The sequence below is a fragment of the Callospermophilus lateralis genome, chromosome 8 (genome assembly GCF_048772815.1).
Source record: "Callospermophilus lateralis isolate mCalLat2 chromosome 8, mCalLat2.hap1, whole genome shotgun sequence".
Classification (NCBI taxonomy): domain Eukaryota; kingdom Metazoa; phylum Chordata; class Mammalia; order Rodentia; family Sciuridae; genus Callospermophilus; species Callospermophilus lateralis.
In genome coordinates this window covers 103,262,540-103,527,585 of record NC_135312.1, presented here as the reverse complement: position 1 = coordinate 103,527,585, position 265,046 = coordinate 103,262,540, and the positions used below count along the sequence as shown (strand labels likewise).

Below are 265,046 nucleotides of genomic sequence, written 5' to 3'. Positions count from 1 at the left end.
CAACGAATGAGGCAACCTCCCCATACGAGGCCCATAAAACAAGAAGCACCCCAAGACTGGACAGAGCAACATACTGCCCCCATCACCTGGTCATTCTTCACCAGCCTTGCCCAAGAAAACTATCACAGCACCAAACCTCCAAAACACTCCTAGGGCTTCTGCATAGCATGATTTCGACTGCTGGTATTGATCAGGGACAGCCTGTTTGTTCCAAGCTGATACTCTGATACTGCTGTCTGGATTCTGGCCTAGAAAAAGTTTCTGTGTTTTGATACCTCTAGACCCTGAACAAGTTCTTTGACCAGTTGGCTTGTTCCTAATCTCATCTGACCATCTACAGTGACTGCATTCACCTGCTCTCTGCCTTTGCTCTCAGTTCATCCTTCAAATTCCTGTGGAAACATGAACTCACCCTTTCTTCATCTTTCTGACCGTGTGTGTGTGTGTGTGTGTGTGTGTGTGTGTGTATGTACATATACATATATATATACATATATATATATATAATATATATCTGTTTGTGTAAAGTATGATATGTGACTTGAATGTAACAAATATTAGTAGTTAAGATTGAAGAATCTGTGATTGCCCTGCTTATTACTATAAGTTTACTCACAAGTATTTGAGTATTTGGTGAACTGCAATCACTGAACATTGTGTAGCATGTGAATTTATAGTTATTCAATAAATTTGGACATTGTAGAAAGACACAAATATGTTTGGTCTGTGTTAATGGCATAGGTCATTCACCACAGAGGCTGAGGCAGGAGGATTGCCAAGTTTGAGGCCAGACTCTGACGAGATCCTATCTCAATATAAAACAAAAAGAACTAGGGATGTAGCATACTGGTAGAGCTCCCCTGGGTCAAATCCCCAGTACCAAAGAAAGAAAAAGAAAACAGTGAAATAAGAGAAGTTTATTTTGATTCACAGCTAAATCAATAAAGTTTGACTTCAAACTAAATCAATAAAGAAAAAGAGAACAGCTCCACATTCTCTCCCTGTAAGTTGAAGATTAGCCATCAAGGCCACATCAATTCTGCTTTTAGAACCAACCAACCTAAATGCAGAAAAACTTTTCTTTATATACCAAACCCCTATCTCTATCTCAACTTTCTATCCCAAGACTTTGTTTGCTTTTTTTTTTTTTTTTTTCGTACTAGGGATTGAACCCAGCTCTACCACTGAGCTACATCCTAGTCCTATTTATTCATTTATTTAATTTTTAAAAAAATTTTTTGAGACAGGGTCTCCCTAAGTTACTGAGGCAGCCTCAAACTTATCATCCACCTGTATAAGTCTCCCAAGTTGCTAGGATTACAGTCTGGCGCCATAATGCCTGGCTGTCCTGCCTCTCCTATCTGTAGTCAATATAAGTTCAATGCAATTTGTTTTCTTTTTTTTTTTTTTTTTTTAAACATTATATTTACTAAGATTCTGGCAACAGCTTTATGTAACAAGATACAGCATACCAGGCCTGCCATTCAACTTGTTTATGTAAGTCTCAGCTTCAATATGAAGCTGTTAAAAAAAAAAAAAAAAAAAATCAAAACCTTGCTTTTTACATGCTAAATATCTTGGCAAGTATGCCACTAAACATAGTAATGAACTTAAGACAGCAAGAGTAAGGAGTTAACAAAAGCTAAACATTGCAGCCTAAACAAAATTCATACAAAAAATAAAGTAACTATTGCTGGTTACATAAAATTTTCCTGACCAGTTAAAACTTAACTGTATAAAACATGCATTTTAGAATCTTCAGCTATCAAGTCCAAAAAGTACCAGTGTCTATTTGAAACGTTTTATCTCCAAAGCCAAACTATAGTCAAACTTAATTCAAATGACGTAACACATTCTAAAACTAAAAAACATTCAGTTATTATTATCATGGAGATAAATACCAGAGCTTCAGGGACTTTCTCATGCTGTAAAGGGTTGTTTTTCTGGTTCACTCAAGGCAGCATATGATAAAGTCCAAGGATGTCATTAAGCTCAGTAAAGGGTAAAGACTGTTGGTACCCAGCTCTGACCTCCCCAGGAAGCATGGCTACTGTGTCCATAAAAGTAGGATGTGTGAAGATCAAAGGCACGCTATTCTGCTAGCTAAAGAGATAGCAAATCACCCCCTTCCACTTTAAAATCTCCTTCCCCAGGTAAATAAAAGCATACAAGGGGGAAAAAATTAAAATACACTTATCTACACAGTAAGGATTTTGAAATATTAATGTGATCCCTACTTTAAAAATTTTAACTAGAGTCATCTGGTCAATTCTGATTATACCTTAATGATGCATTCAGATTCAATTTGTGTTGATTTATCACTAGGTACTTCTAATTTAAAATATTAGCTTTATTCCCAAATATCTTAACCACTAGTATGACTGCAGTGTATTATCTTCCAGTTATCAAGCACTGGAAGAAAAAAAAAAACAGATGTTCAAGCAGCAGGCAATAATCATGGCCCTTCCACACAGTGGCCTCTGAGTGGCTCTAATAGTCCAGGAATAATTCTAAAACAAGAAAATTCATGCATTTTAGTAAATATGTCATAATTTTCACAGTTGAAATTTCCTTTGACATTGCACTTTCTTTATAAGGGAATCCTGGTTTTTCTTATTGTTACGGTGAGTCAGGACTTGAACTAGCAGCCTTCTTTTTCTTCTTCTTACTGTGTTTCTTATGCTTCTTTTTCTTTTTGGTTTTTTCTGTTGCTTTATCTCGTTCTTCGCTGCTTTTCTTCTTCTTTGCTCGTACCTCCTCAATATAATCTGATTCTGACAAGGACTCAGATGATAAAGGTTTATCTTCAGGATACATCTTTCTTTTTTTACTGAATCCTTTAATGTCCTTTTCTTTTTCAGTTGCATCCTTTGATTTCTTTTTCTTTTTCAAACTATCCTTACTGTCTGATTCAGTTTCTGAAGTGGAGCTTTCAGAAGATTTATGAGAACGGTTCTTCTTTTTCTTTCTCCGTTTTGCTTGTTTCTTATCCTCATCTTCAGAATCTGAAGAACTGCCTACCAGATTTCTTCTTTTCTTTTTTCTTTCTCTGTCTTTTTTTTGATGAGCTCTCGTTTCCACTTAATAATTTCTCCCTGTGTTTTTCTAGTTCTTTCTTCCAATTCTCATTCATTTTCTCCTCAAATTCAGCTAAAGCCTTGGAGCCTTTCTTTTTCTTTTCTAGTTGCTCTTTCACTTCTTCCCACTCGATTGTCCCGCTTCCCCATGGTACCGGCCGGAGCGCACAATGAAGACCAGGCCAGCGGAGCAGCCGAAGCGGGCCCGCCGCGGGTCCTACGGACCGCCTGCAATTTGTTTTCTTCTGCTCATATTTTCATTATACCATACCCTGGCTCCTTAGATCTGGTGGGCATTTCTTCAACTATTATCTGGCCATGCTGCTGTGAGCTTAGAAAATTTGTTCCAGGGCAAAATTGTGAATGTAACAATTTTTAAAAATAAATATTTTATACTAAATATTTATTTTCCACAATAAAATAGCCATATAAAAATATAGGGGTAGAATGTCTTCATTTCAATATTTTTTGGTGGTACATACCTGTAATCCTAGAAATTCCCAGGAGGCTGAGGTAGGGGGATTCTAAGTTCAAAGCTAGTCTCAGCAATTTAGCAAGACCCTGCCTGAAAATAAAAACAAATTTTAAAAAGGGCTAGAGATGCAGCTTAGTGGTAAAGTACCTCTGGGTTCAACCCCCAATACCAAAATTAAAAATAAAATTAATTTGTCCCAGGTTGGGGTTTTGGCTCAGCAATAGAACACTCTGCCTAGCACTTGCGAGGCCTGGTTTCGATCCTCAGCACCACATAAAAATAAATAAAATAAAAGTATTGTGTCCAATACAACTAAAAAAATAAATATTTTATATAAAAATAAATTGTCCCAGGACAAATTTCTTAAGCTACCAGCAGCTTTTATTTTGGGGAAACAGCTTAATAAACCCTTTAATTCAGAGACCTTTTGATGCCAAAAAAAAAAAGTTTAATCACCATATTAAATAAGCATTTCATATTCTTAAAACATGAGAAATAGCAAGTGAAAAAATATGATATTTGCTAAGAACTTCTGAATACACTCGTCACTGATGAAGTTAAGGTTTGAATCCAAACCTTCCCAACCATGAAAGAGGGGAAAAATAAGCCGTGCATTACAGTTGTCAGGATGACTTCATGCAATTCAGGAGACGCCTCTTACTGAATTTGCCATGCTGTAAGTCACCATCCTGATCATTCTGTTGTACAGTACCTGGGACAAAGTTGGCCTTCAATGAATATTTATTGGAATAAAAATAAAGTAAAAAAATAAGTAAATTCCAAGACACACCCACGAGACATATTTGCATTCACAGTGGGCAATACTGGGTGTCACCTCCTAAGCTCTGTCCTGGGTGGCATTCTAAATGCATTCTACCACTTGCTGCCTCTTGGCCTTTGATCCACTGTGGTGCAGTGTGTGCTTGAATTTTTCTCCCAGTGTCTTCCCACCAGACTTTCAGGATCAAGCGATTCCTGGGCAAAAAACAAAAGCAAAATTGCCCACCCCTGGATCAATCCAGATGAAAACTGATAGTAAACTCAGGTAGTACGCCAAAGGAGATATTTAAAGAGAACCAAGCTGCATCTGTAAGGAATTGCACCTGAGGTGGCCCACATTTGTGCTGTATCAAGGTCATGATCATCTTACCACGTCAAGCTAGGCAGTTGGACGCGTTTCCTTCTCTGCTTTGCACTTGTAGATTGGTTCTTTAATAAGTACATGAAACCTCTTACGAAAGAAAAGAAATTCCACTTATCTATTTTTATACATTTCTTATATTGTGGTTAAAATATATATAGCATAGAATTTTCCATTTTAACCATTTTAAGTGTTTGATTCAGTGGCATTAATTATGTTCACCATGTTGTGCCACCATCATCCTCATGCTCTTCTCCTGTTAGTCTGTCTTATGTCATTTTAATTCCTAGGCCCAGCCAGAAAAGCTAAGATGATCAAGAAATTTTTTCCTTACCAACAAATGTAACATATAATTCTATGATATTAAATGTATGATTAAGACAATTGTAATTCAATATGGAAAGAAGGGAAGAAAGAAGGGAGGGAGACCAGAACCTACAAGTTTACCGGTAAGGGTAGGTTAAACCAAATGCAGCAAATGCTTACAAAAGAACATTGTGCATCTGGGACTGGGATGTAGCTCAGCGGCAGACCGCTTGCCTAGCATGCACAGGCGCTGGGCTTGATCATCAGCATTACAATAGAAAGAAAGGAAGGCACTGTATTGTCAAAGCACCAAGCACACAGACACACATAAAAACACCTTCATGAAACAAAACTATGTATTCTTTATGTACTCATTTATGTATGTAATTACATAGAAAAACCTCAGTAAAGACAGTCTCCAAAATGGCAATAATCTCTATGAAGCATCTAATTGGAACGTGAAAATGCAAATATACTTTTTTTCTCTTTCCACAGCTTTTATGGTACATTAAAATTGTACATATGATGGGGTTTATGCTTACATATTCATTCATGCACAAAATATAAAAAAAGGATTTTCCCAACATTACTCCCCAGCATGTCCCCTAAACCTCCTGCCTCTCTTTCCACCTCTCCTTGGTTGATCTCCGTTAGATTTGTATGAGATTTCCACCCCCAACTCATCTTTCTTTTTCTTCTCTAGCTTCCACATATGAGAGAAAACATACGACCCTTGACTTTCTAAGTTTGGCTTATTGGTCTTAACCTAATGATCTCCAGTTCAATCCATTTTCCTGCAAACAATATAACTTTGTTTTTCTTTATGGATGAATAAAGAAAATGTAGTACATATGTGCATATATGTACATGTACCACATTTTGGTATATATGTGTATACATGTATATGTACCGAATGTGTTTATGCACCACGTTTTCTTTATCTATTTATCCACTGATGAAAATCTAGGCTATTGTGAATTGTGCTGCTATAAACATGGGTACACATGTAGCAATATAGTATGATAACCTTAATTCTTTAGGATAAATATCAAGGAGTGGTATAGTTGGATCATATGCTTGTTCCAACCCCAGTCTTTTGAGAAACATATGTCCTGATTTCCATAGTGGTTGTACTAACTTACAATCTCACCAACAGTGCAAAAGTTTTCTTTTTTTCCACATCCACTTATTATTATTTGTTTTTATTTTTGTTTGTTTGTTTTAGTTGTTGTTTGGTTCTGCAGATTGAGCTTAAAGGCACTTAACCTCAGAGCTATACCCCCAGACACTTCCATTTTTTATTTCAAGACAGGGTCTCAGTAAGTTACTTGGGGCCTCACTAAGTTGCTAAAGCTGGTCTCAAAATAAAATTGTGATCCTCCTGCCTCAGCCTCATAGTTGCTGGGATTATAGGCATGTGCCACTGTGCCCTGCTATTATTTGTATTCTTGATGACTGCTATTCTGACTGGTGTGATATTAAAATCTCAGTTTAGTTTGATTTGCATTTTCCTAATTGCTAAATATTTTGAATATTTTTTCATATATTTTCTGGTCATTTGTATTCCTTCTTTTGAGAAATATCTGTTTCATTCTAGATACTAATATATATATTCTAGATACTAATATATATATATATATATATTCTAGACACACTAATCCAATCCTCTGTCAGAAGAATAACACTAGCAAAGATTTTCTTCTATTCTGTAAGTTCTTTCTTCATGGTTTTGTTTGTTTGTTTGTTTGTTTGTTGTTTTTCTTGTTTTTTGCTGTGCAGAAGCTTTTTAATTTGATGCCATCCATTTATTAACTCTCAGCATTATTTCCTGAAAAATAATGGGTTTAGGGTTCCTATTAAGAAAGTAGTTTCCTGTGCCTATATGCTGGAATGTTAACCATACATTTTATTCTAGGAATTATAGTTTCTGGTCTAATTCCTAGGAGTTTGATCCATTTTGAGTTGGTTTTGTGCAGGGTGAGAGAGTCTAGGTTTATTCTTCTACTTATGGAAAACCAGTTTTTCTAGCACCATTTGTTAAAAAGGACTCTCTTTTCTCCAATCTGTTTCTGGCACCTTTGCCAAGGATCAGAGATGACTGTAGATATCTGGGTTTGTCTATGTGTTCATGTGTCTGTTTTTATGCCAGTACCATTCTGGTTTTGTTACTATAGCTCTATAGTATAATTTGAAGTCAGATAATGTGATGCCTCCCACATTACTTTTTTGGCTTAAAATTTCTTTGACTATTATAGGTCTTCTATTTTTCCAAATGAATTTTAGGACTTTTTTTTTTTTTTTTAGTTCTATGAAGAATGTTATAAGTATTTTGATAAGGATTGCATTGAGTCTGTAATTTTTTTTTTTGGTAGTATGATAGTATGACCATTTTAACAGTATTAATTCTGCCTATCCATGAACATGGAAGGTCTTTTCATCTTCTAAGGTCTTCTTCAATACTTTCTTCAATGTTCTATAGTTTTAATTGTAGAGGCCTTTTATCTCCTTGGCCAGATTTATTACTAGGTTTCTTTTGGTTGTTATTGTTCATTTGTTTCTTTGTTTGTTGAGGCTATTTTGAATGGAATTGTTTTCCTGATTTCTTTCTCAGCAGATTCAATATTTTTATAGGAAAGCTATTGATTTTGTATGTTGATTTTGTAACCTGCTAGTTTGTCTAATTTGTCAGCTGTAGCAGCCTTTTGGTGAAGTTTTGTTTAGTCTTGTGTTTTCTAGACATAGTATCATATCATCTGCAAACAGTAATAATTTGACTTCTTCCTTTCCTATTTTTATCGCTTATATTTCCTTCTCTTGCTTAATTGATCTGGCTAGAATTTCTACCACTATACTAAATAAAAATGGTGAGAGTGGACATCCTTGTCTTGTCCCAGATTTTAAAGGAAATACTTTCACTTTTTACTCATTTACTATGGGGTTGACTTTGGTTTTTTCATATATAGCCTTTACGATGTTGAGGTAAGTTCCTTCTATCCTTAGTTTCTTCAGTGTTTTTATCATTAATGACTATTGAATTTTGTTAAAGGCCTTCTCTAAATCTATTGAGAAGACAGAGTGATTTTTATCCTTAAATCTATTTATATGATGAATTACATTTAAGATTTGCATAGGTTAAGCCATCCTTGCCTTTCTAGAATAAAGTGTACGATCTTCTTACTATGTTGTTGAACCTGATTTGCCAACATTTTATTAAGTATTTTTGCATCTAAGTTCATCAGGGATATTGGTCTAGTTTTCTTTCCTTGATATGTTCTTATCTTGTTTTGGGATGAGTGTGATACTGGCTTCATAGAGTGAACTTGGAAGTGTTCTTTCCCTTTGTTTTTTCATGGAATTTGAGAAACATTGGTATTAGTTCTTCTTTAAGGGTCTAGTAGAATTCAGCTGAGAATTCATCTGGTTCTGGACTTTTTCTTGTTGGAAGGCTTTTTTATTACTGCTTATATCTTATTACAAGTTGTTGGTCTGTTTAGGATTTCAATGTCTTATTTTCTTGATTATCTTTTCAAAGAACCAACTCTTTGTTTCATTGATCCTTTGTATTTTTTCATTCTCAAGTTCATTGATTGGCTCTGTTCTTAATTGTTTCCTTCCTTCTACTGGTTTCAGAATTGGTTTGTTCTTTCTCAAGGGCCTTGAGATGCATAGTTAGGTTGTTTATTTGGGACCTTTCAGATTTTCTCATGTAGGCCCTCAAAATTATAAACTTTCCTCTTAGAACTCCTTCATTGTGTTCTGAGTCTAAGAATTTTTAAATTTCTCCTTTGATTTTTTTCTGTTACCCACTCATCATTCAAAGCTGTATTGTTACTAGGAATGGTGACACATGCTGTAATTTCAGCAACTCAGAAGGCTGAGGCAGGAAGATAACATGTTCAAAGCCAGTCTCAAAAGCCAGCAATTTAGTGAGGCCCTAAGCAACTTAGTGAGGACCTGTCTCAAGATAAAAAAAAATAAATAAAAAGGGATGGGAATGTGGCTCAGTGGCAAAGGATCTCTGGGTTCAATCCCTATCACAAAAAAAAAAAAAAAGGGTATTGTCCACTCTTCATGTGTTTATATAGTTTCTGTAGAGGATTTTTGTGTTTTGTTTGTTTGCTTATTTGTTTTTTAATGTGTGTCAATTTCTAATATTATTCCATTATGACCTGATAGGAAAGAATTATATCAATTTTTTTTGTATTTACTGAGTTGCTTTGTGGTATAAAATATGATCTATTTTGGAGAACATTCCTTGAGTCACTGAAGAAAAAAGTGTATTCAGTTGTTATTCAATGAAATATTCTATAGATGTTGTCTGTTTGATTTATAATATTTTTCAGGTCCAAAGAGTCTTTACTGAGTTTATGTCTGAATGACCTATCTAATGGTGAGAGAGGTGTGCTAAAATCACCCAGTACTATTGTACTGGTGACTATATGAGGCTTCAATTTGAGTAGTGTCTCTTGTGTAATTAGTTGTACCCGTGTTTGGGGCATAATATTTTTTATTGTATATCTTCTTATTGGACTGTTCCTTTTTTAATTGTATATCTTTTTACTGGACTGTTCCTTTTTTTTATTGATATCGTCTTATTGGACTGTCCCCTTTACCAGTATGAAGTCACCTTCTTGTCTCTTCTGATTAATTTTGAAATCTGCTATTTCAGACATGAGAATAACTACTCCTACTTATTTTGGGGATCCATTTACATGGTATATCAACTTCCATCTTTTCACTTTTAGCCTCTGGCTTTCTTTGCCTATAAGGTGCATCTCTTACAATCAACATATAGTTGGGACTTGTTTTTAACCCTTTCTGCCAGCCTGTCTTTTAATTGGAGAGTTGTGACCATTCAAAGTTATCATAGATATTTATTAATTTATGACATTTTGATTTGTCAATAGACATTTCTATTGTTTAAAGACTTCTCCACATGTATTCACATATTTCCCTAATTCTCTTAAAAGCAAAAGGCCTTCAGTATCTTTATGCTCCACCATATTTCTCTGGTCTCATTTTCCCCTTTTCCTACATTCCTCTCATTTTCCTCCATTGCCCATTGGATAACATAGCCAAACCTTTCTCTTTACTAAACTTCAAATACACATGCATTGACTCATGTAGGGCCTTTGCACTAGCTGTTCCCTTTGAGTCAAATTTCTTTTTCCTGTTATCTATATCTCTCATTCCTCCTCTTCTGCATTAGTCAGTGTTCTCTAAAGGAACAGAATTAACTATGCATATATTATAATATATATAAATTATATATGATTTATATATGATTATAAAAGTGGGATTTATTAGATTGGTTTATACAACCAGAAGCTGGATAGCCCCACAATGGCTATCCTCAGGCTGGAGAGCTGGAGGAACCAGTAGCTGCTTAGTCCAAGAAGCTAGGGTCTCAGAACAAGAGGGATCAATCATGCAGCCCCAGTTTTGGACTAGAGGTCTGGAAACTTCCTTGAGAGTCTGCTTTGGAAGGGTGAGAGAGCTAGAATCTGATGTCCTCAGGCAATTGCAGTAGCAATCAAAGAACCCACACAAGAAGAATCAAGCTTGCATCTGGTGTTGCTTCCTCATTTTTCCAACTTTTTGTTCCATCTAAGCCCCTAACCTGTTGGACTGTGCTGCCCACACCTAGGGTGACTCTCCACCTCAGTTTGCTGTCCCATGTGCCAAGCATTCCTAGACACACACTCATTGACATACCCAGAAGCCTCTTAATCTTTGGTATCTCTTAATTCAGTCAAATAGACTCAGATTAACCATCATAAGTCCACTCCTTTTCAACTTGATACCCAAACACAACTCTTAATCTCCAGATCATTCTTAATCTCCAGATAAAACAAAAACAAGGTCATAATTCTGCCTATCATTATATAGCCATCCTTTGTACAAAAATACACGAGTTTCTTCCCCAGAATAGAAGGGGGAAATTTTTGAGTGATGCTTGCTCTTCTGGCATCCCACAATTTAGATACTCTAATGTAGATCTAATACGCCTTTAAAGGCTGATGTTAAGGTAATCAATATTATATTACATGATAAATGAATAACAGAGAAGAGTAACAACATGTTCACTTAATGCATGTGGAAATATGCACAAATACCTAACAAAATAGGAAAGAAATATTAATGGCAATTACAATCCTCATTTCCATAACTGGTCACATAGCTGTAGTTGATATTTATAACTACCTTCTTCTACTACCCATTCTGTATTTTCCTCTGCCTTTAGAAAGCAACTTAGCAGGTCTTGGCTCTTTACATTGGTGGATAAAACATTCTGCAACTTCTTGGATAGTGGGTTTGGTTAAAGCATTAAATTCAGGAAAGGTAAATCTATACCCAGAATAAATGTCTATTCCAATAAGAACAAACCATCACCCCTTTCAAGGTGGAAGTGGCCCAATATAATCAACCTGCCACCAGGTCACTGACTAATCTCCCCTAGGGAACGATGCCATATTGGGGGCTTCTGGTTAGTCTCTGCTGCTGGCAAATTGGGCACTCAACAGTGGCTATAGCCAGGTTAGCCTTGGTGAGTGAGAGAACATATCCTTGAGCCCATGCTTAGTAACCATCCCTGATATCATAACTATTTTATTCAAGAGCCCATTGGGCAATGACAGGGGTGGCTGGGGAAAGAGACTGACTGCTATCCACAGACTGGGCCATCTTATCCACTTGATTATTAAAGTCCTCCTCCACCAAAGTCACCTGTTGGTGAGTGTTTACATGAGCCACAAATATCTTCACATCGTTTGCTCTCAGAAAGGTCTAGCCACATACTTTTTCCCCACATGTATTTGTTACCAATTTCCCAATTATGTTCTTTCCATGTCCCTGACCAGCCAGCCAAACCTTGGCTACAGCCTTTGAATCGATATACAGTTACACATCTGGTCATTTTTCCTTCCAGGCAAAATGTACAACCAGGTATACTGACCAAGGTTCTGCCCATTGTGAAGATTTCCCTTCACTGCTGTCCTTCAGGGTTGTTCCAAAAAGGGGAGAGTATTTCTGCAGCTGTCCATTTCCAGGTGGTACCCGTGTATTGGGCAGAACCATCTGTAAAATAGGCCTTACTCTTTTCTTCTTTTGTCAATTGATTTGAAGGTACAATCCATAAAGCCACGGGTTCATGCTGAGGGACAGAAGGCATTATAGCAGGAGAGGAACCATGGACATTTGGGCCACTTCTTCATGCAACCAACTTGTGCCTTCAGGGCCCACCCGGGCCCCTGCTTATATATACCACTTCCACTTGATGACAGAGTGAGGCAGTGCCCATCCAACTTCATGGCTTCATGGGTCAGATAACACCTGGTTCATGATGGGCAGCTCAAGTCTCATAGCAACTTGGTGGCCCATAGTCAGGCATTCAGTTTCCACAAAGGCCAAGTAGCAGGCCAAGAATTGTTTCTCAAAGGGAGAGTAGTTGTCTGCAGATGATGGCTGGACCTTGCTTCAAAATCCCAATGGCCTTCTCTGTGATTCATCTATGGTACTTGCCAAAGACTTCAGACAGTATCCTTATCTGCCATGGACACGTAAGTACCACTGGGTCTGCTGGGTCATATGGCCCAAGGGGCACAACAGCCTGCTCCTGTTCTGGGCCCCACTCAAAACAAGAAGCTTTTCAAGTCACTTGGTAGATGGGCTGGAGTAACACACCCAGGTGAGGAATGTGCTGCCTCCCAAACGCCAAATAGACCCACCAGTTATTGTGCTTCTTTGTTGTTTGTAGCAGGAACCAGGTGCAACAACTTCTCCTTTACCTTAGAAGGGATATCTTGGCAGACCCCATACCTCTGGGCTCCTAGAAATTTTGCTGAAGTTGAAGGCCCTTGAGTTTTAGTGGGATTTATTTCCCATCTCTGATATGCAAATACTCCACTAGCAAGTCCAGAGTAATTGCTACCTCTTGCTCAGTTGATCCAACCAACATAAGGTCATTGATATGATGGACCAGTGTAATACCTTGTGAAAGAGAAAGGCAAAAAAGATCTCTGAAAACTCAGTTATGACACAGGGATGAAATGTTGACATAACCCTGAGGTAAAACAGCAAAGGTATATTGCTATCCTTGCCAGCTCAAAGCAAACTGCTTCTGGCAGACTTTTTTTGGACAGGGATGGAGAAAAAAGCATTTGCCAGATCATTAGCTGCATGCCAGGTACCAGGAGACGTGTTAATCTGCTCAAGCAAAGAAACCACATCTGTTACAGTGACTGCAATTGACGTCACCACCTGATTAAGCTTATGATAATCAACTAACATTTTCCAAGACCCATTTGTCTTCTGCACAAGCCAAACAGGAGAGAAAAAATGGGAATCATCTCATAGGAAATGTTATAGGAATCACCACCCCTGCATCCTTCACATCCTGGATGGTGGCACTAATCTCTGCAATCCCTCCAGGAATGCAGTATAGCTTTTGATTTACTCCCTCCCCAAATATAGGCAACCCTAGTGACTCCCATGTGGCATTTCCTACCATAATATCCCTCACTCCACAGGTTAGGGAACCAATATTGGGGTTTAGCCAAGTGCTAAGTATATATATTGCCATTATATATTCTGGGGTTGGGAAAATAACCAAGGATAAGTTTGAGGGCCCATTGGAAACACTGTGAGTCAGACCTTAGCCAAAACGTCATTGATCATCTGACCTCCATAAACAGCTACTTTTACTGGAGGGCTTCAATGATATTTTGGATCTCTTGGAATGAATATCATTTCAAGCCTGTGTCTAGTAGTCCCCAAAAGATCTGATCATTGCCTCTTCCCAAAAGCACAGTTACCCTGGTAAAAAAAAAAACATTAGTTCCCTTTGGGAAAGGATAGGAGAAATATTAACAGTAAAACTTATCAGTGCTACATCAGGGTCTTTCCTCAAGGGGACCTGGACTCCCCTTTATTCACGGAGTTCTGGGCCTGTAAACTGGCTCAAATCTAGGAATTGGTTGGGGGGCCGTTATTCTTTGCTGTTATGATCTAAGGCATACTTTTGTACATTTGCACTGGAATTATTCTACTTGTATAAGTCAAGTAAGGGTTTTGTGGGTTTCCCATCTATTTGGCTTATAGAAACACCATGATTGATTAGCCAACTCCAAAGAGATGTCAATGAGTCAGAACATTTTGTTCATTTCTTTTCCTTCACTATTATGGTAACTACAATTACCCTGTCTTTGAAAATTGAGCACTGCCACTTGGCCCCTTCCTCCCCAGGATTCAATTGTTCCCATTGCGTTTAAATCTTTCAAGTGATTGACCACAGCTCCCACAGGTCTGGCATACAGAGAAGAGCAGAGACAGAGCGATTCAAGGATGCTGGTCCTTCCCCCACAAATTTGTTTCTTATAATTTTGGTGAAAGGCACCTTTTCTGGACCCTCCCAGTATGGACATGACAGATTCACTCCCAGGATTCTAATCTCTCTGAGCCTCTAAATCCCTTCATCAACAATAAACCAAGGGATATTAGGCATTTCCAGCTCACTCACAGTAGACCATCCTTTGACCCATACTCCATCCAACCATCTAAACTATTAGTACATTTTTTAAAATAATGTGAGCTGTTACATTCAACATAAAATCTCTGCTTAACAGGCCCATATCAATACAATCAGCATGGTCTAATTATACTTTTCTTCCGCCATTATCTTATACCCTTAAAATCCATTCCCACCCATGTTCTTAGAAAACTCAGAGAGTTCCTATAAAATACAGTGCCCCTCCTTATGGGTTACACTGTGTACTTCACCCATAGGGACCTGCTTAGACTTGGAGCTAGTTGTAGGCCTAAAGGCAAAAGTGGATAGTGAGAGCAGGTCCTGAGGAGTGTCCACATTTTCATGTTGAGCAACGGAATCATGAAAGGTTATTACCATTTCCATAGTCAAAGCAGAATTGGTTCCCTCTAGGGGAGGTGGAGAAGTTTATACCACAGAGATTGGGGATAGGGATGCCACTGTCACAGCTAAGGGTGGGGATTCAACACCTTCTGGCAAAATAAATCATCAGAATATAGAAATTCAATGTCCCCAGCCCCTTTAGGGTCCTCCCATACATCTCCATCCCAATTTACAGGATCCCATTCTTTACCAAGCAGCACTCTCACTTCAACTGCCAACGCCTTTCAAGGTTGAGAGTTAAACTTATGTCTTAATACAACCAATTACAGGATGAAGGTTTATGATTGATTTTTGGCAACCTCAGTCCTATGACTACAAGAAACAAGATTCTCCTTCAGAGCACACTGAGAAGTTTTTAAATTGGTTATGATCATCTGGAGCTGTTCCTTCTCCTTTCTTACTTTGGTGAAACCAGAAGCAACCAACCAACATCACCATATTGTTTAGTTTTCCAGAAGTATTCAAAAGTATGATGGATGGAATCACTGAACTCCTTGCTACTTATAAGTGGTGAATTAGAACATCAAATGCATTTACTTAACATACCTTTTAAACATTTTGCACCAGGATTATCAGTGTTCCCCATATACTAACAGGAGAAACTAACAACTTTAGTTCTAACCAATTTAGTCAGCCAACTCTAGAAACCGCAAAAGCAGGTCAGGAAATTCATCCTTACAATTCTGTTTCTCTAGAACTACTCTTGGTACCAAAAGATATATTAGGGTACTCTAGAGGAACAGAACCAAATACACACACATACACACACACATGGTTATAAAAAGGGGATTTATTAGATTGACTTATATAATCAGAATCTGAATAGGAACCAGCAGCTGCTCAGTCTAAAAGTTAGAGCCTCAGAACAAGAGGGACATATCATGGGACCCCAGTTTGGGACTAAAGGCCTGGAAACTTCCTGGAGAGTCACAGGTCAGAGTCTGCTTTGGAAAGGTCAGGAGCTGGAGTCTGATGTTCTTAGGCAATTGCAGCAGCAATCAAAAACCTGATCAAGAAGAATCAGGCCGGCTGGGGATGTGGCTCAAGTGGGTAGTGTGCTTGCCTGGCATGCAAGGGGTGCTGGGTTCAATACTCAGCACCACATAAAAATAAAATAAAGTTAACGTGTCCACCGAAAACTAAAAAATAAATATTAAAAAATTCTCTCTCTCTCTTAAAAAAAAAAGAAGAAGAAGAATCAAGCTTGGGCCTGCTGCTACTTCCTCATTTTTCCAACTTTTTGTTCCATTTAAGCTCCTAACCTGTAGGACTGTGCCGTCCACACCAAGAGGGACTCTCCACCCCAGTTTGCTGTCCCACATGCCAATTTTTCCTAGGCACACCCTCAATGAGACACCCAGAAGCCTCTTAATCTTATGTATCTCTTAATCCAAACAAGTTGACAATCACACTAATCATCACAAGCTTTTTCTCAAATGGTATTTTTTGGTGAGGTCTACTCTGGTCTTCCAACTTAGAGCTGGAATTCTCCCTACTCTCATTTCTTACTGCCTCATCTTATTTTTGTTGATAGTATTTATAACTTTCTAAAAATACCATGCCCTCTTACATTTTGTTTTTTTCACCTTCCACTAGAATGTAATCTGTATGAGGGCATGGCTTTTTCTTTTGCTTTGTTTATTGATATGTTCTTAGTTCCTAGAGTTGTACCTAGCATGCCCGTCTGTATTTGGTGGACATTTTAATCAATTCACAAGTCTTCACAAGAACATATTCATGTATTATAGATGTTTTTAAATGTCAAAGACTAAAAAGGAAAACACACACACACACACACAATAAATAAATAAATAAATATCAAAGACTAGCTGAGCATGGTAGCACATGCTTGCCACACAACAATTCAGGAGTCAGAAGCAGAAGCATAGTCAATTCAAGGCCAACCTGGGAAATTTAAGGAGACTGTGGGGGGGGGTTGACGAATGACTTGTGTACGTTGATACAGCAGGAATAGGAGCCGTTTATTGTAGGATCTGAGCGATATTTATACATTTTACACAGCTTATCTAATTAGCATAAAATAGATACAGCAGTCAACCAATAAGGAATCTCCACACTTAATGGCTCACTTTTGTTACTTCACAAACCACTCCCTCTGGCATTTGGCCAGGCGCCATCCAGACTTGTTTACAGACTTTAACATTTCTCTGGCAAAATAACAGGTGCCAATCTGACTTGTTTACAGACCTTAACAGGAGACCTTGTCTCAAAATAAAATAAGTAAATAAACAAAAAGATCTGGGGTGTTATGGACCAGGTTATAGGGCAATGACCAAACAGAATCCATTTTACCCTGAGACTCCAAGTCACGTAAGAAATGCTTCTCCCAAGAGAAAACTCTACCTCCGCCATTCTGATCCTGCTTAGCACACCCCATTTAGGAATACAAATGTTTCTGTTCTTCGTACACAATGTAAAATTGTTCTCTGTTTGGTTCCCATTTTTCTTGGACAATGTACCCTGTCAAAGAATGATTGTCTAGATGTTAGTAATCATTCTTCAACTTGTACTCAACTAGGGTCATTTTGACCCACTTCCCTCACTGTTTATGATTTTAGATCTCATAATGTTTGTTCATGGTTTCAAATCATAGCAACAGCCACTTATGATTAATGATTAATGTGGTTTGGGACTGTAAAGGTGTGCTCTAACCCTTGGAGGGGGTCAAAGGGTGTAGACTTGCAGCTCTGCCCCTTGGCCCGCCACTGGTGAATAGAGTTTCCATTGCCTGCTTTAAGATTGACTCGGTGACTTATTACAGTCTCTCCATAACAGGGGGATGTAGCTCAGTGGTGAATTCCCTGGGTTCAATCCCCAGCACCACCCACCCACCCACACACACACACAAATAAAATAAAAAATAAAAATCAAAGACTTTATAAGTCAAATATATAATCATCAATTACACGAACAAAAAGTTAGAATGAAATGTTTGAGGATTTCCCAGCTTCAGTGGAACAAGGTTTGAAAACCTCTGGTTAGAAGTTAAAGCAGATAGAACTTTACAGTTTACACAGACAGGTACACTCCTCAACAATGGGAGTGGTCTGACCTGAAACAGTATCTATTTTTCCACCAACTTAGACTTTGCACACTCTTTTATCCCAGCAGCTGAGGAGGCTGAGGCAGTGAGAGCGCAAGTCTCAGCAACTTAGCAAGGCCCTAAGCAACAGCGAGAACCTGTCTCAAAATAGAATACAAAAAGGGCTGGGGACGTGGCTCAGTAGTTGAGTACCCCTGGGTTCAACCCCTAGTACCTCAAAAAAAAAAAAAAAAAAAAAAAGAAAGAAAGAAAGAGAAAAAGAATAAACAAGTCATTCTTAGGAAGCTTTGAGAAATCCCCAATTATTTCTTCATAGAGATAAAGGAGCAATGAAAGTCCCTTATTTTTTGAAAGGGAAGCACAGTGGCAGAGAAACACACATTTATTAATTCCTGGAGCCTTCTTTATTTCTTTTAAAAGAAAATGCATGACCCTAAGAATATAGATGCAAATGAATCCTGAATCTGATTCAAGCAAACATTAATTCTTTGAGACAGGGGACTAAGACAGGTTTAAAAATACCAGCTTCATCCCCTCTTCAAGGAGCAGCAAAGGCTGGGCGTGGTGGTGCACACCTGTAATCCCAGTGGCTCCAGAGACTGAGACAGGAAGACCCAGAGTTCAAAGCCAGCCTTGGCAACAGGGAGGCACTAAGTAACTCAGTGAGATCCTGTCTCTAAATAAAATACAAATTAGGGCTGGGGATTTGACTGCTCTGAGTTCAACCCCCGGTACCCCCCATCATCACCACCAAAAAAGAGCAGCAAAGACCTTTGGCTAGAGGCTGAGGTTCCATTTATCAAAATCAGTGGTGTGGAAGGGGGAAGAAACCATGGTAAACTAATAAGGACAGGAGGTTGGAGCCAGGGCCCAGGTAAATATTTTAATAATCCTTTTCTCAGGGTTTAACTGAGGGGCAGCAACAGGTACTTCATAGCATCAGTTTATAAGGAAGTCTTCACAATTTTCGAGAATGAATGAATGGGAATTTATGATTATCTACTCCTATAAATCCAAGATATACAAAAAGTACGCCAAATTTTCTTTAAGGCTTTTATATTGTTTATTAAAACTAAATAAATTCTATATTCTGTGTCTTTATTATCAAGTCTCATAATTATCATTCCAAGTTTTGCCACTTGCAGTTTGGGTTTCTTTTTTTATTATTATTTTATTCTAATTTGTTATATATGCCAACAGAATGGATTACAATTCATATTGTACACATAGAGCACAATTTTTCATATCTCTGGTTGTATACAAATTAGAGTCACACCATTCGTGTCTTCAAACATGTACTTAGGATATGATGTCCATCTCTTCCACTGTCTTTCCTACCTCCATACCCCCTCCTTTCCCCTCCCTCCTCTTTGGTCTATCTAGAGTTCGTCTTCCTCCCATGCTCCCCCTGCCAACCCTATTATGATTCAGCATCCTTATATCAGAGAAAACATTCAGCATTTGGCTTTTAGGGATGGCTAACTTCATTTAGCAGTATATTCTCCAACTTCATCCTTTTACCTGCAAATGCCATGATTTTATTTTCTTTTAATGCTGAACAGTTTTCCATTGTGTATATATGCCACATTTTCTTTATCCATTCATCTATTGAAGGGCATAGAGTTTGGTTTCACAGTTTAACTACTGTGAAACATTGATGTGGCTGTGTCCCTGTAGTATGATGTTATTAAGTCCTTTTGGGTATAGACTGAGGGGAGGGATAGCTGGGTCAAATGGTGGTTCCATTCCCAGTTTTCCAGGGAATCTCCATACTGCTTTCCATATTGGCTGTACCAGTTTGCAGTCCCACCAGCAATGAGTGTGCCTTTTTCCCTACATCCTTGCCAACACATGTTGTTGTTTGTATTCTTAATAGCTGCCATTCTGTCCGGAGTGAGTTGAAACCTTAGACTAGTTTCGATTGCATTTCTCTAATTACTAGATATGTTGAACATTTTTTCATATATTTGTTGATTGATTGCATATCCTCTTCTGAGAAGAATCTGTTCAGGTCCTTGGCCCATTTATTGATTGGGTTATTTGTTTTTTGGTGTTAAGGTTTTGAGTGCTTTATAATCCTAGAGATTAGTGCTCTATCTGATGTGTGTGTGGCAAAAATTTGCTCCCAAAATGTAGACCCTGAGACAAACTCACATAACTACAGTTATATTAGACAAAGTCGCCAAAAATATACATTGGAGAAAATATAGCCTCTTTAACAAATGGTGCTGGGAAAACTGGAAATCCATATGCAACAAAATGAAATTAAACCCCCATCTCTCACCATGCACAAAACTCAACTCAAAGTGGATCAAGGACCTAGGAATTAAACCAGAGACACTGCACCTATTAAAAAAAAAAGTAGGCCCAAATCTCCATCTTGTCGGGTTAAGCCCCAACTTCCTTAATAAGACTCCTATAGTGCAAGAATTAAAATCAAGAATCAATAAATGGGATGGATCAAACTAAAAAACTTCTTCTTAGTTTGGGTTTCTTATTTTGCCAATTATATTATAAACTTCTCAGAGTTAAGGACCAGATCTTATGCATTCCATAGCCCAAAAATAGTATGGTGCTATTCACATAGTAATTGTTTAATCAATTTTTTATATATACCAAATTACATAAACATTGCTTAGTACCACACTTGTAACAGAACTTTGAAATGATGGATCTGAAACTTGTTTCAGTAACTTCCTATAAATTTTAAATGCCAAATACCAGGACAGAACATTAATAATTGTGGCAGTGTCCTTGTTAACCCTTCAGAATTTTAATTTATTAAACTGGTATACCAAGCAGCTCTAGGACAGAGAAGATCAAATCAAAGCAAGTATTTTTATTGAATAGACCAACCCCATCTTTATTGCTTGGAAAACGTGTAGGTACTATTTGTGATCTGTAACAACTAGGTCCTAAAGTTTATGATTTGGTGCCTACATCAGCTTGATAGAAAATAGATTTTTGGGAGGGCAGCACCACCTGGTGTTTTTTGTTTGTTTTTCACAAAGCTGAAGATCTAGAGAAGTGTAGCAAATTTTATATATTCACATAATGATGCATTTGTAGGTTGTGTATCTTTTGTGGCAGAGAAAGCAAAGGCAAGAGACAAAGTCAAGAGAGATTTAAAAACAGCAAAAATTGGGCAGGATATGTAGCTAACGGTAGAGCACTTGTCCAACATGTGCAAGGCCCTGGATATGATCCCTAACTCTGCAAAGAAAAAAAAAAAATCAGTTAAAATTATGGCTGGGATGGTAGCTCAGTGGTGGAGTGAGGCTCTGGGTTCCATCCTCAGTACTGCCAAGAAAAGGAAAAATTAGTAACAATCAATGTGCCCTAACAAGGGGAATGTGACAAATACTGGTATACAGTATCAGAGTTACAAAAGTGTAGGTTATAGGCTCTAAAAAAAAAAAAAAAAAAAAAAAAGTATGTGGTCTACATTGGTATATGCCTCCCCTATAAAGTTATAATCGATGAAGCAAATCAGAACTTAAATAACCTGAATGTGTTTACGAATTTTGGAATATAAAAAATAGCATGCATGAACAGAGATCAGAGATGAATTTGAAAAAAAGAAAATAGGGGCTGGGGTTGTAGGTCAGTGGTAGAGCGCTCACCTAGCACAGGTGAGGCCCTGGGTTTAATCCTCAGCACCACATAAAAATAAATAAATTAATTGAAGATATTGTATCCAATTACAACTAAAAAATAAATATTAAAAAAAATAGTGTTAATAATTATTTTTAATTTTATTGCTGCATAAATTTACTGAAGTTTATAGCTGTCAATATTTTGAGTGTGAGACATGAGAACAATAAGAATTTCAGACAATCAAGAAAAAAGACAGTAAAAAAGGGGAAAAGTAGAAAGATAGTAAGAGCAAAAGAAAAGCACAAGGTAGGGAAACAAGAGCCATACAATGCTATGCCCCCCTCATCTCTCTCAGTGCCTTGGACCTTAATCAGGGGGATACCAGATGCACAGGGCAATGGGGGATTAAGAAAAACACAGCCGCAAGCACGCAGGGAGAAAGTGGGGCCAGGTGGTTCAGAAAGCCCTGGTGAGGCTTGAGTGACCCCAAGCTAACTCAGCAAATTTATAATATAGGTTTTATCAAAAGGTTAATTGTGGGAAAGTTTCAGCAAAGCAGGCAGTCTGAAGCACACAGGACTGAGGAGACATTAGGGTCATCTTGTTTTGCTCAGAATTCCCTATCCCTGGGATAAGGTGCTGAACTCAAGGCCGTGACTGACAACAGCCTCAAGGCTTTCCCACATAGCTCTCCTGGCCAGTGTTACCATAGTAGCTGGGGCATCAAGACCTGCATTTTTGCATAGTTAGCTCCCAATGCAAACCTATCTCTCCACAGTAGAAACTTCTGCCTCAAGGCAAAACTGACGTGGAGAGAGACAGAAACTAACAGCAGACACAAGGACATAAGATGTGCAGGTTCTAGAGTAACTTATTTATGCCCCACAACAACGCTGTGGGGTCATTATTACCCTACTTTAGAACATGAAACCAAGTAACCCCCGAATTAAACAGCTGCTTGATTATAGGGCTGAGCAGCCCCAGACTTCACATCCTAAACATTTTATACCAATGCCTCTTAGGCAGACACAGGAACGTTTCAGAAAGTAAGTCTCCAATGTCCTTTAAAATACTAACAAATGATTCAGTAACTCAACACAGATCTTTCTGAAGTCCAAAACATTGTTCTGCCTTGTTTGAATAGAAATCATTTTTTAAGTGTTTTTTTTTTCTTTTTTTTTTTAACCACTCCACCCCCAACCCCCACCCCCACACCGGAAATTCTAAAGGTTTGCATCTTTGAATACCCATGAAAAAGCACATTCATTCATTCCCTCATTCATTCAACAAATTGGGCACCTACTGTGTGTAGGACTGTAATAGGTCTTGTGTGCATGTGACGTGTATCCCTCAAAAAACGTAGGTAGTGATGTATCAGATATAGCTGTTTGCTGGTTTGGCATCTAACAAAGTGTATATCTGGAAAACAAAGCCTTGATTAGAAAACCCAATTCCAGCAGGGTGCAGTGGTGCTGCCCCTGCCCCGTAATCCTATCCTTCCTCCCCTGAGCCTCGGGAGGCTGGGGCAATAGAATTGCAAGTTCAAGGCCAGAATCAGCAACTTAGTGAGACCAATCTCAAGGAATAAAAAGAACTGGGGATGTAGTTCAATGGCAGAGAACTCCTGGGTCAATCCCCAGTACCAAAAGAAAAGAAAAATAAAACCAAAAAACTACTATTCTCTAACATTCTAGTAGGAAGTTTGGGCATGGATTCTTTTTAATGAGCTTGGGTTTAGGCTTTAGTGAGACTTACTGCTTATATTTCTTTGATCCTTAAGAGCAGGCTTGGCATCAGGAAAATATAAATGTGAAGACCTTCTTGGCAGCTGCTGGGAGCCACAGCCAATTAATATGATGCTATGATGCATGGCATTTTTGATTGAAAGGTGATGCCAGCTAGCCATTGAGATGATATGATTATGTTAAAAATTACATTCATATGGATACCGGACTCCTGCTGCGGGACTCCTGGAGAGTTCCCATTGGTTGGGAAAGTGCAGTAGGAGGGAATTCCGGGGAGGCGCTTGCGCTGGAATGCTGGGAAGGGACCGGCAGAACGCCGCGTGGGTGGATCGGGAAGCTTCCCGGGCGGACGTGTTATTGGCGGTTCTTTCAAATAAAGTTTGTTCCTGTTTGAGTGGCTCGTGATCTTGTGCCCAGCCAGAGACTGCGGCAGGCAGCACCTAAAGAAGACTCTTAGATTTGTATCTTCTGAAAACATTATCCTTATTTGTTACTTCAAGGCAAAGACCATTGTGCCCTCATCACTTCTCAGCTGTGCCAGCATTAACTAACTAGAACTGACTGAACTGACTGAACAAGATCTGGGGAGAGATGAGAAAAAAAATATGTACAGACCAGAATCAAGTTTAAGAGGGTTGGATATGGAAGAAATTACACTGGAGCAGTTGAGCGGCAGGGGATACACTATGAAGGAAAGATATTTTATATAATGCTAGAGTTTTCATATTACCTAGGAGATGCAATTGAAAAAATGTAAACATAAGCTCACTTTGATCAGTGTGCAGAGAATGAACAAGGAGTTTGCACAGTGCCACATACCTGTAATCCCAAAGACTCAGGACACTGGGACAGAAGGATTGCAAATGGGCAATTTAGTGAGACCCTGACTCAAAATAAAAAGGGCTGAAAATGTAGATTAGTGGTAAAGCACCCTGGGTTCAATCCTTGGAACTACAAAAGGGGAAGGAAGGAAGGAAGGAAGGAAGGAAGGAAGGAAGGAAGGGGGAGAGGGAGGGAAGAAAGAGCAAACAAGGGGAAAGGGGATATCACTTGGGGAGCTACAGTGTCATAGTGAGGATGGGGCAGTGGAGACAAATTACAGACATGCAGGAGGAAAGGCTGGTTCCCTAAGTTTTGCCTGGAGAGTCTTCGTGGGAGGCATTGCCATTCATCAAGATAGGGAAAGGAAAAGGAATAAGTTTGAGGGTATGCGTTGACACTGAGGCATCTTCAGAATCTCAGAGTGATCATTCCCAGCGCGTGTCAGAATAGTTGGATTTGGAGCTCAAGAAAGAAGTCAGTTGAGCACATAGTTGTGAGTCATCTGCACCCAGGTAATAGGTATAGTCATGAGGCTGATTACTTCCCACAAGGAGGTTACACAATGAGAAGGGTGTTGATGGTAGATCCAGACAACATCAAAACTCAAAGGGGAGGAGACTGAGAAGCAGCTGCTGAATACATGGAAGGAAAACCGGAAAAGTGGTTTCAGAAAAGCTAAGAAACTATTTTTCAAGTGGGGAGTGGCCAAGAGTATGAATCAATGAAGAGGGGTTCAAAAAGTTAAAAATTTAAAAATTAAAACCACTGTGATTAGCCAGGAGGAGGTCACTGTGGACCCTTGAAACGGATGTTTCCTTGGTTGGTGGGGTGACAAGGTAGAATTGAGGAGTGAATGAGAGACAGGAAATGGGAGCCATGAATGCAGTCAGGCATTCTAAAGCCTAAAAGTTTGGTTAACTTTTGTCTTGAACTTCGGTTGCTTGTACTGTTTTTTTCTCCTTCTTGCTCTGATAGGTTTTCCTTTTATTCTGTTCTTCCTGGTTTCTAGCAAACATTCTCAGGTTTCTTGTGGAATTTTTTCATTTAATTATTAATGTGTAAGTTTTCATTAACCTCATCTCATTTCTTCAGTGGAAAATAACTGACTTTGGGGTGTCATAGGACTGGGATTGAATTCCCTGCCAGAGCCTTTAGGTAGTTGCTGTTTTGTTTGTTTGTTCCCTGCGGGAGTTTCTGTCTACTCAGAAATCCTCTCAAATGAGCCACAGGCTGGGACCTGAGACTGTTGAGGGTGGGGAAGCTCCTTCCTTCATTTCTGTCTCTCTGGCAAGTGTCTGATCCCATCTCTGCTTTCTCTGCACACTAGAAATAGCCAGAATCCGTCTGACAAGTTCCTGCGATTCCAGCTTCTCCTGTTACACATTACAGAGCCAATTCATCTCTTGGTACACATTTTTAAAGAGAATCTAACTGGTTGTTGACCAGCCAAGGATAAACTCTATTCAGGATCACATAGTCCAAACAGCAAGATGTGTCAATTGGTACAGACATGGCCTCCCATTTAAGAAAGAGCTATGAGTTCCTGGGAATGAGGTTCGAGCTGGACAGAAACCAATATGGGACCTTGGACACATATTTTTTGTCTTATCTGCAGGGTGGAGTTAAAACTCCGTGGATGCTGTGTGGTCTTTCCTAGAATGAGCCCTCAGGGCTGAAGGAATCCTTCCTCTTCCTGCTGGGGGCACTACCAGGAGACAGCTCTCATCTGCCACCCTCTCCAAGTGATAAGGGACAGATTTGAGTGGTGGGACTGTGAGGTTAAAGGAATGATTCTATAAAATGGATCCATTTGCAGATCACCACCTGCTCTCACCTTCCAAAAGCAATTTACCTGCAACCTTCCCTGGTTTAAATTGACAGGATATGTTACATTCTTCAGCAAACTACCTATTATCTACAGGAGAATTGCATGCCCACATGATTCCGATAAAAGGAACACAAGTTACCCTGAAGGGGAGACTTTTGTGACCCTTTCACAGACCAGATCCTGAAATTCAGGGAGATAAGGAAAATTCCCCCAACCATGTAATCTGCAAGAACGGGGTTTCAATTGGAACTGGTTAGCATGGGTCAAAGTGACCTAGAGTTGTCACGGCAGTGGAGACTAGAAAGCCTGATGTCATCCTGCTAACAGTCAAGAAGTAGACTGGGAGGGACAATCTGGAAACTTCCCTTGGACACCCAATAAAACTGTAGGACAGGAGAAGCATGCTTTCCCTCTCCTTTCTCAGACAACCCACTCTCTCCCTTGAGAGTGTCCCCTTTTCCTCTTTCTTACCCCCTCTAATAAACTCATGCCTGTCATTCTGAGTGACATGCCTGAAATTTTTCTGACTTGATCTTAAGAATAGGAATTTGAAGAGGGGGGAACTTCAAACTACTCGATTTCCTGGAAGGCCCCAGACCTGTAACACAAGTATTTTCCCTGGCAGAAGAGAACCTCCTTGCTCACAGCATGTTCTCTTTCCAAGGACAGTCTGTATCCAATGGCTGGTCAGTGTGGGAGGAACAAAGGCCTGTTCTCCCACCCCCACCAGATGGGCACAACTCTAAGAGACACCCCAATTCCAGGGTTCACTGTAGAAGGATGTGGGTCTCTGCTGTGCCTGCACATAGCCCAGCTTCTCCCTGCTTGTCTCCCTTCAGTCACATATTCCCAAGAACATTCTCTAATAAGCTTGCCTTTGAATCTCTAAGTCAGCTTTCCAAGGAACCCAACCTGTCATAAAATCTTTCCCCCACCTTATAGTTTAGGAAGCAATAAATGAAATAATGTAAGTAAAGTTACCTACGACAATTCCAGCAACACCCTCACAGTGATTGTGAGGAATGAGATAATATGTGCAGAAGAATGTGGTATATTCATTTCTTCTTTCCAGTCTTTCAAAGAAGCAGAGTTAGACTCATTCAAGCAGCCCTGATCTTTTAGATTTTATTTTCCTCTAAATGAGTTTCAGAAAAAGATTCTGAACCAATTTTTACTAATTTGTACATTACATAGGCATAACTAATCATCATCTAAGTAAACATCAAGAGAGGTGACATGTTATCTCTTTACATTACACACTACACTTGGCTTAATTATTTAAAATATCTCAGTTGGGTGAAGTGGTGCACACTTGTAATCTTAGTTACTCAGGCAGGAGGATCACAAGTTTGAGGCCAGCTTAGGTAATTTAGAGAACCTTACCTCAAAATCTTTAAAAAGATTAAAAACAAAGAGCTAGGGATGTAACTCAGTGGTAGAGTACCCCTGGGTTCAATCCCCTGTAAGGTATGCAGGGAACAGGACATAGTAGTATACTCCTATAATCCCCAGCAACTCGGGAGGCTGAGGCAGGAGTATGGAAAGTTTGAGGCCAACCTCAGCAACTAAGTGAGACCCTATCTCCAAGTAAAAAAATGAAAAGGAATGGGGATATTGCTCAGTGGTAAAGCAATATCAGACTGAACCACTGGGTTCAACCCCCAGTACCAAAAAAAAAAAAAAAAAAAAGATCAAATGCCTGTTTCCCATTAACAGATGAAAGTAGAAGTCAATGCATTAGTTTACTCATTTAACAAACATTAATGATTACTTGCTAAACACAGAAAGAGCCAGGCATATATTTATCAAGCTGCCTTTAGAGGACTTTTGTGTAAGAGGTCCTTGTGTCTATGGAGTACAAATAATTATGTTTTACTTTATCAATGACAGATCAAAAACTGCTTGTGTTGCAAGTATAATCCTGAATTCTATAGCATCATTGCCAAACATATGTTTCTAACTTTTATTATGGACATGCTACAGTAAAATATATCACAAAACTTTTGAAACTATAGGCAAATCACTATTAGAAATCATCATGACATGTTCCCTTTGATGTACTATGAAACATTTTGGAAGATGGAAATAAGAGATGAATTTTGCTTTCGACAAAGCAAAAAGACTTGAACAGGTAAGAGCATCTTTTTCCCCCAAAGCTTCTTCACCTTAATTTGTAAACATTCAGAATTTGGCTACTAAAAGCAGTTTCCAACACACTCATTGACTCTGATGGTTTTTTTAATGTTCACAGAATCATACACATAATAAACACTGGACAGTCTGGATGTCAAAAAAAAAAAACACAGTTGGACATTTTAAAAGTCTTTGATGCATGGTTTTATTAGAATATTTCAACAACAAAATATGTGATTTCCACTTGTTCACAGTCATTCTAACTTATAGTTAAAACAATCTAAGCAGCATCTACATCAGCTCACTTCAGGAGGCACTATACACCAAGTAGTACTTCGGCAAATTATAAAACACAAGAGCACTTGTATAGAGAATTAATTTGGGACATCAGGCTGCAAGATTCTGCACTGGAATCCAATGGAGATGAGTCATTCTGACAGGTGGAATACCTCCACACTCACCCAGCCCAGAACACAGAGCACCACCACCAATGCACCATTTCAACCGTCTAATAATCAATGGGAGCTGCCAGAGAGTCAATTGGTCTCATCCCAGATGCCAAAAGCAAAAGTCAAGCCATCACCATTTGGTACAGTCACATTGTAAAGACATGAGTTTTAATTTCTGCTTAAGTTTTCCATATAAGGGTCTCTGAGAAATACAATCAAATGTAACCCAACCCAAACTCATGTGGCTTTGTACTGCCACAGGTATGTGAGACCCCTTGAGAAGCTAAAGGAAAATACAACACCTGTCTCTGCTTAACAGTTTAATGCTACACTTCAACTCCCTCAACCCCCACATTTAATGTCCTGTTACCATGACATTAAATCTATGCCCATTCATAGAAACTAAATGTTTTGTCCAGTTTTTTTGAGAGTTAGCATAGACCTACTCAATTTTCTAGTAACACTCTAAAAAAAAATTACATTCCATTTTATAAAATAATTTCTCTATTTTAAAGTGTATGCTACTAATTCTTCAAAGTGATTTTTTTAATGTTGGAACTCAGGGAAAATTCACTTCATAAAGTACAAGGAATGAAAACTGATCCCTCCCAAATGGCTGTTTTTTCCAGAAAAGTAGAAAAGACTTTGAAGCACTTAAGAAACACTAAGATCTCTATCAAATGAACAGTTGATAGAGAGCAGGAGGTTTGGGGTTTTTGTATTTTGGTGGTATTAAGGATTGAACCCAGGGCCTCATGCATGCTATGCAATTACTCTACCACTGAGCAACCTCACCAGTCCTTCTTATTTTGAGACAGGGTCTTAATAAGTTGCCCAGGCTGGCCTTCAACTTGTGATCCTCCTGCTTCAGCCTCTCAAGTCACTGGGATTACAGTCCTGCATCAATACAGGCCTGATTGTATTTATTACTGAATATATAAAACACTGGAGAACTTACACTTGTAAAAAGTCACAATGATTTTAAGAATATTTCACCTTATTTGGCAAGTAATTGGGCAACGTAGAAAGATGATTTATATCCTACTCATAAATGAAAGGCAAACATAAAAATAATTGATGTTATATAATTTACACCATGTCTATACCTATATGGCAAATTCAGTTATAACTAAAAAACTATATTAGAAGTGTCTGTTTTTTCCTTCTCTTTGCATAATTTCCATTAGCAGACTTAGAAGCCTAATACATTTATGCTTATCTTTTATGGATTATGATAATCAATATATTACATCATACTCTTAAGCATATGTTTTATGCTTATTCAAGGTTTACTTAGGGTTTTGAAACTTTTCCAGGTGAAACAGAGTCAAGTGTACCCAATACCACCTTGCTACAAATTCTTCTTGGTTAAACCTAGCAACTCACCTCACTCCATTAATGACACTTAGAACTTTGAACTTGAAAATACCACTGAGTAAAAGAGAGAAATAGTCATGTGAATAATTAAAAACAAAAGTGAAATGTGCATCTTTAGAATGTCATTGTTGTGCTTTAGAGTTCCACTTTGCCTGTGAGTTTGGAAATTCTCCATGCTCCTAAATATAGCTTCCAAATTTCTGTTCCACGGTCTGAATCAGAAAGAGAAAGAAATTTCCCAACTTTTCAAGTCTTTCTTTGGTGCTCCACCTTTCAAACTACAAGCAGCAGACTACATTCTTTCCTGTAATATTTTTCCTCTTTTCACCTTATTACCTTAAAAAAAATACCTGAAATATTTATTTAGCATTTTTTCCCCAAAGGACAATTCCTAATTATATCAAGCAGGAAAACAAGATTTATTTTCTTCCATTTCCCCAAAGTTGAGAAGATGTAAGTATTTATATTGAATCCTCTTCCTTCTAAATAATCCCTTAAACAAAGCTGAAAGAAAGAAAAAAATCAACCTTGAAAACTAAAAGTTGAAGATACACACTACATTGAATTTTTTTCATATATATATTTTTTTAATTTCTACCACAAAATTCCATGTCATTCCTAATTCTCAGTATTTTTCTCACATCCTTTATTTTTATATTCATATTACCACATAACAATGTAGCTTCAACATGCTGGCTCTGCTCCTGGTTCTCCAGATAAATTACCCAAAATAAAGTGCCTCCTATAATCATTCTTAATCTGTGTGCTCACCACTGATTCTCCACTATAGAAGAGCTATGCTCAGTTTTCCCATCATCCTTAGGGATAAATATATGGATAATTTAAAACTAACTGTTGAAGGAGCTATGAAAGATTGTTCCCTTTCATTTCATATTACTTCAAAATATACATATATACACACAACACACATATAACCAATTCACAAAGTCTGTAAAAACAAACTACAGATGTTATTCCAAGTACACAGGGAGATTCACAGCTTAACAGCAAACTCACATGCAGATATAAAGCATAGCGTTACATTCTAAATCACATAGCAAGATGAAATACAGAATGCTTTAATATATGTCTGTTTTAGATTTATTCTTTCTCTTAAGTCTTAGAAATCAGGAAAACAGAGACATAAACCTCAAGCTATGTCTGTAATAGTAATATCAGTCAACGTGGTATTATTTTTACTAACAAAATATCCAACTTGTTGACTCTATAAAAAAAAGATACATACTATATTCAAAACAAAAACCATAAAATTAGAGATTACCAATGGAAACTTCATAAAAAATATTCGATACTGTCAGTTTGTCAGTATTTACCTTTGTGTTGTTTTGACCAAAATATCCTAAGCCTGTGCATTCTTTTCTGATATTAAATAATAGTCACATCTGAGTGCTCTTTTTTTTTTTTTTCCTTTTTTCTTTTAAGGAGGGTACCAGGGATTGAATCCAGGGTCTCTCAAAAGCACATGCAATATTACTGAGCTACCCACCAAAACCCAGGAATACTCACATCTATATAACATTAATAACTACATAAAAATAGGAATGAATGGGGAGAGAGCTGTTGATAGTTGAAAGATAGAAGTATATGTTTATAAATATGTATACAATTTAGTAATTATAATGCACCAATAAAAAATATGATAAAAATGTATTAGAATTTAGTGAGGTCACCTAAATGAATTTCTTTTGCGTGGTTAAATCTACATACCAGTGGTCCAGAATAAAAAATGTGGTAACAAAGAACCAAGTTTTCACCTGTGCTCTTTGATATTATTATTAAAAATAAACACTGGTAAGTGAGCCATAGTGGTGTGCCCTTATAGTAGTGTGCCCCTAAAGTCCCAGGTACACAGGAAATTGAGGCAGGATGAATACTTGAGCCCAGAAGTTCAGGGCTAGCTTGGGCAACACAGTAAGAGCCCGTCTCTATTGAAGGAAGGAAGGAAGGAAGGAAGGAAGGAAGGAAGGAAGGAAGGAAGGAAGGAAGGAAGGAAAGAAAAAAGTTGCAGATAACACCTTGAATAGCTGTCAAAATATAGAAAAACTTTTAAGAACCTGTTCAAATGAATAAAGAACAAAAAAAGATGAAAAGAAACCATAGCTGCCTAAGAGATAAAAATTAGAAATTTATGTGCAAAGCCCTGGGTTTGATCCCCAGCACCACAAACACACAAACACAGAGAAATGTTCCACTCATCAAGCCTGGCACGGTGGCCCATACCTGTCATTCCAACATCGTGGGAGGCTCTCAGCAATTTAGTGAGACTCCTAGCAACTTAGCAAGACCCAGTCTTAAAAGAAAAAATTATAAGGGCTGGGGATGTAGCTCAGTGGTAAAGCACCCCGGGGTTCAATCCCCAGAAACAAAACCAAAACAAAAAAACCTATAACACTTATCAAGTACACCAAAACCACTTCTCATTTGCCCACTCAACTTAGAGACTCACACTAGCTTAATTATAGATATTTTTATACTGAGCATGAACAGGTGAACATAAATGTGATGGGTATTTATGAAAATACCTCTATATAAATGGTTATTAAGGTTACTCAGACTTGTGTATTGATCTAGCGACTTACTGCTGTAGGTAACATTTTTTATCTTATCAGTTTCTTGACACGCTCAGCAAAACAATATTGCACAGAAACTCAAAGTCCAAGGAAGCGATCAGGCCCAACGTCCACTGGAGGCGAAGCTTCTGCTGAATGAGAAGTTGATTTCAGAGTTCTTGTATTTTCCCCAGGCACCGAAAGGCACTACTACTGCTGTACTGTTATCTTCAGTACCATACTGTATGGCCTACAAAGTTTGCCAAGAAAGAAGAGAAAACATGGGAATTCAGAGTTTGTGCAAAGAAAAAAAAAAAAAAAAAAAGTCCTTCCCTTAGAAAGCCAAACTGCTTTTAGGTACAGTTACTAAGTGCAAATATTTCACAATGGTTTATGATACTTTTACCCTGTGTCAATGCCCCACAAGGTTATTAAATTGCACATGGAATAACAGATGACCCCAAACATCCTCATTTACTATATTACATGTCTTAATTACAAATATTATCACTTAAAAGTTTAGGACAAATTTGGCCCCTCCATTCAAAATATAAATATTGGAAATGCAAAAAATAGCTGTTGAAAATATCACCACTGTCCATTAGAACAGAATATTAAACAGCACAATGCAGTGTTTCACGTTCTTTACTGGGTATTACTTAGTGATTGCGTGTTAGCTCTGATTGACACAATCCCGTCCATTCACCTTTTAGTAATTTGGTCTTTTTCACACATGTTCTGACACGTGGACTCTGTACCTCAGTTTTTCTCATCTGTAAAAAGTTTCAACCTCAAAGGCATCATGATGATTACATGAGTTAACATATGTGAACAGAATAGTGTCTGAGAGTGATATATTGGTTGGCTATTATTGCTGCTACTAACATTTCAAGGTATACACAAGGTCAAAACACAAAGCAAACACTTTTCCTTGGCATATTAATTTTTCTTAACTACTTGGGCAAATGGTAAAAACTTGCTCATTGGAAATAATATGGAATCACGTGTAAAACTCACTGTAACACCTAAGCTAAAATTCAAGATTTCAAAGAAATCTCAAGTTTAAATCTCATGTGGTTATCAGAGTGAAAACCACTATGGGCTGCACAGATACCACTTGTCTGGGATTGTCTGTTACCCTCCTCCCCCCATGTAAGATCCTTAGAAGAAACTCTGCCAATGTCACCTGTTCAGTCACTGCATGGGCAGCTTCATTAGGATCGTGACACTGATTGACAAAGTCACAAATCTCTTGACTGTTCACCATGAAGTTAATTCCATCTGTGGTGAGGACCAGGAAGCTATCATCAGCATGCTGGAGCTACAATCAGAATCCAATGCAGATCAATATAAATTAGACTCTACCGCAGAATGATCTTGGTATTTTGAAGATTTTATCTGTTTTGCTTAATGCCATCTGTGTAAGGGTTTGTTGGCAGTGAAAATGCAAGAAGTCTCAACCACCACCAAGGATAAACCAAACATTGGCTTAGTAATACCTCCCCCCCCCAAAAAAAAGACAGCCAATTGCTAAGATAAACCTGAGTTTGATCCTGCCTCTATTATGCAACTGGGTCAGGACTTTTTAGCATTTAAAATTGTGGGTCTCTGTATGTGCTTTAGACTTCTATATGCCTTCAATTTGTTTCCTTGTGAAATGAGGATAGTATTACCTTTTTTGAACAGACCTTAGCACATAGTAAAACCTACAAAAGTACTTGTTACATAAAATGAGTACAAATGGCATGTAAGACGTGAAAGAAACCCTTCATACAAATAATAAACATTTGCTGCCTCTATTGGAAGCTTGTAGCATACTATGCTAGGCACTGTAGTTGGCTCAAGGGTTTCAGAGACAGATGTTTCAAATCCCAGACTCGGTGTATACTGGGGCAGTTTAGGGCAACAGATGCACTAATGCCACAAAAATAGAGGTGAGTGATAACTGAGCATGGTGGAGAAGAGAAGCTAAGGACAGCTTCCAAGCTGAGATGACCCAAAGGATCCGGTGCCAGGGTGAGCAAAAGAGCCATTCTACGAGAATTCCACAGCTGGGTGAAACACAGACCAGAAACTTTGTCATATATCAGGCCAGGAAAGTAGTATCTCATTTTACCTGAAAAGTTCATCTTTCCATAAAATACCCCCCTTTAAAAACCATTCTGGCCTCAGTTAAATCTTCTAAGAAAGCCTATAGCTGGAAACAATCCTGCATTCGTGCACTGTGTATCTATCAAGTGCTTGCAACTCCTCTCTTACCTTAATTCTCTTTGTTTCAGGTTCTGCTATCACACCACTGGCTTTAAGATCCAAATCACCAATACTCCTTGTCATTGCAAGTCTGCCATTTACATGAGGCTGTCCCACACTATTCCAAGCAACAAAACCACCACATTTCTTGATCCTGGTCAAGAAAACATTAAAAAACTGAAGACATATATACAGAAAAATTTTATATAATACAAAGGGCAAAAAAGCTATTCTACCAGAATCCCATAGCTGGAATTAATATACAAATATATTAATATATTAATATTAATAAACTAATATTGACTCCATATATATGTATATATGGAGTCAATATTAAATGTAAGCATGACATCAGTCAAAAATGCAAAATCTAAGCTAGGGGCAGTGTAACTCAGTGGTAGAGTGCTTACCTAGCATGAGCAAAGCCCTGGGTTTAATCCCAGCCCAGTAAAAATAAAAAAGAAAGCAAGATTTCATTTCTATTGAACTATAAGCATTATCCACATTAGAATGACTGATCCATGATGTCGGTACCTTTCTTTTTCATCTTTTCTTTCTGGAGTATGGTCAGTGGTCAGCTTCATGGGTTTCCCTTTTCTACACAAGATAGCCCGGCTGTCCCCAACACTGGCTACAACCAGTTCAATACCATCTCGCAACAGGGCTACTGTGGCAGTAGTCCCAGAGGTCAGAAGGGTTGCTATAATATTATAAAAAAGAGGAGGAGTTAGCGGTAGTCAGATGATTGGATACAGAATTTTTAATTACAAAATAAAACACAAGCATGATATACTAAGTGCTAGGGTGGATCATTCTAATTTAACTACAGCTATGCAAATAAAATGCAAATAAACTATGTAAGTAAGAGCATGCAGAGAAACAAGGACTTAATTCAGTAACAAGGCTCCATGCAAACAGAAAAGGTAGGTAATCTAATTAGGTAAACAATGCATCACTGTCTCCAAATAGCTCCTGTTCATATAAAGTAGAACTGATGTGAATTTATAATTATGACACCCTTGTGTGTATTAAATGTGTCGAGACCAAAAGTATTAAAATGTAATTAAAACTAGATACTACGATAGGATGATTTTTTCTACAATCATCTCTTTTAGGTTTTTCTCCTCCACTTCTTCTATTCTGTCAAAGTTCTATCAGCTAACGGAGTAAATGAGACATGTCAAGGACATATCGTTTGCTCTTCAAGTACCAAATTTTATATTCTTTCTAAAAAAATCATTGAAGACTCACATTCTTTTCTGTTTTTCTTTGCTCTCCTTGGATGAGAAACAAAGTTATAGCCATCATTATACTAAACAAAGATTCAAGAACAAGAAATGAATTTCATTGTAGTTTCTCCCATAAACTTGTAATCAGCACAGTTTGCTCCACAAGGATCTAATTCACAGACTGTGGGCAAACACAAGGGAGTACAGTCAACTGCTACTCCTGGGGTCCTTCCTGGGCCAGAGCATTCCAAGAATATTAATTTTCTTTTACTGAGATCAAAGAAAATCCAATCTCACTGGGCTAAGTTGCCATTATTTCCTATTGCAGTTCAAGTCCAACTGCATTTTATAATTTCCCTTTGATTTATTCTAACAGTGTCTGTCCTAAGTTTTACCATTTCTTAAAAGAATTTAAGGTGCATTGAGCCTTGCCAAAAGTGAGAATACAGAGAAACTATGAACTAAAAAATAAAGCAAAGTGGAAGAAATTGAAAGAGATAACTTATTTAAAGCAGGTATTATCTCTGGTAACATTGTTAATTCTTTTTTGGGGGGGGCAAAGGAGTAGGTACCAGGGATTGAACTCAGGGACACTAGACCACTGAGTCACATCCCCAGCCCTATCTTGTATTTTATTTAGAGACAGGGATTCACTGAGTTGCTTAGTGCCTCACTTTTGCTGAGGATGGCTTTGAACTAGCGATCCTCCTGCCTCAGCCTCCTGAGCCACTGGGATTATAGACATGTGCCATCGTACCAGGCCAACATTGTTAATTCTTTAAAGCATCTAAAAAATATATTCAAATGATCATCCCAAACTGATTTTGACTTATTTAGTTATTTCATTTTATTTATTTATCTAGGTATTGGAAATTGAACCCAGTGGTACTTAGCCACTGAGTCACATCCCCAGCCCTTTATTTTTTATTATTATGAGACAGGGTCTCGATAAGTTGCGTAGGGCCCTGCTAAATTGCTGAGGCTGACCTCAATACTTGCAATACTCCTACCTCAGCCTCCCGAGTGGCTGGGATTATAGGTGTGCACCACCATGCCCAGTTAGTTTTGATTTTAAAGGCAATTTTAGGGAAAATAAAGTATGTATTGATTTGACTGACTGAAAGCCAATCTTTGTAAAAATTTCTTTTCAAAAAGGAAATTTTAAAAACTTTATCAGTATTGCATTTTGAAAGGAAATGTATACATAAGCAGATTTCCCAACCAGTATATTAAAATGCCTGCTTTAATCAGAAAAGCAAAATGGAAAAACATAATAAACTCTACTTAATTTTTCATAGTCATGCTGAATTTACTGTATTGAGAAATAGCATTTACAGTTGCACTATCTTCCCAATCATCTGTTGATTTTGGAACTATTGTGTCAAAGTAATATTATTATGCAATGCTACAATATATATTTGTCATTGCACGGCATAAGTGTTTTAATATAAGCATCGGTGATGTTTACCTTACAAATAAAGATTAGCCTTGAGATAACTTTTAAGTTGAGATTAGCCAAACCACTATAAGACAATGAAATCTTTTATACAAAAATGAAATCTTTATAATTTAGCCATCTGTATTATTTTTAAATTATTTAAAAGAGCCAGGCAAGAAAATACAGGCATGTACTCAAATGCCACCTGTCCAGGGAATTTTGTATTCCTCCCCTTTGTCTAAACCTTCAGCAACAGCTTTTTAAAAAGTGGTCCTTAATTGGTCATGACGACAGTTGAAATTTCATAAATGAAAGTTCAGTTGCTTAGGCTTGTCATTCATGACTCTGTCACCTAAAACTTTAATAAAAGAGCTTGAGTTTTTAATCAACTCACATTCACAGTTCCAAAATCCCAGGATTTATGGGTAAAGTTTTCAAAACTAACTGTTGATTCTGGTATGCTAAGCGTTCTAAGAATATAAATAATAGTAAATCAGCATTTATTTTCATTTAACATTTAACAGGGAAGCAAAAGTTCTCACTTTTTGCCCTAACAACAAGACTATAAAACTAAGACATCTTTCAATAAGTTCTTAACACTCACTGGACAATTTCTACTGCAAGTCATCTCAACTAATGGGACAAAAGGATGTGGGAGCCTTCCAGTAGTCCAGGCTAGGAACCGCTGGACTCCTTCACCTGAGACAAAATTAAGCAGATCTCTCTTTCCACTGAAGCCCAGCATATAGTGTCCACGGGCTCCAGGTCTAGAGCTGCTGACCGGGCACAGTTCTCTGCCACAAATAACACGCACAGAGGCAAGTAGGAAATTCACCCAGGAATTGTGCTCAAACATTACAAACCTGCGACACAGGGGAGGGCAGAGAAAGAGCTGCAAAATAAGGGGAAGGGTTTTTATTTTGGTGAAAATTTCACTAGCAAATTACATAATATTCCAGGAGATGCCAAGTCAATGATTCCAAAACTCAGTTTGCTCAGTTTGGTGGTATTTTGTAGTTGAGACTATTTTTGTTCACCACAGATTAACGCTTCTTAGTTTTGCAATTTCCAAGATAGGAAAAGACCTATATATGAATGCATCTGTACCAGAACACACCAGTGATGACACAAACATATATCTCCATGCTCAAACTCATACACACAAACGCATACACACGACACACTTAAATACTTGGTCTTCAACAAAGTAAATCAGTACTTTCACTGAGTTAGAAAAAAAATGCACTGTAAATTTATCATTTTAACACTGAATAATTTGTATATGACAAGCAGTCATGGTTAAAGAATGTGAACTACAGTATACCACCAAATTACTGGAACTTAAATATATACCAAGAAGGAATCAAAGCACCTCCTATGCCAGATATAGGATTTCACACATTTGTTAAGGGTGCAGGGATTTGGTATCTAAAAGCAATGTTTTTAGCAGAATAATTAATTTTAATTCCTTATTTAAATAAAAGCTAGTAAGGCCCTTGAGCTATTAACACATTTATAATTTCATATAAATCGGATATTTCTGCAGCTCTCTCTTTTCCCCAGTGTTGCAGGTCAACACAACAGAAGAAAAATGATCACAATTTTGAATAGCAACATAAAAAGTAAAAGCTGTATTTTTCAAAGTACATTAATCCCCAGTAATTATTCAACTATGAAAATAATAACATATAAATTAATACTTATTAAAAATGGGTGTTCTAGACACATATGACTCATGAACACCAAAATCAAAGTAATGAGCAGAAGCAGTAACAGCAAAATAAGAACATCTCTTCAATGCTGTCCCTATTTTTTTTTTCTATTCAGTGACTCCCACCATAAGAAGGGTATTCAAAAATGTTGGGGGTGCAGGTCAGTGGTAAAGTGATAACACGACCAAGGCTCTGGATTCACTCCCCAGCATCTCAAAAAAAAAAAAAAAAAAAAAAATGAGTTGCATTTTATTGCCTTGGTTATTTTTGCTTAATTCTTCCATAAAGTCATGATATGAAGAGCAAAGATGTTTCCCATGAAACTCAAAGTGCTGTCATCAATGTCTCCCACTCTTGAGTGTCAGAGCAAGTCTTCTGTTTTTGATCCATTTGTCCCTTGGGGAGCTTTACTGCTTTCAAAGTTTAAGCAATCTAGAAACACTCTGAAGAGTTCATAGGACATAGAGGATTATAATTTAAGTTTTCTCCCACCTGGTTTAAGTGACTATTTCTAAACAATAGAGTAACAGGATATCATTTGAATTTACAGGCTGGTTTCACTATGTGTAAAAACACACATTACTGGTATGAATTGAGTACAAAAAGAATTCCAAGTTGGTGATAAAAAGGGTTTAGGATATAGCTCAGTGGTACAACATTTGTCTAGCTTATATGAAGCCCTGGGTTCCATCTCCAGAACCACAAAAAGAAAGAAAGAAAAAAAAAAAAAAAACTGAATCAACTCCAGTCCCTGACCTTACAGGAAAGGTTAAAAGGAGTGAAAATGGTGCTGATGCAAAAAAAAAGAGAAACCATAGAACGACAGAATTTTCCTTAGTTGGTGCAAGTTCTGCTTACGCAGGTCTAAAAGAATATTATCTACTCTTATAATACTGATACTGCTTCAGTTCTTATTAGAAATTTTAATTTTTTTGAACCTAAATGACCATGAAATCTGAAATGACATAGGCTTGTTTTTTTTTCAACCCACAAATTGTAAAGTTAATAGACAGCATTCTAACTTTAGTGGCTTTAATATATTTGATAAAATAGGCCCCCGATACCAAAAGGCAATTTTTGTCATCTCTGAGGATTTGGCAACTTATTAAGAATGAATTTTTAAAATGTTCTCAAAATACTGTTTTTTCAAAACCACAGGTTAATAAACCTCTAAGAATAAAAACACAATAATATTTAATGACAATGTTATCATAGCCTTTTTAAAAAATAATGCACTAAGCATCCTTCTATCTTGCTCCATTAAATTTTCAAACAAAATGACCATTAAATGAAATGTAAATTTTAAGACATCTATATTAAAGTTCTGGGATCATATACTTTAAAGTACATAACTAAATTAAACAATATATTCCAATTTCATTGTTAGGAATAAATTATATTTTATTATTAATTTCTTTATACAACTATTTGAAAGTTTCTAAGATATTCAAGTTTTAAATAAATGCTCCAAATTCAAAATGACTTGATTATAATTTATTGTTAATGAATTAAAGGAGTCCTCACAAACTTTATATCAAATCTAATATTGATGGTTTTCTGCATCTACATTGATCAGATCCTTTTCAAAACAGCTGACTGCACCCATGAAGGGTTAACAACACATTTGGTGGTTGGCCTTGTGACCCATTCTCTTCTGCAAACCTTGCCCAGTAGTCTGCAGCTGTTTGCAGAACAGCTGGGGCACATCACAGGCACTACTTCTCGGTGTGTGACAACCAAACTCACAGCCAACCTGGTAATGGATGAAATAAAAGCATACCAAAATTCAGAGTTATACATATAAAACTTTAAGAATTTTTTTCTTCTCTTCTTCATGTGTTTCACCCATCAGGAACAAGAGCTAAGTCTAATGCATAAAATTCCCCCTCTCTTAAAATCCATCTTCTTAAAGGTAAGGTGGAATGAAAGAGAGGAGAAAATGGACCTGAATAATCTACACACTAAAAAAATTAATCTCTGAACAAAAGGAGATGGGGTTGTGATGGGAAGTTTCTCAAAAAAGAGCAGGGAAGGGCTGGGGGTGTAGCTGCATGGTAGAGCACTTGCTTAATGCTCAGGCCCTGGGCTTGACAGTGTGGGTTGCAAGTGGAGAGCAGGATGATCTCAAGCCATCCCAGAGTCACCTTCTCCTCTCCTCATCAATAAATATGCACATGAGAGAGGCCTGGCTGGGTGCCAGGAAAGTCCCAGCTAATCTGAAATGGCATCTGTCTTTCAGTTTCAGTTCCATATCTATGAAATGGGGAAATTTTTCCATTCCTTGCACTCCAACTGAGAATGACATTTCTCTGGTGCAATTTTTAAAGAAAAAAGATGAAACCAAAAAAGATTAATAATATCACTGCACAATTCATTTTCACTCTGGGGACATGGCTCAGTGTTTGAGCACTTGCCTAGCATGCACATGGTACTGGGTTCAATCTCCAGCACCACAAAAAGAAAAAAATAATAATAACAATTCATTTTCAAATCAGTTATGAGGCATATATTCCATTACTGCAGCAGAAGTATTCAAGGTTAAGTTCAGGGACAAAGGATTCTGGCTAGCTGACTAGAAAACATTGGCTACATTTTCCTGAAATGGTTTTGATAAATTTAGTCAAAAACAGAAACATTTTACTTTCAAAATTTAAGGACACAGCGTACACAAACTTTTAAATTCAGTTGGCATGCGCTTATGTTTAACAAAAACAAAAATACTACTAGCTATCATAGGATAGCTGCAAGATGGAGCTTTTTTAAGAAGTGGAGAAAAATATCTTCCTTCTGATTATACAAATTAATGCATATAAGTCATTTCCTTTCTTATTTAGCATCTATTAGCTATTTTCTTCTTGTCTAAACAATTATCATCCAAGCCAGATATGATTACCCTATAGGCTTGCTCATTAGAACCATTCGAAAAAGAAAAACATTCTCTCACAGTATGGATATCTTTTCCACAAAACAAGAAATCAAACAAATTAACTATTTTTAAATCTTAAAAATTAAAATCCAATAACTAAACCATTTTGGAACTTCCCTTTCAAGTAAAAGGGAGGTACTGACATTAGTTCAGATTCTAAAGAGCATTAAAAGTGAATCTTTATCTACAATCATTTCTAAATAAGCTTTCTTACAAATAAGTATTCCTTAAAATTCCTACTCCCAAAGAGCTAAATTGTTGCCTTTTTACCAGCCTCTCCCAAGACATTGAGGAATGTGATTGTTTTACATACCATCAGCAGACAGATGGGCATGGCTTGCAAAGGCTTTATCTATTTCTAGAAAAGCCAAGGTCAACACAGTTTCCAAGTTCTTCTCCTTAGGGAGAAAATCCCTTTGAAGAAGGGAAAGAGAACACAGAACAATCATTTCACAATAGGTTTTCCTTCTTACAGTCACCTTACCAAGCAGACATTCCTTACAACAGATCTCATGACTTTCAGATGCTTACAACCCACCAGAGCGGCAATGTTCAGTGACCATCACTGACCAGTACTTAAGGTACTGTGATAAGCTGTTTTGTTGTTTTGTTCTGAGAATAGTACTCAGGCCTTCCAAGCATGTGACAAGCTTTGAAGGACGTGGTAAAGTGCTTGCCTAGAATGCATGAGGCTCTCGATTTGATGCCTAGCACCAAATAAATAAATGAGGCCCAAGTCCTTGTTCTTATAGAATTAATACTCACTCCCACAATCCTTAGAGGTCAAGAGTGCCATCATAGGCCAGGCATGGTGCCAGCACTCAGGAAATTGAGAAGGGAGAATCCCTTGAGTCCAGGAGTTGGAGACCAGCATGGGCAATGGAGACCCCATCTCAAAAAAGAATTTCTTCATATAAACTTAAACCACTGAATTCTTTTGTGGAATGAGGTGAATTTTGCATAAGCCCACTAATGAACAGTATAACTAACCATATACAGGAAGACAAGAAACAGCACATGGTCATAACTCTGCCACATATATCCCCCTTTTAATTCTAGCAATAGCATGATCCTCAAAAATATAATAATTGGGGTAAATGAAATATTTAAAGGAATTCAACATACCCACATTAAATGCATTTTCCACACACTAAGACCAATCATCCAAGGTCGAGTATTCAAAGCTATTACTATCACTTAAAATTGTCAATTAATTGTCAATTAAAGTTATTAATCACTTACTATGTGCCATGCACTGATGGGAGTACATGCTTCTCACAGGTTATCTCATGTACTATCTACTAATTCACTTGAAATGATCATAAATCAAGTGCTGTCGAGTTTTCTGATCAACGTTTTCCCCAAGGAGTTACTAAAATCATCAGTAATAGTGGCATGCTTAAATTACTGCTCATTCAAGAAGTGGCAGTGTGAAACCATGCAAGTAACTTGGTTTAACTGGACTCATCAGATAAGGGGTGAACGTTTAAGCTTGGTGAAGCTTGGGGGAACTGCAAAGTCAAGAGTGAAAGCCATTGTACATACACAACACATTTCTCCATGTGGGTGTGACAGAAATCAGCTGCTGCAGGTCCCCCATGTCCATCATACACTGCAAAGTACAGGATCTCCTCTGTTAGCTGAGCAAAGTCAAACCGATCTTCATTCTCTTTCCGTTTGCCAATATGGGAAGAGCTGCCCACGTTTTCCAAGCTGATTTTGGGAATTGGCTTGCCATACTTAATGCTGGGGGGCAGTAGAATTGGCTCATCAATGCGGTTATCCCAGATTCCAAAATTGTCCCAGGTGGCTGGCCGTCCACTACCATCAGGGTCAAACCGAGAACACCTGGGCTCTGAAGTGGAGCTGTGGCAGGAGGGTGACACACGCCTGTCCTCCTGCAACAGGCGGGAGCTCAGCAGCACTCTTCTTCTCACCTGGTTCCCACCACTTCTAACCAAAGTAATTAAGGCCGATGTTGACATAACTCAACTCCACAGGCCTCAGTGGCAGCAAAAGTCAATGGAACAATGGAATCTCTTCAAGAACAGGCAACTGGAAAATGAAAGACTTTGTCAGCAATTTTGAATATAAATGATCTATATTATAGGACATTACCAAACATGAAGGCCATAAAAGATCTGCCCGAAGTAGATATCATATTTATGTTATATATTGGGTAAACACCCAATAGCCTACTTCCAAGAATAATCAATAGGTTTGAGCTCTGGTGACTCATACTTGTAATCCCAGCTACTCTGTAAACTGAGGCATGATTTCAAGGCCAGCCTCAGCAACTTAGGAAGATCCCGTCTCAAAGTAAAAAAATTAAAACAGCTGGGGATGTAGCTCACTGGTAAAGCACCCTTGTACCAACCCCAGTACCCTCCCCCCAAAAAAAAGAATCAATTTATCTACTCCATTTAGTATTCAAAGTCTATAAAAATTTGAGTGTACATATATATAGAATGTGTGCCTCTCAACACTTTCACCTACAGTCACTCCAGGATCTCATCAAAACACAGATTTTGTTTCAGTTGGTATGGGTGGGCTCTGAGATTCTGCATTTCTAACCAGCTCCCTGTTGATACTGAAGGCAACAGGCTACACCTGGAGTAGCAAGAATATAGAACTCAGCTATAAATGAACGTTCTTCCCTTCAAATTAACTCCATTGCTCTGAAGAAAAGGTAAGGACAAATGTTAACAATAGCAATAAAATCTTTTTTTTTTTTTTTTTTTTTTTTTATTTTGGCACTGCAGGGTATCAAACCCTGGGCCTCACCCATGCCAGGTAATGTGCTGCCACTGAGCTACATCTCAAACCAATAGTCTGGCCTCAAAAGAGAAATAGGAGGGAAATAAATAAATGGCTAATAAACTATTTCCAATAGTTCTGTTCTTAAAGAATGGAAATTTTAGCAAAGATACCATGTAGGATATAAATGTTGTTTTTCTCAACTACAAACTATGAATGCTACATCATCAGGGTTAATGTAAATTGGTTTCTATACACACCCCTCCCCAGCTCACAGGTGAGCCAGTGCTGATGCTGTCCTTTGTGGAAGACATTCATGACAAGTGTGTGAGTTTGTGATCTCAGCAATCAGGAGGCACTACAATAATGACAAGCAGCCCTAATTTATAATCTATGCATTTACACCAACAGCTGCACCTCTCCTTTACCCCACCCAGCAGCCCAGCCACACCTGAGACTACATTTCCTTAAAATACTCCTGCTTAAATTCAATCCCAAAGGCTTTCTTGGCATTCCAGGATGTTATCAGGGGACTTCCAATATCCTTGCAGGAAGAGTTATGTTTCTGGTTGTTTTCCATACAAATAAGGATCCAAGCAGAAACTCACCTCCTGAGTACTTAGTAGTGTTTCTTTCTTTTATTTATTTTTTTATCTTTGCAGTGGTGGGAAAGAACCCAGGGCCACACACATGCTAGGCAAGCACTCTTCAAGACATTCCTAGCCTGTTGTTACTTTATGAATTAAAAATAAACTTCAGGTCATTTGTTTGTAGTGCATGCCTGGAACCCCAGCTACTTGAGAGACTGAGGCAGGGCCATGGCAAGTTCAAGACCAAACTCACCAATTTATCAAGGCCCTATCTCCAGCCCGGCACCGTGGCACATCCCTGTAATCCCAGCGGCTTGGGAGGCTGAGGCAAGAGGATCACAAATTCAAAACCAGCCCCAGCATTTAGCAAGGCCCTGTCTCCCAGTAAAAATAAAAAGGCATGGGGATGTGTCTCAGTGGTTAAGCACCCCTAGTTTCAATCCCCCATACCAAAACAAAAACCAAACAAACAAACCAAAAGAAAAGTAAAAAAAGGAGGAAGCTCATACACGCATGCAAGCTCCATTCTTAAGTGGGTGCGTTTTTGCTGCTGCGGTCCCTGCCAACATCAGACCCCAGACTCTTCAGCCTTTGAACTCAAGCTCACTCCAGCAACCATCTGAGGAGCTTAAAGGGCTCAGACTCAGACTAGGCTGCAATACTGTTGCCTCTTGTTCTGAGGTGACAAGTTGCTTGAACCAAACAGCTAATGGTTTCCCTGTTTCTCCAGCCTGCAGATGACCATTGTGGGACTATCCAGTTTCTGATCATGAAAGTCAATCTAATGATTCCATCTTATAATGATTCATCCATTCTATTGGTTCTGTTCCTCTAAAGCAGAGCCTACCTTCATAGAATTTAGAATAAACATGGCAACCAATTCAATTAATGTATCATGAAAGACTTCAGGAACCATCCCTTCTTGGCTTTTCAGCTAAGATCATGCGTAAGACTGCAATTTCGCTTCTTTTTATGACAATATTGGGGCAGGGGTAAGAGACATAGATGGCATCTACAGTTAGCAAAGATAACTGATTGAAGATTGCAATGGTTTTGATAGGGTTTGTCCCCAAAGATTCATGAGTTGGAAGCTTGGTAGTGTTGAGGTGCTGGAACCCTTAAGAAGTGGAGCTTACTGAGAGGCCCTTAGGTCATTGAGGATGCTCTCAGAAGGGATTAAGGTAATTTTCATTGGCACTCAGTTCTCACCAGACCAAGATGAGCATGACCCCTAAATTGCTCTCTGGCTTCAATCTGGCCATGTGATCTTTTCCTCTTTCAAGTGCTCCTGCATTATAATGTTATCCACCATGGTATCCTCACCAGAGCTGATGCCAGTGACATGTCCTTGAACCTCCAGAACTCTGAGCTAAATAAACCTCTTTTCTTTATAAATTCAGCCAGCTTCGCCTATTTCATTATAGTAACAGAAAACAGACAAACACAAAAATCAAATTTTATTCAGCAACAATAACAATACAGGTGATGAGCTAATGAAGAAATTTCAAACTACAATACAACCTAGCAAGTAATAGAAGTACTAATTAATAATGAAGATAATCCCAACACAGCTTTAAAACAGAGAGGAAAAAATAAAACTTAAATACATTTATTAGAACACACCACACACACACACACACACACACACACACACACACACACTTGAAAAGTACACCCGAGATGAGCAAAGTGCTACACTTTTGGCTTCAATCTAAAAGCATGCAAACCATATTTAGCCTTGGGCTACTTGGCAGTAATGCACCACCTCCTTTAAGGAAGGGTTATATCTAGAATTACAACCAGATAAATACTAATGTTTCTCTGCAATGCTTCTAGGATACTCTTGCCCTTTATCTTTCTCTCTTACCCTCAAAAAAATTAAAGGATATAACTGCATTCTCAGCAGAACAAATATCCACTGGAAACATATATTTAAGAATAAAATAAAGGGCAAATTAGCCACAGTTCCTTTAAGTTGCATAGACTAGAATGAGTCATCAACTCGATCTCTTTATGTATTATCTGCACAATTGCCTCAGAAAGTTGGCAGTTATAGAAAAGCACCTACTTGAAAGAATATTGTTGACAAAAACTACATGTGACCCTGACATATAGCTGGTTTATCAACTCGGCAAAACTAGGTCAGCATGACCTAGGCCAACAGAACACGGAAAGAAGTGGTTTCATTTCCTGTTCCACATGCAATGACACTGAATCACATTAATCCCTTCCAGATTCCCAAGGAAAAACCATCCACAGGTAACCTGTGTTCCCAAGCAAAACAACTTTAAATTAAACCTGCACATGTGCTGGGGCTGTAGCTCAGGGGTAGAGTGTGTGCACAAGGTCCTGTGTTCAATCCCCTGCACTCAAATACAAAGACAAAAACCAAGCAACCAAAAACCTGCACATCAAGAAGGTTTGTTCCACAGCTTCAAACTTGGAAACCGCCATCACAGTTCCCCCAAGCCATCCAGATGCTCATAGACATGACTATGCACAGAACAAGGGGAATAGCATCTGAGATGTGAAAAATAATAAAAGTCTTTAAAACAAGAAATCAATATTCTCTATGACGGAAAGAGCAGAGAACAGATTGATAAACACATAAGAATTCTCTTCATTGGCTAGTTCAGCTAGGAACTAATTGCTAACTAAGAAACATAGTTACTCAGCAATCTTTCTGATTAGGCAGGGCAGAATTATGCCAATTTTTTTTTTTTTTTTTTTTTTTTGGTGGTGGGGGTGTACTGAGGATTGAACTCAACCACTGAGCCACATCCCCAGCCCCATTTTGTATTTTATTTAGAGACAGGGTCTCACAGAGTTGCTTAGCACCTTGCTTTTGCTGAAGCTGGCTTTGAACTAATGAGCCTCCTGCCTCAGCCTCCCAAGCAACAGGATTATAGACATGCACCACTGCACCTGGCTATACCAATCCTTTGATCAGAAATCAAGGCTAGCTTATTTTCATAAGCCATTTTAACAATTATATTCAAACTGTGGCATCATTTCACCCAAAGGATTCAAAGGACAGGAAGTAATTCTGTTTGGAAGCCCTTCAAACTCACAAAAATATGACAAGAGCAAAAGTTAAATGAACAGAAAACCTACTAGCACGTCATGCACATATCATATTCTACTAGTAAAAATAAACTTTAAAGACTATGGTAAGCAATAAAATAAACAACTTGACTGGAATCCTAGCAATGCAACATTTATAAAATCAATCTAAAATATATTGCAGTCATATACAAAAATGAACAGTCTCCTACCTAAACTATATTCCAAATTCCTATTTCCCAATAAAAACAAAAATGTATGGCTCACAACTTACTATAACCACATGAATTTTTAAAAACATATGTGCGCTTATACACACATGCATGCGTGCACACACACACCAATACCCTATGTATTCTAGTTCTTGTCAATAAGTAATTCCTGAAAATATTTTCTTTTTTTCATCATCTCCATATTGATTTGTGTGACCAAAGTTTTCCCGTCTTCCTCTTCAATCTGATATGTTAACATTCTAGCACACATTAGTGACTAGAGAACAAAGTTGGTCTCTAAGTTAAAAATTCTGTCTCAATTAAAAAAATAATAATAATCTAAATGACAAGAGGATCTCAGCAGAGTTAAATAAGTCGTGAGACCATAAGGGTTTGCATAGATTATACATGAGAGCACCAATGAAAAACCACACCCTGAGAACAGGAAACCTCAGGTGAAAAGCATCAGGAAAAGGAAAAAGTATAATTGGTTTTGGGTAAACTTCTTTTCCTTTTGCAGTGCTAAGGCTCAAATCTGGAACCTCCTATTAGGGAAGTGCTTTACCACTGAGCCACTTCCTCAGTCCAGCTATAGTAAATTAAAAAAAAAATGGTTTTAAATAAAAGGGGAGCTAGACACTGTAGCAGGAACCCGTAATGCCAACTACCAGAGAGGCTGAGGCAAGAGTATCATAAGTTCAAGGCCAGTCTGGGCAATTTACCAAAAGTCTGTCTTAAAAAAATAAAATGGGCTGGGGATATAGCTCAGGGCTATAGTAAACCCTGGGTTTGATCCTTAGTACCAAAAAAAAAAAAAAAAATTAATCTAAAGTAAATTAAAAATAAAAGGAGAGAAGTAAATAAAAGTCACATAGATAGCTACAAGTTTGGTCTCCCAATTTTATTTTTTATCTTCCTCCCATTTTATAACCTGTCATTGACTTAACACCTCAGAGCTGTCCACACTTACTTCTGAGAAAGAATAGTGGCAAATCCTGTCATTGGCAGGCTTTGGCTTGGGGATTTGAGTTAAACTGTTTTTGAATGTTGAAATCAGGTCACAAGGGCAGTTCATTATTGTCATTTCAAGCACAAGTCAAAATTATTCAGGAGTACTAAAGATCAGTGTTACCAATACCTGCTTAGATTTTATGTCCCTGGAAAAAAAAATTAAGAAACTATTTCTGAGTGATATTGACCAAATTATATTGTTATAATGTATGTGTGTACAATCGATAATGTACGCAGGTACAAATTTATAACAACAAATCCCATCAGTATGTACAACTATAATGCACCAATAAAAAATGTAGGAAAAAAAAAAAAAGAAAGTATTCCTGGCCATTATAAAGTGGCACTCAGGTATCTTTTTACAATGGAAACTAGGTCATTTTTAATGGTCCTGAATAAAGTATTTCTTTATTAACCTTTTTTTTTATAAAACAATCAGTGCACCCCCAATAAACTATAATAGTATGGAAACCTCCAGAATGTGTTTCAGCAGATTGGGATCTTAACACCTTATCAGTACACTGCTGGAAGGAAATAAAAGGTACTAGTGTACCTGAAGAAAATAACAAACAAAAACTCCAATGATTTCCCTTAAGTTTAATGAGAATATGCATTTAGGTGTGTGAATAGTGAAAAAAAATATAGAAGCAGTGAAAAGTACTCATTATTCTCATTTGGTAGACCTTTTTAAACACTTTATGTGGACACAAGTCACAGACCACATTCCAAATCTCTAACTTTATACTTCCTTTAAGAAGAATTTTCCTATACATTCTGTAAGATGCTGGCAGCAGAGGTGCCTGTGTGATCAGTAGAAAGTGACTAAAGCTGCAAGAAAAAAAAATCATTAGCAAAAACTCACTATTTAAGATATTTCATGCTGCAAAGATGCAATCTGTTTCCACTTTCTATACACTTCAACAGACACAGTTCGTTTCTTGCTGTTTTCAAGATCATATGTCACTTGAGTAGTTCGTTCTGAAACCGCTCCACAGCCTTATTCTTTCCTCCTCTCTGCGTTTAGAAGGACCAACCAGGCCTTACTGCAAATTTCCAGTCTGAAGCCCAGAAAGACCAGTGGAGCCTCAGACTTCAATTCCCCTATTTCCAATTCGAGACTTGTCTCTGTCACCTCCTGTAAATAATCTACCGAAAGCAGTTATGAAAAAAAAAAAAAAGGCATCATCAGCCACAAGGCCTTAGAGAGGCAATGTTCTCTTGGCAAAGCAATCCAAACCAATCAGGGTTCTGCATCCTTCTCCGTACCGATGTGAAGAGGTCATCGTTGGACCGTTCGGGATCTTGGCTCGTGGTCTCAGATAAGGAGCCAAAGTGACACGGGGCATGCAGCCCTGCAGACAGCTGGGTTCCCCCCAACACCTTTCGCTGCAGGGTCTCGGCCTCCCAACCTCGGTCAGGACTGATAGATCCCAGTATCACCAATCTATCTATCACCATCCATCTAATGGATGGCTACACGGCACTGACCCCTGCAGCATCCTTGCTTCAGAGGATTCGCCCTACGGGCCTTACTGTTGGGGAAACCAGGGCGGCCACCCTCCGCTTTCCTTCCTCAGTCCCTCCCTCCGACCTCGACCCACCCCAGCAGCCCTGCACGGGCGACTTCAGCCTGCAGTCAAGTTCAAGACCCAGCAAGGTCTGGTAGGAAACCCCAGCTGTTCGGGCGCAGCCAGGGTGGACCCCGCCCCGACAAGCTGCTCCAGACCGCGAAAGGGAAGAAAGACGCCGAGATCCCAGAGAGATGGGCCGTGGGGCTCGGGCTCGGAATTGAGGCTGCGGGAAATAAACCTATTTTTTTTTTCCTCCACCTTCTCGGGGAGTCATCCTCCCCTTACTCTCCATTCCGGGGACCGCCAATAAATAACACCAACAGAAATAAATGAATTGCACTTTCTTGACTCTTACCTCGTAATGGCTAGTTCCCGGAAATTTCTTAATTAGCCAACGAAGAGCAAAAGAGGGGCTTTCTTGATCGGTAAACAAGATCGCCTTCTCCGTTGTACTCTATCTCTGGAGCAAGCAATCAAAGGAGCCACTGCCTCATCTCCCGGTCAGTCTCGAAATTTTTTTTGCCCGCAGTTGGCCAGATGGAGAAGGGAAGTCTGTTCCCTCTGACTGACGGCAGCTCTGGCCAATCAACGCTTGGCGAGGAGGTGCGCCCATCGATAACCGCAGCTACTCACAGATCCCGAAAGGAACGAGCCTCCCGCAACTGCAATTTGACTTCGCAGACTTGCTGCAGCGCGCTGCAGAGCGACGTAGACTTGGACCAATAGCAGCTCGCGGAGGCGCCCCGCCCTCCCGAGGTCGGTGCTGCGCGCTCCTAGCGGAGACAGTGGGTGGGGCAGGGAGATTTGGTACCTTGCCAGCGGTTGAAGGAGGGAGGTGTGTGGGGCAAGGGGGCGGTGGTTGTGACAACTAGGAAACCGATAAGGGCACTTTGCCTGGGCATTGAGCTTGAAAGGCATCTGGTTTCGTTCCTCGTTCTTTTGCAAGTCCCCAGTGCAGCGTTGTTCATGGCTGAACAAACAGGCATTTTATGATCTCTTGGGATGGTTGATTCATTCATTCGACAAGCATTTCTATGTTTGTGAAGGACCTCCTGAACGCCGGGCAGTACTAGGCACTGGAAATACAAACCTGACTCTGAAAGACATGATCGCGGCCCTTAGAGAATTCACAGTCTAAGGGAAGAAGAGGGAGAAAACTAACAAGTAAACTAGCATGTAAAAGATCAATCCTAGGGTTGGGTGGGGCTCAGTGGCAAAGCGCTTGCCTCCCACGGGGTTCCATCCTCAGCACCACATAAAATAAATAAATATATATATAGTCTGTTTTTGTCTATTTCTTTTATTATTATTATTCTCTCTCTCTATTTTATATATATATGGGATGAATGTCATTTTTTCACACTGGGCCATCTTATCATTTTTCTGCTTTTCCTCTTTTTTCTGGTAATCAATCTCTGCTTGCTTTCCTTCTTTCCTCCTTCATTTCCTTTCTTGCTTTTTTCCTCCCTTCCTTCTTTTTTTTTCTTTCCATTATTGCCAAGGAGATGCTTATTGTTTCAAATCAGAAAACCTCTTTTTAATTTTCCTGAATAATTCACAGATTCTTTCCTCATAGCAGCTTCGACAACTCATAGTCACAATACTTGTGTTTAAATAAATAAATAAACAAACAAACAAAATAAAGTGTCCATCTATAACTAAAAAAATTAAAAAAAAAAGATAAATCCTATCCAGGGAGGAAACAGAAGAGATATGAAGAATAATGAGGGGTAGACTTAAGAAAGGGTGATTATAAGAACAGTTTATAGAATGTCTCAGACTGAGAAGGGAATTGGTTGTTGAAACTAGTGAAGGGATGACTGTTCTGGACAGAGGGGACAGAAGAGAAAAGGTCCTCAGGAACAACTTGGCATTTTGGAAGAACAGGGAGAAGACCAGTGTGGCTCTAGTATACAATGCCCTGAGGGAGGAAAAGATAAGAAATAAATTAAGAAATAAATAGGTGAAGGAGACGGAGGCCTTACAGTTTGCATTACATTTTATATTTAATGAACCTCTACTTGGGCATTTGAAACAGAGGATTTCAAGGATGTGGTTTAGGCTTTAAATCACCTTGGTTAATGTACAGAGAATAGGTAGAATGGGCCATTGGTTGATGAGATTTAGGTAGAGGATGACAGAGTAAACTCCTGTGATAGTACTGAAGATGAGAAAAGCAGAGCAAGTAGAGAGCTTAAAGGCAAATGATTAACTCATTTTGACATTTTAGTTATCCAGATCCAGGGACAACTGTTCAGAATCCAGTGCATTTAATAACCTCTTTAGAGACTGATGCTTGTATTGATGACTCTCAAATTATAGTAACAACCTTGAGGATTGTGTTGGGTTGAGAGTCATGTTTCATAAACTTTCTGGAATTTTCTTTCTTTTTCAACTTATAATTGCAATATGATAAGTATATAGATAAGCGCATATATCCTAAGAACATTACTGCTCAAGGAATGTTCACAACCAGAACATATCTTTGTATCCAGAATCCAAGTCAAGAAATAGAACATTAGTAATCCTAGGAACCCCATCATACTGCCTTCCAGTCACGGCTTCCTCGAAAGGGCAGCCTCTATGCTGTCTTTGAACAACATAGTTCTAACTATCCTTACTCTTGATAAACATAAAATCATTGCATAAATATGCATTATTTTATGTTTGGCTTCTTTGATCCAATATTATACTTGTGGGGTTCTTCCATATTATTGCACATAGTTATGGATAATTCATTTTATTCCATTCTGTAATTATACCTAATTTATGAATTTATTCTTCTGATGGATGTTGGGGTAGTTTCCACTTTGAAGCTATTATAAGCAGTGCTACTGTGAACATTCTAGTACATATCCTTGGTGATGACCTTGTCTTTTGATGGAATATTTTGGTAACTGCATTACAATTAAGTTATCAGGGTGGGGGTGCTGAGGTATAGTGCTTGCCTTGCATGCACAAGGCCCTGGGTTTGATCCCCAGCACACACACACACACACGAAAAAAAGTTATTTTTTTTAATCTGCTCATCATTGATGAGCATCATGTTTGCAATATTTCAGACATTTGGATCTTAGTGCAGATAATGAAGGACTTTGCTTTCACGAAGGTAAAATTGGGGGCAATAAGGAACTGTTGATGTGGGAAATTTTACTCTTGGAAGTATAAAATATTCTGAACTGTTCATGAAGGGTTTTTTTCTTAATTTTTTTATTTGTTATTTTTAGTTATGCATTATAGTAGAATTTATTTTGACATATTATACATATGTGGAATATAACTTCCCATTTTTATGGTTGTACATGATGTGGAGTTACACTGATCATGTATTCATATATGAACATAGGAAAGTTATGTCTGATTCATTCTACTGTCTTTTCTATTCCCATTCCCCCTCCCTTTCCTTCATTCCCCTTTGTCTAATCCAAAGTACTTCTATTCTTCCCTAACCACTCCCCTGCCCTTTATTGTGTGTTATCATCCACATATCAGAGAGAATTGGCCTTTGGTTTTGGGGGATTGGTTTATTTCACTTAATATGATAGTCTCCAGTTCCATCCATTTACCTGCAAATGCCATAATTTCATTCCTCATTATGGCTGAGTAATATTCCAGTATGTATATATATATACCATATTTTCTTTATCCATTCATGTGTTGAAGGGCTGTTGAAGGTTAGTTCCATAGTTTAGCTATTGTGAATTGAGCTGCTATAAGAATTGATGTGGCTGTGTCACTGTAGTATGCTGATTTTAAGTCATTTAGGTATATACCATGGAGTGGGATAACTGGATCAAATGGTGTTCCATTCCAAGTTTTCTGAGGAATCTCCATACTGATTTCCAGAGTGTTTGCATCAAGTTGCAGTCCCACCAGCAATGTATGAGTATACCTTTTCCCCCAACATCCTTGCCAATGTTTATCATTATTTGTGTTCTTGAAAATTGCAGGGGGGTAGGGAGCATGCGGGCAGGAAAGATGGTGAAATGAGATGGACATAATTACCCTAAATACATGTATGATTGTACGAATGGTGTCACTCTACTTCATATACAACCAGAGAAGTAAAAAAATTCTGCTCCTTTTGTGTACAACAAATTGAAGAACTTTCTGCTGTCATGTATAACTGATTAGAACTAATAAAATAAATAAAATAAATTATAAAAAATAAAAATATTTTTTTTAAAAAAAGAAAATTGCCGTCTGTCTGGAATAAGATGAAATCTCAATGTGGTTTTAATTTGCATTTCTCTAATTGCTAGAAATGTTGAATGTGTTTCCACGTATTTGTTGACTGATTATACTTCTGTGAAGTGTCTATTCAGTTCTTTAGCCCATTTATTTATTGGGTTATTTGTTTTGCTTTTGGTGTTAAAGTTTTTTTGAGTTATTTGTATATACTGGAGATTAATGTTCTATCTGTTGTGCAGGTAGCAAAGATTTTTCTCCCATTCTGTAGGCTCTCTCTTCACGTTCTTGATTGTTTCCTTTGCTATAAAGAAGCTTTTTAATTTGATACCATCCCATTTATTAATTCTTTATTTTACTTCTTGTGCTTTTAAGAGTCATGTTGAGGAAATTCAATTCCTAAGCCAACATGTTAGAGATTTGGGTCGGGGCCTACTGTTTCTTCTAATAGGTGCAGTGTCTCTGGTCTAATGTCTAGGTCCTTGATCCACTTTGAGTTGAGTTTTGTGCAGGGTGGGAGATAGTCCCTGGTTTTTTGACCTTCTTTTTAAGTTCTTGCAAACTGCATGACCAGCATCTGAGAACATTGTGGCTTTTCTACATCATTTTACTATAATGGACCGTAATCCACAGTCATACAATAAACAAAGTAAGTGAGACTGTCTTTAGAATATCTTTGATACTGGTATAGTCCTCAGAATTACATTGGAAAACATACCATTCCATATCCTACCACAGTTGATTAAAACCAGGGGGACCTGCTCAGTGGTAGAGCACTTGCTTAGGACTTGGGATGTAAACCCCTGGGTTTCATCCCCAGCAACAGGGAGGTGGGGGTGAGGAAAAATAAAGCCAGCGGTTTACTTCTTTTACATACTTCGTGATTTTTTTTTTTTTTTTGGTAGTGGGGATTGAACCCAGAGGCACTTAACTACTGAGCTACCCCCCAGCCTTTTTTATTTTTTATTTTGAGACAGGGTCTCAGTAACATGCTAGATTCTCCCTAAATTGCTGAGGCTGGCCTCAAACTTACAATCTTTCGATCCTCCTACCACAACCTGCTGAGTTGGGATTCCTGGCAAACACCACCCCACCCTAGACTTCTAGTTTTTCAATCTCTAAATCATAGTTAAATATATTACAAAGAGAATTCACCAGAGGTTGCCTTGACAGGACAAATCACTGCACAACATCTAAAAGAATCAAGTGGGAGCTCACTTTGGCAGGACATATACTAAAATTAGAACAATACAGAGAAGATTAACATGGCCCCTGAGCAAAGATGACATGCAAATTTGTGAAGCCTTTCATGTTTTCTATCATTTAATAAAAAATATATGCATAAAAAAATGTTAAGTAGATATAGCACTCTACTCCTTCGTTAAGCTGAGCTCCTGTTGCCCTAGCCTAGGACAATAGCATGTATTTTTCTGTGATTTAGGCTGCTCTATCCTGAATTGCTAGCCCAGATGTCTCTTCTGTCTCACCAGAATGATTGCCAAAACATTGACACAGAATGTTTAAATCATGTTCTTGGACCCAATTAAACTTGAAATGATTCTATTTTTTAAATGAATATTGCATTCCCTACATGTAATTTACCTCTACAAATATGAAACAAGAAAGATTCATCCAGTATCAATGGCACCGAGACCGGATTATCTTTCCATTTCCACCTTTGATAATCTCATTTGACCTTATTCAAATATTTAATTCCACCAAGCACCAGTTTCTCATCACAATTACCTATTGTGAAGGTAATTATGTTTTGTAAATTAATTTTTCAAAAAAGATGATAAACAAAAATTCCTTTTTGTTATCTAAATTACAAAAGCTCAAAATTAGGGAAATAAAATATGATATATAAAAAATAAAATAAAATATGATATATAAAAAATCATTCTTAGCACTGTTAGCCAAATCTTTCTTGCTCTTTACCGCTGAGGAAGTTTCCAGACCCCTTATATGTGGTGCCAGGGGAGAACAGGGGGCCTGTGGCTAGTTCTGGTCAAACAATTTTGAGTGGAGGTAAAAGGTCATTGCTAACTAATAGAACTTAATATCCCTGTTCAAAACCTTCAGAAGCTTCCTTTCTTCTGTCATTGTAACTAACAATGTTTCAAATGGTGGCTGCCTCTTCAATCTGGGTCCCTAAGTATCGATGAAGAAGAGACTCTCAAGGCCAGCTCATGATGGCCATGTAGTGTGAGCAAGAAAAAAACTTTGTTGTTTCAAGACTCCAATATTTTTATGTTATTTGTTTCTGCATCTTTACCTTTAACTTTACCTAACACGTCTCAACTGATACAGACATTAGCTCCAACTTAAAATCATCTGCTTGAATTTTTCTTGAGACAATTACAATCTAAGAAGAAAAACAAATTGTTTTTCCATGCTGAGGGTAGAATCCAGGACCTTGTACATGCTACTAAAAGGAATTTTCACACATTTACTCAATAAATATTTGTGAAGTTCCTACTACATCAGGCAGTATATTAGGCCCTGGATTTATAGCAATGAATGAACAATGTAAAGATCCTCTACTCTCCTGAAAATTGAAAGGGGCAAAGAGAAATAATTAGCTTGTATCTAAGTATGGTGAATGCTACAATTGGAAAAGTATGGTGTTATTATTCACTCGTTGAATATTATACAAGACTGCCAAGAAAGAACAGGGAAGGAAGGAACAAGTCTCCAGCTCTTGAGAAGTATTTTGGAAACACAGAAAGTGTTCCTTATATATGAGCCCCTGAAGGGCTCCAGCATTACTCTTGACCAATGTAGGGTTACAGGAAAGTAATTAACTTCCCTGAGTCTTTGTTTTATCATGTATAGAGCAGCACATTAAATATAACCTGTTCTGGCTGACTTACAAATTGCTCCAAGAACTCAATTAGGCAGAGAATATAAGTGTCCCCTAAAAATAAACAGTGTTATGACTCTTTGAAGATTTTATAGTGCAACAAAGGAGCCTATAAACATACAGTTTAAAAAATATTGGAAGCCCTATAAAACAACATACAAAGAAATTGGACATTAATATTGTATCCTTTATGATAGCAGAAGCAAATGTGACTCCATTTTGTTTTATGACTTCATCCTATAAAACAACCATGCCAAGTAGAAGGGTCATGACTGGGGCAAGATGTTCTTTTCCTTTTGCTATAGAAACATTTAAGAACATGGAACTACCTAATGGGGCTCTTTTTCTGTAACTGGGGTGACTGGGCTAACTGTGATTGGTTAGGCTTCCCTCCGCTTGACTGCACTCTCCAGCTTCTGTAACCTGGCTTGCTTGCATTGGCTGGACCCCTAACATCCCTTTTGTGTTTTTCAGGCTTATAAGGAGCGCCCTTGAAATTGTTTGGGGCTGATCAGGGGAACAGCTTTATGTTCTGGTCAGCCGCCAGCGGTGTGCCACCCCGGTGTGCTTCAATAAAGGTTTGATTCGATTATATGTGAGTGGTCTGGAAGTCAGTTTATGAAACCCTGGGATGAAGCTTTAACTATAACACTGTGGGAAATGGCACTGAGTTATGCAAGGAAAATTATACCGTTAAGTATCTAAAACACATTATTAATTCCCAAATAATGTCGCTAAAGCTATTAGGATTTGGCCAAAAAAAGCCAAAAATACCCTTGTAATCCTCATAAAGAATATTCAGTACTTTTTTGTCAGTGGAATGAAGTGAGTATGTAACAAGTTCATAACAACAAAGAAATGCACACAGTAGTAAGAAAAACTCATTGTCTTCGAAATCTGTAATATTAGAAGCATGAACACTTATATCCTGTTGGAAATGATATGTAGTTTTCTAAATTCATTGTCTATTCTGAGTCCCATTCAGATTAGAGTTTGGAATCTCAAGGTAACATTGTAAGAGATGATGAAAGGCACATTTGTTGCTAGTTGTCAGGCAAACACAGGCATGAGTTATTGGCATGCACAAGCATACCTCTATTTTGTACATAAAGTGGGTGTAGGTGCTGAACTGCTTTTCTATTGGTCACTTTCTCTCCCAATAGCAGAAAAGAAAGTATTATTTTTCCACCTAATTAGCATACTCTGGGAAAGTAACCAACTGTGTTTCTTTCCCTAGCAGTGTTAAATATAGACTTTAAAGCCAGTTCCTTTTATACTTGATTTTGGCATTGGTAATCTAGATTTTTATTTACAAAAAAACACTGCAGAAAAAAAAACTTCAGAAGTTCAAATAAGCAAATAACACCTAATAGTTATGCCATGAGAAATATGAAAGAGAGATCTGTTTTCTTGAATAAGTTTTAATAAAAAGTAAGTAATCTATGGTCATCCTACCAAGGTGAAACCAGGAAATACTTTACCCAGGAAACAAAGAACAGCAAAACTCCATTTTCTAATCCATCCCACCTGAGACCCATAGGATGAGACAAGAAGCCAGGACCTAGGAGGAAAGCAGGGTCATAGCAAAGAAGTAAGGAAAGAGCCCAAGAGAGGGGCACCATCCTGCACCCATGAGGGAGCTCAGTATGACCTGAAATGTAACCAGTGTAACCTGCAAAGAAACACACTGCTCTTTTAGTAATGAGCTATAAAGAACTGCATAATGCAAGAACATGTCATATTTTTCTACCTGTTCTCTCTTGTCCTGGTTTCTCTCTCTTGTAAATATAATGAATCTTGTACCCATTGATACAACATTATTTCACAAAGCATTTCAGGCTCTCTACTTCCAGTTGGAGGGAAAAAAAAAGCCTTTTTTCTTTCTTTCTTTCTTTTTTTTTTTTTTGGTATCAGGGATTGAACTCAGGAGTGCTTGAACCACATCCCCAGTCGTCTTTCTTCCTTCCTTTCTTTCTTTCTTTCTTTCTTTCTTTCTTTCTTTCTTTCTTATTTTGAGATGGGGGTCTCAATAAGTTTCTGAGGCTAACCTCAAACTTCTGAGCCTCCTGCCTCAGTCTCCTGAGTTGCTGGGATTCCAGGTGTGTACCACCATGCCCAGCTTGCTTGTACTCTTAACTAAGAACCAGGATATGGTATCACTCTATGCTGCAAACAAATAGTCAGGGTTCTCCAGAAAAACAGAAAACACACACACAGTTATTTTAAAGAATTAGTGGGGCTGGCAAGTCCAAACTCTATAGGGGAAGGCCAACAGTAGCAGATCAGGAACCCAGGGAAGAGTTGATACTGCAGACAATATCAACAATATAAGGCAAAATTCCTTATTCCTGGGATGGAGATGTGACTTGGTGGTAGAGTGCTATGCCTAGTGTGCATGAGGTTCTGGGTTTAATCCAAAGTACTGCAAAAAGTAAAGAGTTTTGGGTTGGGCGTGGTGGCGCACACCTGTGATCCCAAAAGCTTGGGAGGCTGAGGCAGGAGGATCACAAATTCAAGGCCAGCCTCAGCAACTTAGTGAGACCCTGTTTCAAAATTAAAAATAAAACCAGGATGGGTATGTAGCTCAGTAGTAAAGTGTTCCTGGGTTAGATCCCCAGTATTAAAAAAATAATAATAATAATGCATTTTGGAACATCTGGAATTTCCTATTATATTCCAAAAAAGTATAGAAAATTTGTTCTTTAAAATTCTTTTTTTCCTCAGGGCACTTCTGTCTTTTTGTCTTAAGGCCTTCAACTGATTGGATTCACAGATTGGTGTGCTTTTATTTGTTTATTTTTAAGATCTAAGTTGACTTTATTTGCAATCCTAGAACTGGACAACACTTTGTTTTATAAAATAGAATAAGTGTTCCCTAGACTGAAGTTTTACCAACTATTAGGTTATCTGGCCTAGCCAAAACCCTTTCAAATGCTCATTCTGTCCCACACTGAAATAATTGTTCTACATGTACCAACTTGTCTAATCCTAATAACCCTATGGGACATATTATTACTGTCATCCCCATTTTACTAAATGAAGCCCAGGAGGCTTAAGTAACTACAAATGCAGAAGCTGGGACTCCAGTGTTTGCAGCCAGACTCCAGAGTTTATGTTCTCGGGCACTGCACTACTTCCCTGTCACCAGCCAGTAATATCTGTTAGATATCAATTTTTTACAGAGACCTTAGACATATCTATGCAACAGCACTTTGATGTAGGGGAAATTCTGTGTTTACAAATAAGGAGATTTTTGAAGCACAGAGAAGTGGACAGCAGAGATTTGAACCCCTTTCCACTCAGTGTCCAAAGCACATCTTCTTGCCACGCTGCCTCTCTGTACATAGTTCACCTGTGGTAAACATTTTAGAAGTGCTTTTACTATTTTCTGTTCTAAGGACCTTAAATAAGTTGAACAAAAGTTGCTTTTCTCTTTCAATGTGTCTTACACTGTACAAATAAGTACTGAGTTTCTGACTTTTCATGAGCCAGGTACTAAACTACTGTGTGTATAGAAAGTAAGGGACAACTCATCATTCTCCCTGAGGCAGTTAAGTAAGAGAAAATGAGCAGTGAGGTTCAGAGCAGAACAGAAATTGAGCCTGAGGAGGGAATTTGATTAAGACTTGCCCTCTGGCAAGAGCTTGTAGTGGGAAGGGAATTGCAAAACAGAAATCACCTGTTTTGCCCTGTTGGCTTGTTAAACTGGAGTTAGGTGAATTTACTTGCATTCTGTTTTAAAAGTGACTAATGTAGTGCTTGCTTCAGCAGCATAAATACTAACTTTGGAACAATACAGAGAAGATGAGCATGGCCCCTGTTCCTGAATCATACACAAATTCGTAAAGTGTTCCATATTTTAAAATATGGAACACTTTACCATGTAAAAAGTTTTATTCCAGAGGAGGTTTAGTTTCCTAATGGGGCCCAGGAGAAGGCAGAGCATAATGTAGGTTTACTGTAGATAAGGATCATAATGTTTGCCACCCAGGACCTTTCACCTCCTTATAAACTCTGACAAAATGTATGGCTTATGACACAAAAGTTTCTTTCTTCCTTCCTTTTTTTGTTTTTGTTTTGTGTTTGTTTGTTTGTTTTCCTTTTCTTTCTTTATTGTTGGGTACTGGGGATTGAATCCAGGAGTGCTTTACCAATGAGCTACATCCCCAGTCCTTTTTATTTTATTTTGAGTCAGGATCTTGCTAAATTGCTCATGCTGGCCTCGAACTTGTGATCCTCCTGCCTCAGCCTCCAGGTCTGTACCCAGCTCATACCTTGCTTCTTCTGAGAAGCTGTATTATACAGTAGTTGAGAATGTGACCCAGAAGACACCCAACTCATTTAAATCCCAGCTCTAGCTGGGTACAGTGGTGCACCCCTGTAATCCCAGCACGGGGAGACTAAGGCAGAAGGATTGCAAATTCCAGGCCAGATTCAGCAATTTAGCAAGACCTGGTCTCAAATAAATAATTAAAAGTGTTGGAGATAGATCAGTGGTCGAAGGTCCCTGGGTTCAATCTCTAGTACAACAAAACTAAAATAATAATAATAATAATCCCAGCTCTAACACTTATAAACTTGTTGGCCTTGGACCAGTTTCTCAACCTTCCTATGCCCAGTTTCCGTAGATATAATGGAGGTGGTAGTAATTTTTGAATCATACTTTTGGGGAGGATTAATAATCTAACCTATATAAAATACCTAAAATCATCCTTGGCTCCAGATAACCTGGCCAATGTTAGGAAGTTTTGTTATTCCCTGTCATGGCCTGGAAAACCCTACCTTGCTCTAGGCTAGCTTGTCTCTGACATTGTCTCTTGCTCACAAAATCACTCTCCTCCTCTGTTGGGTTAGGCTCACTCTCCTCATTTGTTCAGTAAATGACTGTTCATTTATTCAAATAATATTTATTAGGAAAAAAATAAAGAAGAAATTTGAAAAACAAGACAAAGAGAACAAATGATATTTATAGCCGGACACAGCGGTATGCCCCTGTAGTCACAGCTTCTAAAGAGGCTGAAGCAGGAGGATCACTTGAGCCCAGGAGATGAAGGCTAGCCTGGGCAACATAGCAAAACCCCATTGCAAATAAATAAATAGAACTTATCTACTGTATCTGCCTATTTGCCAGAGACCTTTCTAGGAGATGATGACACAACATGAATGAAACAGACAAAATCTCTGTCTTAGATGAAAGACACAGAAGACAGAATATATAGATAGATAGATAGATAGATAGATAGATAGATAGATAGATATCTTTAATAACAAATGATCTGTAGGAGAACAGCAATGAATAACAAGAAAGAACTGGGATGTGTGCTATTTTAAGTGAGAAAGGCTCTCCAGGTTAGGGGATTTGGGGGAAAGAGACCATAATGAAGACAGAAAACAGACCACACATATATTTGGAGGAAAATTATTCCAGTCACAGGAAACGGCAAGCAAAGGCCCTGGCAGGGCTTACACAAGAAAGTCAGTGTGAATGTGAAATTGAGAGGAAAGGAGGTCATAGGGAGCCAGACACTGGGCCGTATCATAGATCAAGATGAAGAATAGGGTTTTATTCTCAGTGTTGAAAAGATAGGGTTTTTCTTATTTATTTGTTTTACTTATTGATTTTTCATTATTTATTGGCAGTACCGGGGACTGAACCCAAGAGTACCCTACTACTGAGGTACATCCCAGTCCTTCTCATTTTTTAGTTTGAGACCATCCCACTGAGTTACCCACGTTGGCTCTGAATTTTTGAATGTGCTGCCTCAGCCTCCCCTGTAGCTGAGATTACAGGTGTGCATCATCACACCTGGTTTAAGAACTGATTTGTGATTAATAAGCCTCACTCAATTTGCACAGGAAGCTAGGGTAGCACAAATGGTCTAGGTGGGTTAAATCCCTTAGGTGGACTTGGAGGAGAATCAAGTGTTTGCCTTTGGTGAAGTTAAGTTGGTGAATACAAATAAACCTACAATGAAGAATCTGTGAAGGTACTTGGATATGTTTATCTGTCATTCCAGGGAGTGAAAAACCAGCCTCTACTTCAGAGTAAAGCCTGCCCAAGGAAGGCATGACCCTTGTCCTTGGAAAGACCCACAGAGCATTCCTCGGCACATACCCCCACTGCTGAGTTGTTTATCTACAAATAACAGGAGAGATCTGCTGTGCCAGGTGTCCCTGACTCAGGCTAGGTGAGGACCCATAGCAACCCCTCAGCAACCACCAATCAGAGAAAATACCTGGTGTGCCAGATGACCCCCCAGTAGTTTATGGTGGTTGATAACATGTTGGGAAACCATATAGTTCAGCATGTACTCCCCTCGTGGCTTAAACTAATCAGTTCAAAGGAATCCCCCTCTTGTACTAACCAATCACCCCTACCCAACTTGTTCCCGCCAGTGAATGTGCTAATCATGTTTTAGAGTTGTTTTATGATTTTCCCACGGTGTGTGATGATTTGCTAAGAGATACTATGATGTATGTGAAGTCCCTGCCTTCCCCAGAGAGTGTATAAAACTGCTGCAAACCTTGGGCTTGGGGCCTTTCAGGGTCACCAGTTGCTGTGTGCACGCAGAGGACCAAGCTAGCTTGCAATAAACACCTCTTTGCTGCTTACATCGATCTTGGTCTCTGGTGGTCTTTTGGGGGTCCTGAATTCCAGCATAACAGAAGAAGTTACCTGTGTATAGAAAGTATTTAAGCCATATGGGTGAGGTCTCCCTAAGAATAAGTATGGAGGGAGAAGAGAGGAGATCAGAGCTTGGAAATCTTGCATAATTTAGAATGTTTTTTTAAAAAAAGGAAGGGGATTATCAAAGGAGAATAAAAAGAAGGAACATTGAGGTAGGAGAATGATGGATTAAAAGTGAGATAAAGGCAAAAAAGAGAGTTCAAGGAGAGTGTGTGTCCCGTGTCAAATGCAGTTAGAGGTGAGGTTAGATGAAGCCTCCAAATTGATGATTAGACTTCAGCTAGAGGTCACTGAAGATGGACAAGAGCAGTTTCAGTGCAATGAGGCATATGAACTTGACTATGAGAAGTCAAGAAACTAGAAGCCCCCTGAGGAGTTTCACTTGAAGGTAGGACATAGGAATAACACAGCAATGGAAAGGGTTTGGAGTATGTTGTTTTTGTTTTTGTTGTTGTTCTTTGGGGGGTATTGTTCATTTGGATTAAAATAAGAGAAATTTATTCTTTCAAGTTTTGGAGGTTGAAAGTTCAAATCAAAGTACCAGTGGAGCCAAGTTCTCTTAAAGTCTCTGGAGCAATTCTTTGTCTCTTCCTAGCTTCTGGTGATTACTGGAAATCTTTGGCATTTTCCTAGGCATGTAGATGTAGCACCCCCAACTCTGCCTCCATCTTCATGTGGCTCCTCCCCTGTGTGTCTCTGTGTTTCTGTCTCTACATGGTGATCACCTGTTAGAGTCTGTAAACAAGTCAGGATGGTGCCTGGCAAAATGCCAGAGGGAGTGGTTTGTGAAGTAATGCCAGTGAGCCATTAAGTGTGGAGATTCCTGATTGGTTGACTGCTGTATCTAGTTTATGTTAATTAGATAAGCTGTGTGGAATATATAAATATCCCTCGGGTCTTACAATAAACGGCTCCCACTCCTGCTGTATCAATCTACGCAAGTTTCTCGTCACCCCCCCCCCCCACTACGGCAATCACCACTGTCAGAAGGATTTTTTTTTTTAATTTTTTTTTTAAGAGAGAGGGTCTCACTAAATTGCATAGGGCCTCACAAAGACACTGGCCTAAAATTTGTGATCCTCCTGCCTCAGTTTCCTGAGTCACTTCCACACCACCATACCCAGCTAGAAGAGCATTTATTTATTTATTTTGGTATAGGGAATTAAACCCAGGGACACTATACCACTGACCCACATCTCCGTTTTTTTTTTTATTTTTTATTTTGAGACAGCATCTCACTAAGTTGCTTAGGGCCTCACTAATTTCCTGAAACTGGTCTCAAACTTGGGTTTTTTTGCCTCAGCCTCCCAACTCACTGGAATTACAGGCATGTGCCCTCATGCCCCACCAGAAGGATATTTTTTAATGAAAAATATTGTTGAATGTATGCATGACAATGAAAAGGATTTTGAAGGGAATGAAAGGCTGATTTACAAAAGACAGAGGGATGATTGAAGGAGCTAAGAGCCTACATAAGTGGGAGGGGATGGAATTAGGAGAACAATTGGAGGAGCTATGGCGACGACTGATAGGACTGGTAGTTCTTGTATTATAATGAGATGTAAGGCAGACAATGGACACAGATAAAGGATGGATGGTGGTATATAGATAAAGATAATTTCTTCAGATTGCTTTTTTTCTTTGGCAGCTCTTGGGATCAACCCAGGGCCTCACACATGCTAGTGAGTTCTCTACCACTGAGCTATATTCCTCAGCCATGATTGCTTCTATTTTCTCAGAAAAGTAGGACCCAGTGTTATCAGCAGATTCTAGATGGAGACACAGGTATGGAGGCTGAAGGAGAGAAGAAAAAGGCAAATTGGTCATCTAGGATGAGGAGAAAGAGGAGTTGGGAGACACCACAGGGTAACTAGATAGCTCCAAGATCCCACTAGAGGTTAGACACTTGAATTTGGAGTGGGGCCAGTTAGCATGCACTGATTTTTTTTTCCCTCAAGCCAAATCCACCTGCCTGAATGCAGATGCACAGTAGGTGAAGAGTTAGATTTGACTTAGTCAAGGATTACCACCTGGGTATTATAAAACAGAAGAGGGGCAAAGAACTGGGTAACTACAACAAAGGAGTCCACGCTAGGCAAATGCCGAACAAAAGGCATAAGTTGTGGCATGCAAATTTAAATGTGGCAGGATGAATAGATCTGGGAAGTGTCCCCTTATGCAAACATAGGACTTCCTTTTTTCTCAAAATACTTTAAAATGTAAATGACTGGGAAATACATGCAAAGATAACTTCTCCAAGCATTTAATAATGTTATGCTAGAATTCAGAATCCCCAAAAAACCACCAGAGACCAAGATCTATGTAAGCAGCAAAGAGGTGTTTATTGTGAGCTAGCTCAGTCCTCCATGCACACATAGCAAGTGGTGACGTTGAACAACTCTTGGAATGTTAACGAAGTCCAGGAAAAGCAGGACAACTCATGGAATGTTAATGTCCCCAAGGCCCAGAGCCCATCCCAAAGAAGTGTTAATGAAACAGCTCCCAGCAAACCTGGAGATGCTGACCCAAAAGTCCTTCCTGCCCAGATTACTCCTTTGGCCCACCTGTGCCCCACCCTTGACAGAACAAAGGACAGGAATATGACAGGAATGCGGGAGAAAACCTTAGCTATAAAAAGGGGAGACAACCATGTTTCCACGGATTCCATCTCTGGGGTCCACTGTTTCCTCCAGGAGAAGTCTTTTCTGCTGTCCTTTAATAAACTTCTACTTTCCACTCTGACCTTGCCTCGGCATGCTTCTCTGGTGTTATACTTCAACATTGGGGAAGCAAGGACTCATCACCGGTCAACAGCAGTAACAATAGCATCTCTTAGCAAATCATCACACACCGCAGGAAAATCATAAAATAACTCTAAAACATGATTAGCACATTCACTGGCGGAAACAAGTTGAGTAGAGGTGGTTGGTTAGTATAGAGGGTGATTCCTTTGAACTGATTGGTTTAAGCCATGAAGGGAGTACATGCTGAACTACATGGTTTCCCAACATGTTATCAACCACCATAAACTACTGGGAGGGTCATCTGGCATCCCAGGTATTTTCCCTGTCTCATGCAGATTGGTGGTTTCTAGGGGACTGCTATGGGTCCCCACCTAGCCTGACTGAGTCCGGGACACCTAGCCCAGCAGATCTCTCCTGTTATTTGTAGATAAACAACTCAGCAGGGTGGGTATGTGCCTAGGAGTGCTCTGTGGGTCTTTCCAAGGACAAGGGTCATGTCCCCTTCCTAGGACAGGCTTTACTCTGAGGTAGAGGCTGGTTTCTCATTCCCCCATTTGTCTGAAAACTTGGGAACCAATGATGGTTCCCTCAGTTGGGGGTCTATGTAAGCAGGCCCTACATCTTGGTAAACAGTAACCCTCAGGGAACAGTCTTCAATTTCCCAGACTCACTCAGATGGGCCTCCTAGTTCCAACCTGACTTGATTTACCTATCTACACTGTCTATCTCTTTCTGGCTTCATTTCCCCCTCTAATTTTGGGAACTCCTTATTGCTATAAGAAGAAGGGATGATGGCTCATTCTGAGCTGCTTCAAAGCTGAGAGGGGGCGTCAAACATGAGGGGGCTCGACAACATGGGGGATGATGTGGGGGACATGAGTTCCCTTTTAGAAGTCAGTTCAGTTTGAAGTCTGGTTGGGGAAGAACAGGTTGTAAAGTCATCTGGGGATGGGTGCTTCTATGACAGAAACAAAAATCATGAGTACTGAATAAATGTTGCAGCAGCTGGAACATGTCACTATATAATAGAAGTTTCCTCACCAGGCTTTAACATCACCAGTTATCAGGAATGTAAACATAACATTTAACTTTTAGTGTTACAGATGTCCTTCCCCATAAGATACAGTTTAATAATTTGATTAAACTGTATATGATCTTGTAAAGTCCTTTTACTAGTATAACCTCTGTGTCTAATAGCGAAACCTTAAATTCTGTTACTTAGGGCTGCATAATCATACTTGCAAACACCAAGCCTTCTTGTGTAGGTTAGGAATATCTGTAAACCTTAAACTAAAAACTACTCTGGCAGTTCCTTTTGATTGTTATCAGGAATTCCTGCCTAAGAATCTCTTTTGTAGCCTCCAGTTTACTTATTCTTGGGGGCTAACATAAGGTGTGTACCTTAAGTTACATTTAACTATTATTATTATTATTATTTAAAATGCCCAGGAATAACTGTGTTTTGGTTTTAACTGTCTTTGCTAAGTGTTTAAGATGAAGCAGTCAAACTGACTTTTGTTTCTATCTATTGTTAAAGTCAGCTGAGTTTCCCTGGGAGTCCTGGGGAAACTTTACAGCAGCTTCTCAGTTCTGCTAGTGCTATTTGCGCTAGGATGGGTCCAGGTCTTGCTTGACCATGTGGCTTCCCTTGGAAGCAACAGGGATGTCTCCCTTCTCCGATGACCCTCTTCTTCATAACAAATGCACTGATTGGCTTTCTGTCCTCCACTGGTCTCATTAATCTCCTTGATCGGGAGGTTATGTGGCCCAGAGTTGCAAAGCTCTTTAGAGAAGTCCCCTGTTCCCTGGATTCAGACTGACTCAGAGGGCAAGAGGCAAATATTGGTTTTCTTGGCCCTTTTAATTTACTTTAATTTTAAATCTTAATCTTAAACATTCAGCAAATCAATTTCAACAGCCTTATATTAAGAGTACTGGGCTTTAATGTCTATCTCTCTATCCTGTAGGTGATAACTTATCATCTTAAATTATCCCAGGTTGTGTGTTTTTAAAGCAGTACCTCTGCAAAACATTAACAGGCAATCTTTAGACCATTTATTAAAAAACTACAAAACAAAATTAACAAGAGTAAAAATGTATTTAGTTTGTCTAATAGCTACCTTGAAATTTGGCAGAGTTATACATTATATCCCCTGTTTGAGATCCTAGTAATCTTGACAAAAACCAACTTTTGGACACAATTTTAAATGTACTGAAATCTGGCCTACTTCTTTCATAGTCATTCTCACATGTAGTAAGATGGGACACAGAGCCTTATCTCAAGTAAGGCGGGGCTCTTCATAAATCTTAAGTAAAGTGCTCTAATTCTGAAGCTGATCTTTGCTTTTTAAACATAATTTTACAAAGCGTGCATAAATTATTGCTCAAGTTCATATGAATATTAGCTAACACAATATGATCACATCTAAAACATGAAAAAATAAAGAAAGGCTGAAAGCTTTTAACCTTTTGTAGAAAAGTAGCAAAGTACTTTTGTGTTTTACAATATTAACCTTTACACAGATTAGGCTCTCATTAACTTAAAAATACATTTAAATTGTATCTCAGTGTAAAAAGTAACATAAAACTTTACATATCTTATTGATAACAGGTCCAGTTATAGAACATCAAATGATATAAATAAATCTCCAATATGTTTTTCTTTTAAGCCTAAAATTACCATACAACTTTAAAACACCAGCTTGATATAATGCTCTTTTAAAGCTTCTACTTCATAGATTTGTATACCTGGAAGATATGAACACATTAATAGCACAATAATTACATTGATGTTTTTATATTAACCAAGTTTAGCTCTTAAATAACATATTGCAATATTGCAAAATAACAGTTGTTGTTTAACCCTAGTTGTATAATTTTTAATTTCTTTAAGATTACTTGCTCAAAAAACTTACATATATAACCAACTTACACAGACCTGCTTTATCACTTACTTAAACCCTCTTATTTACTTAATCATGTAGACTGTCTTATTCAGAAACACTTTTTCCTTCTATTAAACCCATACCTAGAACCTTCTAATTTCTCTTTTCCATCTGTTAGCCTCCTTTTCTGTTCACATTTTGAAACAATCCTTGTAAATTTCTGAATGTAGGCAGATTATTTCATAGACATCAACGTTTTATTAGTTTTTTTTTTTTTTTTTGAATACCTAGAAAAACTTGTAAGCTTAATTTTAAAGACATCTTGATTTTCATCTGTTTACCCAATTTAAATTGAACCATTTAAATCACTTGAATCAAAGATATTTGGATCCATTTTTTTTAAATTTTCATGAACGCTCTATATATCTGCCAATTTTCATAAAGACATCATTATTTTCATCTGTTTACAACACATAACAAAAGTGTGCACACATAACACAATAGTAAAGATCTTGTAGCTTTTTGCAGGTGAAATCTCCATTGCAATGTTTAAAAACTCCACAGTTGATATCAACACATTATTGCCCACGTCTTAAAGGGCCAGAAACAGATACAAACAGACACAACAACAGATAGACAGAAAGGAGCTCCAGACTATGGCTGACAGACAGGAACTTTTAAAACAGACCAGATAAGAGAAAAATCTCCCCAAGTTTCTAACTCCCATTTAATTATGACTCCTGCCTACACCAGTGGCACCATAGATGTCCCCACGAGTGGACCAGATGTTCTCACAGAGGGGCAACCAGAACTGTAAAATCAAGGGTCTCGGTGTGGTGATTTTACTGCATTCAGTGTCCCTCCCCCCCCCCACTTTTTTTTTAAGTAGACAAAGATAGAGCAATCCTTACAGTGCAGGGAAGGAAGGAGGGAATTCCCTGAAGCAAAAGGGGCTTCAGCAGCTGTTGGGAGTCCTTCTGATAGGATTAGCTCCTCTGGTTAGGTCTGATCCCAGGCACGCTGGCAAATCTCCTAACTTTCCAGTAGTCAGCTTTCAAAAAGTTAATCCTCTGCATGCGGTTGTTTGGAGTGCTAGGCTTCCCCAAGAAAGCAGAGCAGGGGTTCCTTTAGAGTCCCATCTAGGGTGCCAAAATTTGTAACTGAAAGTTCAGTTCCTGTCCTCGAAGCCAATTAATGCCAATTTAATAATGAGGACAGGGTTTTGAGAAAAAGAAAAGGGGGGATATCAAACTTCTTAGATCCCCAGCAGGCATTTCCCTCTGCAGTGGGTGCACTCAAGCCAGCCAAGTAGGGAAGAAAAGAAAACATTGCTTCCCTAATCCCATTTAACAAAGGGGAGTAAAGTTTATCAAAGTTCTTTAAAACACAGCTAAGAGGGGTGTAAAAGGTGAGAACAGAAAGCTGGTGGTTCTATTGACATTTTGTCCCTTATAGGGAAGCAGGAGAAGCATAATAGGGACATTTTTAGGCTAAAATTTAGCTAAAGTTACCTCCACACATCTAAGGCAGATCAGAACTTGGGACACTGCATCTGTCCAAAGTAAAACAATGCCATCACACTTAACAGGGACACAGACAAAAAGACACAGATTCCCTTTTCAGACTGTCAAAAAAATGGAAGTGGGGTGCTGGCCCTAAACCAACAGGGGCCTTCCCTTCAGACAGATTGGGGGAGTATCCCCCTCAGATTGGTCCTGACGACCCCAGATTGGGGGATTAGTTCCCTTGCCAGGGTGTTGGGGTGGAGGCGGACAGGACAACAGAAACAAACACACATAACACAAAATTCGCAGCATGGCCACAGAATTAGCAGCGCAGCGTGGTTGCTACGCAGAAACTAAAAGCGGAGGCGGACGGAGGATCCGTCAGCTACAAAATACTTTACTAAATACTTTACAAAATACTTTATTAAAGGTAATCCACTCAGAACCCAAAAGGGGCTGGGGATGTCTCCCACAAACCCTGTCGGCTGCCCTTTGGTGCATCCACCTGGACCTTTTGCCGCCACACAATACAGAGCCATAACCTGCAGGCAATCAGAGTACAGAAAATTACAGATTGGCAATGCCTTTACTTACCGGCTGGGTTTTCATCACGTCTCAATTGGGGTGTCTGGGTAGACTTATAAGGGGGATCCTGGATGAGCCCCCATATGTTATGCTCAAATTCGGGACCCCTAGAAGACCACCAGAGACCAAGATCGATGTAAGCAGCAAAGAGGTGTTTATTGCGAGCTAGCTCGGTCCTCCACACACACAGCAACTGGTGATGCTGAGAGGCCCCAAGCCCAGGGTTTGCAGCAGTTTTATACACTCTTTGGGGAAGGCAGGGACTTCACATACATCATAGCATCTCTTAGCAAATCATCACACACCGCGGGAAAATCAAACAACAACTCTTAACATTGATTAGCATATTCACTGGCGGGAACAGTTGGATAAGGGTGAATGGTTAGTACAAGAGAGGAATTTCTTTGAACTGATTAGTTTAAGCCATGAAGGGAGTACATGCTGAACTACATGGTTTCCCAACATGTTATCAACCACCATAAACTACTGGGAGGGTCACCTGGCATCCCAGGTATTTTCCCTGTCTCATGCTGATTGGTGTTGCTAGGGGGTTGCTATGGATCCCCACCTAGCCTCTTTCACACTTCCTAAGATCTAATAACTCTATATACTTACCTCATGCTCCTTAACATATCATCCTACAACAGCCCCCCCCATTCTCTCTTTGTCCACCATTAGAAACTGTAGACCCTTTTGCAAACCTACTATTTATATTGTAGATAATAATTAAATTCACCATTCTGTTATGACAAAACTGTAAACATCTTAAAAGCAGCTATTTGGTTTAAGGTTGTATATGGTTTGTATTGGTATCTATTAATATTGATCTCCCCCTTAAAGGAGAGGAATTGAAACCCCATAGGGACACTATAAGTCTACAGGGTAAAAACTGTAACACATCGGATCCACACTGCTAAAAGGGAAGCCACATGAACAACATGAAAAAACAAGAGAAGAAAATGTCCAAACAAACCAAGATACTACATTATTAGAATCCATGGCTAACATAGCAGAAGAAATGTCAGAAAAGGACTTCAAGATGTACATAATTAAAATGTTCTGTGAATTAAAGGATGAAATAAGAGAACAAATACAGACAGCAAAAGATCATTTAGATAAAAAACTACATAAGCAAATACAGGAAGCAAAAGACTACTTCAATGAGAAGATAGAGATTCTGAAAAAAAAAAAAACCTGAAATATTTGAAATGAAGAAAACAATAAACCAAATTTAAAACTCAATAGAAAGCATCACCAACAGATCTAATCTGTTGGTGATGACAGAACCTCAGACAATGAAGACAAAATATACAAATTTAAAGTTGATCACACAGTAAAGATGGTAATAAACCATGAGTAGAACATCCAAGAATTATGGGATAACATGAAAAGACCAAATTTAAGAATTATTGGGAGAGAGGAAGGTATAGAGTTACAAACCAAAGGAATGAATAAACTATTCAATGAAATAATATCAGAAAAATTTCCAAACCTGAAGAGTGAATTGGAAAATCAAATACAAGAGGCTTACAAGACACCAAATGTACAAAATCAAAACAGATCTACATCAAGACACATTATAATGAAAATGCCTAGCCTACAAAGTAAGGAGACAATTATAAAAGACATAAGAGAAAGGAATCAAGGGAAACAATTAGGGGAAAAACAATTAGGATCTCTGCAGATTTCTTAACCTAGACCCTCAAAGCTAGAAGATCAAGGAACAACATATACCAAGCTCTGAAAGAAAATGGATGCCAACCAAGAATCTTATATCCAGCAAAATTAAGCTTCAGATTGATGATGAAATAAAAACCTTCCATGATAAACAAAAGTTAGAAGAATTTACAACTAGAAAGCCTGCACTACAGAATATCCTCAGCAAAATATTCAATGAGGAGGAAATGAAAAACAACAATGAAAATCAACAAAGGGAGGTATTACACTAAAGGAAAAACCAATCAAAAGAGAAACCAAGTCAAGTTAAATACCAAAAATAAACAAAAATGTCTGAGAATACAAATCATGTCTCAATAATTACCTTGAATGTTAACAGCCTAAACTCATCAATCAAAAGACATAGACTGGCAGATTGGATTTTTTTTTTTTTTTTAAAGACTCAACAATATACTGCCTACAAGAGACTCATCTCATAGGAAAAGACATCCACATACTTAAAATGAAAGGTTGGGGAAAAACATACCACTCATATAGACTGCAGAAACAAGCAGGGGTTTTCATCCTCATAGCGAATAAAGTAGACTTTAAGTCAAAGTTAGTCAAAAGGGATAAAGAAGGTCATTTCATACTGCTTAAGGGAACCATACATCAACAAGACATAACAATTATAAATATATATTCCCCAAACAATGGAGCACCTATATTTATCAAACTCTTCTCAATTACAAGAGACCACAACACAATAATACTGGGTGACTTAAACACACCTCTTTCATCACTGGATGGATCTTTCAAACAAACGTTAAACAATGAAATCATAGAACTCAATAATACAATCAATAATTTAGACTTAACAGATATATAGAGAGAGAATATTTCATCCATCAACAAGTGAATACATTTTCTTCTCAGCAGCACATGGATCCTTCTCTACAATAGACCACACATTATGCCACAAAGCAACTCTTAGCAAATATGATCTGCATTCTATCATATCATAATGGAATGAAATTAGAAACCAATGATAAAATTAAAAAATAGAAACTACTCCAACACCTGGAGACTAAACAATATGTTATTGAATCAACAATGGATAGCAGAAGACATCAGAGAGGAGATTAAAAAATTCTTAGAAGTAAATGAGAACTCTGATACAACATATCAAAATCTCTGGGACACTATGAGGCAGTTCTAAGAGGAAAGTTCATTGCATGGAGTTCATTCCTAAAAAAGAGTCAACAAATAAATGACTTAACATTACATCTCAAAGCCCTAGAAAAAGAAGAACAAATCAACACCAAAAGGAGCAGAAGGCAGGAAATAACTAAAATCAGAGCTGAAATAAATGGAATTGAAACAAAATTGACAAAACAAAAAGTTGGTTCTTTGAAAAAATAAATAAAATTGATAAACCCTTAGCCACACTAACGAAGAGAAGGGGAGAGAAATCTCAAATTACTAAAATCCATGATAAAAAGGAAATATCATGACAGACACTACAGAAATACAGAAGATAATTAGAAACTATCTTGAAAATTTGTACTCTTGGGGCTGGGGACGTGGCTCAAATGGTAGCCCGCTTGCCTGGCATGCAAGCGGCCTGGGTTCAATCCTCAGCACCACATACAAATAAAAGATGTGTCTGCTGAAAACTAAAAAAAAATTTAAAAATTTAAAAAAAGAAAATTTGTAATCCAATAAAATATAAAATATCAAAGGCATCAACAAACTTCTAGAGTCACATCATTTACCAAACTGAATCAAGACGGTATATACAAGTGAAATAGATAAATTTCAAGCAATGAAATAGAAGATGCCATCAAAAGCCTATCAACCAAGAAAAGCCCAGGACAAGATGGATACAGAGCTGAGTTCTACAAGACCTTCAAAGACAAACTAATACCAATTCTCCTCAAATTATTCCATGAAATAAAAAAAGAGGGAACACTTTCACACTCATTCTATGAGACGAATATCACCCTGATTCTAAAACCAAAGACACATCAAGGAAAGAAAACTTCAGGCCAATATCTGTAATGAACATAGATTCTCAATAAAAAATTCTCAATAATGGGCTGGGGTTGTGGCTCAGTGGTAGAGCACTCGCCTTGCACGTGCGAGACCCTGGGTTTGATCCTCAGCACCACATAAAAATAAATAAGTGAAATAAAGGTATTGTGTCCAACTACAACTAAAAAATAAATATTTTTTTTAAAAAAATCTTCAATAAAATTCTGGCAAATTGAATACAAAATATATCAAAAAAATCATGCACCACCATCAAGTGGGGTTCATACCAGGGATGCAAGGTTTGTTCTACATACAAAAATCAATAAACATAATTTATCACATCATTAGACTTAAATGTAAGAATCATGATCATTTCAATAGAAATGATCTTCTCCTGCGAGAAGAATTTGATAAAATACCCAGCACCCTTTCATGTTCAAAACATTAGAAAAACTAGGGATAATCAAAACAACATTGTAAAAGCTATCTATGCTAAGCCTCAGGCCAACATCATTCTAAATGGAGAAAAATTAAAAGCATTCCCTATAAAACTGGAACAAGACAGGGATGCCCTCTTTCACCACTTCTTTTTAACATAGTCCTTAAAACTCTAGCCAGAGCAATTAGACAGATGAAAAAAATTAAAGGAATATGAATAGGAAAAGAAAAACTCAAACTATCACTATTTGCCAACAAGTTCCTTAACAAGACTCCTAAAGCATGCATTCGTTATCTCATGATTCTATACTTACAGGATCCAAAAAATTCCACCAGAAAACTTCAGAACTAGTAAATGAATTCAGCAAAGTAGCAGGATTTAAAATCAACACCCATAAATCAAAGGCATTTCTGTACATCAGTGACGAAACCTCTGAAAGAGAAATTAGGAAAACTACCCCATTCACAATAACATTAAAAAAAATAATAAGATACTTGGGAATCAATGAAAGAGGTGAAAGAACTCTACAATGAAAACTGCAGAATGCTAAAGAAAGAAATTAAAGAAGACTTTAGAAGATGGAAAGATCTACCCTGTTCTTGAAGAGACAGAATTAATGACCATACGACCAAAAGCACTATACAGATTTAATGCAATTCCAATGAAAATCCCAATGACATTCCTCATATAAAAAAGCAACCATGAAATTCATCTGGAAAATAAATAGACCCAGAATAGCCAAAGTACTCCTTAGCAAGAGGAGTGAAGCAGGTGCCATCACAATACCAGACTTTAAACTATACTATAGAGCAATAGAAACAAAAACAGTATGTTACTGGCACCAAAATAGACTTGTAGACCAATGGAACAGAATAGAGGACGCAGAGACAAACCCACATAAATATAGTTATCTCATATTAGACAAAGGTACCAAAAACATGCATTGGAGAAAAGATAGCCTCTTCAACAAATGGTGCTGGGAAAACTGGAAATCCATACACAACAAAATAAAATTAAGCCCCTATCTCTCACCATGCACAAATCTCAATTCAAAGTGAATCAAGGACCTAGGAATTAAATCAGAGAACTTGCACCTAATAGAAGAAGAAATAGGCCTAAATCATCATGTCACATTAGGTCCCTAGTTCCTTAACAAGACTCCTAAAGCATGCATTGGTTATCTCAAGGGTGCCTGGGAAAGACTGCAAAATATTCCAACCGTGGGAAACAGGGCACTTTTACCCCACCCCCACCTCCGTCCCTGTCCCCTGGAGTTTGCTCACCAGAGGAATGCTGCCTTGTACATTTCCAGAATCAATCTCTACACCAGCTAGTGGAAACAGATTGGTTCCATGTTTTGGCTATTAAGAATAATGCTTCCATGCACATGCATGTACAATTGTGTAGCAATGTTTCTTTGTTGTTGTTGTTGTTGTTGTTTCTTTGTTTTGGATATTTACATATAAGAGGAATTGCCAAGTGATATGGTAGCTAGTACATATCTTTGACTCTCCTTTCCTGAAAGGACAACTTTAAAAAAAAAAAAAATCTAAATTTGTGACACAAAATTTAGAGGGCTATATATCCTTGGATGATACCAATCATATTTTCATAATACAGCATGTTGGAAGAATTGCAAACATAGTATTACATGATTTAAAAGCTCAAGCCTATCATATAAAGTATAAAATAAAACAAAGGAAGCCAGGAAGAGATGTGTCATACTAACATAAATGATGTCATACATTTATTCCTGGCTTTCCCTCTTTTCAGGAGAACTCTGTTCTGGATGCCTTGTCTTGTACAAAAGACAACTTGAGGACTGGGGATGTAGCTCAGTGGCAGAGCACTTGCCTAGCATGTGTCAATCCCTGGGTTCAATCCTCAGTACTGCAAACAACCATAACAACAACAACAAAACAGCCAGAGACCCGCCTCACACTTCAGTTCTGTCTCTAAACACCCATCAGTGTACTGGTGTGGCCTTCCCTGATTGCCTGCCTGGAATAACTCTCACCACCTCTCCCCTTGCCCATCCCAGCCTCAGGACACTTGGCACCTCAGATGTTCATCATTCATTTACTTATTTGTGATGGTCTTTCCCTGGACTTTTAGGAAGTAGATCTCTCTTTTATAAATTATAATGTCCCCATGCCTAGAGCAGGGCCCAAGTACTCAATAAACATTTGTTAAGTGAATGATTGAATGAATGAACGAACGAATGAATGAATGGAGAATCCTCGGTTTCCATGAGAAACCTTTGCTGTATTGAGGACTGTGCTGGGGGAAATTACATGAAGCTAACGCTGTGCAAAGCTGGCCACTGTGAGAAAATTCCAAGGGACATTACCAGGCCCACCTGTGTGTCATGAAAGCATAGAAGAAAATAGAACTTAAAATTAAGACACTTCTATTCTCAGTTCATGGCATGGTTTCTGTTACATTCCTTTTTAGCAGTTTAGGGGGAAATTGGACCTTTGATTGCCGCAGTCTGGCTGGGCACAATTCAGGAGCCACTTGTCAAAAGAAACTAACTTTATTTTTAGAACCACACAAGCCAAAGAAAACAGCTCCTCAGGAAAAACCCTCAGAGCCCAACTGCCACCACCAGTTTCCCACAAGCCACACTCCCCAACCCAGCCTCTTCCTCCCACAATCCTCCTGCTCTTGAGGCCGATTGGCTGGGTCGCATGGGCGGAGCCAAAAAAGTCCCCCAATGAGCAGCTCCGTGGTCTGAAAGGGCAGGGAAACAGCCCAATGAGCATCACCGCAGAGGAGCCAATCAGCTAGATGTTGCTGGGGCCGCTGTGAGCCAATCATCAGCTGGCAGTCTGAAAGTTTGCTGGGGCCCCTTCAGCTCATCAGCTGGCAGTCTGAAAGTTTGCTGGGGCCCCTTCGGCTGTGGCTCTCAACATTTGATTCCTTCCAGTGTTTATTGTTCTTTACTTCCAACATGGTGTGGCTGCTAAGAAACCTCACATCCACTGAAGCCTTACATATAGTGCAGAAAGAACTCACTGGAGTTGGGCACAGTGGCACACCTGCAGTCCCAAGCACTCAGGAGGCTGAGGCAGGAGAATCACTTGAGCTCAGGAGTCTGGGTAACAAAGTGAGAGCCTGTCTCAAACAAACAAACAAAAGAGAAAAATTGAAAGAGCTCACTGATTCTCCCACAGTAGTGCTTTAAAAAAAAAAAAAAAAAAAATCTCTCCCTGGAGGCATCTCCCCTCCAGGTTTTCTTCACTGCTCTCCTTGGTTTGTTTTTAGAGTCTTTCCTTTCACTTCCCTATTTCTTTCTCATTTACCCCCTACTTCTTCTATCTTCTGTCCCTATTATGGTTTGGATCTGAAATGTCCCCCAAAGGTTCGTGAGTTAAAGGCTTGGTCCCCCGTGCAGCAATGCTCAGAGGTGGGGCTTTCTGGGAGTGATTGGATCAAGATTTATCATCAGCAGATTAATGATAGATTAATAATTTGACATTAGTGGAAGGTCATGGAAGCTTTGGGAAGTGGAACCTAGTTAGAGGAGGTCGGTCACTGGGGTGTGCTCTAGAAAGCACAAATCTTGTCCCTCTAGAAAGCACAAATCTTGTGCTCTAGAAAGAACATATCTTGCCCTGGGCTCCTCTTCCCCCTCCCCCCCCCCCCCCGCCCTTCCACATATAAATAAATGAATAAAATAAAGGTCCATCAACAACTAAAAAAATTTTTTAAAAAAGATCAAATTGGTCATTTCAATGTTAGTTTTTTTTTTTTTTTTTTTTTTTTTTTTAATGCTAGAACAGGCAGACAGAAAAATAACTGATTGGTACATATCAGGTTATTTATTTCAGATTACTTTTTTATATAACAATTAAGACAGAGGAAAGCTCATTATCATGCCAATTAAAACTGGCCTCTTTGAGAACTTTGGCTATCTCTCTCCTGATTTCTCAGAAGTTCTGATGACAACTTACTTTCAAGTTGGTGACATGGACCATTAGGATTGGTGACTGTTTTGATTTTAAGCAGGTCTGTTAGGACCCACTACAGGTGCCTAGTTCCAAACAATGGCTTAATAACAAAGCTAGGGTAAGAGGCAGTTAGCACCAGAAAATACAGATGGCCCTTTGTATTTGTAGGTTCTCTATCTTGTGGATTCAACTAATTGTGGATTGAAAATATTCAGAAAAAAATATTGCATCTGTACCAAACATGTACAGACTTTTTTTCTTGTCATTATTCCCTAATAATAGAATAATAGAATATAACATAGCATTTATAAAATATGCCTTGTCTTTGTTCCTGGCTCCTATCACAGAGCAAGAAAAACCGTTGGAAATTCTTGAGGGATAATAGTGTCTTTTGCTAGTTAGTGATCACACCTTCATTTATGCTAATGAGATGAATTAGGGTAAGGTCCCTAGATAGCTTCAGGATGGGGCTGGTCAGCAGAAAGACCAAATGATTAGAGGGTTGGATCTTTCAGCCCCACCAACCAACTTCAGAGTAAAGTGGGGTGGGAGGAGGGTTGGAGTTCAATTCTATTAAAAATCTTATATAATGATAATTGATGAGTTCCAGGTTACTAAACAGATAGAGGTGCTGGGAGAGTGGCACTCCAGAGAGGACACAGAAGCATGATGCCATCCCCTATACATTGCCCTATTCATCTCTCCATATGACTGTTCATCTGTATCCATTATAATATACTTTTTAATCAACTGATAGCATAGCCAGTTGTAGTGGTACATGCCTATAATCTCATCAATTTAAGAGTCTGAAGCAAGAGGATCGTAAGTTCGAGAGACCAGCCTCAGCAATTTAGCAAAACCCATCTAGAAAAACATTTAAGCCAGGTGTGGTAGCCTCCAGCAATTTGGGAGGCTAAAACAGGAGAATTGCAAATTCACATCCTCAGTAAATTAGCGAGTCCCTAAGTAACTAAGTGAGACCCTATCTCTAAATAAAATATAAAATAAAAAAAGGGCTGGAATGTAGCTCAGTGGCTAAGCACCCCTGGGTTCAATCAATTCCTGGAACAAAAAATAAAAAAATTTAAAGGGCGGAGTCGGGCTAGGGCTATAGTTCAGAGGTAAAGAGTCCCTAATTCTAACCCCAGTTCTATAATAAATAAGTAAATAAATAAATAAATACTGATGGCATAACTTTGTTCCTAAGTTCTTGAGTCATTCTTGCAAATTAATTGAGTCCAAGGAGGGAACAGTTGAAATTCCAATTTTATACCCTGTAAGTCAGAAGTATATGTGACAACTTCCTACTTGGATAGTGGTGGGCATGGGAAGTGGTAGGCAGTCTTATGGGATTGAGCCCTTCACCTATATGGGACCTGACACTACCTGTAGGTAAATAGTGTCAGAATCAAATTATAGGACACCCTGCTGGTGTCTGCTGGAGAATGCTTTGATGTGTGGTGACATCACAGTGGTCTACTATGTTCAGAGCTTGAACAGAAAGAAGTTGTTTTTTTTCCCCTTCACACAGTGTAGAAAGATGTAAAGAAATTAGAAACTTTATGCACTGCTGGTGAGAATACATACAGAATGGCACAGCCACTGTGGAAAAGAGTTGGGTAGTTGTGTAAAATGTTAAATATAGTTAACAGCAGCTGTTTCTAGATATATGCCCAGAAATTAAAACCTATGGGGCTGGGGTTGTGGCTCAGTGGTAGAGCTCTTGCCTAGCATGTGTGAGGCACTGGGTTTGATTCTCAGCACCACATATAAATAAATAAATAAATAAATAAATAAATATCCATCAACAACTAATAAAAATCTTTTTAAAAAACCATATTTACACAAAAACATGTACAGGAATATTCAGAGCAGCATTATCCATTATAGTGAAAAAGAAAAATAACCAAATGCCCATCAGTAGATGAATGAATATAAAAAAAATTGGATATATTCATAGAATGGAACATTATATAACAATAAAGAGAAATTATGCAGTACTGATACAGGCTATGACATGGAGGATCCTTGAAAACATTTTGCTAAGTAAAAGAAGCCATGCTCACACATTGCTGTACTCCAGTTATAGAAAATAGTCCAAATCGGAAATCCGTAGAAATAGAAAGTAAATTCCCGATTGCCTAGGGCTGACAGTGTGAGAGTTTGGCGGGGGAGCAGGAAGTGAATGCTAATGCATACAGAATTATTTTTTTGTAGGGGAGGAGGGTGATAAAAATGCCCTGAAACTGATTGTGGTGATGGTTGTAGGACTCTGTGAATAAATTAAAAACCATCAAATTTTCTACTTTAATTGGGTGGATCCTATGGTACATGAATAATACATTAATAAGATGTTAAAAATTTATATAGAGACATATATGTAATATATGGGTATAACCCAGGGAGCAGAGCAAAGAGAACAAGAACCTGCAACAACAGGATCAGTCAGGTTGACTGTTCTAGGTGCATCTGCTTTACTAAGGCAGAGTCATTTACTAAAAATATGAGTCATTAATAATAAGATAAAAGAAACAAGACACATCCAGCATCCCGGAGCAGAGCACTTTGCTCCTCTCTCAGAATGAATGGAGACCAGAAATCAGATGGTTATGCTCAGGAAAAGCAAGATTTCATCCAGCACTTCTCCCAGATAGTCAAGGTGCTGACTGAAGATGAGATGGGGCACCCAGAGACAGGAGATGCTATTGCTTGACTCAAGGAGGTCCTGGAATATAATGCCATTAGAGGCAAGTACAACCGGGGTTTGACAGTGGTGGTAGCATTCCGGGAGCTGGTGGATCCAAGAAACAGGATGCTGATAGTCTCCAGAGGGCCCTGACAGTGGGCTGGTGTGTGGAACTGCTGCAAGCTTTCTTCCTGGTGTCAGATGACATCATGGATGCATCCCTTACCCGCCGGGGACAGCTCTGCTGGTATCAGAAGTCAGGCATAGGTTTGGATGCCATCAATGACGCTCTGCTTCTGGAAGCACGTATCTACCACCTGCTGAAATTCTACTGCCGGGATCAGTCCTAGTATTTGAACTTGATTGAGCTATTCCTGCAGAGTTCCTATCAGACAGAGATTGGGCAGACCCTGGACCTCATCACAGCCAGTGTATCTTGGCAGATACACTGAAAAGAGGTACAAATCCATTGTCAAGTACAAGACAGCTTTCTACTCCTTCTACCCATCACTGCTGCCATGTACGTGGCAGGCATTGATGGGGAGAAGGAACATGCTAATGCCAAGAAGATCCTGATGCAGATGGGAGAGTTCTTCCAGATTCCGGATGATGACCTTGACCTCTTTGGCGACCCCAGTGTGACGGGAAAAGTTGGCATTGACATCCAGGACAACAAGTGCAGCTGGCTGGTGGTTCAGTGTCTGCAACGGGCCACTCCAGAACAGTGCCAGATCTTGCAGGACAATTATGGGCAAAAGGACACCAAGAAGGTGGCCCAGGTGAGGGCACTGTACGAGGAGATGAATCTACCAGCTGTGTTCTCCAAGTATGAAGAAGACAGTTACAGCCACCTTATGAGTCTCATCGAGCAGTATGCTGTGCCCCTGCCTCCCACCATCTTCCTGGGGCTGGCCAACAAGATCTACAAGCGGAAAAAGTGACCTAGAAACTGCCAGGGCAGGGAGGGAGGGCTCTCAATAAATTATTGTGCAATCTTAAAAAATAATAATAATAAGATAAATGAAAATGAAAACATTCATAAAGATACCATGTTACACTTTTCAGGCTAACAAAAAGTCAGAAATCTGAATGATGCCAAAAGTTGGAAGGGATGTGGGAAAAGAGGAACACACTGTCCTCTACATCTGATGGGCATCTAAACTGATATAGCTGGACAGTAATCTGACAGGATTTATTCTAATGGAGAAAACATATGTTCTATAATCCTGTAATTCTGCTCCTGGTATATATTGGAAAAAAAAAAAAAACAACAACCTTTTCCTATGGCTCTATCTGGGAATGTGTGCAAAGTTATTGCCTGCTCAAGGAAGCAAGGAGCTAGAGGCTACTTGAGTGCTCCATAATGGCGAGTGGACAGCTAAATGTGGTGGGTGCACACATCACAGTCTAATGCCTTAGTGAGTAACATCAGATTAGATGTAGGCAAAGCAGCATGAATGACTCTTAAATGCATCGCCTGTAGTGGCAACTCCTTTCTCATCAGAAAAGTCTTAACTGCGCTTCTCCAGAAATCTTCACCATGGCTGATTTTGGGACTGTCCATTAAAGAGTCTCTGCAAAAGAGTTCAATGTAGATAAACTTCCTATTTTCCTGTCACCCTGTTTTATTTGGCCACTGGCCAGGAAGATATCAGGACACCTCCTTACTAGTTTTTCACAAATGTATCCAGTATAATAGTTTGTAGAAATATGCAAACAAGGCCTCTGGCCTTGAGATGGGTTTCACAGAGATGTCTCTATTCCTAAGAGAAGAGAAGATACCAATTGAGCTCCATGGTAACAGCTGGCAGGGGGAGGAAAGAGAGGGGAGAAGAAGCTCTCCCCTTCTCAGGTGTTGTCTTTGAAGGCTTAACTTGCCCAAAACAGTGAGAGAAAAAGCTGCTTTTCTGTAAACTTCTGCAGACTGTGAACTTCTGAGCCCCTCCCCTTACATGCTGGGTATAAATCTCTGAAACCACCTGAACTCGGGGTTCAGGGGGATTGATTGATTACAGCAAAAGCTGTGCCCTCTGAACCTGGCTGCAGCCAAATAAAACTGTTTCCTGCTATCTTCAATGCCTTGCCTGTCTGTCCCTATAACAAGCCCTGAGTGGGAAAACTTAAAAACTAGAAGAATATATGTAACACCGTCTCCACAAATTAAAAATGCATGCACATAAATCCATACAGTTTGTAATAATGCATTTAAATAAAAAGATAACCCACTCATATAAAAGTAGCATTTAGTCCTAAGCCTAGGGTTTCCCCTTCCTAGAAATTATAAAAGATCAGAATGTATATAGGAAGACAAGATGGAAAAGCTTCCAGCAGTAGGACTAAAGAGAAATTGGTGCCTTGGATAAACAAGTATATCACATGATCTATAGTCAGACAGGTCAAAACAACTCTGTCAATAAGATAACAGATATGGAAAGATATGACCACATCCTGATACGGCCTGAAGCTTCCTCACTCTTTTAAGAGTCAAAAGCTAGGGTGGTTTCTCCAAAACAGGATTTGAAACTTGATTCTCTGAAATTGAAAATGGTTGGTTTTGTGCTAACCTGAGGTTGAGTGTGAGCCACGGAGCCCACAGTGGTCCTTGGTATGCCCATCTGTGCCCCACAGCCTGGCCTCCTTAAAGCAAGTGCACCCTTTGTTCACCACACTCTTTGCATCATTCTGCCAATAGCTTCTGGTACTCTTCTCTCACCTTCCTGCCTCGTATTATTTGTTTGTTTGTTTCAGTACTAGAGATTGAACCCAGGGGGACTCTCCCACTAACCTACATCATCAGCTCTTTTTTTTTTTTTTTTTTTTGAGACAGAGTCTTGCTAAGTAGTTAAAGCAAACTTGTGATCCTCCTGCCTCAGCCTCCTAAATTGCTAGAATCACAGGCCTATGCCACCAGGCCCAGACAAATACTTTGAATGACTACATAGTGTACCATGGTATAAATTTACTACGAGTAGTTAAAAGCTCATTTGAAAATAAAGTTCATTTTTAAAATTTGTTCTATTGTAGGCACTATAGATGAGGGAGACAATTTGTGTTGAAATCCTTATTTTGGCAGGGGCAGGGGTATTTTGTTTTTTGTTTGGTTGTGATGAGGTTTCACTATGTTTCCCAGGCTGGTCTTGAACTCATGGGCTCAAGTGATCTTCCTGCCTCAACTTCCAGAATAGCCGGGACTACAGGTGTGCTCCACATGCCAACTTTTAGAAATCCTTACTTTTTTTTTTTTTTTTTTTTTTTGCGGGGGGGTAGTAGGGAATGAACCCAGGTATGCTTTACCACAGAGACATTTTTATATTTTTATTTTAAGACAGGGTCTCACTAGGTTGCCTCGCTAATTTGCTGAGGCTGGCTTTGAACTTGCAATCCTCCTGCCTCAACCTCCTGAGTTGCTGGGATTCTAGGTGTGAGCCACCATGCCCAGCTAGAGCCTTACTTTTTAAACTTATAAATTCATATAAAAATAAGGCTGATACACAAAACAGTCCACAGAGAATATTAATCAGCAATTTATAAAAGAAATATTAAAAGCCAATATAAAACGAGAAGTTGCTCAACCTCATTAATAGTCAATCAAATAAGCACTGGAACAACAGGACACTTTTGAGACACAGAATGGCACATATGGAAAGGTTTGATGATTTTTTATTTGTTCTTTTTAGATATCCATGACAACAGAGTCATGGATACATATACGGAGTATAACTTCCCATCCTTGTGGTTGTACGTGACGTGGAGTTTCACTGGTCATGTGAACACAGGAAAGTTATATCCAATTCCTTCTACTGTCCTTTGTATTCTCATCCCACTTCCCTTCATTCCCTTTTGCCTGACCCTCTAAACTATTTTTCCTGAAAAGGATTCATAATATCAGAGCTGGCATCACTGCAAATGGGCTGGGAGGATAAATCATCGCACCCTTCTAAGAGGGCAGCTTAGTAATATGTAACAAGGGTTAAATTTAGATTATGTTGAATTTCTTTGAAGCCTGTGGTAATAGAGTTGTTATGTTAAATAATTCTTATCTTTTAGCAATAAATTTTAAAATGATGAATGAAATTGAATGAACTTGTATTTGCTCCCTGTACCCATCAACAGGAAATTTGTCAAGTAGACTGAATTTTGACATATTATACATATACAGAGTATACCTTCCCATTCTTGGTTTTTTGTTTTGTTTTGTTTTGTTTGTTTGTTTTTGTTTTGTTTTGTTTGTTTGTTTTTGAGATAGTGTCTCATTATGCTGTTCAGAGGTTGGTCTCAAACACCTGAGCTCAAGAGATTCCCCCCAGGCTCAGCCTCCCAAGTGCGGAACCACAGGCATGTGCAGCCATGCCCAGCTAGCAATCTCTTTGTGCTTTGGACCTATTGCATCCTGATTTGCCTTTGTAGAGCTTTTCCTTCCCCATTCCCCTCGCTTTTGTTTTCTTTTTCATTATTATCATGGTAATTCAACAGATGTTTATCAAAGGCCTATTCAATATGAAACACTGCAGTAGATGTCAGAAAATACTCAAAACCAAGTCTCTGTTTCGCATGGAGTTCACAGTAATTTTCTCTCTGTGAACATCAACAACAACAAAAAAAACCAGTATGTGTAGCAGGCTTACTATATGCCGGACGCTCTGTTGTTGTTGTACTGGAAATTGAAGCCACGTGCACTCTACCAGTGAGCTACATCCTAAGACCTCTTTTTTTTATTTTGAGACAGGGTCTAAGTTGCTCAGGCTGACCTTGGATTTAAAATTCTCCTGCCTCAGTTTCCTAAATAGCTGGGATTGCTGGAATTATAGGTAGACACTATGATGTCCAGATGCCAAACACATTTCCAAACCCTTCATAGTTGTCAGATGAATTATGGGTCTTGAATTGCCCAGAGACAGAAGCTAAACCTCTCTTGGGAATTTCTCGGTGCAAAAGTGCCACTTGAAAATTGCCAGGTTGCTATGGTGACGCATGGTTCAAAGGGGAGTTCTGTGCCAACAGAGAATTTATCAGTTCATGACATAAGGTTTAAACACTGGCTGCTTAGGGGTAGAGAATTATGGGTGCAAGCTGATAACAATAAGTGGGCTGGTCATACCTTTGACCTGGGTTCTGTTTGCTTTAAAGTAACTTTCTCACAATAAATCCGTTTGATGTTAAAATCTGTATAATAAACTTGCTGAGCTCATAGTCAGTATTCCTCCATCAGAGGTTGACTGAACCACCGGGCCCTGGCTTTTTCTCCCTTTTGTGTCCATTTGTCTTTTCTCAATCTCCTCGTAGCCCAGTCAAGGAATTCAAATAAACAGCCATTCAGGGCATAGCAATAGTTACTAATTAATTTCAATTCTCACATACACAGATGGGTATTATTGTTGCTCATTTGACATGGTTCAGAATTTCTTCACTGTCACCTGGCTGTTGTGAAGAAACCTGTCTATATTTGCCTCTCTTTCACTCTATTACTCACCTACCAACGTCATGTCACCAGAGGCATTATACTGTTCCATTCATTTTCTCATTAACTGGGCACATAGTTACTAAATATCTTCGATGTGTCAGACACATGGGCTTGGCTCTGAGCAAAGCAATCAGAGCAGTCCCCGTCGTTGGATAGATCAGAGCCTTTTGAGAAAAATAGGCCCATAAATACATAATTCCAGCACAACCTGAAATGTGCAAAGACAGGGTGATGTACAAGAAAGGGAAACAGCTGGGCACAGTGGCGCACACCTGTAATCCCAGCAATTCTGGAGGATCACAAGTTCAAGACCAGCCTCAGCAACTTAGTGAGACTCTTGTCTCAAAATAAAATAAAAAGGACTGGGATTGTAACTCAGTGGTAGAGTGCCCAGGATCAAATCAATCCCCAGGATCAATATATATATATATATATATTTTTTTTTTTTTTTTTTAAGGAAAGAAAAGAAATGGAAACAGAAAGGAGGAAATGACTTTGAGATTGTTGAGAAAGACTTCACAGAAGAGAAACATTTTTATTAGTGTCCTAAAGGCTAAATAGCAACTCATTAAGGAATTATAGGGAGATCAGTCCCAAGAAAGGAGAGGACACATGGAAAGGCTACAGTCAAGCCAGTGCCAGCACGTATTGGCAGTGATGATGCAGGTGGAAGGGAGATAGCAGGACTTGAGTATGAGAGGTTGAGTTGGACACAAGTAGTAAATATTGACCCGGTGGAGGTAAACTTGGGAGGAATCAGAGCAACTCTGAAGGACATCAAGTTTAAAAGATTCTGAGGGAAGCAAGAACAAGTTTGTAGTTATTGTAGAGATCTAAGCAGGATTTAATGGAGAATTAACTAAGGCATTGGAGAAAAGAGAGATTTAGGGGGTGAAGCAACAGAACTTGATGACTTCTTAAATTTGGGATGAAAGGAGTGATTGGATAGACAATGGTGACAACCAATAGAGCATAAAAGTTTACACTTGCCTTCTCTCTCTCCCTCTTTCTTTCTTTGTATACTGAGATCAAACCCGTGGCCTCACGCATGCTAGACAAAAGCTCTGCTTCTGAGCTACATCCTCAATCCTTTTTATTTTATTTTCATGCAGGATCTCACTAAATTGCCCAGGCTGGCCTTGAACTTGTGATCCTTATGCTTCAGCCTTTTGAGTAGCTGGTATTACAAGGAGACTTTTGAGCCAGCATTGGCTCTCATTCAAAGCAGCATCGGTTGGATTCTGAAGGTCCAGGAAAATAATAGCTAACTCATGCATAGCTGCATAGCTCTTCCAAAAACAATCAAGCACTGTTTCAATTAGAGAAGTGGATTAACTCAAGATTAATTCAGGGAAGCCTCACCATGACCCTATAAGGTAAGCAAGATTATATCCCGTTTTACAGATGAGAAGATCAGTTCTGAAATGACAAAATCATAGAATTTGCAGGGAAATGGATGGCATTAGAGCAGATTATGCTAAGTGAAGCTAGCCCATCCCTTAAAAACAAATGCCAAATGTCTTCTTTGATATAAAGAGAGCAACTAAGAACAGAACAGGAAGGTGAGCATGAGGAAAAGACTAACATTAAACAAAGACGAGTGGGGGGAGAGAAAGGGAGAGAGAAGGGAAAGCATATGGAAATGGTAGGAGACCTTCAATGTTACACAAAATTATAAGAGGTTGTGAGGGGCAAGGGGGAGGGGAAAAAGGGAGAGAATTGAACAACAGCAGAGGAGGTAGAGACGGAAGATGGGAGGGGAGGGGAGGGGAGGGGGGATAGTAGGGGATAGGAATGGTAGCAGAATACAACAGTCACTAATATGCCATTATGTAAAAATGTGAATGTGTAACCGATGTGATTCTGCAATTTGTATTTGGGGTAAAATGGGAGTTCATAACCCAATTGAGTCAAATGTATGATAGATGATATATCATGAGCTCTGTAATGTTTTGAACAATCAATAAAAAAAAAAAGATCAGTTATGTAAACTGAGAGCTAAATTTGCTTGCCCAAGACCATTCAGTCTTTAAGTAGTGCAGTTGGGTTTTTATTAGTCTGTGTTAATACAGTTGTACCCTTTTATCTGTGGGGGATATCTGCCAAAACCTCCAGTGGATGCCTCCAGTGGATAGTACCAACTCTATAGATGCTACTTTTTTCCTACATATATATGCCTAACATAAAATTTATTTTATAAATTAACCACAGTAAGATGAGCAACTAAAAATAAAACAAAATAATTAAATTTGCCAGCATCACTACTCTTGTGCATTGAGACTAGTATTAAGTAGAATCACTATGATTCTGGCAGAGTATCTGATAACGTAGGTGGCTACTGAGTGACTTAAGGGATAGGAAGAGTATTCAAAGTGGAAACACTAGACAAAGATAATTCATGTGCTGGGTGGGATGAAGCAGGATGGTGCAGCTTTCATCACACTATTAAGAATGGCACATGATTTTAAATATTAATTGTTTATTTCTGGAATTTTCCATTTAATATTTTTGAACCACCGAAAAAGAATAGTTAACTCGTGTGCAGCTTTGAATAACTGAAACTGTGGAAAGCAATACTCCAGGTAAGGGGGACTACTGTACTGTTTTGTTACTAGGGCTTGGGACTGGGGTGAAATGCTGTTCTAGGGTAGGGCTGAGGATTGTAGCGCATCACATGTCACATGAGAAACTTTCATACAAATCCCCTTGTCACTTAGACCCAGGTCCTTCTGCTTACTCTCAAAAGCCAATGCTTGGGACACAAGAGTTGGTAGCAAGGAAAGCAGGTTTATTTAATGGACTGTCATCTTTAGAAAATGGAGCAAGGGCTATTGTCTTCAAAACAAAGACCATCTTGAGAACTCAAATACGTGAAAGTGCTTTTGTATCAGGGGAAATAGGAGGAAGGGGACACTGGCGAAGAAGACCACTTGCTGAGTCATACATCCAGGCTTAATAAACATCTCTTGTCACTCAAGGAACATATATATTTTTTTCTTTTTTGCCAGAATATCCTTGCAATAATTATTGACCTTCATCTCCTAGGCCAGTCCCTGTCATTTTTTAATAAACATTATTTCTCTGTAAATCAAACATTACCTATACTTCTGCTTTTACTTATAAAGTTTTAGTACTGGGGATTGAGCCCACAGGTGCTTTACCACTGAGGTACACCCCTAGTCCTTTTTATTTTTTATTTTGAGGCAGGGTCTCACTAAGTTGATGAGGGTTTGCTACATTGCTGAGGCTGGCCTTGAACTTGTGATCCTCCTGCTTCGGCCTCCTGAATCACTGGAATTATAGGTTTGTGCTCAGCTTCTATGGCTTTAAGTTAAAGAATAGGATCGCAAATTGAAAACTCTGTGTTAGGTGATGCACATTTTAGTGATATCTGAAAGCCATCAGATAACATTCTAGAAATCTAGAGAGAAGTTACTGGTTAGTAAGTTTTATGACTGATGGTTTCTTAGTTTCATTCCCGGGGAATGGTTAAGCTTGCAGTTTAAGATACAGAACAATGGAGAAGAACAAAAGGCAACTTTTGTTGGAGAACCTTTTTAACCCATTAGCTGGCTTCGATCATCATCAGCAAAGTTGGTGGGAGACATATAATAAATTTCTCAGCTGTGTGACTTCCAAAATTAATGACTTTTAAAGTCAACTGAAAGCGAATGAAGCTAGCTGGTTTATTCAGGGTTTTCCTTGGTCACACTCACCCTGGCTGCTAACAGAAGCTCCTCAGGGTTGCTGCTACTGTGCTACTCTCATTGAGAGCTGCCTCCCTCCTTCTGTCAGTCTCTGTTCCACTTGTAGCTAAAAGAATATGATCCTCCTGGCTTACTGATCCTCTTCTAGATCAGATTGCTTTTTTCTGGAGAGAATCAAGCCCTGCTTTGATTTCAGGGGAAGGTGAGAGAAAGAACAGAGGTCTGGGAGTATGAAGGACTGAGTTGTTTGTTTGATTTGGCTCTTACAAGTCAAGAAGAGAAACCACAGGGAGAGGAAGAAAGAGGAGGTTTGAAATTCTTCTTTTGCCAATTGTTTTGTTTCAGAAACGTCACAGGAATTTTCAGACAGCATCTCCATGGTTATTAACTCTAGTATTTTTGGAAAGCAGCCTTGTAAACAGCTAAGTATTTTTTTCTAAATAACTGAAAAAAATTAATCATGAATCATTGGCCAAAGTCTTCAGTCTTTTTATTTTTTGATAGAATTTGTTCTGAAAACAGCCTTTGATGATATTCTGAAACGTCACTTTCTCAAGTTTAAAGAGCCATTTAGGAAAACATATATACAAAAAACTTATGACCACATGTATGTAAATATAAGTACATTTTTTTTTCATTATGGGAAGAATGCAAGGAACATAAAACACAGAAGCTTAAATTTTCATCTATCATATATAAGTACTATGAACATTTTTTGATGTATTCCCTGACTTTCCTCCTTTTTTATTATTGTATTTTCTTTATTTTATAATCGTAATTATTGCTGTTCCATTTCAAACACAGCTATTTCTCCCACATGATGCATAACCTGCTGCTTTAAAAAAAAAAAAAAAAAAATCTTTGTTTCCTAGGCATGGTGGTACACGCCGGTAATCAAGTCCAGCCTAAGCAAGTTGTGAGGCCCTAAGTAACTTAGTGAGACCCTGTCTCAAAACAAAAAGGGCTGGGGATGTAACTCAGTTGTAAAACACCCCTAGGTTCAATCCCATTACCCCTCAAAATTATTTTAAAAATAGAAAATTTTTGTTTAAGTAACTATAAAAATAACATAGTCTCATTGTTTTAAAAATAAAAAAGTGTGGCAATAAAAATATACATAAAGTCAAAAATATACATTTTCTTCAGGATAGAATTTTCTCAAAGAATTCTAAAAAGCCAAGCATGGTATCATGCACTTAATTCCAGCTACCTGGGAGGCTGAGGCAGGAAGATATCCTGGGTGCAGGAGTGAGACCATACTACACAACATAGAGAGATCCCCATCTCAAAAAGAAATATTTTAAAATTTTTTTAAAAATTAAATAAAAATAGAGACAGAATACATACTGATCCATTTGAAGAGAGGTTACAATCAATGGAGTTTGGAATTCTTGGTGAAGGTTATTTTACCTACCCACCCTGTGTCTTTCAGGCAAAGGTGTTTAAGGGGTGGCTCCATCAAATGTCACCTATGGGTAGAAGTCCTCGTGCTATGATTTCAGAGATGAGTGATATTGGACAGGACTCCATTCTTCTACTCATCACCCATTCTGCTTGAAATTACATGGATTTGTTTGCCACTCAGACAAAAGATGCTTCAGCTGGACATGGCAGCACACGTGTATAATACCAGCTACTCAGGAGGCTGAGACAGGAGGATCACAACTTGGAGGTCAACCATGGCACTTTAGTGAGACCCTGTCCCAAATTTTTAAAATAAAATAAAAAGGGTGGGGATGTAGCTCCATGGTAGAGTGCTCCTGGGTCCAGTTCCCAGTACCGCCAAAAAGAAAAAAAAAATTAATTTAATTAAAATAAAATTAAAAGGTGCTTCCATCTTACTTCCTTAAGTTCAAATCCCCATCTTAATTTATCAGGTCCATTTCTTCAGTACGTTGTTGGACAAGGATGTGTTGGTGTAAGAGATCCTATAGGAATGGTTTGGAAATATAGGAAAGAACCTGAAACACATCCAGCTGGAGATGTTGAAAGAAATCAGGGTATTCTCCTGGGAACTGGGTGCCTGGAGGTGGGTGTATGGGAGTGGCTGGCAGATAGGAAGGTTATAGAGGAGGGAGCAGTGCAACTTTGCGTAGGAGGTACATTTCTGTAAGATAAACTGGGAAAAGGCAGATTTTGTTTTCTTTCTGGTTCTTCCTCCAGTTAAGTCAGTGCTATATGGAGCACAGTGCACAAATCACCCAGGAGGAGCGGGGAGAGCAGCTCAGTGGTGGAGGGCTGCCAAACATGCACAGGGTTCAATCCCAGTGCCACACACACACACACAATCCATGAATGTGGTTGGCATTCAGCAAGTTCACCTTGATAGAGTCACAGTTCTGACGATATTAAAACTATTCTACTAGCAACACAGCTTCTCCCAGGGGCTTTCGCCCTCTCTTTTCCTGCCCTGGCTGCCCTGCTGGAGACCCCTGAACCTCCTGTGATTTTTTCAAGAAAGAAGGTTAACAACTGGCAGAGCAAGGAAGCCCCCACATCCTTTCTGACGACTGACCAAAGTCGTGATAATGATGCGCATGTCATTCCTGCTGATGAAGACCTGGACCACTTGCCATGTCTTAAATGGCAACTGTCAAAGTTGAGAAGATCCCAGCTATACCAGAGCTTCCAGAAACACAAAACTTCCAGACACAAAGCAGGTTTTTACAATATAGATAGAATCCATCCACATATTGGTCATCACTTTCTTTTTAAAAAATATTGCGGTAAAATATATATTAATTTTTTGCCATTGAAACCTTTCTTTCTTTTCCTTTTTTTTCTTATTTTATTTGTGTGTGTGTGTGTATGTGTGTGTGTGTGTGTGTGTAAGGGAATTGAACCCAGGACCTTATACATGCTAAGCATGCACTCTACCACTGAGCTGCACTTCTAACCTCTAGCCCCTACCATTATAATGTTTTGGGTTTTTTTCTATTGGGAATTGAAGGCAGGGGCACTCTACCACTGAACTGTATCTCCAACCCTTTTATTTTATTTTATTTTGAGAGAGTCTCATTAAATTGTCCAGGCTGGACTCAAACTTGAGATCCTCCTGCCTCAGCTCATGAGTAGCTGGGATTATAGGTGTGCACCACCATGCCTGGCTATGTTTTCTTTTAATCTCTGAGTATTGAATAACTGTTTTCATTTGATTTTATGTTTTAGCAGAATCAGCATTTATTTCTACTCAGTTGCTTTTACTTTTTATTTAATTTTTACATCTATTTTTTTCTACTCATTTTTAAAATTATTACTTCCTTGGGGGAACTACTTCCTCCTGGTATACTACTAAGTGATTCATATGGAGAGAAATCTACTCCCTGGCTCAAGAAGCAAAAATGCTATTCAGGACATCCCTAGAAGAACAACAGGTTCTCCTGGCCACAGTGATTGGCTTGGAGGTATACATACAATCCAAGTCGAAACAGAGGGCACTGGAGTAAGCTCTTTCTGTTGGTGTTGCTATACTGGAGTCATATAGTTTGAAGCCACCACATAGATGCCTGAGAGAGAAATCAGCACAGAAGATAGTAGAGCCGGGACAGATGTGAGAAAAACAGTGTCCTACTGACATTATTTAAGTGCCTGGATCAAGCTTTACCAGAAGTTTATTTCTTGAACATTCATATATTGAGGCAATCTATCCTCTTTCTAATTTAAACCAAATTGAATTGACTTTCTTTCATTTCCAACAGGAATCCTGACATTTAGGTTTAGTTTTGTTTTCAACAATTCTGGGAATGGGATCCAGGGGCACTTTACCACTGAGCAACATTCTCAGCCTTTTTTATTTTTTATTATGGGACAGGTTCTTGCTATTGCCAGTGCTGGCCTGCAGCTTGCCATCTTCCTGATTCAGCCTCACGAATAGCAGGGATGACAGGTGTGCACCACCGTGCCTGGCCTGACACACATCTTTCCTGTTGTCCTTTACCACCTGGCACTGTGAGTGAACAACTTAGAGTCTCCAGTTTTCCCTAGCTCTATGCCAATGCTAAATGTGGTTTCCTAATTATGGCTCTGGCCTGTTTGGATTTCTCTATTTCACCACAAACTTGTGCAGCGGTATAATTTAAATCTGTTGGAATAGCCTATATATTGGGGCTGGGGATGTGGCTCAAGCAGTAGCGCGCTCGCCTGGCATGCGTGCGGCCCGGGTTCGATCCTCAGCACCACATACAAACAAATGTGGTGTCCTCCGAAAAACTAAAAAATAAGTATTAAAATTCTCTCTCTCTCTCTCCTCTCTCTCTCCAAAAAAATAGGAATAGCCTATATACAGATGTATGGGTGATAGACTAACTGGATAAGGACGGTCTAGTTGACATCTTTCCTGGGAGAATTCCTGGCTTCCATATTTCCCTCAATTCCAAGTTAAGTGGTTCTTGCATAGTCTCCTCTACCCACCCTGACTCTAGCCACTTGATTGTTTTTGCTCATCAGCTGTCTGTCCCACATGGGGTTCCCTTTATCTATTCTTCTTTGTTAATCTCCCACACCTTGACTAGTGATCTACACTTGACATACAATTACTGAAAAATGTGAATGACAAATAATGATGATGATTACATACATTTCCCCTGCCTTCTCTTGAAAGGCTGCAGGAAATCAGTCATGATAGTCTCACATTCTACTGGTTGACCTAGAGGCCTTCTCCACAAGCCACACTTAGAGATGGATATTGACAACAACATATTCAAAAGCTAATAATCAGTTGTGATGTGAAAACATGATAAAGGAAGATTAATTGAAGGGACCAGAATTTTTAGCTCGAAAAAAAGAACTATTTGGGGTAGAGAACAGTATTTCCTCAAATGGTAGACAGGAGCCAGGGCCAATAAATTCAGGCTGAAGTGTTTTCTTTTGTTTTGTTTTTCAATACTGGTAATCAAACCCAGAGGGTTCTACACTGCAACCCAAGTCCTTTTTTTAAATTGTCCTGAGGTGACAGGTCTCATTAAATTGTCCAGGTTTATTTCAAACTTGTTATTCCTCTTGCCTCAGCCTCCTGAGTCAATGGGTGCACCACCTTAGGCTGAAGTTCTCTTGGTAATAGAAAACTCTAATAATAAGGGCTGGAAAAGATAAAATAAGATGCCTCTGTACTCCCTGAGGTTTCTACCCCTATTTGTCTTCAGCCACCTTGAGAATGTTAAGTTTTAGAAGCTTTAAAAGCATTCTAAGAATCATAGAATTTTTTAAAGAATTTAAAAATATTCCATTGAGCCAGTGTCTCTTGTTTCATAAGGCAGATGAAGAGTTCCATCTACATCTTGCTCCAGTGCTATGCTAATAGACAAGGCCACTGTGTAGCCTGAGGCATGGCTTGACTATAGTTAAAATGGGCTCAGAAATATGAAATCTCATATCCAATACATGCCCTGCATTCTGTACGAACCCAACCTTAGGGCTTTATCAGTGTAACCTTTGCTCAAGTATGTGTGGGTGTTTGTGGTATATGTGTGTTTGTAAAATTTTCGTTTGTTGTTTTTAGGTGGCTGATTAGTTAATGATGCAGCCTTTTATGTTCTACAAAGGGCTTTTATATTCTACAAAAGGTTTTTATATTCTACAAAAGGTAGTTCAAGGGCCACTGCCTCAGTCTTGATGACTAGCTAGAATATTTAACAATGCATATTCCTTTGTCCCACTTAGACTTATTAAATCTGACTCTGGGAACTGGGTTTAGAAATCTACTTGTTAAGAAGCAGACTTGTATACCCAGCATGGTGGTGCACACCTATAATTCCACCAATATAGGCAGGAGGATTACAAATTTAAAACCAGCTTCAACAACTAACTTAGTGAGGCCATAAGCAACTTAGCAAGATCCTGTCTCAAAATAAAACATAATAAGGACTGGGATGTGGCTCAGTGGTTAAGTGCACCTGGGCTCAATCCCTGGTACCAAAAAAATAAAATAAAAAAAGAAAAGAAAGAATATACATGGACATAAAATTTTATTTTAGTTGTTAAATTATTAAAAATATATTTAAATTGTAATTATATAGAAACACATATTATGTAATTGATTTTTTAAAAAATTGGGGAAAATTGGGTGCATGACATATTTAGTCTTCAAACTATTATTAATCTTATCAAAAATCTTATGTGATAATCATGAACAATGACAAACATGGGAAAGCATGTGATTTGCCTTTCAAACTGATAGTGATAAAATCTTACACCCACACTGGATACCAAGCCTTTGATACAGTGGGAAAATTATATGATACTTCTCATTTGACACCTATACATTACATCTCCAAATGGGTCATAGAGAGCTAAGCTGTATATGAAAGCGATTCCAGAGATTCACCTTTTGTTTAATTAAGACATACTTATTCATCAGGAAGTATCTCCAGTTGAGTGGCCTTTGGAAAAGATTGCTACCCAGAATCTGAGGTATCATACATACTTTCACCAATAATGACTAGCTAGAATAGTGACTAAAACCTTAAAATGGACCTCAAAAGCCTGGGATTTTAAACAAAAAAGCTTCCATTGAGAAGATTCTTGAGACCTAGCTTCCTTCCTTCCCTCTCTGCCACCTTCTTTTCTTTTATTTTTGTAATGCTGGGGATTGAACCCAAGCCCTCACACATAGATAGCTAAGCAAGCACTCTACCATTCTACCTAGTCCCAAGACCTAGCATTTTAAAGACGCACAGAACAACTGGCACATCTGAATCTCAGGATTGTATTTCAGAAACAATTACTGAGGCTGGCCTTTACTTGTGATTCTCCTCCCCCAGCCTCCTGAGTTGCCAGGTTACAGGCATACACCACCACACCTGGCTTAAAAATCAGGAATATTATACTGTGTTGTATTGATAAAATGCAGGATGTAAGTACAGAAAGAATTATAAGCAACTTCATTTATTCAGTATACTTTGTTTTTATTTACCTATTTAGAGGTGAGGGTCTCACTAAATTGCTCAGGTTGGCCTCCAACTCAAAATCCTCCTACTTCAACCTCATAAATAACTAAAATTATAGGAGTGAGCCATTGCACCTGGCTCTCAATATACTTTAGATGATTTTTTTTTGGATTACAATTTTAAAAACTCTTTTATTATTGTAACATATATAAACATTCATGATTATATTAAGCATACACATGTACTTTGATGAATTTTTATTATGTGTACATTCAGGCAACTTCCATCCATATCAAGGTTTAGAAAAAGTTCAGTCCTCCAAAAGGTACATTTTTATTGTATTTAAAAACTAAATCTAAACCCAGCACAGTGGCACACACCTGTAATCCCAGCAGCTCTGGAGGCTGAGGCAGGAGGATTGCAAGTTCAAAGCCAGCCTGAGCAACTTAGTGAGGCCCTAAGTAATTTAGTGAAACCCTGTGTCTCAAAATTTTAAAAAATAAAAAAGGCTGCAGATGTGGCTCAGTGGTTAAGCACCTCTGGGCTCAACACCTAGTACCTAAAATAAAAATTAAATATAGGGGTGGGAATATAGCTCAGTGAGCCCAAGCACTGCAAAAAAAGAAAAATACATAAATGCAGATTAATTAAACAAACAAACACATTTAAATACTTAATATATTAAAATAATTAAATAAAATATGATCTTATATTATAGAATACTTGGAAAATTAAGCAATAATCTGCCAATACACACCTATAATCCCAGCTATTCAGGAGGTTGAATCCGAAATTGGATGTAGGCTGGGGCAACCTAGAGAGACCCTGTCTCAAAATTAAAAATATAAGTTAATTAATTTAAAAAATATATATTTTTAGTTGTAGATAGACACAATACTTTTATTTGTTTATTTATTTATTTTTTTAAATGTGGTGCTGGGAAATGAAACCCAGTGCCTCACGCATGCTAGGCAAGCACTCTACCACTGAGAGACAACCCCAGCCCTAAACTCATTTTTAAAAAGGGCTGAGGTTGCGGCTTTAGTGGTAGGATGCTTGCCATGAGTATGCAAAACCCTAGATTCAATCTTCAGTATTTGAAAAAAAAAAAAAACAGAAGAAGAAAGAAAGAAAATTATATTCTGTTATGATTTAGATCTAGAAATGCCTCCTGAAAACCTCATATTTTGAAAGCATGATCCCCAGTGCAGCAAGATTCAGAGGTGGGGCTTTTAGGTAATGATGAGATCTGTAACCTCATCAGTGGATTACTCCATTTCATGGATTAATAATTTGAATGGACTACTGGGTGGTAACTATGGGAAGATTGGGGGTGGCTGGAGGAAGTAGATCACTGGCTACATGACCTTGGGGATTAGATCTTGTCTCCTTATCGCCTCCTCCTCCTCCTCTCCTCTTCCTCCTCCTCTTCCTCCTCCTCCTCCTCTCCTCCTCCTCCTTCTTCTTCTCCTCCTCCCCCTTCTCTCTCTCTCTCTCTCTCTCTCTCTCTCTCTCTCTCTCTCTCTCTCTCTCTCTCTCGGCAATCATGGGGTGAACATCTTTTTTCTGCCACCATGTTCTGCCATGAAGTTCCACCATTGCCTATGCCTAGAACAATGGAGTAAATCCCTGACCATGGACGGAATCTCTGAAAGTGTGAACCCAAAATAAACTTTTCCTCCTTTAAGCTATTCTTGTCAGGTATTTTGTCCACAGAGATAAAAAGCTAACACATTTTTCATCGTTTTATCACTTAATAAAACTCTTTTAATTTCTTTTTTTTTTTGGGGGGGGAGAGGGATACCGGGGATTGAACTCAGGGACACTCAACCACTGAGACACATCACTAGCCCTATTTTGTATTTTATTTAGAGACAGGGTCTCACTGAGTTGCTGAGTCTGGCTTTGAACTCCTGTCTCAGCCTCCTGAGCCGCTGGGATTGCAGGGGTGTGCCACCACACCTGGCCTATTTTAATTTCTGATCATTTCATTTGCCTTTTTCATACACCTTTTTAAAAATTAGGAATGAAGTAAAAGTACATATGAAATTTTGAATCCTGATTTTCCACCTTATGTTGTATGCATTTTGTGCTGTTTCATAATTTCTTGGGTCGTTTGCTTGTTTGTCTCTTTTCGTGGTGCTGGGAATTGAACCCCAAGCCCTTTGCATGCTAGACAAGTGTTATATAACCAAGAAACACTCCTAACCCCTAATTCCTTGAATTCATAAATTTTATGATCCTACAAAGATTGCCCTAAAGAAATATACTGCCATCTTCCTTACTATTTCCCTACTGTTAAGAAAGGGTTTCTTCCAACATTTGTCCTTTATTATGATAAATATTTTTGTGTATTGGGATTTTTGCAGCTTAACCATGAGTTTTCCAATGTTCATTTTACTAAAAAACAAAGAAAACAAAACATGGGGGTGGAAAAAAAATAGGTCTCTAGTACCTCTGCCAAGACATTAACTTATTTGATTTTCTATTCCATAAATATTGGATCAAGCTGAGATGGTGGAGGATGCCTGTAATCCCGCCAATTTGGGAGGCTGAGACAGGTGGATGGCAAGTTCAAGGTGATGTGACTCAGTGGTAAAGCATCACTGGGTTAAATCCCCAATACCAAAACTAAATAAATAAATAAGCATAGAATCATTTTTATTATCCCAGTCTAAAAGAAACCTTAAAATAACCAGATTCTTAGAACCTTAGTATGATCATTCCCATTTGTTTTAGAATTGCATTTGCTGTATTCATTGTGAACACAAAACTATTGTATAACTTCTTGAGTCAGCATCTCAGGCTTCCTATGAAACCAGCGTCATCACCCCATCCCCACTATAGCAGCTTCTATCCACAGATTTTAGTCATTGACTTGCCCACCTTCCTCTGGGTGCTTGTTGTCCTCAATTTTCTCTCTCTAGTTCCTCCCCTCCCTTCTCCTTCTCTCTAACTCAGGAGGCTGACCCCTATGGTCAGCAATTGGCTGGTGCCCCCCAGCAAGGAGGAAGCTGTAAGAAGCAGGGATATTTATTCTGTTAAGCACCTCCCTGCTGGGTCACTAAAGATGGCCATGTTGTTATTGGGACCGGCTATAAGGACAATAACCAAACAGACTGCATTTTACCTTGAGACTCCATGTCATGTGAGAAATGCTTCTCCCATGGGAACACCCTGCCTCTGCACCCACCAACAGTTGCTACGCACAGCATGTTTGGCAACACAAAATGGAATTCTTATACAATGTGAAAGTGTTTTTCTTTGGGTCCCATTTTTCTTGGACAATGTACCTTGCCAGAGGAATGATTGTCTAGATGTTAGAAACCATTCTTTAACTTATACTCAACTAGGGTCATTTTGACCCACTTCCCCTTCTGGTGATGATTTTAGATCTCATGATGTTTATTTATGGTTTTGACTCATAGCAACAGCCACTTATGATTAAAGTGGTTTTGGTCTATGAAGGTGTACTCCAACCCTTGGAGGGGGGTCGAAGCCTGCCCCTTGGCCCTCCACCTGGTGAATCCAGAACTCCAGCTGGTGAATAAAGATGGCTGCATCTTCTGCTTTAAGATCAACTTGGTGATTTATTGTAATCTCGCCATAACAATATCCCTCCATCAGTAGTCATTGCTCCTATCAAGCAAGCCCTCTCCACAGAACTCTCTTGAGTTTCTCTTTCTGGGTCTTTTTAACCATCTCTCACCTTATCCCTTCATGCTTCCAGATAACAGCAGCCCAGGATCCGGCACCACTCCTGTGGCTTCCCATATCCTTTCCACATTTGTAAATAGTCCTTTTCATTGACCTGTTTGATTATCCTAATTTGAGTGTGCCATCTTTTCCCCATGTCCTGCTGAGATGTGTCTCACTCACTCCAGATACACTTTTAATAAGTATAACTCAGATTGTCACAAAATTGGAGCAGTTACCATTTGCTTTGTTGATAATTATGGTCCAGAAAATATTGGCCATGACTCACACTGCTTACCTTTTTAGCTTTCATCTCTGTGTTGCTCAGTCATTTCACAACTCCCTTTCAGAACTGGAAAGAAATTTTACCAGAAATAAACTTTAAATGTTCAGGCTGGGTGCAGTGGCGCATGCTTTATAATCCCAGTGGCTCAGGAGGCTGAGGTAGGAGAATGGCGAGTCTAAAGCCAGTTGGCAAGTTAGCAAGGCCTTGAGCAATTTAGCAAAACCCTAACTCTAAATAAAATACAAAAGGGAGCTGGTGATATGGTAAAGTGCCTGTGGGTTCAATTCCTGGTACAAAAAAAAAAAAGGAAATCCCCAGTGATCTATGAACTAAGAGTTTTATTTTGCTTAAGTGTAACAGTGGTTCACTTGATGCTTTGACTATTTCAAAATCCTTGTGGTTTTGAAATTTACACATTATTTTTCTTTTTCCCAATCTTCTTTTCCCTAACCTTCTCCTTCCTGATTTCCTCCCTGATCTTCTCCTTCCTGATTTCTCCTCTAATCTCATTTTCTCTCAATCGCCTCTATAAAAGCCTCCTGTTCCTATGGATGAGCAGAATCATAGCCTTTGGGACAGGAGTCCCTTGTGTTTCTCCTTTGCAAACAAAGCAATAATTATTGCAAACAAAGCAATAATTTTTCTTTTTCTTTTTCTTTTTTCTCAAAACTGTGTCCTTGTTAATGGGTTGCCATTAGGGACAAGGATCAAGCTTTTGGCAACACAAGAAAAACAAATAAAGTTTAGATTTTTGTCTCATAAAAATTCTCATGTTAGGGCTGGGGTTATAGCTTAGTGGCGGAGAGCTTGCCTAGCATGCATGAGGCACTGGGTTCGATCCTCAGCACCACATAAAAATAAATAAAATAAAGGTATTGTGTCGAATTACAATTAAAAAAAAAACAAATATATTTTTAAAAATTCTCATCTTAAACAAATATCTATGCCAGAACTTCTTTAGTAATAGTATGAATAGATGTTAGATATGTATTTTTCCTTAGTTAATGTGCAATGTCTAGCAGGCTGTGAAATCATAACTCTGGGAATCACAGCTTCAAAAACAATAATCCACCTCTCTGAGTGTTTGAGTTATTTCATATCTGTGAGATGATCTCATTTAGAAGCTAAAGTAAGTCTTCCAAGTATTTTTTTTTTCTTTTTTGGTAGTAGGAATTGAACCTAAGTGTGTTTTACCACTCCAACCCTTTTTATATTTTATTTTGAGAAAAGGTCTCACTGAATTTTCTAGGTTGTGTAAGGGCCCACTCAAGAAGGGCGAGCAGCCAAGAGCCCAGGGCCCACTCAAGAAGGGCGAGCAGCCAAGAGCCCAGAGCAGAGGTCAAGCAGTGCTTAAGTACACTTTTTGAGGAGGGCGGGGGCTATGCATACATCAGAACAAATCATCATGAGGTGTGGGAAAATTGAACAACAACTCTGAGACATGATTAGTACATTCATTGGCGGGAACAGATGGGGCAGGGGTGATTGGTTACTCCTAAGCGGGGTACACATTCAAACTGATTGGTTCAGGCCCTGTATGCCCTAGGCTATGAATCAGCAAAATAGCCAGTAGGGCGTTGTCTTAACTGCCTCAGGGTGTAGCAGAGGAATTTAAAGAAACTTTACCCTTTCATTCCCCACTCCTTTTTCTGACTACTTTTAATCTTAAAAGTAATGAATCATAATTATTGAAGGGTTTTACATTTTATGAGTTGTTTTGTGTTCCCTGGAATTATTCTCAGCATGGCCTTCATTTTAGATTTCACTCTGTATTAGACCCCGATTTATCTAACTACACTGACTACCTAACTTTAAATCTGGCTTCATTCCCCCATCTAATTTGGGAACTCCTTACTACTGTAAGGAAGGGGGGTGAAGAGGATCTTTCTGGCTTCTTCAGGCTGAAAAGGGACGGTGTGGGGCAAGCAGTTTGGAGTCCCCCTTTAAAAATCGGGTCTATCGAGCGGTCCATGATAAAAGTCCAATTGAGAAGTAACAGACTGGAAGGCCATTTGAGTGATGGGTGGTCTATAAGAGAAACAAGAATTCATTAGTACTGGAACCAGATTGATGCAGCAATAAATGCCACAGCACAGAAATATGCCAATGAGTATGATGACAAAGACAAAGACTAACAATGTTTCCCACCAGGAAGTATTTGTCACATTGTCAGAATTGTCAGGGATGTAAACACAACATTTAACTTTTAGGGTTACAGATGTCCTTTTCCTTAAGATACAGTTTAATAATTTAAGGTCATCTGATCTTGCAAAATCCTTTTACTAGTATGACCTCTGTGTCTAATAGAGAAATCTTTAATTCTGTTACTTAGGGCTGGATAATCATACTAGCAAACACCAAGCCTACCTGTGTAGGTTAGGAATATCTGTGGGCCTTAAACTAAAAGCTACTCTGGCAGTTCCTTTTAATAGTTATCAGGCATTCCTGTCTGAGAATCTCTTTTGTAGCCTCCAGTTTACTTATTTATGGAAGTTACATTTAACTATTATTATCATTTAAAATGTCCAGGAACAGCTGTGCTTTGGCTTTCACTGTCTTTGCTAAGTGTTTAAGATGAAGCAAGTCAAACTGACTTTTGTTCCCATCTATTGTTAACAGTCAGCTGAGTTTCCCTGGGAGTCCTCGGGGAACTTACAGCAGCTTCTCAGTTCCGCTAGTGCCATTTGCGCTGCTAGTGCTGTTTGTGCTAGGATGGGTCCAGGCCTTGCTTGACCATGTGGCTTCCCTCGGAAGCATCAGGGATGTCTCCCTTTTCTGATGACCCTCCTCTTTACAGCAAATGCACTAATTGGCTTTCTGTCCTCCACTGGTCTCATTAATCTCCCTGATCGGGAAGTTATGTGGCCCAGAGTTGCAAAGCTCTTTGGAGAAGTCCCCTATTCCCTGACTCAGACTGACTCAGAGGGCAAGAGCCAAATATTGGTTCTCTTGGCCCTTTAATTTAACTTTAATTTTAAAACTTAATCTTAAACATCCAGCAAATAAGCTAACAGCCTTATATTAAAAGTACTGGGCTTTAATGTCTATCTCTCTATCCTGTTGGTGGTAACTCCTTATCTTATGTTAACCGAGGTTGTGAGTTCTTAAAGCAGTACCTCTTTAAAACATTAACAGGCAATCTTTAGACTATCTATAAGCAAACTACAAAACAAAACTAACTAGGGTAAAAACATATTTAGTTTATATAATAGCTACCTTGAATTTTTGGCAGGGTTACACATTATATCCCTTGTTTGAGATCCTGGCAATCGTGACAAAAACCAACTTTTGGACACAACTTTACATGTACTGAAATCTGGCCTACTTCTTTCATAGTCTCTTTCACATGAGGTGGGACATAGAGCCTTATCTTAAGTAAGGCGGGGCTCTTTATAAATCTTAAATACTATAGTTCTGAATCTGATCTTTGCTTTTTAGACATTATTTTACAAAGTTTACATAAATTGTTGCTCAAGTTTACATGAATATTAGCTATCACAACATAATATCACATCTAAAGCATGAATTAAAAGAAGACTGAAATCTTTTAACCTTTTATGGAAAAGTAGCAAAGTACTTTTGTGTGTTGCAAGAAAACCTTACACAAATGATATAATTAAATCTTTAACATGTTTTTTCCTTTAAGCCTAAAATTACCATACAACTTTAGAACACCAGCTTGATATAATGTTCTTTTGAAGTTTTTACCTTACAGACTTGTATACCTGGAAGATATGAACACATTAGTATTACCATAATTGCACTGATGATTTTATATTAACCAAGTTTAGCTTTTATACAAATAACATAGCACAATTTTCTAAAACAACAGCACTTGTTTAACCAGCTGTTTAATTTTTTTAAGACTGCTTGCTCAAAAACTTACACTTATAACCGACTTACACAGACCTTCTTTTATCAGTTACTTAAACCCTCTTAATTACTTAATCATATAGACTCTCTTATCTAGACACACATTTTCCCTCTATTAAATCCATACCTAGAACCTCTTAGTTTCTCCTTTTCATCTATTAACCTCCTTCTGTTCACATTTTGAAACAATACTTGTAAATTTTTGAGTTTAGGCAGATTATTTTATAGACATTTTTACTTTTATCTGTTTACCCAATTTAAATTGAGCCATTTGAATCACGTGAATTTAAGATATTTGGATCCATTTTTAATTTTTTTTTGAGTGCTCCTCATCTGTCATTTGTCATATCACTGCAGGATATATGGACATACACACATACAGACATACTGACATACAACACATAACACAAGTTGTCTAAAAACTCCACAGTTGACCAAAAATAGAACTGATCAAAAAACATTAACTTGCCTGTAGGATTAAAATCATGAGCTCAAAAAAATACAGAATCTAAGAAAAGGCAAAAGTCCTAAAAAAGATGACTGGCCAGTAATTAGTAAATACCATACAATTTACTTTTTGGTTTGGTCTAGTTTAAGTTCAGGTAAAAAGACACTTTTACCCCCCCCCCTTTTTTTTTCTTGGGCCTCAGATCTGTCTCCTATTGACCTCCAGGCTTCTTCTATTTGCATATCAATTTAAGTCCTGGCTGAGGTCTGGAAGGAACTGGGAAAACTGGAATTCTGAGCAGAAACCTTATGTCTAAGGCATTTTAACTATAAGTTACAATTTCTAGGTTTGGATGTTAAAAATTATGATACAAGTTTAAGATGCAACTTTTTTATACTAGAAAATCTTGTTCACACAAAACTGAAAATAGAATCTCTACCATCAGAAGAAAGCCACTTTTTTTTTTTCGTTCTGAAGTTTCTAAAGTATTATTAAGTTACATTAAATCGCCTGAAAAAGAACTACACACTACCATGTATATCTAAAAGTAAGCTTTTAAAAATTTTCCAAGACTGTTGCTATTTAATGTCATTTTAATAAACCAGACCAACGTCTCAATCCAACACTTTCTTTTCCTGAATCTTACATGTTGAGGGGAACAGATACCATATCATAATTTATTATTTTTGCCCAAGTTAATGCACTGGAATACCTAGTGAAATTTTCTCAGGCTACCCAGTTTAAAATTGAAACAAGTTTTCTAGCATGAACTATCTGAAATCAAACTAAACAATTGCTTAAACCCAACTTTCAACTGCAAGATAGTGCAATGCTTTAGAAACCCATTCAGATACCAGACTGTTACAATAAAAAAAAAAAAAAATCTTTTAGATACTTATTTAGCCAAGATCATCTCCAAGAAACAATCATCAACACATTACTGCATTCATTGTCCCTCTTATTAAGTAAACAGGGGTGGAGTAATCCTTAAAGTGCAGGTAAGGAATAGGGAGTTCCCCAAAGCAAAATGGCTTTGGCAGCTGCTGGGAATTCCTTAGTTCCGCCTTTTACTTATAAGATTAGTTCCTCTGTACCTCTGGTTCTGTCTGACGCAGGGCGGACTGGGGGGGAAGGGCAGTCCCCTGCCGATTCCACCTCCGACCCTGCCAGCCCCGCTGTGGTGGAAATGCACCCGGTGGCAGCCGGTGGCCGGCTTGGAGGAGGGGGAGGGGCGGTCCCCCACCGACCTTATCCCCACCCCGCCCGCCCGTCCCTCACGCCGCTGGAGCACTCCCCCCCCTCCGGGGAGGGAAGACGGCAAAGAGGCAGAGAGGAGAAATGGGTGGAGGGGCCGGGAGGAACGGGGGAGTGGGAAAGGTCCGCCATACCACCGAGTTGAATCCTCCAGGCGGACTGCACAGACCCCGCCCATGCAGGAAGAGATTTGCAGGGGTCCTGCCAGGTTAAAATACATGGCTGTTGATCTAGTTGGCCATGCGGCCCAGCTGAAAGATAATCTCTCTGACTTTTCGGATTAGAGGGAGGTGGAGAGACCCTCCTGGGGGCCATTTAACTCTGAGGGGCCATTCTGAAGCGCAGAGTGTCTGCCAGGCCCAGCGTTTCACTGAAAAAGAAAGATTCTGGGCCCTTGATCAAGGGTCAGGGACAGAGGCGTGGTATGGCTTTGTCCCATACTGGATGTTACTCAAACAGAGACAATACAAAAACGTAACACGGACACACAGTAAACGTTTAAAATAAGTTCAGAAACAGAGATTAAAGACAGACAGTCAACCTGAGAAAAAGAATTGCCGACAAAACCAGAGGGGTTGGCAGCAAAGTACACCTGATGAGGGCTCATCCATCCCTCTGCCTGATGAGGGCACCTCCGTCCCTCCCTGAGTCCTCCAAGGCGTTCCTTGGGGACGTGGCCTGTGGCTTCAGGACACGTCTGTCCACCACTGCCAGGGAGAACTTACGCTCTCCGCTGGCAGCCACCCTGCCAACCCAAACTGAAAAACCAAAAAGCTCTGAGAGGCCCACGCTCTCCACTGAGCCAAAACTGAGCGATCGCAAAGGAAAAACAAGAAGGAGAAGAAGGAGGAGAAGAAAAGGAAGGAGAAGAAGAGGCGCCTTACTTACCCCCTAAAGGAGTCCATTGGGGTCTCCCTGTCCTGCGATGCGCAGATTTCCCGGCCAATGCACCAAATGTAAGGGTCTGGCGAAACGTCGGAGGAAGAGACCACCAAGAGACTGACTCATGCAATTGCAGAAGGGGGTTTATTGGGGATCCATTCCAACACGCTGGGGCTCCCGGCCCACTCAAGAAGGGTAAGCAGCCAAGAGCCCAGAGCAGAGGTCAAGCAGTGCTTAAGTACACTTTTTGAGGAGGGCGGGGGCTATGCATATATCAGAACAAATCATCATGAGGTGTGGGAAAATTGAACAACAACTCTGAGACATGATTAGTACATTCATTGGCGGGAACAGATGGGGCAGGGGTGATTGGTTACTCCTAAGCGGGGTACACATTCAAACTGATTGGTTCAGGCCCTGTATGCCCTAGGCTATGAATCAGCAAATAGCCAGTAGGGCGTTGTCTTAACTGCCTCAGGGTGTAGCAGAGGAATTTAAAGAAACTTTACCCTTTCAGTTGGCTAGCCACTTGTGATCCTCCTGCCTCAGCCTCCCCAATCACTGGAATGATAGGTGTGTGCTCTTCCAAACCTTTAAAAGCATTATCTGGTAAGTCATTTTCTGAGTGTGCTTAGTTTAAGTTATGATTTCATAGGGAAAAATGTTTTTTTAGTATTAAGGAGACATTAACTTAATTAAAGGCAAAAGAATTGCTGGATAAATTGTATATAGTACCTGATGAAAGAAGACAAGGTGTCCAAGGGTGAACTCAATCCATTATATTATTTCCTTTATATGCTTTTTCTTCTGATTTCACTTGAACTTGTTTTGCTCTTACAGAGGAGAGGGTGTGGATCAGTACCCTTGAAAAACAATGAAAAAGGAAAGGGCTGAATCAAGGTCAGGGGAATCTTGGGCTTCCTTCCAGCTAATGGGCAATCTTCTCTCCTGGCTCCACACTTTTCCTTAAGCAAAGCTCTTCTATCCCTGGGTCTCTACTTACCACAGATGACTCTCCGATTTCTCTCTTTACCTATCTGAGCTGCAGACTCAAAAATGCAACTGTCTTCTTGACATTCACCCGTGGCAAATGACCTTCCTTCTCACACCCAGGTTTGTTCCTTTTTCTAGGTTTTATGTACAAAGGAATGACACCACGATTCATGCAGTGACACAAACCAGAAGCCTAAGGATCATCCTGGACACAGCCTGCCTCTCATTCCCTCACCCACTTTATCTCCAAAATTTCTCTAACAGCCATTCTGTCCAACACCAGCACCAACCCTCCATTCCCACTGCTCTCACCTCTTTCCCAGACAACAGCAGTCAACTCTGTATTAGTCAGCTTTGAAATAATTAATTTACAAAGAGAAAAGGTTTATTTTGGCTCATGGTTCTGAAGGGCCAGTCTAAGACTGGGTTACCCCACTGAAGGCACCAATTGGCAATAGCAGGGAGTGTGTGGTAAGCAAAGGTCTTGCATCAGGAGCCAGGGAATTAAAGGAAAGGAACAAAAGCCCTTTCAGAGGCACAACGCAGAGGCCTGAGGACCTCCCACAACACCCCTTCCTTCAGAGGTCCCATCATCTTCCCATTGTACCACCCGGGGACCACAACTTTAAGTCATGGGCCTTTGATGGACCCTCATCCAAACCATAGCACCTCTTAACTGGTGTCTTAGGATCCACCCTTCCCAACCTTTCTACCAGTTCTGCTGTACTCAGTTGGAGCCACTGTTTTGAAATGCAAATCCATATACACTCCTCTTGCATTTTCCCCTCAATGACTTCCTATTTACTTCTCTTATCCTAAAAGTCTTTGAACCCGGCCTAAAAATCTAAACTAAACCAGGCACGGTGGCACACGCCTGTAATCACAGCAGCTCAGGAGGCTGAGACAGGAGGATCACAAGTTCAGCAACAGCGAAGTACTAAGCAACTCTGTGAGACCCTGTCTCTAAATAAAATACAAAATAGGGCAGGGGAGGTGGCTCAGTGGTTGAGTGCCCCTGTGTTCAATCCCTAGTACCCTGCCCCCCAAAATCTAAACTAAGCTCCAACTAATCTTCATTTCATCTCTACTGCTTACTGGTTGTATAATTTTGGATAAGTTACTTATGTATGCCTCATTTCCTCCATCTGTAAAAGGAGGATAATAATAGTATCTTCCAGTCATGAGGATCAATGTAAAGTGCTTAGAACTTAGTTGGTAGGTGCTTAACAATATTAAGCTCTTGTTCCAGTGTCTTTGCTTCCTGCATGATTCTGCCATTTCTTAAGGGGTTATGCTTCATTCTCTTTCCAGCGCTGTCCTTTAGCTTAGCACTGATTCCTTCCATCATCAACTAGCCACTCTTCCTCCATGGTCTCTTCAACTGTACAAGTACTTCTGTTACACTCTTTCACAGCATCACATACCTTTTCTTAATAACACTTATCATGGAAAGAACAACCGGACAAAGCTCGTTGTCAAAATACCTGTTTATTGAGGAACAGCTTTGCACATTTATAAAGCCAGGGGTGGTTCAAGGAGCAGGCCACGGGGCGCTTTCCGATTGGTGGGTAAGGATCATGCGGGTCAGCGGGGATCACCATTGGGCGGCTCTTCCCGCCACTGTCTCCGGGCATGGGGAAGTTAGTACCAGAGGAAAAGCGCCATAGGCACCATCTTTGGAGCCGGGGTGACTCCCAACAATCACAGTTGTATTTTTACATTTATTTAGGTGGTCATATGATTAATTCTCTTTCTCACAGAACATTGACCTATCCCTGATGGCAGGGCAGGACAGATGGGATCTTTTTTTTTCCCCCTTTAGCCCCTGTCTTCACCTTGTAGCTTCTTTCTTGGCACAGAATAGGTACTCAACATTAACTGAAAGAAAACGAATCATTGTATACTGAGAGGAGTTCAAAGGGAAAGGGCCTGGGCACATAGCACATGCCAGAAATCCTAGCAACTAGGGAAAGTGAGGAAAGAGGATTTCAAGTTCAAGGCCAGCCTGGGAAACATAGTGAGACCGTGTCTCAAGATAAAAAAATCCAAAGCCGTGGCTCTGTAGCAGAGTCCTTGCCAATCATGTACAAGGCCCTGGGTTTAATTCCCAGTAACACAAAGGCAATGGGAACTCTCTAGCCTATGGCAGGCTGCTGCCTCTCCCCTCGGCCAGACAGCAGCACTTGCCAGTTAATAAGGAAGGGTGAGAAGCCTGCCTGACAATCACCCCCTACTAAGCTATTCCAGGATATTGATGGTTATCCCCTTCTCTAGGTGTTGGCCATCCCAGTAGAATTATGGTTCCACACCATGTTCCTTGGGAAGGCCTAACCTAATCATGCAAAACCATAATGTCCCCTTGAAAACTCCTCCTAGGAAAGCTGAGTCGCTGAAGTCCTGCCTTGACCGGGGGATGTCAGACAGATTGTACTTCTGGTACCTTTGATTTCTTCTTCTCAGGACTGGGTCTAGTTTGCTCCCTTTTAACTGGCTTTTTTATGATATTACACAGATAAAAGAAGAAGAAGAACAATCATAATAACAGCTAACATTTATTGGCTGTTGGTGTTTGTTATTGCCAAGCCCCCATGCAAGGTATGTCTTAGGTATTATTTCACTTAATTAGAGAAAATTAAGGCAAATGTTATCATAACCTCCATTTTATTGTTAAAGACACTGAGATAATATTTAGAGAGAAAGATAAAGAAATTAATATTATGAGGCCAGTTAGCAGCAGTGCCAGATTTTGAACCCAAGGAGTATTATACTGAAGCCAAATTTAAAGTTTGGTAGTCAGTGTAGTTAGGTAAATTGGGTCTAATATCGAGTAAGATCCAAAGTGGAGGCCATGTTGAGAATGAAGTCCGGGAAAAGCAGAACAACTCTTGGAATGTTAATGTCCCCAAGGCCCAGAGCCCATCCCAAAGAAATGTTAATGAAGATTACTTCTTTGCCCCACCTGTGCCCCACCCTTCGGGCCTTCCCACCTACATTCCATCACTGAAAGAAGTATAAAAAGGGGAAACAACTGCACTTCCATGGATTCCACCTCTGGGGTCCCCTTCTTCCTCCAGCACAAGTCTTTTCTGCTGTCCTTTAATAAAATTCTATTTTCTACTCTGACCTTGCCTCGGCGTGCTTCTCTGGTGTTATACGTCAACATTGGGGAAGCAAGGACTCCTCACTGGTCAACAGCGGTAACGCTACCACAGCCCACCCAGCCTAGTTATAGATAATGATGTCTTAGTGATCCTAACTCATAAGCCCCATCCAGTGAGGCAAACTCCAAAGACATTCATATTATCTTAAGTTGCCAAATACATCATGAACACAATGACATAAATTTTAGGATCAAAAGGCAAAGTTATCTAGATTCTTAATTTGCGATTGAGCATATCATGAGTGCCAGCACAATGTAAGTGCTCAAAAAAATGCATTTATTTAGTGAATAAATGGATTGCACCGGTCACAACATGTGCCCTTTAATTGAATTGTATTTCCTCATACAATTTCTCCACAACAGAAGATCCTCTCCAAAAATATAGAATGAGGGATTTCCTTCTTTTTCTATTTTTTTTTTTTTTTTAACTTTCTTTTTTCAGCACCGTGGATCCAACCAAGGACCTCTCACAGGCTGGCTCCACAAGAGCTCTACCACTGCACTACACCCCAGCCCGGGATTTCCTTCTTAATTCATTCTCCATGGCCTAGACAATCAGATTACAAATGCACCATTTTAGCAACTGTCCACTCATTCCACTACCATTTATTCACAAGCTACAGTGTGCCCTTCCTTTGCCTTACTGGAGAAGAAACATTTTCCCTGAACCCTGTGTAGCTTGGCACCTCTTCTGTCTGCTCTCTTTTTGTAGGCAGGCCTGTCCACTTGCCCTATAAGGCACATGAGCTTCATCTGCCACTCTGTCCCTAGCGAGATTCCCTCTCCCACGCCTAGCCTACATTGGACTGCCTCAGGTATCTCAGCAGAGATACTATAGAAACTATGATTTTTAGATATCATTTCTCTCTGAAATGATCTTTAATTATAATAAAAAGTTCTATGATCTACATTATAAAAAAGTATTCAGTGCATAAAATTTTTAAATGCCATATGAGTTTCTAAAATAACAATTACAATAGATAATATTTAAAGAAACTGTACTGCAAATCAAGCAAAAAGCTAACAAATTTTCATTAATATTTCAATTTTACATAAAAGGAAAATTCACAAGGGTTAGAAAGTACTTTCTTAAACTCCTTAGCTAGTAAGTGGCTGTCTGTAAGTATATTTGTCTGTTTTTGCAGTACTATAGGTTAAACCCAGGGACTCTCACATGGTAGGCAAGCACTACCACTGAAAAACATCTGCAACTTTTTTTTTATTTTATTTTAATACAGGGTCTTACTATGTTGTCCAGGCTGACCTTGAACTTGTGACCCTCCTGCCTCAGCCTCCCTAGTAGCTGGGATTAGAGGCATGTCACCATGCTCAACTCTCAGTTGGTAAATTGAAATCTGTTTACACTTGAATCTATCTATGACTGAAGACAGTAACCATGTCTTTATCAGTGACCATGTCTTTTTTAATATTTTTTACTTGTAAATAGCTCTTTTATTTATTTATTTATATGTGGTGCTGAAGAGCCAGGCAAGTGCTCCACCACTGAGCCACATTTTTTTTTTTAAGTTGTGAGAAACTGATGTGACTCCATTTTTTAAGAAACTAGCCTCTTCCTCAGAGCAGGGCCTGTCCAAAGTGTGTGTGTGTGTGTGTGTGTGGAAAAACCCAAGTAGCTTTCCTAGGCATGAAGCCACCCTTCTGAGTTGTTTGTCAAGAGAGACCTGGGGCCCCAGGTGTCCCTGACTCAGTTATGCTAGTTCCTGAAAAGATCAAAGAATGTTTGTGGCTTAATGCCGGACCCTGAGGATCCATAGCAACCCCCTAGCAACCACCAATCAGCGTGAGACAGGAAAATACCTGGAATGCCAGGTGACCCTCCCAGCAGTTTCAATGATTGATAGCATTATTAGGAAACCCTGCAGTTTACCATACACACTCTTGCAACCCCTCACGGTCTAAACTAATCAGTTCAAATGTATCCACCAATTGAACTAACCAATCACCCTTACCCAACTTTTTCCCGCCAATGAATGTACTAATCAATGCTAAGAGTTGTTGTTTGATTTTCCCACTGTATGGAATGATTTGCTGTGTGATGCTGTGATGCTTAGAGTATTCCCCAAAAAACCTATAAAATCTCACTGAACAAAGGACCAGGATTCACTCCTTGGGACCACTGCATTGGAAACGGTTGTGAGTCCAGGCTCGAGCTTTCAATGTGATTGCATGGGATTCGGCTCCTGGAGGTCTATTGGGGTCCCATGAATCTGATATAACAGTTGTATATGGACACATTATCTTTGTTTTATTTATTTATATGGTGCTGAGGATTGAACCCAGTGTCTCACACATGTGAGGCAAGCACTCAACCACTGAGCTACAACCCCAGTCCTGAGCCACCTCCATATTCCGTTATGTAGATGGAGCAAAATACTCAGCAATGTATTATCTTTTATTGGATATTTAGTTGTTTCCCAATTATAATTTTTTTTTTTTACTTTATAATTTTTAGCCCTGGGATTAAACTCAGGGCCTTGTACATTCTAGGCAAGTACTCTGTCATAGAGCTACATCCTCAGCCCCGCCATTTGCTTCCTGGCTGTCGTGAGGTCAGCAGTTCCCTCCACTGTACCCTTCAGTCATAATGTTCTACCTTGGTCCCAGAGCAATGAGCTGGCTATCTGTGGATGGAGATCTCCCAAACCATGAGCCCCAAATAAGCTTTTCCTCCTCTAGTTGTTCTGGTCAGGTATTTTGATCATAGGGATAAAGCTAACTAAAACAGAAATTGGCACAGGAATGGGATACTGCTGTGACTAACCTAACTCAGACGTCTTCAGAATTGGTTTGCAGTAGCAATTTGGAAAAGTTTAGAGATGTAGGCTGTAAAAAGTTTAGAAAGCTCTGCTTAGAGCTTTCTAAACTCTAAGCTTTCTGGTGGGAGCTCAGAAGACCAGAATACCACTAGGAATGCAAACTATTCTCATGAGGTTTCAGAGGGAAATGCCAACTCTATGGGAAATTGGACAAGATGTTACTCATGTTATATTCAGGCAAAGAAATTGCCTGCATTTTGGCCATTTACTAAGACTTTGTGTGAGGTTGAATTTAAAAGTGATGAACTAATTAATCTGCTGGAGGAAATTTCACAACAGTACAGCATTCAGAGAGCAGCATGAATATTGCTGGCAGTTTACTGTAAGAACCAGGAGCGAAAAGTAGAGCTGAAGGATTTTTTAAAATTTGCAACTTAACCAGAAAAATGTAGGTAAAACTGGAGCCAAGAAAATTGTGCTTGTTGAAGAGATTATATCCCCTAAAGAGATGCTGAGTAATTTTCAAAGAGATAGTAAGACAAAAACCTCAAGAGTATCTCAGGAATTTGCAAGACTACTCCATTGCAGGCTTAAGGATGTAAAGGGGAAAATTCCTTTGAAGAGTTCCCTACTTACTCAGGGGAACTGGGAAGTTGTTTCACCTTACTGAGTTGTGCAGACACTCAGAGACCACTGCAGCTATGACCCCAGGAAGTTCACCCATTGCACAAGCAGTCAGTAGACCTTGACATCATCCATCTGGTGCTGATTCTACAGGAATGGAGGAGGTTCAAGTTAAGGGGTCATAGAGGCTTCCACCAAGATTTCGAGAGAAGGCCTGGGAGGTCTAACAAAGTATAGCAGGATTGGAGTTGCTGTGTGCTGCTCCTGAGACAGTGATGCACGAGGCTGTAGAGGTAAAGCCAAAGCTGGAATGGATAACCCAGAAATTAAGAGGTTCCTGTTACATGGACTATCTGCCAAGAAAAGCTGCTGACTGTGGAGAAAGCCAGGCTAAAAGAGAGCCCACACGTGCCGAAACCAGCAAGGCCAAAGGCACAGAGCTACACAAGCCCTTTGGAAACAACATCTCACAGCCATGTGTTTTAGTTAGATGTTGTACTTGGAGTTACAGGACCCATTTGCCCAGCAGGCTTTTGATCTCCTTTGGGCCCTATCCCTTCTTTCTATGTCCCTATGTGTCCCTTTTGGAATGGGAATGTGTACTCTGTGCCACTATATATTGGATATATGTAATTTGCTTTTAATTTTTGTAGGGGCTCACAGACAAGAACTTGCCTTAGGTCTCAGAGGAGACTTCGAACTTGGATTTTTGGGCAATGCTAGATCTGTTAAGATGATGGGACTCTTGGAAATGACCAAATGCAGTTTGCATTGTGAGATGGACATGAGCCATTGGGGGCCAGAGTGAAATGTTATGGTTTGGATATGAGCTGTCTTCCAAAAGCTCCTATGTTAAGGCAGGAATGTTGTTTGGTGGTAAAGCGATTGGGTTTTGAGAGCTGTGACTAATCAGTATATTCTAATTTGAACTGACTGGGTGGTTACTGAAGGTAGTGGAGCCTGGCTAGAGGTCACTGCGGGTAGGCCCTGTACTTTAATCATCATACTTGACAAGAACAACTTAGTGAGGGCTGGGGTTGTGGCTCAGTGTAGAGCGCTTGCCTAGCATGTGTGAGGCACTGGATTCAATTCTCAGCACCACATATAAATAAATAAAATAAAGGTCCATTGACAATTAAAAATATTTTAATATAAATAATTTATATAAATATATTATGTAGTACATATGTGTGTGTGTGTGTGTGTGTGTGTGTGTGTGTGTATATATATATATATATATATATATATATTTATTTATTTTTTTTTTATTTTTTTTTTTTAAGAATAACTTAGTAGAGGAAAAGCTTATTTTGGCTCATGGTTTCAGCAGTTCAGTCCATAGTTAGCCAACTCCATAGCTCTGAACCCAAGATGAGACAGAACCTCATAGTGGAAAGAGACGGCAAAGGAAAGTGGTTCAGAACATGACAGCCATGTAGCAGAGAAAGAGAACTCCACTCACCAGGGACAAAATATAAACCTCAAAATCATGTCCTCAGGGCTGGGGTTGTGGCTCGGTAGTACAGCGCTCACCTAGCACACATGAAGGCACTGGGTTCAATCCTCAACACCACATAAAAATAAAGGTTATTTTGTCCATCTACAACTAAAAAATAAATATTACAAAAAAAAAATCATGTCCTTAGTGTATCAGCCTACAGTTACCACTCAGTTAAACTATATTTGTGGATTAATCCACTGATTAGGTTATAGCTCTCAAAACCTAATAATTTAGCCTCTGAACATTCTTTTGGGGGACACCTCAAATGGAAACCATAACACCCTGAAAAGATGCATCTTTCCTATGGCCCCTCCCTCCCCTGCTTCCTATCTGACAGGAAGCGAGCAGCTTCCTCTGCTGTGCCGTTCAGCCATGATGCTCTACCTCACCTTGGACCCAAAACAAGAATTGACCATCTATGAGCTGAGAACTCTGAAACCATGAACACCGCATACGCTTTTCTTCCTCGAAGTTGTTCTGGTTGGGTATTTTTGTAACAGTAGCAAAAAGCTGAGTAAAACAGTCGTGATGCTGACAATTCAGATATGCCACGGAGAAGCTATAAAATGTTCCCATTAAGTGAAAAGACAAAAACCTCAGTAAGGAAACAAACAAACAAAAAAATGTATGCCGAGGTTGCTAAGATCTTAGTAATTATAGAACTTCTACCTGAAAAGTTAGGAAGGAAAAAGAAATTCATACAGTTTTCCTGTCACATTTCAAGCTGCAAAAGTTATGGCCACAGTATATCAACCTTAATTAAGATATAAGATGCAACCACTAGGCATGGTGATGCATACCTATAATCCCAGCAACTTGGGAGGCTGAGGCAGGTGGATGGCAAGTTTGTGGCCAGCCTCATCAACTTAGCAAGACCCTGTCTCAAAATAAAAAGGGCTGGAGATGTGGTTCAGTGGTTAAATGCCCCTGGGTTCAATTCCCTATACAAAAACAAAAAAAGACATAAAATGCATTAAATTGCAGATTTAAGTACCATTTGTTATTTCAGGTATCCACAGTAGGGTCTTAGAATGTATTCCCTGCATATGTATTTACTGACTACTCCATTTAGGCTGCTATAACAAAATATCACAGACATGTATTGCTTACAGTTCCGGAGACCAGGAAGTCTACTACCAAGGCATCAGTAGATTCAGTGTCTGGTGAGGGCCCATTCCTCATGTTACTGATTAAGGTTCAGTTTTGCTCACAGCACCATAGGCAATATTCAGAGACAAGAATTGTTGAAATAAAATCAGATTTTATTATGATAAGCTAGTCAATTGAGAAAATGGCCAGATTCTCACCCTAGAGACCAGTTTTAAAGAATTCTCCATGGAAGCGTTTCTTTTTTCTTTAATATTTTTTTAGTTATAAATGAATACATTTATTTTATTTACTTATTTTTTAATGTGGTACTTAGTATCAAACCTAGAGCCTCATACCTGCGAGGCAAGCACTCTGCCATTGAGCCACAACCCCAGCCCCTATGGGAGGGTTTCCATGAGGAAGAAAGAAGGACAGTAGATTAGTGGATAGGTAGGATTTGTGCTGAGTCAAACTTCTAGCCACTGGATAGTCATCTTGGTCATTCCCTTCAGTCCCAACACTCCTGTCATTACAGATAATTCCTGGGCTCCTCCTGTAGTCCTTAGCACAAGCACATTCTTTTTCTGAAAGTTAAACATTATTATTCTTTCAGAGAACAGAATTAGAAAGTCCTTGGCCCATACTTTAATTAAGTTATTTGAAAACCACCAGGTGCTCCCAGTTCTGAAAAACTAAATAAAGATTACTTATTAGGAGATCTGGGGACAAATGGCTTTTCTCTTTGTCCCCCTTTTCCTGGAATAGTTGACACGAGTAGTTACTATCTCAGCCATTTAAAGGGGATTTTTTCTTTAGAAGTCACAATGCTGACCAAAGGAAGTGGGGAAAAAAACTTTTCAAAGTCCAAAGTTGCAATGTAAGGCTAATCTTGAGTAGGGCAGCATAAAACAAAATGGTGTAGCCATTACCACTGTTACATTGATCTGTGTGTCCTTGTGCAGCAGAAGTGACGAACAAGCTCCCTTGAGTTTCTTATAAGGGCACCAGTCCCATTTATGCAGCTGGAGTGCTCATGATAATCACACCCCAGAGGTCCCACATTAATACCTTCATATTGGGTACTGGATTCCAACATATAAATTTGGGGAGAAAAATACCAACATTCAGACTGTAATACTTAACCATATTTTAAAAATCAAGGAATACATGAAATGTAAGGGAGAAAATAATTATCATCTGAAATTCTACCAGTCTGTTATAATCCTCCTCAGCATCTTGCTGATCACAATTTTATGCCTCATTTATCCAATACCATGTATACTTTTTCCATTAACAAAATCTTATCTTTCTCCTTTTCTACATTCCCTAATTCCTACCCAACAAATGTTATAAATGAAAGTAGAAGAGAGGTTTATTATTTTATTTTATAAAAAGTGGGGATTGTTTTGTACATACTTCTCTCTAATTTTCTCTTTGCACTTAAAAAAATACATTATGAAAATCCCTCCAAGACTAGGAGTATCAATCGTACCTGCTCTTTCTAATGGCTCCACAATAGTCTATTGAACATGCCACAGTTTATTCACTATTTTAAAAAAATTCACTTTTTAAAATTTCTTTTTTCCCCCTTCCAAACCAAGAAAGCTTTAATCAACATCCCTATGCAAATATCCTTTCCTCCACTGTGGAATAGAAGATTTCCTGAGGTGATAGTTGTGTGACTTTGAAACCTAAGCCAGAGGTGGGCAAACTATGCCCCATAGGCCAAATCTGACCTTCTTCCCCCACCCACTTCTGTCTCCCATTTTTGTATGGCCTATAAACTAAGAATGGATTTTTATTTATTTATTTATTTTTTCTTTGTAACACTGGGGATTGAACCCAGGAGCAAAGTAATGCTAGACAAGGACTCTACCAGGGAGCAACACCCCCAGCCCTTTTGAATCTTCTTTTGAGATAGGCTCTTGTCATATTACCAGACAGGCCTTCAACAAGTGATCCTCCTACCTCAATCTCCCAAATAGGTATGATTACAGGTACACACCACCAAGCCTGGCTAGCTTTTATGTTTTTGTAATGGTTGAAAACAATCAAAAAGAATTTTAACCCATGAAAACTATATGAAATTCAAATTTTAGTGTACATCTGCTGGGGGAAAAAACAAAGAGTTTTTTTTTTTTTTTTCACCACCACACACTTCTGTGACCAAACGTGTCACAGTGGAGTTTTTCCCATATCCGCAAGCAATTCTCCAGTGAACACCAACTGAACATTCTAGAATTCAATTCAACTCTGACATTATCTACTGGAGATAGATAGCATCAGATCCTGCAAGTTAAGGGCCTCAGGTTGACTTATGTGTCTGACTGACCAGATCCCCTCCTCTGATGGGACAAATTTGCTACAGTGGCTCACGTTACCAAGGGAAGCACTTATTTACATTTACTAGTTTATTACATTGATAAACATACATGCTTTTAAATACTAGCTTTCTACTTATGATGATGATATAAAATTTCTCATTTGCCAATTTATTATGAAGGATATGATGAAGGATATGACAAAAGATACAGATGAACAGCCAGATAAAGGGGTGCAGTTTCCACCTCTCCTCAGTGTGCTACCATCCAGGCACCTCCATGTGTTTGGCAAATGAAAGTTTCTCCAAACCCAGTCCTTTGGCTTCCCCCCCTCCCACTCCACTCCAGTACTGAGGATTGAACCCAGAGATGGTCTAATATCAAGCTAAACCCCAGCTCTTTTTGAACCCAGAGATGGTCTAACACTGGGTTATATCCCCAACTCTTCTTACTTTGTTTTGAGAAAGGTTCTCACAAAGTTACCCCGACTGGCCTTGAACTTGAAATCCTCCAGCCTCAGCCTCCAGAGTCACTGGGATAAGAAGTATACACAACAATGTCCTGCCATTTGGGGTTACTACGAAGGAATTCACTCCATAGGTGTGATTGGTTACATCATTGGCCACTGGTGATCAACTTCCACCCTGGGAGACTGGAGTGGAAGAGCTAAAAATCCTAACCCACTAATCATGCCTTTATCTTTCTGGAGACCAGTTTCTATCCAGAAGCTACCTAAAAGCCACCAGCCATCTCATAACATATCAAAAACACTCTTTTCGTTTCTGAAATTTCAAGCATTTGAAGACATGCATGCCAGTAACCAAGGGCAGAACCAAAAGTATTTTTCTTATTATATCACAATACCACAGCATAATAAAGGCTTTTGCAACACAGACAGGCTTATTCCTTTATGTATTGTCTGTGGCTACTTTCACGCTATTATGACAGAGTTGAATAACTGTGCCAAGAATGGATAGCCCACAAAGCAAATTAGAATACTTACTATCTGGTCCTATTCAGAATTAGACCTCTGATCTAGGCAGTGATGTACTTCCACAGCTATTAAATGGTCAGAATAACTATTTCAAAATACATATATTTTAGGGTAGGAGAAGAAAAAAACCAATCTAGGAATTTAGCAGATTATTTAAAGCTATATTGGGAAGAAGATACATATACTGGTTACTCCCTCTGTATAAAAATAATTTTTATATTCAGATTTTAATAATTATCTTCATGGGCAGGTTACAATTAGAATAGAAGAACTTGGTTCCTCTAACACCCACCAAAGACAGAAACCTTAGCCTCCAACCTGGTTTCTATTCCTTCCCTTCTGACGTCTACCTGCCCACACTGGTTAGCTGCTGAAGATAGCTAGGCAACCAGCTGCTACTTTAAAGAGCAGACTGAAATAAGTAGGGACTACTAGGGGGATTCGGTGAGAAGGAGCTGTTAAAGTGTTAATGAGCAAACTGAATGACTTGTGACTCATTCTTGGCAGAATCCACCAATGTAGTACGGTACCACGCACACAGGAGCTCAGCCCTGAACAGAAAGGCAAGGGTGGTAAGAAAGCAAAGGAAAATGCCAATGAGAGACAGGCACCATATTTTTTATAATTAGACACCCCGATATAACTGATTTTCCTTTTCTATAGGCGCACCTGGAAAGCTAGGCATTTCGACAGAAAGCGCCCTTGAAAAACAAAAGCCATTAATTAGGGGTTTATTTGAAATTAAGAATTCCTAGAGAGGAGGAAAATAGGTGCACAAGAAGGCAATAGGTCAGAAGTTCTCTGTGTTCCTGGCGAGGGGGCGCGTGCCTGTAATCCCAGCGCCCTGCAGGCTGGGGGCAGGAGGATCACAAAGCCAACCTCAGCAATTTAGTGAGAAATACAAGGAGACCAGTAGAGAAAAGGGCTGGAGATGTGTCTCAGTGGTGAGGCACTCTGGGCTCAATCCCCTGTACCAAAGCAAAAGGAAGGAGAAGGAGGAGGAGAGGGAAGGAGGAAAGGGGAGGAGGAAGGAGAGGAGAAGGTGGAGAAGAGGGAGGGGGATAAGGGGGAGGGAGAGGGCAGCTGTGATATTTTAACATTTTGTAGCCTTTATTTTTTGTTTGAGGGAGCAGTTTATATGTCCACTATTAATAGAAGTAATAACCTGAACCCTTAAAATAGAACAAATCCCTCCTATTTCCTTTGCCACCAGAGGCCCACCGGTTTCTATCCGTGCCAGCCATCGCGTACTGCTGGCGTTCTGGTGGTCAGTAGTCTACCAAGCACAGAGCATTGCACATGCAGTCCAGTGGAGGAAGAGAAACCATAAACACAACAAATCAGTGCTCCATGGTATTCCGAGGCTGATATAAGCTATTGGAAAAATAAAACAGCGTGAAAGGAGACAGTGAAGGAGTGGATCTAATCTCTAAAAAAACGAGGTCCGCGAAGCCTAGCTGACAAGGTACAGCAGGAGGACTTCTCAGGCATGCGCAGGACGGCCCTGCAGATCAGAGGTTCCAGGTGCAGGGATCTGCCACTCTGCAGAGATGAAAGGCATCCTGGGCGATGGGAGAGAAGCAGAAAAGGAGGGGAGTATTTAGGGATGGCGTTGGAGAGTTAAGGGCTGGTGGCTGGATTGTACAGCCGTGTAAGCTTTGATTTCCACTGTGGATGAAATGAAATAAATTCTCTCCTTTAAGGTAGAGATCTGACCCACTTGAATCAAAGTGTGAAATATGATATAGCAAGAACTATGTAATGTTTTGAACAATCAACAATAAAAATTTAAAAAAAAAAAAAAAAGGTAGAGATCTGAGATTGAAGTTCTGCTCCATGCCTGCTACCACCCTATTTTGTCCCTAATCAGACTTCCCAACACACACACACACCACTAGGGACAGCTCACCAGGGACTGGATTACAGGGAAATGAGTAAAGCTTTTGCCGCCTTGGCAAAATTGAAGTGGGCACCAAAATCTAAGTATTATCAAGTTTTCTTTGCCTGCGGTTCTGGTAAGGTACAGTATAACACTGTGTTTATATTTTTATATTTTATACATCATGGATTTTTTTTAAGTTTTTTCTTTTTTCTTTCTTTTTTTTTTTTTAGATGTTGATGGACCTTTATTTTATTTGTTTATTTATATGTGGTGCTGAGAATTGAACCCAGTGCCTCACACATGCTAGGCAAGCGCTCCCACTGAGCCACAACCCCAGCCCTATCATAGATTTTTTTGCATTTTTTTATTTTCAAAATATTAAAATATTCTTTGTTTACTGCTGATTTTTTTTTTTTTTCTGGCACATCTTCCCCTTACATTTTGTGCCCAAGATGTGTAACTAGTCTTAGTTACTCTGTTCTCCCAGTTCCCCTTGTCAGTCCAAACCAGGGTTCTCTAAACAGTTTCTATTAAGGCCAGATAGTAATTATTTTATGCTTTTTGGGACCATGGTTTCTGTCTCAACTATGCCATTGTAATAGGAAAGCTGCCATAGATAACAGGGAAACAAATGAGTGTGCCTGTGTTCTAAGAACCCTTTATTTATGGATACTGAAATTTTAGTTGCCTATCGTGTTCACAGGTCATGCAATATTCTTCTCCTTTAGATTTTCTCCCCCAATTATTTAACAATGTAAAAAATCTTAGTTCATGGACCATTCAAAAATAGGGACAGGAGAGTCTGGAAATTCCTGATCTAACATGTTGATGCCTGAGAAAACTCTTTCAAAAGTACTGTATTCTCAATTCCCAGCGCTGGTCAGACTCCTCTGGTGAATTACTTAAAGGGCAAACTTTCAAGGTCTTTGTGTTTTGGCCCCATGCTTTCTATTGAAACTTGTTTTCTCTCCTTCCCTAAATACACACTCCACGTGGAACCAGAAAGTTCACCTTACTGTCCTCTAAAAAACTGGGTTTATTGTTTACTCCAGGCTTTTGATCCTGTTGCTCTTCTCTCTAGAAATCTCCTCCCCTTCTCTCCACATATCCAAATGCCAGTGTCCTCCAAGGTCATTCTCCTTTTCTGCCTCCACTGACTTATGGTAGCACGTCTTTTCCTTTGAATGCCTACTGCACCTGTCAGTAACAATCCACTGAGCTCTAACTTACAGTGTGTCCTTGTTTTACTGTTTTGTTTTTTTTTTTAAATGTGTACGCATTGTTCCTGATGAAATGTGAATCCTGAGAGTACCTAGGCCAGAGCTGAGCACAGGTGGAAGCTTGATACTCATGACTAACTCAACCCAGGTTTACTGTATCTTCTCTTAAAATCAACTTCAAATAGTCAAGTGGACCTAATGACATTCTTCTGATTTCTCTTCTGAATCTGGGAAAGTGGGTTATCATTTTGATTCATGCACAGATTACCTGTGCCCTCTTGCTTTCCTTGCTCTGTGATTGGTGACATTTTTGTGCCAAGTGATTGATTTTCTTTCTTTCTTTCTTTCTTTCTTTCTTTCTTTCTTTCCTTCCTTCCTTCCTTCCTTCTTTTCTTCCTTAGGATTGAACCCAGAGTTCAATAGGCAAGTGCTATACTCCTGAGCCACACCCCAGCCAAGCTGGGGGATTTCTAAAACTAAGTGAGGCATTTCCTATTGATGTGCTTTTGTCATACCCACCTACTTTTTCCTACTTTACACCAATTTAATACATGAAACTGTGAAGAAAAAAGAAAGGGAGGGGGGTTCTCACACTAAACAGAGACCCATTTGATCACTTTCAGTGAATAAAAGAGGAAAAAGGAATAGTCATTTATTAAACACCTAAGTGTCAAGCAGTCTGTTCAGTAATTGACATAAAGCCAGAATAGTTGCTCTGTTCTTCAGAGGAAGAGAGTGAAATTCAGAAAAGCTTAGTAACTCATCTGGACAGGAGTGATACAAATAAAATTAAACACTCTGGATGTACTGTTGTTGGAGTCCTAGACCAGAAGCCTGACTTCAGGGGTCCTAACAAACTAGATCTGCCACTTGACGTAAAAATCCAACAGAAAATGCTGAAAAAAAACAAGAAAAGAACTTTAATTAATATGGCCTTATTGGGAAGGCCAAGTGAGATCAGACATCTCAGCCTTGTCTGCACTGTGCTGAGAGGAGCTCTAGGTTTAAATAGGGGAAGAATGTGGGGTTGGGGGAATAGTGGTCTGGTCGATCATTATCTCAGTTCTGGTTCTGCAGGTGGCTCCAGAGAAGTTCTTATCACCTTAGGGGGCAATTTCTACATCTCGCTTAGGATGTTTATCTATTGGACCTGTGATCCTAGAAAGGGACAGTGCAGTTCCCATGAGACAATTTCTTCTGCTTAGTGGGCTGTCTCATTATGGGAAGATGTGCCTGCCTCCCACTGTTCCTGGAAGGTATAGGACAATGACTGAAGGCTTCTAGGTTCAACTCCAGGGGGCAGAAAAAAGGATGCTGTAAAAGCTGAATGTCTCAGTCTTGGAGGGAGTTGAGATAGGTTCAGCAAACTTAAGAGCCAGTATGCCTTGTATTACCAGTTCTTAGATGCACACTTCTTAAGAGTTTAACATGTCTACATGCTCAAATGAGCTGGGACCTGACCCAAAGTTTAAGGTGATAAAGGAGACAAATGGAAAAAATGAAGGCAGAAATACCAAACTTGATTCTGCCTCTAGTTGCCCATTGGCCATATTTGCAGGCCTAAATAATGAGTCACTGATTTCAGCAAAGGCAGCTTCTCAAAGTCCCTGTTACAGTTCCTGCAAAAGGTTTGTTGTTGATTTGTATTTTTTGTTTTTCAGGTTTTACTTGATTTTTCTGCAAAAGAAATTTAAAGAGAGGATTAGTTCACTGTCGGTTTAGGTAAGTAGACTCTCTTCCCATCTCTGTATTACACTACCTCCCTCTCCTCCCCTTACTTCTACCAAACTTCCTGATATTCATGCTGTGTTATAGCTAAGAGGGTTAAGTGAGATAAGGTGTGAGGTTCACAGCACAGCGATACCTACTCCAAAAATACTGTTTTCTTCCTCATAGTCTCTTTCACTTCTAACTTCCAATCCCTACAGATCTCCTTAAATTGAATGGCTATTTTAAATCCATGACTAAATTATAATTTATATGCAATTTTTCATGCTATGTTGGAAGTTGAAAATCACAAGGGCAGGTATTTAAATGTGTAGCTCCAGTGCATCCAGCCTAGGACCTGTTATATATGGCAGGTGATCAGCAATTTTTTTTTCAATATTTTTATTAGTTGTTGATGGATATTTATTTATTTACATGCAGTGCTGAGAATCGAATCCAGTGCCTCACACATACTAGGTAAGTTCTATGCCACTGAACCACAACCCCAACCCCTCAGCAAATTCTTGATGAGCTTACTGGGCATTGGAGGAATTTCTCCAGATTTAAATATAAAATAATCAGATTTCACATTTGGTGGAATTATGGTGCTCCTGAGTTCAACTCCTGCCAGTCAATCTCTATTGCTTGCTAAAATCCATGTGAAGGTCCTGGCCACCCAACCCTGCCATGCTGACTATATAATGTCCCATTGTATGATGTTCTTGTCTTTCCAAATGATCGCCTACATTTTTATTTCCATTTCAGGCTCTAGGCAAATTGGACTAGTCAGTATCTTCAGATAACAGGATTGAAAGACCTTTGCCTCTTTGGTTTAAAATTTTGAGTATTATTTAGGAACCCACTCTGTTATAATAATAACTCTATTATTTAGGAAACCAATCTGTGTTTCTTTGTTCATGCCATTTCTCTATTCTGGATTGCTTCACATTCATTTCTACCATTTGAAATCCTCCATATCTTTAATTTTCCATGAAAACTTACCCTGGTCTCTGAAGGGAAACAGGACATGCCATCCCAAAACATGCCACTTTGGCATAAGGATAATTTTGAGCTAACAGCAACTGAAAATCCACATAGACAGGAAGAGTTTTCTGTCCTTCTCTTATCTCAGAGCAGGGTATAAATTTCTCTTTGAGGAAGGTATAAGTGTCCTCCTCCAACCATGGAGAAGAGAACGACTCTTATCAGCAGAGAGAGGAGCCGATGCCAAGATGAATTTACATAAATAGGTTTTACTAAAGTTGCCCTTATCTTTCATTTTTTTCCCACATTTATTTTCTAGTTGTTTCTCCAAAATTGCCCTGTGAAACCCAAACCCTCTTTCCTTCCTTAAGGAGAATATATAAGTACCCAAGTCTAATCACTTCTTTGAATTTTTCTTATTTGCTGTGAACTCCCCAACACGTGAGTATTAATTTAAAAAGTGTGTGCCTGCTCAATTCACAATAGCTAAGCTATTGAACCAACCTAGTGCCTTTCAACAGATGAATGGATAAAGAAAATGTGGTACATGTACACCATGGAATATTACTCAGCAATAAAAAATGAGTTTATGACTTTTGCTGGTAAATGGATGGAACTGTAAGACTAACATGCTAAGTGAAATAAGCCAATCCCAAAAAAATCAAAGGCCGAATGTTGTCTCTCATGGGTGGGTGCTAACACACAATAAGAGAAGGGATAGAAGTTCACTAAATTAGACAAAGGGGAATGAAGGGAAGGGAGGAGGGATAGAAATGGGAAAGACAGTAGAATGAATTGGACATAACTTTCCTATAATGTTCATATATGAATGCATGACCAGTGAAACTTTACATCATGCGCAACCACAAGAATGGGATCCTAATTAGGACAAGTTATGTTCGATGTATGTATAATATGTCAAAATACACTACTGTCATGTATATCTAAAAAGAACAAATACATTTTTTTAAGTGTGTTCCTTTTCTCCTGAGAATCTGTCTTTTGGTAGTTTAATTTTTGGACTCCCAGAAACACCTCTTTAGCCAAACATTATACTTTTATCTCTGAGTCCCTATAACCCTTTGCTCCCCAACCCTGGCACTCTTCATAAAGCCTTACTATATCTATTAGCGTGTACATCTCATCTCAAGGCAGAAATTCCATAAAGTTCCTCAGGTGATGCCTTGTATTAGTGGAGCACTCATCAAATGGAAATTAAGGAATGAAAAATGAACACGCCCTCCAAAATAGTGTAGGTAGAACCCTCCCCGATTTAGGAATAAGACTTTAAGTTACCCTAAAAAGCTACTGTCAAGGAGGAAATTCAGCTTTTCCTCAATTCCGATTGCTGTGAACAAGTGCACATTTGGGACAGATCGATCCCCTTAGCAAAAAACAGATTAATGGGCTGGGGATATAACTCAGTTGGTAGAGTGGTTGCCTTGCATGCACAAGGCCCTGGGTTCAATCTACAGCACCACAAAAAGAAAAAGGAAAAAAAAAAAAAACAGATTAACAAGAGAAAACCCAAGTCCATTTCTTAACACTTGCAGGAGAAACTTCAATGAAAGGTAGCTCAAGACAGTGGCTTCGAACTCTGGCTTATACAGCATCTCCACAAAGAACAATAAACTTTTAGAGAAATGGCAGAAGAAAGGCAAACAGTTTAAGCCTTCCAATCATGGGAAACTAAGAAGGCAAATAAATATATGGGAAGACACTGGAGGGGTAGGATTCATTTATAGATGCCTCAGGTGCCCCTCTCAGCTGATAAGAGTTGTCTCCAGTAAAGGAGAATTGAAATCTTGTGTATTTAAATCTTGTTTAGAATTTATATCTTTGGGTGGAAAAGGAGGATAGAGAGAGCTCATCCGCTAGTTGCTGCTTCTTCATTGCTGTCAGCTCAAAAATATTTGTCAAGGAGGCATTTGTGGGGGTGATGCATTCTGGTTTCCTTCACTACTTACAGTGAATACCTTCTTAATGGGAAAGTGGTATTTTTACTATCTAGGAAAATTTCTTTTTAAGAAGTCTGGAATTTGGAAGGAAACATATTAAAGCTCTACTTGCGGGCTCAGAAAACTAGCACCAGTAATAACCTCTTCATTTACAGAAAGTGTTGCAATAAGAAAGCAATGTTACACCACTGTGCACCACAGATCACCTAACCACCACAGTGGTTCAGTTCTTAGCATTACTCTCAAGCAGAAGAAACTGATGCATAAATAATAACGAGGCTCCCACTTCAAACGGGCGGGTTTTAGAAAAATCTCCAGCTTCTGATGTTACTCATAGGAGGATAAAAACCTGCCTCTGATGGCAAAGGAAAATATGTTAAGTAGATGAAGGTTTTGAGGTAAGACAGAAAAATTAAGAAATAGGTAGAAAGGAGACACAAAGGAAGGACAAGGGAAAAGGACTTTTAATTCACAAGTTCCGCATTGTTTTTCAGGCCTGTCATCCCCTATGCCTGTTTCCTTCAAGGCTTTTTATTTATTCCCAGGAAAACAACCCACAAATACAGGAAACTGAAAGTGGAAGGGAGGAGGCCCAATAAGGTAGAGATTTGAGCAAAATCCTGTAGAGGAGGGTAATCTTGGTTCAATCCCATAAGGAGTTCTGGAGACAGCGGAGGTCAATGCTGTCTACTCAAAATACAATAAAATCATCAAATATCATTTAAATGTTAATGTATTCACTTTTTATTTTAATTTATTTTGAAGTAATGTGGATTGAACCCAGGGGCACTTAACCACTGAGCTACATCGCCTGTCCCTTTTTATTTTTTATTTTAATACAAGGTCTTGCTAAATTGCCCAGGCTGGACTCAAACTTTCAATCTTCCTACCTCAGCTTCCCGAGCATTGAGATTATAGGTGTCCATGACTACACCCAGCAAGATATCTACATTTAAAAAAGAAATTGGGAGGCTGTGGATATTGCTCAGAAGTAGAGTGTTTCCCTAGCACATGTGAGGCCATGGGTTCAGCGTCCTCATGCTGCCAAACAAACAAAAAAAAAAAAAAAAGGAAGTAAAGTTAATTTTAATAATTTTTTATTTAACCCAATATATACAAGCACTATGTCAGCATGTAATTAATATAAAATTATCAGTAAGGTACTTTACACTCTTCTATTTCCACTAATTCTTTGAAATTGGTGTATGGTTTTACATTTACAACTCTCAAAAAGAAAAAATTACAACTTAGTTTTTAAAAAGTCTTAATTAACTTTATTTTAAAGAATTTCTAGAATTGAGCAATATTTTATTTCATAAAATGGAATAAGTATTCAGGTAGTTTGAGCAAAAGTTGGTTTTATATACCAAGAAGAGCTAGAAAAAAAGAACAAAAAGTGAATCGGTTATTTTGCAGTCACCTCCTTGTGAAGTAGAGTTGAGGGCAGAACAATAGAAAAATAACTGATGAACTAACATCAGTCAGATTCAGATTGCTCTCTGTGTAAGGATCAAGGCAGAGGCAACTTGACTGTTGTGCCTATGGGGGTGTTTAGGAAATTTGGCTCTCTCACTTTGATTTCTCAGAAGGCTAGATAACAACTCATTTTGGTATGGTGACATTTTGACTTTTAGTCCAGTCCTTTGGGGCCCAGTGCAGGAGCCTAATTCAAAACAATGGCCCCTGTAATTTTCATTTGACCCAACACATCTCAATATAGATGAGCCACATTTTAAGTGCTCAGGAGCTACATATAACTAGTGGCTACTACATTGTACAGAAAAGGTCTACTTGATTCCTCAAGTCATATTAATTAAGGGAGATGAAGTGTTTTTATCTCTGCATCCCTTTTTATCAAGTGCTGCCCCTAGAGATGTAGTCACTGGTACTTTGGCTTTCTAAGCAGTCAGGCTAAGCCTGAGGTGAATCCTCCAACCTAAAACAGGAGAAATGAACACATCTCTCCCAAGAAATTTTAAATTTAAAAAATCCCAGGGTGAGGTGATCTGATCAGTCTAATTTTGGTTGAGTCCAATCTTTGAACCATCTGCAGAACTAGGAGTCAGCATTGTAATTGTCCAGTTGGGCCACATGCTCACCTATAACCAGGAATAAAGAGGAGAAATGAAGGTCAATATGGATACAGTCAATGGGGGCCATTGAGGTCATTTATTATCTGCATATCTATCCTAGTTTTTATCCACCATCCGCATTCAATTTTTAAAAATAGCATGTATTTGATTAGAAATATTTTATACAGAATTATAAAATTATAGATTTATACCTACAATTCATGGTTGTATGTAGTTGTAGTTCCCTCATAGATCCTCTAATAATAATAATAATAATAATAATAATAATAATAATAATAATGTAATTTTTACAAAACTAGAAAAACACTAGGATTTCTAGGCAGATCTAGTACTTGTTTCTATCATTTCAGGGTTACTATAACTTAGGATCTACAGTCCCTTTCAGAATTTCCTGAAGTTCAAACTCTCCAGACATTTGATGATACAATTGTATCCTATGGTTTGTGCTCTTGTGGAAGTCCCCGTAAATTTAAACTGTGATCCCTTTATCCAAGTACATGACTTTACTGATATGATTTTACATCCATCAAATTTCTCTGCAAATATTCATGATTTCATTACCTTCAAAACAATTCACTAATAGAGATAAGTTCTATATATTTTTAAATGATAATAAATTCCTCTGCTTTCTTGAGAAATTCGTATATTTTGTCTACCAAGAATGGATGTGGGCTGGGGTTGTGACTCAGTGGTAGAGCATTTGTTTAGCACATGTAAGACACTGAGTTTGATACTCAGCACCACATAAAAATAAACAAAATAAAGGTATTTTTTTTAAAATAATGGATGTAACCAGCAGACCTCATACCACTTTTGCTATCACTGAACTCTCACTCATCATGACCCCACAGGAATGAAGCCAGATTTAAAGTTAGGTAGTCAGTGTAGTTAGGTAAATTGGGTCTAATATCGAGTGAAATCTAAAATGGAGGCCATGCTGGGAATGACTCAGGGAAAACGCAGGACAACTCATGGAATGTTAATGAAGTCCTGAAAAGGCCCTAGGCCAAAGTCCACCTCAAAGAAATGTTAATGGAGCCCAGGAAACAGCCCCCAGCAAACTTGAAGGTGCTGACTCAGAAGTCCTTCCTGACCAGATTACTTCTTTGGCCCACCTGTGTCCCACCCCTCTTCCCACCTACATTCCATCACCAAAACTATAAAAAGGGGAAACAACCGCACTTCCACGGATTCCACCTCTTGGGTCCCCTTCTTCCTCCGGGAGAAGTCTTTTCTGCTGTCCTTTAATAAACTTCTAATTTCTATTCTGACCTTGCCTGGCGTGCTTCTTTGGTGTTATTCTTCAACATTGGGGAAGCAAGAACTCGTCGACAGCGGTTTCAGGAATTCTGCCCACAGGGCATTTCTGCTTGTGGGGCACATCCAACATTACATGCAAATAGTAAGGCAAAAATTGCCGACATTGTGTGTAACTCCTCTGCTCACTAGCATGCTCCAGTGTTCTGTTAGCCTTCACTTGGAAAACACAAGTTCAAAGACAAAATTAAGACTTTCAAGATAAATGATAGGAGAACATTAAACCAAGCATAGAGCTTCTTAGAGCCCTGTGCTGTGACTGCCCAGGTCACATACCCATGAGACAACTCTGCCTACCACAGTTGTTTGGACCAAACATCTCAAATTCTTTGCTACTAGATTGTGGAGTGACTGTTTGTTGTCACCTGATAGCTCTTCTCTCCTGTGATAACAGAAACCCAATTTTTAAAGAAATAATAAATTTGTTTTGTAGTTGTAAATAGACAGAATGCCTTTAATTTATTTATTAATTTTTTACATGGTGCTGAGGGATCAAACCCAGTGCCCCATGCATGCTAGGCAAGCGCTTTGCCACTGAACTACAGCCCCAGCCCAGAAACCCAATTTTATTTGGGGTTGTTGTTAGGTGCAGGACAGGCTGAACTATGTTGTCTCAGGGCAGGCTGAACAAATGTTAGCTGCAGGATAACCCACACACCCAAACCCCCCCTCTGTCTGGTCCTTTATCACCTGTTTGCATCAAGTCTGAACACTCAACCCCACTCAAGGCCGAACACTTAACCCCCTTGTGCCAACAAGACAGCTTGCAGACCCAGAGACCCCATTAGATTTGGGCTATAAAAACTCCCTCCTGCCCGGCCTCTCTCTCTTGCTCTAGCTCTGTCTCTCTCCCTCTCTTGCTCTTGGTCTTGCTCTCTTGCTCTCTCTCCCTCTCTCTCTCTCTCTCTCTATCTCTATCTCTATCTCTATCTCTATCTCTATCTCTATCTCTATCTCCCCTTCTGTTTCTCTCTTTTCTCCTCTGTTGCACTGCTGCAATAAAGATCTCTTGGTCACTCCTAGTTTTGTGGTCACTTTCCTTTCAGTTGTGATGTGCTCAGCTAAGGAAACCTTGCATTACCCAGCATCTTCTATAGCTACTATAAAGATGTATATAAATTTTGGATGCATAAAGAAGTGTCATTTGAGATTTATGGGCTAGTGGCCTCACTCCTCCTTCCAGCTGTTTGTAATACTGCCGGTTACCAGTGCCAAGTCCTGCTTCCTCACCTGTTGAAGTTTGAAGATTAGAGAAGCACGCCAAGGCAAGCATATAAAGCAGGGTTTATTTAAAAAGGAGTAACATAGACTTCTCCCAGTAGGGAGAAGGGGGCCATAGCTGGTATCCTTTTTTATGTCCTAGGCTTCCCTTGTTCTCCTGCCCTCTTCCCCAGATCTTTCTCCTTCCTGCTTATGTGACTAGGCCCAGGAATGTTAGGTGGGATGGCCAAAAGGTGGGGACCAGGTGGGCTGAAGGGGGAAGGGCAGGACGCTGCAGCCCAGGACACATTAATTAACAACTTTCTAGCTACCTGTTGGGAGGGGCAATTCCTGTGACAGGTTACCTTAGCAACAGGTTGGGGCAGGGGCAGGTTCTCAGAGGGTGGAGGAAGGGCTCTGAAGGAATTAACGTTTCAATCCTTCAAGGGACTGTCTCCAACTTCCTGGGACTCACTCAAAATTGGACTGACTCCATCTGATCTAACTCGATCTGACCTGACTTTACCTATCAATACTGATTCCCTGTCTAATTCTGGCTTCACTTGGAATACAGTTGCAATAGTTAGAACCCCAGCTAGAATTTTAGAATGTAAAGTGACCTGGAGGGTAGAAATTAGGTTCTCAAATGACACCAAAAGATAGGAGGTGCCAAAGTCCCTGAAAAACCATGGTGTTACCGAATAAGCCTTGGACTGATGGTCTCTAGACTTTTTATAAGTGAAAGAAATAAACTTGTATTTGCTAAACGATTGTTAGTTACAGTTTTATTCTGTGCAGGTAATACTAATCTTAACTTGCATGAAAGTTTCCACTAGTAATAGATTAACAAATTCAATTAAACAATAGATCGAATGCAAAGCTCAAATATTCCTCAGCTGGCTTATTGGTAAGACATTGAGAAGTCCTTGGTTTGACTAACAATCATTTCTAGGATCTAGTGGTCCTTTTCATCCTCCTTTCCAACTCAGAACTATTTTCTGGAGACTTGAAATTGCTGGTATACTCTAGAAAAAAAATGCTGTTACTATAACAACAATATGTGAATATAGCATTTAATATTTTTTCCTAAATTATTTAAATGCCAAAATCTTGCAACATACATGGGAAAGAAAAATCATTTAAAAATCTCTATATATTATCTATAGAAAATAGATGTCAACCATTCCTATTCTAAGGGTGGAAAAGTGTCCTAAAAGAGATCAAATTGACTAATACTGCCACCTAGAGTTAAAACTCAAAACTACCTTTTTTTGCTTATAAGGAGAATGTGAAAGTTCTACCTTTAAAGTCTTTTCCCTTCACTTACTTATGCCTGGTCATCCTAATTGTCTTGCCAATTTCTTTTCTTTCTGGGTTTTTGTTGTTTGTTTGTTGCAGTGCTAAGAACTGAACCCAGGGCCAGTCCATGTTAGGCAAGCACTTTCCCACTGAGCTATGTAACTATCTTATCTATTTGCAAAGAAACATTAGACAAATTTTCCAGGGAGATACCTGTAAGTAGTTGGGATAGTCATTAGAATGTAATCAAAAACTAAGCAAGTATATGGAGTGTGTTCTATTTCATTTTTCCCTATTGGCTGGGAGCACAGTGAAGGTTTGGACTCAGAACAATGGAGATTAAAGCTGAAGAGAGGAAAGAAGAGGGTAAAGGAAAGTACAGAAGCAATGGGAAATTTCCATTTTACCCTCTGAAGGTTTACTGGAATAAACTAACAAAGGTTAAATAGTAGAAAAGACATATAAATTAATTAACATGAGAAAGGAAATAATCGCAACATGCAGAAAAATCACAGGAGTGTGATCATCCACATGCCCAAGGGGATTCATTTTATACACTCTATTTCTACAGGGGAAGGGGAAGATGGGGGATGCAGGCAATTTTGAGGGAATAATAATTGATGTTTTGGGAAACTCAATGGGTTTGGAGAACATACGATGACCTAGGACAGAATCTGTTTAGATTGCAGAGTGGACAATTGTTTGTAAATAACTCTACAGAACAGAAATACAGGATAATGACATGTGACAAGTCTCTCCAGGTATGTTGAGAGACCTAAGTCTTTCTCCCCCCAATACAAGTTTAGGTAATAAACACTCATAGAAGTATTTGGGTTTTCTCCTTAGGTTTCCAGACTCTAAGCAGACAAGGGGAAACATGAAAACCTCTTTCAGCACTTGTTCTTCACATTTCTTTTATTCAAACTAATCAGCATATGCCATGTTTTGGGGATGACAGTCCCTAGACTCTTTCAAAAACCACAGAAAACTTGCAGTACCTCCACCTCTTCTCCATGTTCTTGCAGCTGAGTCTTGAATTTGCCTCAGACCCTTTTCCTTCCTTCCTGTTTTTTCTTTCCTCAATCTTACTTCACGATAGCTTTTTTTTTTTTTTTTTTTTTTTTTTTTTGGTGCTAGCGATTGAATCCAAGGCCTTATGCATGCAAGGCAGGCACTCCACCAACAAGCTGTATCCCCAGCCCCATGATGGCCTTTTATAAACCCATCCTCTCTCTCCCTTTCTGTTTTCCACCTGACATTGAATCACTGCTGTTGGGTGGCAGGAGGGTTTGAATCAGGGCTCCCCACTTACCTTATTATTTACTCCGAGCAAAATACGCAGGTTTTCTGAGGTTCAAACTGTTCATACCTGCATGAAGGTGCACAGTAGGTACTTCACAGTGCAGTTGCTTAAATAATACAGTGTATTGTGAAAGTCACTGGCATGTGGTAGGCAGTCAGGAAGTTTTATTTTCTTTCCCATCTCTGTTCTGTCTTCTAAAAATCACTGGCAGGGAAAATTAGTTTAAGAAAGAATGACAGGAAGGAAGGGAGAGAAGGAGGAAAGGGGGAGAGAAGAAGGAAGGAAAGAAAAAATAGGCTATTGGTATGAAAAATTAAGTACAAATAATCAAAGTTTGATTTTAAAGATATCATGACGATAAATTTTGACTGACTTTCTGGTTTTTTACATGAGTTTTCTCTGAAAAAAGGGTCACTCTTAGACGTGATGGCATAGTAGAAGACAAACCACTTATTCATCTGCAAACTTGAGACAAATTACTGTTATTTCTGTTGTGAGCCTAAGTTCTTCATCTGTGAACAGGGACAGTATCCTCTCTCCTGCCTACTATTTTGTGGTTTTGAGGACAAGGGATAAAATAGCTGCAATGATTTGATAAAATCTTAAATAAATCTTAATGTGAGTAATAATTATCTTTTATTTGCTCAATGTTATGTCCATAGTAAACATAGTAAGTGTTTCTATTGTAAGGGTCCAGCGAAACGTGGGAGGGAGAGACCGGCTCCATGCAATTGGCAGAAGGGGTTTTATTGATTCAGCATGCTGAGGCTCCAGGCTCACTCAGGAAGATAGAGCAGCCCAGAGCCCCGGGCAGAGGTCAGGCAGAGCTTAAGTACACTTTTTGGAGAGGGTGGGGGGGGGGCTTTGCATACATCAGAACAAATCATCATGAGGCGCGGGAAAATTGAACAACAACTCTGAGACCTGTTTAGTACATTTACTGGCGGGAACAGATTGGACAGGGGTGATTGGTTACTTCTAAGTGGGGTGAACATTTAAACTGATTGGTTCTGGGGCCCGAGGTGCCTACGTGCCAGCTTCACAGAACCCCAAGTTATTAGACAACCAGAAGAGTCAGTGAGAATATTTACTGGGCAGCTCGGGTATTGTCCTAACAGCTACCGTTCTGGGGTAGCAGAGGAATTGTAACAATACTTAATCTTTTACTCTTTAACCCAAGCCCTGCAGTTAGAAACTTCACAATGTCCGGTCCTTTACACTTTAACTCTGACTCTGCGGCTTAGAATCAGCTTAGAAATTTTACCTTTACACTATATATTAACTAGGTCTGGGGCATATGGTGTTGCTCAGTGGTAGAGTGTTTGCTTAGCATTTGAGAGGCTCTGAGTTTGACCCCCAGCACCACAAAAAATAAGTAAAAATATTAATCAGGGCTGGGGTTGTGGCTCAGTGGTAAAGCACTTGCCTGGCATGTATGAGGTACCAGTTTCAATTCTCAGCACCACATATTAATAAATGAATAAAATAAAGGTCCATCAACATCTAAAAATATATCAAAAAATATTAATTGGAGATATAATATAGTAATACAAAGTGAAATTAGTATTAAATTGGGAGAATGATATGTAGAAAGAATATCATTTGTTATAGAAGCCTAGAAAGAGGAGTAATTGATATTGGCGGGGGGGGGGGGGGTGTCCAAGAAAGATTTCATGAAAAGAAGTCATTTGAAACATTCATTTTTTAACAAATAGAAAGGAAATTCTACACAGAAGGCACATAAGCATGGATCTAGAAAAAGCAAGTAGGAAAACATTAGTTCACTGTGACAACAGTGTGTGAGTGTGTTTGTGTGTGTGTGTGTGTGTGTGTGAGAGAGAGAGAGAGAGAGAGAGAGAGAACTATAATTGTTGGTGAGATAAAAATGGAAAATATGGTTACAAGCATACTGTTTTAGTCAACTTTTGCATGCCTGGAAACAAAAGACATGACAAGAAAATTAGAGAAGGAAAAGTTTATTTGGCTCACAATTTCAGGGGTCTCAGTTCATAGACAGCCGACTCCATAGCTCTAGGCCAGAGGTGACGCAGGATATTATGGCAAAAGGGTGTGGAGGAGGAAAGAAGATCAGGACACTGCAATAAGGAAGTTCCGCTCATCAGGGACAAAATAGAAACCCCAAAGTCACACCTCTAGTGACCTACACTTTTCAACCTCTCCTACCTGCCTGTAGTTACTGCTCTAATCTTCTGCCTTACTTCAAATCCAGAGTTATGGAGTCAGCTATTAATGATAGCAACCGAAAAGCTGACTAAAACAAGAGACCCTAGGCCTTAAGTTATATGCAAGGGATTTGTATTTTTTCCTATAAGCAACAGGCCTATAACAATTTAAAACGGCAATGCAATCTGACCTGTGTTTTCTGTAGATAACTCTTAAAAGAACATAAAGGATCAATTAGAGAAGCCAGATGTTAGAGATAAAGACATTAGGAAGGGTTATTGCAAAAGGCCTGAACCAGGAGAGAAGTGAGAGAGTTGTAAGGAATTGATAGAAAACAAGATACCTGCCTGCAGTCTCCTACAACTGACTGGGGCAGGGTTTCAATGGGGAGGGAATATAAGACAAACCAGAGTTTTGTGGCTGGAATGGTAGTAAGGATGTGCCATTGAAGGGGAGCATGAGAGGAGGACAGATCAGAGAATAAAGAACATGTTATAATGGAAATTAAATAGGCTTCTGATCAAATTGATGAGTGTAAAAATCCTTACATACCGTGTAACTTCAAACAAGTTACCAAACTCTCTGAGCCTTGATTCTTTCCATACCCACAAAATCAGAAGTAATAATAATATAATCTCGAACAGCATGGCACCCATACTAGTCAGATTTTTATCACTACGAAGAAATATCTGAGGTAGACTATTCATGAAGTAGAGAGGTTTACTTAGCTCACAGCTTGGGTGGTTCCAGGACATGGCATTGACATTGACTCAGTTCTGGTGAAAACCCTTTCATTTATGTCACATCATGGGGATGACAAAGCATAAATATGTGCCTGAAAAAAGCTATCATATCTTGAAAATGAAGCCAGAGAACTCTGAGCTGGGCCAGACTTAAGCTTTTATAACATTCCTCTGGAAAGTCCTCCCAACAGGTCACAGGAGAATGGCCTTAATTTCTTGTGAGGGCAGCATTGATCTAAGAACCTCCCTCTAGGCCCCAACTCTTGAAGTTTCTACTTCTCAACATTGCCACTGAAGACCAAGCTCCACACATATGAATCCTTGGGGGATGGCCACGTTCAAACCATAGCAACAACCTTGCAGCTGAAGTCGTATGGTCGTGGTGGTGCACACCTGTAATCCCAGCCATTCTAGAGACTGAGACAGGAGGATCTTGAGTTCAAAGCCAGCCTCAGCAATGGCGAGGTACTAACAACTCAGTGAGACCCTGTCTCTAATAAAATACAAAAATTGGGCTGGGGATGTGGCTCAGTGGTCAAGTGACCCAGAGTTCAATCTCATGTACCAAAAAAAAAAAAAAAAAAACCACTGCAGCTGACAATGAATCACGTGCACAGCAGTGGTCCCATAAGTTTATATTTCCTAGTGACTCCATAGGATCTTAGTTTGTGTAAGCACACTCTATGATGTTCACACAGTGAACTCACCCAACAGTACATCTCTCAGAAGATATCTCTTGTTCATCAATGCGTGACTATGCCTATTTTGCATGACTGATGTAGAAGATATTTGATTTTGATTCCTTAGCATCCATCCTCCTCCTCTTCTTGCAGCATGTCTAATGTTCACTTTAGAATCTTCCTAATCTTCACTCTCAAAACATGTGGTTGGGTGAGATTCCATCCTCATTTTCAAGGTAGATTGACCTAGTGTTATTGGCTTCCACAGCCATTGGCTCAGGGTTAGACATGAGACCCCCCAGATGAGCCAATCAGTGTGGGAGATCAACCTTGCACGTGATTGAGTTAACTCCCCTGCTGGGCGATGTGGCCTCAGGGCTCCCATGCTGCTACACTGGCCCACTCTTCTAGGGTTCAAGTGACTGTCTTCGTGCCCTGGAGTGTCTTCCTACAGCCCCATGGGTGGAGCTATGCTCACCTGTTCCTTTATAATATAACCTCTTGCCCTGATTAGGATAGAATGTTCCATGGAAGTGCCTTGTGTGTGTGTCCCCTTCTCTTACTGTGCCCTTGGGTGTGGCCTACCCAGGTGTCAGTCAACCTGTTGTCAGTGGACATCATGAAGATGGACTCAGCCCCCTGAAACCTGACCCCTTGCCTCATTTGAATAGCTTCTCCTCAATAAAAGGGGTCAGTGGGTGCTCTCTCGCTCTCTCTTCCTGTGGACCCTTAAGGTCAGAGGAGCTGTCACAGCGATCCCAAAGAAAAAGGTATTTGTGTCTCTTGTGTGGTTATTTCATACAGCCCAGTCAACCCAGTTCAACTGGAGTGACCCCTGAGCCTTTCAGTCACAAACAGAAACCCAACAAATCAGATCATCACAACTAAATGCTAGGACTTTGGTTTGGAGAAGATTTTTTTCTGTTCACAGGCTGGGAAGTTGAGAGCTGAATATGTCATTTAAAAAAATTTTATATTCTATTTTTAATTTACATGTAAAAATATTCATATTTATGGAATACAATGTGATTTTTCAATACATCTATTATGTTGTATAATTTAAAAATGTGGGTAATTAGCATTTCCACCTCCTAATCATTTCTTTATGTTTGGAGATTTTGAGCTTCTGGCTTCTACTTCTGCATCAAATATAGGATAAACTGTTGTGAACTATAGTCACCCCACTGTGCAACAGATCACTAGAACTTATTCCTTTTACCCAACTGTATGTTGATATATTTTATTCAACCTCCCTCTACCCCTTCTAGCCTCTATTATCCTTATTCTTTCTTCTACTTCGAGACCAAACTTTTTTAGCTTCTACATTTGAAAGAGAACATGATATTTTTCATTCTGTGCCTGGCTTATTTCACATAACATAATGTCCTAATTTCATCCATTTTGCCACAAATAATAGAATTTCATTCTTAATTGTGGCTGAATAATATTTAACTATGTATATTTGCCTTATTATTATAATTATTATTATTACTATTATTATTATTATTTTGGACATAAAGTGTAGAGCTTCAGTAACGCTCTTGCAATGTCAGAGGAGGTTCTGGAACTGGAATACATTGCATGAAAACTGAAGTTGAAGCCCTCATAACAAGAGGCAGAGATGAGACAGACATGGAGTCATTGCCATGGATGCAGACATTATTGAAGATCTTGTTTTTAGCAAAGCCTTGATATCAGCCATACTGGGGGACTTCTCAGTTATGTGACTGTCAGGAAAGGAGGCTAAGTGATGCTGTTATCACAAACATCTCCTAAAAACTCAGGGGCTTACCACAACAGCTGTGTATTTCTCCCTTATGCTACCTGGGTTCCCTGCAGCTCTACTTGTTTGTTGTTTTTGATTTGGGACCCAGGGTGATAGAGCAATCTCTATTGAGAAAATCACATATTATTTGAACAAAGGAAAAAGAGAGTAATAAAAGTAAGTACTGGCTGTAAGTACTTACGTGCCTGGAAGTTGTTTCACATTTGTATACCATTGACCAGAACAAATTACAAGCTCCAGCTCAATTCCATAGGATGGAGAGGGGCAGCAAATATTTTTAATATGAATAATGCAATGTACCAATAAATTTCCCTTTTGCTCAAGTGAGCAAAGTTCATATTTTCTGTCTTTTGTAACCAAAAGAATCTTAACTAGAGAAAAGCTGGCAAAAGAATTTAGATACATTATAGAAAATAATCAACACATAGTAGACATTCAGCAAATGGGAGCTGCTCTTTCCAAGCACATGAACACAGATCAAGTGAGAACTACATATTTCTCCAACAATCAAATCATACTTAATTTCTTTGTAAGATATTTTATTCACTTATGCACTAACATTTATTGATTTTTTTTTAGTTTGGCAGATGATGTGCTAAGTACTAGGGAAGAAAAATGAGTATAATATATTTATATTTTAGTTCTCCAATAGACTTTTAAAGAAATAAACTAGAATGAAGACTTGGTATCTTTTACTGAAGAAAGTAATAAACATTTAGCAAAGTACCATTCAGAAAGAGGTTATACATGATATACAGTAATGGAACTAGAAATATGGATTTTATTCATTTACTCACTACTTACCTGTCTAATATACACTTAATAATATCTAGCAAGTGCCAAATACTCTTGAGATGGAAAAAGCAAATCATATTTGTTCTTACCTTTAGAAAGTTTAAAATACAATCATAAAGAGAGGTAAACTGAGATTATATAAATAGATTTTATGATAATAAAATATAAAATAATAATGCCCATGATATCTAACAAGGTCAAAGTTACCAATGACATCCATTTTGCCAGACCTAAGGGTCAATACTCAATCCTTACCTTGCTTGATGAACAATTGACTAAGCTGATCATTTACTTATTCCATATTTGTGTGGGGCACACCATTCCCTCCTGTTTTTCCTCCTGTGATAAGTCCTCCAACCTCTAGCCACACAATACCTAGTGACCTCATTCAGACTTCTGGCTTTAAGTATCATCTCTATATTGCTGGCCCCCCAACTTTTTGACTAACCAAACTTCTCCCACAACTCCAAACTGGTCTATCCTATTGTCTCCTTGTACAACAATTATGTCACAGTTATTATTACCAAACTGTACTCCTGATCCATAGTCCTAAGTCTTTTGGGGGAGATGGGGGGTTCCAGGGATTGATCTCAGAGGCTCTCAACCACTGAGCCATATTTCCAGCTCTATTTTGTATTTTATTTAGAGACAGGGTCTCACTGAATTGCTTTGCTCCTGGATAAGTTGCTGAAGCTGGCTTTGAACTCACAATCCTCCTCTCCTGCCTCAGCCTCCCAAGCCATTGGGATCACAGGTGTGCACCACCTCGCCTGGCTCCAAATCTCTTTTTATTATTATTATTATTTATTTTATTTTATTTTATTTAGTTGTAGATGGACACAATACCTGCATTTTATTTATTTATTATTTTTATGCAGTCCTAAGGATCAAACCCAGGGCTTCACACATGCTAGGCAAGCACTGTACCACTGGGCTACAACCCCAGGCCCACATAGTCCCAAATCTTTACTTCCCACTAGACTTCCTATCCCAGTAGATTGCTCAGGCCAACCTTGGAGTAACACCTCATCCTTTTCATTCTTCCCTCCCATTTATAATCCACCAGCAAATCTTGGGAGTCTACCTTTCAAAATACATCTTGAATCTGCTAATTTCTCTCCTCTACTCTAGGATATCACATTTGACCTGCACTTGCACAGTGGCCTCTGCTATCTGGCTTTCTGTCTTGTGGTTCTCTACAGAACAGACAGAATAGCTCTTATAAAACTAAAGCTGATCCCGGTGCCTCTCTGTTCAAAATCTTTCAACGGCTTCTCCCTATCTTCTTCATTTGGATATGTCCCTTCAGCTCTTGCTCAAATGTCCCTTCACCAGAGAGGGCGCCTCTGGTATCTTCTCAAAAATGCTAATTCCTGCAAGGCAGGCGGCACACACCGTAATGCCAACCACTGGGAAGCTGAGGCAGAAGGATGGCAAGTTCCAGGTCAGCCTCAGCAACTTAGGGAGTCCCTGTCTCAAAAAAGAAAATAAAGGCCGGCTATGCTGGCACACGCCTCTAATCCCAATGACTTGGGAGGCTGAGACAGATGGATCACGAGATCAAAGCCACCCTCAGCAATGGTGAGGCACTAAGCAGCTCAGTGAGACCCTCTCTCTAAAAAAATACAAAATAGGGCTGGGGATGTGGCTCAGTGGTCAAGTGGTCTTGAGGTCAATCCCTGGTACCAAGAAAAAAGAAAAGAAAAAGGGCTGAGCTCAGGGGTAAAGCACCCCAAGGTTCAATCCTCGGTACTAACAAAGAAACAAACAAAAACAAAACAACACAAAAACATCTAATTCCTTCTTTCTCCATCCTCTCTTTCCTTCCTTATATTTCTTTATCTTGCCACTTGATTTTATACTATAAACTTATCTGTTTATGCTCTTTTTCCCTCAGAACATATTATGGAGGTCTTTTCTTTCATTATTGCAGTTCTGATGTAAAACCAATATCTGGAAGAGAGTAGGCACTCAGATGCTATTATTATTCCACTAATCATTATTCCAACACTATATATATCATCTCTTGATTTATCCTAAAACATGGTAAATTTGCTGTATTAGTGTCACAAGTCACAGACAATAAGGGAGCTGAGGCACAGAATCATTAGATAATTTGCCCACAATGGCACAGCTCATAAATGGTTTAATTAGGGATGTAAATGTTTTTCCTGGAGAGTCCTCCGGGTTCTTCAGCACCTAGACCTCGGGCAGGGAGGTGGCAGGATGACGTAGGAGACAGGGTAGCGCTACTGGGGCGAAGGGAGTTGGAAGGCGGTGTGAGCCCAGAGCGGGAGCTGGACTGTCATCCATACTTTCGATTTCTGAGAAATCAGCTCACACCCATCACCAGCATTTGAGAGTGGAGCCGGCGGTCAGGGATCGCAGGATGTACTTCAGCTGGGGCGCTAGCTCCCAGGGGCGAAAGCGCGGGCTGGCACGGGGTCCCAGGGGCGCCAGAGGCGACCAGCTCCTGCAGGCGGCTAGCGGAGAGCGCCACTCGCTACTACTGCTGAACGACCATAAGGTCCACTCATTCGGGGACAACAGCCAGGGGCAGCTGGGCCAGAGGGGCGTGCCTCGCCGGGAGCGGCCAGGTAAGCCCCCGGGCGCAGGGAGGGGCCCTGCGCGCGGGGCAGGAGGGTATGCTGCACCTCGGGTCCGCAGGGCCACCTAGATGCCCAAACTGCGCTTCCCGCCTCCGGAGCGCAATAGGTCAGTTTCATTTCCCCGAGCGCTTCTGATTTGTTTCGGTTTCCAGTTCCTGTTTCCTGCCAAACAGCAGAACTGACCTGGACCCCGCATCTCTGGACAGAGATGGGTCCCTCCCTTGACTTTCCAGACCTGGATGGAGCTGGAGGAATCAGTTTATTAATCAGCTCGGAAATACCACGGGAGAGCTTTTATTTTGAAAATTTAAACCATAGAATAGCTTTTTTCGTTCTTGTTTTTTTTTTTTTTTTTTTTTGTACCAGGGATTGAACCCAGGGTCACTTAACCACTGAGCCACATCTCCAACTTGTTTGTTTGTTTTTGAGACAAGTTCTGGCTATTAGAACAGCATTTTCACCATTACTGATTGTATGGAATTATGGGGGCCGGGAAATCACCTGTAACCCCAACACCCAAAGATAACTCCTAACATTTGTTGCCTTTTCCTCCTTGCCCATTTTTGTGTGTATGTATTTAACTTTTACAAAAGTCAAGTCATTATACAGTTTTGTATACGTAGTATTTACAATTCTGTAAATTGTGTCTTTCACAAATGTCATGAATATATTACCCTTTAAAATGTATTTTTGAAAATATTTTATTCTTGGGACTGGGGATTAAACCCAGGGTCACTTTACCACTGAGCAACATCCTCAGCCCTTTTTATATTTTTATTTTGAGACAGGGCCTTGCCAAATTGCTGAGGCTGGCTTTGAATTTGAGATCATGCCTAGTCTCCTGAGCCACTGGGATTACAGGTGTGTCCCATCACACAGGATTTATTTTATTTTGAGACAGGGACTCCCTAAGTAGCTCAGGGTCTGGCTAAATTATTGAGGATGGCATGGGACTTTAATCTCCTGTCTCAGCTTCCTGAGTTGCTGGGATTACAAATGTGCACCACCATGCCCAAGTGAAAATATATGTTAAATTGCTGCATAATAGTTCAGGCTCATGCCTAAGTGAAATAAGTCAATTCCAAAAAAAAAAACAAAAAAAACCAAGAACCAAATGTTTTCTCTGATGAGCAGATGCTGATTCATAGTAGGGGGAAGGGGGAATGAAACATTCGATTAAAGATCATAGTTCCTATGGGCCTTGCCCACCATAGTGCTCACCCTTTTATCTGCTGTTAAAAGATAAACTTAAGAACATTAAAATTTTAAAGAGTTTATTTGAATATTTAGTAATTCATGAATTGGGCAGCATCAGACCTTAGGCTATTAGATTTCACTGAGGGGGATTTGAAGGGATTCAAGATGGAAACATAATTATAAGGTATTTGAGGAAGCAAGACAGAAAACTTGATTAAAGTCCTTAGAGGTCATCTGGCAGTTTCTGATTGGTTAAGCTTAAGTTTCATTTTTCTAGGCTGTGACCATCACTGAGTTGGGTTTCAGTTTGCTTACATAGGAACCCAAGGCATTGCAGTATCTCAGCCAGATGGTGTCCCAGTCTATTATTTTCCCATGAAGTGATGTAATACACATTGAATTTATTTCCTTGTAGCATGGGCTGTAGGTTTTTATTTAAAAGACTGTTGGAGCCAGGCATGGTAGCACATGACTGTAATCCTAGTGACTTGGAAGGCTGAGGCAGGAGGATCACAAGTTTAAGGCCAACCTTAACAACTTAGCAAAGCCCCATTTAAAACAAACAAAAACCCATGAGACTATTGAATGAGACAAAGAATCTAAGTAATACTACTTTTTGAAGGAAAGTTTTATTTCATACTTGTTAATTAATAATCTTGTGGGGGGTTATTTTGTATTAAAGAACTAATTCAGGCATTGGCAACTCTACGTGTTGCTCTGGTGAGCTGCGGGAAGGAGCACTCTCTCGCTGTCTGCCACAGAGGAAGAGTCTTTGCATGGGGAGCTGGTTCTGAAGGGCAGTTGGGGATTGGAGAAATTAAGGAAATAAACTTTATACCTACGTAAGTATTTCAATTCATTCTTTTATTTGTTCAGTAATTTTGAGTACCGTGTATCAGGGACCATACAAGATGCCAGGACACAAAGAGAACTGTGAGGAACACAGACCTAACCTCAAGGATTATAGTATGGTGAGGGAAGAAGACAGGAAAAAAAAATGTATGACACTAAATTTAAAGTCCCATGAAGGAAAAGGGCAGAGTGAATTGGAATGTGACCCACTGATCTTTAACCTTATCTGTTGGAATGTAACTGTGGGGACCCATGTGGACACCCAGAGTATAAGGATTATTTAATTTTTTCCCTCTTTGGCAGTGCTATAGATTGAAAACCCAGTGCCTCACTCATGCTAGGCAAATGCTCTACCACTGAGCTACATTCCCAGCCCCAAGATTATTTCAAAGTAAAACCATTTGGACTTCAGAAGATGCAGAAAGAATCTTATCTGAACATCCTTTATCTGGCTAAAGTGGAGGCTCTCCCAAATAAAATTGCCATGAACTGCCTTCTGTAGTTGTTTCCTGCAGATTCAGTCATTACCATTACCATCAAAAAGCCCCAGAGAAACTCTAATACTCTCCCATTGAACACACACACACACACACACACCCTCAGGCTACTCTACAATAATAAGCACACATAAATACATTTTGTCTTTTCTCCTGTTAATCTATCTGTTATGTTAATTTGAAAGCACTTGAAAATAAGTTGGAAGAGGAGTAGTTTCCTCCCAGTGCCATCTTTCCTCTTGTCATAAACCAATTGGTTCTATTACTTTACTTAGTAAATGGTGAGAAATATCACATTTCCTCACAAACAGCTTCCCAGAGCAAGTATTATGACAAAAAGTTAGCTCTGAATTTTGTATTCATGAATTACACACTTGGGGAAATTTTTTAAATGCCAGTTTTAATTTCAGGAAGTTACCTTTTGTTACCTCCTCTAGTCATATATGAGAGATCATGTGATTTGAGAAAATGAAAACCGACCTGCTAAAAGAAAATGACAGCAAATCTGGTTTTGCAGATCTAAACTGGCTTTATTTATGATTTTAGAATTGGGCAGCAGTCTGGACCCAAAGTGGTTATTTTACCCAACCATACGGGCATGTTATAGTTGTAGCCAGAGAAAAGAAAGGACATACGGAAACTGAAAGAGAGGTGGAGACAGCCTGCATCTGTGTTCTTAAAACAGTTTCTCTGACTGAGATTAGGCTACTTGTTACAGAAGTAGGTTATGGTGTGATGTAGCTTCTCTTCTCATCTCAAATATTATTACCTATTTGCAGATCACTTACAATATGGCAGAAATGAATACAATATGATAACAGTATTATTAGAAGTGAGTCTTAAAGCTTAGCTTTCTAAGTCAATAGTTTCAGGCATTCCATAAGAATAAATAGGGAGTTAGGGTATAGTTCACTATGTATGAAAAAGCTTCGAAGCCAAATCCAAAATGTGTACAGATGCTGCTTTAGATCAAACTTAAAATGAAAAGGCTAGGATATGAGTCTGCTTCTATAACCTGATAACTGTTGACCTCTCTGAGTTCCTTTAGGTTCAACCATGAAATTGCTGATGGTTATTTCTTTCTGATCTACAAATGTGACAGTTTTGCATGATTCAACCCAGAGATCTCTCAGAACTTATAAGATGAAGACATGATCTAGAAATTCTAAAGCCTGTGCTCTATGTTTTGAAGAAGCTTGTTTTTCTTTTAGGCCAATAAGTAAATAATTTTAAAAAATTATATTGTGTATTGCCTTAAAGTCCAATACAAGTAGTGTTTGCATTATATACTGTTTTGGATTCTGTCCTGTATTTTTGTAAATGTTGATGTCATGTGAAAAACAGTTTGATATGATGTGATTTCTGCATAGTGCTCTGAAAGTCACAGTGAAGAAATTCAGTGAAGTGCAGGTAAACAGCAGGAGTAACTGTGACTCTTTTAAGGTAATCAAATGCCTATGATCTAATTAGTGGTGTATATGAATGGGCTAGGGGTGTGGCTCAGTGGTTAAGCCCCTCTGGGTTTAATCATTGATACCAAAAAGAGAGAGAGAGAGAGAGAGAAAATAATTTTTTTTCCTACAACAATGTCCTATATACCTGTAGATCTGTAATTTACCTGGCAATTCACCATACCTAAATAAGGATTTATAGTAGATTTTGTATTATTTTTATTATAGGAAAATAAATGCTCTAGCTGACATAAAAATAATACAAGTTTCCTGTGGACACTACCACTCCCTGGCATTATCAAAAGGTAAAAATCACATTTTGGAACTCTTGAATGTCATTTGGAAGTAGTTTTCAGAATGATAACTGTTGATGTTGAATGGATTGGGGTTCATTTTAGCACATTTAAAAGTTTTTAACTTTCTAGATTTCATTAGATATGTTGTTCTTCATGTTGTTTTGTTGTTGTTATTGTTGTTGTTTCAAGTTTCTTTGTTCTAACTGTGCTTTAAATAGTGCCTTGTTCTTATCTTCTCATAAGAGGTCATCCCAGCTCATATCTGACTGGCCAACTCCCTTAGAACTTAGTAGTAGTTTTATTTCCAGCCCTTGGCTCTTTATGCTGAATGGCTTGTCTGCACTGGTAAACCAAGACAAGGGGCTATTTGTTTTTTTGTGTTTTGGGTTTTTTTTAGCCTAGATCAAAGAAAGAAAAGTCAAAATGTCAAAATTATGACCTCCACATTTTCCTACTAACCTCTCCCACACTGTTCATCCTCAATCCAAGTTTCTTAAAGAATATTGGGGAGGAAAATCTTCTCCCCTACCCTCCTATGTTTAGTGTTTGGGAGGCTTTGAATTAAATGAACAGAAGACAGATTAACAAAGGAAGGGCATCCAATTTTTATTAATCTTTTTGTACACAGGAGTTCACAGAAACAGAAATGAAACTAAAAAGAAGTGGGACCCATATACAACTTTAACAAAAGAAAAGGAGTTTGGGCTTCAAGGGAAAATAAGTTGGGAGAAAGTGACTAAAAAACATATGGGGAGACTAATGGAAGATAAGGGCTATTTTAGTAATTTTTTTTTTTTTGGTACAGATTCATCTCCATGTCAACTCTCCATCTTCTGTCCTCTCCCCACGGTGGGAAAAGCAGACAGCTTCACAAGAGAAATTTATACCCTGCTCTTTTGCAGATCAGGGGAGGGCGGAGAACTCTTCCTGCCTCTGTTGATTCTCAGGTGCAGCTCAAATAATCCTTACGCCAGGGCTAGGAATAAAGCTCAGGGGCAGAGTGCTTGCCTAGCATGCACAAGGTCCCAGGTTCAATCTCTACTATTGAGCTCCAGCCCTAGCATGGAGAACACATGTTCTCATCAAACAGAAAAAGTAACTATGTAAAGTAATTAATGTATTAGATGATCATGGCATTCTTTTCCCAATATGTATGTAAATTAAAATATAATGTTGAACACCTTAAATGCATGGAGTTTTGTCAGTTACACCTCAATGAAGTGGGAGGGGGGTGAGGGATTTGCAGGATTAAGTAGGTTCTACTTGAATTTGGTATTCCAGTGTGTGCAACTCTGAATTTGTTTTCTTTATTTTTTCAGATGGCCAAGTGTTTTCATGGGGAAAGAACAGCCATGGGCAGCTGGGCTTGGGAAACGAGTTCCCCTCCCAAGCCAGTCCGCAGAGGGTGAAGTCCCTGGAGGGCATCCCGCTGGCTCAGGTGGCTGCAGGAGGAGCTCACAGCTTTGCCCTGTCCCTCTGTGGGACTTCATTTGGCTGGGGAAACAACAATGCAGGGCAGCTGGCCCTTAGTGGGAAAAGTGTCCCAGGTGAGGAAAGTCTTGGTGCAAGCTGGGCAAAGGGCAGGGGCAGTTTCCAAGGCTGAAACAGGGGTTCCCAAACTGTGACACATGCGATCACCTGGAGAGCTATTTTATTTCCTATTTCCACAAACTTAGTGCTTAAAACAACACAAAGTTATTATTTTTGTTGTTGTTGTTGTTTTGTTTTTGTTTTTTGTTTTTTTTTTTTCTTTTGCAGTGATAGGGATAGAACTCAGAGCCTTCTGTGTACTAGGCAAGTGCTCTATTGCTGAGCTGCAACCCCAGCCCTTGTAATTATCGTCTTACAGTTCCAGAGATCAGAAGTCTGACATTTGGACTCACTGGGCTAAAGTCAAGGCATCCGCAGGGCTGCCTTCCCTCGTGGAGGCAGGAGGTGGATCCCCATTCCTCACCTTTTCCTGCTTCTGGGTCCCCCTTGTGTTAATTGCTCTGACATTAACAGCCCTCTTTCCCCTTCAGAGCTAGTGGTGGCTGATGAAGTTTTTCTTAAATCACATTATTTTGATATTGACTCTTCTTTCTCCCTCTTCTTCAAAGGACCCTGGTGATACCACTGGGTCTACCTGGATCATTCAAGCTAATCTCCCCGCCTGCTTCTTTTATTTTTTTTGGTACTTGGGATTGAACCCAGAGGCTCTTAACCACTGAGCCACGTCCCCAACTCTTTTGAGACAGGGTCTTACTGAGTTGCTTAGGGCCTCGCTAAGTTGCTAAGGCTGGCTTTAAACTTATACTCCTCCTGCCTCAGCCTCCTGAGTCTCTGGGATCGGCTGGTTCTGATCTCCCTATTTTAAGGTCAACTAATGAGCATTTTAATTCTCTCTACTTCCTTAACTCCCCTGACAGATCCAAGGCTCTGGGATTAGAAAGCAAGAGACCATTTTTCTTTGCAAGGCCATTATTCTGTCACCACAGGATCCCTTTAATAATCTTGATGCCCTGGTTAAACTCCATACCTATGAAATCAGAATGTCTTGGGGTGAGAGCCAAGCTTCAATCATTGTTAAAGATCTCCCAGGGGATTACAATGTGCAGCACAATTTGGAAACCACTGGCTTAGTAGACTACTAACGTTAGGGGAAATAACCAGTCCTTCTAGACAAAACTCTTCTAAATGGTAAAAACAAAACTCACCAAGAAGTCTGCTCCAGGAACCCTGTCCTCCCTGTTCAATTCTTTGCATTTGGCATATATATACTTAACACCTATTATGTGTTAGTACTGTGCTGAGCATTTACATCTCATTTTATTTAACACCCTTAATGATGTAGTTTCTCTTCTCGTCTCAATTATTATTACCTATTTGCAGACCATTTACAATATGGCAGAAATGAATACAATATGTTAACAGTATTATTAGAAATGAGTCTTAAAGCTTAGCTTTCTAAGTCAATAGTTTCAGGCATTTCATAAGAATAAATAGTTTCTGAATAAATGCTAAAGGACAGCTCCATTTTTTTTCCATAATAGTTTTCACTAGGCATGGTGGCGCACACCTTTAATCCCAGTGACTCAGGAGGCTGAGGCAGGAGGATTGAAAGTTCAAAGCCAGCCTTAGCAACTTAGCGAGGTCCTCAATAATTTAGCAAGACCCTGTCTCAAAATAAAAAAATAAAAAGGGTTGGAGATGTGATTCAGTGGTTAAGCACTCCTGGGCTCAGTTCCCAGTACTAATAAAATCAAAACAAAATAGTTTTCTTTCTGTTTTATGCCCTTGGTTATGCACTTTAAAAATTATGTTAATGAATTGTAAGATAACATGAAAGATATTACTAGGAATACAAATATAAAAACTCATGAAATTCTGAATCTGTTTCTCAAACTCTAAAAATTCTGCTTTCTTTCAACAGAGCAAAGCTACAAGCCCCGTTCAATTGGTGCACTGAAGAATCTAGGTGTAATTTATATCAGTTGTGGTGATGAGCACACTGCAGTGCTTACTCAGGTAATCCAAAATGTGTTGCAAATTTTATAAATCCCAGAGAAAGATTAACATCTGCTGAGTAATCTTGCAAGCAAGATGTCTAGGCCACTATAACAGTATACCATAGACTGGGTGGCTTAAAAACTATAGAAATCTATTTCCCATGGTTCTGGAAGTTGGGAAGTCCAAGATCAAGGTGCTAGTAGATTCATGTCTATAGAAGACAAACTTTCTGGCTCATAAATGAGAAAACTTTTGCAATGTCCTTACATAGTGGAAGGGGTGAAAGATCTCTCTTGGGTCCTCTTTTATAAGAGCACTAATCTTTTTAATGTTTTATTTTTCTAGTTTTTGGACACAACATCTTTATTTGTATGTGGTGCTGAGGATCGAACCCGGGCCGCACGCATGCCAGGCGAGCGAGCTACCGCTTGAGCCACATCCCCAGCCCCAAGCACTAATCTTATTCATGCTAGTTCTGTCCTCATGACTTAATCATCTACCAAAGACCCTGCCTCCTAATACCACCATGTTGGGGGTAGGATTTTAGCATATAAATTTTGAGACATAAATGTTCAAACTATAGCATGATGTGTATATCAATATCTAGACATATCTACTCAATATATAGATATCTCAAAAGGAGAAGTGAAGCAAATATAAATCATATTTTCAAGATCCTATAATAAAAGCTAATTTCAGTATTAGAAAATATGTTCAGGACTGGGGATGTGGCTCAAGTGGTAGCACGCTCACCTGGCATGCGCGAGGAGCTGGGTTCGATCTTCAGCACCACATAAAAATAAAATAAAGATGTTGTGTCCACTAAAAACTAAAAAATAAATATTAAAAAATTTTAAAAAAGGAAGAAAATATGTTCAGATACCTACTAAGTTAGAGTAATGTAGGAACTAATCTTTTCAGCAATTATTCATTGACAGTATATTTCCTTTTTTTATTTTTTAATATTTATTTTTTAGTTGTAGTTAGACACAATACCTTTATTTATTTATTTATTTTTATGTGGTGCTGAGACTCAAACCCAGGGCCTTACATGTGCAAGGTGAACGCTCTTATACTGAGCCACAATCCCAGTGCGCCCCCTCTTTCTCTCTCTCTTTTTTTTTTTTTTTGGCTTACCAGTGATTAAACCCAGAGAGGGGCTTAACCACATAACCAATTTTTTAATTTTTTTTTATTAAGTATAGTACCTAGAAATTTTTTTTTTTTTTTTTTTTTAATTTTAGCTGGGCATGGTGGTGCACACCTGTAATCCCAGCAGGTTGGGAGGCTGAGGCAGGAGGATCGCAAATTCAAAGCCAGCCTTAGCAAATCAGCAAGGCTCTAAGCAACTCAGTGAGACCCTTCTCTCTAAATACAATACAAAAAAAGGAATGGGGGTGTGGCTCAGTAGTTAAGCATCCCTGAGTTCAAGCCCTGGTACCAAAAAAAAAAAAAAAAATTTTTAATTTTTTTAAAAATATTTTTTAGTTATTGATGGACCTTTATTTTATTTATTTTATGTGGTGCTGAGACTGGAACCCAGTGCCTCACGTATGCTAGGCAAGCACGTTACCACTGAGACACAACCTCAGTCCTTTTTTTTTTTTTAAATTTTGAGATGGGGTGTTGCTAAGTTACTGAGTGTAGCTTTGAACTTGAGGTCCCCCTGACACAGCCTCCAAAGCTGCTAGGATAATAGTAGTGCTGCACTGCACCCAGCAACAGTATAGTACTACAGATAACAATTGTTATGGAAGCTACCAAGTAATTTTTATAATTCTCAATAGTTCACTTTATAGACTTTGTTCAGTTTCTTGCTTGGCACAATTATGACCCATTATCATGAATTTTTTTTCTCTACTTCTTGTTCTGGCCATGGAATGTATTCCAGTGAGTGTATTCTTCCTGGAGCCGCAAGGAATAAACTTGAAAACCATTTGTATACTTGAAATGCTTATTTAAAAACTGTATACTGCACCTAGCGGCTTGGGAGGCTGAGGTAGGAGGATCACAAGTTCAAAGCCAACCTTAAAAAGTAAAAAGGAATAGGGATGTGACTCAGCGGTAAAGCACCCTGTGTTCAAGCCTTAGTACTGTATCAAACCAAACCAAACCAAATAAAACAAAACTGTATACTCCAAATGATTTTTTACTTTATGTCTTACAAGTCCTGAGACTCAAACCAAGAACTTCTTACATACTACTAGGCACGAACTATACCTCTAAGCTACATTTCTAGCCTGCCAAGAAATTTGAATTTTCTGTTTTTGTGGGGTTTTTTAATATTTATTTTTTAGTTGTAGTTAAACACAATACCTTTATTTTATTTATTTACTTTTTATGTAGTGCTGAGGATCGAACCAGAGCCTTGCACATGCTAGGCAAGCACTCTACCACTGAGCCACAACCCCAGCCCAGTATTTCCTGTTTTAAAAGCATGTCTTAAATTAGGAAACTGTTAATTGTTTGAATTGTGTTATTCTTTTTTCCTCATTCATTCTTTTTAATTATATGTGACAGTAGAATTTATTTTGATATACTTATACAAGCATGGAATATATCTTATTCTAATTAGGCTCCCAATGAATTATATTATTCTTAGTTGACAGAGAAAGCTGGAGTTGTTTTTAATCATAAAATCATCTTTTGAAAATAATATTTTAAAAATGGTGAGATAAAGCAATACTGTGCTTAAATGTTGGTGTTACTCTTGAGCCAATTAATTTGTCCATCCATTCATTCAACAGATATTTATTAATTGCTTTCCATTGTCGTGACAAACTGCCTAAGAAAATCAACTTAAGAAAGAATGATTTAAGGCTGAGGATAAAGCTTACTGGTAGAGTAGTTACCTAGCATGCTCAAGGACCTGTATTTGATCCTAGTATTGGAAAAAAAGGAAGAAAAGTTTATTTTGGCTCACAGTTTCAGAGGTTTTTAGACCATGCTTTCTTGGCTCTGTTGTTTCTGGGCCTGTGGTAAGGCAAGACATCACAGCACAGAGCATTTGTGTTGCAAGGGGACAAAATTGCGACTTATGGATTCGAGGGGAGAAATAAAGAATGTCTGAGTGCTTCTGCACCTTTCAATGCTTTATTCACTCAAATTACTCAATACAGTTCACTCTATAGGTTCTTAATAAAGAAAACGATGATCCTTAATGCTAGGCACTGCAATAGACATGATCAATTCACAGTAAACAATTCTAGATTAATTAATTCACAGCAAACAATTCTAGATCAATTCTAAGCACTGCAAAACACACTTAATCATGACAGGCTAATGACAGACATTTCCTCTGTGTGCTAAGTTCAAAAGTCTGAAGCCTTAGGCTTTATCTCCAGCAGATGCACACTCACTCAGACCTTATCAGGTCCAGAACCAAGGCAGGCTTTTCCTGCTGTGGAGTGGATGACCGGTTGAGGAGAGGGTCCTAGGGAGAAGTTGCAGCTCTCACCAAGGTCCAGACAAGTCGGTAGAGTTTGAGAGCAGTAAAGATCACACAGAGGCTCAGGAAATGATGACAAGTGATGGAATGTCAGGTCCTCATCAGGCTCCAGTGCATCCTTGTTTTGGCTGGCTGAATCCCTGTTCATTTGCTCTATTATTTATACTAAATTTGGGTTGTTTTTTTTTTTTTTGACCACCCCCTTTCAATCCTTATCAGCTACCACCGATTCCTTAGTGACATCATTTACCCTGGGGTCAGAAACATCTGGTCTGGTGGTCTCCACCCTGATCTTCTCACCTTTCCCTTTTATCAGGTGAGGACAGCCTGCCAGGGGCTTCACTCTGTTTATCAGGGTGAGGGGATGTAACTTGTTTGAGGTGAAACTGCAGGTTTCAAACTGGAGTTTTTAAAATGGAGTTGCTTAGGCTCAGGCCTAAGACCATCCTAACAATGTGGTAGAACAAAGCTGTTCAAGGAAGTAAAGAGAGAAGAAGAGCCAGGGACAAGATATAGCCTTCAAGGGCATACCCCCAAGGACCTTCTTCCTTCAACTATACCCTATCTCCTAATTTTCCATCACCTCCCAGTAGCCCATTAAATTATGAATACATCAATGGATTCACCCACTGATGATATTAGAACCCCCAAGACCAACTTACCTTCCAAAGGCCTCACCTCTGAACAGTATCTCATTGGGGACCAAGGCTTCAACATGTGAGATTTGGGGCAACATTTCAGATCCAAACCATAATAAAAGACTTTTTTCTTTTCCCCAGCTTTATTGGGATAGAATTGACAAAAGTTATGTAAATGTATGGTGTGCAAAGTGATGTTTTTATGTGAAATGATAATCATAATCAAGCTCATTAATATATATATATGTATATCACCTTAGATAATTATCTTTTTATGTAATGAGAATCATTAAGATCTCTATCTCAACAATTTTCAAGTGTCTAACAATTAGTATTAACTGTAGTCACCATGCTGTATAATACATCTCCACAGTGCCTTGATTTTAAGGGCATGTCAAAGATTTTGTGTGTCTAATGTTGTAAACTCTATCTATGCTCACTGTAAGAAATAACAAAGGGGTCTGGGGTTGTGGTTCAGTGGTAGAGCACTTGCTTCGCATGCATGAGGCACTGGGATAGATCCTCAGCACCACATAAAAATAAGTAAGTAAAATAAAGATATTGTGTCCATCTACTACTAAAAAATATTAAAAAAAGAAATAACAAAGGACCCCTTCCATATATGTAGAGATTATATTTTACATATAGTTCTCGTACAAATTCTTTTTTTTTCTTCATTTTTTTATTAGAGCATTATGATTATATTTAGTATTGGGGTTCATTTTGACATTAGCAGTACATGCAAAGAATTTGATCTCAATCCCCATCATCCCCCTTTTTCCTTTTCCCCTATGATAATCAATCTAGAGGCTTTTAATTACTTTTTTTTTTTTAACATGAAATTTATCTGGTTCCTCCTTTTAAAACAGGATGGGCGGGTGTTTACATTTGGAGACAACAGCCGTGGACAGCTAGGACACAGTACCACTGCCAAGTCAAGAGGCCCACAACTTGTGAAAAGAATTAATGGCTTAGTTTCACAGATAGATTGTGGAAGGTAATAGGCTGGTTTTATTTTAAGCATGGGTGGAAAATGTAATGTTTTATTCCTTAAAAACAACTCATAGAATCTTTTTATTTGGGGGTGGGGGGGAGTGCACTATGGATAGAAACCAAGGGTGCTTAACCACTGAGTCACATCCCCAACGCTTTTTTCTAATTTTTAATTTTGAGACAGGATCTTGCTTAACTGTTTAGGGCCTTACTAACTTGTTGAGGCTGGCCTTGAGCTTGTCATCCTCCTGTCTCAGCCTTCCAAGTTGCTGGGATTATAGAATAGTATCAAACTGTGAAACTCTAAAATATGGGACTGCTTTCCCCAAACTTTCCCCCTTCCTGGTACTAGGGATTGATCTCAGGAGTGATCTACCACTGAGCTGTATCCCTAGCTCTTTTTATCTCAAGTGTTTTGCTAAATTTCCCAAGGTGGGCTAGAATTTATGATCCTTCTCTCTCAGCCTTCCTAGTTGCCAGGGTTATAGGTGTGTGCCACTGGGTCTGGCTTGACTGCTTTTTTTATAGAGCATTTTATCCTGAAAATTGACCTTTTTTCAAATAGTTTAACTTACTAACTTTTTTCTTAGACATTTAATTTATTTAATAAGAAATTATTAGAAGTCTGCTTCTAATAGAACACCTTACTAGAAACTGGGGGTGGTGGGCTGCTTGATAACAAAATTGTGGTGCTTGTATTCTTGAGTTGTTAAGACAAAATTAGTCTCATGCTTGTAGAATATGATGAATATTTGCATATGTATTCATATTTTTGCATAACATAATTATGAGGGCATTTTTGAGTATTTAAATATCTAACCCAGTGCATTAAGAAAACAAAAATAAAAATATTTGATTTAAAGCACAAATGATAGAAACCATAGTAAAGAGTTATCAATAACATTTTATCTTTAATGTTAGAATAAATTAATACTCACCATCTGTTTAGCTACTTCATCTGGTGCCCTCTAACACTGATGTTGTGATAAGGAATCTAGGTACTTAGTAAAGGTAGTTCTAGAGTTTTGTATTAGAAAACACTATCCTTCTCAAAAACCATGAGAACCTTGGTCTTTGTTGTCTTGTATTCTCTCTTGCAGTTATCACACCCTTGCATATATCTATACCACTGGTCAAGTGGTATCTTTTGGTCATGGACCAGGTTGCACAAGCAACCCAACCCATTCAGAAGCCACAACAGAGAACTTTGACATGAGCTGCCTGATTTCTGCCAATGGTATGAATTGTTCCACTGATTCATCATTCTGTTAATGCCACTAAAGAGGAAACAGTATTCAGCTTCCTTCAAAGGAGCCCATAGAGCTAAGCTTCCTCTAGTACTTTTATTGCAAATTTGTGCATTTCTTCTTTTGCAGTAATTCCTGGAGTAGTTGACAATCCTTCCTAAAAATGAAGATTTAATACAAAGGAATTATCTTATAGATTATTTATCAGATAGATTACTTATCAGAACAATATACTTTTATATATTTAATCAAACCTTTTCTAAAGCGCATGAATCTGGATTTATTATGCAAATACTTGGAAAGCTAAGTTTGTAATTAAAGTATATATGATATTTAACCTTATCAAAATTAATTTTTTATGCTATTTATACTTGCAATTCAGGGAAGTATATATTGCCCATAAATGAATTAATTTGGCTTGGTTATATATCAGATTTATCTTTTACTGCTAACAACTCGAAGCATGGGTTTCTGACTTTCTTTTAGACCTTGTGGATAGTCACATCAAACACATTTTTGCTGGAACTCATGCCAACTTTGTGACAGTTCATCAGGTACCTAGTATACTTTCTGTTTCTTTTAAACTTTGCTTTTCCCTTTAGATTTCAGAGCAATATTTGAGGCATTGTATTATTCACATGTATTCAGATTTCTTACTAAAATAATAAGGTCTTTGGTTAGGATGCTTTTGAAAAAGTATTATGTCATTCTCATTTCCTCATTTGTCAAACTTTCTAGCAGATTTGACCTGCAAATTCAAATTTATTGCCTTTGTACTTTTTTTTTTTTTTGGTTTTGGGAATCAAACACAGGGGTGCTTTACCATTGAGCTACATCCCCAGCTCTTTATATTTTTTATTTATTTCCTTGAGAAAGGGTCTCACTATGTTGCCCAGGCTATCCTCCTGTCTCAGCCTTCCAAGTCATTGGGATTTCAGCGTGCACACCATGCCCAGCCCTTTGTACTTTTTTTTCTTTCTTTTTTTTTTTTTTAAAGAGAGAGTGAGAGAGAGAGAGAGAGAGAGGGAGAGAGAGAGAATTTTTTTAATATTTATTTTTTAGTTTTCGGTGGACACAACATCTTTGTATGTGGTGCTGAGGATGGAACCCGGGCCACATGCATGCCAGGCGAGCGCACTACTGCTTAAGCCACATCCCCAGCCCCCTTTTTACTTTTTATTAGTAAAAATATTAATGATGGTAATGGCAATAATGAATAATATTAATTGTAGTTATGTATCAGGCACCAACAAAGTCCTCTAAATGAATCAACATGTTTAATGCTCAGATAAAGTCAACTTTCAGGTCTAGTTGATATTATTTGCTCCATTTTATAGAAGAAAAAACTGAGTCAAAGAAAGAGCATTGAAGGCAGAGGGAACCACACATAGAAAGGTCCTGGGCAATACTAAGTTTGGTATGTGTGACAAAGAAGGCCCGTGAGGCTGAAGATAATAAGAAAAAATGAAGAGTTGTATAAGATGAAGCCAGTTATATGAGAAGGTTTCATTTTGAAATGTCCTTGTAGAGGTGATCCAAAGACTTAGATGTCAGAGCCGGAGCTGAGGGGGGATGTCGAGAGTGGAACACAATCATGGAAGCTATCAAACTGTTGATGGTATTTAAAGCCAGGGGCCCAGATGAAAAGTCACAGGGACTATATCATCAATAACGACTACCAGAAAACATGCCTATTCTCTGTCCAGAAGAGAAGAGGAAACTGCAAGAAGCACTTGTGCAGAGCCCTAGTTCCTATTCCATGGATGTGAAATGCCCAGGATGTTATAAAAACCACATTAGTCTTCAGCCATGTGCAAATGGCAGTTTGGGGTGTTAGCTGTTCCACTGTCCACTGCCAACACGTGGAAGGAAAAGCAAGGCTAACAGATGCTCCTTCAGGAAAAGGCATCATCTTGAATCAAGATGTGTTAGAAACTATCCCAATAAACACATTTGGAATTCAAAAGAAAAGGCCAGGCATGGTGGTAGGTGTCTGTTGCCACAACCACTCAGGAGGCCGACAGGCAAGGATCACTAGAACCCAGGAGATCAAGACCAGGAACACAGCAAGACCCTGTCTCAAAAGAAAAAAAAAGAAGAAGAAGAAAGGGAAAAAGAAAGATCACCCAGCTAGAGAAGGCACAAAATCAAAGTGACTAATACTATAAACATGACTGAGAAGTCAAGTAGGAGTGGCGCAGAGTTTATTTTTGCTCTGGTCCAACTGGGTTCCAGAGACAGGAGGAAATCTGACTGGGGTGGAATGGATACAGCATAGGAGGGGAGGGAATGAAAACAAAGACTCTGACAATTCTTCCTTTTTTTAAAAATTGATTCTTTTCGGTTATACATGACAATAGAATCCACTTTGACATAATTATACAAGCATGGAATATATCTTGTTCCAATCCAGTCCCCAGCACCTCTCCTTCCCCTTCCTGCCCCCCACAAGATTGTGACAATTCTGAGAAGCTTTGATATGAAGGAGAGTACAGAACTACGTCCCAGAAGCAGAATTCAGTGCAGAATTGAAGAATTTGAGCAGAAATAGTTATCTCATTGTAATAAGGAACAGTGCAGATGAGGGTAGGGCCATGGAGAGCAAGGGATAGTTCTTGCCTGGTCCTCTCACTTTTCTCACTGATGAACAAGGTAAGGTCCCAAGTAAGTGCAAGAGAAACAAAGGCGTGTGCAGGCTTAGGAGGAAAAGGAAAGAGTGCAATATTTGTCTCAGAGACTGAGAAAATACACATTCTCAGAAATCACTAGACAGTATCAAATGCCCAAATGAAATCTGTGGTCCTAGACTTCAAATGCAGTCATTCAGCACAGTTGTGTAGTTGTCTCCAGTGGTGGTATCAGGCTGCCTGGATTTGATTTTGGAGTAATTCAGACTTGAGGTTAACTATAGGTGGAATTTTCCTAGCTAAGTATGTTAGGAAAGAAACAAAAGAGAGAAGTGACTGGAGTGCTGAAAAACAGAACCTCAGCTGGGTAAGGAAGACAGGAGGGTGGACAGTGAACCAAGGATAGAGTCAAAGAATGGGAGATCCCAGAGCATCAAGGAACCTGGGACCAGGTTTCACTCGAAAAGAAATTCATCAGAAAGATGGTATGGGGGCCAGGGGGCCAGGAGGCCATGGGCGCATGCCTGTAATCCCAGCAGCTCGAGAGAGAGGCTGAGGCAGGAAGATCACAAGTTCAATGCCAGCCTCAGCAAAAGCAAGGCGCTAAGCAACTCAGTGAGACCCTGTATCTAAATAAAATACAAAATAGGGCTTGGAATGTGTCCCTGAGTTCAATCCCTGGTACCCCCCACCAAAAGAAGAAGAAGGAGAAGGAGAAGGAGAAGAAAAAAAGATGAAATGTGATGGTCAAAAGAGAATATTTTCAACAGAAATTTCAAACATGGAGAGTAATTAATGATTACGAAGTCCAGCTTATCATTCATATATAGGGCCATGACTTTCACTAGAGTGAGTTTGTATCCCAGGAATTGTTTGGCAATGTCAGAAGACATTTTAGGTTGTCGAGACTGGAGCGGGGAGGTGTGTTTTGATGTGAAGAGCAGCTGCTACTGGCATCTAGTGGATAGGGGCTGGGAATGCTACTAAATATCCTACAATGAATAGGACTGCCCTTCAGAATAAAGAATTATCTAAACCATAATGTCAGTTGGGTCAATTTAGAAACCCTGACCCAGGACATGGGTGGCTGAGGTGAAGCAGAGGAAAAGCATGGAGCTGAGATTAAGAATCAAGATGCCTATAAATTCCAGCCGCTCAGGAGGCTAAGGCAAGGAGGATCACAAGTTCAAAGCCAGCCTCAACAATTTAGTGAGGCCGTGAGCAACTTAGCAAGCTCCTGTCTCTAAATAAAATATAAAAAAGGGCTCGGGATGTGGCTCGGTGGTTAAGCAGCCATGGGCTCAATCTCCAACACAAAAAAAGAAAAGGAGAAGAAACTAAGGTGGAAGATAGATTGTGCTCATCAGTTTTGATACTGCCAAGCATGAGGACAGGGAGAGTGGCCACAGGAATGGTGATGGTGAGGAAACAGCAAAGTGCTCAAGTTTTCATGAAAGAAGCTAGTCTGATGCCACATACTTCAGAGAAACTGAAGATTTAAAAAAAAAAAAAAAAAGTAGCATTAAGTGCCCATAGGGAGAAACTCATTATCCTAAGATTCCTGGGATGTGGGAAAAAATTATTTTCATCTTGATCAAATTACAGGAGTGACCCAAGACTCAGATCAAGAAATTGAAGGGAGGGGCTGGGGATGTAGCTCAATGGTAGGACAGGTGCTTGGCACACAGGAGGTCTGGAGTTCTATCATAAGGAAAGCCCAGAGAAGTAGGTATGGTTATTCCATTTCTTTATTATGGCAAAATATATGTAACATTAAAGCTGTCATTTGAAACTTTTTTTTTCCCTTGGTACTGGGGTTTGATCCTAGGGGCACTTTACCACTGAGTTACATCCCCACACCCACAACCCGCTTTTTTTTTTTTTTTTTTCTTTTGAGACAGGGTCTCATTATGTTGCTGAGAGCCTTGCCAAGTTGCTGAGGCTGGCCTTGAACTTGCAATCCTCCTGCCTAGCCTCCAGAGTTGCTGGGATTACAGACATGCGCCACTATGCCTGGCAACCATTTTTAAATTTGCATTTCATTGGCATTAATTATATTTGCAATGTACAGCTATCACCACTATCCATCTTTTTCATAACCCCTAATAAAAACTCTGTGTTAAATAATAATTTCTCATTCCCCGTCTCCTCAACCCTAGGCAACTTCCACTTTCTATCTTTATAAATTTGCCTAGACATTTCACATAAGCAGAATCATGCAGTATGTACAATATTTATTGTTTTTAACATCTCTTATTTTACTCACATGTTTTCAGAGTTTTTCTAGAATGCCATATTAAGACTGAATAATATTTCATTGCATATATATTCCTCATTTTTTTAATCCATTCATCTGTTGATAGACCCTGGGTTATTCCCGTCTTTTGGCTATTGTGAACAGTGCTGCAGTGCGTGTTGGTATACAAGTATCTGTTTTGGTTTGTTTTTAGTTCTTTTGTTTTATCCCCCTAATCTTTTTTTTTTTTTTCAAATGATGAAACTAAGGTTTTAGAATAAGCAAAGTGGCCCAGAAAAGGAAGTAGAACAGCTGAGCCAGTTTTACCATTGCTCCACTCACCGCACCTGAGAGGGTGGGGCCTGTGGATCAAGTGCACAGATGCCTTACTATATTGTTTATTCCTTGGCAAGTGTGTGTGCTTTCCTGATCATCCTTGTTTTTTCCTTCCTGGGAGGATGCTAGTTCTACAAGCATTTCCAAGAAAATCCTGCCAGAAATAAGCCGAATGAACCAGTCCCTGGCAGAAAAATGGCTAGCAGTGAAGATCAGAAGTAGTGAATATGAAGTGGCTAAAAGGTGACTGTGTCTGATTAAGTATAAACCAATTTCATCTATTTCTGAAGTGCCGGTCATTTTGTTCTAGATACAAGAAAAAGCATTTGACTTTATCATGAGCCAATTTGCATTTGACCATGCTTCTCTTCCACCACCTCTTTGTTTATGAATAGTCATTGATGTACTCTGTCACTCATCTTTTCTTCAGTATAAATAAGAGATGTATGGAGAACGTACACTATCCCAGCCACCTCTCTAAGTAAATAAGATACAGGAATGAATCAATAAAGCTCACCAAGCCTCCAGGAAGTTGAACTGTTTTAGGATCTTCTTCATTTATTCTCTGGAGAGCTGGAGTTTGGGTCTTCAGAATGAGGGATTTTATTCAAATGTAGATGACTGGAAGAAATTAACTATAAAGGGTTTTGGCAGTATTCAGCAATAATAGGTACAAAGTACTGTATCTAGAATTTGGGAGACTTAAGAGAATAGTTTCATTAATGATTCCATGACATCTGTTATTTATTCAGACATAGGAAGACAGGAGACTTGCTTCACAATGTGTTTTGACTTAACCCCTGTTATTGATTTTCCAGTGAAATTGGAATGATATTTTCATCTCCTGCTTGTCTGACTGCGAGCTTTTTAAAGCAAAGGTAATACTTCTATGAGACTTACCTTCACTTAAAATACTGTGAAATATTTTAAATGAAATGTGTAGAGTCAGATTAATGTGTGAATATTACTATCAATGCAGAGTTCAACATAGAGAACTCCAGAGGTTGTTATAGAATTCTTCCATTTTAGCAAGGAATCCTCTACTAGATCACTGTAAGTCATAATTAACGTTCACTTCCTCCACACTGCTTTCCTTTTTTATCCATTCGGAGGGAATGGTGTTTTTTCAGGATCTTTGTGTCCACCACTGATCAGCTAAAATCTAACATTGCCTTGGTACTTAGAAACTGAGAATTCACTTCACGCTTAGCACTGTGTGGGACTAATAAAATAGATCTTATTTTGTTTTTAACTCATTGCTATGGAGAAAAATCTGATTTCTCTCTTATTTGGTTTAATACTTGGTCTGATTCCAGTAGTTTCAGCAATTCCTTTAATGCTTACTATTTTAACTTTCTAGGTCTGCCCCTTCCTTGGAGGGCTCCTGGGTGGCACCTGGGTGTGTGAGGGAGGAGCTGGAGGGATAGCAGGTGTAAAGGGGTCTTAGGCTGCCCTCTGCTGCCTTGGAAGGCTGTTTCCCTGCTGATCTGCAGCTGGTGTAACTCATTCTGGTTTTCTTTCACCTGGTCAGGTCCTGTCCCTTCCTTAACGTGGTTTCAAGTTGGCTCACTGATTCAGAAGACATGTTTGATCCTTTTCTGGAAACTAGGCAGTCCTGACTTAACCCCTGTGCTTTTCCCTTACACAACCCGAGGCAATTCCATTGGGGTTTTGTTGTTGTTATTGTCATTTGGGTTTTGTTTGTTTGTTTAATATTTTTTATTTGTAGATGGACACAATACCTTATTTTGTTTATCTAGGGATTTTGTGTGTGTGTGTGTGTGTGTTATTTATTTATTCATTTATTTCATGTGATGCTGGGCACCAAACCCAGTGCCTCATGCATGCTGGGCAAGCACTCTACCAGTGAGCTACATCACAGGCCAGTTCCATCCCAGCTGCATTCTAAGTAATTTGAGGGACTAGAAAGTATTGGCTCCCAACAATGTCATCAGGGAACTAGAGAAGCCCAGTATCTTTCTAGAATCCAAAAAGCATTCCTATTCATCTGTACTTATCCTAGCCAAAGGCAGAAGAGAAATCTAGACACCGTATCTCTTCTCCCCCTGACTGTCCTAGACAAGGTGTCCTTTTTCTTCTAGCCTCAGGCTCATGCTTACTGGATGTAGGAGAATCTTTTCCTACTCTAAGAATATTGAAAAAGTTAGGCACAGTGGCAAACTTTTTTTTGGTACTAGGGATTGAACTCAGGGGCACCTTACATTCCCACATCCTCACATCCCCAGCCCTCTTTATTTTTTGAGATAGGGTCTCACTACATTGCTTAGGTCTTGCTAAATTGCTGATCCTTCTTCCTCAGCCTTCCTGGTTGCTGGGATTACAAGCCTGCACCCAAGCAGGATGCTTTTGTTTTGTTAATCAGCTTTTTGTTGATTTAGTTCCTAGATCAGCCAAAGAGCCCACGTAAGAACTGGGGTGGGGTGAGATAGATGGGCTCTTTTCCTCCCCTGTATTATCTTTCTAAAGCAGAAAAATATCTGGGCCCACACAGAGAGTGACATAAGTGACACACTTTTAAAATACCAAAGGCTGCAAAGAAGAAAGTATTTTTAAGCAGGAAACATTTACAATTAGAACTTGCATGTATATTCTAGCCCATGTGTGTATGAAATATATATATTCCGCCCCCTCCCTCACCACAACAACTAGAGGTTGAACCCAGAGTTGCTGTACTACTGAGCTATAGCCCCAGTCCTTTTTTATATTTATTTTGAGACAGGATCTCACTAAGTTACCCAGGCAGGCCTCAAACTTGTGATCCTACTTCAGCTTCCCAAGTAGCTGGGTTATAGGCATTTGCTACCATGCCTAGCTCCTAATATTACTGTTGACCTGTTAATCTAGAAAGCATGTTTCTTGATGATGCATCATTTTAAAAATAATATTAGACTTTTTGAATTTGGGCTCTTCAAACATCACCAAAACAACCTGTTGATAAGACACCACACCTGGACAGTCTTTCGTGTGGGAGCAGAGGACTGTGGGCTTGATGAGAATTGGGAAAATATACAAAGATCCTGGATAGGTTTGAAATAGCAAGGCAAGGATTTTGAGATAAAGGAGTCAAAGAATCCTACAGCCACACTATTTGTTGATGTTTTCCTTTGAATCGTTAATGGTCTTTCCAGATTTTTCTATGAATTGTTAATGAATCTTCCAGGAAATTTTCTGCGATAAACAATCAAGCCATTTCCCTGTAAAGTCACTATTACTTCATCAGTGCACTGCTAAGGAAAACAGTGGAATTGCAAAGTTGTATAAATAGAAATGGCAATAATGCGGATACTGGGTAGTTCTAGTTTTCAGTATACAAACTAAGTGAAGGGGTAGCCAGTTTCAGATCTCACACTCAACCTAAAATCTTGCTAGAGTTGGAGATGCAGTTTAGTGGTTGAGTGTTTGCCTCACTTAAGTACCTGTGTTCAATCCCCAGCACTGGGGGTGCGGGGGAACATCTTACTAATAGTGTAGCTCAAACTTGATGATGTAACTAATAAAGAGGTAGAAATGTGTTACTGTCTTTTAACAGAAAAATATAAAGTTTGTAAAATTAATTGTGTCAAGTAAGTTGATTATTTTGAAAGGAGGCAAGATAAAAGTTTATATTTTATATGTCATAGGTTTGTCATAGATATATTTCTCATCAATACAACAAATAATAACATATGAAGTTTAGAAATATCCTTTTCCATCTTTTTATTTTAACATTCTATTTAAAGAGGAACTGAAGAAAGGATTTCCATTGATGTGGACTTACAAATGGCAAGAGATATCTTCAAGAAGATAACAAAAAAGGAATGGATTTCTTCCATGGTAATAACCAATACTTATTTAAGAAATAGAACAATAGGATTTCTTTACAAGAATAAATGTGATTGCAGTTTAGTTTTGTGGGGAGCTAAATCAGAGACTTATTTTCATTATGAAGTTACTATTTCTAGATACTGCATAAGGTGCTACCATTTATTTTCTTATTCAATCATAAAATATATAATGGACACAGTATTTTTATTTTCTGTATGAGAAAAGCAAATGATTGAGAGTCTCCAACATGATGCATGAGAAGAGCATTAGTTTGGGAAGCAGGGTAGCCTTGTCCTGGACCAGTGTGTTCTCTACTTTGAGATGAACCTTAAATATATTTGACATGAATCTATGCTACTGATTCATCCCTGCTTCTCTTTTATTCACATTTTCTTTACCTATAAATTTATTTCATCTTTAAGGTAAACTACTTTATGATTCTAGGTTGAATAGGGAGACAACTTTTCCTCTGTCTATTTGGGTTCTGGTGTGTGTGGGACAAGGGGCTGCAAATTATCAATAGGCAGGTAATCAGGATGTCTTAGTACTTTGGGACAGCTGCAAGAGAATACCACAGTACCACAGTCTGGGGCTGGGGGTGTGTAGCTCAGGTGTAGAGTGCTTCCCTAGCATGATGAGGGAGGTGAATATATAGAATTTTCCTGGCAATGGTAGATTTTAGGTCATACAGATCTGGGTATGGAACCTTGATTGTTACTAATTGAATGATTTTCTTCCTCTACTTTTAATTAACTGAGTCTCTCCCCCATCTGTAAAAATAAGGTTAAAAAAAATAATAAAAGAGAAAGCTACCCTACACAGTCTAATAAGATTTACATGAGATCACCTGACACATAGTGAGAACTTAATGTTTAACAAATATAAAAATCATACATGAACTGGGGATGTGACTCAGTTGTAGAGTGCTTGCTTGCCTGTATGCATGAGGCCCTGAATTTGATCTCCAGCACCACACACAAACACATACACACACACACACAAATACAATTTATTCCCACTAATATACGTTATTATGTATGTTCTATCTTTACTGTTGTTGGTACTGGGAATGGATCCCATGGGTGTTCTACCACTAGCCATATTCTCGGCCTTTTCTATTTGTTGAGACAAGGTTTCACTTAGTTGCCCCTGTGGGCCTCAAACTTGGGATCCTTCTGCCTCAGCCTCCTGAGTAACTAGGATTAGATGCATGTGCCACCACATCTGGCTATCTACCTTAAAAGTTAACCTCTGGGTACAATACATAATATAAAAAATCAAAGCTATTTTTGCTCTGAAATTTTTGTACTGATATATGAAGGGGGCAAAGGAAGGAAGAAATGGATTTTGAGTGTGTGTGCATGTGTTGTGTAACAGCTTCACATTCCATATCAGTGTGATCTATATATACAATATTGCTTTTTTTTAAGACAGGGTCTCACTATGTTACCTAGGTTGGTCTTGAAATAGTGGGCTCAAGTGATCCTCCCAAATCAGCCTTCCAGTAGCTGCAACTACAAGCACTCCTCTATATCCAGCTTATAATATTGCTTTTGGAGGGCTCTGTATTAGTTTTGAAGTCCCAATTCACTCAGTATGACCATGTGTAGGCAGTTTCACGTTATTTCCTTCATGTTCCCTGATATAAAATAGGAGGATGACTCTTCCAGGGACTGCCTCAGGGGCATTTGAAATGTAAGGAATAATGGAGTCTCATCAGTAGATTTCAGAAAGAGTAAATGGTTGTTCCAATGGAACTTGGTAGAATGAAACCCCTGGTCCCAGAGCTTATTTGTCACAACACTGTATCTAATACCAGGGCCTTTTCTCTGATCCTATTTCAACCATAGATGACTACAAGTCTCCGGGATAATCTACTACAAGCTCTCCCATGCCATTCTCCACACCAGGAAGCTTTATCAGTTTTTCTCCTACTCCCAGAATGCCCTGTGATGCAAGATTCTCAGAATCAGAGCCTGGTGGTTTCATTTGCAGAGGCTGTTTGTAAAATGAGTAACCAGTCTTTACAAGTCCTGAGTAAGTTTTATGTCACTTTTTGTATACACTCAATGGAGAGTCATTGTCTGAAATAGAAGTTGTAACAAATTTAGAAGATAGAAGATTTCAAAATATACACATATTCGAGTATATGGTATGTGAATTATTGCAAAGATTAACCTAAAGCGATTATAACCATTACTCTTATCATTAAAAGCAAATGTAGTCCTTAGACTTGGACATGGCTTTGACATCAGAGTTTGATATCTATAGTGTCTAATCAAGATAAATCCATGCATTAAAACTTTCCATTCATATTGTTTTGAAACATTAGATATTTTGACCAGAGGTGATTAAAAACTTTGATATTATTGTTTATGTTATTCAATATCATGGAATGTCTTTTTATAATTTTAAGCTGATGTTGAAGGCCTCAAGCATAAAATGTACAAAGGTTATGTATACTGAAATATAAGCCACCTAGTTCCCCTCCTAGAAGGTGATTAGTTTCTTATGTACACTTCAAAAGATATTCTATGCATATAAACATATAAAAATTCTTTATTGTTACTATTTTTTAAATAAGGACTTAGCCCCCATTATACTTTAGTTATCACTGTACTATCTCCCCAGACCTTTTACTTCTTGTTTTGAGACAGGGTCTCGCTAAACTGCTCAGGCTGGTCTCCAACTTGAAGTACTCTGCCTCAGCCTTCTGAATGACCAAAATTACAGGCATGTGCCTCCACACCCTGCTCTCTTCTTTTAAGAGAAGGAAACCATGCTTCTTTGGCAACTTGTTTTTTCCTACTTATCAGTACATCATAGAGATTATTCCATTTTGGGGCCTATAGAATTGCTTCATTCTATTGGCTGGCTGTATTAGTCAGCTTTTCATCATAACACAATACCTGAGGCAGGCTACTTATGAAGAAAAGAGGTGTATTTATATTATAGTTTTGAAGGTTCAAGAATGGGATTCTGGTATCAGCTGAGCTCTAATGAGAACACTCTTGGCTGTTCACGTTATGGCAGATGGCAATTTCAGGAGCACATATTAGAGCAAATGATCACATCTTGATACACAAAGTTTGGAAGGGACCATGCCTAGGCTTTCATACCAACCCTCTTGCAAGAATTACCTGGGGTTACATGAGAACTACCTTAACACCTTCCAAAGGTAACCCTCCCACCCCTTGACCTCTCACTAGGCCCTATCTTTTAAAAATCCAACCCCCTCAACATTGCCACCATGGAACCCAAGCTTCCATCACATGGACTCCTGGGGGACAAATCACATCCAAACAGTAAGACTGACGGAAGAGTATTCTTCTGGCACATGTATTATGTATGGTTTTTTCTACTCTATTGCAATTATAAGAGTGCTAACATGCATTTCTTCTTAAATATGTAAACTTACACATTCAGCAAAATTTTATGGAAGTTAAATACAGGATTAAATTGTATATACATGTTTATTTTGAGAAATTTTTCAAATTTTTCAAATCAAATTTTTCAGATCCATATGAAGAGGTCAGGGCCACGATGTCACTCACCTTTTAGTGGCCACTGTTGATACTGTTGTTTATGTAAATTGCAGCCTTGGGATTGGTTAACAAGGCAGGCTTGACAAGATGATGTACCAATGCAAACTTCATCAACAAATAACAACCACATATTTTTCAGAGGGGTCATCAAACTTGATCTTTGCCATTCTGAAAGAAAAATCTCTTAATTTAAATCTGAATTTTTATTAAGAATGAGACTGTGCTGGTTTTCTTTTAGCTCAGATCCATTTGTGTGTCTTGTACTGTGAACTAATGGTTATTCCCTCTTAGTCCCTTTTTTCTTAATTGCTTATTAATATTTTTCTTTTACCATAGAAGCCTTTCAGGTATTAAGGCAATTCATTCTTTATTAACAATTTTTATTAACAAAATTAATTGAAAGTATTTTTTCCCTTTAAGGTATTTTTTTTTCTTTTACTTTGTGGTATTTTTGCTATGTAAGTTATTTTTTAATTTTCATGTAGCCTGCTATAGTAACATTTTCTTTTTATAATTTCTGGGCTTGAGGATTTTCTAGCTTTGCAAAAATCCTACCTCAGTCTGAAATTTTAAAAAATTTTCATGCTCCTACTATAATTTTTATTTTTTTGGTAGTAGAGATTGAACCCAGGGGCACTTAACCACTGAGCCACTTTAAAATTTTTTATTTTGAGACAGGGTCACCTTCCTTAACTGAGGGCCTCATTCATTTGCTAAGGCTGAATTTGAATTTGTGATGCTCCTGCCTCAGCCTCCTGAGCTGCGAGGATTACAGGCATCACTACCATGCCTGGCTTATTTCTTTAAATATATTTTTATCTTAAGTATCACAAAATAATTGTACAAATTTATAAGGTACAGTATGATGTTTCTTTTTTTATTTTTATTTCTGGTAGTGGGGATTGAACCAAGGGGTACTTTACCACTGAGCTACATCCACAGTCCTTTTTATTTTTTCATTTTGAGGCAGGGTCTCACTAAGTTGCTGAGGCTATCCTCAAACTTGTGATGTTCCTGCCTCAGCCTCCTGAGTTGCTCAGATTGTAGGCCTGTGTATCTGTGCCCAACACAGTTGCCATATCAGTGTAGTTAAACAATGTGTAATAAATGATCAGATCAGAGTAACTGATCACCGCAGTTATCCCTTCTTTGTGTTAGGATCATTCCGTTTCTCTCTACTAGCTACTTTGAAACATTTTAAATAAATCTTTGTCAACAAGTTATCCTCTTGTGCTTTACAACATTAGAAGTTATTCCTCCTATCCAGCTGTACCTCTGTACCAGTTAACCATCCTTTCTCCATCACCCCTCCCCCACACACCTCCTGGGCTCTGGTAACCACTGTTCTATTCTTTATTTCTATGAGATCAACTTTTCAGTTTCCACATGTAAGTGGCAATGGTGTGTTTGTCTTTCTGTGCCTGATTTATTGTTTCACTTCACTAATATCCTCCAGCTCTATCCATGTTGCTGCAAATGGCAGAATTTCATTCTTTCCTAACAATAATTTTTATTATTTAATTTTTAATGTTTAAATTTTTGATTGTTATGGAGTTTATCTTGGTTCATTTTTTCATAGATCAGTTTTCAATTGTCCCTATGCATTTATTAAATGATCTGTTTCATTCTCACTAATATGCAGTGCCACTTTTATCATAAACTAAAATCTTCTATGTATTTGAGTCCTTTTTTGGAATTTTTACTCTGATGTGTTGATCTGCTATACATGCATCTGTATAATATTGTTTTAATTACATAAGCTTGGTAATTTATTTTACTATTTGAGAATTTTCTGAGAATTATCCTTGAAAGGTACCAAAATCCAGGTTTCACTCTCAGTAATATTAAGACATAGTTATTGGCTATCTTAAAAATCTCCATATGTGGTTCATAAAATCTAAAAACATAGATAATACTATTTGATTTTTTTATAGATTAAAATGACCTTGAGGGCTGGGGATATGGCTCAGTGGTAGAGTGTGTGCTTAATATATGCAAGGTCCTGGGTTCAATCCCTAGCACCACCCCACAAAAAATTGATATAAAAATGAACTTTGATAAACACTTGTGTTTATTCACTTATGTACTTTTTTAGATTTCAAGAATGTGTCACTTTGAAAATCAAGTAGTATCTTTTTCCCTCACATTTGTAGATAATATCCTTAGAAAAGATATTTTATGGGTTATGCCCTTGGTAATAGAAAATATTATCTATTAAAGAACGCTAGTAGAAACTGAGGGATTTGGGAATTGAGAGGAGGACCATATTTATCATGGTCGATTTTTACACCCCTCAGGAAAGTGTTGGGCATTGTCAGAAGCATCTTCTCTGAACACACTGGTCCAGATGCTTAAAACACCTATCGCCTCTCAACTGCGTTTTCCCATGATATTGATGATAGTGGAGCAGAGTCATTTAAATTTTAAAGCTCTTCTGGGAACGATGAAAGAAGTACATAAGGTAAGGGTCATCTAAAGGAATGTATATACCAATAACAACCCCTTGGGTATATAAGAAGCTTTTGGAACTGGTTTTCCAGAAGAGTGAGGGAAAGTTTGGAGATGTAGACTAGCAGAGCCCTAGAATGTTATAAATGGAGCTTAACAGACAATTCTGCTATTAGCCCAAAAGACCAGAACACTGATAGGAATGTAGATATTAAAGACTGTGCTCATGAATCTCATAATACAGTCTATTTCCAAGAGTCTCCATAGTCTTTAACAGTTCCAGTATTGCTCAAAAGTCTAAATCCAAAAGATTCTTCTGAGACTCAAGGAAAATTCTTAGCTGTGAAATCTTACAAAAATGAAAAAACAAGTCACACAATCTGTGTCATTCTCTATTAGTACTTATTTCCTGTGTTAGATAGCTTTTGGTAACTGTGACAAAAATACCTGAGGGGAGAAAAAAACATAAAGGAGGAAAGATTTATTTTGGTTCACAGTTTCAGAGGATTCAAGCCATGATTGGCTGGCTCCATGGTTCTGGGCCTGTGGTGAGGTAGAACACCATGATGGGGGGGCATGGTAGAACAAAACTGCTCGCCTCATGGCTGCCAGAAAGTAGAAAGGTTGGGGAAGAAAGGGCCAGGGACAAGATATACCCTTCCATGGCATGCCTACAATGACCTACTTCCTCCAACTAGACCCTATGTCTTACAGTTTCCACCACCTCCCAATATTCTATTCAATTATGAACCTATTGGTAGGACTAATCCATTGATGAGATCAAAGTCATTATGACCTAATCACTTCCCAAAAGCCTCACCTCTAGACATTGCTGCATTGGGAACCAAGCCTTCAACACATGAGTCTTTCAGGGACATTTCGTATCAAAACTATAATGGTGTACCAAATTAATATTCATTACTTAGTCAAGAAAATGCTAAATTTGCCAAATTCATGGTACTTTTGTTCTAAAAACAACTTCTAGTAAGCCTAAACCCAAAACCTAAATTAAACCTAAATAAGTTTTATCAATCCCACTAACAACATGTTATGTAGACTTTCTCATTTTTTATTTATGTATACTTTCTATTTTTTATGGGTGCATTTTATACTTACATAATGATGGGGTTCATTGTTACATATTTGTACATGTACACAATATGACAATATAATTTAACCAATATCATTCCCCAGTATTTCCCCTTTTTCTCTCTCTTTCCCCACCTCTGGCCCCGGTCCCTTTCTGCTGGGTTCCCCTCAATTTTTATAAGATTCCCCCTCACCTTTCTTTTCCTTTTTCCTCTCTAGCTTCTACATATGAGAAAAAACATACAACTCTTGGCTTTCCAAGTTTGGCTTATTTTGCTTAATATAATGCTCTCAAGTTCCATCCATTTTCCTGCAAATGACATAATTTCATTCTTCTTTGTAGCTAAATACAACTCCAGTGTGTACATACACCATATTTTCTTTGTCTACTCATCCATTGACAGGCACCTACCTAGGCTGGTTCCATAGTTTGGCTATTGTGAATTGTGCTGCTATCAACATGGTACGCATTTTTTACTGTAGTAAGATGACTTTAATTCTCCATGAAGGGTAAATACTGAGGAGATGTACAGCTAAGTCATATAGTGGTTACACTCCTAGTCTTTTGAGGAACTTCCATATCGATTTCCATAGCGGTTGTACTAATTTACAATCCCATCAATAGTGTAGAAGTATTCCTTTTGCTTCATGTCTCCTCCAGCATTTATTATTGTTGTATTCTTGATGACTGGAGTGAGATGAAATCTCAGTGTAGTTTTGATTTTTGTTTCCCTAATTACTAATACAATGTGTTATATTTTTGACAATACTTCTTCATGAAAATTGGAGAATTTATAGGTCAGAAACTGGAATTTTAAAGAACTTTACTTCACTGTTGACAAATGTATTAAGAATATACATACATATATGTATATCATAGAGTAAGTAATCTATTAATAGAAAACGAAATTGCAGGTCACATGCAGTGAGAAAAACAAATCTAACTGTAAACTACCAGAAGATACTTTCCACATAAACGAGCTCTCTGATCTGTTGGACTTTCGCGAAGAGAGACGAAAACTGTTTGCTCAATGTAATAGTCTGGTAAGCATAACATGTTCACTTATGAATATGTTCATACTTTTAAGGAGGACATCTTAGTAAGCTATGTCACATTGTTTTGATGAGTCAAGCTTTTAAAATTCCCTCAATACAAAGCTGAATTTACTAAATTAGATAATCATTAAAAAACTTATACATCTTTCATTCACAAATGTAATTTCTTAGAAATATTTTTTGGAGCTGAGTATGGTGGTGCATGCCTCTGATCCCAGTGGCTTGGGAAGCTGAGTCAGGAGGATCACTAGTTCAAAGCCAGCCTCAGCAAGGGCGAGGCACTAGGCAACTCACTGAGACCCTGTCTCTAAATAAAATATAAAATAGGTCTGGGGAAATGGCTCAGTGGTTGAGTGCCCCTGAGTTTAAAAAAAAAAAAAAAAAAAGTGTTTTGGGGTAATTTGGGTTCTTAAGAACAGATTCTAAAAGCATAGTGGGAAATAAGGTAATAAAGTGAAACAGTGGATTGTTTTAATTATTAAAACTCTTATGCCTTTGTTTTTAGGTTCCTGCAGACACCCCCAGTCCTATTCCTTTCAGTGATTTTCCATTTATCTTTAATTTGCCATGCAAAATTAAATTATTGAAAGCTGATTCAGAAATTAAAAGGATGGTATGTATGTTATATTAGGCTGTTTTTTTGTTGTTGTTGTTGTTGCTCTAACAAAATACCAGCGTCTATTTTATAAAGAAAATAAGCTTATTTACTCATAGTTCTGAAGATCTAAGAGCATAAAACTGGCTTCCTGGTAAGGTTGAGCCTCTCCGTGGGTGCACGCGCACACAGACACACAGACACACACAAACACACACACTCACACACACACACACACACACACACACACACACACACTCACATACACATACCTGCTGCATTACAACATGATATAGCAGCAGAAAAGAAACTGGCCATGTACTGAAAAGGCAGTTATGTCTGGTGGCCTATCTTTATAACAATCTGCTCTCATAAGAACTAACTCCTTCTGTGAGACCAGCATTAATTCTTTCTGAAGGGGTTGCCCCTGTGACAAAAATTATCTTCTACTAGGGCCGCTCTCTTAAAGATTCTACCAATCCCCCAAATCAACACACTTGAAGACCATGTGAATCTTTCGGGCACAAACAAATCATATCCAAAGCATAGCATATGGCCTACTTTTTTGTTTTGTAAAATTTCACACACATTAAACAGAGATAATGACATAAGGAACCCCCTCACCAAGATGTAGCAATTATCTACATTTTGCCAGTTTTTCTTCTTTCAGTCACTTTTGTTGTTTTTGTATTTGTTACTATTTTTTGTTTGTTTGTTTGTTTTTGGTTTTTTAATGAAATATTTTGAAGCAAATTCCAATTTCTTCTCACCTTACCATTCTTTGCTCCACTATTTCTGGCTGACTCTCTCGTTTATACTGAGGTTCATCAGTGGGTCACTTGGTTACCACATGATTCTTTCATTTTAATGTTCCCCATCACTCTTTTGAACTTTTATACAGATAGGAAATTATTTTATTTAACAATTTCATCCATTATTTTTTAATATGGCATATTTCTAATCTTATTAATTCTACCAAAGTCATTAACTGGAATTCTATAAGGAATTTTTCCTCATCAATAAGGGCTATTTGGTTACCCTTAAATTGTTAAAAAAAAAATTCACCTGGTAAGGTGCTGTTTAGTCCTTTTCCTTTAACTATTAAGTGTTGTCAGATTCTGTAGTTATACCAATTGATTATAGTTATACCATTTCCTGCAGCAGCATATGAAATGCCACTTTCGTGTGTTGCCATCAGTGCTTTGAGATCTTTCTCAGTTTGATGAGTTAAATCACATTTAAATCACATTTCAGTTTAATTTTAGTGTGCATTTCTCATTATTTAATTCCCTAGTCCTCACTCTTTTAGATAAGATCTGTTGTTTTTCTATTGTGAGAAATACTGAAACTGTCTAGTAAGCTCTTCTTTTCCTCTCCAGGATCTCTCTTCCTTTGTCCAGTTTAGTTACTAATGTGTTCTTAGTGTCAGTTTTTGAATTGTTATACCCTTTTAGCTTCTTGGAGCTGGATTTATAAGCCCCATCTGATATTCCTTTATTCTCACATAGTAAGTTCTTCTGTTTTCCCCTCACTCTTGCCCTCTGCTCCTTTCTTGTAGTTGAATCATTTCTGTGTAACATTTACCTAGTATTTTGTTTCTTTATGGCCACTAGGCTTAGCTCTGTTACGAATACGTAACACTCACCCCCAGACATTATGCTAAAGATTTTCCTAACAGTTTTTGATTGCTGAAGTTCATTTTCTAAGTCATCCCTTAGGAGAGGTTCATATCCATTTATCTATGATGTTTAAACTTTAAAGACTCACAGGAATCCAAAGCCCTGCCTATTACTGACTTCTATTAATAATTCAAAGGAGGGACTGGAGTTGTGGTTCAGTGGTAGAGTACTTACCTAGTATGTGTGAGGCCCTGGGTTTGATCCTCAGCACCACATATGAATAAACAAATAAATTGAAAAATCCATTGGCAACTAAAAAATAATTCAAAGGAGCTGGGTGCAATTGCATGTCTATAATCCCAATGCCTTGGGAAGCTAAGGCAGGAGAATCACAAGATCAAAGCCAGTGTCAGCAACTTAGCAAGGCTCTAAGCAACTTAGGGAGACTCTAACTCAAAATAAAATATACAAAGGGTTGGGGATGTACTCAGCAGTTAAGCACCTCTGGGTTCAACTCCTAGGACCAAATAATAATAACAATTGAAAGGATATGAACCATCAGGGTGAAACAGAGAAATGTGGGATACCATGTCACAAAAGGAGTCATTTTAGTTATAAAGCATTTCCTTTTTATAATATATCAATTACACACTAGCTTACATGACTTTCCAATATGCCATGGTATGCCCCATTAGTTGCTAAATTCCAGATCTATTTACAGTAAGCAACCTAGACAGATAAATCCTGCTAATATCTTTCTGTAAATAAGGACACTCTCTCTAGTTACTGTTATTAGTATCTGTCATCATTTTTATATGTAAGTTTGACTACGTCATTTCTGGTTGTTTTTTTTTTAATATTTTTTTAGTTGTAGATGGACACAATACTTTTATATATATATTTGTTGATGAACCTTTATTTTATTCATTTATTTATATGCAGTGCTGAGAATCAAACCCTGTGCTTCATACATGCTAGGCATGCGCTCTACCACTGAGCCACAACAACCCCAGCCCCCCTTTTTTTTTCCCTTTATTTTTATGTGGTGCTGAGGATTGAAACCGGTGCCTCATATGTGCTAGGCAAGCACTCTACCACTGAGCCACAACTCCAGCCCTGTTTTTATTTTCCTAACATCCATGGTAAAGGGAAAGAAAAGATTAGGTCTTTCCTTCTCAAACCCCAACTTCTGTGCAAGTCCTTCCATCTGTAGTATTTTCTCTCACAGCTGTGATCCTCTCTAATTTGTCTACTCTGTTAGTGAATAGTTGAAGGGACACTGCATATGATGAAGGATTAGGAAAGAAAACTGCATGTCATAGTTCTCATAGGTGAAATAGGAAAGTACTCTTCACAATCCAGTTCTCCAAAGAAGAAATAATGTATAGAGTCAAACCTGCAAGCTCCAATTTGGATTACCAATTCAAATGTGTAAACATAGAAAGGGAAAATCAATATATAAAGAACAGAATAGAGAAGCTGGAAAATTAGATGCAAGTTTCCAATCTAGCTCTTCAATAGGTAAGAGAAGGTACAGGTCCCTGCTATAGTAAGTGGAGGATGTCACTGGCCACTGTCACTCAGAGCCATAGAACATGCTGCTCAGCACTGAGTATTGCTGCAGATGCATGGACATAGGAGGTGACTGACCACTAGAAAGGACCAGAGCTCGGACTATTTCCCATCAAACCTGGAGCTTCTTTTCATAAAACATCTCAAGGAAAAAAACAGAAGAACTTAGTGGAATCATATATAGATTTCTCAGTTTAAAGTGGTGGCAGAGATCAGGGACAGGGCTTTCTGAAGTCCAGAGCCACATGTACCCTTCTCTGAGGTGTTCATAGAGAGTTGAGTGAGCAAACACAGCTTCCTAGAGACCTGGAGTAGGAATGCTGTTATCCAGTGGACTTACTGTCATCATTGTAGGACAGGTACCCCCATGTTGGTTTGAGTACTAAATATTCCTTTAGAACATTTAGAAGCCCTAGAATGTTGTCGGAGGTCAAAACAAGGATAACAAATCCATCACTAAATTTCTTTTTGGCTGGGAATAGGGTAGTACCAGGGATTTAACCAACAGGCACTTAACCACTTAGCTTCATCCCAGCCAGTTTCATATTTTATCCTGAGATAGGGCCTCACTAAGTTGCTTAGGGCTTCTCTAAGTTGCTGAGGCTGACTTTGAACTCGCAATCCTCCTGCCTCAGCCTACTGAGCTGCTAGGATTACAAGCATGTACCACCACATCCAGATAGACAACTGTTATTTGAAGAAGAGTGGATATACTCTTAGCAAGTCTTTCCACTCATCCTTTTCCCCATAGCTAACATTATCCCTGAGCTCCTAAATTATCCTTATGTTCCTGAGATTTATAGTGCTAACACTGTGTTTCTTAAGACTGATGACAGATGAATGTCTTAGAATGTTAAATATCAGTATTGCCTTTAAGGGTCCTGTTTACTGCAATAAGTGATCTGAGATGCTCTTAATTACTTAGAGATTCATCTGTGGGGACACTTTCTTGTACATGATTCTTAGATGCCATCATTTTTTCTGATCCCATGCTCACTTTATCTTCCATAATGTAGATACAGTATCCTTTTCCTTAAGTGATTACTGTGTGAGTTCATACAGCAATGGCAGGCAAGACTAAGTGCCTGCTGCAAAAAATATGTTTTGTGAGAAGGTATCAGACCTCCCTGGGACTCCTGGATGTCAAAAGAAAAAGCCAACTAAAATGTTTTTCCCCCACTAGGAGTATTGTATGCAAACAATCCCACCTGGAAAGAATAGCTTGTTTACACTTAGAGTAAGACGGACTCACCTGGTTGAAGATGCCCTGCATCAGTTATGTCAAGCTGAAGTCCCTGACCTTCGGAAATTATTAGTGGTATAGTAAAAAATCTCATTGAATGTTTTTACTGCTGTGGAAGGGAACATTCATATGCTGTAACAAGAGCCCTTTTACAAGTCTGCATTGACAACTATGGTTATCAGTATTATGGTTTCAGAATTCCTCTCTTACTCTTTGAAGAATGGCAATGGGACATTTAATTGTACACTGGGTGTGAGTTAACTCTTGTGTTACTAAGGTGGCTATATAATGGTGCATCCCAATGCTTAATGGCTTCAGATAACAATAATTTATTTCTGCCAATGGCTGATTTAGGCTGAACTCATCTGGGTGGCTTTGCAGATTTTAGTTGTTAGTGGCTTATCTGTTTGTGTGTGTGTGTTTTCTATAATGCTAAGGATTGAACCTAGGGCCTCATGTGTGCTAGGCAAGTGCTCTATGCTGAGCTGATCCACAGCCCTGCCGATTTTGTCTATTTGTTTACATGCGAGGCCTGTGTGTGGCAGTTTGGCTCTGCTTAGAATGTCCTTTCCTTACATAAGAGCTCCCAGGCAAAGAGAGAAGAACCGAATAAAAATCCAAAGAATGAAGCTTAACAATGTTTACATTAAGAAGATATAGACCGGGCATGGTGCCTCATGGGAGGCTGAGACAGGAAGATTACTAGTTCAAAGCCAGCTTCAGCAATGGCCAGGTGCTAAGCAACTCAGTGAGACCCTCCCTGTCTCTAAATAAAATACAAAATAGGACTGGGGATGTGAGTCAGTGGTTGAGTGCCCCTGAGTTCAATTCCTGGTACCAAAAAAAAAAAAAAAAGATACGGGCTGGACGTTGAAGCACACACCTATAATCTCAATGATTCAGACAACTGAGACAGGAAGATCACAAGTTAGAGGCCAGCCTCAGCAATTTAATGAGGTCCTAAACAACTGAGCAAGACCCTGTCTCAAAATAAAAAATTAAAGGGGTTGGGATGTGGCTCAGTGGTAAAGCGCTTTTGGGTTCAGTCCCCAATACCAAAAAAGAAAGAAAGAAAGAAAACTAGTTAACAATAATTGCTGGTGAAGATGTCAGGAGAAAAGTATACTTAATATGTTGTTGGTGGGACTAAAAATTAGTGTAAGTACTTTGGAAAGCAGTATGGAAATTCCTCAAAAGACTAGGAATGGAATCACCATATGACCCAAGTGTCCCACTCTGGTATTTATTCAAAAAATTTAAAATCAGCATATCATAGTGATACGTGCATACCAATATTTATAGTAGCATAATCCACAATAGCCAAATTAGGTACAAGCCTAGGTGTCCGTCAACACAAAAATGGATAAAGAAAATGTGGTATATATACTCAATGAAGTTTTACTCAGCCATAAAGAAGAATGAAATTATGTTATTTGGAGGTACATGGAATGAAGGAATTGGAGAACATCATGCTAGGAAAGTTAGTGGACAAATGTCTTCTCTCCTATGTGGGGGGAAAAAAAGGAATAAAAGAATGGGGAGATCTCACAAAGGAAGACCAATAGAGTAGAGAAAGGGGATCAAGAGAGGGAAGAGGGAAGCTTTTGAGGAAGTATTGGGGAATAAAAACTACCAAATTATACTATGTCCGTGTACAAATATACCACAATGAATCCCAGATAGATAGATAGATATAATTATAACAGTAATTAAAATAACAATAATAATATAAGGGAGATTGGTAGAATAGAGCAAGCAGATCGAGGGTGGGAGGGACAAGGAAGGTAATGGGAATGATCAAATTATGTGCGTGTATGAATAGGGCATAATGAATCCCAGTATTATGCATAATTATAATGCACCAACAACAACAACAAAAAATATTTGAGCTGAGGGTTTCGCTCAGTGGTATAAAGCTTGCCTAGCATGTAAAGTCCTGTGTTCACTCCCCAGCCACACAACGAGAGAGAGAGAAAAGGAAATTAGCCAGAAAAGAAGTAGAAAAGGAATAGTTAGATAGGGGAGAAACCACATGAGGACTCAGCCACAAAACCCAAATCCAAGAGTAGAGACAGTTTTTTAAAAAGGGGACTATAAATATTGATTCCTCACATGAAGTTCTGTGGTCAACAGGGTCTCACCGTCCCTGTAAAGGTGCCCAGACTGACTGGAAGGGCTGTTTAGTGGAAGCTCTGATGAAGATAGAGGAGAAATAAAATAGCTGTCAACCTCAGCCAAGGTTGTGAAAGCTAAGGGATTAGATGAAGACAGATAAGAAGAATAATTAGGGAAGTTAATGGCCCAGAGGTTTGAAGCAAATCAAAATTTTGGTTCAAGGTACCAGATAATTTGGTTCAAGGCACTAGATAATAATTGGGAAACATTACGCCTTGCTGGAGTCCCCTTCACTTGGTGCGCGAGGCAGTCTAAAGGATCCATGCACTCACTACAGCCACCTGGAAATAGATGGCTGGCCTCCCTCAGCAGCCAACTGAGGGAAATTAGACTGCGAGGAAGGAGGTAAGGACTGTGTGACTGTGGTAACTCCAGTGACCGTAGCAATAGTCATCAGCAGTTGAACACTTTTCCGTAAAGATCAAAGCATTGTATCTTAAACCAGTGCCTGGGAATTTGTTCTTTTTCCTTAGGTTGAGTTTATTAAAGAAATTCGTCCTGAGAGTGGAGGAGTCAGTTCAGAGTTCTTCCACTGTATGTTTGAAGAGATGACCAAGCCAAACTATGGCATGTTCATGTATCCTGAAAAGGATTCCTACATGTGGTTTCCTGTCAAAGTAAGTGATTTCTTTTCTCACAGTTTTCAGAACAGAAAAAGTATGCCATACACTGCAATATGAAACTATAGAAAATAATGTAAAATGAGCTCATGAAGAGTTGCAATTCCTGCATTAAGTAGTACTCATATGGTGCACAGAGCAGCAGCTATAGCTCACCTGAGAGTGCGTAGAAAAGCAGAATCTAAAAATAAAAAAAAAGAAAGAAAGAAAAGAAAAGCAGAATCTCTGGCCTCACCCCAGACCTACAGAATTGGACATATATTAATTAAGATCCCCCAGTGATTCAAACATGCATACATGCTCACCCCCCCAACCTCCCCCCCTCGGGTTTAAGGGAGTGAACCCCAGTTAGTAGGAGTAAACTTGACCGCTGAACCACATCCCTGGCCTTTTTTTTTTTTTTTTTTTTTAAAAAAGGGTCTTGCTAAATTGCTTAGGGCCTCATTAAATTGCTGAGTCTGGCTTTGAACTTGGATTCTCCTGCCCCAGCCTCCCAAGCCTCTGGGATTATAGGCATGCATGACTGCACCTGGCTAAATATCTAAACAGCATTAATAAAGTATAATTAAGATATAATAGCTGTACATATTTAAGATGTCCAATTTGATAAGCTTTGACATATTTATATACCCATGGCATTCTCGCCATAATCCAAAGTTTCTTCTTATCCTTGTCTCACCTTCTCTCCTACTCCTCTCCCCCAGTGCCTAGGCAACCACTGATCTGCTTTCTGTCACTACAGAATGGTTAAATTTCCTAGAATTATAAATGAGTTCATAGTGTAGTCTTTACTGCCTCTTTTTCATTATTAGTATTTATTTATTATTTATTTTTGGTATAGGGGATTGAACCCAGGGGCACTTACCCACTGAACCACATCCCCAGCTCTTTTTATCTTGAGACAGGGTATTGCTAAATTACTTAGGGCCTCACTAAATTGCTAAGGCTGGCTCTGAACTCACGATCTTCCTGCTTTAGCCTTCCAAGCCTCTGGGCTTACAGGTGTGTCCCACTGCACCTGGCTTCATTATTATTATTGCTGAGATTCATCCATGTTTTGGCATGCATCCTTTGTTCACTCTTTTTCATTCTAGAGTATTAGTCCATTATATGGATATACTATGGTCTATATACCTAGTCTCTGATGGACAGATGTTTAAGATATATCCTGAATTTTGAGTAGTAGTAATTTTGAGTGTTTTAAATTAGGAGAGAAGTTGCTGTTAGAGTCCTAGAAATAACTCTTAATCCTGAAAAACATATATATATATATTTGGAACTGGGGATTGAACCTAACCACTGAGTCACATCCTCATTCATTTTTATTTTGAGATAGGGTCTTGCTAAGTTGCTTAGGGCCTCGATGAATTGCTGAAGCTAGCTTTGAAGTCAAAATCCTCATGCCCCAGCCTTCCAAGTTGCTGGGATTACAGGTGTGTACTACGATGCCTGGCTAAAAGTGATTGATTTCTGTAATGGTTCTAAAAGATCTCTGAAGTGTAAAAATTTTATTTTTTTTAAGTAATAAAAAAAAGTCTTGAGCTAGGATGTAGCTCAGTGGTAGAGTGCTTGCCTAGTATAAAGCCCTGGGTTCAATTCCCAGCACCCCACATAAACAAACAAAAAATCATTTCTCTGTTAGTAACATAGACCAAATAGTTCTAATCACATATTGACTCTATTTATTGGTCTCCTTTCTCATATACTTTCAAACTGTTCCCCCAAATGACATGATGGAGGAAAGGCTAGGGAAGGGGCTGAGGTTGTGGCTCAGTGGTAGAGCACTTGTCTAGCATGTGTGAGATGCTAGGTTTGATTCTCAGCAGTGCATATAAATAAACAAAATCATCAACAACTTAAAAAAAAAAGAAAGGACAGGGAAGATGAAGAGAAGGAGGAAGGCATGTGAAAAAATACTGAAAGGGGTTTCATACTTTTTTTGAGTATTAATGAATCTCTAAAAGATAGGAACAGTTAAGGTGTGGCCATGGTGGGACTTTTTATCAGTTTATCAGCAAGCATTTATTGAATGTCTCTTGATGTTTCCACATAAGAATTAGTACATAGGATAATCCTTTTGCTCCTGAAACATTTTATATACACGATGCAGTGATAAGACACCACACACATTACCAACTGGTTCTAAATTACACATTGCTGAATTGAAGGGTTTTAGTTATTCAGCTGCAGTGCCAAAGAGGACTTTAGTCATGGGATGTGCATCTAACAACCTGATGCTGACTGGAAATGGAGATGAAGTACATCCTTCTTCCTCAGTGTCGATTTTTCTACAGGGATAGGAAAGAGGGAACTAAGAAATTTTCTTTACTAAAGTCATTATCCCTTTGTATAATTGATCATTTAAAATAACTGGGGTTTTGTTTTTTGTTTATTGTCCTTCCTTTTCCAGCCCACAATTGAGAAGAAGAAATATTTCCTCTTTGGGATGCTATGTGGACTCTCCCTGTACAATTTAAATGTTGCCAATCTTTCTTTCCCACTGGCTCTGTATAAGAAACTTCTCTACAAAAAGCCATCATTGGAAGATTTAAAAGAACTCAGTCCTCTTTTGGGGAAGTAAGTAAAGATATTAAGACTATATCTAGTAAGTCTCAATGGTTTAAGCATAAATAATATTATACAGAGAAATACATAGACAAGGTCTTTCATTTCAATATTGTATATCCTTCAGATGAATTTGAATTTTAGCATTACTTAAAATTGAGTAAACCTAGCTGTTCAGGGTGATGCACATCTATAATCCCAGCAACTCGGGAGTCAGAGGCAGGAGGAGTGCAAATTCAAAGTCAGCTTTTGCAACTTAGGAAGGCCTTAAGCAACTTACTGAGTGCCTGTCTTAAAATAAAAAATAAAAAGGGCTGGGGATGTGGCTTAGCGGTTAAGCACTCCTGGGTTCAATCATCAATGCCAATGAGTAAATAAATACATAAGTACATAAGAATAAATATAAAAAGGACTGAGGATGTGGCTTAGTGGTTACAGGCTGGGATTACAGGCATGCACCACCATGCCCAGCTCATGCGCTGATAGTGGGAGAATAATTTGGCTAGATTTATGCTAATAAGGTTTGTCAACCTTGGCAGGATTGACATTTTGGACTATTTAAATTTTTTTCTTTTTTTCTTCAGTGCTGCAGATCAAACAGCAGGGCCTCCTGCATGCTAGAGAAGCAGTCTACCACTGGGCTATACTAGTGGCCCCCTGGATGTTTAATTGTTTGTTGTGTGAGGCCGTCCTAGGCACTGTGGGATGCTTAGAAGCATCTGGGATTGCTACCTACTTTGCCAGCATCAGCCCTCCCATTCATTGAGACAACCAAAGATGTCTTCAGACTTTGCCAGATGCCCCCTGAGAGGCAGATCGTCCCTGGTTGAGAATCACTGGTCTAGAGGAAGGGTTCCTTTTTGTACTTTTCGTAATACACTGCAAATGTCTATAGGATAGCCATGGTCCGAAAATCAGATAGAAAGACATTCCTCTAGAAAGAGGAGTGGGAAGGCAGAGGAGAAGAAATTTACACTGCATTTGGTACATCCTATATTGTTCACAGTTTTTCCCACCAAATATTTATTACTTTTGAAATTTCATAAAATGAACAAATATAATTTTTTAAATCGCATTTTTCACTAGGAATTTGCAATGTCTTCTAAATGCTGAAGCTGATGATATGGAAGAACTTTTCATATATTTTTCTGTGAGTACTAATGATAGCTAGATCACTGTTTAGCTTTAATCTATTAGGGTTTATTGTTGTTGTTTTGATTTCATTTTTTTGATGATGGTGCTGGGGATTAAACCTAGGACCTTGTGTATGCTAAGAAAGTTCGCTACTCTGAGTTATACTACCAGCCCTAATCTGTGATTCTTTTTTTTTTTACATATTGTTTTTAAATATTTATTTTTTAGTTGTAGTTGGACACAATACTTTCACTTTATTTATTTTTATGTGGTGCTGAGGATCGAACCCAGGGCCACACACGTGCTAGGTGAGTGCTCTACCACTGAGCCACAATCCTAGCTCCTAATCTGTGATTTTTAAAAATAATTTTTATAGTGTCTTAAATACATTATCCTTTGTTTGTTTGTTTTTGAGATGGGGGTCTTACTGTGTTGCCCAGCCTAGTATCCAAGCAGGTGGGCCCAAGTGAATCTCTCACCTCAGCCTCCTGAATTGCCAGCATTATAGGAGCACACCCTTGGGCTGGGCTTGGGATCCAAACTACTTTTTTTTAAATACACACCAAGCATTGAACTCAAGGGTGCTTAACTACTGAACCACATTCCCACCCCTTTTTTATTTTTTATTTTGAAACAGGGTCTCACTAAGTTGCTTAGGGCCTCACTAAATTACTGAAGCTGGTCTTGAACTTGGTGATTCTCCTCCATCAGCCTCCCAAGTCACTGGGATTACCGGTGTGCACCACCATGCCTGGCAGATCCATCCTTTTTTTTTTTCAAGTTATAGATGGACATAATAACTTTATTTTATTTTTTTATTTATTTAATTTTTTTTTTTTTTTTTTTTTTTTTTGTGGTGCAGAGGATTGAAGCCAGTGCCTCACACATGCTAGGTAAGCATTGTACCACTGAGCCACAACCCCAACCTGGATCCATACTTTTTGAAAGATATTTCACTTGTGTACTACAAAGCTTTTGCCCACTTGCTTCTTGTTTGATACCTTATATCTATAGTTCACCAAAAATACAGCAGTTACTCAATTAATATAAACAATGAAATCAGATAAATAATAATTCACTCTTGAAATCTATATACAACATGCATTAGGGTAAGTTTTAAAAATTGTTTATGTGTATTTAGAAGGCTGAACTACATGACAAAATCATGTAAATTTTATAGGGAAAAATGTCTGGAAATAGTGGTATTGTGGGGTGGTTGATTATTCAGACTTACAGTCATATTTAGTATGGAAAACATTGTGGTTACAGATACACTGGGATCAAACTGATGTTGATTTAATTCCAAATGGAATCTCTGTACCTGTGGACCAAAGCAATAAGTAAGTTTTACCACCTAGACTCTCTACTTTGAATATTCATAAAATGTTTGTATCATTTACCAGCATACCACTGGTTCCAGGGAGGGAAGAGAGAAGTTGATTTAGGTATCCTAGTTCCCAAAGGTTGCTTAAAGGGTTGGAGATAATCATGTCTCTGGTGAAAATGCCTCCTGTAGTGACCCTCCTATGTTAGTCCATTTTCCATTACTGTAATGAAACACCTGAAGCTGGATAATTTTATAAAGAAAAGAAGTGGGCTGGCAATATAACTCAGTGGTAGAGTGCTTGCTTAGCATGCACAAAGCCCTGGGTTCAATCCTCGATACCACAAAGTAAATTAAAAAAAAAATAGGTTGATTAGTTCACGAGTCTGGAGATTCAGGGTCCTGTATCTGGTGATGGCCTTCTTGACAACAGAGTTCTGAGGCTGCACAGGACATACCACGACAAAAGTCAAGGAGTGCACATGCATGTCTCTTCTGGTTTCTCTTCTAAAGAGGCCACCAGTATTCTGTCATGAGGGCTCCATTGGGATGACCTTAAGTAATCCTGATTGTCTCCCAAAGGTTCTGTGTGTAAACACAGTCAGATTAAGTTTCCACCCCCATTTATGCCTTACAATGGAGATTTTAATATACAAAGCCTTGGGGGACACTCAGACCATATCTAAACCATACCACATACCTTTAGAAAATTCATCATGTAGTGGAAATTGCATCTGGCAGTGCAAGAAATAATTCTGTAAAGGGACATGTGTGGGAAGAGGAAAGAGAGAGGGAGAGAAACAGAAGAAGCAACCCTGAGAACATCACATTCATATTGAAATATGATGATTGACAGCAGCTATCAGGTAAAGAAACAGGACGTGATGGAGAGGAAATTTACATTGTAGAGCTACCTACTAATGTGAGGCAGCCAGGCAGGCCAATTGAAGGTCAGTATGGCCAGAGATGAAAATAGAAGGGCAAAGAGGCTGCTGAGTCAGGCAAGGGTCAGGTCATAGAGGGGTTTTTGACCTTAGCTAGGGAGGTTTGCAGTTTATCCCTAAGTAAAATGTGAAGCATTTGAAAGATTTTTAGCAGAAGAATGACTTAAGATGATTCAACTTTCATTCTTTTTAACTTTACAATGGTCTGAAAGCTATATGTATTCTATAGAATCTGTACTTCAAATCTTGAATTTGGATCTTTCCTTGGGCTAGCAACAAGTGGTACAAGACTCCTTCATGATGCTGGGCAGAGGCAACAAATCCTAGCTGCTCTACACAGTCATGAGGGGAAATAACTAGTACTCTATAGTAAACTGTGTGTTTCAGCTCTGACAATCAGTACCCTAGGGGGTATTAAATTCGCATTTGATTTATGATGTTTTCAATTTACATACAATGGGCTTATTGGGATGCCCCCCTATTGTAAATCAAGCCAAGGAGCATCTGTATTCAGATTTGTGTTATTAAAGAATTCTCCTGACTGAATGAAGAACTGTGTAGATGGAATTTATGTTCTTTTTCAATAGAAATGGGGTGTGTGTGTGTGTGTGTGTGTGTGTGTATATATATACATATATATATATAATTTTTTTTCCCTAGTCATTGGGCCATTGGCCATTTTTTGTTTTTTCTCCCCTTAAGGCAGGACTATGTTTCTAGGTGTGTTGATTACATTTTCAACATCTCTGTAAAGGCAGTTTATGAGGAATTTCATAGAGGATTTTATAAAGTCTGTAACTGGGAGATAATTAGACATTTCCAGCCTGAGGAACTAATGGCAGCGATAATTGGAGATACTAATTATGACTGGGAACAATTTGAAAAGGTAGGTGATACCTAAAGTATACCCAGTTTTCCAAACAACTTGTATATATTCCATTCCCCCAAAAACATTTTTTCCCTTTCTCTCAAGAATTCCCAGTATTGTGACGGGTACTGCAGATCACATCCAACTATACAGATGTTTTGGAAAGCTTTCCACAAGTTAACTTTGGATGAAAAGAAAAAATTCCTCCGTAAGTACTGCAATATCAGAGAGGTCTACAATTATATATCTTTTAAGACAATTATCTTGTTTGCAATGAAGTCAAGTTCTTAACGGTAGGTCACATGTGTTAATGGCAGAGTAAGGAGAAGGACCAGGTTCCCTGATTTCTGGAATAGCACTCTTTTCCTTACACAAGCCTGTTTCCCGTTTTAAAAAATAAAAGAAGCCGGGCATGATGGCATATGCCTGTAATCCCAGCAGCTTGGGAGGCTGAGGCAGGAGGATCGAAAGTTCAAAGCTAGCCTCAGCAATTTAGCAAGGACCTAAGCAACTTAGCAAGATCCTGTGTCAAAATATAAAAAGGACTGGGGATGTGGCTCAGTGGTTAAGCACCCCTAGGCTTAATCCCTGGTACAAAAAAAATAAATAAATAAGAGTAATAGACATATTGCTATTTTACAAAGTCTTCCACACTAACTAATCCCATTTTTAGACTGTGACCTCTTTCCTTATTCCAGATGGTTTTGTTGTTGTTGTTTTGTTTTTTACTTTGTTTTGATATAGGGGCTCACTAAATTGCTTAGACCTTGCTAAATTGCTGAGGCTGTCTCTAAACTTGTGATTCTCCTGCTTCAGCCTCCCAAACTGTTGAGATTATAGGTATGTGCCAACAGGCCCACCTCAATTTTTGATACACACTCTACTCACTTTATTATTTTTGTTGCCACTGAATATGTTGTTGCGACTAATTGTGAGTTCTTCACTAACAAGTCCAAACTACCTTTTTAATCCTCTCTTAAAGGGAAACTTGTTTTATTCCAGCGCTTCAACTGTCTGTATTTTCAATGAGTTCACTTATATCATCCCCCCTTGGCTTTTCCCCCTACCTTGTATTGGCGTACAATAAAGCAACCTAGTCAAGAACAAAGAAAATTACTTTTATTTGGGGCTAATTAGGATTGAAATTTGGGAGAACACAAATTCAAACCACAAGTGTGCACCAAGGTTTTACAGATGGTAGCTGTATTTATAGCTTTAAACTGCAAGTGGGTTGGGAATTAGGGCCCTTGTTAGTCAGGAATTATGATTAGTGCTGGCCAAAGTTAAGTCATCTTAAAAGAAAGGGATTGCGTGTGGTTTCAGTCTCTGGGTAGTTTGGGGGAAGGGGTCCACTGTACAGAAGGTCAACAAAGGTTAACAATGTTTCAAAGGCCAGCTCCAAGTATGCGCATGTCTGCAGATCAGTTCAAAGGTTCAGCTATGCACTTGTCTGAGATCTGGTTAACCTCGTGATTTCATTTTTGGTGCCTGAGCCAATGCTACTCCATTTTGTTTTCCCTCCACACTTGAAAGCTCATCCAACTCCTACTAGAGAACTAGCCAGTATGACCTCTCTGAGGTCTCCCTGACCAGACCAACATGCCGTCTCTCCCTGCCCTGAGTCTCAGTTCCTCCACTTGACTCTTAAACTTGTATTTCCTAATCGAGCTAAATTAAACTTCTTTATATCTTGCTATTATATTTTCATGTATGTAATTTCCTGGCAATTAGATCGTGAACTTATGGAGGGCAAAAACCAAACGTCCATGATTTTTCTAGCTCTTTCTACGTGTGAACACTCAACATTTAGTAAATGTAATCATTAATTTATTTTCATAAGTTTTGCTCTTTTCTATGAAGTACCTTAACCAAATTGCATTTCTTTCTAGTGTTTCTTACAGGAAGTGATAGGCTGCAAGTAAGAGGCATACAGGATATAGGAATAAGATTTCGCTGTCCCACAACTTTCAGTGAAAACGACTGTCCAAGATCATTGACATGTCATAGTATTCTAGACCTGCCTAAATATTCTACAATGGAAAGAATGGAAGAAGCACTTCAAGTAGCCATCAACAACAGCAGAGGCTTTGTGTCACCCATGGTCACATTGTAATGATCACCTTTCAGAGTCTCATGAAGGCCTCAGGCACTCAAGCCTCTCAGTATTATCAACAATAGTATTTTCTGCTGGGCAAGGCATAGGCCTGTAATCCTGGTGGCTCCAGAGGCTGAGTCAGGAGGAGTGCAAGTTCAAAGCCAGGATCAGCAACTTCAGGTGAGGCCTAAAGAAATTTAGTTAGACCCCATCTCTAAATAAAATATAAAAATGGGCTGGGGAGGTGGCTTAGTGGTTAAGTATCCCTGGGTTCAGTCCCCAGTACCAAAAAAAAAAAAAAAAAAGAATAGTATTTTTAGTTTAACAAAATTATGTACAACAACATCTCCTGTATCCCTAACTTTGCTATTAGAATGTTTGCTTTTACTGAATTATTTCCTGAACAATTTAAAAATAAACTGAATATGAATAATATTGATATATTTTTTTAAATTATTGCACCTCTAATATACTGCCTGAAAGTCTGAAAGCCTGTCAAGTTTGAAAAAAATAAATAAAATTTAAACTAATTTTTATGTTTTAAGGCTGTGTAGATGCATATTTTATGTTACATAATATCTCAAGTTTTTATTTTAGCAGTTTGCTGGATAGAAAAATTTAAATATTAAACGATTCATTAAATCACTGAAGAATCATTCTAAAAGCAGTTATAATTATTTTGGTGAAACACTGAGCCCAAGCAGGAACTCCTACTTAAGAGTTGGGGAAATGTGAAGTTAAAATGTGTCATTATTGTGGCTATAGAGTAAATTAAGGGAGTTGTAACTGCCATAGCAAATAACTAATGAATTTTGTGGACCAGTTCTACCTAATGTTAAATTTTTAATTATTATGTAGCCAATGGCCTCAAAGAATGAGACTATAGCATTTGCCAGTAAATGGATGGAACTGGAAAATAACATACTAAGTGAAATAAGCCAATCCCCAAAAACCAAAGGCAAAATGTTCTCTCTGATATGTGAATGCTAGTCCCTAACAAGGAAAGGTAGAGAGAGGAAATAGAGAAATTCATTGTATTAGACAAATGGGAATAAAGAGAAGGAAGGGGAAATGGGATCAGGAAAGACAGTAGAATGAATAAGGCAGAACTTTCCTATGTGCATATATGAATACACAACCAATGTAACTCCACATTATGTTCAACCACAAGAATAGGATCAAAATTATAATGGGCTGCAACCCATGTTATGTATAATATGTCAGAATACATCCTACTGTCATGTACAGCTAAAAGCAACAAATAAGAATAAAATAAAGATTTTTTAAAAGTAAAAAAAAAAAATCTTATGTAGCTTTGAAATGATTCCAAATACAAAATTTGCCATATTTCCTAGTTCTCTATTTCCCCTCCCTACCTTTCCTTGTTAGGGGCTAGCATTCACATATCAGAGAGAACATTCGGCCATTGGTTTTTTGGGATTGGCTTATTTCACTTAGTATGTTATTCTCCAGTTCCACCCATTTACTGGCAAATGCCATATTTTTTCTGTGATAACAACTTGAAGGGTAAGCCCCTTGCTATAAGAATGTTATATCATGCTTTATCAGAACCCATATGTGAGTTTCTGACTTCAACTATTAGACTCCAAAATATGTATTAAACCCAAGAGTTTGGCAGACACTTTGAGAACTTCGGTTGTGGCAGACCACACTGCGTTGGCCACTTCTCCAAAGATCGAGAGCTTCTGCCAGGCAGGGCTGTCCAGGTAGCCTTTGAGCCAAGTCCCAAAGCCTGGCCAGGCAGCACCAGCACTGCCCACATGTCTAGTCTCTGCTGAGAACTACTCCTACGCAGGGATACTTGAAACAATTAAACTTTTACTTTCCATCCTAATTGTGCCACTGTAGACTTTAATAATTAGGCTCCAAAGAAATTGGAACTTACACACTATGTGGTTTATGTATCTTCCCTATTGAATATATTCTCTGTGAAATTTATTTCTATTATTATTCTCCTCAAACATAAAAAAAAATCTTTGTGTGGCAATAAAATGTGTGTTTCATAAAATCATACTTTGATCATCTCCTTATTTTAACTGTACAAAACAAAGTATAGCCAGGCATGGTGGCACACATCTGTAATCCCAGCAACTCAGGAGGATTGCAAGTTCCTAGGCAGCCTCAGCAACTAATTGAGGCCCTAAGCAACTTAGAGCCTGTATCAAAATAAAAAATAAAGGGCTGGGGATGTGACTCAGTGGTTAAGCAACTCTGGGTTCAATCTCTGGTACTTTAAAGTGTAAAGTGTAAGTTGTTCTACAAATTCCTGCTGCTGTCCTACCCATTCCAGAAGCCTTGTGTTAGGGGTACTAGAGGTAGCTGGGGAAATGGAAGACTATGGGGCCAAGTCCATACTGGGTTTTGATGTGAAAAAAGGACAGAGGTCACCTGAAGACAGAACAGAGAGAACTTGCCAGGGTCACTAGATATAACAGGGCCAGTAAAACTATAAGCCCTCAAAGAAATCCTGAGTTACTTTAGATTTGTCTGTTTTCAACGTGGATCAACGTGGAATAATTCTATTTGAATTAGATTTATTCTATTTGAATTTTAAAGGAAAAGGTAATCAGGCTGGGGATGTGGCTCAGTGGTAAGGTGCCTGCCTAATGTGTGAGGCCCTGGGTTCAATCCCCAGTATAGAAAGAAAAAAAAAAAAAAAAGGTAAACTCTAAACTTAAGGGTTCCCCAGTACCTGATCTTTTACCACCATTACTTTTTTTTGTTTGTTTGTTTTATTTAACGCAAATGGGTGAATTGTTCTAAACAATTAAGGGAAAAAAACAGTATTAATTCGATACATAATCCTTCAGAAAGCCAGGGAAGAAGGAACACTTCCCATTTAGTTTAGTTTTGTTTTGGTTTGTTTTTTTACCTCAGCAATACTCCAGTATCAAAAAGAGGTAAGCCAGATATGGTGGTATAAGTCGATAATCCCAGCTACACAGAGGTTGAGACAGGAACTTTTCAAGTTGCCTGGCAACTTGGTGAGACTCAATTTCAAAATAAAATAAAAAGGGCTGGGGATGCAGTACCTGCCTAGCATGTCTGAGGCCCTGGGTACAATCCCCAGTGCTGTGGGGAGAAAAAAAAAAAAAAAAGACAAAGAACAAAATAACAGAGATACAAAAATCAAATTTTAAAACATTGAACACATGCAACAAAACAAAATGGGTAATGCCTATGAACAAGTGGGAGTTTAGCCTAGAAATGCATTAAAAAGTCAATTATATTTTACCATATTAACAGGAAAAAATACAATTATTACAGACAGAAAAGTAACTTGACAGAATCCAACACCTACCCATGCATGATAAATATTCTCAGCACACAAGGACTAGAAGGGAACTTTGCCAACCTGATAAAGCCTGCGTAGTTAAGCTCATACTTATTGGCAAAAGACTTAATGCTTTCCTACTAACACCATCTCTCATCATTTTACTAGAGGTAGGAATCTATACAAGAGGGCAAAGAAAATAAAAGGCATACGGATTGGATAGGAAGGAACAAAACTGTCTTATTTGCAGAATCTACAAAAACTAGAACTATTAAGTAAATATAGAAAGGTCTCAGGATTCAAGTTCACTGTATAAAGATTAATTGTATTTCTATATAGTCACAAGAGTCATAAATTGAAATTTGAAAAAAAGTACCATTTACAATATCAAAAAACAAGAAATAGCTAAGGATAATTTTAATAACTATGTATGACTATACACATAACATTATAAAATAATTGAAAGAAAGCTTTGAATTCATGTAGAGGGAGAGATCATGTTCACTGAAAAAAGCACCAATTCTTCCAAAATTCATATATAAATATGTGTGTATATATGTATGTATATATATGTATGTGTATACACACACACACATATATATTTTATATATATATATATATATACACTTTTTTTTTTTAGATGATCTCACTATGTTTCCAGGCTGGCCTTTAACTCCTAGGCTTAAGCTTTCCTCTAGCCTCAGACTTCAGAGCAGCTGGGGCTACTAGCTAAAGCACCCTGCTAAACTGATAATTCAATGCAATCTCAAGCAAAATCACAACAGTCTGTTTCAAAGAAATTGATCAATTTGATCATCAGTTGATCCTAAAGTATATATAAAAATGCAAAGGATCTAGAATAAGCAAATTATACTGAAAAAGGACAATGCTGATATGCTCATATGAACTGATTTTTAAAAATATTTTATTAGTTATTGATGGAATTTTATTTATTTATTTATTTGTATGTAGTGCTGAGAATCAAACCCAATGCCTCACACATGTAAGGCAAGTGCTCTACCACTAAGCTACAATCCCAGCCCGTATCATATTAACAGAATTTGAGACTCAGGATTTATAGTAAATAAGACAGTGTGTGGGTAGAGTAAAATAGATATATAGGTCAGTAGATCATATGGAACAATTAAAAATCCAGAAACAAATCATGCAAATTAATGGAGATAGGCAAAGCTGGAACAAGTAGAAGTCCACATGGAAAAAAATAAATACTACCTTTACTCTCTCCCCACACTATAAAGAATAATGTGTTTGAAATACAATAAAGACCTAAATCTGTAAAACTTCTTGAACACAAGTGAGAATATCTTGCAATCCTGTGTTCAGCAAAGTTTTCAGGTGAAAAAACAACACAAAAGGAAAAAATGAAAGAACTGCATAAAATATAACTAGCTCTTCAAAAGACAATTTTAATAAAATGAAAAGGTAAGCCACAGACTGGTAGAAAACATTACAAAATATAAATTTAAGGGGCTGGGCTGTAGCTCGGTGGTAAACTGCTTGCCTTGCATGTGTGAGGCACTGGGTTCGATCCTTAGCACCACATAAAAATAAAGATACTGTGTGTTCATCTGCAAATAAATAAATATTTAAAAATATATAAATATTTAATAAAGGACATGGTATAAAACATCTGAAGAACTCTAATATTATATAGAAAGAACCCTCAGATACATGAAGCCATTGATTTACTAAATGGGCAAAAGATTTCAATAAACCCTTCACCAAAGAGAGAGCTATAGATAGCAAAATAAGTACACTCAAAAGACACTCAGTATCATTAGTCATTAGGGAAATTAAAATTAAAACCAAAACAAGATTACACTACAACTGAGAGCAAAAGTTACACTACAACTGTTAAGTGTGGAGTGACATAAATTGCTGGAGAGAATGTAAAATGGTACAAGCACTTCACTTTTGATAAATGGTTGGGTTTCTTTTGAAGATATCCAACCATTTATCAAAAGATACAGCAATTCCACTTATAGGTATTTACCCAGAGGAAATGAAAACATTTGTTTCCTCAAAGACTTGAGCACAAATATTCATAGCAGCTCTATTCACTGTAGCCCCAAACTGGAAAGGAGTAACGCGACCATCAATTGGTGAATGGATAAATAAATTGTGATATATCCATATCACAGAATGCCACAAAGCAGTTAACAAGGGAGGATACTTAGGCAACACAAAAGGATGAATCTCAACGCATTATGCTAAGTAAAAAGATCAGACACAGAAGACTACTTTGGTAAGATTCCATTGTATAAAATTCTAGAAAAGGCCAAACTATACTGACAATAGGACAGATCACTGTTTACAAGGCACGAAGATGCGAAGGTGCGTGGGGTGAGAAGGGGGTGGACTGACTGCCCAGCCTTCTTCTTCAGTTTCATTTCCGTTCTATGGTTTGAACCTGGAACAGACGCTGAATAAACTTTAGCTTCTGTTTTCACCCCACAGCCTTCTCTAGAATCGGCAAGCGTCAGGGTGCCTCCGAGCGGAATTGCAGTTTCCTCGAAAGCCATCCAGTCCAGGAATTCAGGTGGCCGTGGTCCAGCCCGGAGACGACCTCCTCGGCCCACTTTACCACCTACCAGAGACTTCTTTCTCCGACCGCCTCCCAAGCCTTTCGAAACGCTCGGAGTTTCCCTTTTAATTTCCTTTTCGTCTTACAAATAGAAAACCAAAACAAAACAGTTTCGTTTTCTCCGTTGACTGCTGGCCCCGCCCCCCAACAGCACGTGGGGAGCCCGGCGTCGGGGCAGGGGCGGGGCTGGGGCGGAATCGAATCTCGGACGCCGCGGCGCTAACTCCAGCTCCTCAGCGCGACGCCGGGGCTGGAGACTGGCGGTCCTCGGCGTTCTCTTGTTGCCTCGCGGCCGTGGAGCCAAAAAGAAAAAAAAAAAAAAAAGCAGTGATGGAGCCGAGGCTGCCGAGGAGGTCGCGGGGCCGCGCGCGCTCGAATCCCGGCCGGGCTGCCGCGTCCGGCTCCGTGGAGCCGCACTGCGCGGGGGTGTGGCTCTTCCCCAGCGCCTCGGGTCTCCGCAACGCGCTACTCCGGAGGTCCGAGACTACGCGCCAGATATGCTGCACGTCGAGGCGCCTAGCGGTGCTGGAGCGCGGCGGGGCTGGCGTCGAGATCCACCAGCTGCCGCCGAGGAGCGACGGGGCGAGGAAGCCCAGTAAGTGGGGCGTGCGGGAGGTATCCGCTCGGTCTCGAGTTGGGCGGGGTGGGGGGGCGGTGGCTGGCACTGTCGCTTTCCCTGAGAGGGATTGGAGTGCGATGTGCTGTCCTTTGCCTTGTACGGGTGGGAGCGGTCGGAAGGGCTTTTGGCTTGCGGCTGTGTCTGGGGCGGCGGACGCGCGCCCGGCTCAGGTGGTCTCGCGGTGCCGCGCACCTGAACTTTCCTTTCCCACTGGTCGCGGAGTTCGCAGGATGTTGGTCAAAATTGGACCGTCCTTTGCAAACAGACCCGCGTGGGAGTGTACGGAGAGCATCTTCATCTGCTTGAGCCACGGTCCTTTTATAAGTGGTTGCTGTTCAAAGTTGATTTCCACCTCCCCCCGCAACACACACCACCACCTACTCTCCCCGATTTTGTGAGCCTTTTAGAGGCTTCAGTTATCTTTATCCGCGACAGTATAACGTTGGCCTTCAGTTGCACTTCGCCCCGGTCCTAATTCCGGTACAAGTTAGGTAGAGTGGTTCTGATTCATCTTATTGATCTTTAGAAAATTCTGGTCCGAAGAAGTAAATGGTGTCTTACTGTTGTGTTATTTTGAATTTTAACTGGCGTGAAATCGAGGGTTTTTTTCAGTTCTCCATTGGCCATTTGCATTCCTCTTTCGGTCAACTGCCTGTTCAAATCCTGACCTGGCTTTTAAAAAACTGAGTTGTGGATCTTTTTTTTTTTTTTTTTTCTTATTTATTTGTAAGAGCCATTTGGATATTGAATAATAGCTCTTTGCCTCTCGTGTATGTTGTGATATTTTTCTGCCTTGCCTTTTGTTGACCTTATTTCTTCCTGTGCACAATTTAAACTTTTAAAATCATCTATCCGACTTTTTCTTTTATGGAGGTGTGTGGATTTTTAAATTAGAAATTTATGAACCCTCTGAGATATAAGGTAGTGATTTTAAAGCGGTATTTTTTCGTGGCGGGGTGAGGGGCGGGATTGCTCTACAACTGAGCTACACCCCCAGTCCTTTTTTTTTTTTAATATTTATTTTTTAAGATGTAATTGGACACGAGGCCTTTATTTTCTTTTTATGTGGTGCGGAGGATCGAACCCAGGGCCCCGCACGCGCTAGGCTAGCGCTCTACCGCTGAGCCACAACCCCAGCCCCCACCCACAGTCTTTTTTGTTTTCGAGTTAGGATTTCCCTAAATTGCTCAGGCGGCGCTCGAATTTGCTATCCTCCTGCCTCAGTTTCCCAAGGAGCTGGTATACAGACTTGCGCCACCGCGCCCAGCTTAAAGTTTTATTTTTAAAGTTAAAATTTGTTATGTTTGGAATTGATTATGATGAGTCTGAATTTATTCGGTTTTTTTCCCCCAAAGGACTGAATATGATTATCCAGTACCATTTCTTGAATATCCCTCTTTTTTAACTGATTTGAAATGCTTAGTCTATAAAAATACATTAAAGATAAGTAAAAGAAGTGGGGGGGATTAATCTGTTGGGCCATTTTTGTTCCTCTAGTACTTGTAAAATGGTTTGTGCTTTTGAGATTTTCACATTAGAATTAAAGAGTGAAACAAAGTCCCCAAACTATCCTCTTAATTTTTGTGAACAAACTAAGTGAGATTAAATAGTAATTGTTGAGCAATTTAAATTCTTTCTAACTTTTGGAAAGGACTAATTATGCCCTAGTGCCAATAAAAATTTTTTTCCATGGTTTCCCCCTTTAAAAATATTCCCCCCAAACACAATTCTTGCTTTTAAATATAGGCATTAGCTTTTGAGGGGAGCTTTCTGTGGGTGTTTATTATTGGTTTTGGATAGCATGTCTCAGAATACACAATATATTTGTTCTTGAAATGGGTTATATTACTCTAAAATTATGTTTTCTTACCTAGTTTTTCATTTGTCACTTTAAATCTAATTTGTCTCAGTTTATTAAAAAAGGATTTAAACTGGGCAAGTAGGTGAATGCCTGTAATCCCAGCAGCTCTGGAGGTTGAGGCAGGAGGATCAGGAGTTCAAAGCCAGCTTCAGCAATTTAAAGAGGCCCTAAGCAACTTAATGAGACCCTGTCCCAATATAAAAAGAGCTGGGGATGTGGCTCAGGGGTTAAGCACCCCTGCTACCAAAAAAATGTTTTTAAGGATTTAAAAGCAAGATATTTAATTGACTATGGTAAGGTTCTATTTTATGTAAAACAAAGAAAAAATCAATGCTTTCCCAAATCTAAAAATGTGCATTGGCAAGAAAATTGTTATTTCTTATTTGCTTCGCATACTTGAGTTTTCTTAAAGAGAAAATCATGTTAAGTTGAAGATTGTCTAGTTTAACTTTTTTCCAGGCATTTTAAGTGTATTATAATGAAATCAATAATAGTAGTAGATAATAACTGATAACAGTTTCTTTTGGATTTGCTCTTCAGAGTGTATTAAGTTAGGGAAAAAAATGAAGATACATTCCATGGACCAAGGAGAAGAGCATATGCTGATTCTGTCCTCAGATGGAAAGCTCTTTGAATACAATTACAGCATAGAACACCCAAAGTAGGTAACTTTTTTTTTCTTTTGTTAAATGGTTTTACTTTCACCTGAAAGGCAACAATAATTTGTAGTAAAATTTTACACTATATGATTCTTGTCCTCTGCTCTATATAGTAGCATCTTAAGGAAGATTTTCAATTCTACCAATATTGCACAGGTCATTAAAATAAGGTGGAATTACAAACTTATGTATATTAATGTTCATTAATAATATTATTTTATTACACACTGTATAATTATATTATGCATTATATACTGAAGTTTTTATAGATGTTCCCAGTCTGGAATAATGGGACAAAATAATGTGTTAAGTAGTGATGAATTCTAAACTGACCAGTGAATTCCATCTATACCACACAAACCAGTATTCTGCTGTAGCTATCATGTTGTTTTGGTATTTGAAATGTTTGATTAGTTTCTCTAGCCCCAAATTGAACTTTGACATTCATCAGATTATTTGATACTCATGATAATCCTATATGGTATTTCCAGAAATAAGTTGTTAAACCTAGGAAAAAATGCATTATCATGAAGTGATTTTTGAGACTTTTTTCCTAGTAGATCGAATGAATTAGAACTTATTTTTAACTTGCATTTATTTCTGCATGTTAAAATTGTTTACATAAGTAGGGTATTTTAGACTCATTATATTATAAATATATCATGCTCAATATTTTCTTCAAAGTATTTTTACAGTTCAGTGTACTGAATGTGAAGTGGTAAATTTAAAGTTGTTTTTCTTGACTTCATTCCTAATTACATTATTAGTTCTAACAATCATTATGACTTTCATAAACTGTCTTTTCTTTGATCAGGTTTCAAAGCATTTTGCAAGAAAAATATATAATTCAGATCACATGTGGAGATTATCATTCTCTTGCATTATCAAAAGGTAATTTTTAGAATATTGTTTTCTGTAAATAAATAAATACATGTATCTGTAGAACCAGTCAAATAGATATACCTCATTTTGTGACAAGACAGAAATGTAGTTTTGAATTTGATATCATTCAGAGTTGTGTGAGTTTATTTTTGATTTGCTTTGTTTTTTTGTGCTGGGGATTGAACCTAGGGGTGCTTAATCACTGAGCTATGTTTCCAGCCCTCTTTAATTTTTTTATTTTGAGCCAGGACCTTGTTATGTTGCTCAGAGCCTCACTGAGTTGCTGAGGCTGACCTAAAATTCAAATCATCTTGTCTCAGCCTCCTGAACTACTGGGATTACAAGCATGTGCCATTGCACCCAGCCAGAGTATATTCTTTTTTGGTACTGGGGATTTAACGTGAGGCACTTAATTCCTGAGCCACATCCCCAGCCCTTTTCATATTTTTATTGTGAGACAGGATCTCACTAAGTTCATTAGGTCCTTACTCAGTTACTGAGCCTGGCTTTGAACTCCTGATCCTCCTGCCTCAGCTTCCTGAGCTGCTGGGATTACAGGTATGTGCCACCATGCCTAGCTAACGTAGTGCTCTTAAAGGGTGCAAAATGAGATAGAATTCTTGGGTTTCTAAAATCTTCAGATTTCTAGAATCAACTGTTTCTACATTTTATTCCAGGCTTTTATTTTGCAAATATGAAATAGTGAAGAATTTCTGAATAATCAAAAACATTCCTTCTGGAATCTGGTCCCGGCCCTGGCCACCCTTTTCCAGAACTTTTTTTCCTTTTCCTAACACTCTACTAGCTTTCATTGTTGTAGTTGAGAATCTTCTAGTTCTATTGGGGGCCCAAGTTGCAGGCCTGTATTACATATATCATCTTTTGAATTTCAGGATTTTCCCATCCTTTCAGTGTTCCCTGTCAAACACTGATAGTATGAAATGGAAGCAGCAAACTTGACTATGAAAGGAATGGCTATAGGAGAGTGATAGAAGGAATTCAGGATCAAGGAAATTAAAAAAAAAAAAAAAAAGACAGCTGGGTACAGTGGCATATACCTGTCTGTATTCCCAGCTACTTAGGAGACTGAGACAAGAGGATCACAAGTTCAAAACCAATCTGGACAACTTAGCAAAACTCTCTCTCAAAATAAAAAATAAAAAGCTAGGAATATAGCTAAGAGGTAGAGCATTTGCCTAGCATGTATGAGGCCGTGAGTTTAATCCCCAGTACCACCCAAAAAGCGGGGGTAGGATAAATACATACATATATGTGTGTGTGTGTGTGTATCAGCATATACATAAATATATGCTGAAGGTTTCTGTTGTGGTTTGAGAATATGAACTTGTACTAGAAAAAATTGGCCATTTTGATCTCATCCATTAATGTCCAAATATTTCATATAGAGTATCTATTATGTTTGGACTGTGAAAATTACATACCTGTCTTGACTTCAGAGGCTAAGGCAGGAGGATCACAACTTTGAGGACAACCTGGGCAACATAGTAAGATTCTGTCTCAAAGAAAAGAGAAAAAAATAAAAGTTACTGGTAAATCACAATACCGAAAAAAATAAAAGAAAAGTAAAGAAGGGAACTGGTCATGCTCATCATTATATTCCTGGTGGCTAATAGGCACTTGAAAATTCTACTTGAAAAAGAGATTCTACCCCCTCGAATGGTATTCTACAAGGAGGTGATCATTAAACACTGGTTCTCTGATAGGCTTTTTCAGATGCCATTGAATACTGACAGTTTCATTAGATAACCTGAAAAATTTCTTGAAAAATATGCTTTATATATTCAACTAGTTAAAGAAGAAGCTGTCTCTTTCAAAATACTGTACTGTGGCCTTTTTTTTTTTTTTTTTTTTGAGTTGGCATCTCGCTTCATTCATTGCCCAGGCTGGTATATTAAACTCCTGTGCTCAAGTGATCCTCCTTTCAGCCTGCTAAGTAGTTGCAAGTGTGTACCTCATGCCTAGTTTCAAGTGAATTTCTAAGTTGTTTATTTGGGATGTTTAAGCCCCTGAAAGGGAGGAAAGTAGAAGAAATACTAGTTCTGGGTTTTATTTTCTCAGACTAGAATACTTCTGTTTTTCATGGGCCTGACGTGTGGCTTTCTTAAAGTATTCCTTGAATCTGATCAAATATTTATATTCAGATAGCTTCATTGTATCCCTTGAGATGAGGGATAAGGAAGTTACTTAACTGTTACTGCTCAAGAGAAGATTCTTCTGTGTTTTTCAGAGTTAGGCATAGGTCCTGAGAGATTTGTAAATATGAATGTAAGACATGTGTAGTATACATAGTGCAATTAATACGACTGAATTTTCTTTGTTTTTGTCAAGGTGGTGAGCTTTTTGCCTGGGGACAGAACCTGCATGGCCAGCTTGGAGTTGAAAGGATCTTTCCCTCAACCCCCATACCACAGATGGTAGAGAACCTCGCAGGAGTCCCCTTGGTTCAGATTTCTGCTGGAGAAGCCCACAGCATGGCCTTATCCATGTCTGGAAATGTTTATTCATGGGGAAAAAATAATTTTGGACAACTTGGCCTGGGCCACACCAAGAGTAAGGAACATTTTCAAATTCATATTATTAACAAATATATTTGTTAAATGGGAGATAATTGAACACAGACCTTCCTGTCACAGATGGTTTAGATCCTTGTGTTCATTTGTACTGGTCTTCATGATTTATCTGGCTTTAAGGTAGAATCTGTCCAGGAGACTGTGTGGAAGTTGTTGATATAATCAAGGCCTGGGTAGGACAGCAAGGGCATTGGATTAGGAATCAAAACACTGAGATTCTTCCCATTCTGTAGTTTACTTACTACAGGGCCTTGTCATGCCCTCACTTTCCTCTGAGCCTATTTCCTTTTTCTGGAAAGTGACAAGTTTTGATAAAATGACTTTTAAGATGTCTTTGAACGTAAAAACGGTGAAATTCTGTGTGGAAACTCACACATCCTGATCCTATTTTAAATGGCATTATTTATGTCTATATACACATTCACACAACCAAAGAAATCATGTAATTGCCATTATTGAACTACCTCTACAAAGTATGGCAAAATTTCTCATGGTCCCAGATGACTTATTAGAATTCTCATGTGTAATGAATTCTGTTTTTTCTGGAAATGGTCAAATTTTGCATGTCTCCCTAACATGGCCCAATGCTAATTACACAGGATAACTCATAACTCAGTGTTGGACAAGTATTCAGAAGGGATAAGAGTAAAGAAATGGTTGTACTGGGCATAGTGGCACATGCGTGTAATCCCAGTAACTCAAGAGACTGAAACAGCAGGGTCACAAGTTCAAGGGTAGCCTCAACAACTTAGCAAGACCCTATCTCAAAATACAAAATACTGGGGATATAGCTCAGGGGTAGAGAGTCCCTGGGTTCAATCCCCAGTACCAAAAGACAGTAAAATGTGATTAAAAATTATTTTTTACTGAATCTTTTGAGTGCCTTGGTGGGAAAATAATCATGAAGGAAAGGAAAAGTAGCATGCGGTGAGAATGCTGTAGTAGAGAATTTTTTCTCCCTTTTGAATTGAACTGTACTACTGAGCCACATCCCCAGCCATTTTTAATTTTCATTTTGAGACGAGGTTTCACTAAATTGCCAAAGCTGGCCTCAAATTTGTAATCATTCTGCCTCTCAAGATGCTGTAATTAATAAGTGTGAGGCACTATTCCTGGTGGAGAAAAGAATCTTCATGCTCATTAATGGTAGAATGTTTTCCTAGCATGTTATAAGACCCTGGGTTCTGGATTCACTCCCCAGAACCAGGAAAAAAAATGTAATTGTGGGCAAGAATTAGAAATATCTGATGTGTTGCAATTAAAATTAATCAAGTTAGGTGTGGTGGTACACATCTGTAATCCTAGCTACTCAGAAGGCTGAAGCAGGAGGATCATAAGTTTGAGGCCAATTTGGGCAACTTAGTGAGACCCTGTCTGAAAATAAGAAGGGATCAATATGTAGCTCAGTGATAGAGTACCCCTCAGTTCAATTCCTATAATTAAAAAAAAATTAAATGAGGTTGAAAAGAAAAGAATGAAATCTTGGGAAGTGGCTTGACCCTTCCACATACATAGATTACTAAGGGTGACCCTTTTGGCTACTGCCCCACTCTCAACTTTAGGGCTAGAACTTGGGCCTCAGTCTGCCAGTATAGATCTGAGCTTGTCAGAACCAGCTAAGCACTGCTGTTGCTAGGTTGAGAGGAAGTAGGCCAGGTAACCAGTGTGAAAACTCACTGCTTCTTTTTGGTCACTTCAACTGTTCTTTCCCTGCACAGATAGAGCAGCTCCTTGCCTTATTGAAACACCAGACAATAAGAAAGTTGAATTTCTCGCTTGCGGTGGTTCTCATGCTGCCTTGCTCACACAGGTAGGTTTACGTGGTCTCCTTTGACTATACATCTAGAAGAACACTGTGTATGAGGCATTAATGTTATCCAGAAAAACGGTGATCTCTTCCCGCAGTAGGACTGTTGTCCTGATAATTTGGGATCTTTACTTTGACAGTACTTTTATTCACTCTAGGAATTAGTGAATGTGCCTCTTTCATGGTATTTCTCCAGCATCTGACATGAAGTTCCCTTTCTGTAGGATGGGCTGGTGTTTACTTTTGGTGCTGGGAAATATGGGCAACTTGGTCATAATTCAACACAGAATGAGCTGAGACCCTGTTTGGTGACCAAGCTTGCTGGAAATAGAGTGACCCAGGTAGCATGTGGAAGGTAAGTTGTAAAGTGTCAATGAAAATATCAATGATATTGATAAACTTAGGTAATTTAATAAAATACCCATCTGTTTATAAATATCAAACATTTTCAAATGGGTGAAGAATTTATATTATTAATCATAATAAATCTTTAAGTCTACATATTTGTTTTCTTTGACTTTTCGTGGGGGGGGGGGTACTAGAGATTGAACCCAAGGCCTCGCTCATGCTAGGCAAAATGCTCTACCACTGAACTACACCTCCAGCCTTTTCTTGTTTTTTTTTTTTTGTTGTTGTTGTTGTTGTTTTAATGAGCAGTTCACTTTCTCTTGTCTCTTTTTTGAAATACCTCTGTTAATTGTTCAGATGAACTTTCATCTTTAAGGAAAATAAATCATTATTATTTGGGGAATGTAAATAATGTAAGTCACAAAGGGTTATTTTTGGGTTCATTTGTGAAATCCTTACTATAAAAAATCCAGTTTATATACATTCAGTCTATAGACGTATTCTGTTATGATCTCACACTAAAACTACATGAATGGTGATAATGTTAAGGTAGACCAAATTATTGGAGTAAGATTCTCTTAGCCAAAGCAATATCTTCTTAATGTATGACACATTCCATCTTTCTCCTCTTTTCTTTGACATACTGGGGATTGAACCCAGAGCCTCCTACACACTAGACAAACATTCTATCATTTAGCTACATCCTAATAACATCCCAGGGACCCATTCAATCTCTATCTCTCTCTCTCTCTCTTTTTTTTTTTTCTACTTTCAATAGCATGTATTTCAAGAGAAGGAGCCACATTAGATCCGTAGGATAAATCAGGTTAATACCCCTACTAACATGGGGGAATTCACTGGAAACACACAAAACACTGCAAGTTGATATATTCAGTCACATTTATTACAGGAAAAGGGTAGTGGTTAGTAACAGTTGAAGGAAGAGAGGTGGAGGGAAAGACTAGGAAGAGTCTGAATGCTGAATTTCTGGTTGTCTCCACTTGGAGCAGCTGTTACTTCCTCTGGAATACAGGAAGTATTGTTAAACTGGGAAACACCCGAGTCCACAGAGTTTTTATTGGGGGTTCACTGCTTAGTTAATTGTACTTATGATTTAATTGTACCATTGCCAAGTAATTTAACCCAATCTCCAGCTCCTCCCTCCCACGGGTCTGGCTTAATCCCAGGCCAGGGGAGCTTGCCACTAGCCTCCAATAGGAGTGGTCTCAGGGCTCCACTCTCAGTGCCAGACACTCCTCTTTCACCTGAAAAGTACTGAGGATTTGGCAGTTACCACCCATAAGTTGGGGACAAGGACAAACCTCTCTGAGCAAGGTCAAATTGTTTACTACACACCAGTGTTGGAAGAGACCAGAGAACAAATCAGTGAGAAAACCAGTGTGGTAAATGTCTTTGAGAAATAAATGGGAGCTCAGAGGAGGTCAGCTAATCCAGTCTTCTAGGATGGGAAGATGAGGAATTCAGAGATGGTTTCGAGGAGCTGGTCACTCTCAAGCTAAGGCTTGAAAAGGGAAGAGGAAAGGGAGGTGTTTGTTCCCAATAAAGGGAACACCATTTGCCAGTGTGTGACTCAAGGCCTTGAGTGGATACAGGCTTTCCAAAGTCTTCTCACTCTCACAGTAGGTTTCTTGGTTTCCAGATGGTTTTCATCCTTTGAGTGTTAGTTTCACTCTGATTGGGTAAGCTGATTTTGGCAATTTACTGTATTGCTAAATATTCTCATCACTGGGGAAAATTAAGAATTGACAGTATGTGCTTTTATTTAATAGGTGGCACACACTTGCCTATGTTTCCGATTTGGGAAAGGTCTTTTCCTTTGGTTTTGGAAAAGAAGGACAATTAGGAAATGGTGGAAAACATAATCAGCTGATACCGCTACCCATGAAATTGCCATCAAATGAAGAACTCAAATTTGGTAAATTCTATAGGAGTACAGGATTCGGCATAATGCCTTGTTAGAGAAAGTGATTTTTCTGAGGGCACGATATGACAAGGAAAGCAGTGTATGAATATAAATGAGTTTCTGTGAACACTGGTTTTATTTTTTTATGTGTAAATAATTTTAAAGATTCCATTTAATTTATCAAATCAGAATAACCCTCATTTTTCTGCTTCTCCTTCAGATTAGGATTAATGTATACTTGAATAATCACATAATGAAGCAGATATGGCTTCAGAGATGTTTGATGATTTCAGTTTGTAAGAGACTTATTACATTCCAGGATGATTGGTTTTTTACCTGGTTTAATTGACCCATAATCAGAAGTATGCTCCAAATCGGAAGTGCTGGAAGTATGCTCAGCACGTATCTATACTATCAGTCCTTGTAACGATTCTGAGATGTATTTTGTTATCCCCATTTGCAGGAGGATATAGAAACCTGGAGAGGTGAGGTCTAGCTGAAATTGAACCATGCTTCATGTAATCTCAGAACCCAGGCTCTGAAGCACTGCAGTACAAGCGCCTCAAAGTGCTTGGATTGTTTCTGAAAGCTTAGAATTCTCTCATTTCTTCTGGGGAAATGAACAGTAATTTGCTCAAGCAGTTCATATATTATCTTTGATTCTTTATAACATTCCATGCCTTGAAGTATTTATTCATATTCTTCATTCAGCAATAATTGGTTAAATATTATGATTGTGGTTTTTAAGAATGGGAGCTAGGCAACAGTTAATGAAATATTTGTTTATGCTCTATATAAGCATTTATGTTAATTATATAAAACAGATGCCACATGTCAACCTTATGTGTCACCTATGTTTGACAACTAGACTTTACCCTAAAGTATATACATCTCTACTTCTTAATTAGTGGAAAATGCACTGAGTTTTTGTCTGTTAAAAACATAAAATGACAACATATAAGAAAAATCTGAGATTATTTACATTGAGTATACAGGTTTGTGCTAAGTGACATTCTGTACACTTTATGTGCATCCCTTTCAGAAAGCCACAGCTCAGGAAAGGAGCTGATTATGATTGCTGGAGGAAATCAAAGCATTTTGCTCTGGATGGAAAAAGAGGTAAAATTAAATCTCTACACGTACTATCCTTGGTATTTTAAACAAAATAAAGGGTTCTGGAATCCAGGTTTGGCCAACTTAAAAGTCATTAGGTTACTAAGGTGACTTTTGGGGAATAGATGGGCATTGTTGATCCTTTACCATCTAAGCTAATTTATTTTACCTGCAAAAATCAACAGATTTGTCCCTAATGAATGTTGTTGAATCAGTATAATTTCTTCATACTCAACCTGTCTTGGTGGGCTTCTGGCTAGTAACATTGGTCAGGTCTTCATGAGCAGACAGGTACAATACTAAAAACACCTGAGGCTACGAGGCTTGTGAGTACTGGACCCTAGAAATCATTTCCTCCTCCTTATACACCCAGCCCTCTAGGAATGTCCTTTTAAGGTTGTCTGATGTTCACCTTCATAGGATTGTATTTGTATAAACTGCTAAGTGTTGTGACACTCCAGGAAATTTCTTTGACTCTAAGCCTCCTTGGACAATAAATGGGCAACTCCTTGCTTGGTAGAGTGTCTTTTTGTGATTGTCCCAGACTTAGTTATCCATATTTAAAAATCAGTGTTGTATTCTTAGAATGCACCTAAAACTTGGGTAAATTTCTGACATGTCTAAATTATTATGCTTTCTTGTTTGTAGAATTCCTATGTTAATCTGAGGAGGAAAATTCTTTTATTAAATGAAGGAACTGTAAAGAGATGGATCGCTGATGTGGGCACTAAGCAGTGGCAAAATACAAAAAGGTATGTGCACTTCATTTGTCTGACTCTCTAAAGTAGCATTCCCAAATTGGTGCTGCACAATAGAGAGATATAAGGCTCTAGTGTATTAGCCAGGATTTTCCAGAATAACAGAGCTAACAGGATGTGTCTATATCTATCTGTCGAAAGAGAGATTAGCTTAAGTAATTAGCTTGTGTAATTGTGGGGGCACAAGTCTGAAATTTGTGGTCTGGTCACCAGGGAAAAATTGATGTTGCAGCTTGAGTCTGAAGGCAGAACTCCCTTTTGGAAGGGTGGCTTGTTGTTTTATTGTAAGGCCTTTAAACTAACTGGATGACGCTCACCACATACCCAAGAGTTACCTGGTTTACTCAAAGTCTGCTGATTTAATTGTTAATTTCAATTTGAAAATACCTTCACAGAAACATCTAGAATAATGTTTGACCAAATATCTTGGTAGCATGGACTAGCCAAGTTGACACCTAAAACTGATCAAAACACTTAGAATGTATACTCCATGAAGACAGCTTTTTTTACTGTAAGATTTCCCTGGACTCTTACTATATTTAGATTTATTGTGACTCTGAGCAGGAAATATGTTTTGTGGCATTTCCCAACCCTTTCTGACCCTGCAACCACTTATTCCTACACCTCTAATTCACAGCTGAATAGTCAGAACAACCCTGATCTCAACTACAAAACTCCTGCCACTTGTAAGGATTGTACTCATTCTTACGGTCTCATTCTAGAGACCTTCTTAGATGTGGCTTTCTAATTCTGGAAGCTAGTTATACAAAATAGTTGTGTTATAATTTGCAGAGTACAAATGATCAAGAAGTGTTGTGTACTTCTAAGATGAAACAAACCCCCACCCTGGGCCCCCAGCATATTTAATTTCTGGTAATTTATTTTGTTCCCAATTCAGTGGAATAGAAATAGAGCTTGTGAAGTTGAGTAGAATGTGTTTTATTTGTTGGAGAAAGTTCTGACTGCATCAGGCCCTTTCCTCTTTCCCTGAGACGTCTCAGAATACACCTTTCTATTTCCACTGACATTCTGAGAATTAACAAATGGGGTAGATGTTTAAATGCCATGATAGTACGCAAACAAGTAAAAGATGGGAGAAGTTTGAAGGGCAGTTCAAGCTGTTTCATTTATCATGTCTCATGCTGTAAGGAGGCATGCAGTTCAATTTGGTGTAACCACCATCTTATTCCTGATGTAGGGAAATCCGAGAGATATTTTCATCTCCTGCTTGTCTGACCGGAAGTTTCTTAAGGGAAAGGTAATACATATAATGAATTAAAGTTCTATTTAAAAATATTATGAAAGCATATTCAAAATGGTTCCAGGGCAAAAAGTTAGCTATGTGTTTATCTCTTTTTCAAAATTACTTTTTTCAATAAAAGCAAATATCTGCTTGCTGTATAAAACATCAAAAATACAGAGGACTGAGGAAGTGGCTCAGTGGTAGAGCGCTTGCCTAGCATGCATGAGGTCCAGCACACATACACAAAATATCAAAATCATCCATAATCCATCACTTAAGTGTAATATCTTAGGGGATGTGGCTCGGTGGTAGAGTGCTTGCTTCATGCACAGGGCCCCAGGTTTGATCCCCAGCACCAAAAAAAAAAGTAATATCTTAGGCAAGGGGGACAGCCCAGTGGTAAAGCTTGTGTTTATTTGCACAAGCCCTTGGGTTTGATCCCTAATGTACACAGACATGCACCAAAAAAAATGGATATTGTTTTATGTATTGCTTTTTACTTATTGTGCCCATTTTCTATTTTATTCAATTCCATATTATTCACTGTTTTTCTACAACATCATTTTAATGGTTGTACAATAATCCATGGGAAGGATATACTTTATTTCCTTATTGGTAGATAATAAAGGTTTTTAAATTTTATTTTCTTTTATGGTAGTGCTGAGGATCAAACCAGGACCTCACACATGTTAATCTATACATGTTCTAGCACTGAGTTAACACCCCTGCCCCTTTTGAATTTTTAAGTATTAGTGAAGAACAACTTTACACTTTTTTCCCTACATTTTTGTATCTTTGTTTCTTTAAAAGAGTTTATTCCTGCTGGGCACGATGGCACATATCTTTAATGTCAGCAGCTCTGGAGGCTGAGACTGGAGGATCACAAGTTCAAAGCTAGCCTCACCAATGGCAAGGCGCTAAGCAACTCTGGAAGACCCTGTCTCTAAATACAGAATACAAAATAGGGCTGGGAATGTGGCTCAATGGTTAAGTGCCCCTGAGTTCAATCCCCAGTACCAAAAAAAAAAAAAAAAACAAAGAATTTATTCCTACTTTCATACATGCAATATATGTATTAACAAAGAATGGGCTTAATTTTAATTTTAGACAGTGAATCTGTTCTGTTCAGTATCAATCATAATTCATAAGACACATTTCATTGATAATTTTCTCTTGAGATACTAAGAATTTACTTCTCTGAAGCCTCTTCTGTGTGGGGTGACTACAGGGTATTAGGGATCGAACCCACAGATACTCTACCACTGAATTACATCCCTAGCCCTTTTTATTTTCTATTTTGAGACAAGGTCTAAGTTGCTTATGCTGGCTTCAAACTTGTGACCTCCTGCATCAGCCGCCTGAGTTGCTGAAATTACAGGCATGCTGAAGCCCCTTCTTTTAGACCCTGTTTTCAGTTCATGTAATTGGAAGAGCTGGTCACATTTTTCTGGAAACAGAAAAAAAAATTATCTTTTTTTCTTAGAAGATATTTTTTACTTAAACATTCGTTTCTTCTAGGGTGCTGGAGATGGAACGCAGGGCCTTGTTCATACTAAGCAGGTGCTCTTACAACTAAGCTGTGTACCCTCTGCCTGATTATTCATTTTAGATAACATGATATCTGAATTACAATCTTAAGGAATACATGATTAATGCAGCCTTGATATTTTGGGGCATTTTAGAAATACCCGTATTGTATACTACAGTTGTGTTTGTGTTTAGCCAAATTATTATAAAATTGAGAAAAAAAGTAATTGTACTGAAATGGGGCAAGCTCTAGAAGAAACTGTGTCTAGATAGATAATCTAATAAAATACTTCTTTTTGAAGTGTCCTTTCTCATTTACTTATCAATTTATTTATTTATCTTCTACAGAATAGCTGCTGAAACTATGTATATACATTCTGACTTAAATAAAGCAAGAAACACCTTTAAGGAATTAACCCAAAAGGACTGGATTGCTAACACGGTAGTATTCTTCAGAGTGTTATTTGGAGAAAGAAAATGCACTGGAACTTATCTTATAAGAATCCAAAGTTTCAGAAGAAATATTTTCATTTAAGAGATTCTCTGAGACCCTGTAAATCAGCCAAGTTAAGTTAAACTGAGATAGCATTTAGAGTTTCCCCATTTAGGGTGAAATAATTGACATGGCAGTCACATAGGTTACAAATAGTCTAAATAGTGCTCTGTACACAAACACATACACATACATGCATACAATTCTGGAGTGAATTTTTTCAATTCAGGGCTTTCGAAGGCTATTTAAGGATTGTTGAGTTTGGCACACTAGAATCAGAACAACATTTTATATGCAATTCTTTTAAGCATAAATACAGAAATGAGAACACTTTTTTCATAATATAAACATCTCCCTTAAACATTCTTCCTCTCTGTTTTGTTTATACTTCTCCCTTTTCTGTAGGTTCTAGAATATTCTTGTTCTTTCTGGGACTGTTGCTTCCTGCTCCACTGTTGCTTCCCTGTTATTACTGTCTTTAGGTTTTTCACTTGCAAATGTTGCAAACATGCTTCCTTTATTAACAGCCCTTTGTGATGCAGGCTGCATTATTTCCCTATTCTGTTTTACTGGTTTATCTTGGGGTAGTACTTCCTGTAGTCTCAATCTTTTTTTCTTTTTTTTCTTTTTTAACTTCTGGTTTCTTCTTTTTCTTCCTGTATGCTCCCTCCTCTCCTCCTTGCCCCCACCCCCTTTTTCTGTTTTTCTCTCTCCTATTTCTTTGATTTTTCTGTCCCTCTTGGGCTTGCTCTCATTTCTCCCGTGTCTCTGCTCCTTTGCCCCTTCTGTTGCTCTGTTTGCCACAGTGCATGCTGTGTCTTAGCTGCAATTGACCTTCTCTCATACTTTTCTTTCAAGACGATAAGGAAAGGGGTTTTTTTGTGTTTTATTTTTGTGAGATTTTTTTTTTTTTTTTTTTTGGTAACAGGGAGAGACAGGGTCTCACCTAGTTGCTTTGAGCCTCACTATGTGGCTGAGGCTGCCTTTGAACTCATACCACTGGGATTACAGGCATGCACCACCATGCCCAGCCAGGAAAGTGTAATTCTGTTAAGTTCGGGAGAAAAATGGGCCAGTTACAGGTTGAAAACAAAATGAACCTTTATGGCCAATTTTATCAGCATTTATTCTTGCTTATTTACTTTGACTCTTTGAATTCCTCGTGTCAAGGTCACTGCTGCTGAATGCAACCATAGAAAAGTCAACCAAAAGCAGGTGTGACAGGGAGGGGTTGGGTCAGCTCATCACTTGGGGTCCTCCTTGCATACTAATTATACTTTGGTTATGCCAGAAGAATAGCATAGGACGGGTGATATACTCAGAGGGCATTTTTCACATCCAGAAGGAGAGAGTCATTAGATTAGAAGACCTAAGATGTTCCTTTTTATCTTGAGATTTGGTAATATGGACTCACAAACTTTTGGCATTTGTTCATTTATTCAGCAAACATTTAATTGTGTGCTTAGGTGCACTGCATGATGATTTTTACCCTATTTGGTACCCAGAATTGAACACAGGGGTGCTAAACTACTGAACCACGTCCTCTGCCCTGTTTGTTTTTTATTTTGAAACAGGGCCTTGCTAATGAACTTGCAATCCTCCTGCCTCAGCCTCCCAAGTCAGTGGGATTACAGGCATACACCACTGCGTCCAGCTAAATTCTTGATGAAAAATGAAAAAAGACATGCTACTGTCCTTTGGAATCTCATGGTTTAGTGAGGGAGACAAGACACCTGTGTAGACACTAGTGATCATGCTTCCCCTAGTCCCTAGCTTAGAACTGGTGTACAATAAATATTTTCAGGTAAATGCATTTGTTCCTAAGATATCGAATGGTCACTTCTACTTAATGTACTGAAAACAAGCTACCCAGAGGAAGGAGCTCACCAGGGGTGTAGGGAAGCCCTTCAAGGCAGCAGGAAAGGTGTACCCCGAAGTAAATGCAGTGTGTGAAGCAGTGACATTGGCTTGATATCTGACTGTAGTTCTAGAGATTGGAGTGGGTTTGGAGGTTGGAGGCTGTGGCTGGTGAGGAGAGGTAGGAGTGTGTTCGTTGTGCCATTGAGGTATTAAGTAGAGTCATCAGAACTATGCCACTCCAAGGACTAAACTTCATAGTGGGGTCTCAATGTGTGATATAAAAATAAACAGTTATAAGAATTTGCATATTTAGAGCTGTCATTTAGTATATCATAATTTAGTAATCAAATGTTTGGACATTGAAGGGACTAAGGATGTGGCTCAGTGGTAGACTGCTTGCCTACTATGCACGAGGCCCTGGGTTCAATCCCCAGCACCACCAACACAACAAAAGAGTATGAACATTAGAGTCAGAAAGATTCAGGAGAGAATCTCATGTAGCTGTGTGACCATGAGCAAGTTACTTAATTTCTCTGAAGTATAGATTTCTCATCTATAAAATGGATTTAATAACATCTTTGTTATAAGAGAAGCTATATTTATTAAATAACAATATATAATATCTAACAAGTAGGACTTCATAAATACTAGTTTAAAGGGGCTTTTAAATTATTGCTGCTGTACACACATAGCAAATAAAAATTCAGAATTCAATTTGGGTTTTTCCTGAAACGTTAGATCCAAATCAGGGAAACTATAATTAGAGGCACTAGAAACAAGCATTCATGGTAGAGACAAGGTCCTATTCGAAGATAATAGGAACCACATTGTGTTAAGAGTTTTATTTTGTTTACGTTATTGGATTCAGACACATTCTTCTTTTTTTTTTTTTTTTTCAGAAAATGGGGTGTCACGGTGTGAACCAGAGGGCAGAGTGTAATATTAGTTATTGGGAAAGCTGCCTATTCTGAATCCGTTGTTCATTCAGTGTCATCCTCACACTTGTGGTTTCTTCCTGATCTCATTCATGTGCCCAACATTGAACAGTGGGAATACTTGTCCCGTATCTATACCTCTGTATTAGGGAACCTTGGCAAGATGGGTTGTCAACGTGAGTTTCAGGGAAACTAAACGAGTATTCAGATTTCCTTCTGGAGTGAAACTCCAGGTTCTACACTGTGTTTGAACTGATGATGTGGCACCCAGTTCCTGAATTTTGAATGCCTTTTCTCTCATTCTTGCTGACCACAGATAACTACCTGCCTCAGAGATAATCTGCTCAAAAATCTGCCATTTTGTTTTCTACACCAAGAAGCTTTAGAAATTTTCTTCCTTCTCCCAGAGTGTCCAGTGATGCATGATTTTAACAACTGGGAGAGCCTGGTGGTTCCGTTTGCAGAGACTATTTGTAAAATGAGTGACCAGTCACTAGGAATTCTGGGTAAGAGTGATGGTTTATGATTGAATATACTTCACCCATCTTAATGGAAAGACATGCCTGGTTACATGCAAAAATTATAACAAAATTTAGATATAATAATATATTCATGTGTTACAGTTTATATTCTTAGCATACTCTTAAAGATGCTATAATAATTACTGTGGTCATTTAAAATGATCATTCTAGTACTTTTTTAGAGTTCTTGGAATATACATGCTTGGCTTGGTCATGAGGTCTTTCTTCCCGAACATTTCATTATAAATTTTTTCACAAATTCAAGGAAGATGAAAGAGCAGGAGAGCAATTACCCATGTATCTTCTACCTTAGAGTCATCAACAATGAATATGTGGTCATTTGTGCTTTCTCTTCTATCAGATTACCTTTTAGTTTTGTTTAACTATTTGAAAGTAAATTGAGGACGTGAGATTTTGCTCATTTCAGCATTAATATTGAATGTCCATTAACTTCATATGATCATCAAACTTAAGAAAATTAGGCATAATTCCATGATACCACCTTATATCTAGGCCATATTGAAATTTTCTCAGGAAATATTTTACAGCTTTTTTGTCTTTTAAGAATTCAAATCCAGGCTAGGGTTATGGCTCAGCGGTAGAGTGCTCACACGTTCAAGGCCCTGGGTTCAATCCTCAGCACCACATAAAAATAAATAAATAAATTAATTTAATTAAATTTTGTGTATAACTACAAAAAAATATTAAAAAAAAATAATTTAAATCCATTGTTTTGTGGATTGTGTCACATCCTGATTGTCTAGGCATGAATAGATTTTAACAAAGATTTTTGACATACCTAGTATATTCAGTACTTGGTATGTCCACTCTTCACATTTTATTAAATCTAAACTGCCCGGAGTGGTGTTGCAAGCCTGTTACCCCAGCAATTTGGAAGGCTAAAGCAGGAAGATCACAAGTTCAAGGCCAGCCTCAGCAATTTAGTGAGGCCCTAAGCAACTTAATGAGACACCTTCCCCTTCAAAAATTTAAAAAGGGTTGGGAATGTAGCTCAGTGGTAAATCCTAGCACCCAAAATAAACTGTATTGTAAGTGATGAAAAAATATTTTAGAGTGGTTATTTGGTTTTAATTTTTTAAATGAAATATGTGTTCTAAGAATTAAAGAGTTTGAGTCATAAACAGTTCCTAATTTAACAATATGCTTTTTCATCTAGGCAAAGAATGTGATTAATGTCTGCATTTTTCTCACAAATTGGTTAGAACAAGTTTTTCTTAACAATAAAAGAGTGTTTTTGTTGTTTTAAGATTTTTTTTTTTTTTAGTTGTAAATGGGTACCATACCTTTATTTTATTTATTTATCTTTATGTGATGCTGAGGATCGAACCCAATGCCTCACACATGCTAGGCAAGCGCTCTATCACTGAGCTACAAACCCAGCTAAAGGAGTTTTTTCAGGATGTAAAAATCTAGTATTTCTTAGTACTTTTGAAATGCTTGTGTATTAATTACAATTATATTTATTCACTGGTTTATTACAAATGTGTTTTGATAATTATGACATATGTAAAAAAATTTTGGTATGAATTTGGGGCACTGTTGACCCCTTTTTTTCCAAGAATCCAAGAGAAATTACCTACTAGCAATTGCATTTATCTTCTTTTAATTCCTCAGAAGAGTATTGGGCAACTCTGCAAGAATTCACTTTCAGAAACCTGGTTCAGATGTTTATGAAAGCCATCAACTCTCAGCTGCATTATTGGACTGAAAACAATGAGAATAACTGTCACCTTAAAGCTCTACTAGAAATTTTGAAAAAGCTGCATAGGGTAAGGGTTCATTTAGAAACCTCCACGTCTGTAGTTGGCAATTATAGTTGATTCTCTTTTAATTGGCCTGAATTTTAAGCAGGCTCATGAAACATAAGAAGTTTATATTGCCTTTTTCTTTTTTCTCTTTTAATAAAAAGGAAAAACTATTTTATTGCTTTCCTAGCAAAGGAGAAACACAAGACTCATCCCTGAGTCTGTTGATTCTGCCCATGGTGGGGGTGGGGTTTATTTATTTATTTTTTCCTTTTTTTTTTTAATTGGTTGTTCAAAACATTACAAAGCTCTTGACATATCATATTTCATACATTAGATTCAAGTGGGTTATGAACTCCCATTTTTACCCCAAATACAGATTGCAGAATCACATCGGTTACACATCCACATTTTTACATAATGCCATATTAGTAACTGTTGTATTCTGCTACCTTTCCTATCCTCTACTATCCCCCCTCCCCTCCCATCTTCTCTCTCTACCCTATCTACTGTAGTTCATTTCTCTCCTTGTTTAAAAAAAAAAAAAATGGCATTTATACACAATGGAGTATTACTCTGCACTAAAAAATGACAAACTCATGGAATTTGCAGGGAAATGGATGGCATTAAAGCAGATTATGCTGAGTGAAGCTAGCCAATCCCTAAAAATCAAATGCCAAATGTCTTCTTTGATATAATGAGAGTAACTAAGAACAGAGCAGGGAGGAAGAGCAGGAGGAAAAGATTAACATTAAACAGAGACATGAGGTGGGAGGGAAAGGGAGAGAAAAGGGAAATTGCGTGGGAATGGGAAAAAAAAAACAAGGGGGTGGGGTTTAAAGAGGAAATTCAAAGGCTGATTCCAGAGTTCTCTGTCTGGGGTTGTAATTCACTTGTTAAATTAGGAGAGAGTAATTTCTTAGGTCTTCTGGTGCCATCCCCAAGTCAGTCCCTTTTTTTGGTTTGTTGTATGCTCAGAGCAGGTAACTCTGCATAGGATGGTGAAGAAAGGTAATCTGTTTCCTGGAGAATTAGGAGGGGAGATGGGGGAAGGAGAGGGAGTGAGGAAGAGAAAGAACATGTTTGTTTTGAAAATAAGTCGCAATGGCAGAGCAGCAAGAGCTATATTCAAAGCATAAAGCAGACCACTGTTACATTTCCCCGCTGACAACTTTTACATTCCATTGCTATGGGAAAATGAGCAATGGCATCTCCAAGCTTCTTCCCTCTAGGAGAGGGTGAAATTGAGGGGAAGTGGCCTGAAGTCCTTGTTCTCCCTCAGGTGTAGATTGCTATTTTTTAATGTTGTGTTTTATAAATTACATCATTGACATAAAGGATTATTCCATTTGACCCTCCATGTCTGTGGGTTTCACATCCAGGGATTCAACTGAGAATTTAAAAGCATTTGAAAACAAAAATCACATCTGTTCTGCACATGTGCAGACTTTTTTCCCCCCTTTTCATTATTCCCTAAATAATACAGTATAACAGCTATTCCTGCAGCATTTATGTTACATTAGATATCAAGTATCTAGATATTTAAAGTACATGAGAGGTTATGTTTAGGTTACATGAAAATGCTGTGCCATTTTAAATAAGGGACTTCAGCAGCTATGGATTTGGTATCTCTAGGGGGTCCTTGAACCAATCTCCCAGGATCCTAAGGGATAACTGGATATAATATCTATGTACAGAAGATACACAAACAGATATAATATCTATTTGAAGAAAGGTAATAAACAAACATCAGATACCTAAAACATAAAACATTTCCAATACTTTTGAAAATGCTGGTATATCCCTCAGAGATCACACTCTCTCCACTTCCCAGAGGTAGCTGTGAACCTGGATTTGGGATTAATCATTTCCTTTCTCTTTCTGTTTTATGACTATATATATATGTGTGTCTGTAGGCATTATGATGTTTACTTTTGCTGTTTTCAAAATTTATATGAATTATATTCAATATTTTGTTTTATAGATTACTCCAGATAATACTAATTGGCTGTATTTCATTCATTTCCACCGTGTACTGCTGTCCGTTCTCTAGTACAAGCCGTAATACATGCATTCCAGTATTGATAAATGCATATGCTCTTTCACTTCCTTGGTTCAGTTTGGTTTGGTTTGGTTTTGGAGTGGGTATTCCCTTATGAGAAAACATATTGTTATAAGTATTTTCATACTTATTTCTTGGTTTTCTTGGGCCAAGAGTTGATTTTTTTCTTTTCATAGCTGATTCTGGAATTGATAGGTTATGGAAATATATGTTCTTTTTTAATAGTGACAAACTATTTTCTGAAATGACTAGATCAGTTTAATTCTTCTCTAGGAGATTATGAGAATCCCTATTGTTCCACATCAGGCTTTAAAATTTAGAAGACATGTTTTATATGAAATGATACCAAATTATGATTTTAAATGAACTTCCCTGGTTCTAATGTATTAGAGCATATTTTACATGTTTATAATTGCAATGTTTGTTTCCTCTTCTCTGAAATGCCTGTCCTTGAATCATGTTCATTTTACATGGATATTTGCCTTGGCTAAAGGAGTTTTTTAAAATTTTAGACACTAGTCCTTTGTTAATTATTTGTGTTATAAATAAATATTTGTGTTATAGCTTGTCTTTCACTCTGTAGTGTTTTTTAACAAAGCTTATTTTTTTATTTATTTATGCATTTGTTTGTTTATTTATAGTACTGTAGATTGAACCCAGAGGTGCTTAACCATTGACCTATATCTCTCTTTTTTCTTTTTTTTTCTTCTTCTTTTTCTTTTTGGTACCAGAGGTTTAACCCATGGGTACTTTACCACTGAGGTACATCCCCAGTCCTATCTATTTATTTATTATTTTGAGATAGAATCCTGATAAGTTGCTGAGGGCTTCCCTAATTTGCTGAGTCTGGCCTTGAATTTGCAATCCTTCTGTCTCAGCCTCTCAAGTTTCTGGAATTACAGGTGTGCACAATTGCACCTAGCCCCAACCCTTAATTATTCTTATTTTTCATTTTTTTTTATTTTTTTTTTTTTTTTAAAGAGAGAGTGAGAGAGAGGGATAGAGAGAGAGAATTTTAGTATTTATTCTTCAGTATTTGGCGGACACAACATCTTTGTTGGTATGTGGTGCTGAGGATCGAACCCGGGCCGCACGCATGCCAGGCAAGCGCGCTACCGCTAGAGCCACATCCCCAGCCCTTATGTTTCATTTTTAATAGAGGCTCACCAAGTTGCCCAGGCTGGTCTCAAACTTGAGATCCTCCTGCTTAAGCCTCCTGAGTAGCTAGGATTACAGATATACATTGCACCTGGCACTAGATAGTCTTCAGAGGATGATAGCCAAGGCCAGAGGAAGAAGATACATGGAAGCAGATATTTAGAATATTAGAAATCTAACTAACAGGGCTGGGGTTGTGGCTTAGTGGTAAAGTGCTGGCCTAGCATGTGAGAGGCACTGGGTTCGATCCTCAGCACTACATAAAAATAAATTAAGGTATTGTGTTCATCTAAACTAAGAAGAAAAAAAATCAAATGTACTTATTAAAAAGAAAGAAAGAAACCTAACTAACTGTTAAATGTACTCTATCCTCCCTCCTAGAAAAATAAAACCTAATAATGACAGGGGAAGCTAGGGTGGAACTTAGAAATTTCAGGCTCCTTATAGCATTCTACACTGAAAAAAGTGGCAGCTCAGACAGGTCCCTCACTGAGCCCTCTGTACTTCTTTTCTTACGTGGGTCTTATCCCTGCTACAATGAGGAATGTCACATGCCTGTATGTGGATGCTTCCACCCACGTGCCCTGGTTTCATCCACCTCTACCACAAGTACTTCTTGGCCAGCCCTGAGACTTGGAGTGTGACAGAGTACACTCTCCAGCAACCAAGCAGGTCGTAGAGGCTGGCGTGGAACCACTGTGCAAGATATGTGGGCTATAAGTAGACAGACTGTGGCTCTTATCTAGATATAGAGGAAAATGCTTTTAGTTTATTCCTTCAGAATTTAGTGTTTAATCTAATTGAAAATTGATATCAAATTTATATTGATTGTTTTTCACATGGAAAATAATTAGTAACCATTAATTGAAATAATGCCCTTTCCCCATTGATGGGAAATTCAAGCTTGGGCACTGTCATAATTCAGGTTTGTATGTGTGGCATTCATTTCTGGGCTCATTGCTGTATTACTGGCCATTTCTGACTCTCTTCTGATTGTTTATATCTGGTAAGAGAAGTACCCCTACTTTGTTTTTGAAGTGTATTTTTGGTTATTTTTTGCACTTGCCTCCTCTTTATAAATTTTAAAGTTGATTTGACAAATTACACATATACAAATAAAAAAATCTTACTGGGAATTTGACTGGAGTTACATTGAATCCATATTTCACTTTAGGGAGAACTGTATCTTTACTGTGACTGTGAAAGTCTTGGATTTTTTTAATTGGTTCCGAGATTCTTAGTCATTTTTAGGCTATTGTAAATCATGATTTAAAAATTATAGGGGCTGGGATTGTGGCTCAGCAGTAGAGCACTTGCCTCATACTGTGTGAGGCAAAGCCAGTATCAGCACCTTATAAGAACTTGTCTCAAAATAAAAAAAATTTTAAAAGGGCTGGGGATGTGGTTTAATGATAAAGTGCCTCTGGGTTCAACCCTGAAATGTACGTAGGTAAATAAATTATGTTACTAGCTTATGGGAACACATTAATTTTTTATTTATTTTTATTTTTGGTAGTGCTAGTATCAAACCCAAGGTCTTGTGCATACTAGTCTAACACTCTACGACTGAAATACACACTCCTAGTCCCAGAATTCATTGATTTTTAAATGTTGATTCTTACATCAGTTACTGCTAAATTCTCACATAGATCTTATGATTTATCTGAAGATCCTTTTGAATTTGCTGGGTTTTTTTGTTTTCACTTTTTACTATTTTCCCTTATTACACCGGATAGGCAGTAGAGTGCAAATAGAAGTGGTAGTAATAGCAGGTACCTTGTCTTGTGATTTTAAAGGAAATGTTTTGCATGTCACTATTAAATAGAATATTTATTACATGGTTTTTGAAAATATACCTGTAATGGTCTGAGGATGTGCCCTCCTTTTCAAAGTTGTTGCATATTTTAAATTTAAGCCAATAATTGATTCTGTCCTACTGAGATTCCAATTATATTAGACCATCTCACTGAATATCGCCATGTGTCTCAAGCTTTCTGTCTTATTTTTCCATCTCTTTGTCTCGCTGTACTCCATTCTGGATGATGATTGTTTTTTGAGGGGGACTAAACTCAAGGACACTCAACTGCTGTGCCACGCCCCAACCCTATTTTGTATTTTATTTTTATTTAGAGACATGGTTTCCTGAGTTGCTTAGTGAATTGCAGTTACTAAGGCTGGCTTTGACCTCTGGACCCTCCTGCCTCAGCCTCCCAAACTGTTGGGATTACAGGAATGCACCACCACACCCAGCCATTCTTAATGACTTCTTCAGCCTTGACTTCCATTTCATGAATTCTCCTTTCAGTTACTTCTTTCTGCTATTAAAACTACCTTTTACTTTTTATACTTAATTTTAAGTATGAATGTTTTTCATTTTCAGACGTTGTGATTTATTCTTTACATTTATTTTCTTGGTCATTTTTTACAATATATTTTTTCAAGTTTTCCCTTTATTTAAATATATATATATTATAACTCTAATACCTGAAGTATTTACAGGTCATTTCTTATGTCTGCTGAAAGCTCCTCCTGTCTCTCATCATGTGTTTTGTATTTGTGTTGAGAAAGCTTCATTCACCTTAGAGATTTATCTTTTGGAATTAGTTGGTGGCTAGGATTTTTTTCAGGGAGAACTTGTTTCTGCTGTGTTCCTGCAGATAATTAAATTCTTGGCTTGAATCGTTTTAGATCCCCAGGTGGTAGGAGTTTAGTGTGCATATTTGTAGGAGAGCTCTAGTAATAACAAGTCCTCTGGGGAATATTTTTCCCCAACTCAACACCATTCCAAATTGCTATAGTTTGCCTTATGGCCCTAGGGTTGAGGTGGAGGCAGATTGATAGTGGTGAAGGAAAGAATTTATTTCTAGGTCACCTTCACTCTGATGGCTTCGCCCTTTGGGTCTCAGGTCTGTGGGGATAGGATCTATTGACTCTCTAATTTGAACAGTGTGGTGGACTGTTCCATATCTACTACAAAATCAATAATGACTTTAAAATGTTTTCACAATTTCCCCTGTATTTCTGGTTTTCATTGGATCATCATTGCTAAAGAAAAAAAGCCTTCTATACTATTGAAAATAGTGGCTATCCCAGACTACATTCATTCATTTGTTCCTTTATTTGTAGTACTGGGGATTGAACCCAGGGGCCCTTTACATCCCTAGCCCTTTTGTTTTTTATTTTGAGACAAGGCCTTGCTGATTTGCTGAGGCTGACCTTGAATTTGCAATCATTCTGCCTCAGCCTCCTGAGTTGCTGGGATTACTGATGTACACCCACCACATCTGGCTCTGTCCTGGATTATTTTTAAAGGTCTTTTTTTTTTTTAATATTTTTATTAGTCATTGATGAATTTTATTTATTTATTTATTTGTATGTGGTGCTGAGACTCGAACCCAGTGCCTCACATGGATTAGGCAAGTGCTGTACCACTGAGCCACGATCCCAGCCCCTCTAAAGGTTTTGTATAAAAGGGAAAGATAATTTTTTTTTTAAATGGGGTTTTTAAAAAGCGAGAAATTTATGGAAGAGCTCAAAGAAGTATCCTGTAAAGAGTTTTTACCACTTACAAAGAAAATCATGAGAAATGCTCAAGCAGTAATGGAAGAAATCCTCAAGGGATTTGTAAATAGTATATTGGTAAGCTCTAGAAGAGTAAGAAATGAAGAACTGGCTTTTGCCTTTGGACTTAAAATGCTTTAAAAACTTTCCTCTGAATTTAAAGTAATTAAAAGTTTATCATATCATCAATTTCTCCTGTTAATTTTTGGGTATTCTTTTTGTTCATGAAAATTGGGGGATTTGGCAATTGGATAGAATTTTACTGTGGTCATTAAGAATATTTAATTTACTGTTTAATTCAATAATGTAACTAACAACCATTAAGTAAAATTGTCTTTAAATATAAGACAATGTTCTGATGTCACATTTTATTTTAGGTAAACCAAATTAAATATCAACTGCCTGAAGATATTTTCAAATTAGATGTACTCTCAGATTGGCTCAATTTTTATGGAGAAGCATATAGAAGATCCTGTTGGAAAATGAACTTGGTAAGTTTGGCATGTGTGAGGGGAGAAGATGATCATCAGTGAGTTGATTTAGATATTCTCCCACAACTTTCTCCATGAGTTTCTGAGAAACTTTGCACTCTGTAATTGCACAATTGAAATAGCAGGCTGGTAGGAAGAATAAGACTTATTAAAACCTATGCAGTTTTTTACCAGAAGCACTGGCAGAAAAGTGATTGTACCTGGGACCAACCAGGTGAGCAGGCCTCAGGGAATGCTATAAGAAGAAGACAAATTTGCTGAAAAAGCAAAGGTAAAATGCTCTGAGAGAACTGGTTGTCTCTGATATTGAGACAACACAGACGGAAGCTACAGTGCCTTTGGGGGCCCCATGACTCACCAGACGCCAAGAGCCAGCAGTTCATAGCTGCAGCTTTGGGGAGGGGGTCCAGGGGTAAGCACTCTTTGTTTGTTTTTAAAAAAAAATAGTTCAGAGGTTTGTGATGCCAGTGCTGTAGCTGATTGAGGTTTTTTTTCCCCTTTCTCTGAAGGTTATCATTCTTTTCCTTCTGACATATCAACCCTTGCTTGATGAGACATGACTGAGTTAGCCAGCTCTCCACACTGTATCAATCCCCTGTTCCCCGAGCTGATTCACATTTCAGACACTCAGGTTGCTGTGGGACAGACTCTTTTAGAACATGTCCAAAGTTTATAATTGCTAAATTAAATGGTGCTGAAAATATTAGGCTTATATACCTTTCATTGGTGACATGTTAAATACATTTTCTACAACTAGTACTGCTGGCCAGCAATTTTGATTGCTTTGGCTGGAAGTACTGAAACTTTAAAACCAAAAGGGATTTAAGGCTATGAGGTAAGGTGTAAGAGGTCTCTGTTCTTCTAATTTATCAGAACTCTCATCGTTTTCATTTTTAGGATACTTCAGAAGACATGCATTGTGTCATATTCAGTCACTTTCCATTTGTTTTTGATATTCGGTCAAAAACTAAACTACTTTATGCAGACTCAATTCTAAAAATACAGGTACGAATGTCTAGTTCTCTGTCTTCGTTAACATAAATTACAAGATAAATTCTTTCTTGAGTGTGCCCTTTTTGGGGGGTGGTAAGGGAGCCCCTGCTGGCAAAGCCACAGCTATGGCATTTAGGAGTTTGTTCTCTAAAGAAAGCCAGGGAAGGAGCTGGGATTGTGGCTCAGTGGTAGAGTGCTTGCCTAGTATGTGCAAGGCGCTGGGTACCATCCTCAGCACCACATAAATAAATAAGTAAATGAAAGAAGTAAAGGTATTGTGTCCAACTACAACTAAAAAGAAAAAGCCAAGAAAACTCAGAATTTAGGTTGCTCAGACCTTAGGCATGTTAGGGCTTCTGTCACAAAGGACAGATCTTGAGCAACTGACCTAGTTGTGATGTTTTTACCTGAAGTTGTCAAGGGAGCCTGTAGTCTTCTGAATAGTACTCAAAAGAAGTATCACTAATCTAGGTGTGATTAGGATTACTTCTAATACTTAAGGAGGTGCAATCTAATGGAAAGGTATACAGCAGGAATAAAATGTGACAAAGGAACCTTGAAATTAGGACCTCTATAGGTAGTACTCTGAGTGTTCCATTTCAATGTACTGTCAGCAGCTTAAGGGGTTTTGTTTGCCAGGACATCTAGCAAAGTGGTTTTGGACCTAAAACTGGACAAGTGAAAGCATTAAAGGGCCTGGGGTATAGCTAGGTTTATGTGGTAGAGCACTTGGCCCTGGGGTCAATCTCCAGCATCACTCCACACACACCACCACCCGAGAAAAGAAAAATTCACGAGGAAAATATATCAGATAATCCCTACATCACTGTTGTTTTGAAAGGATTAAATTTGTTAATAAAGCATTTAAAACAGTACCTCACACAATGTACATTACCCAAAGTAATAGCAATTGCTATTATGTGCTCTTATATACAGACACGTATATATGAATGTATAACATTCAAATAAAAGTCCTTAAAATAAGATACTCTCACATAATGCATTTACAAAATAGGATATCATTTATAACTTTTAAGTGTGATCATTCTTGGAATATTTAACAAAGAAAATGAATTTTAAAAATACACAAAAACTTCATTTTGCTTCAACTCTCATACCCTATTTTCCCCTGATTTTAAGCAAACTTCCAGTGATAATTTTAGTTCTTTATTATTTATTTATTTTTTATATGTGGTGCTGAGGATTGAACCCAGGGCCCCACACATAACTAGGCAAGCACTCTATTGCTAGAGCCACAGGCTTCCCAAATTGCCATTTAATTTGAGAATGAACATTCTACCTACCTTAATTTCCTCTATCTCTTCTCTCTCTCCTCCCCTAATTATTCCTCTCTTCTATTAACTTCTACCTGGGTTTTTCCTACAGCCTGCTTCCTTTCTAAACATCTGACTTTTAAATGAGAGTTTTATGCTGCAGTGCACTGTCCCAGTGAATACTGTTGAATCTCTCAGCCTTTAAAAACCTAAACATTAATAGTTGTGTTAAGATAAAGTGGTCCACTAAAACCTACATTTGGTCACCTCCCTGCATGTTTAGTTTGGCTCTGCAAAGTATTTTGTTCCAAAGGACCCACATTTCTTCTGCTTGCTAAGAGCAAATACTGAATGTATTGTTTACTTCTAGGGGTTTATATAAGGCTCATTTCATAAATGCAAGGTGTAATTATAAGTAAAACTGGTTTATTCCATTTTACAAACTTCTACTTAAAGAGGGAAAATAGCAAAATGAAATGAAACATTTTTCTTTCCTTAGGAAAGAAAAATTCGAGCTTACGTGAGTTTGGCAGGAATTATTGTACAAGAAGAATCTGAATTAGCTTCATTGCCCACCTTTAATCTAAAAGTCAGAAGGAATCACTTGATTGAGGATGTTTTGAGTCAGCTCAGTCAATTTGAGAACGAAGACTTGAGGAGAGAGTTGAGGGTAAAGTATAATTATCATTTATAATTCTTGGTGTTGAGAGAAGAAAAAAAAGAAAGGAACAAAGGGTGTTAGAGGAAGTCCTCTCCCTTTGCCACAAGGTGGTCTTTGGGGGCTTTTTCTGGTCCATTGTGTTTCCATTGGTAGTTGTAGCATCTCCTCAGTGCCCTTGGGGTTAAGCAGCAAGTGTGCATGCTCTGGCTTTCCAGTTTTTTGAAAATCCTAATATATTTATGATTTGTTTATTTAATTTTTATTATGTTTAATGGACCTGATTACTAAAATAGAGATGCCAGTCAAGGGCTGTTTTATGGTAAAGACTTCAAGGTCTGGGGTATAACAGATTGAGGATGAAATCTGGACTGTGCTCCATAGCTGTTGACAAAAACTTGGGAGAGTTATTGAAATTCTCAAGCCTCATTACCCTCTTAGAGTTAATTGGGAAACTAGATAGGATAAAATAAGTAGGATGCTAACCACAATACCTACTAAAACTTGGGTTCAAAATTGTTAGTGACTATTGTTACAAAGAGAAACTTCATACAGAGCCCTGGAAGTGATACCTTATTTGCTGTTTCTCCAGGTTTCATTTATTGGAGAAATTGGATATGAATATGACCTTGGAGGAGTCAAGACAGAATTTTTCTACTGTTTATTTGAAGAGATGACCCGGCCAGAATATGGGATGTTTATATATCCTGAAGAGGCCTCCTACATATGGTTTCCTGCCAGGGTGAGCCCTCTTTTCTTTGCTTGTGGTATTCCATGACCGTAAAAATGTGTCATATGCCACAGAAAACTATTTTATGGTAAGAGTTATTGATGTAATTTTGAGATAATCTTATAAGGATTACTAAGCCAAATATGTTTTTGTTCCTGTTATGGTTTTAGTAAAATGAAACTCTGGTAGGCACTTAATAACCAAATATATTTATTTAATATCCAAATATAAACCCTAAATATCCTTTTTTTTTTTTTTTTTTAGTACCATCGTCGAACCCAAGGGTGCTCAACCATTAACTGAGCCACATCTCCAGTCCTTTTTTATATTAGATTCAGAAACAGGGTCTTGCTGAGTTGCTTAGGGTCTTGCTAAGTTACTGAGGATAACCTTGAATTCACAAGCCTCCTTCCTCAGCTTCCCAAGCCACTGGGATTACAGGTGTGCACCACCACACCCAACTAAACCCTAAATGTTCTTACCTCAGAATTTTTGGTGTTAATTTGCAATTTGATTTTGTGAAAGTGGAAAAGGAATTTACCTGACATGAACATTTCACTGTAATGAAAAAGAATTCGTAATACTTTGAAATTGTTTTTCTCTTTTCAGCCTAAATTTGAGGAGAAGAGATATTTCTTCTTTGGGGTTCTCTGTGGACTTTCCCTTTTCAACCGCAATGTGGCCAACATCCCTTTCCCAGTGGCACTGTTCAAGAAGCTTTTGGACCAGGTGCCATCATTGGAAGACTTAAAAGAACTCAGTCCTGTTTTGGGAAAGTAAGGAACACAGTCCCCTTTTAAGATCTTATCTAAAATATATTAAGATATTAAGATAAATATTTAAATATGCACACTGCATTGTTTTTTCATGTTTGACATTAGCATTTTAGGTACTTTGAACCACTTTTAACTCTGGTAAGAACTGTTGGACAATAGTTTTATGTTCTAAACTTAAGAAGAGTTGATTGTTCCTATGACTTACACCTCGGCACTCAGTATTATTTTTGAGTATTTTCTATGTGGAAAATTTCATGGGCAGACACAATACCTTGTTGAGAACCACAGCCCAGTCAGAATGATGCCTGGCATATTGCCAGAGGGAATGGTTGAAAGGTGACACTAAAGAACCATTGAGATGATGATTTGAGTTAAGCTGTATATAATTGCTATGATGTTGGATTGATTGAGTTGGACCCTGCTGCAGGAATAGGGCTGCTCCCGGAATTTGCCTCGGGCGCCCCCACTTTGGAGTTCCCGGGGAGATTGGGTGTGCAGAGCCCGGTGGAAGGAGTGTGTTCCCCAGTAGTGTGTGTGCAGTGCCGGTAAGAGCTGGGGAATAAAGAGTTGCTGTTTGAACCTACAAGGCTTTGTGGCAGCTCCGTTATTTGTGCCCAGCCAGACTGCGGCAATACCTTGGTGCAAAATCGGCTAATGATGTTAATATTAGATGTTTCGTGGTCATCATTTTTTTTTTTTTTTTTTTGGTGCTCGGGATTGAACCTATGGGTGCTTTACCACTGAGCCACATCCCCAGCTCTTTTTAAGTTTTATTTTGACACAGGGTCTTTCTAAGTTACTTAGGACTTTGATAAGTTGCTGAGGCTGGCCTTAAACTTGCAATTCTTCAGTTTCAGCCTATGGAGTTACTAGAATTACAGGCATGTGCAGCCACACCAGGCTAGTTGTCACCTTTAAAGTAGAAATTTACTTTTTAGTTGAAAGACAAAGTACCACCTGGGAAACATCGGTAACATACATTATTGTCCCTGCCGTGCAACACTTTCCCTACACATCCTTAATACAAATTGACAAAGTATCTGAGAAGACAAACAACAAAAGAAACAATAAAATGGCTCACAATTAAAAGGGTGTTCAGTCTCACTAGTGCTCCTGGAGTACATGTTAACATGAGAAGGTATCTGGTGCTTCAAACTGAGAGAGGATTGAGATATTGGTGCTAAATTGTGGTAACAAGGCTTTGGGGAAAGGTTTACTCTTATTTCAGGTATTTAACGGAAATCCTTTTTCAGACCAGTGTGACATGGTACTTGTGAAAATTAAAACTGTATATGCCCTTTGATTCAGCAAGTCTACTTCTAAATATTTCACTTTTAGAAATATATAGCCACAGGCTGAGGGTGTAGCTCAGTGGTAGAGTGCTTCCCTAACATTCATGAGGGGGCTCTAGGTTCAGTCCCCAGCACTGCAAAAAAAAGAAGAAGAAGAAGAAAGCAAAACCCTGCAATAGTTTGTAATACTAACCTACATTGTATTATAATTTATAAAAATATAAGAACTACTTAAAATGTCCTTTAATATTTATGTCTACACATATGTATATACACATATATATATTTGGGGGATGGGTACTGGGGATTGAACTTGGGGGCACTTTACCAGTCAACTACAACCCTCATTGGTTTTATTTTGAGAGAAGATCTTGCTAAGTTTCTGAGACTGGCCTCAAACCTATGATTTTCCTGCCTGAGCCTTTCTAGTCACCAGAATTACAGGCAAGTGCCACTATACCCAGCGTATTTAGTATATTTATGCAATCAGACACTATAGAGATTTTTAAAATAATGAAAACAGTAATATGGTCCTATTATGAATACCTTCATTTTCTAGTTAAGGAAACTGAAACAGAGAGGTTAGGTAACTTGCACAGGACCCCTCAGTGTCAGACCAATGATTTGAACATAGATCTGGCTCCAGAGTCCAACTATTTCTCATTATACTAAATACATTAATAAGACAAGGAAAATGTAATAAAAACACAAGATTTGGAAAGAAGATAAATTTGTCATTATTTTTATGGCAAACACTGAAGAAGACCTAAATAATACTTATGCCTAAGAAGACTTAACTAACTTTAGTCACTTTTATGTATTTTTTAAAATATTTTTTTAGCTATTGGTAGAATTTTATTTTATTTATATGCAGTGCTGAGAATCAAACCCAATGTCTCACACATGCCAGGCAAATGCGCTACCACTGAACCACAGCCCCTGCCCCTGTATTTTTAACATGCATAAACTCAGTAAATATGTATGTGAGTAGTACTTCTCAGATTTTCAAGTTTGAAGATTATCTCAAAATCATTGAAGACCACAAAGAACTTTTTCTTTTGTTGGTTACATCTGTTGGTATTTATAGTATTAGAAGTTAAAAATGAGAAATGTTTTAAACACAGGAATACACAAACATTCTGTTATCAGAGCATTCCATAGTTTCACATAGCCTCTGGAAAATTTCTCTCTACTCATGACACAATGCACAAAGGCAAATAGCAGCTTAGTAATATGAAAGTAGTTTTGACCCTGTGAACTCTCTGTAAAATCCCCAGGGTTCCCAGTAGTTCTTGGCCTGAGCCACATTTTGAAAACCACTCACTGATTTCTCTGAATTCTGTAATTCTCCAGTTTTTTCCCAGTAGACTTTTTATTAAACCTCATAAGCTGATTCTAAAATTTCTATGAATGAACAGAGGACCAAGAATAGCCAGACATAATTCTTCAGGTAAATAAAGATAGAGAACTTGGCCTACCAGATACCCCGAATTATTGGAAAGCTGTACTAATTAGAACAGCATGTTAATGGTGTAGGGTTTCCAGTGGTGCTGAAGAGAAAGCTCAGAAAATGACTTGGATATATATGCAACCTGTTAGAGGTTGCATGTTAGATTAATGGAAATAGTATTATTTAATAAATAGATCTGTAAAAAATTATTACCCACCTGGGAGAAAAGTGATAGTAGATCATTGCCTAAAGTCTCACCCAAAAGTCCTCCATGTGGATAAAGGACTTAAGTATTCGATGCAAAAATGACTAAAATATAGAAAATGGATATAGATACTGAAGGTCTATAGGATAGATTTTTCAAGACATAGAACTAACTTTTAAAGAAAAGATTGATAAATTTAACAGCATTAAGATTAAAGAGCTTCTCTGTTCATCAAGAGATAGATACCTTAGTGAAACTGGTAGATATTTGAACTCATTTGAGGATGATAGAAAAATGAGAGGGGGAACTGTTGCGGTCTGCCTACCCCATGCTATAGTATTTGGGGGAAAGTCTTTAAGAAATGATTAGATCCCAAGGCAAAGCCCTTTTCAGTGGGATTAGTGCACTTATTCCCCTCTTCTGCCTTGTGAGGGCACATTAAAGGCACCATCTGTGGTGAACTGTCCCCTGCTAGACACAGAATCTGCTGTTGTCTTGATCTTAGCTTCTAGTGAGTCCTATAAGCATTAAATTTCTGTTGTTTATATATCATCTTCGTATAAGGTATTTTGTTACAGAAGCCAAAATGGATGAAGTCAGAAATGAGAAGACAAGAAGGGGATATTACTATAACAAATATGTGAAACTGTGGAAGCAATTTGCAAGCATCTAGGTAATAGGCAGGGGCTGGAGTTGTTTTGAGATGTGGTTTGAAAAAAGTCTGTAATGCTGCAAACAGACCATGAAGGGCTATTCTGATGAGGACTCAAAAGAGGAAAGTGGTAGAGAAGGCTACAGTCTTCTTGGACATTACCTAAGTGGTTATGATGAAGGTGTTGGGTAGAATATGGACACTATAGGCCATTTGGTACAAGTCTCAAAACAAGTGAGGGATGTTATTTGAAACTGGAGAAAGGGCAGTCCTTATAACATGGCAAAAAAGTTAGCTGAATTGTGTTTGTGTTTTAGTATTCTGTGAAAGGTAGAATTTATGAGCAGAGAATTGTGAAAAGAAATTTCTAAGCAAATTGTTGAGCAGTAAGATTTCTTGATTGCTTAAAGTAAAATGTGAGAAGAGAGAAATGATTTAAAGATTGAATTTGTGACGCAGTGATGTACACCTATAATCCCAGCTATTCAGGAGGCTGAGACAGGAGGATCACAAGTTTGATGGGGTCGGCCTGGGCAACTTACTGAGTCCCTGTCTTAAAATAAATTTTAAAAAGGACTGAGATGTATCTGAGAAGTAGAGCATCCCTGGCATCAGTCTTTAGTACTAAAAAAAAAAAAAAAAAGAAGGAATTTGTACTCAAAGGGAAGTAGAACATAAAGATTTGGAGAAATTTGCAGCCTGGCCATGTTGCAAAAAGGTGTGTTTGGGGGAGAACACCCAGGGGTTGTGGCCAAGCAATCTTTGGTAAAGAGGGTAGTGTGGATTAACTGGGGCCTGGCACTGTTCACCAAGATGATGGGAAAATGACTGACAGCATTTGTGGAAATCATCAGAGCTTCCACTCAAGGCCTAGGATACAGAACTATGTCAAAGGAGAGACTCTAGGTATCATCAGACCTCACGGTCTATGCTTGGCACTTTATCAAATCTCTGCTCCCTGCACTCTAGCACGGTGCTCAGCCAATCTTCCTGGGCTCCACTGAACTTGGGTTTGGTGTGGCTGCAGTGGCCACCCTTCTTGAGTGTACAGGTGGTAAATACACAGGTGCTAGGGGCTCAGGTGCCCCCATATTTGTAAGCGCACAGAGCACACATGCCTGGAGGTATGGCTTCCTTGACCTAGATTTCAGACAGTGCCTGATAGAATCATTTGGCCCAGGCAGAGAATTGCCAAGAAGTGAGGCTTCCCTAGAGACCCCAGGACAGCAGAGCCACCAGCAAGCCACTCCAGCCTAAGAGAGCCACAGGCATATGGCTGCCACCATTGAGAGCTGTTAGGTGGGCTATGCCTGGCAAAGCTATGAGGGCAGTTTCCAATCCCAGCCCTATCAAAGGTGAGCCATCCAAAGATTATTCTCAGACCTAAAAATTCCATGTTCACCCTTTGGGGTTTTTTGGATTTAACTTGGGAACTGTTACCTCTTTCTCTTGTCTCTTTTCTAGCTTTTTTGGAGGGCGGGGGGTACCAGGGATTGAACTCAGGGGCACTTGACCACGGGAGCTACGTCCCCAGCCCTGTTTTGTATTTTATTAGATACAGGGTCTTACTGAGTTGCTTAATTGCTAAATTGCTGAGGCTGGCTTTTAACTCTCGGTCCTCCCGCCTCTGCTTTGAAAGTTGCTGGGATTACAGGCATGCACCACCACACCTGGCCTCTTACCTCTTTTCTAGAATAAGAATGTCACCTGTTCTGTCATTGGAAGCAATAACTTGTTTGATTTCACAGGGTCACAGCTAGAGAGTAATTTGCCTCCTTTTCTCCCTAAAAAAACAATAAGTATGATCTATTATGTTACAATACTGTAATAAAAGCCTGGTGGGAGTCGGGGAACACAGATCCAGAGACCTTTCCCAAAGATAGGTGTCCCTTTGGAAATTTCTTTGAAGCTACACCTGTGTCTTTTACATACTTGCACAGATCTGACCATACTGTAGGGGGGACTTCCTCAGCATACCTCACCTACTTCCCTCAGGGTTTGTTGGTGATGGGTTAGTCTCACCTTTTACATTCCCTGTGCCTGCCGTGTTAGGGTCTGCTTGAATGCTAAATGAATAAACGAGTGTGTAAGCAAAAATCAATGCAAGACATGTGACTTTGAAAGTATGTATAAAGTACCACAGCATGACAGGCTGGAAATCTGAAAAGGCTGGCTCCTGACCTCTTTATGGAAGCTGCTGTGAGAGGTGCCTTGAAATTAATAAGATAGTAGAATTTCAGGTTTTTCTTAAGCTCAATGGTACTGGGGAAAGAGATAGAAGAGAAGGTCCTTTAACTTACTCCTCAGATTTCATGATATCCGATATTGATAGGAAACTTATTAATCTGTAGGTGAAATTCAAAAGCATAAAGAGGGCTAATACCAGTTTGAATGAATTTTGGTGTCAGTAAACATGTTTTTCTTTTCTAGCTAGAAACCTGCATCACTGGGTTAAGAAAGTTAGGGTTGAAGGAAAAGAGCTACAAATCAGAGGGGATCCTGCACATAAGTTCCTGTGCCTCACATTTTAGCTGAGTTCAGGCCCAGTTTAACTGTCAGTCCACAGAAAATGGGTGCCATGAACATTAACCCCCACCTTTGGATTAGCTGTACTCATGCCATTAGTTATTATAGATGGTGATCTAAAATATCTAGTGATGAGAGATTACTGTACTTTTAAAAACAAAATTCTTTCTTAGGAGTTTGCAGACACTTCTGGATGATGAAGGCAATGACTTTGGAGAAGTATTTTACGTCTATTTTAATGTAAGTAACAATAAAAACCTGATAACATTCAGTTTTATCTTTGGTTAATAACCCTTTAGATACTTTACCCAAATGTCACCTTTTACTTCAAAAAAAAATTCTAAATCATGTTAATGAAAAGAGGTTTTTTCCTTGTTTTTCATTAGTTTGGGTATATTAAATTTTACTATGTAACAACCTACCCTTAAACTTAGTAGCTCAAACATAATTCTGTGTGTCTGGGCTGGGTGAGTGGGGTTGGGTGATCTGCCATGGCCTTTACCACATGCCTGGTGATGGGCAGGTGGATTGGTTTATGGAGTGTCAGCTGAAACAGCTGGTCTTTGTTCCATGTGGGTTCTTAATTTACTAATAGGCTAGCCAAGGCTGCTTCACGGGGTAGATAGCAAGCCCAACACACAGCAGCTTCTCAAGGTTCTGCTTCTGTCAGATCCCATTGGCCAAAGTACTGCACATGGCCACCCCAGATTCAATGGCTAAAATATGCACTCCGCTCTTGATGGAAGATATTGCCAAGTCACATTGCCCCTTTTAGGGGAAGGGAGGGATTGGTGATCATTTTGCAAATCTGCTACACTGTCTACACTACATGTAAAGCAAATATTGAGTTCTGACAATTTTCTGATTAGTTTGTTAAATCTGATCAGTTAAGATGATTCAAGTTTTGAAAAAAAACTAACATTCTTCATGATGAATGGTAGTTTTTTGTTTATACCTTTCTTCTAGTTTTTAATGACAAAGATGTACATTCTTACAAATCTTGTAGGAAAAGAGATTCACTCCAAAGTGGTTTTGGTGGTGATAAACTGTTGAGAATTATTTTTGGAGATGTTATCTGAGTTTATTTGTGTTCACAGTTGCATTGGGACAGAAATAACGTAGAATTAATTCCTAATGGAAGCTGCATAGTTGTCAACCAGACCAACAAGTACGTACAAAGAAATAAAGTATTTGGTTTCTATACATAATATTTATTTCACTAAGCTCTAAAAGTTCTTTTTATTTTGTATAATTTTTTATTCCTGTTAATCATTTTTCAGTAGGGCAGAGGAGTTGTACGTTGTGAGTATGTATAGATATGTACACCATGGGGTTCATACTGTAATGAATGGAAATGGCATTCTCAGAGAAATCTCCCCTTTTCCTTCAGTGTAAAATAATATACTACCAATCTCTTTTTCCCCTTATTTTGCTTTAGTTTTTTTTCCACACTTCACTTGCCTTCAGGATTTATTTGCTTATTTGTCAGTGCATGCCCTCCTCCCCCATAGTGAAAGCTGTGTGGTGGCAGGGACTTGATCTGTATGCTTCACACTGCATGTTCAACCCTGAAGTGGTCTATAGTAGTGCCTTGTATTGAGGTTATTGTGGTATGGCTTCACTGCAACTGTGGGATGCTACTTAAAGCCACATAGTTTAGTATCATAGTTCATTCCCTTGATGATTGGTTACATGGCAAAGAGATCTCTAGGGAGCATACTGGCCTAATCCAAATTTATTCATAATCTATTTCTTAATTTTTTAAAACTTTTTATTGAGATGTAGAGATACGCACATAATGAGGCTTTCTAGGGAGAGCTTGGCAGACACTTATCCTAAACTGTTTGGCTTAAGTGAAAGAAGAGGCAGATGCCTCTGGTTTTTATGGTGGTTCAGATATGAGACCATGGAGAGTGTCCCCAATGTAGTCCAATGATATAATATAGAAAATTCTACAATGATAAGTGTATATCTTAATGAATGTTATGAAGTGAATGTACTTATGTAATTACCATCCACACTGAGAAACAGATCATTTCCAGCTGTATAGTTAGTTGTATACTGTGTGAATATACTAAAGTTTGTTCACCCGTAGTGTTATTGACAGGATGTGTTTCAAGTCTTAAATTATTGTGAGTAATGCTGTGAACATTCTTGTGTGTGTATGTGGTTGCTTATGTATGTGCATGTCTGTTGTATATAACTAGGAGAATTATTTCTGGCAGTCTTGGTGGTTGCCCCATGCAGGATGGGATCAATCCCCCCACCCAGTATTGGTTGGAGTTTTTAAAGTTTTAATGCCACATGTACACATGAGAGTATAAGAATATTACGCATATAATGAGGCTTTCTGGGGAGAGCTGGGCAGATACTTATCCTAAACTGTTTGGCTTAAGTGAAGGAAAAGGCAGATGCCTCTGGGTTTTATGGTGGTTCAGACATGAGACTATGGTGAGTGTTCCCATGTAGTCCAGAGCTTGTATAGTTTAACCTTCCCCGGAGTGCCAAGGGAGAGAGCCAAAGGGCTTTATTACCGATTGTGGAGATGTGGTGATGGGGGAGTAATGGGACCTGAAAGTGGGTAGTCTGCAAACATCCAGAATGGAGAGAGACTTCTACCAGCAGGGTATGAAAGTGCTAATTGCTCTACAAACTCTCTGATGGTTGTTATTGTTAACATCATTTGGGTGGGGGGGACCTGTGTTTAAACTCAGGGACACCAAACCACTGAGCCACATCCCCAGCCCTATTTTGTATTTTTTTAGAGACTGTCTCACTGAGTTACTTAGTGCCTCACCATTGCTGAGGCTGGCTTTGAACTTTAGATCCTCCTGTCTCAGGCTCCCCAGCTTATGGGATTACAGGTGTGCACCACTGCGCCTGGCTTGTTAGTCAAACGACTTTTTAAATTAGCTATTATGGGGGTGCATTGTAATATTTCATTGTGGATTTGGGTTTGGATTGTTTTGATTTTTAGTACTAGGAATTGGATCCAGGAACCCTTTACCACTGAGACATATCCCCAGTTCTTTTTATTTGCTGAGTTTATCTTTCAACTTAGGATCCTCCTGCCTCAGCCTCCCTATGTGCTGAGATTACAGGTGTGATCCACCACCTGACTCATGGTTTTAATTTGCTTTTCTCTGATGACTAAAATCCTTCACTATTATACACCCATGAATGTATGACTCTGTGTTTTCTCCTAGAGGCTTATTTTACTTATCACATTTAGACCTATAATCCAAGTGATTTTTTAGTAAGATGTAATATAAAAAGTTTCTTCCTCTTCTCTCCTTTCCTTCCTTCTTTTCCCTCATCCAATTGATCTAGCATCATTTATTGGAAAGATTACCTTTTCTGTTATATCGCATGTCATTTTTCCTTTAAAAAAAATGACCTTATATTAGCATCAGTTTCTACAACCACCACCACCACCTGCTGGGATTCTGAATTGTGGTTGAATTGAATCTGTAGATAAATTTGGAGATAGATAACATCTTAAAGTATTAAGTTTTTAAATTCATGAATATAAAATCTCTTTCCATCTGATTAGCTCGTTCCTCTCAGAAAAATTTTGTGTTTTTTTGTGTAGAGAACATGCCTATGTTTCATTGGATTTACTCTTAGCTTTTGGTGTATTTTATGCTAATACAAATTTTATCACTTTTAAATTTTCAGGGTTTTTTTTTAATTTATATTTTAGTTGTAGTTGGACACAATATCTTTATTTATTTATTTTTATGTGGTGTTGGGGATCGAACCCAGAGCCTCACCCGTGCTAGGCAAGCACTCTACCACTGAGCCACAACCCCAGCCAAAAAATTTCAGTTTTCTAACTGTTTATTTTTGAATATAGAAACATTAGTTTTGATACATTGAGATTCAAGGATTTTTTTTTTTAACCTTTATTCTATAGTTATTCATTTGTATGTGGTGCTGAGGATCCAACCCAGGGCCTCACATGTGGTACGCAAGCACTCTACCGCTGAGCTATAGCCCCAGCCCCAAGATTCAAGGATCTTAAATCCAGTTATTTTAATAGTTTTTCAGTGGATTCTTCAGGTTTTTCATTTTTGTTTTTTGGTGGGGTTTTTTGTTGTTGTTGTTTTTTTTGGGGGGGGGGCGGTACACATTCATGTTTCTGCAATTAATTAGAGTTGTAAGTGTATCCTTGCAGTTCTTAAAATATTCTCTGTTGCAGTGGCCAAAACATCTAGGGCAGTGTTGTATGGAAATGGTAACATCAAGCATTCTTTTTCTTTCTTCATCTCAAATGGAATGTTTTCAGTATGTTACCATTAAATGTGGCATTTGCCATAGGTTTTAATTTTTGCCAGATTTAATGTTATTTCCTTCTGTTCTTCGGAGTTTTTATTATGAGTAAATATTGAATATTCTCAAATGCTTTTTCTGTATCCATTGAAATGATCATGAGTTTGTTTGATGGGAAGAATCGTACTATTGCGTTTTCAAATGTTAAACCAACTCTGTGTTCCTGACATAAACAGAGTTTAGTGATATGATCTATTATTCTCTTTATATATAGCTGTTTGCTACTATTTGGTTTGTGGTTATTACATCCAGTTTGTAAAAAGCATAGTTTCCTCTTATACGATATTGATACTAAGGTTGGCATTGAGTTTACACTGATCCCATTGACTGGGTAGGCCGTCTCCTTTATCCTGCTGTCTGGGAAAGTTTATATATTATTGGTGTTGCTTCTTTCTAAAATATTGAAAGAATTTCCAGTGAAGCCATTTTATTATTAGTGAATTTTTATTATAGATTAAATTTCTCATATATACTCTTTAAACCCTATTAGAGAAGAAACTATTTCTAATATGGCTAATTGTATTTTTCTGGGAATTTCTTTCTCATTTTTTCCAGTGATAAAAAAACCAGGGAACTGTACCATTTAACCATATTCCCAACCCTTTTTGTTTTTTGAGGCAATGTTGTTTCCGAGGCTGGCCTCAAATTTGGATTTTCCTGCTTCAACTTCCCAAGTTGCTGGGATTACAGGTGTGTGCCACTGTGCCCAGCTTAAATTTTCATATTTATTACAGAGAATTATAATATCAGCTTCTTTTTTTGTACTTGGACATAATACCTTTATTTAATTTATTATTTATTTATTTATTTATTTATTTATTTTAAGAGAGAGAATTTTTTTTTAATATTTATTTTTTGGTTTTTCAGTGGACACAACATCTTTTATTTTTATGTGGTGCTGAGGATTGAACCTAGCGCTCCGCCCATGCCAGGCAAGCGCACTACCACTTGAGGCACATCCCCAGCCCCCTGTTTATTTATTTTTAAGTGGTGCTGAGGATCGAACCCAGGGCCTCACACATGCTAGGTAAGCACTCTACCGCTGAGCCACAACCCCAGCCCCATTTTATCAGCTTCTTAAAAATCTATGCCAGTATCTGGAGACATTTTTCTTTTTCATAAATGTTGGAGGTGTGCTACTACACTTGGCATCCAGTAGTTAGAGAAGAGAAATGCTACACAGGTCAGCCTCCTATAACCAAGAACTAACTGCCCTAGCATGTCAGTAACACTAAGATTGGGAAACCCTGTTCTCTAGCTAATGTCTCCTTTGCATTCCTGGTAGGCAATCTGTGCCTCCTTTCTTTCCTTGATCAGTAGTTAGTGTTTTTTTCAGTTTTTTAGCCTTTTGACTTTGTTAGTTTTCCCTCGTGTTCATTGATGACTGTCCTCAACAGTAATAATTTCTTTCCTTTAACTTTTTTTAGGGGTTTAACTTATGTTTTTCCTCTAATTTAACTGATATATGATAAGATTTATTTTTAGTCTCTTATTTTCTGATTTAGCTGCCTAAGGGCCTGGGAGTGTAGCTCAGTGGTAGAGTGTTTGCCTATGTCAGATCCACACCCCAGTTGTACCCTGGCAGGCAGGCAAGTTGTGGAAAAGCCAAAGAAAGTACCTGAAAATAGCATTGAGAGACAGTGACTTCCTGGGAAAAGCTTACAAGAGATGAATGATTGTTCCAGCAGGAGTTCGCTGGTGATAGGCTGAACAGGTAGAACCTCTGCCCCTCATGACACTGCCCCAAGGAGCATTTCCTTCCCTCACAGCATTTTGTTCAGTGTAGATGGCTAGATAAGTGACACTGCACAGTATCCTCCGCATAGTGTCCTCATCACCCATACCAGTTACCAGATGGAAAAGGGTTTTATAGGTTAGCTGGTGGAAGCAATGGCATCGTTACGTTGTTTGGTTTGCTTTGTTCCTTGTATAGCCAGCATTCCAGAGTAGATTGCAAGCAAACAGTTTTGCAGAACATTAACTTGGCCTAGTTCTCAGCATTTGTGAGAAAAAGCATTGTCCTGCAAGATAATACTTAGATCTAAGTGTCCTCTCCATAGCCCACTCTTATTGTTCCCTTAACCTGGCTTGGGTCCTGGGAACCAGGGGGCATTACAGCAACATTGACATTCTTACACTGTCAGTCATGTTGTTTGAGTCTTGTCTATTTTTAAGTTTCTTTCTGCTTTTTCTATAGGTATTGGGGAAGATATATCAGAATCTTTCAATATGTATATGGATTTTATTATTTATTCTTCAATTCATTTAAATTATTAATTCATGGGGCTGGGGATGTGGCTCATTGGTAGAGCGCTTGCCTAGCATGTGTGAGGCACTGGGTTCGATTCTCACCACCACATATAAATAAATGAATATAATAAAGGTCCATCAATGTCTAACAAAATTTTTTTAAATAAAATAAATGAATTATTAATTCATATATATCAAAGCTATATTACCACACATACAAATTTTAGCATTGTAATATCATTTATTTAGTCCTAGTCTTGTGTCTAATTTAAGTATACCTGTACTAGATTCATGTTGTTAGTGTTTACATGGGATATCTTTTCCATGCTCTGACTTTAAATCTTTCTGCGTCTTCACATTTAAGGGTTTTTGTTGTTTGTTTGTTTGTTTTAGACTGTAACAACTTATCTTTCAGTTGAAGTAGTCCATTTTTTACATTTATTTTATATTTGTTGGATTAGGATTTTTTGTTTCTTTTTTCTTACCTTTTATGTTTAATCAGTGATTATTTATTATTCCATATTTTTCCTACTGTTTTATTTACTATTGCTCATTTTTTTGCTATTCTTCTAGAGGCTATCGTAGAGATTACCGGATGTTTCTTAGACATCTTAAAATCTCATCTAATATAATACCTTTGCCATTTCTCAGACTATACTCCCGGGATGTTAAAACATGGGAGGCAGGGTTACTAGGGATTATACCCAGAGGTGCTCTACCACTGAGCTATACTCCCAACCCTTTTTATTGTATATTTTGAGACCTCACGAAGTTGCTGAGGCTGGCCTCAAACTTGCTGTTCTTCAGCCTCAGCCTCCCAAGTGTCTGAGATTGCAGGCATGCACCTCCATGACCAGCGGTGGGCCTTAGGACACTATTATTCTTAATCTAATTCTGCATCAATTTTAAATACTAAATGTAATCATTCTCTGATGGAGTGTTCATTTGGACTCGCTCTGATTTTCCTTTACATTGACCATCATTCCTTTAGCACTTCCCTTTGCACTTGGGATCCACTTCCTTTCTAGAGGAAGAAATACTTATAGTGTTTCCTGTAATTCAGGTTGCCTATTTATTTATGAATTCCCTTAATTTTTGTTTTAAAATCTGAAGTGTCTTTATGAAGTCTTCACTTTGAAGAAGAATTCAAACAAGTGCAGAATTCTAGGAGGACTGGTCTCTCACCACCTTAAGAAGTGCCATTTCATTGCTTCTGGCTTTCATTACCCCGCTGAAAATCATCACTTTGTCTTTTTGTTCCTCTTTTGAAGTCATATGAGTTTCTTCTTGGACTGTTTTGAGGGTTTTTCATTTTGTCTTTGATCTTTTATTATAATATATCTTTCTTTTATTTTTTCCATCTTGCATTTCTTTTTCTTCTTTTTTAAAAAAAAAAATCTTGACTTTTTCTGGTTTTCAAATCTAAATGAATACTGATTACCCAATTCTCTTGCTCTGTCCTTCCATTTTAGGACTCCAGTTACATGTGTCATATTCTCCTCTATTCCCACACCCTTCAGCCCATCCCCCACCCCTGTACTGGGAATTGAACCCAGGGCCTTGCTCATCCTAAGCAAGCATTCTCCCAAGCCACCTTTCTCCTGTATTTTCTCATTCTTTTTGTTATTCATTTTTCACTGTAGAAGTTTTCTGGCATATCTTCTGATTCTCTAACCTCTAAAAGTACATGAAGTCTGTTTGCCTTTTTTTTTTTTCCCCCAACTCTAATGGTTGTATTTTTTTTAAGATTTCAGATGCTTTAAATAATTTCATTTTTTCCTCTACACATTCATCATGCTTATTTTACAGCCCATGTTGGTCAGCTTTAGGCTTGTCTCTGTTGTCTCTTTTCTTTTTCAAGACATATTTGATCATTTGATTGTGTGCTAGACATTTTCTATAAAAACACCATAGTTTCTGAGCGATGCTATCTTCCTCCAGAGAGGACTCCCACTGTTCTCTGATAGGCAGCTAGAGTAACAGGAGTCAAGTCAGCTCAGCCCACTGATGGGCAAAGTGTAATTGAGATAGGCTTGCAACCTTTTAAGCCTCAGGATACTTCTGGTTCACCTCCACTAAAATGTAGCTCTCTAGGGATCCCCCTTAGAACCCACAGCATTCTTTTCCCCCTTTTATCTTGTAGTACTGAGCATTGAATATAGCTTCTTACATATGTTAAGCAAGAGCCAGTCCACTGAGCTACATCCCCATCCATAAATCCACAGTACTTTTTAGGACTCCTTTTTTATTTATTTATTTATTTATTTGTTTGTTTTTATTTATTTATTTATTTTAATTCCAGTATAGTTTGCTGGTACATCTGCTGTCAATTTCTCCTTTGGTTTTCTTTTCTTCCCACCTCTTTTTTATTAGTGCATTATAGTTATGTTGTTACATGTTCATACATGCACACAATACAATATAATTTGGCCAATATCTCTCCCCAGCACTCACCCCCTGCCTCCCCACATCCCCCACATTTCTTTTCCTTTTTCTTCTCTAGTTTCCACATATGAGAAAAAATATAGGACCATTGGCCTTCTGAGTTTGACTTATATCTTTATGACTGAGTATATATATCCATTGTATATATACCACATTTTCTTTATTTATCTATCCATTGCTGGACACCCAAGCTGGTTCCATAGTTTGGCTACTGTGAATTGTGCTACTATAAACATGGGTATGCACATATCACTATAGTATGACTTTAATTCTTTGAGATAAGTACTGGACCCAGGGGTGCTTAACCACTGAACCACATTCCCAGCCCCTTCTTTTTTTTTTTTTTTTTTTTATTTTGAGATAGGGTCTCACTAAGTTGCTGAGAGACTGACTTGGAATTTGGAATCCTCCTTTCTCAGCCTTCCAAGCCACTGGGATTACGGGCATGTGCCACTGCACCTGGCTATTACTTGTGTTCTTTTTTCTTTCTTTTTAATTTATTCTAATGTGTTACACATGACAGCAAAATGCATTTCAGTTCGTAGTACACTTAATTATAGAGCACAATTTTTAATGTGTGCTTGTACACAAATAGAGTCACACTATTCATGTCCATCTCATTCTACCATCTTTCGTATCTTCCTGCCCTTTCCCTCCCCCTCCCTCCCCTTTGTCCTATCTAAAGTTCCTCCATTCTTCCGGTACTCCCCTGCTGCCCATCCCCATTATGGATCAGCATCCACATATCAGAGAAAACATTCAGCATTTGCTTTTTTGGAATTGGCTCACTTCACTTAGCATAATATTCTCCAACTACATTCATTTACCTGCAAATGCCCTGATTTTATTCTCTTTTAATGCTGAGTAATATTCCATTGTGTGTGTGTGTGTGTGCGTGTGTGCGCGCGCGGGCAGGGATATATATATATCTATCTCACCTGCTTCACTCCTCTTGCTAAGGATTACTTTGGCTATTCTGGGTCTCTTATTTTTCCAGATGAATTTCATGGTTGCTTTTTCTGTTCATATGAGGAATGTCATTGGGATTTCCATTGGAATTGCATTAAATCTGTAGAGTGCTTTTAGTAGTACAGTAATTTCAATTCTGCCTATCCAAGAACAAGGTAGATCTTTCCATCTTCTAAGGTCTTCTTTAATTTCTTTCTTTAGTGTTCTGTAGTTTTCATTGTAGAGGTCTTTCACTTCTTTGATTAAGTTGATTTTCAAGTAGTTTTTTTTTTTAATAGAATGATGTCATTGGTCAATAGTAATAGTTTGATTGCTTCTCTTCCTGTCCATATCCCTTTAATTTCTTTCATCTGTCTAATTGCTCTGGCTAGAGTTTCAAGAACTATGTTAAATAGAAGTAGTGAAAGAGGGCATCCCTATCTTGTTCCAGTTTTTAAGGAATGCTTTCAGTTCTTCTTCATTTAGAATTTGTTGGCCTTGGGCTTAGCATAGATAACTTTTACAATGTTGAGATATGTTCCTGATATCCCTAGTTTTTCTAGTGTTTTGAAAGATGAAGTGGTGCTGTATTTTGTTGAATGCTTTTTCTGCACCATTTGAGATGATCATAAGATTCTTATCTATTACTTGTATTTTTTTTAGTTGTAGTCAGACACAGTATCTTTATTTTATTTATTTACTTTTATGTAGTGCTTGAGGATCGAACCCCAGCTCCTTGCATGTTCTAGGTGAATGCTCTACCGCTGAGCCACAACCCCAGCCCCTACCTGTATTCTTAATGATTGCTATTCTAACTTGTGTGAGATAAAACCTCAGTTTAGTTTTTGGGTTTTTTGTTTCGGTACCTGGGATTGAACTCAGGAGCACTTAACCACTGAGCCACATCCCTAGCCCTTTTTTGTTTGTTTGTTTTTTAGATGTTGATGGACCTTTATTTTATTTATTTATTTATGTACGGTGCTGAGAATCAAACCCAGTGCATCACACATGCTAGGCAAGCATTCTACCACTGACCCACAACCCCAGCCCCCTTTTTTTATATTTTATTTAGAAACAGAGACTCACTGGGTTGTTTAGGTCCTTGCTAATTTGCAAGGTGCTTTGAACTTAAGAGCCTCCTGCCTCAGTCTCCTCAGCTGCTGGGATTTTAGGCATGCACCATCGCAGCCAACCTCAGGGTAGTTTGGTTTTGTTTTCCAGATATCTATATCTATATGTCTGTAGATATATATATTTTGGGTGGTTTTTTTTTGTTTGTTTTTTGTTTTTTGTTTTTTTGTAGATGGACACGATACCTTTCTTTTATTTATTTTTAAGTGGTGCTGAGGATCAAACCCAGTTTCTCACATGTGCTCCACAAATGGTCTACTACTATGCTACAACCTCAGCCCCCTCAGTGTAGTTTCCATTTGAGTTTCCCTAATTGTTAATGATGTTGAACATTTTTTCATATATTTGTTGGCCATTTGTATTTCTTTTTTTTTTCTTTTTTTTGTATTGCTTCTTTTGAGAAGTGTCAGTTTAATTCATTCACCCCTTTAAATCGGTTATTTGATTTTTTTTTGGTGTAAAGTTTTTTGAGATTTTTTTATATATTCTAGATATTAATCCTCTGTCAGAAGAGTAACTAGTAAAGATTTTTCTCCCTCTGTGGGTTCCCTTTTTATGTCACTAATCGTTTCCTTTGGTGTGCAGAAGCTTTTTAATTCGATACCATGCCATTTATTAACTCTTGGCATTATTTCCTGAACTTTAAGAGTCTTAGAGGGCTGGGGATGTGGCTCAAGCGGTAGCACGCTAGCCTGGCATGCATGCGGCCTGGGTTCGATCCTCAGCACCACGTACAAACAAAGATGTTGTGTCCGCCGAAAACTAAAAAATAAATATTTTTAAAAAAAAAATTCTTTTTAAAAAAAAAAAAGAGTCTTAGAAATCATTTTCTATACCTAAATGCTGAAGTGTTTATCCTACATTTTCCTCTAGGAGTTGGTCTAATTCCTAGGTCTTTGATCCATTTCGAGTTGATTTTTGTGTAGGGTGGGAGATAGGAGTCTAGTTTCATTCTTGTACATATGGATAACTAGTTTTCCCAGCACCATTTTTTTTAAAAGCTGTCTTTTCTCCACTGTATATTTTTGGCACCTTGTCAAGGATCAAATGATTATAGATGTGTGGGTTTGTTTTCTGTATCTTCTCTTCTGTCCATCAGTCAATGTGTCTGTTTTTATGCCTGTACCATGCAGGTTTTGTTATTATACCTCTATAGTGTAATTTGAAGTTGGGTATTGTGATGCCTCCAGTATTGTTTTTTGGCTTAAAATTGCCTTGGCTATTCTGGGTATTTTATTCTTCTAGATGAATTTTTTTTCCTGGCTCTGTGAAGAATGCCATTGTTATTTTTGTGGGGATTGCATTGACTCTGCGTATTGCTTTCGGTAGTTAGGCCATTTTAACAATATATATTCTGCCTATCCATGAACATGGGAGGTCTTTCCATCTTGTGTCTTCTTCAGTTTCTTTTTTCAGTGTTTTATAGTTTTCATTGTAGAAGTCTTTGACCTCCTTGTTTAGGTTTATTCCTATTTTGTTTTCATTTGTTGATTGGTTGCTTTGAGTTATTGTTGTTGTTGTTTTGTTTTTGTTTTCTTTTTTGAGGCTATTGTGAATGGAATTATTTTCTTGATTTTTTTCTGAGCAGATTCATTGTTGGTATATAGGAAAGCTATCGGTTTTTGTGTGTTGGTTTTGTAACCTGCTAATTTGCCCAATTTGTTTATTAACTCTAGTAGTCTTTTGGTGGAATTTTTTGGGCCTTTTAGGTATAGGATAATATCATCTGCAAACAATGATAATTTGACTTCTTCCTTTCTTATCTTTATGTCGTTTATTTCGTTTTCTTGCCTAATTGCTCTGGCTAGAATTTCTAGTACTCTATTAAGTAGGAGTGGTAAGAGTGGACATTCTTGTCTTGTCCCAGATTTTACTATGAGGTTGAGTTTGAAAATTTTTGTTGTTTGTTTGTTTGTTATTAAGTTGTAGATGGGCACAATACTTTATTTATTTATGTGGTGCTGAGGATCAAACCCAGTGCCTCACACATGTGAGACAAGTGCTCTACCACTGAGCCACAACCCCAGTCCTCTATCCATAGTTTTTTCAGTTTTTTTTTTTATCATGAATGAGTGCTGAATTTTGTAGGACCCCTTTGGTGGACCCTGAACTTCAGTTTTTGTTTCTTCAGCCTCAGGAGACTGTTAAGTTCTGCTCTGTTTTTTATGTGCCGAAAGCTTATTCGTCTTTGCCTCTAAAGAATTTGGGAGATGCCTTCCCAGAGCACTGCCCTCCTCCCAGAGCCCTTGGCCTCTTACATTCTTATTTTGATAACCCCAAACTTAATTTTTCTGTGCATCCCCATTAAATTACCAAATCTTCTACTAATTTATCTGACTCTTTACTTTCTGGCTTCTTTGCCTTCATCAAAAATTGGCAAATATCCTAAAGGGCAAAAGGAAAATGCTAGGCCCATCTCAGTGGCCTTCCTTCCCAATAGTGGCCTCTGGAGTTTTGACCCTGATTCAGAAGCTTTGAGCCTGGTGTTTTTGTATTTTAGCTGATGACTTTGCTGGTTCTTCCCAGGGGCAGCATTTGTCTGCGTAAGCTACTTCATCCTAGATAGAAGGGGAAACTACTTCTTCGTTTGTGTTAACCACCAGTTGCTCACCGATACAAATTTAGGTAATTTGTAATGGTGCATAATAATAAAACATGATATTTAGCTCACCTCCCAAGCCCAGTCAGTCTCCAGAGACTAATCACTGTATCGGTTCAGACTTTATATTAGGTCAAATTTTGTTCTAATCTAAGTATTGATTCTCTGAACTCTGTGACCTTAAACTATCATTTAACTTCACCATGTCTGTTTTTTCCTCACTAAAGCATTCACAATATGGGAATCTGTCTCAGATTTATTATAAAGATAAAATTAGTCAAGATAACAGTGCACATGGCAAGCACTTCATGACTGTTAGGCATTCAAGCTTTTAGATTTATCCTCCAATCTTTTTTTTTTTTTCCGGTTATTGCAATCAAAGGAAGTAATTTTTTGTTGTTGTTTTTGTTTTATTAAAAGGAGAGACTATGTTTCTAAGTGTGTTGATTACATCTTCAACATCTCTGTGAAGACAGTTTACAAAGAATTCCAGAGAGGATTTTATAAAATATGTGACAAAGAGATTATAGAAATTTTTCATCCTGAAGAATTAAAGGATGTGATTGTTGGAAACACAGATTATGACTGGGAAACATTTGAAAAGGTACATCGTGGATGCCAAATCGATTAACTTCTGTTTTCTTTTCTGTTTCCTTAAATTTTTTTTCTCTCTTTTATTTGCTCTAGAATGCAAGTTATGAACAAGGATACAATAATTCACATCCCACTATAGTGATGTTTTGGGAGGCTTTACATAAATTGACTCTGGAGGAAAAGAAAAAGTTCCTTGGTAAGTATTATATCAATGAATAGATCTATAATTTGATATCTTTTTAAAGGAATAAAAATCTCAATTGTGGAGCTGGGGTTGTAGAGCGCTTGCCTAGCATATGTGAGGCATTGGACTGAGTTCAATCATCAGCACCACATAAAAATAAATGAATAAGATAAAGGTATTGTGTCCATCTCCAACAAAAATTTTTTTTTAAAATCTCAGTTGTCATGGGTGCTATCATGGTTAGTGTCATAGCTACTTCTAGTCCAACCAAATGTCTGCTGTGTGCTAGCATCAAAAAATCAAGTGCTAAAGACAGTAGAATGAATCAGATATATCTTTGCTATTTTTATATTTGAATACATGACCAGTGTAACTCCATATCACATACAACCACGATAACAGGATCCTAATTAGAACAAGTTATACTTATCCTCTGTATGTATAATATGTCAGAATACACTCTACTGTCATATACATCTAGAAAAAACAAATTTTTTTTTTTTTTAAATAAAGTGTTAAAGATGAGGAGGTAGCTAAGTGGTTAAGAGTGTTTGTCTACCATCCCCAACACTGCCAAGGGGGGGAACAGTTCAAGTGTTAATATAGGTGATCTTTTTCCCATTATTTCATCCCTGCTTCCTGCTTTTAAATTTTTTCTTGTTTTCTTTGTCCAAGCTAAATTTTGAGTATTCTTTCTGCAGTCCTGTCTCCATTGAATTATCCAGCCTTTGTGGGATTTACCAAAATATTTTTTCGGTAATTTTTACTGTTGCTATGTTGTTATTACTGTATACAAGCTGTTTTACTTGTGTTTCCAAGTCTATTCTAACTCACCTCCCAGATTTTGATCTCAGTTTTATACCTACAAGATGATTTCCTGAGGTTGGCTTAATGACTTTCTCAGTTGCTTACTGCTTCCTTACTTTGAAGAAGCAGTAATCTTCCTGTTCTTGTTTTTGAGGATGACATGTATGTTGGAAGGCACTCAGTTACCCTGAAGCCAGCAGCCTGCCTCTGTAGTCTTAACTTCCAGAGGAATCTTTTCCTGAGCTTGCTTTGCACTCCTGTCTCTGAGCTCTCTCTGACGTTCCTCCCTGTGCCTTGAGCCTCACCTACCTCTTTATTTTCCTCTCTAAACTCTAAAAAAAAAAAAAAAAAAAAAATTGGAGGATAAATCTGAAGGCCTGAAGTCCTAACAGTCATGAAGAACTTGCCATGTGCACTGTTATCTTGACTAATTTAATCTTTATAATAACTCTGAGGAGACAGATTCTCATACTGTGAATAAACTCTAGTTTATTACTCTAAACTCTTCTCTGCTCATCTCAGCCTGGCATCCTCTCCGTACTCTCAAACACAGCATTTACACAGAAGGCATTTAATTTCTCTTTGGCTGTCTTATTTACTCTTGTTTTTTGGTCTTGTTCTATACACAAATCTATATAGTATCCCTCTCTTTATCTGTGGTTTCAGTTTCTTATGGACAAGCACTGTGTGAGAATATTAAATGGAAAATTCCAGAAGTAAACAATCCTTAAGTTTAAGTTAACATGCCATTCTGAGAAGCATGACAAAATTTTGTGTCATCCCAGTCTGCCCCACCTGGACACGAATCATCCTTTTGTCCAGCATATGCTCACTACATATACTCCCTGGTCACTGGTCACTTACTAGCCATCTCATTTTCAGATTGACCATCGGTGTATCACAGTGCTTATGTTCAAGTAACCCTTATTTTACTTAATGGTGGCCCCAAAGTGCATGAATAATTTTTGCTGCCAGTTCATATATATTGAAGAGAAGTTATAAACATCTTCCTTAAATGAAAAGTTGAGTTTATCATAATTATGTATAAATAGGAAAAAACAGTAAGCGTAGGTTACAGTAGTGTCCACAGTTTGAGGCATCCACTGGGATCTTGGTACTTGGGGGTAGGAAATGACTAGTGTATTCCCAGCCAGTCTTGGGAATTGTTTGATGGCAGTGACTGTGTCAGATCTTGTCCTAATATGGTCCCCCAATGTACTATTTAATATAGGACTCTGCTCATGGGCTCTTAGTAAAGTTATTTTTAAAAAACAGATTTTCTGTCTTTATAAAGAGATTTTGGTCTTCATATGTAATAGATCATCCTGTTGTATTCTTCTTTTCAGTGTTTCTTACAGGCACTGACAGACTACAAATGAAAGATTTAAAGAATATGAAAATAAGATTTTGCTGCCCTGAATATTTGAATGAAAAAGATCCCATGAGAGCGCAGACATGTTTTAGTGTTCTCTACCTCCCTAAATATTCTACCATGGAGAGAGTGGAAGAAGCACTTCAAGTAGCCATCAACAATAGCAGGGGATTTGGCTAACCCTACATTGTATTCTCTATCTCTGTTGGGAAATATTTTCAAAATAAACAATAATAACTCAAAAACTGACATAAAAGTCTTGTTCAATATTCAGTGTAGTTACCTGCTCTTTGAAAATTGGCTGTCATTTCAGCTGAGCCCCATGAATGTACGTGCCTATAATTCCAGCGACTCAGGAGACTAAGGCAGGAGGATCACAAGTTCCAGGCCAGATCAGAAACTTAGCAAGATCCTGTCTCAAAAAAGAATAATAGCCTGGCATGGTGGTGCAAGCCTGTAATCCCAGCAGCTCAGGAGGCTGACATCAGAGGATCACAAGTTCAAAGTCGTCCTCGGCAGCGGCACAAGGTGCTAAGCAACTCGGTGAGACCCTGTCTCTAAATATAAAATAGGACTGGGGATGTGGCTTAATGGTTGAATACCCATGAGTTCAACCCCTGGTACCACAAAAAATATATAAAGTACAATAACAATTAAAAATAATTGTTGTCATTGCATGTAAGATGTATTAGTTATGAAATAGGTTAAACTGTTTGTCTGACACAAATATTTGCCTAATTTGGCCTGAGAGAGACTCTTTAGCTTTTTTAGTTTTTTAGTTTTTTTGTTTGTTTCTGTTTTTTTTAAAGACTATTTGTCTACATCATATCTATCCTTTTCTTCAGGTGTAGATTCCCTTTAAGGTGGGAGTGGCACTGTGCCAAGTTAAAAGACCATACATTTCCCAGCCTCCCTGGACAGTAGGAACTGGGGCAATGGTTTTGAAAGCTGTTAGTATAAGTTTCTGAGGGAACTTTGTAAAGGAAACTTTTTTGCTCCTGCCTTTGTTTTTCTGGCTAGGATGCAGCACTATAGCTAGAGCCTCAGCATCTGACTTCAGACCAGGGAGAAAATAAGAGCAGAAACCTTATCCCTAAAATCCCTTATCCCTTAAACGATTAGAAACTGCTTAGTTCTGAACATCTTATGAGAGTAATTGTTTTTTTGTGTGTGTGTTTAAGGTACTATGGTAGGGCTGGGGATGTAGCTTTGTTGGTAGAGTGCTTGCCTTATATACTCAAGGCCCTGGGTTCAATCCCCAGCACCCCACCCCCCCACCCCCGAAAAAAAAAAGGTACTATGGTAGAGTCTTACTATGGGCAAACACATCCCTTATAAAAGATGAATTAAAAAGGGTAGTGTAATGGGTGAGAGGGCACTAAAAGATTGCAATTAAAGGTGGGCTGAGGGATAGGATTGAAAGTTGTCAAATCAGGAAAGGGGGCTCAAAGTCATGTCAGTAAGCGTATGGAGTTTTTGTGACATACACACCGCAAGACTGCTTATATAGAGTCAGGAGATAGGAGCAATAGTGTTCTATGTGAAAAGTAACTCTACATCATAACCATATTTGATGTGCCCTTTTTCCTAGCACATATTTAGTTCAAATATACTTTGATGTGTTTACAAAGTAGACCATTTATCTATTTAGATCAAGATAGAATAATATTTCCAAAGAGTTGTTTTAGATGAAGCAAGGGGAACAGTGAAAATTGGTTCATATCTGTGTGAACTAGGTATTTGGGTTAGCAATCTTGACCTCCATTTTATCCTCCTTCTATTGAGAGGTTGGAGAGGAAAAAGCTACATTTCTCAGGATTAGCATCAGTGGAAACAGCAGCTTCTGACCTCTGACCTCTGAGTTGGTAGGATGCTAAAGCCAAATTCTGTGGTCACCTGCTGACTTCGTTTTTAACAGCCCTTCTAAAGATTATAAGCACCTGTTTTCTTGAATTGGCTCTTTCTGCTGAAATTTGTGAGGTTCTGTTCTTATTACTGAACTCAGAGGGGTAGGGAATCACTCAGTAATAAGACCTAATATAAATAAATAAATAAATAAATAAATACAGATGAACAAGTACTTAACATTCCATCAGGCTTACTCTCCAAAATTTTAAGTCACTCTGCATGGGTTTCCCTTAGTTAATGATCAAGTAACTGATGGTTTAAGACACATGTCTTATGTATGTAAGTTTGACAGTGCACTATATTGATACCTACTTTTTTAAATATATATATATATATATATATGTATAAAGATGCTTATGAAGATTTGTCTTCTGTAGAAATCAGGAGTCTTCCCATAGCCAAGTCTGGTAGGGTCAAACCATTCCAAAATGCTCTTATATCCCGCTTCATGTAGATGGTCATTAGCATGAGACTTTCTGAAGACAATCAGATTTGTCAAAATGACTTAATGCATCTCAGAATGAGATTCAGGTACTCTTTGTGATGGTCAGTGAGTTCCATATTTTGAGCCGCATTTTCTGCCAGCCTCACTGTGATGACAGGGACCTTTTTTCATTCATTTTTTTTATGTCAAATATCTAGAACAGGTATTAACACAAAATATATTTTATTAAGTATTACTTTTAAATAGACTTTAGAAGGGGAATCCAGATGTCTTTAATGGAAATGTGGAGGCCAGGATTTTTTTTTTTTTTTTAGTTGATTTATTCACTTATTTATATGTAGTGCTGAGAATCGAACCCAGTGCCTCACACATGTGAGGCAAGCTCTCTACCACTGAGCTGCAACTCCAGCTCCAAGGCCAATATCTTTATCGTGATGCCTCGAAATACCATTCTTTTTTTTTTTTCGAGAGAGAGAGATTTTTTTAATATTTATTTTTAGTTTTCAGCGGACACAACATCTTTATTTTATTTTTATGTGGTGCTGAGGATCGAATCCAGTGCCCTGCGCATGCCAGACGAGCATGTTACCACTTGAGCCACATCCCCAGCCCAAAATACCATTCTTGAGCCAAGCACATTGGTGTGTGCCTGTAATCCCAGTATCTCAAAGCCAGCCTCAGCAACTTGGCAAAACCCTGTCTCTAAATAATATATGAAAAAGGGCTGGGGGTGAGGCTGGTCAGTGAGTTCCCTGCTCAATGGCAGAGCACTTGCCTAGAATGTGTGAGGCACTGGGTACAATCCTTAGCACCACATTTAAAAAAATAAATGAATAAAGGCATTCTGTCCATCTATAACCACAAAATAATAATAATAATAAAGGACTGGGGATGTGCCTCAATGGTTAAGCGCTTCTGCGTTCAATCCCTGATACCAAAAAAATAAAGAAATACTATCTTGGCCTTTTCTGCAATTGAGGAGGGCTTTTGTTGTTAGGTTTGGTTTGGTTTTGCACTATTAGAAATTGAACCCAGGGATCCTTAACCCTTTTTATTTTTTATTTTGAGACAGGGTCTTACTTGAACTTGGTTCTGTCATAGCCTCCCATATTGCTTGAATTATAGGTGGGCACCTCTGTGTCCACCAATGGGGTTTATTAATGTTTGAATATTAGATGTGCAATATATTTAAGCATATACTTTGATTAAGGAAAAAATTTTTCCCTTATTTTTCCTATTTTATTTTTGAGAATTTGGTACTTTTCTCCATTTTTGGTGTTTATCTTAGTGGATAGTGATTTTCAAATAATTCTACTAGCTTTTCATGGCTATACTTTTAAGGTATTTTTTCTCGGTCTGCACCAGTAGAAAATGGCAGTGCAAGCCAGGCACCGTGGTGCACACCTTGTAATCCCAGTGGCTTGGGAGGCTGAGGCAGGAAAACCAAGAGTTCAAAGCCAGCCTCAGCAATAGAGAAGTGCTTAGCAATTCAGTAGACCCTGCCTCTAAATAAAATACAAAACAGGGCTGGGGATGTGGCTCAGTAGTCAAGTAACCCAGAATTCAATCTTTGGTACCAACAACAACAAAAAAAGAAAATGGTGTTGCAAAACTTGGCTCTCATTCCCAAAGGAGGTTAAGTAAATTGCAACATGAAGAAAACAAAAAATAAGTGCTGTTTGTAAATGACACTCACCTGTAATCCCAGCTACTCTATTTATAATCCCAACTAATTGGGAGGCTGAGGCAAGAAAATGGAAAGTTCAAGGCCAGTCTCAGCAATTTAGTGAGACCCTGTCTCAAAAGAAAAAAGGGCTGGGGATTTGCTCAGTGGTAGAGTGCCCCAATAGAACAAAATTTTAACACCTTACTCTATATCCTATGTGATTTTGCTTGCTATTTTATAATTGTTTTATTGAGAAAGAAGGCTCCTTTTCAATTTGGAATCTGAAGCCAACGTAGGAAAGGGCCAAAATCAGTGTGGTCACATTTAAAAATACAATACACTTAGACATAAGTTCAACAAAAGTGTAAAAGGCCTGGACACCAAAAAAGAAACATTTTTAAAAAGATGATTTTTTAATGCTGGGCATGGTGGCATGTACATGTGATCACAGCAACTCAGGAGGCTAAGGCAGGAGAATTCCAAGTTCAAAACCAGCCTAAACAATTTAGTGAGACCGAATCTCAAAATTTAAAAGGAGTGGGGATGTGGTTCAGTGGTTAAGCGCCCCTAGTTTCAATTGCCGGTACCAAAAAATAAAATATATTTTTTAAGTTCTTGAAATTAACCTAGATAGACAAACTGTTTTCACTAGTCAGAAGACCGACTGTTAAGGTGTCTGTCTCCCCTAAATTGATCTATAGTCAATTCCTATCAGAATCCCAAGGAAGCTTTTTTTGTAAACATTGACAAGATATTAATAATGATATGGTAATGCAAAAGACCAAGAATAGCTTAAACAACTACTACTGGAATTTATGATGTATAAAGCAACAGAAATCAAGAGACTGGATATGGCATTAGTGTCAAGGTGGTAGTTTGAAGGTTGAAGCCGAATAGTCCAAAAGTAGGTCTCATATTCATGAATTACTGATTTATTTATTTATTTTTTGTTGCTAAGGAGCAAAAGTAATTCAACAAAGTATAGTCTTTTTCAAAAAACAGTGCTGGATCAGTTCAATGTCCATCATAGATAAAGGAAAAGCTATGTATTCCTTGCATTGTATACAAAATTAAGAATGCAGACATAAATGTAAAACAAAATTTCTAGAAACATAGGTGGCAAAAATCATGACCTTGGGCTAGACAAAGATTACTTGTTAATAGTAAAAATATGATCCATATAAGAAAAAACTGATGTATCATCATTATAATTAAAAACATCTACTCTTGGAAAGCCACTGTTAAGAGAATGAAAAGACAAGTCACAGAGGGGAGAAAATATTTGCAATCATGTATCTGATGAAAGACTTGTAGCCTATCCATGATATATAAACAAATCTCAAGAAAACACACCTCAATTATAACATGGCAAACATATGAAAAGACATTATCAAAGAAGATACATGGGTCAGGTGTGATGGCGTTGGCACACATGTGTACTCCCAGCAGCTCTGGAGGCTCAGACAGGAGGATTGCCAGTTCAAAGACAGCTTCAGCAACGGGCAAGGCGCTAAGCAACTCAGTGAGACCCTGTCTAAATAAAATACAAAACAGGGCTGGGAATATGCTCAGTTGGTAGAGTGCTTCCCTCCAACACACAAGACTCTGGGTTCAATCCCCAGCACCACAAAAAAAAAAAAAAAAAAAAAAATCAGCATTAAAAAGGAATAAACTATTGACAACAGCATAGAAGAATTGCAAAATAATTATGCTAGGTAAAAACATGTACTTTAGGTTTGTGCCATTTGGGGGTGGGGGGGCAGCAGGGGTACCAGATATTGAACTCAGGGGCCCTCTACCACTGAGTCACTTCCCCAGCCCTATTTTGTATTAGAGAGGGTCTCACTGAGTTGTTTAGCGTGTTGCTTTTGCCAAGGCTGGCTTTGAACTTGCAATCCTCCTGCTTCAGCCTCCTAAGCCACCTCTTTTTCCTGTGTAAAGATAGTGAGCACTTTTCCTGGGAACAGAATCTATTTGGCAACCTTAAGTTGGACATTAATTTGACTCAATCCCCAAGTTTCAAAGGCAATTTTTTAATGAGTTCCTTTGGCTTCTGATTTTACAAGAGATGCTCACAATATAGAGTAGACAAGATAGGCACATGTTTTTGAAACTGGTAGAAGACAATAGTTTGCTAAGAGGGTAAAAGCTACAGAGTCACTGGAACAACACTATTGCTTTCCTCTGTGTATAATACTATAATACTCTCTGTATTTACAATGTGTTCTGAACTGTTTGTTACAGAAGAAGGAACTATAAACTACTTGCACCTGGTGCATGATGCTCTCCCAGGAGACCTAAGTTGAGAGTGGAATCCACCTCAGGAATTGCCTGCCCTTCACCATGCACAAACCCACTTCCCTTACCCTTGGTTTCTTCCTCCCTCCTTGACTCCAACAAGATGCATCTTGCACTGCACTTGTGCTGTGATTTCCAACTCTTTCAAGATCTTGGCATCATTTCTCTACTTTCCTCTATCTTCTAATCTTCCATTGTTGCACCACAGGCTCTGACATAGTCACATTTCTGCCATTAAGGTAATAAGTTTTTAGTCTGGTGCAGTGGCACACACCTGTAATCCCAGCAGCTCTGAAGACTAAGGCAAAAGGATTGCAGATTCAAAGCCAGACTCAGCAATTTAGTGAGGCACTAAGCAACTAGTGAGACCCTGTCTCAAAATAAAAATAAAAAGGTCTGGTGATATGGCTCAGTGGTTAAGCACCCTCAGTTCAATCCGTGGTACCAAAAAATAAATATTAAATAAGTTTTTAAATTCCTCTCTTTTGCTATGTACTTCCCTTTCTCTCTCTCTCTTTTTTTTTTTTTTTGTTGTTGTTGTTTTTGTTGTTGTTGTAGATGGACACAATACCTTTATTCTATTTATTTATTTTTATGTGGGGCTAAGGATCCAACCCAGTGCCTCATGCATGCCAGGAAAACGCTCCACCCCTGAGCCACAACCCCAGCCTGAGATTCCTGTCTCTTCTTTCTGTATTTATTTTCATTAAAAAAAAAAAAATCTATGGTTGCTGTCTCCACATCCTACCTTATCTTCCTCCAGTGCCCATTTCTTCCACTCAAACTACTCTGCTAGAAGTCTCAGAGAAGTTCCTTACTGCGAATTTCTTATTGTGATCGTCTTTTTTGTGATTTTTCTGTTATGGAAAGATCATCCCCAAGCCAACCTAATAATGAGGACATAGTTTTTTGTTGTTGTTGTTTTTGAGAGAGAGAGAGAATTTTAATAATTATTGTTTAGTTTTCGGTGGACACAACATCTTTGTTTGTATGTGGTGCTGAGGATTGAACCTGGGCCCCACGCATGCCAGGCGAGCGCGCTACTGCTTGGGCCACATCCCCAGCCCAAGGACATAGTTTTGAGAGAAAGAAAATAAGTTTTATTGTTTTGCTAGCAAAGGAGAAACACCAGGGATCCCTGTCCTCAGAGGCTGTAATTCTGCCCATCTGGGGGAACAAAGGTCTTTCAAAGTGGTGATTCCAAAGCTACATTCCAGTGTGCCCCAAGGGGAGCAGGTGTTGAAATTCACTTGCTAATTTGTGAAAGGGAGAAGAGGAAAAATAAGCCTGGGATTCAGCTCAGTGGTAGAGTGCTTGCTTAGCATGTGTGGGGCCCTGGATTCAATTCTCAGCACCGCATATAAATAAATGAATAAAATGAAAGTCCATCAACATCTAAAAAATATTAAAAATAAATAAATAAAAATAAGCCTCAGTGGCAGAGCAGCAAGATCCTATATTCAAAATCATGAAGTAGACTACTATTAAACTCCTGCCTCAGCTTCCTGAGTTGCTAGAATTACAGGCATGTGCCACCATGCCCAGTTTAAAGTCCAGTTTTATTGAACTTTTAAGTCCTTCCTGATGTGCCCATGTATGGCTCTGGTCCCACACCCCACCATACAGTTTGTAAACCATTTCAGCTTCCTGAATGGGTCAGTCTCTTTACTGTGTTTTTAAATGTGCTCTTTCTTGTTCCAGGATCCCTCTTCCTATCCCACTTTCATTGTTCCATTTTCCTCACCTCACTCCTGTTCATTTTTCAGGATTCATGTCAGCTGTTGTGGGCTTCCAGTAGACGCTAAATAAATACACACAGGGTGCGCCTACCTGGCTTAGCACTGCATAAGCACAGTCCTCTTTCTAGTGCCTTCTGAGTGTTTGGTTGACTGTATCCCATTAGTTAGCCAAAAGTTCCACCTAGTGGTATATGCAGAACAACTACCTCCAAATGCAGCATTTCACCAAGGGGGACAAAACTTGGAAAAAGGGATGCCTTTGTCCTCACCATATTTGGTGGTGAGACTCTACTATGGCTCCTGGCCATGCTAGTAAATAAGAAGAAATAGTTTATGGTCAGGCCATCACAGTGATAAGCCCCAATGAGGATCCTGTGCATTTGTAAGGACCATGCCTGGAGGGTAACCTGTAGAAACAAAATGGACCCCCTCAAGTCCTTTTTCAAATGTAAAGACCTAACC

At 38.6% G+C, this 265,046-nt stretch overlaps 4 protein-coding genes, 3 non-coding genes and 1 pseudogene across 12 annotated transcripts; 6 read left to right on the top strand and 2 right to left on the bottom strand.

Moving 5' to 3' along the window:
- Positions 1-2,426: 2,426 nt before the first annotated feature.
- On the bottom strand, positions 2,427-12,076 carry LOC143642063 (protein FAM133B-like). The gene is given in 3 exon segments (XM_077110156.1): positions 2,427-3,016; positions 3,018-3,305; positions 11,955-12,076. Coding segments are annotated over 3 exon segments (807 nt in total). The 3' UTR covers positions 2,427-2,619.
- A 16,220-nt stretch (positions 12,077-28,296) lies between these two features.
- Ppm1k (protein phosphatase, Mg2+/Mn2+ dependent 1K) lies at positions 28,297-51,778 on the bottom strand. The gene is made up of 7 exons (XM_076864857.1): positions 51,627-51,778; positions 43,613-44,122; positions 42,381-42,481; positions 35,297-35,462; positions 34,772-34,916; positions 33,699-33,833; positions 28,297-32,762 (listed from the first exon to the last, which is right to left on the bottom strand). The coding sequence occupies exons 2-7, from the start codon at positions 44,050-44,052 to the stop codon at positions 32,631-32,633; spliced, it is 1,119 nt and encodes a 372-aa protein (XP_076720972.1). The 5' UTR covers positions 44,053-44,122; positions 51,627-51,778; the 3' UTR covers positions 28,297-32,630.
- Positions 51,779-56,671: 4,893 nt separating this feature from the next.
- Positions 56,672-56,776, top strand: LOC143406632 (U6 spliceosomal RNA). Its single transcript, XR_013092266.1, has one exon. It is a non-coding gene; the product is annotated as a U6 spliceosomal RNA (small nuclear RNA).
- A 5,301-nt stretch (positions 56,777-62,077) lies between these two features.
- LOC143406642 (U6 spliceosomal RNA) lies at positions 62,078-62,184 on the top strand. Its single transcript, XR_013092275.1, has one exon. It is a non-coding gene; the product is annotated as a U6 spliceosomal RNA (small nuclear RNA).
- Positions 62,185-83,358: 21,174 nt separating this feature from the next.
- On the top strand, positions 83,359-84,438 carry LOC143406229 (farnesyl pyrophosphate synthase pseudogene; annotated as a pseudogene).
- Positions 84,439-146,884: 62,446 nt separating this feature from the next.
- Herc6 (HECT and RLD domain containing E3 ubiquitin protein ligase family member 6) lies at positions 146,885-201,064 on the top strand. 5 transcript variants are annotated; one of them, XR_013092125.2, is made up of 24 exons: positions 146,885-147,195; positions 149,087-149,246; positions 151,433-151,509; positions 152,820-153,047; positions 154,913-155,007; positions 159,945-160,072; positions 161,169-161,305; positions 161,802-161,869; positions 166,636-166,757; positions 167,333-167,392; positions 170,255-170,348; positions 172,190-172,376; positions 176,182-176,345; positions 178,337-178,465; positions 178,983-179,090; positions 183,447-183,581; positions 186,155-186,298; positions 188,712-188,878; positions 189,953-190,016; positions 191,270-191,340; positions 192,971-193,154; positions 193,242-193,344; positions 195,026-195,411; positions 201,005-201,064. XR_013092125.2 is itself a non-coding variant. In XM_076864005.2 (23 exons), the coding sequence occupies exons 1-23, from the start codon at positions 146,988-146,990 to the stop codon at positions 195,247-195,249; spliced, it is 3,057 nt and encodes a 1,018-aa protein (XP_076720120.2). In that variant the 5' UTR covers positions 146,885-146,987; the 3' UTR covers positions 195,250-195,687. The 5 variants fall into 5 exon arrangements, 4 of the variants coding, with proteins under 4 accessions (XP_076720120.2, XP_076720121.2, XP_076720122.1 ...); XM_076864005.2 differs by lacking the exon at positions 201,005-201,064 and having other exon boundaries at positions 195,026-195,687; XM_076864006.2 differs by lacking the exons at positions 189,953-190,016; positions 191,270-191,340; positions 201,005-201,064 and having other exon boundaries at positions 195,026-195,687.
- A 317-nt stretch (positions 201,065-201,381) lies between these two features.
- Herc5 (HECT and RLD domain containing E3 ubiquitin protein ligase 5) lies at positions 201,382-256,909 on the top strand. 2 transcript variants are annotated; one of them, XM_077110139.1, is made up of 23 exons: positions 201,382-201,726; positions 204,152-204,272; positions 205,085-205,161; positions 207,502-207,723; positions 209,462-209,553; positions 209,775-209,905; positions 211,689-211,834; positions 212,865-212,941; positions 213,584-213,687; positions 214,892-214,951; positions 216,812-216,905; positions 220,068-220,257; positions 221,908-222,062; positions 229,197-229,310; positions 230,208-230,315; positions 232,077-232,247; positions 232,828-232,977; positions 233,575-233,741; positions 240,040-240,106; positions 240,964-241,034; positions 253,992-254,175; positions 254,259-254,361; positions 256,842-256,909. In XM_077110139.1, the coding sequence occupies exons 1-23, from the start codon at positions 201,462-201,464 to the stop codon at positions 256,868-256,870; spliced, it is 2,898 nt and encodes a 965-aa protein (XP_076966254.1). In that variant the 5' UTR covers positions 201,382-201,461; the 3' UTR covers positions 256,871-256,909. The 2 variants fall into 2 exon arrangements, with proteins under 2 accessions (XP_076966254.1, XP_076720116.2); XM_076864001.2 differs by lacking the exon at positions 256,842-256,909 and adding an exon at positions 256,503-256,758.
- On the top strand, positions 219,189-219,258 carry Trnas-acu (transfer RNA serine (anticodon ACU)). The gene has a single exon. It is a non-coding gene; the product is annotated as a tRNA-Ser (tRNA).
- Positions 256,910-265,046: the final 8,137 nt, after the last annotated feature.

What these genes read in the sequence shown, in the direction of transcription:
- Ppm1k (XM_076864857.1), bottom strand. Translation starts at nt 44,052, where the DNA reads ATGTCAACATCGGCCTTAATTACTTTGGTTAGAAGTGGTGGGAACCAG. An exon ending in AGAAAAGATGAAAAAGAAAG is followed by an intron (nt 34,917 to 35,296) that starts GTACCGACATCA and finishes TTTCTTGACCAG; the next exon opens with GATCAAGAAATGTGGTGGTT. An exon ending in CCCATGCAGTGACTGAACAG is followed by an intron (nt 32,763 to 33,698) that starts GTGACATTGGCA and finishes CAAACTTTGTAG; the next exon opens with GCCATACAGTATGGTACTGA.
- Herc6 (XM_076864005.2), top strand. Translation starts at nt 146,988, where the DNA reads ATGTACTTCAGCTGGGGCGCTAGCTCCCAGGGGCGAAAGCGCGGGCTG. An exon ending in ACACTGCAGTGCTTACTCAG is followed by an intron (nt 155,008 to 159,944) that starts GTAATCCAAAAT and finishes CTTTTAAAACAG; the next exon opens with GATGGGCGGGTGTTTACATT. An exon ending in ATTCAGAAATTAAAAGGATG is followed by an intron (nt 179,091 to 183,446) that starts GTATGTATGTTA and finishes TTCCCCCACTAG; the next exon opens with GAGTATTGTATGCAAACAAT.
- Herc5 (XM_076864001.2), top strand. Translation starts at nt 201,462, where the DNA reads ATGGAGCCGAGGCTGCCGAGGAGGTCGCGGGGCCGCGCGCGCTCGAAT. An exon ending in AAATGAAGAACTCAAATTTG is followed by an intron (nt 211,835 to 212,864) that starts GTAAATTCTATA and finishes CATCCCTTTCAG; the next exon opens with AAAGCCACAGCTCAGGAAAG. An exon ending in CTCAGTCCTGTTTTGGGAAA is followed by an intron (nt 233,742 to 240,039) that starts GTAAGGAACACA and finishes ATTCTTTCTTAG; the next exon opens with GAGTTTGCAGACACTTCTGG.